At 43.8% G+C, this 288,358-nt stretch overlaps 6 protein-coding genes across 8 annotated transcripts in view; 3 read left to right on the top strand and 3 right to left on the bottom strand.

Annotated features, from left to right (window-relative positions):
* The window catches only part of ATP1A1 (ATPase Na+/K+ transporting subunit alpha 1), a 23,153-nt gene extending 12,011 nt beyond the window's left edge, over window positions 1-11,142 (top strand). Inside the window, exons 9-23 of the mRNA XM_072329070.1 lie at window positions 130-328; window positions 1,417-1,526; window positions 1,747-1,881; window positions 2,360-2,552; window positions 3,057-3,232; window positions 3,745-3,881; window positions 5,363-5,513; window positions 5,983-6,151; window positions 6,792-6,946; window positions 7,286-7,409; window positions 8,161-8,306; window positions 8,433-8,563; window positions 9,118-9,219; window positions 10,312-10,403; window positions 10,875-11,142. Of these exons, the coding sequence (XP_072185171.1) occupies window positions 130-328; window positions 1,417-1,526; window positions 1,747-1,881; window positions 2,360-2,552; window positions 3,057-3,232; window positions 3,745-3,881; window positions 5,363-5,513; window positions 5,983-6,151; window positions 6,792-6,946; window positions 7,286-7,409; window positions 8,161-8,306; window positions 8,433-8,563; window positions 9,118-9,219; window positions 10,312-10,403; window positions 10,875-10,903 (2,049 nt within the window). The 3' untranslated portion in view covers window positions 10,904-11,142. The remainder of the gene's footprint in view (window positions 1-129; window positions 329-1,416; window positions 1,527-1,746; window positions 1,882-2,359; window positions 2,553-3,056; window positions 3,233-3,744; window positions 3,882-5,362; window positions 5,514-5,982; window positions 6,152-6,791; window positions 6,947-7,285; window positions 7,410-8,160; window positions 8,307-8,432; window positions 8,564-9,117; window positions 9,220-10,311; window positions 10,404-10,874) is intronic.
* A 47,969-nt stretch (window positions 11,143-59,111) lies between these two features.
* Window positions 59,112-74,802, top strand: PLA1A (phospholipase A1 member A). Of its 2 annotated transcripts, XM_072339127.1 has the most exons (12): window positions 59,112-60,509; window positions 61,130-61,134; window positions 61,886-62,082; window positions 63,666-63,843; window positions 64,461-64,569; window positions 67,012-67,113; window positions 67,620-67,709; window positions 68,275-68,442; window positions 69,356-69,445; window positions 69,904-70,012; window positions 72,927-73,091; window positions 74,325-74,802. In XM_072339127.1, exons 1-12 carry the CDS (start codon window positions 60,437-60,439, stop codon window positions 74,407-74,409), a joined length of 1,371 nt encoding a protein of 456 aa, XP_072195228.1. In that variant the 5' UTR covers window positions 59,112-60,436; the 3' UTR covers window positions 74,410-74,802. The 2 variants fall into 2 exon arrangements, with proteins under 2 accessions (XP_072195228.1, XP_072195219.1); XM_072339118.1 differs by lacking the exons at window positions 59,112-60,509; window positions 61,130-61,134; window positions 67,620-67,709 and having other exon boundaries at window positions 61,817-62,082.
* A 4,538-nt stretch (window positions 74,803-79,340) lies between these two features.
* Window positions 79,341-84,192, bottom strand: POPDC2 (popeye domain cAMP effector 2). The gene is made up of 3 exons (XM_072357204.1): window positions 83,702-84,192; window positions 81,912-82,020; window positions 79,341-79,811 (listed from the first exon to the last, which is right to left on the bottom strand). Exons 1-3 carry the CDS (start codon window positions 84,190-84,192, stop codon window positions 79,341-79,343), a joined length of 1,071 nt encoding a protein of 356 aa, XP_072213305.1.
* A 4,086-nt stretch (window positions 84,193-88,278) lies between these two features.
* Window positions 88,279-90,270, bottom strand: COX17 (cytochrome c oxidase copper chaperone COX17). The gene is made up of 3 exons (XM_072352372.1): window positions 90,051-90,270; window positions 89,036-89,146; window positions 88,279-88,497 (listed from the first exon to the last, which is right to left on the bottom strand). Exons 1-2 carry the CDS (start codon window positions 90,167-90,169, stop codon window positions 89,062-89,064), a joined length of 204 nt encoding a protein of 67 aa, XP_072208473.1. The 5' UTR covers window positions 90,170-90,270; the 3' UTR covers window positions 88,279-88,497; window positions 89,036-89,061.
* Window positions 90,168-124,852, top strand: CFAP91 (cilia and flagella associated protein 91). The gene is made up of 18 exons (XM_072336758.1): window positions 90,168-90,289; window positions 97,223-97,488; window positions 97,783-97,859; window positions 100,015-100,169; window positions 103,012-103,095; window positions 104,391-104,447; window positions 105,330-105,511; window positions 106,449-106,626; window positions 106,946-107,103; window positions 107,361-107,543; window positions 107,656-107,798; window positions 112,291-112,407; window positions 115,052-115,123; window positions 115,796-115,942; window positions 118,867-119,088; window positions 120,314-120,462; window positions 121,662-121,753; window positions 124,551-124,852. The coding sequence occupies exons 1-18, from the start codon at window positions 90,168-90,170 to the stop codon at window positions 124,850-124,852; spliced, it is 2,706 nt and encodes a 901-aa protein (XP_072192859.1).
* An 8,450-nt stretch (window positions 124,853-133,302) lies between these two features.
* On the bottom strand, window positions 133,303-272,287 carry GSK3B (glycogen synthase kinase 3 beta). 2 transcript variants are annotated; one of them, XM_072331184.1, is made up of 12 exons: window positions 271,868-272,287; window positions 218,716-218,909; window positions 194,142-194,225; window positions 183,218-183,328; window positions 180,133-180,263; window positions 178,322-178,428; window positions 170,428-170,525; window positions 160,032-160,127; window positions 151,357-151,395; window positions 147,247-147,433; window positions 141,947-142,045; window positions 133,303-135,817 (listed from the first exon to the last, which is right to left on the bottom strand). In XM_072331184.1, exons 1-12 carry the CDS (start codon window positions 271,953-271,955, stop codon window positions 135,750-135,752), a joined length of 1,302 nt encoding a protein of 433 aa, XP_072187285.1. In that variant the 5' UTR covers window positions 271,956-272,287; the 3' UTR covers window positions 133,303-135,749. The 2 variants fall into 2 exon arrangements, with proteins under 2 accessions (XP_072187285.1, XP_072187275.1); XM_072331174.1 differs by lacking the exon at window positions 151,357-151,395 and having other exon boundaries at window positions 271,868-272,099.
* Between the last annotated feature and the right edge of the window lie 16,071 nt (window positions 272,288-288,358).

The raw sequence follows: 288,358 nt of genomic DNA, 5'->3' as shown, positions 1-288,358 counted from the left end.
TTGCCAGTGCAGAATAGCTAGGTAGTCACTACAGGGCACAGAAGGTTGTCATTCCATGCCAACAGTGAGTTGGGTGGCACTGAATTGGTGCACTAGCACATCCAACCTATCTGTCTTCCTTGTCTCCAGGTATGTCTGACACTCACAGCCAAGCGTATGGCTCGTAAGAACTGTTTGGTGAAGAACCTGGAAGCTGTGGAAACACTAGGCTCCACATCCACCATCTGTTCTGACAAAACAGGCACCCTGACACAAAATCGCATGACAGTTGCACACATGTGGTTTGACAATCAGATTCATGAAGCTGATACTACAGAGAACCAGAGTGGTAAGATCATCTCTTTGTACTTGAAGTGGCATCTCATTTGAAATAAAGCCTTCTGTGTAAGAAAGTTGTTTCTTTTAAGCTCTAGGTCATAATGCAGGGGGCTTCTAATATGGCCTACACCTATGTTTAATCCATCAACTGATTATAGAAGTCCATAAACAGCAGTAGGGGTGAAAAAAAGCCCACAGGCTTCTTTTTTATCAAATGAGTTTTTTGGAATTTGAAGGATGGTAGCATGGATGAGCAATCTAAAGTGCTGAAGTAAGGGTCCAGTCCATTTAGGTGTGTGGGCTGAAACAATTACCCTTGACCAGGTTCTAGGTTTTCCTAGAACATCACGGTTATGGTAGTAATAATTAAGTGGTTCTAGGATTTATCAGGTTCTTGAAGGAGCTTCCTGGTGAAGAATTTGAAATCTCAGTGTGTTGTAAAGTTAAGAGGTACTTAACTCTCCCAAACTATGAGTAGTACAACCCAATTCATGAGTTTTTTAGCATTTATCTACCTTTGAAAGGTTGTGTTTGCAGCACATTGCTGGTATTACCTTTTTTGCAGTGTTGCAGCTGTTCCCTGTCCCCCTCCCCCAGTCACCTCAAAAGGTTGTTGCTTGTCCAAACTACTTAAAGTTGATTTTGTTGGTTTTAGTCTTCAACACTAGTGCAAAGTAATAAGCTTTAACATTCTATTTGTTTGAAAACGTTGTTTTGGCTTGGAAATGGTTGATTTGGCTGCAGTGGAAATAAACATAGAAGGTTTCTCTTCATAGAAAATACACTGACTTATCAGTTAACTGTTCATCTCACTTGAAGCCAACTCAAGAGGTTTGGGAAAAGAAGCGTCTCTGTACTTAAAATGTTCCTGTGGGGGCTGTTCTGTCTAGTTTCTGTGTGAGGAATAAAATGAGAAAGCTTGAAGGGGGATCTAGTATCCCTTATTTTGGATAGGGATGGGGAAATGAAGTAGCTGCAGTGTGATAACGGGCTTTGAGTGAATCTCCTGTTTCTGAGGTAAACTCTTTTGTTGTTACCCTTTTGGAGTGTTGTATTTATAGCTTATTTAGGTTGATGACACTCTTCTTCTGCTTTCAGGTGCTTCCTTTGACAAGAGTTCAGCTACTTGGACTGCTTTATCTAGAGTTGCAGGTCTTTGCAACCGTGCTGTATTTCAGGCCAACCAGGAAAATGTACCGATTCTCAAGGTAAGTTTCTGAAAGAAACAATTGTCCTGCTCCCTCCCTGCCCCCCCTCCCCTCCATCCTCCCACTTCTGCATTATTGGTAGTGAGATTAAACTTCACGAGTCACAAGAAACTTCAAACTATTGACATCTGCCACTTCAAAAATATGTATTATTGATATGTTGTGCCTTTTGTGGTGAGTTCATGGGAATGTACTCTTTAATAGTTTTCTTCTTCCTCAGAGAGCAGTAGCAGGAGATGCCTCTGAATCTGCACTTCTGAAATGCATTGAACTGTGCTGTGGTTCTGTCAAAGAAATGAGAGAAAGATATCCCAAAGTGGTGGAAATACCATTTAACTCTACCAATAAGTACCAGGTAAGCATATCCTCTCTTGAGGGGAGACACTTTGTGAAGTGTTTATGCAAGTTTGTGTGCAGACTGCTTCAAAATTTCTGATATCAAAATCTTGTCTAGTTGTTCCTGCTTGTAGACTGCTCAAGTCTATAAAGCTCGTGAAACATAAGAGCTTCTGGAGCTGCCTTAGCACTAAGGTGTCAGCTGTTGGAGGATCAGACATGTTTCCCACCTGTGCAGCAGTAGTGCACAGAGAATGAAAGAACACTGATCTGGGGTGAAACTAAGATTCAAAAGGCCTTTGCTACATCCGTGGTTATATGGTAACGTTAAATACTATGTAGAGGTACTTTACACAACTCCTTAAAGCGTGGATGGATGAAAGGTAGAGCAGAAAGTCACAAACCGCCTTGATCTACCAAGGCACTAAGTAATGGTGATGACTCATGGCATTTGCAGTATGTCTTAAAAACTTCCATTTTTTTTTTTTCCATCCTAGCTGTCTATCCACAAGAATGCAAATCCATCAGAATCTCGTTACTTGCTGGTGATGAAGGGAGCTCCAGAAAGGATCTTGGATCGTTGCGACAGCATTCTTATTCATGGAAAAATTCAGCCCTTGGATGAGGAAATGAAAGATTCTTTTCAGAATGCCTACCTTGAGTTGGGGGGTCTTGGGGAGAGAGTACTGGGTAAGGAATAACAGCTTTAATAATAAAAAGACTTGTTTCTCACTGTCCTGTGCAGAGTCACCATTGATTAGGTAGAGTGTTGTACTTCATTCCTGCAGCGTAAGCATAGTGTTGAGACAAGGTCATTTCATCAACTCAAATGGATTTGGGGAGCAGCCCTGCCTTTTGCCTTTAATCTAAAAGGCAGTCTGCAGGGTCTTGTCTTGCCTAGCAGCTGGGTTGTTGCCTGGTTCATAGTGAAGTAAAATACTTAGGACCTTCAATCTCCATGGGGTTACATCATATTAGACTTGCTCTGCTGCATGTGAACCATGCTGTGTCTGGGTACCCAGCAACAGCTATTAGTTATCAGACTATAAGCATGACTGCTGTCTCAATAGCCCTGGCTAAACCTCTGGCACTGTCCTGTTGTTATTGCTTAGCTGTTTGCAGAAGCAATAAGTGTTCACTGTCTGCTTCCTAATAGGTAGGAACAGAATGAACTTGGGCTTTGATGTGTTGCAGGATTCTGTCACTTGGCTCTGCCTGATGACCAGTTCCCTGAAGGCTTCCAGTTTGACACAGACGAAGTAAACTTTCCTGTAGAAAAACTCTGCTTTGTAGGATTGATGTCTATGATTGACCCTCCTCGTGCTGCTGTGCCAGATGCTGTTGGGAAATGCAGGAGTGCTGGGATTAAGGTAGCTGCTTCATGGGCTGTGGGAAGTGCTTTGCATTAAACCTGTGGATACAAAGGGCTTTCCATACTCTGCAAGGGGCTGTAATGTGAATGGAAGGGAATTATTGGTCAAGTTGTATCTAATGTTACTTCAGGCTTCACTGCCAAGTTAAATTTAAGTGGTTGTGTATTACTAGTTTAAGGGGAAAAAGAAGCTAGATTCCAAACGTGGTGGGTGGTGTGTGCCAGTGCCCTGGTGTCCCAGTGTGTGATTTGGCTCAGGTATGCTCTGTACATACCACAGTATTAGATGAAGGAGCAAAAGGCATGGATTGGAAAATGAACTGGAGATATGTTGACTCAGGATTATCTGGCTCTCTTAAATAAGTAACACAGTAATGTGCCTGTATTTCAGGCTTGCTGTGTGCCAGGAATATATGGATCAGAAGCTGCATGGCTTCTTCAGTCTGAAAGAATTCTGTTTGTTGGGCAGTGCTGCTCTAGGCAAGGCTTTCACAGCAGTCTGTGTTGCAGGTTATCATGGTTACTGGAGACCATCCGATCACAGCCAAAGCCATTGCCAAGGGTGTTGGCATCATCTCCGAAGGCAACGAAACAGTGGAAGATATTGCTGCTCGACTCAACATTCCTGTCAGCCAGGTCAACCCAAGGTACTGACAAGGAAAGCTGAAGTCTTTCAAAGGATTAAGCATTTGCCTTTCTGCTTGCCTTGGGTAATATCTTAGCATCTCTCCCCAGGCACAAAAAGCTTGACTTCTGCTAGCTGAGCATGATGTGGCTCGTCAGCATCTCACATGAGTTATGTGAAGAATGCACAACACTGTCTTGAATGTATGGCTCTCATGCCTGGGGAAGTAGTTGGAGTTTTCCATGTAGATTTTACTCCTATCAGTTTCTTCCTTTCTCAGAGCTATAGCTGCTTATGATCTGTCCCCAAGTTGGGGGGAAGAATCCTGTGACTGGATGGAGAGCACAAGCTCCTGTGTACTGGGCAAGAAGGAATAGCTAGATAGAGGCACGGGGGAAGAAAGATGGCTATCTGGGGACTGCTTTGAGCAGTGAGGCTGCAGACCTCAAACAATGTATTCATTCCTCTGATTTCAGTTTTTCTAGTAGAGGTTAAGTTGTCGTTTGTTCTCCCCAGATACTTAGTCAAGGTTCTTTAGGAAAATAACTTAAAGGTTTGTGGAGAAAATTCTGGCAGGAGACCAGCAACAGGCAGGATAAGTGTGAAGATGGAGTTCTTAGGGGTTAAAGCTTGCCTTTACAGCCTAGTGTAGAACTGAGGTGGCCTAAGAAAATGTGCTTTGGCATAAGTGGGATGTTTTAGGAAGGCTGCTCTAACTCTGTTGCTTAGCTTGACCCAGCCTGTGTTTGGGCTGGAGGACAGCCATGTAGCTTTTAAACTGTGAACAGAGACAACCTGTGGGATGCTGGGGGATGATGAGTATTGTGACTGACTTCTCCCTTTTACTGAAGGTAACTTCAAAGCCTAGCTGTGCGGGCTGGGGATTGCCAGGCTGTGTGACTGAACATATCAACAGCTATCTGTAAGGATGGGGAAGTAGTTTCCCTGTCTAAACTGCCTGACGTCACTATCTGCATGACAGTCCCCTTGGCCAATAAGAGGTGGCATACTGGATAAGAGGTGGTATTTTGTTCTAGCATGCAGGGTGCCAAACCAGTCTAAATATAACATCTGCTTTTGTTGCTGAAGAGAGGAAAATAGACTGAACTGGCATAGCATGACCTCCCTGAAGAGCCAAATGTAGATCAGTTTGTTTGAAAGAAAGATTGCTTGCAGAAGGCAGCTGCCTGAGCCTGTGGGTTCTTGCAGGGATACTAAGATACTTAAACCCAAAAACAACAACAAATCCCACAGATAATTAGATTGCTTATGGGGTTTTGTCTGTTGTTTGATACTGCTTTGTCTTCTGCCTTGTTGCCTATCTGTTGTTAAACTTGGAGCATCAGATTTTAATACAGAGGCTGTCTGGACTGGTGTTTAGTTGCACATGTCAGGGATTTGATCTTTACCTAGAGCACTGAAAAGCTATAGCTTTATGGAAGAAAGGCAACTGATGAGGAAGTTTAACTTGACTTAAAACATCATCTTGCCTTTTGATTGTAGGGATGCTAAGGCATGTGTTGTGCATGGCTCCGACTTAAAAGACATGACTAGCGAGCAACTAGATGACATCCTGCTTCACCACACAGAAATAGTCTTTGCCAGGACATCTCCTCAGCAGAAGCTTATAATTGTGGAAGGCTGTCAGCGCCAGGTAAGAGACAGGAGACTGAGGATGTGATCAGAACAATCTCCAGATATGCAAATAAATTGCCAAACAGTGTTGCCTTCTGAAGTAGCATGGCTTAGTTGCCCTCAGAAGAAGGCTGTTTCACAGTACATACGTATACGGGTCTTACAAATGCACAGTTAGTGCTGAAACATTCTTCTGATCCTAGTACTGTTATCAGTACATGTACTTCTTAAGTGCCCTGGAAGTACTTGGGAGAGGTGGGTTTGACATGGCTGTAATTCTTCCAGCATCTCCTTTGGAGGGAGCAGTATGGTTTTCTGATAAGCCTGATCTAAGAGCCTAAAAGGTGTGGGATGAGGAGAAACAGCTGCTTCTTCATAACAGTGAAGTGTTTTGTATGCTTCATCTCCTGGAAGATGAGTCTAACCTCCTCTAGCCACAAGTGTTCTATAAAGGCTTCCAGTCCTTGCCTCTTTCTCTTTGTGACTAGGGGGCCATTGTAGCAGTCACAGGTGATGGTGTGAATGATTCCCCAGCCCTGAAGAAGGCAGACATTGGTGTTGCTATGGGTATTGCTGGCTCAGATGTCTCCAAGCAAGCAGCTGACATGATTCTGCTGGATGATAACTTTGCCTCCATTGTCACTGGAGTTGAAGAAGGTGAGTTTGTAACTGCAATTGTGTCTAAAAGCTTGTGGGCGCATGTCAGCAATGTTACTGATGCCTTCTGAAATAGAAATTCCTGGAGGGTTTGTCTCTACTGAATCTTGCATCTGCGACAAGTGTTTTGAAGGGGGGACTTAACTTCCCTTCTTCCTTAAATCCTCTCCCTTTCCCTGGAACCAGCAGGACATTTCAGGACAGCTACCAGTAGGAAGCAATTAGGTGACAATAGCTACTTTGTTGCTCTGACTTGTCACTATGGCTCTACAGTCATCTCTGGCAAGAGTCTGACATGTTGTCCTATTAGTAGTAATAGCTCTTAAAAGAGGAACAGAAGGGGGGGGGGGGGGTACCTTCAGAGCTTTTATTTGATCTGCAGAAAGCAATACTTAGTATCATCCTGCTGTATGCATTGAACCTTGAGTATAAGGACTGTCATAACCAGAAAATACTGTTTGTATAGGTGATGACATGCTTGATGTACATAGGCCTTGCTACCTTGTAGAGCACCCTCAAGTGCATAAGAACTCTTAAGTTTATTGCAGTAGTATTTTACTTTTCCTTGTTACTACTGAAGCTGCCTGTGATCTACTTCTGCTGCTAAGCAAGGGTTATGCTTGTCTTTTCCCTGCCTCAGGGCGCCTGATCTTTGATAACCTGAAGAAGTCCATTGCTTACACCTTGACCAGTAACATTCCTGAAATCACGCCTTTCCTGATCTTCATCATTGCAAACATACCCCTCCCACTGGGAACAGTCACCATCCTCTGCATTGACCTGGGCACTGACATGGTGAATGCCTTTTTTTTGTCTCAAAAAGAAATGTGGGTTTCTAGTACACTTTAAAAAAAGAAAAATAGAAGGAAAATGTTCATATACAGTTTTCTGTAGTGCTCAGTTTATAAATATGTGACAACTGAATACATATTGGCTCATCGTGTCTGAGCATCCTTTTCTTGTCTGTAAGGACAGAATGGGGAGGGTGGAAGAGTGGGGAGGTCCTCACCTAAAATGCCGTGTGTAGAGTTTTTGGGCAGTACTCTTTCTCAGGCTGAAAATGTGAGGCGGGGGAGGCTATGTACACTGGCAAACAGAAGTGGTTCTAACAAGAGTCTTATACCATCTCCAAAGGTGCCTGCTATCTCCCTGGCGTATGAGCAAGCAGAGAGTGACATCATGAAGAGGCAGCCAAGAAATCCCAAAACAGACAAGCTGGTGAATGAAAGGCTGATCAGCATGGCCTATGGGCAGATTGGTAAGCTGGTCTGTTTTCTCTGGCACTGACCTGGACTTTAGTGGTAGCAAGGGTTATGTGCCCTCATGAGTCGGTGACTGTTCTGCTTATTTTGGTAGGGCTGAGGTTTGGGGTGCATAAACCAAAACCTCAGGCTGTTGAGATCTTGCTCTGATTCTGCCCCCACAGCACATAGCGGTAGCTTGTGCAGTGTGATCCACTGAGTTGCTTTCACAGTAATTTTATTTAATTGCATAGCGCACTGTAAAGGAGCTAGCTGACAACCAGCCCTCCTCTGGTTCAGACTTGTTTAGCAGGAACATAGATCTCATTGTTTGTTTAATTAGAAGTAAAGGATTCTCTCCAGCATATCCCTAAACACACGGTATTGGGAGCCTTGATTAAAAGCGGCTACAGAGACGTGCCCAGTTCACAGGATAGGAGCTTGTGCTTAATTGCAGCAGACCTTGGGAACTTTCTTGACTGTTTTCTTGCAAAGGTTGGGCTGGGTGAGGCTTAATGAGAATACAAAGGGAGTTTTATCTGCTGTCCTTTGCAGCACAGAGCAGAACAGAAGTAACTCTGTACAAAGTTGGGAGCAGAAACTGCTCACTATAAGAGTTGCAGTTGAGTTTGGTGGTACTGTGAGCTGCTTCTATGGCTGTCACTTGAGACTGAACTTCAGAAGGTTGTTGAGGTCTCCAACAAATCACATTCTGTTATGATTGCACTGAGCAGTCGATTCATCAGTTTTATCTTCTTATCTGTTCAGGTATGATCCAGGCCCTTGGAGGTTTCTTCACCTATTTTGTAATCATGGCAGAGAACGGGTTCTTGCCTTCTGGGCTACTGGGGATTAGACTTCAGTGGGATGACCGATGGATTAACGATGTTGAAGACAGCTATGGACAGCAATGGGTATGTTTAGAGGCACAGTTCAGAGGCCACCAGCCAGAAAACTAATGTCTGCTGGACTAGTGTTCACGCCAGAAGGTAGAGGTGACATGTCTAAACAAATTGATCTCTGCTTTGTCTGTTTCTTAGACCTTCGAGCAGAGGAAAATTGTGGAATTCACTTGCCATACAGCCTTCTTTGTCAGCATTGTGGTTGTGCAGTGGGCAGACTTGATTATTTGTAAGACCCGAAGGAACTCCGTTTTCCAGCAGGGGATGAAGTAAGTAGGGCTTTCTGTGGAGGATTTAGAGTGGGACTACAGGGCACGGCATTCAGTTCTTCCAGTTCATCAGTGACTGGGCATCTTGGTATCTAAGGCTTGAGCAGTTCTGTGCCTTGATAATGGATGAAAGAGGAGCTGAGTATCTCTTGTATGATCTGCTGCAATCTGCCAGGATGAGCCAAAATGAGGTGTTGACGTTAGTGGGAAGCAAGCTCATCTCACATGATGGTGGTGGGGGGATATTTCAGCACAGCAAATGTGGTTTTTTTCGTGGTGGCAAAACAGCTGAGGCCTTAATCTGGTGAATCCCAGATGCTTCCTGGACTTCTGATGAAGGCAACTGATGGCTGGTACCACTGTGTGTTAGACTGTAGAGTCAACAGGCCCTTCAGATATGAGCTATCACATCGGATCACCAGATAGTCACATGGTGGACTTCTAGCCTAAACCAGAATGTCTGTCTCCCTTCACTACTATATGGTAACTAGGTGGGCATTAGAATCCTATCCACAAGAATACTTTGTTCCTGACTGCTTTCCTGTCTCTGCTAGGAACAAAATCCTAATATTCGGTCTATTTGAGGAGACTGCACTAGCAGCTTTCTTGTCCTACTGCCCGGGAATGGACGTTGCATTAAGGATGTACCCTCTCAAGTAAGTTGCATCTTGTTGCTTGTGCAACAGGGCTGCACCACAGAACAATAGTGTTAAGTGGGGAAATAAGTAAGAGTACTTTAGAGGCTTATAGAACATGAAACCAACTCTTAACACAGAAGAACTCAGGCTAGAGGGAATGAGTGAACTTCTGTTATGGTGTGACACCCTAGAGATTTGCTTTTCTTTACTGCCTGTGTAATACTTAAAGGGCACTGAACTACAAACTCCTTTAATAACTAGAAGCACAACCCCTATATTAGTGTTGTGCTGTAGTTGCTCTTGTACTTATATGGTAGTATTCTAAGGGGTGAGAGACAGCACCTCCAAAGGAAGCCATTCAACTGGCTAGAAAATGTAAGCCAAGTATCATTTCTTTACTAAATGGTCATGACATTTTGTGCCTTCCAAAGAATTTGCACAAAGTCTTCTAAAAGAAGCTACCCCATAAGTGCAGATGGATCAGTTGGTGCGTAGTAACTTTCCTAATGGTTGAGAGAGTGCCAGCATCTTGACTGTTGCCCAACAACATTGCAACACTTCATGGCAGGGTTTAATCTTGAACAGGCTTTAAACAGGCCTGTCACTTAACTTTCATGAAATCCTGATGGCAAAAACTCCTGGTATGCTTTACGTTCCATTCAGAAGTGTTGTTTGGAGGTCGAAGTGTTAGCATTTCCTAACAAGAAAGCTGGCATCTGCCCAGTGCCTGAGGCAGCTGGATGGTAACACTTATAAGGGAAACCAATGCAGTTTGAGCAAGGCCATGGGTACAAAGGTTACGTGTACTGAGAGGAAATGGAGCTGGATTAATAGGTGGGAGGTGCTGGTACAGAGATGAACAAAGATGCTGTGACCCACCTTGTCTTGGAATGAATATCCAGAAGTGGATTAACCTATTGCAGTGAGAAGGTGGTAAAACTTGGCCTGGAGGGTTCTCACTAAGCCACAGTCTTGTGGGAATGGATATGCTGGCAAGCTGATGCTTGCCTGCCTTCAAGACCTACATTCTTTTGTGCCATCGTTTCAGAGCTCTGCTAGGCAAAGAGTGTCTTCATTGCCTGTGTTTTCACTGTCTCTTCTCCCAAACAGGCCAACCTGGTGGTTCTGTGCCTTCCCGTACTCCCTCCTCATATTCCTCTATGATGAAATCAGAAAGCTCATTATCAGACGCAACCCTGGTGGTAAGCATGTGTTGTTGGTCTGTTTCTTTCCCCACCTCCTCTGCTCAGTGACCCCTTGGTGCTGAGCATCACATGAGGGTGTATTGCTGTTTTCCTTTCTTTGCCTAGATTGAGCTGCTTATTCTGCAGCTCAGGGCAATTCTCTCCACCTTGGAGGCTTGCTAGCATATTTTCAATGTGAAGTGTGGTTGGTTCAAATTAAGGACTCTGTCCTTGTTTGTCTTTTCCTTGAGTATATGGAAGTATCAATACACTGAACTATGGGAAAGACTAATGCTTGGGTGGCTTAGGAAGTCAGAACAAGGCTTGAAAGCTGCATCACATGAACAGTCTGGAAAGGGTTTCTATTATATGATCAGATCCCTTTCTAGCACGGGATTACAGTGCAAGTTTTCAGAGCCTGAAAGTAGCTGTTGCAGACTTTATGCCCAGTCAGCCTTAAGACCAAATCCTCCTTACTTTTTCTTTTAGGTTGGGTGGAAAGAGAGACTTACTACTAAAAAGCGCCTGTAGAGCATTCCACGCACAGCCCACACCACCTCTCCATCTCCTCTGTCTGTGTGTGTACTTCGTCTTTGCGAGTGCAGAATTGGACCTGAAACTGAAGGAAGCATGAAGAAACATGGACTGGAGGAGAAAGCAAGGGGGAGGAACAGGGTGGGGGGAAGTATCAGACCATCAGTCCATGGAGGTGAGAGATTGAGTAGGCTCATCTGCCTTTGTTTTTTGTAAAAGGAAACAGAAGATTTTATATATGGATTTTTACGAATAAAGATGGATTCTAAGAGGATGCCCCCATATTGTTGTAGGCAGATGTTTTTCCTCAAGGCATAAACTGGTTCAGGGGTGTGGTGCTAATACTGTATGCTTTTAGCCCTTGGCTTCCCATCTGTATAGCTGGAGGCAGCATGTGAAGCTTCCATGCTGTAGCTCACTGCCTAACAGGACAAACTCTTGCAACCAGTTGCATGTCAGTACCTTAAACACAGGAACCTTCCTGGTTTTGGTAACTATGCATTTTGGCTGCTTTCTGGGGAAAGAAACTTCTGCCTTGTATCTCTAGTAGCATATGCAAAATCCTGGAGGCTTAAGCATCTGCTCTGGCTCTGATCTCCTTGCTGGGTTTAGAATGGGGCATACTGCATGCACTCACTGGTCTGAGCATGTACCAGCACGCTGCTTGCCCCACTGCTACAGGCTTTGTGTCTCAGTAGAGTTAGACTCATTAGCAGCTTCATGCCCTACCCATCTTGCAAAGCTTTTTGTTCCCCTCTCTTGAGTTTGTTCTGCTCTCAGAGCTGTCTAGCCCTGGCTCTCTCAATATTTCAACTGGGGCAAAATTGCAAGCCTCATCATGATGATTTGAGTAAAGCAATACTGCTATAAGACATTACTTGTCTGGGCTTTGGGCTGGAGAGGGTTGTGCTGTTTCACTCTGGATTCCCAGCTATTTACCATAGATTTTTGATATAAGTGTTAATACTTGTATGGTTGGCTGCTGAGAGCTCAGTGGGAGGAATGGCCTTTTGCACGTGGACGGTCAGCATCTTGGAAGTCTTTACTTAGTCACTTTGCTTAAGCCACATGAAGGTTCTTCTGGCTCTTGATCATATTCCTGAACTGCTGGTTCTGTTGGATATGCATCTGCCTCTGCAAGGGGTTGCACTAAACCACAGCGCTGAAAGGATCTGTGGTTAAAACTCATGTTGTCATCATCTGTTCTGTTTTGTTTTTCTTCTTGGTTTTAAAGCTCAGTCACTTATCTCCTGTACACTGTAGACTTGAGAGCAGCTTTAAGAAGCTGGGGAGGTAGAAAGTGAGAAGCTGAAAGTGGAACAATCTAACTTGTCTTAGATACTGTAATGTAGAACCCTCACTTGAAGACTGTATTTGGGGGGGGAAGGGGTTGGGGAGGGGAAGAGTCCTCTGTCTGAGTTCTACCTGTGCCAACAGTGGAACTGATAGAATTGTGGCTGAGGTGATCTTAGCTGAGAACTGGGAGCTGAGCTGTGCTAAAGGGAGGAAGGAAGAAGGAGGGTGTGTTGGTGGCTCTGCTGATGTTGGAGCGATGAGGCAGAAATGATAGTTGCTCCATCCACATGTTACACCTTAACTTTTTGGTTAGTCCATGAGATTTTCTCAGAGTCCTATTACAAAGAAATTGCAAACTGTGCCTTGCTGTCTGATGCTGTCAAAAATAAAGAAGGAACCTGTTCTTCCTTCCCTGGCATTTCAGCATTCAACACCTTCAGCAGTGGGACTCTCAATAAAACATGTAGGTGAGAAGGGACAACTGGCGGTTTGGCTATTGATTAATGCACACTTGTATCAGTGTGTGGTCAGGTTGGCACTGTTGAGCTGAGGTATGAATCTTTACAAGGAGGATGGAGGGTGAACACCATCAGGCCAGGGGCTGTCTTGGGTTCTCTGCTCTGTTTATCAAGTCTGAATCAAACTGTGAGCTCCTGCTCTGGAGCCAAGCTTCAAGCAACCACTGGTTAATGTGACCTTCCAGTACTTGAAGGGAGCATATAGATGAGGGGGAACGGCTGTTTACAAGGTTGGATATGATTTTAAACTGAGACAGAGGAGGTTTAGGTTAGATATGAGGAGGAAGTTTTTCACTCAGAGGGTGGTGATGCACTGGAACAGGTTGCCCAAGGATACTGTGGATGCCCCATCCCTGGAGGCATTCAGGGCCAGGCTGGATGTGGCTCTGGGCAGCCTGGTCTGGTGGTTGGTGACCCTGCACATGGTTGAAACTCAATGATCATTGTGGTCCTTTTCAACCCAGGCCACTCTGTGATGCTAAAGGAAAGCTTCAGGGGCTAAAATAAGGAAAGCCAGAGTATAGATTTTAGTCTAAAAAGGTTCAGGTGGCCTGTATACCTTTCTCATATAACTTTGGAGATGTGGTCCTGGGAGGTCATGAAACTGCCTGTATGAGGCCAGGCACATGCTTCCCTCTGCAGTACAGAAACAAATTAGACCTCAGTGCAAGGCCCAGGCCCACTCATGGCTGTTTTTGTTTCATGACCCTGATGCCAAGGTGGGTGTGCTCAGCTAGAATGACCCTTGTGAAGGTCACAGTCTGGCTATGTCACAGAGGACTGAGAGTATGAGAGGACGCCATGTCAGCTGGCCTCTTGTGAGAGTTCAACGCAATGCCCCATCCCCAAGGTATTTCCATCTCACTTGGTCACCTCAACCCCACACAGCTTTGGCTCAGCACCACACGTTAGAGGGACTCAGCATTTCCCATGTATGCCCCTGACTAAGAGGCTGCCTTGCAGCCCACTAGGGATTTTGGGACACCTGTTCAGCCACCCCACTGCAGACAGAGGTTTTGGCTGACTGTGGTAAGGGCACACTCCACCTTAGAAAGGAAGTGAAAGCCCAGCTGGCAATAACCTGTGTCTGCTGCAGGGGTGCCAGGCACGGGGGTTTAACCGTGGGCTGGGCACAGGTCTGGCACAACCAGCAGGAGCTGGAGCACCTTGAATGCTGCTGGCAGCCAGCTCTGCGTCTTGGCACTGCCAGCAGTGTTTTGGGCTCTGGCCACACTTAAGTTTTTGTTCTGCCCTTTTTCACACAACTTATCGGCTCTGGGGCTTCCTTCTGTTTCCTGCTCTGGAGCTGGAAGCTTCCCAAGTTGTGCTGCTATGTGCTGTATCCTCTGCGGTGGCTTTCTTAGAGGAGCAGGGATTGGTTTGGAAAGCAGTTCTGATCTTCAGAGCGGTCAGACCCATCCTTGACCGAGGGAGGACAAAGATCTTGGAGCAAATGTCTCCTTGGCAGTCCTTGCACTGGGAGACCCAAAAGGCCTGCATAGCACTCACTGCAGCTCTTCAGTGCAATGGGTGCTCACCAAGTGGCTGAACTCGCCATGGGGCTGACTCTCCTTCCACCCTTCAGGTGGCAACAGCCTCTCCTTAATGTCTACAAAAAAGATGCTCCAGTGCGATCATCCATCTCCCGACTTCTTCCATCTGGTTTCCCCAAACACAGCACCACCTTCACCCACGTAACCTTTTGAACCCCTGACTCCTCCAAGAGCTGGAAAGCAAACACGGCCAGTTTGCCCGCTCTCACAACAGCAGCATCGGTGTCTCACATTTCTGTCATTCCTTTCACTTTAAATGGCCCCACGTTTCCTGCAGGGTGCACACACAGATTCCCTCCGCTTCCAGGAGTCTTGAACTGCTGTCAGGCGAACAGCCAGCTCAAACCGTCAGGGCTGGGAGGTTCAATCAGGAGGCAGATACTGAAAATCCTCTCTCCAGTGAAATGCCAGGGCTGAACTTTCCTACAGCAGCTGGAAAAAAGCTTTCCTTGGCATCACGGAATGACGGGCTCTGCGTCGTGGAAAGTTTGTGTCAGCCCTGTCGAGTCAGGAGTTTGATGCATGGAGTTTGAGTGGCCAGCAGGACAGTGACGTGGATTTTATTTTTAAGTAAGTTTTAAAGGAAAAAAAAAAAAAGGATTCTGGACAGCGTTATCATTCATTCATATGGGCCCAAACCCACAGCTGGCTGAAATCATGGTTAAGAAAAAGACACTGACTTCAATGGGTTTGGAACAGCTGCAGGGAGTGAGTCCCAAGATGAACTGTGAAACCAATGCGCTTCCACTCCATTAGAAGTTTGTTTTCCATCAAGGGTTACTTGCCTTGGGTCTCGTGCCTGCCAGGCACAGTGTAGGGCTTGCAGATTACACAGTGAGGCAGACCCAGAAGCAGCAGGCAATGTCCTTACAGGGATGCAGCCTGCATTTCTGACTGTGTGTCCTCACACCACTTTATCAGGCACCCTCACCCAGCTGTGCTGTGATGCCATACAGCCAGCATGGGTTTCACATAGACCCATATACCCTGATTTATACAGCAGCTGTCCAAGAAAATATTTCTCCCTCTCTCTCAGAGATGAGAGATAATATGGATAATATTGGTGGGTAGGTTCAACCTCTACTCCCATGGCACCAGCATCTGTCTGTGACATCACAGGCTGAGGGAATGGGGATTGTTAAGTCAGGAGGAAGCTCAGGGGAGACCTCATCACTCTCTCCAGCTGCCAGAAAGGAAACAGTTTGAAGGAGGTTGGCCTCTTCTCCCAGGTAAAAGCAATAGGACAAGAGGGAACAGCTTCACGTTGTGCTAGGGGATGTTCAGGTTGGATATTAGGAAACATTCCTTCTCAGCAAGAGTGGTGAGGCTTTGGTGCAGGCTGCCCAGGGAGGGAGTGCAGTCACTGTTCCTGGAGGTGTTCAAGATAGGTGAAGCTGTGGCACTGAGGGATGTGGTTATTGGGCATGGTGGGAATGGGTCAGCAGTTAGACTAGATGATCTTAGAGGTGTTTTCCAACCTTACTAATTCTGTGATGCTATGATTCTATGACTTCTGGAGCAGCCCCGGTATTAGGTGGTGAGGTTCTGGTCATTTTCTCTCCAACTGCTGCCCATCTTCATTACTCAGCCTTATACTCCTCATCTGGCTGAGGTAGGGTAACAGGGCTTCACAGAATCACAGAATGACCCGGGTTGAAGGGGACCTCAAGGATCATGAAGCTCTAACCCCCCTGCCTGGCAGGGCCACCAGACTCCCAGATTTACTAGATCAGGTTGCCCAGGGCCCCATCCAACCTGGCCTTGAACACCTCCAGGGATGGGGCATCAACAACCTCCCTGGCAGCCTGTTTCAGGACCTCACCACTCTCCTAGTAAAGAACTTCCCCCTAACAACCAACCTAAATCTTCCCTCTTTCAACTTAAATCTATTTCCCCTTGTCCTGCTATTGTCAGTCCTTTCAAAGACTTTACTCTCCTCCGATTATAGGTTCCCTTCAGGTACTGAAAGACTGCAATGAGGTCACCCCGCAGCCTTCTTTTCTCCAGGCTAAATAAGCCCAGCTCCCTCAGCCTGTCCTCATAGGACAGGTGCTCCAGCCCTCTGATCATCATGACCCTTTCCAACAGCTGTCTTTCTTGTACTGAGGGCTCCACACCTGGACACAGTACTCCAGATGGGGCCTCACAAGAGCAGAGTAGAGAGGGAGAATCACTTCCCCATCCCTGCTGGCCACCCCTCTCCTGATGGAGCCCAGGATCCCATTTGCCTTCCAAGCTGCAAGAGCCTGTAGTTCCCTGGGTCCTCCCTGCTCCCCTTCTTGTATATGGGAGTGACGTGACCCTTCCTCCAGTCATCTGAGACCTCACCTGACAGCCATGACTGTTCAAATATGATGGAGAGCAGCTCAGCAACCACCCCAGCCAGCTCCTTCAGAACCCTGGGATGCACGCCATCTGGCCCCATAGACTTGTACTCATTCAGTCTAAGGAGGCACTCTCAGACATGCTCTGCCCTTACAGTGGGGAGGGATTTACCTCCCCGGTCCCTATGTAGCAGTTTGGAAATGCAGGGCTCAGGGACATGAGAAAGACTAGAATCCTGGCTGCCAGTGAAGACTGAAGCAAAGAACTCATTCAGTACCTCAGCTTTCTCTTCATCCATTAAAACCAGCTCTCTGTTTAAATTTACCAAAGAAGGTACACCCGTTTTGGCCTCTCTCTTCTGGCCAATGTACCCGTAGAATGTATTCTTATTGTTTTTCACATCCCTCGCCAGGTTCAGTTCAGCCTGCACTGATCCCACATCTGCAAGTCCAGACAGCATCCCTGTATTCTCCCCGGGTGACACAGTCTTGTTTCCAGAGCTTGTACACCCCTTTCTTGGCCCTCAGTTCACTCAGCAGGTCCTTGCCAAGCCATGCCGGTTTCCTACCTCATCTGCCCACTTTCTTATTCAGAGGGATAGAGACCTCTTGTGCTTTCTGGAGGGCATCCTTGAAGAGCAGCCAGCTCTCCTCAACATCCTTGTCTTTAAGGACAGCACCCCAGGGGATGGTTGAAGTCCCCCACCAGGATGAGAGCTTGTGAGCACAATGCCTCCCACATCTGGAGCAAGAAAGCCTCGTCATCAGCTTCCCCTTGATCAGGTAGCTTCATTTCTGTCCAGCCAGCCATATATAAGAACCACACAGAGTTTGCCCTGAACTTGGGACAAAGCCAGCATAGGCAGCACCTTATCCCGGGAGTAGCACAGCCATAAAGATTAGCAGCACAGAACTACCATCACCACCTGAAAAATCCAGAACCAACAGGTTTGTTCTCATCTGCCCTTTGTATTGCATGGCTGCGGTGTGTTTGATCTGATGTCAAGAATCAGGTTCACCACATCATCATCCTCATCATCAGGCTACAGCCTGAGCTGGCTGCAAAGCTGTACCCTTTATTCTCTGATATCCCAGAGCCCCAAAGTCTTCTCTTCAGTGTAGACCATGGCATTAGGAAGTGGTCATCAGCACTGCTGGCACCCAGCACAGTTGGTCAAAACAGTGACCACCTGGAAATATGGAAGCACAATAGGAAAGGAAACTTAACACCAGAATGAGCATCCTCAGGAGCTGCTGGGTAGGATGTATTTCTGTCACAGATAGATCAGTAAAGGCAGGATCCTTAATGCCTCCATTGGAGATGTCCAGGCATGTCTTATAAATAAATATATATATACACACACACACACAATGTATATATATATTTATATATAGTATAGATACAGCTGCATAAATACAGCTACACAAATACTTGTTTGCCTTACCATTTCTTGGGCCTGAATAGGCTTGTCCCAGCACTGAGGCAGAGCACAGCAACATTGGTGGGTCCTGCTTTCAGAAGCTGTGCCCTGCAGGCTCTGGGTGTCCTCCAGCAGCGGTATGAGAAGGGTGCAGCAGCCCTCAGGGCCAGGAGCTGCACCCAGTGCTCAGAAACACGGAGGTATTTTGACCAACAGTTCGTGGAAATGAGCTGAATGTCCTGGGGAGCAGTTTAGGATGTGCTTTGTGGGGCCATAAATACATGATGAGAGGAAAGCAAAGATTCCCAAACCAGGTTTGGGAAAGGCACTCTGATGAAGTTGAGCATGAGAAGGGAGCACAGAAAAACCATTTCCCCCTCCCCCCCCACAGCTTCACTCATACCAAGCCTGGAACAGTAAAAGTGGCTCAGTCCCTCCCTCAGTTTTGGGCTAACTTTTGTGGTGCAAACCTAACAAGGTCTACCCCACCTTGCTGCATCCCACACATACTTTGCACCTATGGAGAGTCCCACCCTTGAAGCACTGCTCCTGATGCCCAGTGGGACCTTTCTGGCACATCCCGAACAGTTGTGGTGCAGGCTCAGGACCCCACAGCTCATATCCCTTTATCCCTTTTCTTGCCAGCAAGGCAAGCCTGAGCAGGCTCATTTATTGCTTTCTTCCACTAAGAGCACTGGGGAGCAGACAGCTGTTGCTATAGATGGCAGACTTTAGTTGCTCTGCAGGGAAAACTATGTCACCCTTGACCTAGGAGAGTAGAGCCAGCCAAACCACAGTCTTCCCCTGCACCACATCACTCCCAGCTCCTGGAGCTCCCCAAGGCTGTGGGCAGGGAATGCAGGAAGGGGGTGGCCACGGGAGAAGAAGGTGTTCTTAGATGAAGATCAGATCTCAGAACACTGTATTTGTACTCATTAGAAAGCAGTAAAGAAGCTGGACAATCAGAGATAAGAGTGAGCAACACGCTGTTCCCAGACAGATGGTTTGCCCGCTGGTAAAAGTGGGGGGCGCAGCCCAATGCATTCTTGACATTTTGTTCTCCCAACTGATGCCAGCTCGGTCCTTATCAGATATCTCCACGGTCAGTGATTTTTCACAGTGGATAACACCACCAAACTGCTTAGGAAAAACAATCATAACCTCTGTCCTGGGCAGCTAAGCAAAATATTCCCATCCCAGCCTTCATATGGGGGTATTTGTGGTTTTACCTTTTCCACCCTTCTCTACTTCACCTCTTCCCCACTGTATAGCTGGAATAATACAAGGGTATAGTTGTAATTACAGAGTAAATGGATAGCCAGAGGGTATCTAAGGAAAGACTCACCAGTCAAGATGGATGCTCACCAATGTTGAGGCTCACCACAAAAACTCCACACAGGAGCTATATCCAGAAAGAGATGCCACCTTAGTGCTGATCAGCCCTTAAATGGGATCTAGGAGAGGTGGAGTCAGGCTCCACCCCTTCCAAGAGCACAGCTGAATTACCTTCACCTGTGCTCCTGCAGCTGACACATCATTTGCCTCAGATGGTTAATCAGAGGTTCAGGCTGTGATCAACAGTTTCCCTTACACCCACCATGTACTTTTACTTTTTTACACCCTTCCCACCTGAAGTTGCACAAACCTCAAAGTGCCTTTGCTGCTGTTCCTCCTTTATTCTGAACCACGTGGAACTGGGCTTGGTGTCACTGTGCTGTGTGAGAGGCGCCCTCTGTGCTCCGCTCGGTGTTCAGTCCTTTGTTAAAGCAGTATTTGGGAAGCTCAGTTATGTGTGCTGAAGCCAGGGATGCACTGCTTCCTTTTTGGCTCTGGGATAGGAAAGCTTTCCAGTGGGTTATCTCACACAAGTGATGACAGCAACAAAAACATTCCCTCGAGTAACACATACTGGCACTGTTATGGCATGGTGCTGCTCTGCCCTCCATCCTCAGCTTGTGCCCAGTTCATAGAATCATGGAATCACAGAATATCCCAAGTTAGAAGGGATCCAAAAGGATCGCTGAGTCCAACTCCTGGCTCCACACAGCACCACCCCAAATCCAAACCCTATGTCTGAGTGTGCTGTCCAAATGCTCCTTGCACTCTGGCACTCAGAGCTGTGCCCACAGCCCTGTGCAGCCCATTCCATGCCCACCGCCCTGTGGTGCAGACCCTGTCCCTGACCCCCAGCTGCTCCTCCCCTGCGGTGTGTCCACGTCACATTGACAGCATCCATGAGATGAGCTCTGTGGAGAAAGAGAACAATGATTTTATCAGGCAACAAGCCATACCTGTTTAAATAGCCAGGTTTCTGGTTAATTTAGGTTCTTATTTGGGTCTGTTCTGAAACAAGCAGGACTGTTTTCCTTTCCCTTCACCCCTCCATTGCACTGGCAATGATGGGCATCAGCAGTTACCAGCCTGAATCCCTTCTAAGCAGACAGGTCCATCACAGCCGCACTGAGCTGCAGCCTCACGCATTACCATGCCATAGAATCACATGCCAGCCACATCCATATTTTCGTGGCTTGCACAGCTTTCTGTGGGTCTCCAGGTCTGCACGCAGTCTCCTTCCACCCACACACCGAGCCCTGCAGCTTCTGATTCATGTTGCAGGACCCTATTTGCCCATTTATTTATTTATTTATGTTGGAGGTGATGTGTGGTGTTGATTGGCACAGTCGGTGTTAGTTCTGGCTCTGCAGCAGTCCATCTTGTTTTCAGTTCCAGCCGTGGGCTGGTCTCCTCTGAGGGAGTTGGCTGCACTCCTCTTTTCCTTCCTCCTCCCCCTAAAAGCACCCAGCCCATCAAGTGCAGCAGAGCCAAGCAGTGCAAGTACAAGGGCAGCTTCGCAGGGACATGTTCCTTCTTTACATCTTGTACAGACACAGAGCAAAACGGGCTTTGAGCTTCCTCCGCCGCTTCCTATTCAGCAGTGCTGGAGCTTTAAATGCCTGATCCTTCTGCTCTGGCACTTCCTCTGCCATCATCAGAGAATATTCAACAATATAGATATAGAACAGCATGGCAGAGACCTGCCCGTGGTCAATGGGAATGTGCCTTTGCTTATCCCACACAAATTCTACTCATTTTCTGTCCTGAGAAATGCTTCCCAGCACTGATAGAAACCCTCTGATAACAAAAGCCAGAGGCTCCCAACTCATTGCAACAGTGGGACAAGATCTGCCAAATGAAATCCCAAGGTAGCAAATCCCATCCTCACAGTTCTTCCCTATCTGACCAGGATGACATATTTTTCCCGACTTTGTATCTGAATGCTTTGTTTACCTTAAGTATACAAGCAAAATGCACCAGGGCGGTCCTTGAGAAGTTTCCCAGCAATGTCCCTAAAGCCATCAGGGATGCTGCCCAGAGGGGTTATGGAGTTCCCTCCTTGGAGACTGCCAAAAGCCACTTCGGCACATAGGCCTGGGCTCTCTGCTCTGGTGCACACTGATACTAATTCCAGTGATTAATATTGTTTGTTTCTCCTAAGGACAAAATATTCAATATCTCCTTAACAATGCAAGCTCACAGCTGTTTCATCTGAAATAGGAGGTAAATGGGATCGAGATGAGTGCAAGTGTGTGTGTTTGTGGTGCTCATGCTACAGAGAGGAAGTGCATCTTAGTGCAAAATAGGGGAAGTGGAAGAAAAACAACACAAAGAAAATGCCCCATTGAACAGGACTTGAATCGGTATCTTGGCTGCCGGTTTGACTAACTTATGGTATCACTAAATCCCATTCTCCACGCAGGGAAAGAAGCCCTGCAACTGTGCATTGTCAGTGTGACGGAAGAAACAAGGGCAGCTGATGCTGGCTGGGGCAGTGTTGCTCCCGGTCCCACAGACGGGCTATTGTTCAGCACGGTGACAAAGGGCTCCCTTCTTTCCTCTACCTCACTCACTTGCTCATGGACGCGTTGGAACAGTGCATCTTTTAGGACTACATCAGTTATGGGTAGAATGCTTTGGCTGATTGCTACCAGGCCCCCATTGCCCCTTGGGAAGGGGCACACATGGTGGTTGCTCTTAGAACAATGTAAACCCATCCCTTGTGCTTTGCTTTCTCACCTCTCCCCACAGGTGAGTGTTGCTGGAATGGGAGGTGGTTGTCAGGGTGACCTCTCCCTGTGCTCACATGGAAGAAAAGACTTCAGAAACATCTGATAAGTGGCAAGTTGTCCCTGCTGGGGTCCTTCCAGTTTGGTATGCACAAGATGGTTTGTGGTCTTGCTAAGCCATATGTATTTATTTTCTTGCGCTACTGCCAATAGCCCCACAAAGAGCCACACTAACATGTCTACATGTACTGAAGAGAGCACAGCTGGGAAGGTTGTGCCAAACATGCCTGTTTCGGGGAGGTCACCAAAGAATTTTCTCCTTCTTTGCATCCAGATCTCAGGAACAATGAGACCATGACTTGTATTTTATAGCTCAGGCTAAGATGGGCAAAACCACTTATCCTTTTATCTAGGGCACTTGGGTACGTTGACATTCTGCAGCTGGAATTAGGGGTTGCCCATAGCTAACTTTACCCACAACGGAACCAAGGGACAGCTTATTCAGTATTGGTCCAGGGAGAGAGAAAGTTTGGCTCCAGAGCTGTTTTTTTATGGCTCACATTTGCAAACAATTTAGCAGCTGTCTTAGTGTGAAGATCACCCTTTAGTATCTGCCTTCTGCTTTAAGTAGGCGACACAACTATGTTCTCATGCCAGTACTCTTCAGTCTTTTAGTTCAAATAGCAGTTCAGTTTCCCTGGCATTTACCCGTCCAATGTATTAATAGGCAGCAATCATATGCCCTTTTAACACTCATCTTGCCAGGCTAAAACAAAAACCAAGGACCGGCTAGGCTCCTACCATCATATCTCACTTTTTCCCCAGATCACTCTAGTGCCAGTCTTTGCACTTGGTAAATATTTCTCACTCCTCTTCCAGTCCTGCTGGAAGGTATCTCTGCCCTTCTTGCCACTGGCAGCACCTCTCTGTTGTGTCTCTTCAGCAACAACTACATTTTTTCCTCCAAGGTCATTGCTGAAGATATGAAGTTGGCTGGTGCCAAAATCAGCCCCAAAGGAATTTCATTCGCAATTGCCCACTGCTTTATGTTTCAGCATCTATTCATTCAGTAGTAGTCCTTGTAGTCCATGCAGTGTAGCCCTTGTCCAACACCTCAGTTTCACAGGATGATTGAACATCTTTGCCATTGGACTTACTACTCAATGTGCCATTTTTTCAGGTCTCTGGGAACCTCCTGATCTGAATAAACCTTGCAAGTTTTTCCTTCACTTCTAGTGGGATTGCTGCTATTTCCAGGTGCTTTTGTCTTGCAACCCCCTTCTTCTACACACTTTTTTTCTTACAAACTGAGCCAAAACTGGATTTATGGGGCCTATCGTGATCTTACTCTCACTGCACAGAGGTCTGATCTCTTTCCTTGATCATTCTTACCTTTACAAACAACTTATTTGGGCTATGTAGGATTTCCTCAGCAAGGTATATCTCACCTTCATATCTGCCATTTGATGTGTCCTCCTCGCTAAGCTGTGTGACCTCTGCAGAGCAGGTTTGTTTTGCCGAATGCTCCCATCCCGCGCTGAGCAAATTTTGTCATGAGAAAGAAGCACCTTTTCTATACAATCTCTGTCCTTTCTCTTGCTCGGGAAACTTTTGCAGTGCTAAGTAAAAACGTCTTCCACATACAAATACTTGAGACTTTTAGCTCAGATGTCTGCATCCCCCCCCCCCCCCCATCCATAACTTCTATGATCATTCCTGCTTTTCGGTTGAAAAGCAGGCCTTCTGTTTAAATTAAATGGAAGAGTCAATCTCATGTGGCCCCATGAGATTGACTCTTCCATTTAATTTAAACAGAAGCAGCCCGTGCCCAGTCAAGGTTAAAAGTTATCTGCCGCCGCATTGTTCTGTAATGTCTCACTTGTTACCAAGAGCACAACAGCAGCTCTGATTTGTTTGCTGCCTCTTTGTGAGGAAATGTGTCAGCCGATGCATCCGGGAATACCTGAGCCCAGCCAGTACTAGTAGCAATTATTCTCCAGACAGGAAGATAAAACCCGTAGTAATGACGATTCCTGGTAGTGCAGATCTTTCTTAAAACATGAGAGACCTTCATCAGCTTCCTGAGCCAACCTTGGGTAACCACAGCAGAATTCCAGTAATCTTTTCTCAAGGTAATATGAACCCAGATACTGTTTTATCAGCTCTACTGTTTCTTGTTCCTTCATGGTCAACAACATCATGGGCAGGCAATACTACCATACAGACCACTTGCCCTTGCTCTTCTTCCAGACCTATCTTCCCAGGTCCTCCTGAGGTCTCTGGCTCCATTCTGCCCCTTTGCAGCCCCTCCTTGGCATGTCCTCCTTGGCAAGTTCATGGCCTCCTCATGCTTCTCTGAGCATAAATTGTAGGAGTTGGAAGGGACCTCTGGAGATCATCTGGTCCAATCCCCTCCTTGATGCTTTTCCTCCCATTTCCAGTTTGTGAGCTTTTGTTGAACTTCAGGTGATGTAGTAGCAGGAAAGAGTTCTCTAACATGTTTGATAAGCTCTTCTCTGGAGTCTGCTCAGATGGTGTGGTAGGGATGACCCAAACATATCCACGCTTATGCTATAAGAGGGTACAGGGACTGGGATGAGGGAGTCTGCTCCTTGCTTTAGTGGGATTTCCACATCTTCTGACAGCCTACAATGACATAAAGCTATCCTTACTAGGCATGCACCAATAAGTGAAGCATGGCATCTCTTGAGCATCCTGAAGGAAAATACAGTATAGCTTTCAGAACATGAGAGTGTATTGTTCCATGGAAAGTGCTGGCTGCAGCTATCTAAAGCAAAAACCTGGACTCATGAGAACAGCTGTGAGATTTCATCAGCCTTTGTAAGCCTGCCATAAGCCTTGTTGAGTCTCCCAGCTCCAAAGTGTCTGCTGACTTAAGACAGCAAGGGCAGGCCATGGTAGCGCAGAGTCAGAACATGCAACTTCCTTTACCTGTAGACAGTAATTCTAATTGCAAATTATGTCTGAGAATCTCATTTCCTTAGGAGGAAGGCAGCTGCTGTAGCACTGAACAGTGTGGCTGACAGAGGTCAAGTAATTCTCGTGTTGTGCAATGCATCTGTTCCTAGCCAAGTATCAGATGGAGGCAGATGGGATGGACAAGTCTCCAGCACCCTACTCCATTCTGCTGAGCAGTGTCATTCACACAGAGCACACGCATTTCCTCCACTATGTTTCTGTCCTAGAGGTGATGTCCCAGCACAGCAAAGCCTGATGGCAGCATCACGGGACAGCCTCCCCTTGCTTCTTGCTAGTCAAGGTCACACTGTGTGGCAGCAACAAGAATAGAGCTTGTGAATGCCACCTTCTTATCCCACTTGTCCCAAGGCCAAGCACCTGGGACAAAGTAATATCCGGCCAAGCGTGTCAGCAGTGCCTGGGTGTGACTGTGGAGCTCAGGAACAGGTTACCGCCAGTGCAGCAGCCCCAGCAGCACACACAATAGGTAGCGAGAGGTGCCAGCTCCAGAGGCTGAGAGCCTGGGGACACGTTGTGCTGGAAACGCTGAGGCCACATCCAGCTGCGCCAGCACTCTCTTGCTGCAGGACTGCCAGTTCCTCCCCGGGAAAGCAGTAACGCCCTGCTGCCTGTGCTCCAGCCCCAGCAGGAAAGTGGGGATTTAGGGACAATGCTCAGGCGGGGTGATTGGGACATTCAGCAACATGCTGGCCAACGTGTGAGTTCTGTGACTTGCTCTGTACTTGCTTTTTGCATAGGCCTGCATGCTAGAGGTGCTTCCCCATGAGGAGGCAGCAGGCATGGGAGTAGCAGGGTGATCTTTGCCCCACCTGCTTCAGCTCTGTCCCAGAGACATCCCCTGCAGAAAGTCATTGACCCTAAAGGGACAGCTATCAGATGCTGACAGTGTGGTCCTGCGAGAGCTTGGCGGATTTGGGCAGCCAGCCACTATGAAGCAAAGCTCTGATTTTGGCGGAAAAAGGTCGTGTAGCACACGCTACTGCCAGCTAATGAGACATGAGTCTGGACAATTAATCAATACACAATCTCCTCCGCTAATCATATTGATGTAAGATGAGCTCCATCCCCCAGGAAGGGCAAAGGCCATCGAGTTAAACCATTTAACAGCATTTATTTATATCCTCGGTGGTTCAATAATCTGAGTCTTGCCTGATAGCATCAGGCTCCCACGGGTAGGCAATAGCGTACATCAGGAAAAGAAATACAACAACAACAACAAAAATCCAGCGATTTCTTAAGAGGAAAAGAGCCCATTAAGAGAAATGAGTACTTTAAAAGGTAGAGACATTCCTTATTTCTTTATTTTTTTCTTCAACATTTTCAACTGTATGCATGTATACACAAAGAATTTCTGCAACATTGCATAGAAATGCTCCAAAAAGCATCATTTCCTAAAGGGAAACATTAATAAAAATACTGGTGAGGTCTCGCATCCCTTGCAGCAGGATGCCCTGCTCTAGAAGTCTGCCACAAAGCGTTAGAGGAGAATTTGCATCCTGAAACCACACCTTTCCTCTGGCAGGCACAAAAAGCTTTTTAAGAAACCAGGCCCTGTGGGTAAGGCGAGTTCACACTCGTATAGTTAACGGCCTGTGTTGTAACACACACGTGCTGAGGGACAAAGATGATGTCAAAGCACAGCTGCTTTTGCCACACAGCTGGCTTCCTGCCTCCCTGATACAAATCCTGCTCTTGCTAGGCTGCAAAAAAGTGGATGGTTGGACTGTAAGTTGGTGGTTTCGGATTGTTCTTTGTGGTGCTTTTGTTGTCCCTGCAAAATAGTGCAGCCCTTTTCCCTTGCACTGTCTATCCAGTTGAACAACCTGGGGGAAAGGCCCTCCTGCTTGCAAAGGAGCTGTTTGCTTACAGAGCTCCCTGCTGGGACGTATTTACAGAGCACTGCTGAGAGTCACCAAATCTGCTTGTACAGCTCTGGAGATGGTTCAAATCCTCAGTTCCCAGACCAGTGATTAATGCTGTGCAGGGAGAAGTTAGGGCTGAGGATAAAACTCTGCTTTCAAAACAAGGACCGCCGGTCTTGAACTGAGCAAACATTTTCCCTTGCCTGTGTCAGCTAATTTGATTGCCAATAAAAGGGCAGGCTGTGGGAAATGGCAGCCACGCTGCTGAACTGCCTCCTTATCCGTGGCACTGAGGGACGTGTGTTAGTGGGCACGGTGGTGATGGGTTGATGTTTGGACTGGATGGTTTCAGTGGTCTTTTCCAACCTTCATGATTCTGTGATTCTATGATTCTGTCCCCCAGCTCTCTGTCCTGCTCCCTCCATCGGAGCAGAAACAGAGCCCCTATGGTACAATATGAGCTTGGATGTAAATCTCTGTCTCTGATCCCGGAAGGAACAGCAGGTTACTCTCCAGAGCCTCATCCCCCCATTAATCCTTACTTACAAACAGCTACGGGGCCAATGCATGCTCAGACGATATGCCCCATCCTGCTGGATCCCAGCACAAACGTATTGACGCAACAGATAAACCCGCACTTTGAAAGGGCAACTGAAGCCAGAATGAGATTTTCTCACACTTTAAAAGCATCTCTGGACAGGAAGGCTTAACTGCATTGGTAAAGATGTGCTCCATGTGCCCAGGGTCTGTGAAGGCAACCTATGAAGTTCCGCTGACAGCAGCTGCCCGAAGCAGCATCCAGATTGCATGGCTGTCCATGAGAACCTGTGGCTTTTAGTCTACAGATACAGAAAGCATACACAAGTACAAATATATATATATGTGCACACACATGCCATCCTCCAGACAGTCCTTCTGCGAAAGCCCATCTAACCAGCAGCTGTTGCCTCTGGTTCTGCCAGAGGCTAATGAGATCTTGTTGAAAAGGGCTCTAAGCCTGCGTGCATTCAGGTTCAATTTTGTGCTCATCTTTCCCAGCTGAGTTCACAGAGAATGCTGCTATTGTGAGGGCAAGAGCCTTCCTGCCATGCCAGCACACGCAGGGACTGACGTTTCATAACCCGCCTGCCATCAGGAGGACAAAGTCCCGTTGAGTGGGCATTGGCTCTGCCTTTCCTCTCAGATAGCTCAGGATCACCTGAATGCAAGTTTGGCAGGCTCCCAGGGCATGGCACAAGGCTGGCCAAGAATGTGAGGCAAAGCCATTATCAGTGCATTGTCCCTAACAAAGTGAAGACATTCGGTTTCATCAGAAGCTAATATTTGTCCCTGCTCTTTCCAAGCAGAGAAAGAAAGACAGGCTGTGCCTGCTGCGACACTCTTCAACCTTGTGTGGGGACTGCCGATGTGGCATCAAGTACTTTGACTTCAGAATCCAGGAGCAGCACTCAGGCTGGGTGTAAAGCAGAAACAATAAAGAACGGCTCTTTGGGAAGGAGAATCACAGAATCACCAATTTTGGAAAAGACCTCTAAAATCATCCAGTCCAACTGCCCACAACAGCCAAAGAAGCTATGATTTGCAAAGGGGCTTGTCCGTTCCCCTTAGGAGAAGGAAGGTGCTGGTCACAGAGCCTCTGCTCTGGTTACCCACATTTTCTTTAATGCCAGAAGCAGGAAAGGTGAAGCTCTAGTACTTCTCCCAGCGTTTTAGTCTTGGCTTGGGACTCACACCAGCCAGTCAGCTAAACAGGATGATGAAGTATCTAAAGGGATGATGTTAATCTTAATTCTGTATGACATTTGTATATTTTTTTTGTAACTTGACTCTATCTACAAACCAGATTCACTTGCATTTGTAAGTAAGTAAATACAATCCATTTGTAAAGCAAGACCTATTGGCACAGCTGAGCCTGAGTGATATGACACATACTGGGAGACACCCTGCTTCTGCTGGGCAGTGACCACTTCACACAAAGTTGTCCTGAAAAGCTCCTTGCATGCCCACTGCCTGCAGTGGGGATGCTGAGTGGTGGGGATGCTGTGGGTCTGCCCACAGACCACTGAGTTGTGATGCTGTGATGCTAGGGAAGCAAGGGAGGCTGTTTGCTTACAAAGGTTCCTCCACAGGCATTAAGCTGAGACAAAAGGGAGAGGAGAGGAGAGGAGAGGAGAGGAGAGGAGAGGAGAGGAGAGGAGAGGAGAGGAGAGGAGAGGAGAGGAGAGGAGAGGAGAGGAGAGGAGAGGAGAGGAGAGGAGAGGAGAGGAGAGGAGAGGAGAGGAGAGCTCAGTAGGTCACTGTGAACCTGCCAAGCTCAGAGCACAGGCAAAGAAATGGATTTAGTGTCCCCTGTCTGTGAACACAAGTCCTTGCTTGCTTCACGGAGGAATGAAACCATGCCAGCAGCAGCTTGTATTCACCTTGTCCAGATTCCTGGGCCCCACAGTCAGCCTTGGGATCTGAACAAGTGAGAGGCAAAGGGCTCTGGAGAGGCTTTACAGCAGAGGGACTAGAGTGTCTCTCCACTGTTCCCTTCCAGAATGAAGGTGACAGGCTATTTCACAAAAGAGGTGTGCTCCTGGAGTGCCTGGCACCTGCAGAACTTATCTGCAAGCCTTTGGTTTTTCTAAGGTGTGCAGCCAAAAGCAACAGGGAGGCAGTATGTGTGTCTGTTGGGAGAAACTAGCCACATGCTGGTTTTTAAGGCCTGGATGCTATGTCACCATCACTGTCCCAGAGCCTGTCACTTCCCTTGTGCCACTGCTTTACAGCCTGCTGGGGCCTCTACACCCAGTCCAGAGTTAATATTTTATCTAGAAGTCCAGGGAAGCTCGGTGAAAATAGTGATAGCCTTGAAATGCCAAAGCTAACTTCAAAATGTTTCCTTCCAGACTCTGAAACGCTGCTATTACAGTACTTCCTGATAAGGAAATGGCTTGGGCTAACAGCTGGGGAGATTATTCAAAGAAATCAGTGTCGTGATTGTCTCTTGTGTCCTTTTCATCTTTCTTTCCTGAACTCCACCTTTATGGAGAGCGAGTGCATTACTCCCCCAGCTCCAGGGAGGCAAAGGCAGGAGCAGCTCTCCAGCAAAGGAAAATCTGCTCATCCTGAAAAGGTTTCTTTGTTCTTATTGCACATGATCATTCTTCCATCACGCAGCATATTTATGGGAGGGACAGCAGTGGCAAGGGGACAAATGACGCCTTTCTGTTTAATAATTAACTCACGCGGTCGCCTGGTGCCGTACATTGCAGCCAGCACTGCAAGACAGTAAGACTGTGCTGGCTGGAGAGCTCAGCACAAGATGGGCAGTATGGGAAAGCTGATTTCTCATTCTTCTGCTCACTTCTGTTGTGCTCTGACCTGCCAGAGCTTGGGTTTCTCCATCAGCGACATCTGAGTTGCCATGGATATTTCTTCCTACCTGCCCAGCACTGTCCCAGCAGCACTTTGCATACACTGTTGTTTGCAAAAACAACAGGCACTGTGGTATATTGTTTCACGGGGACCGTGTAACAACTATATAAAAGAGCAAAACCAAAGTATGTAGCAAAGGCAGCCACGGAGATTCATCTCATTGAGTTCTCTGGCTGCAGCCACAAAGCTCTGCCTTGTTGCCCAACGCCACTCGGTCACAAAACTGTGAGCTTTGCAGCTCAAAGACACAGGTGTCAGTAGAATTTGCCGGGAACCTTCTGCCAAACTCTTTTTTTCCCCAAGTTTTAATGGAAGTTCATCGCTTCCAAATGATTTCCAAGGGGAATGCTGCTTCAAAGTAACATGTCAGCATGACATACGGCTCAGGGGATCCCTTCTGTGAGCATCACAACATTCAGATGTTTTTTGAAGTCAACAGGCCTTCACCATAGATTTCCAGTACTTAGCCATTAAAAAGCAGAAGGCTAACCGTGTCTGTATGGTTCTAAAGAAAACATTTGAAGGTTGCTGGAATAAAACATTTCAATTGAACAAGGAGAGCATTTTTTTCCCTAGTTCTTTGAAAAGGTAGAGATCTAACCTTTTTATCCCAACTCATGACACATCATTTTACTTAACACCTCGATGGTTTTGTAGAAGTGGAATCTATCTCCCACTCTGTTTGCCTTATAGGGAAGCAGAGACAAATCTTACTGGCAAAAGAAAAACCAACCCAATCTCAACAAATATCCTTTAAGGTAGTGAAAACTGCCCTAAGACAACCAGTGACACTCACAGCCAAGGCTGTCAGCTGCAGTTTTAGCAGCCCCTCCCTCTGAACAAACGCCTGAGATGTCAGCATGTGTCCTCACTGCCTGGGAAATGAGCTCTGTTCCTATATCTCTGTCTATTTTAAGGCATATCCCATTTGCAGACCTTTCAGCTCTCCATGGTCAGGAATGTGGCTCCTTCTGGAAAGCATCCACTTGGCGAAACAACTGTGCTTTGACTGAGGACCGAGCACGCACCATGAATGCCCACGTGGGGTTGGGATGCCCTGCCCAGTGCCATCAGGTGCAGCATGTGTCTATGAGCAGCTCTACACAGCAGGTTTTCAAGGTTTCACAACCTCAGCTCCCAAGGTAGGGCAGTGAATGTGAGAGGGACACAACTCTCACTTATTCCCAGTCCTCATGTATCTAGCAGTGCTTCAGCTATACCCTACTGCCCATATCCTCCCTATCTGCCCCACATCAGTTTCTTTTTGAGGCCTCCTCTGCACTCTTCAGGCCATGAGTGTTCCCAATAGGTCATGCTAGGCAACTGCCACTCCATGTCTTGTGGAGGCTGCCAGCCAAGTTCCGCTGCTCAGCTAGTGCAACGACCTTCAGGAGGCTGTCTGCAAGGTGAAAGAACACAAGCAACTGGTTATTCAGCATGCAGGGATTAGCGCAAATGAAGAAAAAAAAACAAACAAAAAAAACCAGAACTTATTTGATTGCCTTCTGTAAAATATCATTGTCTAAAAGTCAGATCTGCAAGCCTCAAAGCAGAAGCTAGGAAGAGCCAAAGGCCAGGGTTAAACTCAGCTCAGGGTCCTGGAGGACACTTGGCAGGGCTCCTAGTGCTGAGAGAGCATGAAAAACCAGTGAGGAGTGGGACCATATTGTTCCAGATTACATCTAATTGAGTGCACCACTTTCCACCACCAAATATTCCTAGTGTTCGATTTACCTGAGCCCAGAGCATTCCCAGGGCTGACTGGCTAGGCTGGTGGGAAACAGCACCTCAATCGAACACCAAAAGTGCAAGTCAGAAGTGGTTGACTAAGTCTTTCAGAGCACGGGAGAGAGATCTGGGAATGGAAAAAAGAGGAAGATCTCAACAGATCTCAACACTGCTTTTGCTTAAGTACAACAGCGCTCCTGCAATGCCTAGAATGTAAAGGTGGTCACCAAGCTTAGGATGAAATGAAGATTTGAGGCTAAAATTCTCCCTTTTTCAGTCCTTGAATAAGAAAAGCATCTCCATATTTCTTCCCAGGCTCATCGGGCTCGTTGATGTGTGACTAACTCTTTCATTGACCAAAGCCCAACCACTTCCCTCACATGATCTTACATAACTGCTCATCTATTTTGTTAATGAATGGAGCTTGAGAAAATTTCCATTGCCCAAGGCCCTTGGGGGAAAATGCGTAAGCATAGTCTCCACATTTTGTGTACCAGCATGGGATTTTCCTATGGATTAACTGAGTACAGTGGAATGTTTTTTTGATTGCTGTCACCCGTGCCTGAAATAGTAAGCAAACAGATGAGCACTGCATAGAAAGAGTGGAAAAAAAAGAGCCCCTGACTGAGCCAGAGGAAACAGGAGACTCCCTGTGCCAGGAGGAGCAGCAGGGACCTGATCGCCATGGCCAGAGATCACACCTATTCACAGGCAGGTGGTCACTATCAGGCAAATGCTGCTGTGTTTGCTCAGCCCTGTACAGAGCCAAAATACCTCCCAACCTGCCTCCCTTCTTCCCTGGCACAGACACAGCAGCAATGGCTTGCTGGTGTCCTGGGGAAGATCTGGTCCTGGGGTGGCAAGCACCTCTCCCTGACCTGCCATAGCTAGAACAGCCACGAGCACAGTTCCTATGGAAAGGTCTCTCAGGGTACTTCATAAGCTGAACTGCTTCCTCAGTGGGTTCTTCAGCTTCACATGGAAGGATTCAGACAGCCCACTCTGCTCTCCTTCCCCTGCAGCATAATGCCCCAACTCCCAGTTCAATGTTAGGCAGCAGTGGAAGGAGGTGATGTTTCCCTGTTGGCTGCGTCAGCACGCCAAAGGCACACACACAAGTGTGTACTGCAGATAGGAGCTGGAGGGAAAGTTAGAGATACTTCTAAAAGCCTGTACTGATGCTTCAGATTTTCCCAGTTTAACCACTTCACTGCAATGCTCTCTAAGTCATTTTTATCCCCGAAGTCATCCCCCAGGTGGAAGGCTGGAGTAGGGGAGTTCTACCTCTCCTAATGCAATACCACTCAAAGGCATTTATAAGTGCTAGAGATACCGTGTTTCTCAGAAATGTGATTCATGCTGTTCTCTGAAGATGTACTTTGGAACCAAAGTATTTGTCGTGTGTGCTGCACAGGCTCCCTGCTGCGTGAACTGCAAATTTCATGGCCATAGGGCTTAGGGGAATGCTGCTGAAGCTAACAGGATAGCTAGGTTGAATTTGGCACTACCATGAAGGATGGAAATAGCAGCACTGAAATACTGGAGGATATTCCTTTCTCTTTCAGTTCACAAGGAAAAAATGCAAATGCAGCCCTAGCCTCTGTAATGTCTGGTCCATGTGCAACGCTGAGAGAATATTTAACTGCTGGAAGAACATTCCCTTCCAGAGATCGAAGTGAAGTTAATCAGTTCCAGACTATATTCAAGTCACGGGTGCTAAGAGGACAACACAAGTACAAAACCTTGAGGATGTTCAAAGTCTTCTGCTGCTCCTGGCAGTTCCATATCTCCTCTGGGATGCTACATGGAAGTATCTTTTCACCTCCTGAGAAAGCAGGATCATTAACTCCCTGAAGGACAGGCCTCTTGGAGAGGGGAAAGGGCTGAAGAAGTGACAAACAGGGACTTTTGCATCTGTATGGTGCTTCAGAAGCCTGGGAGCAGAGGCTGCTGTAGCAGCTGAGCTGGGAAAGCCTTGAGGAAGGTCTGGAGAGGTTCCCTGGCCTGAAAGCGTGCTGGGGTGTTCACCATCTACTGCTGAGCTGAGATTCTCATGACAAACTGCCAGAGGTTGTGGTTCTCAGGTTTGGGAAGGTGCACAGTTTTTGCCAGATCCTCTTCTTGTACAGCAGCATATTTAGTTATTCTTTCACCCTATAGTATAGTTGATTTGCCCTCACCTAATGGAGACTTAAGTATCAGCACGCTTTGTCCCATTATGCATCACTGGCTGATTTGCTAATGAGATGGAGTCTGGGCTGTCACTTCTCAACCAAATTCTGACTCTTCCTAGCACTCCAGCATGGAAATGTCTCTCTGAGGAAAGAAAAAATTATATATATATATATATATATCCAAAATGTGTTTACCATAAGCCCTCCTCTTTCCTGCTGTCTCATCTGAAAACCCCCTTGAGACTCAAGGTGAAAGTTTCCAGTCCCCTGCAACAAACAATATTCTTTTCTCTAGAGCCCAATTTGCTTCAAGCTGGGAAGAGAAAGGAGGGAAGTGATGCAGTCTCTAAGTTCATTTGGATGACTGAGCACCTCTCAAATGCTTCAGCCAAAGCACTCATTACTGTTGGATTGTTTTGTTGTGGGCTTTTTGTTTTTTTTCAGAGGGGCTTCTTTTCTTTTCCTTGTCAACAGAGACTGAGATCTTTCTTACTAGGCAAGTGAAACCTAAATGTATCATGAAAAGCTCAGCTTCTCCTAGAGGAACGATGAATTAGAAGCTGCAGTGGTAAACAGAATTCTGTCTACAAAACAACAAAGTTAAAGTCTGTGTTGCTATTTTTCACCTTGGATTTAAATCCTCTGGAATGAGCAGCCCTACCCAGGCACTGCATAAAGTTTTTCCTGAAGTAAGACGACAAGCAGGGAGCGAGCTAAGCTGATTAGTGCAGCTAAAGCTGTATCACATTGCCACAGCGGGGTCATATGATGGATCACTGGGGTAAATAGTCAGGAAGCTTCCCAGGGGCCAGGGAGCAGACCGGACATAGCAAAGAAGCCAGGTATAATGGGCACTTGGGGAGTGTCTAGGGAATGATCCAATATCACTTGTCTGCTGTATGCAGACTGAAAAAGCAGGGAAACCTTTGCTTTGGATTACATTTTCCACCTGCCCTGAACACATGCTCTCCACCACTGACACACATCCTCACCACAAGGTCATGGGTCCAGGGATAGCACTGTAGCCCACAGGCCCTACTGAGGGGCCCCTCTGAAGTAGTGCCCTAAGATGGCACCCAGTGGCAGGCCCAGCCCGAGCCCTCCAGACTGAGCCCAGCCCTTTGCAAGCACAGCCAGGGCTCAGTGGCTTGTATGCACCCACATGGCACCAGAGTGAAGGCTGGGCCTGAGTCTTTAAAAGAACATGAAGGCCACAAGGTTGTGATGATGGAAAGCGAGCACTCAGTCACCCCACGGGATGTGCATTATTAAACAGTACTGGCTGCCACATGCCTCAGGAGCTGTGCTTTCCACACATGCAGCACTTATACAAGCCATGCTTCCTACTGGACTCAGCTGTTGAAAAAGAAGGCCCTTTGTCTGATACCTCCATGTGAACCTTCTTTAACCACAGATTTGCCAGCTCTCACTTTTCCTTTGCTATTTTTTACTGCCCTAGCATGGATCAAGAGCATTTGCTAGAAAATAAGACAAAGGGTTGCTGCAAGAAATAGCAGAGAGTGGGCAAGCAGGGACGCACTGAGCTGCATGGAGAGTGGAAGAGAATAGCTCCTATTATTTTGGTAAGCCTCTGTTGACCTTGAGGCAGGACTCTCAGGGAAAGGTAACAGCTGGCATTAGACAAATGATACAGCTAGGGAAAATAGAAAAGCTTTCAGACACACAAATCCTCCTGAGCTGAAGCAAAAGACTATGAATATCAACCAATGCACAAGCCACAGAAGTTTCTCGTGCCTCCCTCTTCTTTCATCAGGGAAGATGCAGCTCTGCAGGGAAAGACCTTGCTTCTGGACACATAGGAAAACAGAGACTTTTTGATATCCCCTGATTCAGGCTGTTCTGTAATGGCATAGTACTTGTCCACCCACAGAAGCCATGGCTGTTGCTAGAGCCACCAATCAAACTTGTTATGGCACTGCACTAGCACCCCCAAAACTTGAAAAGCACTGCCAGATGCCATTGCATCTCTGCACACAAGCAATTTTTGAATGCAATGCAGCATCTACCTCACAATGCAGAGCTGTGACTTACACTGAATCCAGAGACACCAGGTCATCTCATGCAACTGCTCCAAATCAGACTGCACTGCAAGCAGTCATTGCGGTTTACAAATAAACAAACAAAGTGTTTGCGGGCACTGAGGAGAGCTACCAGGATTCAAGAAAGCTCAGCACTGAAGAAGCAGATAGGGTAGGAAGAGACAGCACATATACCATAGAGCTGTACCTGATGGGCAGTGAAGCAAACCATATTCTGCCCTGTTGCAGGGACAAGCAGCAGTAGTATATTGATTAATGGTGTCAAAGCCTGCAGGGGATCTCTCTGAGGTGCAGTTTACTTAGAACTCTGAGATCTCTGTTTCAACTTTAGGCCAGCAACTCCTGATTTGTCTGTGGGCATACAGACATCTTGGCTTCAGTACCGCACAATGGGATTTGCACAGGAGACTGCATTTGAGTATGATCACATTGTGTGTCACAGGAGAAATCCAGCCTGTAGGGAGCAAAGTGTGACTGGTGCTCAGCCAGGCAATTTCCCATTGCACAGCACAGTTGTTTTCAGACCTGCTGCTTCAGGCCTGCCTCATTCTCTGCTTTCCTTGTTAAAAAATGCTAGAGACTCTTCCCCAGCAACGATACTATTTTGTTCAGGAGAGAAAAACTTAGGACTGACCAACCCTGTTATCAACAAGAAGGTGTTTCAGATAGCAACAAAAGAACCGGCATCAATAATGGAGAGGGGAGAGAGAGGGAGATGCAATGGAGTGGAGAGAGAGAGGCCAATCAACATAACGAAATAAGGCCCAAGGTTAGCGAAGGGCTATTTATAGACTCCAAGTGGTTCAGCCCTGTGCATTTAGAGGCTGGTTCAAACTGGCTCCTTAACAGCAGTTATAATCATTACAGAAAAGCAAGAGAAAAAAAAGTGAAAGCTTGGAAAATTCACTGCCGGAGGTAAAGCTTTAGAGCCAGGGCTGGCTGGAATCAGAAGTAACTGCATTACAGAGAGATTGAAAGGTTAATAGGAAACCAGCTGACACTGAAAGGGAACAATTAGAGAGGTTAAGGGGCTTAATATTAGATTAATGGTTGCCTGGAGGAAGAAAAGCAGAGATTTCAGGAAAATGGAGAACGATGCACAGAAGGGTGTTTTTCATGGATGGAGAGCCCCAAATCTACTCCTGCCACTCCCTGGATAAACTGGAAGGAGGTGGCTCTGCCATTCCTTGCCAGTCTCATTCAGTCTCTGCTCCATCTCTCTTCTCTCCTGTCTCCCTTCCTAACTTGCTTTGGGTTTGCTTCCCCCCTTAAGCGCTGTCTGTGTGGTCTGTTCTCAGTGTCTTCTTTGTGTTCTTCACCCATCCCCCACCATCTCCTTAAAGGTCAGGATAATAAAATTATGCTGAGAATTCCCATGGCCCTTTAACTCCCGGTGGGGACTGGACATAGCACTTTTATCTGCACTACCCATAACCAAGAGTCAAAAGAGAAGCATTTTGTCAAAGATCAGAAGACGTTTGTCCCCCAGTAAATTTCTCCCAACTCGATGGACAATAGCAACATTGGTGAGGCCCTTGAATACCAGAAGTGGCTTTAAAAAGCTTTTTAGCAGGACAGTGTTGGACATAATGCAGAGAGTGCTGAGTTAGCACAATATGAACTTATAGAATGGATCAATCGCATCTCGAAAACCAAAGGGAGGGTGGAATGTGATAGGAGTGGCATTCAGCACATGGGCTGAGTGACCACAAGGAGCACTGCCCTAGCAGGTGAAGGGCCATATGTACATTGCTGATGCATGGGATAAAAGGTTAAAACAGGCCTCTTAGAGGAGGAGAAGGGAAAGGAGGATGTTCCACAGCTCAGAGGTTTGGATTGCTCTCCTGGTGCTGAAGAAAATAAGCAGTTCTCCATCCCCCAGAGGATGGGATGGGCGGTAATGAGCTTGGGATGGACTCACTGCCCCTGTACAGAAGACAGACCCCACAGCCATATCCTGACCTGTTCACTCCCCTGGGGTCATTGCCCCTACTAGCACACTAGCAAATCACTGCACCTCAGCGCCAGCAGAACCTTGTCACACAGCACCACCAGCTGCTGCCTAGGACAATGTTGGGAGCATCAGGCTCCTCCCCACACCACCCCAGGGGACATCTGAGGCCCAAGGAGAAATTCCTCCCCTCTGCAGGCTTAAGGGTCTTTCCAATCCCACGTGCTTCTCCCATGGGACAGAGGGAACTTTCCCCAAGTGCCTGGCCCTTGGCCACTCCTCGTGGACTCAAACAAGTGCAAGCTGGCTGGATCCATCTATATCCTACATTGATTCCCACCACACAGCCTCTGAAAACCTCCCTGGGCAAGATTAGAAAGCAATGCACTCAGCACTTCCTTCTAGGGCTGTAAAAGCCAGGCTGGGTCTCAGACACTGCACAGGCACCTGACAGAAAAGTTTCTCCACTTGTGATAGTGACAGTGAATGGTCCCAGACCTGACGAGTCACAGCCTTCTGTGGCATGTTAGCTTCGGCACACTTGAGATGTGGCTTAATGCAAACTGTGGAGGTCACCCATGGGCTTTCAAGGGGAAAAGAACAAAGAGGCTCTGGCCGGCATCGGGTGGCCACTCAAGCTGTTTTCTTCATTCATTCCTGGCAGCTGAGCACTGCCGAGGTACTGCAGATTGGTACAAAGACTGGAACAATTGCCAGACAAATACTTTGTGGATGCGCGTCTCCCTTCAGTGCGGCTTAAAAGCAACAAGCCTGAAAGGAGAAGCCCCCCTTGCTGCCCCCCTGTCCCACACAGCACTCCCCAGATCTAGAATAAGCCTTGCCCTACACCTGGCCAGCCACAGTGCTGGGGCTGCACTCCCACTGCCCAGCACCTGCAGCCCACTGTGCCCCAGAGCTACACACAAACTGCAGTTGGGGAACTCCAAGCACTCTACAAACAGCCACTAATCCTCAAATCATCCCTAGGAGCCACGCTTCTAATTATTTGGCTTGCCATTATCTCTGGAACTCACTGTGCTGTTCCTCCAGCTCTGGGATGAAGAAAGGTAAAACAATACCCACTATTTCATAACAAATTGCAAATTAAATCGACTCCAGCTCAGCCATTAGGGGAAATGTTACCTTTTCCATAATCACCCCCTGCAGGCAAGAGCCTGAGAAAATGTGGCAACAGCTATTCTTTAACAGTTAGGTAAACTTTGACACAAACCTGGTATGACAGGCTCCAAGTGAGACAGCCAATGAGTGGCAGATTTCTGACAGCAGAAAGCAGGAATCCTACCTCCTGGTTCCTTGTTGTATCAAACAGTCTCCCCCCTCTGAGCCAAAGGTGACTGCTGAAGGAAAAGCAGCTCATACCCTCCATGTCTTCATAAGAGATGAAGGGTCCTGAAGGATTTCAGTCCAAAGGGAAATATATATATATATTATATATATATTTTCACTTGTTTGTTTGTTTTACACCAGTAATGTGGGTTTTCAGGAGTCTGAAAGTCTCCAGTCTGCCTAGCCTACACAATGAACAAACGAAAGACAAAGTACAAGCAGGGGAGAAGGAAGGGGAAATTGAGTCAAACTCCCAACGTGCTGTTTGTGAGTAGCAACAGCAAAAACGTAGCAGCGCAATACACAACATGTCAGTAAGCAAAGAAATGAAGTTCAAGAACAGAGTCAGGGTATGAGAACCTACAGGGGTCAAACTCTGAGTACCCCCAGAGGTCTACATGGGCAGAAGATAGGAACAAAACAAGGATCCCTGTATCTTCCCCTTCTGAAAAAGAAGCCCTAAGTGGTGTGAGATGTGGAGTAAGGCAAATCCAGCCTACATGAATGGAAAGACCAGGCAGCAACAGAGCCACAGCTCTCCTTTTTATTCCTCCCATGTTGGCTGGGCTTCTACAGATGGATTCCTGGAGAGGCAATGCCAAAGGAAAGGAGATGGAGGTGAGTGAGGAAAGCCAGCAACACAAAGGGCAATTAGGAAGCAAAGCAGAGGCAAAGGAAGCAACAGGAGAACAGGGCTGGAGCAAATGTCAGCACACGGAAACGGTCTCACTTCAGTAAGCAGAAAGGTCACTCAATTGGCTTTCAGAGCTGTCTCTCTTGCAGTCCTTCTCTGCCCTCTTCCTGCCTATCCCTCCCGTTATTGCTGTGCAGCCCTGCCCTGCTCTAAGGCAATAAAGAACATCTCTATCCATTTCGCCCCCACCTCTGTCTCTATTCCAGCTGTATCTGCATCTACTTCAGTGGCTGGGAGATTTAATTACAGCTAGCCTGTTTGATACAGCCCTTGCACTGCTTCAATAGTCATTGCTACTTCTTGGTATACCGAAAAGTAGAAATCCAAGAACGGTCGGCAGTAAACAAATACAAACCTCGTGCAAACCCTGTGCGAGGAAGCAGGAAAACACACTGACTACTCAGCTCGCAGCCCTCGGGCCATGCCCTGAAAAGACCAGACCGGAGCTTTGGGCTGCAGCCACAGCAACCCGTGCGGAAGGCAGAGCTGCGAGCAGCCCTTCCCACATAGATGCGTGTGATGGCTGATGCTCGAGCGGTGCCTGCTGGCCGCTCGTACACGGCACTTGGAAATACTAACGTGGGGGAACTTGCAGTCAAGTGCAGATAGTATTTCTGGAGAAGAGATGCTTGTCAAGCTCTGCTGTGGTTCTGCCCGAGAGCTGGCATCTAGGTTCACCTGTGCTGTAAGATGTCCCAGTTTTGCAAATCAGTCTGGTATGTATTTCTATGGAATCTCCAGCCCCACACTGTAACTCATCTTTCTTTAGTTTCTACGGTTTTAGTGACTTCCAAGCCAAACCCAAGGCAGTCGATGACTGCACTACTTTGGCAATATATTTTGTAGCTTGGTATAACTGGAACAGCTTTGCCTCTGCGTGGAAGCTCTGACTCCAGCTGATGTCATCCCAGCCAGCTCCTGATGTGTACTAAGATCACAGAACCCCAAAGCCACTGAAAGCTTTGACATAGCTTGACAGAAACGTGCTCCAAAATGACAATATTGTCACTGTTATGCAAACTGGGCAGAACAGGTGTCAAAATCTCTGTCCTGCTGTACTTAGGATGTGCTGGGTCATTGCATGATGACTGGGTTACGATGTGCTGGGTCATTGGATGGTGATTGGATTATGATGCACTGGGATGATGAATAGAAACCACTTGCTATTGCTGAGTGCTGAAATTACCAGTCTATTATCAGAATGCAGTAGAGTATAGGGGGAATAAGTGGAGAATTATTAGTACCGAGTGTTGGTTAATGATTATAACGTTTCAATTCACCGTACACCTGTTACCACTGCGAAAGCGCAGTGACTACAGAAAGCATTATTGAATCAGTTCTGACTGATACTCTGCAGAGTTGAACTGGAGGAGTTTCAGATTTAACTGGAGCCGGAGAACAGCAAATATTCTGGCTGCATTCCGTGCACTGACACATTTAGGCATCGCATGGCAGCTGTCCCAAATGAGGTATTATTCCCTGTGACCCTTTACTGCTAGGCTGGCCACAAGCACCAAGCAGCTCCACACCCACTGGAAGCCAGCGAGAGTCATTTCTGTGGGTGCTGGCAAGCTTTGGAGCAGATGTGACAGCAGCTGTGCAAGAACAGCGGTCATAAAACCACTACATGGAACCTCAGCAGCACAGGTAGAAGAGGTGAAGGGAAAAGTGGTGAAAATGAGAAGTGGGAGGGTTCCTAGAGCCTGATGCATAAGCACATGTCCCCAGCAGTTCACATGTAATGGGAAATGTGATCTGCAGCACCCCTGGGTCATGCACATATTTTTACAAGGAAGAGGTCTCCCACCCTTACAGGCTGGCCTTCAGCCACTAAGGCCATCAGCCTCCAAGTCCCTCAGCCCATTCCTTACAGACTGCTTTTAGGCCCAGGCTTTGGCCCATTCTGCCTCCTGGGCTGTGCATTAACCTAAATCACGATGATATAGTTGAGATCATTTTCCCCAAGGGTCCAGGCCCTTCTTCTAATGATCTAAAGATAATAAAGACATTGTGAATCAGCCAATTTCTAATTCCTCTAGGAAAAAAAAAAAGGGGGGGGGGGGGGGGGGTGGAAGAGGAGGAGGGGAGGCTTGGATACATCAGCAGACAAACATCCCATCTCACAGGATAAGCCAATCCCACATCACTTGCCTGAGTAAGTGGATGGAAACTTCCTACAGTGTAGCATAGTATAGCATGGCATGGCATAGCAGAACGTAGAATCCTCCCTTCCCAGATCAATGCCCTTCCTTAGAAACCTCCCCACACTGCTCAGCAAAGGGGTGGGTATTGAGGCAACCTGGGAACAGCCTCCCATACTGCCAAGTTGTGCCCCAGCACGAGTCCCGTCCCCGCCACAGCAACACCACCTGGATGCAAATAGCTCTGGGCCCTGGCATGAAGGGATTCTCTACCCGTTTTCAACCTTCATGCTGTTTCCCATTTCATCACCAAGAATCTTCTCGATTAGTTTAGTTATATTAGCTATTTTGTTTAACATGCTCTTAAAATTAAGAATTTCAGCTCAAGTGAAACCTCTGAGTATGTAATTTTTTATCAGAACTAGCAGGGATTCTACCTGTGGAAAGGCATAGACCCTCTGTGTCTAGGGCTGCAGGACACATCCTATTGCAGCAAAAGGCAGGAATGTCAAGAGATGATTCTGGAATGAATTTACCCTTGAAGCTCTGGAAAACGCATTCTGTTTTGCGGTAGCACACGTGCCATTTCTGACTCCTAATTGTATTTACCTTTACTTATCATTCACCACTCAATTCTTCTCTTTTCCATCCTGCTGGTCCAACTCTCCACTCTCTTCTCTCTGCCAAAAGATAAACAAGGACAAAAGGAGACTCAAAAATGCATACTTGAAGACCACTGAATCCCCCACTAGAGAGGAATGGCATTCAAGCTGTACCAGATATGAAAGAAAAGGGAAAAACATTCTAAATGGGAAATACATTTGAGATTTTTTAAGACAAGGAATGGATTTTGTTGAGGGGCGTGTTATTTCTGTAGCTGCTAGAAAAAAATAGACAAGTGTTGAGACTCACAGGCCCTTTTCTCAGACTTGCCACAGAAATAAGGCAAGAACTGAATTACTTGGATCATATAAAGCTTGACTAAACAAACTCAGTTAACATCATTGGGGTACATAGGCTTTTCCCATGGCTGTACTTAAATCACAGTAGTCCACGTGGTACCCAAAGCCACCCTTATGCACATCCTTTCAAGAAGGAAAGACTCCTTGAGTTAAAACCTAAGGCAGAGCTCCTCAGAATTTTGTTAATGTGAGCAAGTGTCTCACGTCCTTGTACTTAACACTACAAACTGCACCCAGACACAGCAGGAGCACACAAGCTCATCTTCCTGTTGCTGTTTTGGATGTTAGTAAATTAATCCACTGCTGAAGAGCATTATAAACTTATGTTCCAGAAGCAGCGTGCCACAGACAGTATGCATCATCTCCTTTCAGCCTAGTGGGTGTTAACAGCCTGTTTTGAGGTAGAGGTACAAGTCAGACCAAGCAACAACTGTGTGCAGTGCTACCCCTCCTAACCCCAACTTCTGCTGCAGTCCTGCTCCTGGAAGCCACAGTCCTCACCTCTGCTTGCAGAGCCCCACACAAAGCTGGCTGTCTGGCACTGATGAAGCCTTTTCACTCATACAGTTGCATTCACTATAATCAGAGTGCTTCCAATAGTCATACAGCCAATGATTAGACAAGGATGGTGTCACTTTTCAACCAGCCCTGCTAGATCCAGGACAGGGTGTTTGCAAACAACTGAAAGCTTGCTTGTGCACATCAGCACAACACAGAGCTGCCTTGTCTACTGTGGTTTCATACCCCAAATTCACAATATCGCTTCGACACCAGCACTCAAACTCTGATCTCATACATTCTGGGATGAAAGAGGAACAATGTCTCCTGCAGGCACCATTTCTACTAGTTGAAGCAAGTACTGGAAAAGAATCATCATCTGGGATGCATCTCATGAGCACAAACATTTATTTATTAGCAACTTTTACTTACCAACAATTCCTGTTGCTAGCATCATGTCTCAGCATTGGCAATGAGTGGAGATTTGATTGTGTCAGAGGCCACGTTCACTTCCTGGTATACAGTCAGCATTTCTTGGAACCATGTCATACACCAGCCAGAAGTAGCTGTTTGCATCTCCAACAAAGTTCTGCTCTTTGCTATTAAAAGCTGCCTATCACTGCATTCATTGCAAGGTAAGTTTGGACATAACATTTCACAGAGAAAATGTTCATTCTCCATTAGTTATCTCAGAGACTTTCGAAGAGAGGGACATAAGCAATGTAAATGTTGTCTCTGAACTAGCAGCAGATCAGGAAATTGGGCCCATTTGCTCTTCCAAATGTCTGGCTACCGATTCCTCTTAAAAATATATATAAATCCACCCATCAAAAAACAACAACAAAGAAACAACAACAAAATCTGAGCCTGAATACTGCTTTGAAAACTGCAGACTTATTAGTACTGCTTGAAGTTTCTCATGTGCACAGAAGACACCCTGAAAAGCAAGTAGTAGAAAGCAGACTGAGCCTGGAGCTCTTGGCCTTATGTCAGCTTGCAAAAGAAGATGATTTATTTACTGATAAAGCTCTGAAGTTCCACAATTTGTGCTCAAGTCGTCTCTAACAACTGCACTTAATGAGACTGTTTAATAGGCTGCCACATTTCTTTGCTTTGAAAGGAATTTTCCAATCCACACCTCTTGCAAGACTTTTGCACGGTGCTTGGTATTAAATTGCACAGATTAAATGAAATATATTTCATCAACTGGTGTATTTTTTTGAAGAGCAGTTTCAACCAATTCCTTCAAACAATTTTTGGACCATTATTTCTCATGTTAATAACAACAGGAAAGACAGGCAGGAAACGAGCCCTATGTTTACCTGTAATACAATATACATAACAAAGGACATCTTTGTATGGAAACTTGTTAACAAGTAATTAAGCAGACAGCACCATCCTGGTAAACCTGTTTAAGATGCAATGAAGGATTCTTTGCTCAGGACTTAGAAAATGAAGCATTTTATTTATTTTGGGGATTAGTTATTGACTTTTAAGATAAAATGTGTGTGCATGCATATATCACAAAAACACAATATATTTTTTTACATCTTTATAAGACTCTTTCAATAAATTATAAACATATTTACTATTTACAGACGGCAGTTAAGTTGATCTAGTGCTAACAAAAGATCAATTGGATATTCCTGCACTGCTGTAAATACGTGAACAATTGAATGCAGTGTGGAAAGCAAGCAGGAAGAACTAGACTTGTGCAAATTTACAGAATCATAGCACTGGCATAACTGGGACACGGTCAGACAGCTTGCATGGCTGAAGCACTACAGTGGATGGCAGAAACCCTGCAAGAAAAAGTGGCAGGGAAGACAAGGAGAGGGGCTATCCTCTCTGTGGAAGAATGGATTGAATGCATGGAATTCTGCTCAGGGCCAGCTACAGACTGGTTAACAGCTCATGTGTGGGGATCACAGAACAGGCCAGCCGGGATAATGAGCTGGTTAGAATCAATGGATCAACATAAGGATGTAGGTAAAGGCTGCCCTAAACAACTCAAGAAAGACTCTGAATAACAGGCATATATCGAGGAGGAACATCAGCCTCTCTGACATCTGCCGGAAAGGCAACACAGCAGGATTCAGGCAGTGAAAATGATTTCCTGGTAGTGTCGCAGGCCTCCACGCAGGCTGGACCAGCAAGAGGTGATGTTGCACTGCTCTACCTACTGCTCAACCATAGAGAATAATGGGATGAGGATAGGGTCATGAATACCTGCTTTGGCTGTAGTGATCAAGAAAAGTGGAGTTTCAGATCCTTAGGGAAGTGAGGAAGACAAGCACCAGAGTACCAGCCCTATACTTTCATAAAGCAAATTACAGCTTATTGAGGCAGCTGGTAGGCAAGTTTGCTTGGGAGACAGAACTGTAGAGCAAAGGAGCTCTAAAAAGCCAGCAGGCCTTCAATGAAGACTTTCTCTAAGCACGATCATCAAGATGTCCTGTGCTCAGGAAAACAGGCAGGCAAATTGGGAAATCAGCTTGGCTAAGCAAGCTACTCCTGACACCAATCTAACAGGCAGGGGCAGGCTGCAATGAAGGAATTTAAGAACACTGACAGTACAGGTAAAGATCACAGAATCACAGAATTGTAGGGGTTGGAAGGGACCTACTGAGATCTTCAAGTCCAACCCCCCTGCAAAGCAGGCTCCCTACAACAGGCTGCACAGGTAGGCATCCAGACAGATCATGAATATCCCCACAGGAGACTCCACAACCTCCCTGGGCAGCCTGTTCTGGTGCTCCATCACCGTTACTGTAAAGAAGCTCTTTTGCATATTGGTATGGACTTTCTTATGCTCCAGTTTATGACCATTTCCCCTTGTTCTGTCCCACAGACAGCTGAAAACAGTCTGGCCACGTCTCTTAGTCTCCCACACTTAAGATATTATTTTAATAATTAACAAGATCTCCTCTCAGTCTTCTTTTCTCAAGGCTGAACAGACATGGGTTACTCAGCCTTCCCTCATAGGGGAGATACTCCAAGCTCTTTATTATCTTCCAGCTATGTGAGTCATTCCACAGCCTTTCCGTTATGGCAACTACCATATCATAGTTTTCTGACCACACAATGGCCTCCAGCTCCTCCTGTTTGCTACCCTTGCTGCATGCATTAGTCTAAATGCACCTAAGCTGGGCCGCCTTTTGAGTGGGAGAAGCCATAATACACTCTTGACCATACTCATGTGTTCCCATAATAACCAGCCTCACACCAACCCTTGTGTTCTCCCTACGAAAAGGTGTATCATTCTTCTCCTTCACCAAGACACAAGACTGTGAGATCTTACTAGCACATTCCCTCCCACAAGCACTGGTGTGTTACATACAGGCTCCTTTCCAGTGACCCTGGTTTCACCCCCATCCCCTTCATACCTAGTTTAAAGCTCTATCAATGAACTTTGCTATTCACATCTGGAGAAAAACATTCTTTGAGAGTGGTAGCTAACAGCAGCCATCTCATATCTACAAGGTGATCATCAAGAAGATGGAGACACATTCCTTATAGTGGTACCTGGTGAGAAGACGAGATAACAGACATGAAGCTGAAACAATAGTGATTCAGATTGGAAAGATTTTAAGCATTAAAGCAGTCAGACAACAAAAGAGGTTGCCAGAGAGGCTGCCCAGTCTCCATCTTTGAGGGTTTTCAAAACCAAAGTAGGTAAGGCAGAGTCTCATTTCAGTGTTGACCTTGGTTTAAGTTGGAGTTTGGACTACTTAACCTCCTCTACTACTACTTAACCTTTCCTATCATCTCTAATAGCACTACAAGTTCCTCTCTGTTGCTTGCCTTCTCAGCACCTTATTCATAAACATGCCTTAACACTGTCCTACTCAGAACTGATTCGTTAAAATAACAAGTACCAAGAGCAGACTTTGTTGGCATGGGACTGGTTCAGGTGTTTAAATCAACTATTCGGATGAAATATTTCATAAGCCCTAGAGAGTATAACAAGAATTGGCAATATACCAGAATCCCTTCCATTCCTATCCAATTTAAGTTTGAAGCCCAAATAACACTGAGAGCATGGACATTCCTACACTATTACACAGAAGAGAATTTGAACCCTGCCTTGCAAGTAAGATCAGTCCAACAGGGAAGACAAAGGAAAATGTCCTGATCTTGTTATCATCATCAAACCTTTATGAATCTTCTCATACACAAGTTTCAAAACCAACTGAAATGGCATTCTAGCTTCCATAAACAAACAGCAAGCAGAATTCAAGCTCCACAGTTTGATGTTTTAAAGACGTTAACACGCGGTATTCTTTTCTCTTTGATTCTTCTTGAGCTTCGGTGTATTTGTGAGCTCAGTTTTCAAGTTCTCTTTCTAGTCATGAGCAACCTAAAAACCTATTGCTCTTCTTTAGAAATGGATAGGCTGACATTCTCTTCACATTATGCTAAAATGTAAAATAACCCCTCTCCCCAGAAATTCAAGGAAAACAAAACAGTCCCAACACCAGCAGCAGCATCACTTTATGGACAACTTCAGTGTGTCTGGAATGCTTCCAAGAGAACAGATCGCCATTCTTCCGCTATTGAATTCTCTTCCACTGGCTCAAACCATCATTTGGTTCACAAGGCAATTATTTATGACCTAAGATTTAAAAAAAAAAATCCATATGTAAACTGTTATGTCCTCTAGAAACTGTACTAGTTACACAAGAACAGCGCAGGCTTTAAATACTAGTACTGTGTGAAGGTGGATTAAAATCCTGTCACATCAATGTAAACAAACCATTTCCAAGCAGCTATTAGACCCATGGCATCTGATAGGCACTAGCCAATTACCTCAGCAACCTGTTTAAAGTGATATATGTCATATTGAACTGGAGGAGAATAAGAACATTTATCAGCTACTGCCAGCCATTTGCTAAGTAGCCAGTAACCTGGAAGGCTGTTCTGATTCCATGACTTTGAATCAGACAGCTATGCCCTTCAGACACCATTTTTATGCATATATAATTATATTATTATAATCTTTTTGCACCACAGGTGCACGTGGTGCTGCTGCTATTCTTTCCACACAGTGACAACAAGTGCTTTTAGTTTGCTCTTTGGAGGACTAAACAGAGTTCTTACTTGACAAGCAAGGAAACCGAAGACAAGGGAATGTTACAACACAGGAGGTTAAAATGTAGCAAGTTTAAGACTACATTCCTAATCTAATCCCTTTTCAACTCCTATTTTAATGTGTGTTTTATAATGTACCTAACTTACTAGTAAATAATTACATTTATATAGTTCATAAAGTATCCACTGCTGATCAGCATCTCATCTCCGCAGCACCAGCACAGTGCTTATCAAAGCCATTTACAATCACACTTAACCTGTTATTCCAGCAGAAAACAATACATACTCTTTTTCCTGCTGGATCAATTTCCTGCTACATGGTTCACAGAGGGGTCTGATGGACATCAGAGCATGCACAAGAAGACCCCCATTTTTAGTGACAGTAACTGACACACTGGTTCAAGCCATCCTGTGATTTGTATCTACTTGGAACAATTTTCACCCATCAAAGACAAAGCTCTGTAGAATCAGAACATGCCTGGGCTACAGTGAATCACAGTGAGCCTTTCAAACCCAGGTAAGTTAATTGCCACCATTGACTGGATTCAAAGTTCAGAAACAGTCCTTTTTATCATCTTATCCACTATAAGCTTTACAGACAAACAGTTGGGAAGATTTATTATATATTTACTTGCAGGTGAAATTTATGATTATTACAGCCAGCTGATTGTACTTCCACAAGCAGGCATTCTATTTGCTATGTCAGGAAATAATTCCTACCTCCCTTACATGGCTGCCACAAAGACCAAGACTTTGAGATTCTTCCTGGAGGCCATTTCACAGTCAGTCACTTTGGAGTTTTCCACACACAAGAACTAAGCAGGATTTTGTGCAGTACTAACTGGTAGAAGATACACCCAGAGCGCAACAATTGCTCTTGATGAATGCTTGATGTTTTCTTCTCCTTTGCCTGCTGCCACACCAGTAAGATTTATCATTATAAATGAAAGGTCAATGATCCCAGAGCCAATCCTACGACATTTAGCATTTCTTGGGAGTCACAGTGTTAATAAGAGTTACTACAAGAAATCAGCTTTCTACAGGCTTTGTCTACTAGAGTAAAATTCTAGATGCATCATGCAGATCTGGACAGATGAAAGAATGTAAGGCCTTGCCCATACGCTTCATTAATGGATAATTTTATAGGTTTCTGCTCTCAGATCTGGGGCAGGACTAACATGAGTTTTTATATTCTCCACATTGTTGCATTCCAGGAAACATGTGCTTAACCTTTCACAGATGGTCTGCACGTCCACCATCAGAAACAGATTGAGAGGGCAAAACTGCTTTGGAAATGTGTAAATGGAAGCATACTATGTCCCCACCATAAATACAGCACACAGAACTGATACCTGAGTGTCATGGTCAGAAAGATCAGCACAGTGGAAAGGCCATACAGGAGTGGAGTGGCAAAAGGACAAACAGGAAAGGAATGTTCACCCATCTCCAAGGATCTAGGCCTGCAGGGAAAAACTCCTCAAGGCAGGGATCTCCAGCCAGAGAACCTTCCCCAGTGGCAGTCAGCCCTTAAATGGGGTCTAGGAGAGGTGCAGCCAGGCTCTACTCCTGGTCAGACAGCTGAATTGCCTTCACCTGTGCTCCCAGAGCTGACCCAGTCTTTTCCCCAGGTGATCAGTCAGTGGTTCAGGCCTTGACTCAACAGTTCCCATACACCTGAGTAAAGGACTTCATTAATTCAAACAGTATGGCATAACTGTTAAGAAGCATTGCATCAGTGTGGCCTGGAATTTCACTAATAAGATGAAGCACTGATCAACTATTCTCCCATACAAAGAATAACCAGCTTTCACATTCTGTGTGTAGGTCCTCAGGCTCACTACCTCATTTATTTAGAAGAGCTTTCCCACAGCAACCCTGCAGCTCAAACCACAAGAAAAACCATGAGTTAAGCAAATCTGGCATTCTTTGTGGAAAAAAAGAAAAGGTATCTGCATACCTAAGCAATAAAGAACCTCCAATTTTATACAATTTATTTTGATATGGTGTTCAATAGTGTTTACAATTTAAAAGGCAGAATAACAGTTCTGCTTACAGACACAGACATATCACCACTACAAGCCATTATCAGTTATTAAGGTATGACACAGAAGTATTAGCATGAGAAAGAGCTGTGTTATTAATGAATGCTAACAAATGCTAGCAAATTTCATTTTTAGTGTTTCAAAGAGACACTGGTCAGTCTGCAAAGCACTTCTGTCATAAACATCTGATTTCATAGCAATCATCACACCTGCATTACACTAATAACTACCCCAGCCTACAGCCCCACTGACCGTAGGGGACATCACATAACACATCCTCCCCCTCCACACCACAATGTCCTCAAGCTTCTTTCCACACAGGGCAAGCACAGCAGGCTCCCAGAGCCAATGGACCATCCATAGCTTCACATCAACAAGTTTTAGGCACGAGCCAAGCAGACAAACACCACTCCACTATGCAGGCACTTACCTCCTTCATTTTCAACACTGTCACCTTCACACTTGGCCACAAAGCTGCTGATCTCCTTTTGAACAGTGTCTAAAGAGAGAGCAGAAGGCAGCCAAAGTTACCAAGCCCACAGCCCCTCTTCAGCTTCCAAGTACAAGCCAGCACTTAAGACTGAGGTCGCAGCTACAGCTTACCATACTGCCAACACCAACAGCTAACACTTTTCTCCACAAACAACTCCCACACTCTCCTTATGGTCTGCTTCACAAAACGAATTTTGCTCTAGCCATTGACCATGCTGGTGGCACTCTGCTCAACTTGCTCACATTTACCAGCAGTTTTCCAGCCCTAGAGGATAGCACATACCATCTACCAAGTGCCAAATAATGAAAATAATCTCTTCCTTACACCTGCTGGCTCAAGTTCTCCTAACAGCCTAGGATGTTATTAGTCTTTTTGCTGCCAGGGAGCAGTATAGATTCATGTTTCAGCACACTGCTCATAAAATCAGGTACCTTTTAGCAGAGCTAGTCTCCTGTTGGGCAGTCCTCAGCCTACACCACTGCAGGGTCTTAGTCCTAGCACAGGATGCCTCGTTGCCCCTGCAGAACTTCATGAGGTTCACTCTGGAGCACTCCTTCAGCTCTTTCTGAACAGCAGTTCTACCATTATACAGATCAACTGCACTCCGTATTTAGCAGTCTTTTATAAACTCTATAGTTATACTGTTTTCTACTTCCTTGTCCAAGACAATAAATAAATATTGAATAGTGCAGGCTCCTGAACAGACTTCTGCAGTAGTCCATCTGCCACTGGCATCCATTGGTATGTCTGTACCTGCAGTCACCACCTACTGTTAAGAATGAGCAACACTGTACCTGACCAATATAACTATGTGTGTATATATATACATATATACACATATACTTTTTTCAAGAAACAAAACAAAACAAACAAAACAAACAACAACAGTGTTCTCTGGAACACAATTCCCTCATGCCCCTCAGTTTTGCTGAGGTCATTCCCAAGTGTGACTTACATACGTATGATTCACATTACTCCAGCAAAATGTGAAACAGTCACTCTTGAGAGTGTCCTGAAAGCTGGTGAACTCACCATCACCTAAACAACTCGTGTTTCTCCAAATGAGGATCACTATCCTACACCCATTCTTCCCACAACAGTTGCAATAAGCAGCAAAATACAAGGGTCTGGTGCAAAATACAAGCACTGGTACTTTGCTAAGAAGCCTGCTAGATCTTCCAGACTGGCATTCTGCAAGCATCCTATCTCTAGATTGGTGTTTTGAGGCTCAAGTTTATTTTTCAGCAGCACACCCAAGCTTTGAAACCAAAGCACTTCATTACTTAAGGTCTGCTTGAGGATTTCTTTCTAGTAAAAGCAAAGATCCCATGATGACATATTAACAAAATATCCTTGTGTTCTACTGCATGCAAATAAGAGTTACACCAGACAAAAGGGTAACTTGCATATTTACTATGAAAGTGGGTCCTTCATATATGCCTAGTTTTCCTTTCCACAGAGGGTGAAATGGAACTGCATACAGTTTCATTCTCATTCTATCAAGAGGGAAGCTAAAGTCCAGAGAAGGCATTTGCTCAGTTTTGTTTAACAGACACAAGGATCCAGGTAGTTTCAACTCCTCGCCAAGTGATTCATTCCCCAACATTTACTGTTCCTAAGGCAACAAGTCTGTTTAAGCTGACAGTGGAATGGGAATCTCTTGACTGAGAACACATTAATATGTTTTAGACTGTGAGAGGCCAGATGCAAAATTAAATCTCCCCTCATATTTCCGCAGCTGGAGGCAAACAGGAATTCTTTTAAGAAATGCCTGTGGGGGTAGCACAACAGTTTGCAAAATATACAGCTTCACCTTAAAGTGACAGTTGCATTGTTTATATAATATATACAGCACATTCTTCAGGTGACTTGTATGTTAAGCCAGTTTAGTGAAAGCTTTACTATCAATTTCAGCTTTCCCACCAGCACTGACTTTAGTTGCTAAATCACATTTTGCATCATTAGTGCTGCGCAGGTTTGCCATAAGAAGCCAGAGACAGCTGAGAAGAAAATCCACATCTTCTTTCTTTACTTCCTATGTGTCACACTAATGCTGTGATTTTCTCCTTGCAACCTGAATGAATCTCTAACTGAAATGTGAGCCATTTCAAACCACGTTTAAGTGCAGAAGCAAAAGAAGGAGGGTTTTTCTGTTTGTTTATAAAACCTTTCTTATATCTTCTTCTAACCCATCAGTAGTTTGTGAACTTCTGAGACCTCTGAACTATTGGTTAGAAACACAGAGCTAACAAACGTACAAAAATACCAGAAGAAAAACTAAGGGCACAGAACTCCTATCTGATGGCAGATACTTTGTCTGTTCCCCACTGAAATAGTATTACTTGGACTAGTGACCTCCATGACAAAGGATTTGTGTTAGTCTTCCCCAGCACTCTCCGATCTGCTTGGTTGTTTAAGGGGGCTGATGATCTAGCTTGGTTCACAAGAACACACAACACAAGCTATGCTACAACTCATGGCACCAAAACAAATACGTCTTAAAGATGGAAGATATTAGCTTCATTCACTTCTGGGAAAGACAAATGGATTGAGGGAAAAAAGAAAAGCAGGATTAGAATGGACAGCAGAAGCATAAGTAAAGATCTAGACAGGGATGCACACAACCCTGAGAAACTGTACTTCCTGCTAAAGGGCATCACGTAAAGAAATCACTGATAGGCAGCAAACTGGTAGCTAACGGAAAGGAGTGAGAAATCCCTCCACTGAGTGTCACCTTCCCTCATCTTTCAGCTTTCCAGTTACCCATTTTTTTTCAGTTTGTTTGGCTTTATTTCCATTGTAACTTCCCCCAAGTAGTTCCAAGTACATTCCCTCTGAATCACAAGCTCTGTGATTGCAGAGGACCCAGGAGTAGATGCTGAGCCCTGAAAGATGGGCCCAGCAGACCTCCCCAATGGGCCACAAACATGACCCTGTTCCCAAAGTCCAGCCTCCCAGGCTGCTGCAGGAGCAAGTAAGATTTGTATAGGAGTGACTGCAAATCCTGCATGTAATACAGAAACCAGAGGATTCCGCTTGCTTATTGCGGCAAGTTCTTGGGGATTTGCGCTGCTGCCCTTGAACAACACGGGGCTGCCTGCAGCCCACACACCAATATTTTAACTATGGGTAAGCGGCAAAAAGCCTCTGTCACTCCCTTTGCATCACTTCTATCTTCCTATGGATATTCTCCTGGGAGAAGAGACTGACCTTGACCAAGTTACAATCAGGAAGTTGTAGAGAGCAATAAGGCCTCCTCCGAGCCCCTTCTTTTCCTGACTAACAATCCCAGTTCCCTTCTTGCCGCCCCCTGCTTACTACCTTGTCTTCATCCCAACCCATTTACTCTTGCCCTTCAGATTTTCTCCCTCGTACCACTGAGAGGGAGTGCATGGGAACTTCACAACTTTCAGATCCCCACCCATCTCTGGCAATGCATCTGAAGTCCTGTGTTTGAATAAGGGATAGAATCTAATACAAAGTTTTGCAGCTCAGGTCTGTTTCTTCACAGATCTGAAATGGAAGCTCTGAGCCGAGTACAGTCAATTACTGATTGTAAAGCTGAAACAAGTTTTCTTAGCCCTTAAAAGTTTGCCTCCTGATACCAAAGAAACTCTGAGGAGATGCATCTAAAATAAACTTTTAACAAGAAGAATCCACTGGGCTACATTTACGACTTGGAAAGCTCTCTGTGAAGGTAAATATGTGGACTCTTATTTCTGTGACAAATTCATTGGGTGTTTTCTTTTTGTCAGAGCATTTACTTTAGCTTCCTTCTATGGAGTGAACAGACACCTAGTAAACAAACACATCCGTAAGAAAATCTCCATCTCTAGTGAGTTCTCTTTGCATATACCCCAGGATAAGAGTATACGTAGACTGTCAGCACAGCATTACCAAGCATTATAGGCAGCCTGCCATCCTTAAGTAGCGTGGTACAGTTGTCAACATCTGCACTCATACCCCTCCCATACTTGGTGATGCTGCACACTGATAAGGCAAGAGGAAATCCTGAGATAACAGCCTAAACACACACAAACATTATTAGCCAACTTCACTTCAGGGCAGTTCTCCTTGGATTACATAGTTTTCACTTCTGCTTCACAAACAACAGAAACTCGAGCTCACCTCCATCTTTCCTATCTCTGGAACAGTAGCACAGACTTGTAACCCCAGGATTTCAGCTTCCTTTCACAGCCTTACAGTCCTGTTCCTCCAGCACGCTCCCTGAATGAAGCCAGCAGCACTCACTCCCTTTTTTCTTCTTTGTTTGCTAACAAATTACACTGCCATTAGTACAATGAGTTAACTCCAGAGAATGCCCAGGCCAACACATAATGGTCTATTTGGAACCTCCACTTCCGATGGTGGTGAACTGTCAGAGAGGTTCACTGAGCCCTGTGAGAACTACCCTCAGGGGTTAAAACACTTCTAGAAGTCAGGAAAAAAACCCCAACCCACAGTGTTGGTAAGAAACACATTCAACAGCAATCCTCTCCCTGGTGCAGTTAGTGAGAAATTTATTCACCTTATACAGGAGGTACAGAGATCTCTCTATAGTTCCTACAACAGTCTGCAGGATCCAGGCCAGTCACCACTGCCACTTTTTTCTGCCTTGGGTACATCCTCAGTTTCAGCTTGAATTTCCAATTACTGATTTTAGACCTACTAAGACCACCCTCCTTTGAAGTCCTACATTGCCCCAATGTGATCTTTACTTTAAGCACTGTATGTGCAAGTTTGTGGTTTTATCAGACAAACACCTGATCTGGCAGGCCACTGGGAATAGCAGCAGCCCCTACATGTGGAGCAGGGAGGATGCTGAAGTATGCAGCTGCAGCTACACTCTGGCAGCTTCCACATCTCAAAGTTTCCCACAGGAGAATGAAGATGCAAGTCTTCAGGATGGATTATGTTCTGTGCTCCTCTCTCACTTCCTTTCCCAGATGCTAGAGACCAGGGTACAGGAGCAGTATTTTAAACCTGGACACTAGAAAGGGAGAGTGGGGAGGCTGGGATTCAGGACACAAGGGCAGATAGTGGAAGAGGGGGCTGCAAACATAGTTTACAAGACTAGAAATTTGCGTGACAAATCAAGGTGCTACTGACCTACTGTGTGCACTTGGGCAGAGGAAGAACTTCTTTACTGGGAGGGTGAGAGAGCACTGGAACAGGCTGCCCAGAATGGCTGAGGAGTCTCCTCCAGAAATATTCAAGACCCACCTGGATGCTCTCCAGTGCAACCTGCCATAGGGAACCTGCTTTGACAGAAGGTTGGACTAGAAAATCTTCAGAGGTCCCTTCCAACTCCTACGATTCTGTGAGACCAGCATGACTTATGGTTTTCTTATATGGATATGACAAGTTATTTTACCTTGATAAAGCCCACATGCACCTCATTGCTGCAGCTGTAGCATGGGCTACAGTGATGCTGCATGGGGCACTGAGCTATGCCGCCTTGGTCTTTATAAAATAAGAGTAACAGCATAACTAGATTGTACCCACGTGCCTACCTGCATGGCATAGAACTGGCCCCAGATGGCATCAGACCTATTATAGAATCACAGAATTACTTAGGTTGGAAGGAACCTCAAAGCCCATCTGGCGGGCAGGGCTACCACCTATCAGCTCAGGCTGCCCAGGGCCCTATCCAACTGGGCTTTGAACACCTCTAGGGATGGGGCATCCACAACCTCTCTGGGCAAGACACAGTGAGTACTCCTAAAACATCATATCTTTCTGCAGCACAGTGGTTCACCAGCTCCCAGCAGCTGACTAGCCCTCTTGACAAGTAAAATGTCCTCCCAAAAGCCAGCGGCTTTGGATGAAACTGTTTTGAAGTGTGTTGTTTCCTACCCTGCCCACTGCAGCCTTCCTGTGGGTTATGTGATCTGAGAGAGCAGGAAGAAATCTGAAGCAGGGTCTGGAGCACCTCTTCTTTGAAGAAGGGCTGAGGGAACTAGGCTTGTTTAGCTTGGAGAAGGCTCTGAGGAAACCTCACTGTGGCTTTCCTGTAATTGAGGGAAGCTTATAAACAAGAGGGAAACTGACCTTTTACCTGGTCTGATAGTAATAGGACAAGGGGAGTGGTTTTAAACAAAAAGGGGGGTAATTTAGGTTATACCTTAAGAAGAAATTATTTACTTGGGGGGTAGCGCGACACCAGAACAGACTGCCCAGAGAGCTGTAGATGCCCCATCCCTGGAGGCATTCAAGGCCAGGTTGGAGGGGATCCTGGGCAGCCTGATCTGATGGGTGGCCACCCTGTCCATGGCAAGGGAGGTTGTAATTGGATAAGCTTTACAATCCTTTCCAACCTAAGACACTCTGCGATTCTTTGACAGAATACTTTCTCTTAGGTTATTTTAGGATGGATGACCCAGAAGGTCACCCACACCGAAAGTAGGGCTGACTTCTTCCTATTGGAACTGATCCTATTTGTAGAGACCAATTAGGGCGTTATGGGGCAGAGAAAGGGAAACTTGACACCATGGCTGTGACCTCCACCTTGACGCCTCTGTAGGGATAGGTGGCAATGTACCTTCTGGTCCACACTGATGTAGCCATTCTAGGTTGAAGATCCCTTATGTGTTCACTCAAGACTCCAGGGAAGGACTGCTTTCCCTTCTTTTCCAAGGATCCAGTCTGAGTCACCCATGCTTTCCCCACCTCACTTGCCAATCCAGTCCTTAATGGTTTCTTCTTGCTTTCTCATAGCCAGAACACCCTCCAAAAGTCAGGGATCTGGATCACTTCTTGCTGAGCTGGGAACTAAACCCTTGGTTTCTCCTGGGAGCAGTATGCAGGGGATACCTACACCTGAAACTGTGCTTTCTGCACAAGGGGCAAAGGACAGAAAAGGAGCTTTGATGTCAAGTATTCCAACAGTGGGGTAGAACCACCTTTGACTCACCATGAGCAAAGCCATGCTAGAGTTTCATCCCTTTCCTTGAGTGCAGAGAAGACGAGGAGTGGACTTAGTCACTGCTTACTGGTGAGAAAACCTGTTTTCCCAAGGCCACGCACTGGCACTCCGGCTGCATTGTTTCCATTGCCACTTAATTGCTTTCACACTTAAGGGAGTCTTCCTGCAGTCAGATTTCCATCTGGGCACATCAAAGTGCTGGTACTTGCTTCCAGCTGTTGCTTTGTAAGTGAGGTGGTGATGTTTTCCACTTTTGGTGTTTGCTGGAACATGCAAACAGCACAATTTTCAGATCCTCAATAATAAGAATTTGCGCATAAAATAACATTTGTTTGTTGGCTGACTTAAGTGTATCACATCAAGCTTCAATTTGGTGTAGGCTGAAAGCTTATTCAACAGTGTAAAAGCCCCTACTGTTGTTATAGGCTCTCCCTGTGGGAAGTAAAATAATGGTGCCCACAGTACCTTTCAGAATGGATATAACTGTAGTTACTGTAATTAAGACCACAAATAATAATAATAATAATAAAAAGACAAAACCTTTACACAAAAATGGTTTTACTGGTAAAACATTTCAAGCACAGAGCAGCGAGGTGGTTTTCTGTGTTTGCATGAAGGCCCACTACAGTATGCTGGCAGTAAAAGTTTATAGAATAGCTAAATACTATAGCTATATAGTATTATACTATAGCTATACTGTGGGGGGAAGAAAGGTGCTAAGGCAACAGAATCTTCAATATGATGAAGATTTATTATCCTCAGATGTATTTTTTATTGCATGATAGAGTGTTCGATAAATCTCTACATATACATAGTGGTGCAGAAAGGCTTGCATGAAATGGCACAGCTTATTGGTAGGATTACAGATGCTTATTTCCTTTTTCTTCATTAAGAAGTGAATCAGATCAGTGCATTTTTGGATGTAATGACAAGGGAGTGGGATGGGCTCTGTTGCAATCTCAAATTAGCTTGTGTTGTGCAGTGTCACAATTCACCTGAACTGGGTTGAAAGCCTGGTTCTTTGTATAGCAAGACTAAATCTTGGTAAATTGGTTGGGTAGGCAACCAGCTGACACCAATTCAGTAACGTATTTGAAGAAACATTGAGAATCTGTTCCCCAGACAATCAATCTGCATAACCACAGAGCCAAGTAAGTGTTTCAGGGTCAGGCCATGTCTGTTGCATGTCTCTTGGAAGATGCAGTTTGGCCAAGGTTTCAACAGCCCTCAGGGCCAAGCAGTTAATACTGCCAAACTATCCTACAAGAACAAGGGGGAATTTCCTTCAGGAGTGTCTTGGGCAAAAAAAAAGATTCTACCTAAAACAGCTGCTCTTCCCTAGTACCCTTGGCCAGAGGAAGCTGAGGTAAGGAAATGACTGCTAGTAATGTTACTGCCAGTTAATTGCACCTGGTGCTTTTGGAAAGGATTTTGGCCATTTTTCCAGTCAGACCAAATCAGTTTCTTCAGTTTGTTCTTCAAGTAAAGCAGCTGTAGAGTAAATTCCACCTGGGAAGAGAATTAACTTTCTCTTTTGCTTCTTGCCACTTAAAACAGTCAAAGGCAAAGCTGCCTGTTCTCCTGCAAGGACGGCCAACATACACCAAAAAGAAAGACACTGATGCAATAGGAAAATATTTGGATGCAAGGTTCTGCTAGGAGCCTTCCTGGCTCAAACATATTACGAAACCTTGCAACTACTTCTCTTGCCTTCAGGAAAAGGAAGTAGGAAGGAAAGGGGTGTCAACATCTATTTTAACCAAAATACCAGTGAAGCCTCTGCTGACACAGACTTTGACTAATGATCAAACAAGAGCAGAGGAGAATGCCCATACTCCTTTTCCCAAAAGAGCAGAGCCTGGTTGATCATTGACCAAGCCAAGCCGAAGGTAAAACCCACCACCGTTGTTATTCTGTGTACAATCCTCATATTTGTGGTGGACTAACAGGAAGATGGTTGAAGATCTGAAGAGAAAACCCCTCTTTGTCCTTGCTGGCATCGTGCTGCTTAGCTCAGCACAAGCAGGTAAGAAAAGGCATGAATGCATGGCAAGGGATTGAAGGCTTTACAAAGGATTTGACTTAAATTCTCCCCAGCATACTTGTGTTTCAAGAGGTCTTTGCTGTAATCCAGTTAGACACCAGGTGAATGGCCAGCACAGGAAAAGTCCTTTCTTATCCCATATGTCTTGGTGATTTTACTCCACTAACACGATATAAAAGAGCATTCCAGAATTGTGCTGTGGACAGGGACGTAGAAAACAGACCACTTGAACTCTGGCACTGGCAGCTCCCAGTTTGAAAGCTGGGCGAGTCTAATCTGCAGTAGATGAGGGAAAATAAATAGATGTCCTACCTCAACTTCTTGCTTTAATTGGGATATATATATATATATATTTAACTCATAATCCTCCTCCCCTGATGCCATTTCTGATATGCTCTGCTTTTGCTAAGCGTGCCCTTTGAGTAAAGCTAGTTCATGAGCAGCAGTTATTCTGAAAGGCTGCCAGAGAGTGTCTTTCCCATTTCTCTCTGGTTCACAGAAAGACCAGAAAAGACAACAGTAAAGGATGGCTGCATCCTACACGGGGAGATCCAAGTAGCAAATCTTGGGGTTTTTTGTTTGTTTTTTCTGTTTACTCTTAGGCCACGTTCCATCTCACTGCTGTAAAATACCTTCCATGGGAACAGGCAGCAGATGGGAGCTGATTGTTTGGGATTGTTTTATTTTTTCTTTAATTGAACACGCAGATTTAAGACTGTTTCACTTCCTCCGGTCTAGAAAAGGAAAGGAACGTACGTTGGCATTGTATCAGGATGCAACTATGTCAATTCACAGAGTAACCATTTTTTTTTAGTCAGAAGGGATTGTTTCATCCATTATTTGGCTTCCTGCTATTCATGTGTCAATACATTTTGCCTTTAGTCAATCCAACAAGTTGCCTTCTGTAACCATTCTGAAATAGCATCCAGTTCTCTAGAATACCAAAAGATGAAGCTCTTTGGGGTATTACTTGTTCTACTGGCTAGCCATACACACCATATAGGTCTGCTATATAGGTCTCTCCTTGATTTATAGCCTAAATTTGCACAGTTTAGTACTAGTTATGGGTTTGATGGATGTTTTTGTTTTGTTTTAATTCACATCTCAGTAAAACAATTCTCAGAAGTCTGCAGACATCCACAGTTTTCTTCCCCAGTCAATGCTCCAATTCCATCAAAGGGCAGAACGGCTTCTTCAGGCAATATTTGTTTTCCAGAATAGGCAGATTTTAATCTGTGTTCTAGCCTTTCACTCTTTATTAATAGAAGCCAAATTCCTAGTGAATTAAGATGAGCTTTTTCTTCCACCATACATACACAGGCCAAATATTCTTCTCACTCCCTCTCATTGCCCTGAAGTTCTGTTTATGTTCCCTGCATCGCTGTGCTGATTTCCAGACGGCAAATTTCCTACATGGCAGTAAGCTTAATGTCCGGTTTCTTCTATTCACCTCCTCCAGCCCTAACTGTGGGGAGCTAATTTTGGCTGATGATGGCATCAAGAACTCCAGCTTCAATAGCAGTCTGGAAACGAAGATAATAATCCATGGGTTCAGGTGAGAGAAAGAAGAGCACTATGGTGAAATTTATATTCATAAATTAAACAAATGGCATTCCCAGGTCCTGCATGGGGCTGGCATGGAAATCCCCTGCCCATCTGACAATCCAACTCTCCCCTGTGGTGACTACATTTGAAACACCTGCTAAGAGCAGAGCCTGGTGTGCTCAGTGTCAAACCATACCTGGGAACTGCCTGTGAGACTATAGGTGGGACAGAGCCAGGGGTGAGAAAAAATGCTGTTGACAACTCTCTTTACAATGCAGCCTTCATAGAATCACAGAATATCTTGATTTGGAAGTGACTTTCTGAAGATTATCTAGTTCTAACCCCTCTGCCATAAACATGGTTGCTGACTACCAGATCAGGCTGCCCAAAGCCTCATCTAATCTGCTCCTACCCCCACCTGGAGGTTCAGGGACATGAGAGACATGCTGCAAACATTTTCCTTCCACTCTTTTTATTTAAGAAGTCTCTTCTTCAAGATCCTCTTTCCTGCAAATTGTCTCCTTGCAGCTCGTGTCCTGGTTCATCAACAGCCTGGATTAGCCAGTAATTTAGAACCCCTGACAGATACACAGTACTTGTTATCTTGAAAACATAGGGGTGTAAACCAGGGTTTTTTTAACCTGTCACCATATTGCAGGCTTCTTTTACTGCACCATTTTTCAGCCAGCTATGACCATTTCATGATATTTGGCTGGATGTGCAAAAGCCTGAATGCCAAGTGCCTAGAAAACCGTAAGGAAACCATACAAGGAGCTGCAGGGTCTTTTCAGAAAATCAGCAGTTGCCCTCACACGACATAGCACACCCCTGCCCCAGGTGGTAATAGGGGAAGTGGGTAGTACACAGCCTCCTCATTTTCCCAATGTAGCAGTGAGAGACTGTGTGATTTGACCCAGGACTTCTTGCTGGTTGGTAGCAGAACAGGGCCAGGTGGTCTCTGCAGCAGTGTACAGTTGTAATCATACAATTGTAAAGCTGATGGATAACCAGAAGCTACAAAGAAAAGAAAATAGACAACAAATGCTCACCAGCGTTGAGGCTTGCAGTAAGGATAGATGCTTGCTGATGCCGATGCTTGCTGCAAAACTCCACAAAGAAGCAATCCCCAGAGAAAGATGTTCTTCTTTAGTGGTCAGACCTTAAATGAGGTCTAGGAGAGGTGGAGCCAAGCTACACCCCTTCCAGGAGCACAGCTGAATTACCTTCACCTGTGCTCCCACAGCTGACCCATTGCTTGCCTCAGATGGTTAATCAGAGGTTCAGGATGTGATCAATAGTTTCCCATACAAGTGGCTAACTGGAATACCACAGCAAGACCGAGATCTCAGTCAGAGCCCTACAGATGTTTTTCTTGGTTGGTTCCTTTCTGAATCAACCCATTCTGGACAGTGTTCGTCACTACACTGCTGCAGTGACATGCGAGGTATATGTGTCTGGCACCAGAACAACTTTTCAGCAGCTGTCTGACAGTCTACTCTGAGATATATGAAGCTCTATCATCAGTGAACAGCATTTTGTCACGTGCCCTCCTTTAGAGAACACCCAACATATTTGTTTCTCATTACTCCTCAGGGCATTGGGTACAAAACCTTCCTGGATTGAAGGGCTTGTCCATGCAATACTACACATAAGTCAGGTAAATGTGATTGCAGTGGACTGGGTTCATGGGTCTACAGGAGCCTATTACTCTGCAGTGGAAAACGTCACACAGCTGGCCCTCTTCATCTCACACTTCATCAGCAAGCTCCTGGTAAGCTCATGCACAGCACAACTGAACAACACTTATGCAGTGAGGATGGTATATCTTTGTATTTACTAGCCATGCATAAACTCTGTGTAGCATTTGCACCGTAGACCCTGACTGCACAGTGTGGTAGATCCTGGGTATGCGCCAGAGTGTGCACTCACACTCCTGGAGCAGCTGTGACATCCGGAGGATAGAGATAGGGCTTGGAGGAGAGAGGTCTGACACCCCTCATTACTGATTTGGTCACAGAGTGAACAAATTACTGGGCCACTCTGGTCCCCTGTGTTTGTGTTGAGCTCTAGTCCAGCTACTTAAGCAGTTTTTGTCCAGTCTCTCCTGTTTACACCACAGAAGGCTACTTCTAGTTTCTCATAAGCCTCAGTACTGCTGCAGGATGTAACCTCACATATTTCAAAGGCAGCATTTTTCATCTCACTCCTGTGGTCCCATGGACCAAAAGAAAGACTCCGGAAAGCAGAAAGGGCAGTAGCCATCATTCCCACATCTAGTTTGTTCTCCACTGTATACCTCAAAAGCAATCCCATGTGAGAAGAGTTATGGAGTTTCTGGTTACTTCACCTTTCCTCCATAGAAATACATATTTGTATGATCATCTGCAGGCCCTGGGAGTCTCTGCAACATCCATTCACATTATCGGTGTGAGCCTTGGTGCGCATGTTGGGGGACTGGTTGGGCACTTCCATGATGGTCAGCTGGGACGGATAACAGGTAAAACTGAGACTTGGATCCTGACTTCTTATTTAATGAAGAGAATGAAATGTCAGGGAAGGGGTATCATACGTAGTAGTCTTTTAAGTATGTAGGCTTAATCAATCCAAGCTTTGGGGTTTCTTCCTAGCTTCAAAAGATCCTGACAACCCTTTCCATTCAAAAGAATGCATACACAGAAGAGACCTTCTTGCCTCTGCTCTCTTCTAACTAGTGAGCTTGAGTCATGAGATCTTGTTATTAGTGAAATGATGAGTCACTTAGTTGTACCAAATCAGAGCTGGCCTTGAAAACATACAGCAAAAGTCTTAGGTGTGAGGAAGAGGCTGCAGTGGGGAATTTACAGATTAAGATGGTTAGAGACTGATCATGGCACGTAGAGCTTTTGCAGGGTCCTCCAGCTTTTAGGTATCGGCTGGAATAAAGTCACAGAATAATTTGGGTGAGAAGGGACCTTGGAAGGTCTCCTGTCCAGCCTCCCATTGAAAGCAGGGCTGCCTGCTAAGTCAGATCAGACTGTTGAGGATTTGTCAAGTCTGGGAAAACTCCAAGGCTGGAGATTTATCTTAGTAAGAGTGAAAGGAAGAAGAGACACAGGCTGAACAGCCACCAAGGAAGAACAGATGTAGACAGAACATGTTTCCTGGTCTGCTTCAGTTCATGCTGAGCTGCCTCACAGAAATGGCCTGAAGGAGAGACACACAACAGGAATGTTTGGTTCACACTTCACATGTCACAGCTTCACACATTGCATGCACTATGGGGATCTCTTACCAGGAGCAGAGTTTCATGATGGGTCCCTGTTAAAGCTGTGAATGGAAGTGTATGTTTGGAGGGACTTTGGGTAACCATCATCTTGTACCAGCATGTTCTCATCAGCTTCATTTTCAGATGAGTAGAAGCAGACTCCTTCCCAAGAAAACATAACATTTAACTTCAGTCAGAGACCTTTGCCTTACATTGTTTAAAAGTAATAAATGCTCTGTAGATATCTAATTCATTTATAGCTCAGCTAGAAGTCTCTTTAAACCATGCCTATTCCTGCAGATACCTCACTGTGCAGGAAAGAAAGTGGTACAGGAGTGGGAATGAACAGACCATATCTAAAATTTCTGAAGAACAATTCGTTAATGGAGAAAAAGAGGAATCCTGAGGGAATTTAGCTGCACACAGTACAGCTGCAGTGGATAGTGCAGGCTGTATGTCTCTGCATTATGTACACTTTGTACTGGGAAGTGGTCAAAATACCATCCCAGGAAGTATCTTAGAGATGGGTAGATGTAGGACTCAGGGACATGGTTTATTGGCAGACTTGGTAGTGTTGATGGTTGGCTCTAATGATCTTAAGGGCCTTTTCCAACCTGTCTGATTCTGTAATTCTGTTCATGGAGGAGGCCATCAGAGAAAACAGAGGATAGAAACAGGCTTACCTTGGAGCTGTGCTAGAACTGGCTGCTGTTTGTATTAAGCATTTCTCCCTCTTACTCTTGCCCAGTTTAGCCCATCCCATCAGGTTCAGAGGTGAATTTGCACTTCTCAAGATTACAAGAGTGGCCCATGCCAAATATCAGAAGGAAAAGCTAAACAAAGAAGCTTAAGGTGTACTGAATAACACTTCTTATTCTATCCTAAAGCCTTTAACATAAACTTGCTCTGTATAAGTGAGCAGGGAACCTCTCAGCTTTTTGCATGGGCCAAGGCAAAAGAACATGGATGACAAACAAAAGCAGTATATTCTTCTGACCCCTTGCCCCTCTGACAGCCTTCATTTTTAGGTAGGACAGGAAAGAACTTCTTTCCCTTCTCCTCCTCCCTGCTTCCACACACAAATGCAAACACGTCAGCTTGTATTTTGTTGATAGCACCTTCTCCATAGAGAATTAATGGGACTTAGTCCAAAAGGCAGTTAAACTGGCCAACTCTGAGGCAGTGTTACAAGGAGCAGAACTGCTTCTTAAACTGTTGTTGGTGCCTGGGGAGTGAAAAAGGTCTTGCGAGGTTATTTTCCAAAGCAAAGTGAACAGAATAAACATCAGCCAGAATAAAAACGTGATCTTTAACCTGTTCCTTGGTGTTGCCAAAGAAAAATCTGCAGTATTACTCTGGTTCCTCAGAATTTGCTCTAGGAGCAAGTTTCAGGCAAAAACATCAGTGGCTGCTTGAGAGCTTGATTTTATTTGTGGGAAGAGGGCTCAGAAGTATTTCTGTTTCAAGACTGTTTGGTAGTACTGAACCTTTGTAAAGCTTAGGTTGATTAACACCTACAGTGCTGAATTCATCACCAAGCTCCAGTGACATTGCTCAGGCTGTAGCACTACTACAGATGAGAGTATAATTAGGAAAGGTGCTACAGGTTTGAATTTAAATAAAATTACTGATCCAGAAATAAGAAAGAGAGGGTCTGAGGAGTGTTTGTTGTTCAGGTGTTTGATTTTGTTGTAGGCCTGGATCCTGCAGGCCCAAAGTACACCAGAGCCAGCCCGGAAGAACGCCTGGACCCTGGGGATGCCCTCTTTGTGGAAGCCATTCATACCGATGCTGACAGTAAGCTGGCTTCTTTCCTCTTCAGCCCACTGTGTCTGTTTGTCCTGCCATCATTATTGCTAAGAACCAAGCAGGTCATTGTCCCATTTATGCCTGCTGACCACAAGTTCCAGTCCAGTCTGAGGATGTTCCCTGATTAGATAGGCTTCAGAGATGAATGCACTGGCAAGCATCCATACCCCAGAGCACATCACAACAACAGGTGGGAGCTTTAGTGTTGTAGACACGGGGCAGTCTTCCAGCACGTATTTCTTCCATAACCCTGCTACAGCAGAGTGAGTTTCTGTAGAACAAGCACAGCATGCTATTTACCACTTGCAATGAATTTACGTGTCTGCTCCATGCAACAAACCCTTGTCATATGGGTTATAAATAATGGGTCACAGGGAAGCTATGTCCAACACTACTCACATTAAACCTGTTGTTGGCCCTTCCAATCACCATGTAGAGTACAGCCCACAGTAGAGCCGAGCATAGGAATAAAGTTGCATTTCATCTACTTTCAGATTTTGGGATCCGGATCCCTGTAGGCCACATCGATTATTTTGTCAATGGAGGCAAAGATCAGCCAGGATGCCCCCGATTCATCTCTGCAGGTGAGAATACTCTGTGGCCAAGCAAGGAGATTTCATGGCCATTTAGCAACCTGTGAAAATGCTGTGTGGCAACCAGCTCCAGACAACATTTATTTGTAAAGACACATGGCAGCAGAGATTCATGGCCTGCATCACCTCAGCAGCACAAAAAGCAGCTGAAATTAAGGCCACATGTAAGTCAAGCATCTTGGCAGCAAAGGCTGGATGAATATTCAAACACCTTCAGCTTCAGTGAGGGTAGGGATGCCTAGGGAACCTCACTTCCTATAACTGGCGTTAGGATGCAGATGAGAGGCAAAGTTACTGCCTCTTTACAGAGGGCTTGGGTCCTTGTCAGTGGCACAGTGAGTGAGACAGGGCAGTCATGAGAGACAGGCTCCTGGTTTTCTGTGTGCCTTCCATTGCAGTGAGATCACAGAGGTGTTTACAGAATGTTATTTTGCAGAGAGGAAGTGGCTGCAGAATCTTTATTCCTTGAATTTTTGTTCCTTAGGAACCGGCAGAAAGGTCAAAACCAGCTGAATGGCTGACAGCTGCTTTTCTCTGCATGTATTTCTTCCTGCAGGCTACAAGTATCTGATCTGTGATCACATGAGGGCAGTACATCTCTATGTCAGTGCCTTGAAACATTCCTGTCCCATCGTGGCATTCCCTTGCACGAGTCATCAGGATTTTTTGAATGGACATTGCGTGGACTGTGGTGATCCCTTCCTATTGTCCTGTCCAAGAATAGGTACAGTATCAGCGTGAGACCTTCATGGAGAAGGGGACAATACATTCTTGATGAGTGCCAGCGAAACTCACAGGACATGGTTGAGATTTTTGCAAGCAGGAATCTGAATGGGAGCTATCTGGGGATAGGGAGAAACTGTATCATTTTCAAGCTTCCGTAGAGAAGCCAGATGCTCATATATTGTCCAAGGTAGAACACCGGTGTCTTGAACATCCCTGATCTTTAAGCATTTCACAGGGCTCATACTAAAAGACATTCTCCACAATCTCTTGCCTAGCAAATGGGCACCTCACTCAAAAAGTGTCTTGTTTAGAGAAGCAGCTGGAAGTTTTAGCCCAACCCCAAAGTCTCAATCTTCTACAGACTACTTACTTTTGTTACATCACTTCCTTCTCATCAATTGCTGCCATGGCTGCCTTAAAGATAAACCACCTGGACTGGAAGAAGGTAATCTTTGCCACTTTTAGCCTTCTGCATCACAGCTGTGGCAAGAGAGGAAGTGTCCTCTGGAGGGTTTTGGTGACTGGTACCAGGGGAATACACAGGGAGGCTCTCAGATCATCTACTCCCTTCCACACTGTCATCTGATTAGTGGGTTCATGTCTTCTCACTTCAGCCACAAATACCATCTCCCAGCTCTTTAGGTCTCCTTTGTCCTAATACCTTGTGTGGGCTTCCATTTGCACAAAGCCACTAAGAGGTCAGTGCTGATGGTTAGCTACAATAGCCAGAGGAGATTTTATGGGGGCCTGTTAACCTGTCAAACAGATGCCACAAACCTCTGCTTACTCTAGTATAAAGAAAGGGTCTGTCCTCCAAGACAGTGAAGTTGGGAGTGAAGGTGAATTGGAACCAATTCTGTTTCCTGGGTCCTTCATGGCTTTCTCTACCATGGCTCTGTTTCCTCCCACAGGCCTGCTGAAGCAGGCAGTTGTCAAAATGAGAAGGCTGCCTATGGAAGTGAACGCTTATTTAATGACCAGTTCTTCAGCACCATTCTGTGGTAAGTGGTGAAGAGAAAAAACAAGCCAGAAGAGGGATGACAAAATAAGGCAGACTATCTGGCAAGGCCAACTAGTGACAGCCTACCACCCCCATCAGAATCAGCTGCTATGGTGCAGATGATCCCAGACACATAGCTGAAGAGCAATAACCCTGCTCATCTCCCCCATAAACCCCTTTCCAGTGGATTTACTAGTGTGGGCACAGCCTCGTATTAACACAGCTACGTGGCTTCGGGGATGAACTGAAGAGTACAGAAATGCCTGACTGTTCACATCAGATTATGTAGATCTGCCCACTGCGTTGCTCAAACCACAGACTACTTTATTTCTTACACCTGCTTAATCTTAGCTGTGCTGGTGGAACTGGGTAGTGAGTGCTAGAGATTACTTCACTAGGCAGGGTAGGTCTAATGCACAGCACCTGCCCTCACTCCCACGTACTTTACCTCTTGCTCAGTTCACCACAGCCTCGTTGAGTTCCGCTTGGAGAAGAAAAGAAACTCAGTCACCAGCATTGAAATAACTTTCTTCAGCAACAGCACCAAGGACACGACAAAGATCACCATGTGAGTTACAGTACATGCTTCTGGCTTGCTTTTTCCCAGTCCAGGAAAGGCACTGGGATGGAACATCTCCCTGAGTGCAGCCACTGTGTGATGAGCCACAGTCTTTCTTAAGTTCCTACACGTTTACCTTAAATGCTTTCAAGAATCAGGTATGTGCTACCACTACTTGGTAACTATGACGAAGTCCACAGTTACACAAACCAAGAGATGTACTCTGGGATCCCCTTTGTAATGTTATGATGATTCCTATTTTACACCGTGCCCATGCCTGGTGCTGATTTAAAATCACTCTCAGATAGTTATTAATCCTACTGTGCCAGACAGAGCTGGCTACAGCAAGACTCCATCTACTGGAGGTTCTAGACTGATGGACTTGGATCAAACATTTCTGTTGATGCTCACAAGGACAGCAGTTGTAGAAAAACAAGTACATCCCTGCACAGTCAGATATATGATGAGCTGTAAGGAGTACACTTCTGTCTCTGCATTAACACCAAAATGTGTCATACTCCTCACTGTAGGGGAAAAGCCTATTGGGCAAGAGAGCAAGACTATATGGTTTAGTGTGCACAGGGGTGATGGGTCAATGGTTGGACTACATGATCTTAGTGGTCTTTTCCAACCTTAAAGATTTTATGATCTGTAGACAGTCAGCTCTCACCAACACTATCTTCTTCCAAACCATAAATGAATTAAAAGACCAGGCTCATAGCTTCCAGCCTGTGCCTCAGGGGGATCTCCCCACCACAGACAAGTTCCCCAGAAGGAAGTCTTCCTTACTTCTTCTCACAACTTCTTGTCCACTGCCAGGGGTAACTATCATGTAGACATGCAGTGCCAGAAAGCAGGAAAGCAGTCTGCTAAAGACCCCATCCAGCTCTCCTAAGTTCAAAGGGAGACCCAGAACTGATTCCCACATAGCCCTTACAGAGCTAAAGCTAACTCTGTTGCTCTGATCCTGGGCACCAGGAGAGAAGAGGTGAGAACTGGGGAAGGGGAGGCCCCCTGGAAGGTGTTCAGCATGACACAGCTGCTTGATTAAGGATTTCCAGACTATCACTGCAATTTGGAATTCATACTCCAACCTGATGGAACTCACATCTGTCCAACCCCATAGTGAAGCAAAGGCAGATCCAAGCAGCCCTGAAAACTCAGAAGCCAGATCTGCCTTCAAAAAGTGTGAGAAGGAGGAAACAGCAACGCCCAGGTCAAACCAGGACCCACAGTTTGTTCAGGAAGACATGAAGTACTTCCTTTGGCAGCTGTCAGACACAGCATTTGTCACGTGTGCAGCAGGGGGGCATGTAAACCCAGGAGAGAAATTTGCCTGGGAAGTGAGACAGCCAGGCAATCTCAAGGCTTTACTGTACCCTCCGGTTTTAGTGAGACAGAAGATTACAGCTACCCAGGGACACCCTTGCCCTGGAAGACAGCAGCTGTGCTTCACTTAAGTGCCCTCTGAAGAATCACATGGGTTGGAAGGGACCTCAGGAGATCATCAAATCCAAACCCCACCTAAAGCAGGTTCCCTACAATAGGTTGCGCAAGTAGAAGTTCAGATGCCATTACCCTACACGTGCTGCTCACTGCATCCCCAGGAGATGAGTCCTCAAGTCTGACAGCTGCCACGAGGCTGACAGAGTAAGGAGCTTTTTACATGGTGTACTTCCCTGCTGCACTAGTGTGGCTTATGCACCATGTTATGTAACATGGCATCATCCCCCATACCCAAGAAAACATAGTTCTGAAGTTAGCCAGACTTCTACATGCACCCAAAGGCAGAGTAAGGCTTTGGCAAAACATCAGTCCCAGAAGTGAATTTCTTCAGCCTAATTAATTATGCTCCTATGGCATGGCTGGATCCTGCCCATGAACAATCTGCTGTCAAGGGACAGCCTCTCCTCAGTTTGTTTTCCATCTACCATCCATCATTCACCTTTATAGCCACAATTTAACAATGCTTCTCATTTTGGACAGCTTCAAGCCTCACACATAAAACTCCAGCATCTACCATTGCAGTCTAAGAAGAGAACTGGATGTACTGGTTTGATTTGGCTGCTCTGGCCTGGGACAACATTGAGTCCAGCCATCAGCCTGATCCTCAACTTGTTTTGGTTACCAGAATTGAGACTCTTCCTGATCCCTCTGTCATCTCTTCCCTTTGTCATGTTTCTGAGCAGACAGTCACCAAATACTTTTGACATTTCACTGACTCCACTACACGCATTATTAAACAGTACAAGGGAATAGGTGCCAAACAGGTCAGGCATAAGATGCCCCCATAGGACAGACTCTATGGAGGGGGGGCAGCCCACCTAGGTAAAACAGCTGGGCAGCATCACTTCAGGGCACACAGCCTGCTGCCAGGCTCTGGCAATTAGCTGCCCTGGCTTTCCTCAGCTCATATTACCTGGCAAAGAGCGTAAGGACAGGCAAGAATTAATCTATCCATTCCACCTTCAATGTGGCCAAAAGTAAATACCTTGAGAAGAGCATAAAAAAGGCAATGTAGGCATACAGCACCGATTCCTGAAGGTAGTGTCCCTATTTCTAGCTAAACACACTTCAGTGACATTCAGAGCCAAAAGGTGAGTTGTGTTCATTAGCTCCCAACACTTCTATTTTCTGTGAACCTGTCCATATTCCTCCCATGATTTATACAGTTATGTAAAGTTTTTAACACGTGACAGTAATGTTTATATGGAACTACTCCTGATTGCAGAGATGAAACGTGAACAGAGGGCTAAGAAAGATACGTTAAATTGCTGACTCTCTTGTCATGCCCTATATTTTGACAGATGAGTCTTTGTACTCCAAGGGCTTCAGATGAGTGCTCTAGGCTCCTCCAGTGTTTCAATCTATATCTACAGGTTGGTTGAACACCCACCCTCACACCTCTTCCCTTCCATTGCAGACCTAAGCAGGAGGAGGTGGGCAGACGGCTGCTGGCCCACGGTGCTCCCCTCTGCCAGACAAACAGCGTGACACTCAAATACCTCCCCAAGAATCGGTTTTGGAGGAAGGATGAGTCACACATTGTTGGCAAGTTCTGTGCAGCTCCACTGCCTCTTGGTAACAAGTAAGTCACAGCAGTATCTCCCAGGGACGCACAGAGCTGGGGATGAACTCTGTAGTTTATACCGATGCATTCTCTCTCCAGTTCTGATAACCTTGCAAAGAGGTCTCTCCCATCCTTCAGCGTCCCCATATAATTTCCTGCTCACGAGAGAGAAAAACTACCTAGGTAGTTTTCCATTAGTTGTTTTCAGTCCTTCCCTCAGGATAAAAGTGTTGCACCATACAGGGAAAATGCCACTCACTTCACCTTGAAGATACTGATGTCACAAACCATGACAAAACCTCATACTAAATGGAATCATTGGTTTTGTCCTCCCTTGTTCTCTTCATCTTCCCCATTCCTACAATGGGTCCCCCATTTGAAACGTGATGGAAATGCACATTTTTCAGGATGAGACAACAGAAGACCATAGATATAGATATGTGTGTGTGTATACATGCACACCCCATTAATTTTACAAAGCACTGAGGCTGAAGACAACCATTCCAGCATTTTCAGAGCACATACCTTCAGCCATAACTACCTTCTCCAGAGCTGAAGCTGCAAGATCTTCTCATTCTGAAAGAGATGACGATCTCCACAGTATAATACACTTGCCAGGACTGTTGTAGATGCTAAGTTCTCGTAGATGGCAAAATAACTGGGTCTGTACAGATGCATTATACTCTTTCCATATTGTTACTGAGCCAACACTTACCTTGGCTCCAGGCTGAAACAAGCCAGTGGGTACTCCAAAGCAGGGAAACCAGAGTCTGAAGACTCTGTTCTGAAGGGCAGCAAGGGAAATTGAGCACAAGGCAACAAAATAGGCCCAGAGAAAATAGTCATTCCCTTTGTAGATTTTGGGCATTTAAGGGTAATGACTATTCCTCATTAGCATGCTTAGCAGAGCAAAGAACTACAAAGCAGTGATAGATATGCAGATGTGTGGCTTTTTGCCACTTATGAATGGGATACAGCATTGCACATGGCCTTGAAGTTTGCTGACCTGTGCCACCTGAGCACTGGATGCAATGCAGGTGGGAAGCTGCGCAGTTGCACAAGTTCACAACTACACTCATCACACAACTGCTCAGAGCAGCAAAGCCCGACTGATTCATCCCAGCTCAGCACATGTTCATCATACCTTTGCAAAGCAGCACAAGATCCATCAGCAGTTTGCTTGCCCCTGTGTTAGGACAACAACCCCCACCTGCTAAAACACAGTCTGACTTCCCTGTGCTCTTCCTACAGCAGGACCATGCTCTGTCTGCCCTGGATCCTCACTCTTTATGACAACACAGAACTCTCCTTCCAGCCGTCTGCTGCTTGTGCCTAGCACTGCTTTTTGGAGCACACGTGCATACCCAAAGCTGTGAAGAAGCTCTAAACCTGCTGCTGCTCTCTGCTCACAGATGACGCTTTCATTACAGGACTGGATGGGCGCGTTTGTTTTTACTTCCTGCTTTTAGGAGTGGGTATCAAGGGAAAGAAGCAAGCAGTACATCAGCGATGACAAAACTAAGCAGTTACAAGACCTCTCAGTAAAAAGACTGTATTGGGACTTTTATCTCACAGATTCTGTTCCCAGGTCTGAAAAAAATGAGATAGGCGAGTCGTTTAACCTCAAGGTATGAATTGCAATGAAACAAGAAGATAATTTCACTCTTCCTGCACAGGGAGTATCGGGATGATTCATTTGTGTTTTATTAAAGTGTCCTGAGATCTTTGTACTAAAGGTGCAAAGTATTATTTATGTTCAGAACGAGGTGTTCAGTTTTGGTTCAGTCTTGGCACAGGGAAGCATTACAGAATCACTTAGATCAGAAAGGATTTATACGATCAAGTTCAACCACCATCTAACGCTACCAAATCCATTTCCACCCTTCCTCCTAAGGTATTGCACTACTTCCTCCCTACCGTTGGCTGCTTTCCCCAGATGCTTTTTGCTCTCACTCATTTCCTTCACTGTGCGCACATCCTGAGAACAAGCCCCACTGAGTACAAAAATGCCATTTCAGACTCTCCTTCTCACCTGAGTCCCAGTTTCTCCTCTTCCTTATTGCAAAAGGATCAGCTGAAATAACTGACCCTTCACCAGAAGTTAGTAATGCCTTTGCTAAGCAGTGCTTGCTAGCAGTGAGAAACCTAGTCCCTAGGAGGGCTTTCCTGGCCTTACTAGAGCGGACGCCTACTGTGATGCAATAGATCCAATCTCCATATTATGCCTTCTGAATCACGCCCATTGCCAAAGCCACCAGGCACCCCAATGCCCACTGTCCTTTTCCCCATGGCTTTCAAACCACCTCACATACTTCAAGGAGCATTATCACCCTCTCCAAATCTTCAAACACCACCAACTTATCCTCTATCTTTAATGGGGATTGTTAAATCAAAGGGAACGCAGATCCCATGAGCAGCTCATGCTGCTTGCAGCCATATCACTGTGCCGTGGTACCAGGGCTGCCGACATGCCCTGGAGAGGCAGGATTAGAAACCAAACCAGGGAATCATCGCCCTGGGACCGGCAGGTTGAAGCAAACATTGTGGAGTGGGAGGTGCTGGAGGGTCACTGCAGTCCCACGCGTGTGCTTCATGTGCTCCTGAGTGTCCGTGTCCATGCAGGCAGACATTTTGGTGCATGCTACAGTGTCCATCTGGTCAGAAAAGTGTGAGTAACACACCCCCACCCAGGGGGGCTTGGGATCCAAACAGCCTGCTGTTCCCTAGAGCTCGGGGGTCTGCGTGGGAGCCAGGGGAGCTCGTCCTTTGCAGGGAGCAGGAAGGTGGCTCCAGAGGTTCTCAGAGGCTGTGGAAAACAAGCAATGGAGTGGGAAGGAAAATTAAGGGGGAGAGAAAGAGACAAAGAAAGAAAGCATTGTTACTGTCACAGGAATAATTCTTACTTGTCTTGCAAACCTTTCCAAGACACAAACCTCACAGACTCCACCACTACCTTTCCTCCTCCCCCTCTCCCATTAAATTAGCATGCAAAACCATATAGTTCTTCCACGCATGATAAATCAGAAAGTGTTATCCAAGCACACTGAGGCAGTAAAAACAAAGCACTTCCAAGCACCTTCTGTGATACCACTGGAACAAAGCCCACAGCTCCTTTAGTTTTGCTCGCAAAGCAGGTGTAAAAATTCCTACTAATGTAGATACCAGGCTACAGGCCATTGAGCACCCATCCATTTTGTGCACCCAAGAGAAAGCCAGCTCACAGATGCAAAACTAAGTAGCAGTAGCTACGCATCTTGCAAACATTTATAGAACAAGCCAGAGCAAATGCAATATGGAAGGGGGAAAAGGCAGGTGGCTTCTGGTTGCATGGATTTTCATCCAGGGATTAAAGCTCTGTTTGCTAGGGAACACTGGGCTATAGAGCAGTATGCTGCTAAATCAAGTTTTGAACAGAACCCTTGAACCTGTCTCTCTTAAACGGGCAAATTACTGTAACAGCTGCTCTCCTGAAAAAGCATGTGCTCTTCTGTGGGATAACAGTCTGTTTGCTACAGTAGAACAACACGTCTCACAGGGAAGTTTTGTACTGAAACAGCCTCAAGTTGCAAGGAGGAGGTTTAGATTGGACATTAGGAAGAAATTCTTCACAGAGATGATGACCAGGGATTGGAAGAGGCTGTCCAAAGCAGTGGAGTTCCCACCCCTGAAGGTTTCTAAGAGATATGCAGATGTGGAACTAAGGGATGTGGTTTAGTGAGGGGATTCAGTAGGTCACACTGACGGCTGGACTTCATGACCTTGCAGGTATTTTCCAACTGAGATCATTCTATGGCTGTACAAAAATCACTGTGAGCGCTCAAAAATTGTTTCCTGCATTGTGGCATAGCAAGGTGACTACAGACAATGAAAAGAAAGGTGATTTGCAGAAGCACTCCAGCAAGAAGAATTTAGAGACTTTAGAGAACCAGAAGGTAATTACCAGGATCAAAGTTGCTGGGGAGACAGGTGAGAGCTCAGGACAGTGGAAAGCCCCAGGCAAGCTGTGAGACCACAGCTACTGTATGCCTCAAAGCAAGAATGCTTTGGGGACTATCCCTGCTTACTGTTTTTACCACTTTTAAGGCAGAAATTACAAAAGTGCTTGCCCCAGGATGCAACAGGCTGGTGTCCAGCCTGGAGGGAGGACTGCAGCTCCTCTCTAGCACTACCTTTTGCTGTTAAGTGTTCAGGTCATGGTGGAACAATGTCTTGATGTGAGAACTGACAAAGGAAGACAGTCCCCCTCCTGCACTCCAAATACAGGCCTCCGAAACGTTTGGGCTTCTATCACAAGTATCCACTTCAAATATCAACCCACGCTGACATTGCCTCAGTCTCAAGATCTAGAAATACAAGAGCTTCCAAATGTTTTAAAAGGACTTTGTGACAAGATATGGAGCTTTGTGTTGCATCCCATGAGCCTTCCCTAATACAGACATATACAAGCACCTTTTGCATGCATTTTCAGTGTTGTCTTATGCCAAACACAGCTGGCTGAAAGGTTCAGTTCAAGAAGAGCTGTGGTATTCCTTGACTCCATCACTTCCTTCCTTATTCTTTTTCTAACTGCATTTGAAATTCTGATTTAACCAGGCTTCATCTACTGGGAGAATTCTGCCAGTGACCTAAGAATGGATATCCTAGCACTGAGAAGACAACATACAAGCAAAACACAAAGTGCCTGTATCCCACTTACAGCACTAACTGCATTTATTTTTGATTGCATCTATGCAACAGAAATGCCTGACAGTTAAGAGAATGACTGTCTCGTAACTGATTCATGTTCCTGCTTCTCCAAGTAAGGACTGAAAAAGCTTCAAGTTTGTCCCACCAGCAGCTTACAGCCTGTCAAATGAGGAGGACTGCTAAGCAAGTTCCATCATATCCCAGGTTACAAGGCAGTAGACAGGGAAATGCAGGAAAGGCACATGACTTAATTCAAAGCAGAATGGTACAGGATGGGAAGATCTTCCAGCTCCACTGCTTTCAAAAAGTCCTTTTAGCTTTCTTGCAGATTCAGCTTGGACTCACGCAGTGGTCACTCCTAGGACAGAAATCCCAGGTCCAGGCTTAGAGTCTGGCAACTGGCTGCCAGAAAGCAGCACTTCAAGATGGCATGAATGCACATTTGGGGACTGCAGCTGGTGCGCAGCAGCTGGCTAAATGTAGCTCAGCATGGAATTTATCTCTCGGCCACTTGTATCTGGATTTCAAGTTTGAGCCACTCTACTAGCTATTTCTGTTCGCCTGTACTGCCCCAGTGTCCCCAAGCCCAGGAATTTCCTCCCCCAAGAGCAAGGAGCTGGTATTTTGGAGGGGAGCATCTTATTCCCACTTGCCAGAAAGTAGAACTTGGGGCATTTAAAAACAACACTTTATGTTTGGCCTGCCAGGGCTCAGGGTCATTGGAGACTTTGAACAATGCACAGTGCTCCCCACTATCCATCCATGTTAAGCTCTGGAGGTGGTTTTACTTCTGATGGCCTCACTGAGGTTGTCAACTCCCTCACCTGCATTTACCCTCCCCATTTCCACACCAGAGTATCTCCAGTCACAGCTCTACCTCACACAAGCAGGCTGGTCTCATGCTGTCCTTGCAGGTACCCATACTTCCTATTCACCTGGACACCATTATAGCTGCCTCCCCATGGGGAGAGGATAAGGCAGGGAGGAGCTTCCTATGGGCTGGTGACCAGTCCTTACACCCCACTGTGTGTCTGATGCCTGTAAATAAGCCTTTACCTCCTCCTGCTTAAAATTATGCAGATCAAGTTCATCTCCTTGGGTTCTCTCTATCAGCTGGCAAAAAAATGCTGTCAAGAGCAACAGATCTCATGGCATTATCTCAGTCCTTCCCAACACCATGATGACCAGGCAGTTGCACCTGGCAGTCAAGGTGTATTTGGGGTGATTTCCTTGGGGAAAAAAAGGGCTGTGTGGTGTGGGTTTATACCTACTTGTATTCTAACCTCTGTAACAGGAGAGTAAGAGCATCCTGTGCTGGCTGCAGGAAGCCACCAGGAGGAAACTGGTAAGGCCAAGCAGCCTCTATCTTCTGCTCTGTGTTGGGTATTGGGTAGGTGGTGTCTGCGTCACTCTGCTTTGGGGCTGCTGTACCTCTGCCCCTGACCTCAAGGGAGCCACCTGCACTCTTCCTCACCTCTGTGGCAAGCAAGGGCAAGAGGTTGGGGAAGGACTTGCTGCCACTGGTGGGTACTTACGCGTGGGTGCCACGTGGGGTGACACATGCCTGTGCAAGGAGCACCCTCACTTCATATACTCCCCTTCGCTCACATAGTCCATAAATGACCCTGGTAACTCAGCAAAATCTTCCAAGACAAGACTGGTGGAGTCCTCACCCAGCAGGTCGCTCTCAGGCTGGGAGGACCGAGGGCGCGAAGCAGGTGGTGGTGGTGGTGGAGGCTGTGGAGGGGGTTCCAAGGCCCCATCCAGCCCGTGGTCAGGCTGCGGTGAGCACGGCAGCTCCTCAGCCTCCTCCAGCTCCCCCTCTGAGGAGGCCGGCCCCAGGACATGGTAGAGGCTGGGCAAGCGGATGTCAAAGCGGAGACCAAACTTGGCAAAGAGCTTCTCATTGAGGGAGTAGAGTTTCTCTGAGATGTCATAGCCGAGATGGGAGGAGAAGAGGCGGGCAATGTAGCGGTCCTTCCTCAGGAGGAGGTACAGCCTCCGCCTTGGCCAGGTGATGTAGCTGCAGTCAGTTTCAGCTGTCAGTGTGACCTGTGGGGCAGGGTAAGGGAGTCATTATCGCCATTTTTTACACTAGCTATAAGACCAGGCTAACAATAATTTTTAAAATATACAACACATGACCATACATTGCAATAAATATAATAATAATGGAAGAAACATATGCAGGGTGAAACACTTTTGGGCCAGAGAAGAACATCTGAATGTAATGGAGACACTGGCATGCAAAGAAGCATCGGAACCAAAATATCCCAGGGGCTCCCTTTCACTCCATACACAGGGGTCTCCTTGGCCAGTCACCGTGGCAGAGGGCCATTGGGAAGCTGAACATAGCTTGGCTGCAAGTGTGTGTCCTTGGGACTGATATCTAACACTGCTGTCGTGCAAGCAGCTGCCCTATGAAAGAAATACAGGACCTAATACCTGAGAACTTCCCCAGGGCAAGGTTAGTGAGAGTATGGGTCACACAGAAACCGCAGTGAGAAGAATCTCCTTTCCCTAACCAATTTCTGGTGAGCTGCAGCAAGAAGAGTTTTCTTCTAACCAGGGCAACAGGACAGGATTTGTTCACGAACCCCTCTGGCATCATCAGAGCTTCTGAGAGAATGAGCCAGCCACAAAACCTGACTCCTCCAGGCACTGGAAGCCAGCAGCTTAGCAGCAGTGTGGGAAGAAGATGTGGCCAAAGCAGAAGCCATGAGAATAAGTGGAGTGAGTCAGGCCCCTGCCATTTCTCATTGAGCTTAGAACTGCTCAACCCAGTCATCCACGGGAAAAAATGTGGGCAAGAAAAGCCTTTCATGTCCTCTTCCAGCAAAAGTCCAGAGTCAAATATGCATTTTTCTATCCAAATGATTGTGGCGCTGGAATAAGGTTGAGATGAGATAGTCTAATTAGTGACACAGATGAGAGTGGGTCTAACACTTGCCCAAGATAGCATGTCACCACAGGCATCAAGAACAACGTTCTGCCAGGAACATGGACCAGTCAAACCTCACCTGATGAATTCTGGTCTCATGAAGCCTGATAATTCTTCACTCTCCTTAGTGAGATGACAAGGATTTAGGCATTTCTAGCATGCTGCTGCAGCCTTTCCCTATCTAGACCAACACCACCTATCCCAGTGCCCTGCACAATTGATCTCCCTGACCAGGAGCTCTAGAAACATCCAATTCCACAAAAATTAGCTCAGAAAGCACTGCAGATGCCTGTGCAGATAATTCCTGCCTTAGATGGACCTTTTCCCTCAGGGAACCACAGGTATTGTTCTCTCTTCTCAACTCTTACTCACACAGAACCCGGGAGTGGGTTGAAGCCTGGTGCAGAACACAAGATACCCTCACCTTTGGCACAGCCATGCTGTTGTTACTCTCTGTCCACCTCAGTACCTTGGCCTAACATCTCTTCTGTTAACAAGCCGTAGACTGTGCCACCCTTACAGGGTCAGCCATTCCCTGCTGCTGCTCCTCTGGTAGGATTGCAATGATCAGTGATGGCAAGGGTCTCAGAACCAGTCACCATCACCCCACCCTCACAGTATCCAGGCCAAATTCAGACCTGAGGAAAGCAGATATGGGGAGCTGCCTTGGCTTAACCAAGTCTGAACGTCACTGTCCTCATAAGAGCATAATTCCCTCATGACTGTCCCACCCTCCCCAGGGATTAGCAAAGCCCCTCCTCATATGCCCCAAGTGGCACGCTCTAGACTGACATCCTGACAGCTATCAGCCAGCCCCAGTTCATGGGTTAAAGGCAGAGAGATACAGGCTTGCGTAATCTCCTCCAGAAGGAAAGCCAAACAACAAATACTGTGGTGTTGACAGCAAGAGCAAAACCCTCTCAATTGCTGCAAATAACAATCGTTCTGGTCTCTCAGCAAGGGATTCCACTGCTCAGAAAGGACCATATTCAGGCGTGAATCATCCTTTCTGCTTCTCCACCCCAAATAGATGCCACCCTGCCACAGAACAATGCAGCCCACTGGGCAAACACTTCAGTGTTGGTATAAGGGAGCATTCTGACAGCAGCAAGCCAGAACCCAAAGCCTCCCTGCCAGCTGAACTGTGCCTGGCATTGCTGCTGGCTGGCTGTGGAAAACCAGCAGTGAGTCTGGGTGACTCTCAGGGTTACCTGGAACGTTCCTTCCTCAGAAGGTCGTAGTGACTCCCATTCTGGAGAGTCCAGGAACTGGTATGGAAAGATGTAGTGGAGGAACTGCCCGTCTTGGCTCACGCGGACCCTGCAGGTACAGGCAAGATGCACAGGTTTAGATTGCAAAGCAGATACCCCATGAAATTGATCACACAGCCAGTCCCACCTGCAAGGAGAGGCCTTCTCCCTGCCTCACGTGTGTCCCACAGCCTACCAAAGGTAGCTGCAAATGCTCCAGCCTTTTGGGCTGTCTGTCTTTTTCTCAAGGGGAAACAAGGTTAACTGCCACTGCCCTGCTCTCCACCTGTTTCATTTCTTACTGCATACCCAGCACTCACAGGTGCAATGCCAATCCTAAACCAGGGCTTCTCAGCCCACCGGACTGCTGCTGTTCAAGTACTTCTCAACCTAACCATACCTCTTTCCACCAGCATCTTCCCCCTTTCCTTTGAGTTGCACGAGGGCAGGCAATCCTCACCTCCATGCTGCCCAGTCCTCTCCCAAAATCACTCTGGCATCATGCTGCAAACTCATTGCACATTCAATCTCAAAGCCCCTTGTCTTCCAAGCATCATTTACACAGCCTGGAACAATGACAGGGCAGGCTGAAGCTCTGTTCTTAGCTCTGCACCACCACACTGCTGCATGATTTGGGGTCTCTTATCCCTCTATTGCCATGCTCTGCATTAGCATGAGCTCGTGGGCAATTCCAGCTTTTAGGAGTTACAAGGCTCGGTTTGCTGCTGAATTCCAGTTAGTTAGATGCACTGCCTGGGTAGGTCAAGGACTGCAAGACTGCAAGTCTAGCAAGTTCCAGCCACATCCTATGCTTCCAGTCCACCTTATATTGTTATTATCCCATTCCAGAGAGGGCATCATAAGAGCAGCCATGCTCTGCAGGGTCAGCCTGCATAAAGTAACAGGGTGGGTAGCAAGAAATGCAAATCCAATCCCACCTCCATAAAACATCCCATAGCAAGATGCATACTTCCCACAGCAAAAGAGGGCAGAACAACCCCACCAGCACTGGCTTACTGCATGCTGCAGCATTTTATGCTCACAGAGCAGCAGCAGACGACCCAGTCAGAAATACATGTACCCAGTTTCCTCCCAGTACATTGCCTGGGTTGGCAGTCCCAGAACACCCCCTAGAAATGTACAAACACACAAGAAAAAGCAAGGACAACCCTTCTTCATGCACCCCTTCACCTCTGCTGCAGTAGACAAAAAAAAGAAAGGGGCCTGCAGAGGTGAGATGGATTCTCTTGACAAAATGACGCTTGAAGTGGAAAAACTGAGCCTTGAGGGTTCGGGTAAAGGGAATGGGGAAGGAGCTCTCCCTTAATACTGCTCCAGGGCAGCAGGTGAACCAAAGACTTCTGCTCGGCATGCTCAGTCACCCATAACACAGAGCAGTGCCTGGAACTCACAAGAACACAGGCTCAGACACACCTCCTGCTCCAATGGCCCCCACTAGAAACAAAGCAACTTTCAAAAGACAAAGAAAGAGGTAAGGAACCCCCAGCATTATCAAAAGCACAGCTGTGCTGGCTGTGTATCATTACCTGAAATATATATAGAAAAAGGCCAAAGACTAACTGAACAACAACAACAAAAATATCAGCAAAACCTAGCAGGCAGATATATATCAACAAAGCCCTTTCAGAGGAAGGATATAATCACCACCCCAGTTAGTACAGAGGGAGAAAACTATGAACAGCAGCCTCAGTGCTTTGCTGTGGGCCTGCTGGGAACTGGGAGAGCTTTACCTGCCAGACAGGAGCAAGGAGAGCCGGTCGATGGGCGTCTTGCCCTCCACTGCGTAATTCTGGTCTCGGTCTAGCGATTGCACTTGCTCTTCACAGCATTTCACAATTTCTCTGTAGACTTCCAGGGGCACCTGCAAGGGCAGGTACATGGCCTTGTAGAGAAGCTCGAACTCTTCGGGGACGGTGTCTCTGCGAAGCCGGTAAGCAAGGTGGGCCAGCTGCAGCACGCAGGTGAGGACGAGCAACACATTCCAGACTAAGATGTCAAGCCCACAGGCGCTCAGCCAGCCCCACAGAGCATAGCAGAAGTAGCCTGGCGCCAGGAGGCCGAAAATGTAGAGGGACCCGAAGATGCCGCTGCCACCCATGTAGCCCAGGAGGACAATACAGCTGGCCAGATGGTAGGCCGCTCCCTCCATGTGCTCCTTCCAGGCATCGCAGGCAGGAGGTTGGAGGACAGCTTGGTCCCAGGAAGGGCTGTTGGTGCTCATCCTGCCCTGGCCGGCTGGAGTTAAAAAGCAACTGTCATATGCAAAGAGTGCAGAGGTCTGAAAGCAGAGCTGCTGGGTGACTGTTCCTCCTCCCACTCCTCAGTGCCGGCCGGTCCCACAGCAGCACACTTCACGGCAACATGTTAAAGCACTGTTAGATGTTTTCACTCCTGAAAAATCCCCAAAGAACTCACTTTTTCTCTTTGTGGCTCACAAATCAGGCTGGCCCTCTCCCTACCTGCGCCAAAGAAAAACAGATCTGGCAAAACAGAAGCTGAAAAAGCACAGGCAAAGAGAAAGCAGAGGCCATTAGCTGGAAAATTCTGAGCCCAGTTAGAGATCTGGTTGCAATGCTCCTGTCGCCAGCCCTCTGGCAGTGAAAATGAGCCCGTGAGAGCGCGGCGGGGAGGGCGGCCGGGTTGGATTTGGTACGTCTATCACTTGGCAGCAGCGAGGAGAGGGACCCCAGAGGGATAACCATGTTTGGAATTGAAATCCAAGGAGCAAAAGCAGCAAGGGGAATGGAGAACAGGCACGCACCCGCCACTTAACATAACTCAGGCACCCAGATAAGTCCAGTGCAACGAGGGGAAAGGAGAGGGAGAGCAACGGGGTTTATCACTGAGAACTCCAGGCATCTGCAGGGCTCAGCACTGTGCTGTGCTCTTACAAGAGAGTGACCCTCACACGGAACAAAAAAGGAGAAAGGTTGTCTCCTTCTGCTGCGACAGGCAGCGGTGCCAGGATTTCAACAGAAGAGAGACTGTTCCATAGGACATTATTTTCCAGCAATGGGCTCTGCAACACAGCCTCTCCATGAGCAGAGCATTTCAGACCTAAGGCTTGAGGTACAGCACCAGAGCACAATTGTAAGTGCAAGGGATAGAGCTAAAGACAGTGAGCTGTTGGGACACAGCTTTATCTGTTGTGAAGAGATTCTATTGTCTAAAAGTTCCAGGCACGTGGAAGCGTGCTTTGCATGGACATCCCAACTGAGCAAGGATTCTTTCACTCCATGAGTAACAGGCCTATGTTGTCAGCCACGGGTAGGATGTGTAAATGCAGCTTTTCCCCTGCTTCGAGTAACACATTATCAATCACACCAGCAGGATCCACCCCTGTGCCAGGAAGCAGTAACATTTCAGGCATTGACGCAACCAGCACGGTCAGTCAACAGTATGAAGTCGGCCTGCATGGGTCAGTGGGGTAGGGATAGGGTTTCCAAGGGTGGTTGTGTTTCAGGATGAGCTTGCAGCTGCCCTGCCTAACATGCCATTCCCATAGGCATCATTCATTTAAAGAAACACAATCAGCTCTGCCACTAATAGCCCTCTAGGATAACACTATCAACTGGGTGAGGCACAAGCAATGCTTCACGAAAGCCTTCAAGAACATATCATGGTCTTAGCTGGCACAAATGCTCTCTGCAATTACTAGTCTATGTGCAACACAGTGCTGAACCATTCCTGAGAGCAGCAAAGGTACCCTGACCAGTTGCCACATGGTAAGGAAATAACACAAATAAAGCTTCACCCAGGGGGGTGAGTACAATCCAGACAGAAACAGGGTGAAGTGATGCAGGGAAACTTGTCTCTGTGGTTCTTTAGTTAAGACAGAAATTCTACCAAGACATAACAAAGCTCAGCTGCAAGAGGTATCTTTGGCCCCTTTGTAGAGAGGGAAGGATGATATTACAGCCAAAGTATTACAACAGTACCGGGAGCCAAGTTCTGTTTTCCCCGCCATTGTCACATCCACGATACACAAGCTATTGTTGAGAACAACTGCATTATGGCCTCTGCAAAAACAATATTATAAGGAACACTTTTTTGTAGGGCAAGCTGGCATTTGATGCAAAGGGGAATTGTAATATCAAGACTGGGAGTACTTAAGATACATTACATAAGATATGCAAGACAAAAATGAACTGCTGCAAGTAACAATGCTGAACTGTGTTTGAAGAAGCACTCTGAAAAGCAAAGCTGCAGTAAGATTACCTCTAGATCTGCCTCATCTGAATAACTGGTTCACTTCAGAGCCCAGCTTCAACGCAGTTTGTTAAACACCTCCCAGTTCTTCCTTTTCTTTCTGGTAGATCCCATTCCTGCATGTAATCGTGGGTCACAATTTCTCCTGCCTTTCTGTACTATCAAAAAACTTCTGCAGCATTACCAAAGAAAGGGACCAAAAAAGAGAAAAAAACAACACATTTTAGCTCAGGTAAATTCTTGCACTAGGAGATACCCAGGTACCCAAAGTTAACTACTCCTTAGGACAAAGAAAGTGCTGCTCCTGATATCTTCCAGGACACATCTCACTTAGAGGAAAAAAAAACACTGATGTCAGTAACTGCAGCCATTGGGATTGCAAGGAGCATATCCCAGGGCTGGACTTCCTATACAGTATTGTGACATTCAGCTGGGGTCAAGCCCTGACTTCTTATACTAGTACTGTAACATGTACAAATCAAGGCCTGTATCATTGAAGATACAGAATGAAGAGTCCTGAATGGCAGTGTGCAAGAGTGCCTGAGCTGCTGAGGTTGCTTCGAGCATTTGTTTGGATCAGTGCTTGTAGAGGTGTCTGGCAACCACTGCAAAATGACTGAAACACCAAGGCCCAAACTTTGCTTTCTGCATTAATACAGTGGCCATCTTCACGGCATGTTCAGTTTTCCATCCAACAAGAGCTTAAAGAACTTCCTTAGTTTTCTGAAACAAGATTTTATTCTAATGCATTGCCTAGAATTGGAACACACGCCATCCCATCTAGAGATGATGAGATTCATCCAAGCTGAGAGTGCATAAGCCAATACTGACTCAAGGGGAAAAGCTAAACAAACACTAGAAGGGAGATATCAAGCTCAAAACAATTTGGAATCAAGAGAGAAAATAATAAGATACTTGAGCAGCATCAAAACTCCTTACTGAAAGAAGACACGTAGGCACTACAACAAATGAGCACGTGAGGAAGAAAAATAGACGTGTCAAGCTCTTCAGCTCTGAAATCAGCAGCACGTCAATGGTTCCTACTGACTTCTCACCTATAAAGAACTCATTCAGTAGCATTTAACACTCAGGAACAGGTGATGATGCAAACCAGGTGCATTATATGTTTGGCAAATAGATCTGTGTACTTAGCATTATCCTCCATCCTTAAGAAGCAGCCCAGCACCAAGAGATTATCAGTCTCAGATCCCGCAGCAGCTACACTACCGGTTGTTCTCCTCGGGATGTATACAGGTTCACTAGTGACCTCGTAATCTGAAAAGAAGTCTAATCACCTGCATTGTGGACACTAAGACCTCGATGGCCTAAAGTCAGAGAGGGAATAGTTAGACCATTGTTTTCAATTTATTCCATAGTGCATTACCAACAACACTTAATTACAACAGCATTCTGTTCTCCCCTGCCCAGCTTTTTACTCTGTGGCACCATTTCCACACAGGATACAGCGTCACAGGGCCTCTGTCCTTTGCTTATGAAACACTGTAGAAAGCAGTCTGAATTCCTCTCACAATCTGCAAGTCTCAACAGAGAGAATACCAAGTGCCACTTAACACTGGTTGTGGGCTCATTGCTGCTAGCATCAGATTATGCAACCCCCAGCACACAGAGAATGGATCACTACTACACACACACCTGCAACAGCAATCAAGACAAAGCATAGATTTCTTATCTTCAGTTTCTGAAAAGAAAGCTCAGCAGGAGGAAATAACCAATTATACTACCTTAGAGCCAATTGGTTCTACTTTTCAGTAGGGGAAAGTAAACTTAGTTTTGATTCTAAGGAAAGTTTGTTTCCTAAGACTGCAGAAGTCTTTGCAGAAATAGTTACACTTAGAGTTACAAGCTCCCCGACAAGCCTCAGCCTGACTTTGCTAAAAGCTAGCATGATTTCTCAATTTGCATCAGACAGAAAAGCCACACTGAAGGCCCACCTGTTCAGCCAGGTCTGACTGATCCCTGCTCTCATTTCAATTAAAGCTATTCTCATGCTCTCCATTCCTATAGCTCAGTGTTTTCAATAACCAAAGCCATTTATTTCCCTTTTTACTGAAAACAAACAAAAAACCAGAAGTCAGGATCACTGGTCATTTTTAGACTTTTATTAAGAGGGAAAAATATATATTTTCTACAGCAGCAATAAAGAGGTAACAGTGGAAAAGCTGCAGATGTGATACACAGTTTAGCATTAAAGACTCATTATAAATAGGTTCTTTTATCGTATTTGTCCTTTGAAGCAACTTTCAGAAATAGCTTATTTTCCAGCCTTCCAGTACACCGATCACACAACAGTCATCATCTAGAAAAGGGAGGAAAGACAGCTTCGTTAAACATGGATTCCCACAGGATATCAAGGGACAGTTTAACAGTTTCCAGACATTAAGAGTATCCTATACAAACAGTCCTACTCTGCTTTTAAACTGGTTCCAGAGTTTCTTTCTGAACTCCAGAGTGAGGTAAGTCCATTTCCAAACAATATGAGGCGAGAACAGGTTTTCCCCCTCTATGTGACTTTTGGATGAAGGAGGGGCATGAACTAAACACAGTGTCCTACCATTAGAAATCTAAAATGAACTCTGGATTTCTTGAAAGAGAAGAGAGGCAGAATCAAACTTCACCATTCAAGAGTGCTCTCAGAAGGCTTCATCACCCTCACAAGGAGAGAAGCAGTTACTCCAGGGTCAATAAGATTTACTTGGCCTTCCCTCTTTTATGGAAGATTTGCCCTTTGTCATCATGGACAGTACCCTGTACTTTCCAGCGGCACCAGCTGAGACACCAGGATACTTTAGAGGCAGAAACCAAGCAGTGAATGCACTTCTGTAGGTTATACTCACCACACACATCATCTTGCTCATCCCACTCATATCTTAAAGCCCAGAGCTCTCATACACTCTTTGTGAGCTTCAATTAAATGCCTGCAGTTTTCTTCCCCCTTCTCAATGATGCTGCAAAACAAAAAGATTTCCAAGGCTCAGCAACAGAACGTTATCCTACTATTAGTCAAAACCACACAGCTGACAAGCTGTTGGGGACAATTAAAAATAAATAAGTAACAATTAGGCTCCAGAGATTTTTTTGCCTATCCTGTCTAGGGTAGCACTAACAGTGTCCACAGTGTGCAGGTCTACTGGGATTTTATACTTTGTTGGGTTGCTCATCTTGACAGCAAATTCTCAAATCATTCAGTAAGGAGAGGGACAAGGTTTCTACAGTACAAGGCAAATTAGACTGGCTTTACCAATAAACAATGGTTTAGTCCAGTTTTTGATGGTTTTTAGGGATTTTGTGGGGAAGAAAAAAAAAAGGGGGGGGGGAAAGGGGGAAGAGAAACATAAAAAAGTCCATCTACGTATTAAAAACAAAAACAAGCACATTATCACAGACAGTAACTTCCAATATTAGTCACCCATCCCATTGCCCATAACGTATTCAAATAGCAGCAGGAAGCCGCCGTCACTACAGTGCAGCACACACCATAAAACCAGTTCAGACTCGCTCTCTGGCGGCTTGTAGTGCACTTCCTCTCCCCATGGGCGAGGATTCCACTGCCAGAAGCACAAACTGGGCGTACTAAAATACATTATACTCTTCACCGTTTTAGCTTGGTTACGGTAAGCCCGACTAGAAGCGTCAGCCACACACGGAAGCTTCATCTGACACAAGACTTTCACCGAACCCCCTTTTCTCACGGGGACCTGGACACGCACACCCCTGACTTTCGCAGAGCCAGCAGCACCGAAGCCCAGGCAGCTACAGCGGCCGGTCCCCGCCCTCCATTACAGCAGGCCGCCACACGTCAAGCCCTAACGGCGCGCCCAGGCTGCCCGAGGCCGCGGCCGGGCCACTCACCAGGCGTCCCGCGCCTTCTTGGTCTCTGGACAGGCGCAGCAGGGCTTCAGCGGCTTCTTCTCGTCCCGCGTCTCCCCAGCGCCCTTGGAGTCGCAGCTGGCAGCCGCTACCGTCGACATGGCGAGCGGCTCGCTACTGTCGCGGCCTACTAGAGACACGGGGCCTGCAACGAGCTCCGTTTCCGGGACTAACCTCGCCTCATTGCGCCTGCGCGCAAAGCCCGCGGCATGCCGGGAAGTGTAGTTCCTAGGCCTCAGTACGCCTCTGCGTGGTTGTTGCGCATGCGCGATGCGCCCTCGAGGTGCTGTGCTCAGTGTTGTGCTTCATTTCTTCAGTTCAGTTGGCAGATGCACAGGTTCACTGTGCAGTGCCTTGCCATTGTTTTGTTTGTTCAATGTACTGTGTGTTTTCCTTTCAAATTAACTAGCTTTGTCTTTTCCTCTTATAGTTTTCTCTACTGTTTACTATCCAAAGACCTAGCTCTGGAGGCAAAAACCTTGAAGAACCTGGGGTAAAAACCTTACGGGGATTTTCCAAGTCTGTAAGTGAACAGTGTCTTATAAGTTTATAACAGTGTCTATTTTATAGTCTAGCTAGAGCTACTAAATGCTGAGCGAGGTGGTGTGAAACATGACATAAAGGGTGAATTTAGCAATGGAAAATCCATGTAGTGAAGCAGAGATAAATGTATTTTGGTGTTTTCCATGCAGTGTCTATTCTGGGATCTATTAACCCTTTACTGTCTTGAAAAAAAAAAGACACCTATTTAATATTGATCTAGAGAAATATTTTTGTCTTTGAACTAGTGTAAATATGAGACAGTCACTGCCCCAGCAGCCCAATTAACCTGTGTCTAATTGTCACACGAGTTGTCTGTATTTCTGGTTAACACTTAGTTACACGTGCTACAAGAAAAGGACTTCAAACATCAGAGAGAGATGACTTGTCAGGGCCCAATTATCTAGCACACTGACTGCCCATGAACCTTTTATGCAGGAATTCCATAGCCCAGCACTGCACTATCCCCTCCTGGGAGATCATCACATAAAGCTGTCTGGAAACGGTCTCATACTGGAAAGTGAGTTGTTAAAGAAACACGATTAGGGTAGAATCGTGATTACTTTTAAGGCATTTCTGCCAGATTTAATGCTCTATGAGTTTAGTACCACAACAGATCATCCCTTGCCAGAAATTGAGCCAGATCTTTAGAGTGTCAGAGGCTGGAGGTGGACAGCAGTTTGCAAGATTGCAACCTCTTTTCATTTTCTGCTTCATTTCAAAGCAGAACTACTGCCTTCATCCTCATGAGGGCTCAGCAGACAACATCCCAGAGATTGTGAGGTCTCATGCTGGGATGAGGACTGTATGGCCCATTCATCCATGGTGAGAAAAATGATGAGCCTCCTGCAATAACATACAGAGCAAAAGTTTTGTCCTGATCGATATTTACAGCAGAAATTTCAAGCATTGTTACCACTGCTTCTGCTAAGGAACCAATGTTTTTTATGGAACACATTAGATTGTTTCCGGCAATGAATGACTTTTCTGGTGAAAACTGGTTCTTTGTATAGAAAAATAAACTAGACATTAGTACTTCTTTTTCCATAAACTTAACTTAAAATCTCTCTCCAGTTTGTGCTAAGATTATCATCACTTTAATGTTATGCCTCCTTATCTTTTCACTACCCTGAAAGCACATCCAGATATATTGGATATATTAGATTATGAACTTGACATGGAACATATTAAAAGTCAGATCAGTCAATTCAGTATGCAATCACCGTGGCAACATCACAGAAGAAGGAAGCTGGGATTTTGTTCTCCTCTACAGAGTCAACCACAGCAGCTGTTGATGCAGATATTCCCAAATAGGAAACCTCTTTCGTTCTCTCTTCTCATGACTTGGAAGAGTAAGACTTAAAATCCTTCAAAACCTCTCCATAAATTGCCAAAAATGCCTGAATGAGAGCCCAAGCCATCAGACAGCTTAGCCAGCACTAATACAACACCCCATGTATGCATGTATGATCTCTGATTAGTAATCCTACAGAAAGCAAATGCTGTCTAAGGTCCATGCTTATGCAATACAGGAAATCTCATCCAGAACACAAATTTACTTGTCCACGTACTGAAAAAATGATGAGTCACATAACATATTCCATAATATCGCCTCACCTTGATCATTTTGCTCAAATCAGGCAGTGTTACTCCAATGAATGGTGCTCAGATGTTGATCCACCATAGAACCAGTGAATTATCAGTATCAGTCCATTTCTTGCTTGCTATATACATTACAGTCATCCCTGCTGCTATTAAATATTTTATTCTGCCTGGTGCAGTGCCATTTTGTTGTCAGTGTCAGTAGCAAATCTTGCTTGCTTTAATCTGTTCAAGTCTCTCTTGATCATGTTTTATGAAATGTGAGCTCTGTTGTAGCAAACAGTTTAACAGTCGCAACAAACTGCAGGAGATAAACGAAAGCCTGGAAGGAATACTTAGCATTTCCAAATACGTTACTGATTTTGGCTGCGTTCTTGTGCGCACTCATGTCCCAGCATCTCACTCCTCTTAAATATTGCATCAATACATATGTTATATAGCACTGCAAGTTGCTCGTCAAGAGCAGGATATATTACATGTCTTCTAAATCCATTTAGACTCCCCTCAGCTCTTATTTGCTGGGCAAAGTTACAAAACAATGTAGATAATGCAGCCATTTCTTCCACATTAGTGATTGAGATTTACACATCCTTCCTCAACCTTTGGAAAAGCTCCCTCTAATTCTAGCTCATTTCTGGCCATAGCATGGGTGTCCTGCCAAAGCTGCCTTACCCTTTCACTTCTAATACGCCTCCCCTGGATCTCTGGATGTGTGCTAGCCCTCAACTTAACTCAGTCCAGTGGATTGCAATTCAAGGATGATAAGTATATATTTTTTAAAAGTTTTAATAGAGAGGATTAAGATCATGATGCACTAATTACTTGAGAGCACATGGGAACTGTTGAGTCCTGGCCTGAACCACTGACTGATCACCTGGGGAAAGGAACCGGTCACCCTGGAAGCACAGGTGAAGGGGTGGAGCCTGGCTGAACCTCTCTTAGACCTCATTTAGAGAATCTGATGATATGGATGAGCAATCTTCTTCCCTTCCTTCATAGCACCTTTCTATTGTGACAGCCCTTCCATCATCACACCTTTGCTGTAATGCCTTTCCTGTTGTATTGGTCTGTCCAGTTGCTACAGAGAGGAAACTAGAATGTGGTATATAGAAGAGTTATGCTGTGTTTATAAATACAAGATGAAATGCAGCTTCACAGCACTTCTGTCCAGCTATTTAATTTCGATGAAGAGAGTGGCTAACAGAAAGTCAAGAGTTCTTGGGACTCCCTTCACATCAGGTCTTTGTGCAAAGACACTCTCTTCCTAGAAAGGTTTCCCACTAGCTGGAAGACAGCCTTGACCAGGCACTTTGACAAACATTCAGAGAAAGAGCAAGGAGAGCAGAAATGTTGCGGAAGTGAACAAGATACTCCACTGTGTAGTTTCTGACACATCACAAATACATACTGTCTCCCCATTTGCTGAATCCTTAAAACTACTCTGAACTACTGTTGGCTACAGTAAAAAAACATCCATCAAGCAGCAAGTAAAATCTAGCTACCAAACTCATGAGCTTCTGGATAAACAGAGATCTCTTTGGATCAAAGAGACAACCCTATCTCTGCAGACCTTGATACTCTCAGGGAGTTTTCATTCCTTCTATCTGAAGGACAGCAAAGACAAGTGGCACAATCAGCTGACCCAGCTGGTACTGTCAGTGCCAGTGAGAGCACCCTCCCTGCATCCTTGCAGGCCGAACAGGAATCACCAGGCAAGTATTATGGAGATGAGCACCTTGGCACCACTCCTCCTCAGGTTTGGCCAAGTAATTATTTGCTAGCAGCAAATGTAGCTGTTATTTAAAAAAACAAAACAAACAAAAAAAACACCAAAAAACAAAAAAACAACAACAAAAAAAACAACAGACAAACAGACTATAATTCTGAAGCCAGACCCTCTTGAAAAGCAGATTTGGGATGGATACATCTCCAGTCAACCACTGCTTGGGAAAGCAAGGGAGAGAATAAATGCAAGGTTTTTTTGTTGAAGTTAGATGTCTTAGTACACTGGAACTTGAACACTTCAAGCTAACATGTTGGAATTGCCATTTATATATCTGAGTATTACATGGAGAAAATGAGAATATTAGGAATTCACCAGTTTCCTAAGCAGTTTGGTCAAGATCTTCTTGCTACTGAGGTTAGACAACACCAATCCAGCAACCAGTAGACAACACCAGGCTAGCAAACCAACCAAATATCTGCCTCAGTCATTCTGTGATCACTGAGAATTTCCACCAGAGTTCAGTTAAGTGAAATGAAGTTTATGAGCACGCATGTCTAATTGTATGAGTGAGTGGGCTTTTGTCAGAAATTGCGCTTCTCTGCCCTCTGCCTGAAAATGTCCTTAATTTCCCCTTCTCTTACTAGCTTTTTTTAAATTTTTTTTTTTTCCTTCCCCTTAATCAAAGCCATTATAGAAATCTTCCAGCAGGCTTTGGAGTGGATCCTTTAACTGTGATCACAAAGCACTGCTGCTTCATTTTCTTTGAGCTTTGACTTTTGAAGCTATCCTCGTTTGTAGATTGCTTTTAGTTCAGGAAACATGCCATCAGTTGTACTAAGAAAAGAAAAGAAAGAGAGAACAGAAGGTCTCCCATAAAGAGTTTCATCTCTGCTTTTCTTTCCAATTCAGTGGTTTTATCTCAAGATGCCTGTTTTAACCAAGCTCTTAGAAAAAAAAAACAGCAAAAGAAACCAAAGTTTCCAACTCGATGAAGCTAAATTTAGCATAATCAGTACTCTAAGGCCATTTTTACAGAAGATGTCATAAGTGAGGTATTCCACAGCAGATATAATGCATTACAATGGGCAAGAGCCAGCACTGAGACAAAGCCTAGATCCACAAAGCAACAGATTTCACAGCAGCCAGCATCTCACTAATACTGTACACAGTTAGAGAACCACGTGGAGCTCGGTCTGGGAATGGATAGTGGGTCTTATCTGGGTGGAGCCCAAGGGCCATATTCATGTAATCGGCATTTCACGTTTAATAGAAGCTCTGGCTGGAGCCCCCAAGTTAGGGTCAGTGACAGCCCCTACACGGAGAAAGGCTGACATCCAGTGGCAAGCCTGGGAAGTGGCAGCTCCATCTGACGGTGACACGCTTTAAACGTATGACTTTCTCTCGGGCATTTCAACAATGCTCTTAATGTTATAACTTCGTTGGCTATGACATGCAGATATACATTTTTAACAACCAGAAACAAAACAAAACAAAACCGAAAAACCAACCACGACGCATCACAGCACAACAGCGTGGTTGTTTGGCTATTGCTAAAAACAGAGCAGAAGAGGAATGCCTTCATAACCAAGCTTAGAGCCAGACAGATGATGTCTTGCCAGAGGTTTCACAGATGCCTGTGGATTGCAGAAGAGCAGCCACAATCGAAAATACAGTTCCCCCCTAAACTTTCTGGGCAGAAGGAAGACCAAGGAGATATTACAGCCTTCCTCACTTTTTCATCTCCTCAACCCAGTCTCCCATTTTCTTTTGCAGACCACGTATATAACTGTCTGCTCACCCCGTCTCTCTGTCCTCTGTGCACTGATTCTCTACACGTTTCTTTGCTCATCCAGCCAACCTCTCCTCCTATATCATATTTTTGTGTCCAATTCATCTTCTCCTTGCCCAGCAACTTCTGCTCTCAGCTGATGCCTCCTCATTGCAGCTTTCCACTTCTCTGTCTGGTTTTACAGTTCAAGCGCATCAGCAAACTATCACAGCATAAAAAGTCCATCAACAGAGCGGCAATAATTCATCTTTGCAGCAAATTACACTGTCCTGCCTCAAGGTTAATAGGAAGTAAAATGCAGTTAGCTCAGCCTCTTTCATGGCTGGTTAACTAGTGTACTTCACCACACATTTGCAACATGTAAAGCACCAGGCCAGCATTAGTCTGCTCCACCAGTCACTGCACGGTAACTCACGGAGCTGTGGACATCTGAGCACTTGCTGTCCCCACGCAGCCAAATGGTTGTAAGAAATCATCACATGGGCAGGACCCCAGCTCAGCTACACCACCCCGTCCCCAAAAAGCTATCACCGAAAAATAATAATAATGAATTAAAATGATGCTTCAACCTGCAGTGCTAAGGAGAAAACCAACAGTCAAGTTCTCTGAAAACCAAGCTAAGGAACAGAGGAATGTTTCTGATTGCTCACAGGCAGTTATGCAGCGATCTGAAAAGGTATGTTTTATTTTGTGGCAGGTTAGTTTCCAACAACACCACTCTCCCGAGCTGCTTCCCCACACAGCCTTCCAGCTGCTATTGCCCACAGGTCAGAGGTAGTGAAGCCAAGCTGCACATGCAGAATTAAGAAGATGGCAGCATCTTGCATTGAGACCTATGAGAAGTGGCTACATTGAATGGCAGTACTGCACCTTTCTCATCTTCCACAGCTCATCTCTTAGGCTACATCCTGAGATTTTGTCTTCCTGTATCAACAAGTCATGAAACTGTTCCGTTGCTCCTTCTCTACTAAGTTCCCATCCAGTCCTTCCCTCATCACAAAAAATAAACCATAAGTCCAGGCACCTGTATCCTGTCCTCTTTGAAAACCTGAAAGAGGGAAAACGTGAGAGGGTGGAGCTGACAAAGAGCCAACATACAGCTGACACATCTCATCATCTCAAGGCAGATGTGCAGCACGGAAAATTTCACTGTGGAAATTATGAAGTTCTTATGCAATGAGATACAAGAGAAAGGAAAACAGATCTTGATCATGGGAAATGTTAGGAAAGCCTACTAAGTGATGTTTGCTGCCCCATTAATAATTGCAAGGTATCACTTTGTAAAGCTCCTTAATAAGTGAGGGCCATTACAAGCAGCTGATTATTAATCAGCCCGTTGTATAAAGCTGCAGCAGCACGTTTTATTTCAGTTTTCCATTGGTCAATTTAATCTGCTACCTGAAGAAATGTGTTGCTGCTTCAAACAAGCCTCGGGCCTTAAAGAAGCATAAACCAGCATTTCAAACTCTAATTCAGTATTTAAATGTAAATTGCTAGAGTCAAAGAACTCAGAGCCACAGTCCTCATGTCCCACCCAGCAACCGCCATCTTGGGCAGGACAAAGCCCGCCACCTCCGCTCCCTCTCAGCGCTGTGACGTCACGCAGGGGGGCGTGGCCTCCGCTGTCCGACCCCTCCCCGCCGGCGCTGCCTGTTGCCCCGGTAACGGCAGGCGGCCGCCGCCATCAGTCGCGCAGTCTCCGCACCCCGCGGACGGCTGTTGCTGTCGGGCGGCTTTCGGTCGGACTCTCCACTGCCTCCACGGTACTCCCCGTAGCAGCGGGGCTCTCCTCGCGGCCCTTACCTGCACGAGGCCCCCGGGGCGGGGGGACCGGGGTGGTCAGGTCCAGCATCCCCCGCGGGGATAGGCCGCGGCCTTCGGGTGCCTGTCTCCGCCCGTAGCCTGGGTCTGGGAGGGGGACAGCTGTGCAACCACTTCTCCTTCTAGGTTTGGTTTCTAACCTCTTTGGACAGACTTCTAAAGAGGGAATCTTGAGCAGTGTCCCATGCTGGTTCCTCCTGTGTGTAATTACATCCATTTGTTCGTTTATCTTTCAGACCCTCTGTACACACTACCAAGTGAGAAGGACCATTCAAAGGCAAATACCCACACTGAGCTTGTCAGGGAGAAGTTGGTAGGTGTTTGCCAAAAAGAGCTCACCCCTACACCTGGTTTTCCACAAATATGAACACAAATGGATAGAACCTTATTTACTCTGCTGCTCCCTTAAAGCAACAACCTACACAGCAAAGGAAGGAAGATTAGGAATTTTACCTCATATAAAAGACAACACAAGGTGTACCTGGCTGGGATGATTGTAGCAGCAGCCTAGAAATGCCCAGTTTCATATCCTGGGTAATTTTTGCATATATGTGTCTTTAATAATGTACCATCAAATGCTGATCAACAATAGCTTGCATATGGCATTAAGATCTAATAAAACAACTGGACAGTTGTTGGGCTGTTGTTTGAATACAGCTGATAAACTGTGTTATTTCACAATACCCTCTCCCTTACCTTTGGAAGTACTTACATTGCAGCTCAAGGTACAATACTTGAACAGCTTGAAATCTACTAGGTAGCAACAGCTAAGCAGCCTATTACAGGTTGCAAACCCATCCTGATTCTTCATATCAGGTTTGCATAGCTCAGCTTCACAGCTAAGCTCTTAGTTAGCCCATGCTTAGCTCTCCCCCTGTCCTGCTATCAGCATTCAACCTAGCTAGCTTAAAACCAGCTAGGGCACATCCTTAGGGAACTGCAGTCACATCTTTGGACAGCAGTGATCGATGTCTGGACAGGCTGCATATAGGCAGAATGCCAAGAAAAGCAGACTTGCTACAGGAAGACTGCAGCAGCACAATGAATTAGATTTTAAGCAAAGAGCCTTCCTGAAACTGCGCTTGACTGAGCCTATAAAGCAGATATTTGGAACTCTGAAAGTCCATTCCAATACATCAAGGAGAAATTCCCCAAAAGCTTTCCCAACAGTGAAACATTGTTATTCTTTTAAAGAATGTTTCTGGATATCTCTTACCTAGTTATGTCAGGCTCTTGTGTATGTGAATAGATATCTACTTGACAGAGGTGTGTGCTTGTCCACCCCTCTGCACAGAGACAGCTGGAACAGTCATCATAAAGATCCTTGCAACAGTATGGCTGTGCCAACAGTTCAGGCACAAGAAGTAAGCAGATGTACTGTCACAAAGGTTGTAAATGTCATATATGTAATGTTGCAGAGGGGCATGGTGACCTACTCTGATTTCTATAAAATGTGTTTTAAGTGTATGAATCACTGAGTGCGTAAGGTGCAATACAAAACAATACAACTTAGAATTCCTGGTCTGTAGCATCACAAAATGGGCTGGGCAGAAGCTGAGCTAATACTAATTTATAAGCACTTCCAAACTCTTAGAAGTTGAATTCCCTTTCAAGAGAAATAGAACAAAAATGCAGTCTCATGCCCAGAATGCAGTTACTCATAGAAGGTTGCCTAGATCTTCATAATCTGACACACTGACTCTGGTGATTTAATATGCTTGAAATGCCACTGTTATCCTATGTGCGTGTGAGTTACTACCCACTGAAATGAAAGGGGTAATGTGAAATTCAAAACCGATTTCAGGTTTTATAGAAGCCAATGTATCCACATAACTTATAATTGAGTCACAATTACAAAGATTTACTGGTAACCATAAATCTTCAGATTTAAGGCATATCTACCCAGGGAAATCAGTGCTCCAGAAGAAAGAGAGTGGATTTTTAATGTGGTCTTTTTTGCGTGCTAACTCCCATCGAGGTATTTTTAGCACATGCTAAAATTACTGTACTATAAGATAATGTAACTTTACTCTCTAAGTGGAATATGCTGCTTCGTTTCTAGAGCACACCAAGTGGGAGGGAGTTACATGGGGTAATCTGCTAGAAGTTCACATTACTGCATATTCACAGTTTCTGCACACTAAGTTCCTTATGTAACAAACTGTTAGACCTTTGGTTTTGTAGTATAAGTTTAGATACTGGAAAACAGCTAGAAGACATATCTGTGCATCTGCCGCTAGTCTGGTATGCTCCACAACTTGAGAAGTACCATCTAACCGGCTGCAGTCATTAGCATGTGTATTCCTTCTTCTTCCCTCCTCCCAAATGCTCTATAAATAACACCAGCCTTTTCTATGGACTGTTTGTACATACATATACTCACCAGCACCAGCTGAAATTCTGATCATTTTAATGCTCTTTGAAATCACTAAAGCACTGCTTCTTCTTTGTGTCCACACAAACATTAGGTAAAAGTACCAATTTTCACAAGTATGCTCAGCTTGATCCATTTCCTGGGCAATCATCTGTGCTTGGAAGGCAAAGATGCAGTGCCTCCGTTTATTGACCAACGATGGAGAGGGAGGGCTCAGCAGCGCCTGAAGGCTCTTCAGCAGCTTGCAGCGTAAGTGTTCCATGCTTGGGTAATTTAAAACAAACGTGTGAAAAAAAACAAACGACAAAAACCATCACGCATTGGTGTTGACTGCAATTTGCTCCTACTTATTTGCTCCTACTATTTGCCCTTGAAATTAAGAGATTGCAGCTGTTGTGGAGCGTTGTTGCCCCTCTGTTTCTTATAGGGTGGACATTACACATTCCTTCATCATGCTATCTGCTCTGCAGTAGGTGCTGGCAAAATGAAGAGTTAATTCAGTCTCTTATAGATCAGACAAATTGCAAAGTCTTCACTGGCTCACATGTTACTTCAGTGGTAGCTGTTTCCTTTTAGTCCCAGAAACTTGCAGCTGGTTGGATTGCTTTTGCTGTTCATTCAAGCACGCATGGTGCTTGAACCAGGACACACATTTATAGTTCAGGGCTTTTTTGTATGACTTTTCTCCTGGCATTTGCAATTTGCACTTCTGATTCAGCAAATATTGAAGCAATCATTTGAGTTTTGCCACAGCATGCATCTCCAAGAGTCTTCTTCTAGCAACGCTCAAGAATGAAGGCATTAGCCTGGCTACTTGTTTTCAGCTTTTTTTTTTTGCTGCCCTAACAAATTAACTTTAGACCATTGGCTCTTCGTACGATATATTCTCTGTTTTTGTTTTTTTTTTTTTTAACTGAGTTTTCCACTTGCCAGAGAGTAATCAAGGATGTTTAAGAGTAATATGAAGAATTTCACACCTATTTCTGTTCAGTTTCAGAAGCAGACTCTTCTCATTTCTACAACAGAGTGAGGCTTTTGGAGGTGGTGGTTTTTTGTTATTGTGTTGTTTGATTTTTTTTTGTAATTATTTTCAGCAATTCAGACTGTCCCCAGAACATGAAAACCTTGTTGGCTTCTTCTATTTTGCTTGTTATTCTGTAGCAGGAACCTTTTTGACACCTTAAGTGTTTTAAAATTACATTTCAGCTGCATATACTTTCAAAATATCTTGCAATTAGTTAAAAAAAAAATAATAGAGAGAAATACATCCTTTCAATTTCAGCCTGCACTGGTTGACAGTGCTGCTGATACTGAAGATGACAGAATTATTTTCCAGCTGTCTTCTCAGTAGTTGTATTGCTTCTGCAAGGTTATCAGGAATGAATGCTCGTTTATTTCAGCAAAGTCAGCAAATGTAAGTCAAGGACTTGGAAGAGGCAGGATCTGAGGAATAAAAGAGGCTGTTTCACTGGGTTCCCATTGTGCCTATAACATATCATAACAGGATGAATAGCTTATGCTAATAAAGTTAGATCTTAAGAATAAGTGCCCACCTGTGCTGAATGAAACATAAATCCATCTAACAGCAACACTCATGCGTAGTGTCAGCTAGTGGAACTAGCCATCAGCTCAGTTAACTCATTAGAATTTCAAACACGACTTTACAGTAATAGGTTGATTAGTGCTGAGTAAGTATCTACTATTATCGCACAGCATCTTGAACCCTTCTTCTCTCCTTTGTTACATGATGTGACTGAAATGCTGGAAAGATATGACCTTGTCAGTAAAATGGATGTCACAGGGGATGTGGTAAGCATCACTCTGTGGGCTTTACTGTACTTTGTAGCCATATGGTTGGCTCCTTGAGTTCCACAGCACAGCTCACAGGGTTTATGAGGTCTTTGAAGACAACTGATGTCCGTATGCAGTCCTTGTTTTGATCCCAGCTGTCGAGCAATATTATGCATTATTTACTTCATTTCTCTCAATGTGGCTCTGTATTTAAAATTAAGTGGCAGTGATCAACTCGAGTACCCAGAATCCCATACATTTAAGGTCAGGATCATTGTAAGTTACCAAAACAGATATTAGGAAAACATAACCTTCAGGACTGGCCTTACAGACAATTTAATGATTGACCTTAATAGCATGACATACTACTTAAAAACAATAACAACAACAGGAAAAACACCATAGTTTTGTTTTTAACTCACATTCAGTTTTGTTTTTTTTCAAGGTTGCAGGTTGAGAAGAGTAAGACTGGAGTATGGAGTAGTTGTGAAATCTAATGGCAATCCTGATGTAGCCTTCAAAGGACTCAGTTCCACCCATTCCCTGATGGGTTGCCTTAGTAGACCACCTGGGTTTAAAATAAAGACCTGGTGGCCTTAAAAGAAAGAAAACCAAGATGTTACAATGATAAACGTAAACAGTCTGAGTACTTTAAATTCAAGATGAGGAGAAAATGAAGAAACACAATTGATGTACTTATTTCAGCATAATTTTTGAAACATTCACATGAACAGCATAGTTTTTCTCCTGTACTAGAGAACTGAAATTGAAATTGTTGATACTATGCTTTTTCACACTTATTTAAAATCCATAGCTACTTTTGGAAGGTAGCACATTGTAGTCTTCCACTTTGGTCACTATGCTGCATACCTTCACTATATTACATGTTTTCTGTTACGGGAAGCTTTTCACTTTAAGGAATATAGCTTGGCCCCCTGACTGCCAATAGAGGTAGTTTTTTAGGTTAAGCATTTAGGCCTTATCATGACAGGTACAGAAAGAACTTTTATTAAATCTGGCCAGTGGCTGCTATTTACTTATTTATTTATTTAGGCTAAAGAAATAACACAATGAAGTGTGAAATTGTCTTGCTACGTACGTAAGCATGAAAAAATGCAATATATAATTCTATACACATGAGGATGTTGTGGAATTTGTAAGATGCATGTTTGGATGGTGCCACCAGAAAAGTAGAGAGGAAAAATGAATGATGAGCCATAAGAAAAAGAAGTCGGAACTGCTCTGAATGTATTTCACGAGTAAAGAATCTCTACTACTTTACCTTTTTTTTGGCTTTCAGAGGTCAAACTTCTCTTCAGATACCCCAAATGGTGTATGAAGATCCCGAAGTCAGTGGAAGGAATCGCTACAAATATTTTGCAATGTAAGCAATGAGCTGATTTGAAACAGAGTTGTGAAGCTTGATTTTGTGAAGTTTATATAATATTTAAATGTCCAAGCCTTTTCTCCTTTTTATTTTTCTCTTTCCTTTTTATTTTTATTTTATATTTTTTGTGTCTTTTTTTTGTCTTTTCTGTCTCTTTACATTCACACTGTCCCAGAATTTTCAGGTAATGAGTTATTGTATGAGGCATTCTGTACTTAATAATTATTTGTAGAAGGCTTCGGGCAAACTAAACCACCATGGCTCTCCAAACTCCTGGAAAGGTGCCTTCTAGAGAAGGCACAGAAGGCACTTTTAAACTCCCAGTGTTTTTCCAGGAGCAGAATGTGATTAAAGGGAATCTTTAATTAACTTCTCATCTACATCCTCTACTGCAGTACTGCTCTGTTCCTGCCAGAATTACACTACAGTCAGCATTGGAATCAAGATCTAAACCAACAGCTAGCATACAAACATTCTCAACTTAGTCACATGTACTTTGTGTTAAATCCATTTGTAGAGATAGCTATTGGCTTTAAATCCCATAAAAATTGTATGTTACTAACATTGATTAAAGCTACCATAGTAGAACCCATTCCTTCTGATGGGACCTTGATGTTAGGTTAGCTTTGCTGTAACGTTGACTTGGGATCATAGAGTGGTTTGAGTTGGAAGATCGTCTAGTTCCAAGCCCCCTGCTATAGTTTTCTAGTTGTAATGTCTCTCAGAGGCCTAGGAGGACTGATATGGAGCAACAATATGCAAACTATAAGAATACCTAAGAAAGAATTCTTAGTATGAATACTTTGTTTTCATATCCAGTCTTAGTGTACATCACCATCTAACAATTATAATAGGTCTGCTTTTGTATTTTTTTCTAATGGACCACTTGGAAGTAGTTCACTGGTATCCAGGATCTCTATGCTGTTGAAAATCACTGATTTAATTTGCTTTGCTATCAGTGACTCTCCATTTCCTAGTGCACCACAGATCACTGTAATTCTCCTGAAATCACATCTGGATCAGTATTGAAAGCTGTAAGGAAAATCAAGATTTTGAATCAGAAAATACTTCTTTTTTCATGCTCTGTCAGAAGAATAGCACTAATTTCTTCTGTTGCAGTATTACTTGACTGTGAAAGTATTCATGAATATTCAGGCACAATGTGCAGGTTTAGATCCTGAGTTGTGGAAAATCAGTGTGACTCCACTAAAACTAATGAATTGCAGTTTTTATAAGCCATAATAATCTTTTATGCCTTGTGGCTATTGACTTGCCTCTTTGTTTTTTTGCAGACCTCTTGTCCCTCCTAATAAGCAGCTTCCACTAGATGTTTCTTATGTGATTGCAAAGTAAGTACTGGCTTCTGGAACAAAACTTTTGTAATAGGCCACAGCTCACCTGAGAATGATTGGTTAACTACTTACTGATCAACGGGTTTTGCAGTGAGAGGAAAAACTTGTTAAGTGGTAGAGGTTGTTCTGTGTTGAGATGATGAGATGACTGCCTGGTTTGGTGCTTGCTTGCAGAAGGTAAGCAGTGCTTTCTGAGCAGAAAAAGAAAGAGGTATTATTAAGATTACGAGGCCTGAAACAGAAAGCCAAGCAATTCTGAATCTTGGAAGATATACCTCTACAGAGGATTCTCCAGTACAGCAATACTATTGAAAATTCTCCTGGCATTTTATTTTTTTACAGTTTCTGTGATAGCTGCAATACTGTGCAATGGTATAGAGCATCCATTGAGTAATGTGGTGGTCTGATGTGATTTGCAATGCAGATCAGATTTTGAAGAATGCAAGTGGAGTCAATGGAAGTTGCAACTGCTTGCACCAGAACTGAGTTTTGTTCTGGAAATGTTGGAAAGGCAAACATGTAAATTAAACTGAAGCAGTGCTCTTTCATTTTATACTCAGCCATCAGTTACATTTTGTGCCTATTAAAAGTAGTGCTTTAGAATGAATATATAGGGAAGATTTGCATGTAATATTTCAAGAGAGCTGAAACTGGAACATTTCTGGTTTGCTTATATAAGGAGGGAGCTTTCAAAGCATTTAGTGTTACCTCAGTCTGCTTTTACTGAAGATAATGGATTTTACATGAATGAAAGCAAAATTCAGATGAAACCATTTGATGCACATTTGAATGTAGTATCTTTAACTTAGTGTTGCAACTCTGTTTTGTTTTGTTCTTTTAAATGTGACAAGTGTTCTTCCATCTTTCATCACTTTTTAGGACAGAGCCCACTGCCTATTTATCTACAATGGACAGTGAGATCTTTGGTCCCAAAATACGAACTTTTGGCACACAGACTGATTACAGGGATGGCGAAGCTCAGACAGATCCATATTCCCCTGAATACGTAGTTCCCAGTGGCTCAGTCCCCGAGCTTCTGATGCTTGCTACTCTCACTTGGGGTGAGTTGTAAAATCAAGATAAATTGTAATAGTTATACCCCCCTTCAGCATCAGGTTCTCTTTTATTCAATGTCAGGTTTCAAATCTATTTGAACCTTTGGTATGGTAGCCATTTGCTGTCTTCCTTTAGGGCACAATAAAGTGACAATGGCATGGAGTTGAACCAAGAGAGGTTCAGGCTGGACATTAGGAAACATTTCTTTCCAAAAGAGTGGTAATGCATTAGAACAGGCTGCCCAGGGAGGTGGTGGAGTCGCTGTCTCTGGAAGTTTTCAAGAAAAGCGTAGATGTGGCACTGAGGGACGTGGTTTTGTAGACATTATGGTGATGGGTGGATAGTTGGACTAGATGATCTTAGTGGTCTTTTCCAACCTTAATGATTCTATGATTCTATGGTTATTTCATCTATTTTTAAAATACGTGTGGTATTCACATATTTAATAGTGCTCTTCTGAGACATTTAATGAAGAGCTTTGAGATCACTCAGTATAAAAAGGTTACATTTTACAAGTATGAACTAGTAGAAGTTTTGTGTTTACCCTCTGTTCTTTGGTTGTTCTGAGATAGACATCAGTAAGAAAATGAGATTGCTTCTGTGGAAGAGTACAGCCTGTGGTCCTCATCTTCCAGTATTTCATCTACAGTAGTGATGAGTACTGGGGATGACACGGTAAGTGTCTCAGAAAATGTCCTCCTTTCCAGCCTGTAGTAGAGGAATGAAGAGGTAGCATTCATGTCAACTAAGCTATAGCAACTGCAAGTCCAACCATTTCTCACACTGTAGAATTCTACCGGCCTTGGATGTATTTACTTCTGCCTATTGGCCCTGCTGCATCTCTTTAACATATGGATTTGTGCCTATGAATCCCTCTAATAATTTAGTGTTCTATTGGATTGACATTTCTTCTAAAGAGCTACTGCTTCTTGTCCCTTTAAGGTCGGGGGCTCCCAGCAGGACTAGCTGAAGTGGAGATGATTGAACGTGCCCGGGAAAAACGTGCATGGGAAGCAACTCTTCCAGCCATGGACAGTGCCTCAAACATTGCAAAGAGGATGAAAATGATGGATGAAATGGAGAGGAAGGAATGGGCTTTTAGAGAACAGGAAATGGAAAAGTGAGAGTCCAGTTATAAACTTTCTTTCTTTTAATTATGACCAGAAGAGAAAAGAAAGAAGGGTTAGTGGATTGGCTGGAGGGTACAAACCTTTGATTTCTGCAAAAGTCTCCTGATTTTCAGAAGGGATATTTTTGTTAAATTTAACATGAGATTGCTACTACAACAGTCTTTTCATCAGCAGGTTTCCACTTCTAAAAGTGAAAGATTAAAAATGAGATACGCGATATGAACTGTGTGTAAAGCCACCAGCTGGTACATTGCACAGAACACTGCAGAGTACTCTAAGTCATACCTGGCCTTTCTTTTTTCCTTAAAGGTTGCAAGAAATTCAACTGGAAGTCTTTAAGAAGCTGCTGCAGAGGCGAGAGGAGAAACAGAATGAGCTGGATGCCAAGCGCTTGGATGACCACTGGCAAAATCATCAGAAGGCTAAAGAAGAGAAAATAAAAAAGATTCAGCATGATTTTGCACTGAGTATGTTTGAAAACCAGGGAGGGAGCAGTATGAGACTCAGTTTTCAAACAAGCCCTTTCTATTTTCACAAAGTTGCAGTCTTTGTTCGAGATGAAACAGGCAGCAACCACAATATAGATATGCATGGCCAGCATGTGTTCTGAGCAAACTGGCCATGTTTTATATTACCCAGCAGGAGCTTTTGTGAATTTTTGAAGCTGAGGCTTTTAAAAACTATTTGTATGAAGAAAGTTCTTACATTTGTGTATCCTTCGCAGTGCTCAGGAAACTGATAGCTAACAGGAAGAATGTGATGGGGAAGCTGGAGAGACGAGATATCATCAAGGAGTACACTAACTATGCATCACAAACATATGCTCCTTTGTCTAGAATTGGTTATTTCCCAGACAACCATTCTGAACGCTACATTGTAAAAAACTTCTACCTTAATACCTTTGCAGGTAAGGCATTTTGAAAGACTTAGTTGCTAGGAGATAATGATTAAAAATGTTAACAAACTTCAATTTTTGCTCTCCATCACTCTATTACTTAGTTGCTCTTTGTTTCTCTTAGGACTGTGTGAACTGGAAGCGTCTCTCCCAGATTCTGTCGCCCAGATTGAAATTAATGCTCCAAAGCCTAAAATCAACATTACTGAGACTGGATATGTTAAAAGATCAGCAAGGCTAGAAGTGGATCTGGCACTGGTTCACCAGGTATGGAGATGCATCCAGCAGTATGTCAGTTCCTCTCAAGTTTGAACTGCTCAGAAATGCTTTTAGGAAGACAAATGTGTAAGCAATCTCCCAATTTGCTGCACTAAATTCATATTTTGTCTAAGTCAACTTCAAGGACAGAGTGTATGAGACATTCAGTCTGTTGTAGACATGACCAGCACTGCTCTGGAACTCAGTCTGTCAGTACTTTGTCTCATGAACATCTGTGATTCTGCTTCGGCCTCGTAGAAAACAAGCATAGCTGCTTCTGTCTTCCTACATTTGACATTTGGACTGGGATGTGCTATGTCAGTTAGAAACTGTGTCCTGCAATTTGCTCATTCTCTTTTCTCCCTTGCACATGGCAAGCCTGCTGGTTACACTGTCAAACTAATAATAAGTAAAAAAATCCACAGTCTAAAAGTTCTTTACATTTTTTAAAATGTCCATTCTATGTACATATTGTAAAAACACATGCAGCAAAGCATGGTTGAGAATGGCCACACTCGTAATTGGATCAGAATGGTGGATTTATACTAGTTATTCCTAAACAACAGTATCATATCGTAGTGCTTTGTATATCTTAATTTATCACAACTGTTCTTGCAAACAGGATGTCCATATATGCAGTTAACCACTGAGGAAAGAAACACCTTATTTGCATCTACAATCACAACATTAGTAAATTAAGTACTCCTTTACATATGCTCCTTATGAGGGTTACCTGTCTTTAAAATCAGGCTAATTCTTACTGACTGATGCATATCTAAAAGATACCGAGCTTGGCAAATTTTACTTTACAAATTTTTCTTTAGTGAAAAATATTTCAAATCTGGAAATTATACGTATAGCATTCTTGGTTTAGTGCAATTAATTGACAATTGAATAACATTTAAATTGAAATATTGTTCTGAGAAAACCATCTAATTACTTCAAGTTTAAATTCCACTGGCCCTTGTAGAAGATTAAGTATTGTATCTGATTATTACTCAGAAAATCATCAAGAAAGGCTGAGGTGCTACAGGAAGTGTTCAGGAACTATGGACATTGGTTGACTACAGATTTAGAGAACATGACACTATTGAAGAGGTTTGAGCTTGGGTGCTTTTCACATAAGATAGCGACCATATATACTCACAATCATGTCACTTGTGGTAGCTCTCATGGGCAGCAGAAAGTTAGCCTGAGCTTTCAGGGCTGAAATCTAATTACAGTAATTGTGTTCTGTTTTCAAAATACTTCTCATGGTTTGAAAGACCACAGTGGAATATCTGAACTGTAGCCACTGGTGAGAAATATGCCCTAACAGGGGCTGCTAACGTAACAACGTCTCTTCAAAGACGAAATGATAGCCAAAAGGAATGGTACACAGAACAAAAGCAGACAATACTGCATCTTTTCTTCTGTAGTACATCACTTGGACTGCATTGATTTATACCAACTGAGAGGATAGCACAACAAAAACTCATTTCCCCTCCATGAAAAGGGAAAATATATGTTCTTTTAAAATCACAGCATTTCCTTTGCAGGCAGATATAATAAGTCTACTGCACAAAATTTAACTACTAATTTTAGAAATACAGAATTAGACACAAAGCTAGTCAGTCTAGACTAGCAGAAAGTAGTGACACACTGCTAGAGATTCAGCCACCATTAAGCAGATTTTCTGCTCAGAGCAACAAGAGAAGAAACAATTTTATCATAGCAGTCAATTTTCAGAATTGCAAGTATTTTTACCTTGGTTAGTTCTTGAGCTCTGTGGTGATGTTGCTGATTAGTTCTCCCATCAGAGCCTTTGGATTCTTAATTTTAGCAGTTGTAGTGTGTTCTCTGGCTTAGCAGGGGCCTCTGTGACAGGTCCAGCTCATAAGCTACTGGTGCTGTCAAGAAGTGGGCAGTTAAGGAGGCAGAGTACTTGATTAACAGAATTTAGCACTTGAGAGGACAGCAGTCAGACCACTTGGCTGGCCACAAAAGAAGAAAGTTGGACTAATTCTCCTCATTGTACTCCTCTTGGATTGCCATACTGAGCATCTTCCTAAGGTTAAAGGCCATAAAAAGGGACAAGAGGTTATCTAGGGAACTACATAAAGGGTGTATGACCAGAAGAACAGCTTCCTCCAGAATTGAAACTAATCAAAAAAGGAATGATTTTAGAAGCAGGATTTCAGAGGAGTATCCTGAAACCTTCTGCAAAAGTATTATTTACCCTCTTTGTCCTTCGAATAATTCTCTAAAACAAGAGAACATGGCAGAAACAGGATTTACAGTAACAGCTATGTTCTATACCTTAAACCAAATCTGTAAAAGGACAAGGAAATCCAGTTCTTAGCCAGCACAGAAAGTAATGCTTAAGGGAATGTAAGTGAACCATTATACAACCTTACATGATAATCAAAGGCATTAATTTAGTTCAAGAAAGAGATGATGCTCTGATGTAGCTAATTATTACAAAAAATAAATGCAACTAACAAACTGAATACAGCAAGGAACAGGAGAGCTACTAGGATAAATCCCAATGCAGAGCATTGCGTGACTGTAGGCTGACCGTGATGCTCTGATGACTCAGGAGAGATGAAATGTGAGGTACTTTCAAAGTGCTGGATCCAGATGATGTTAAAACAGAGAATCTCTCACCTCAACATCAAGTGCAACTCTCATCGTGGCTATTTTCCTTCAATCCATTGCTGGAAGGAGGTGGAGAAATAGGATGGCCAAGAATATCTCTGGAGAAAATCCATGCCAACTTCAAAGAGTAGGAAAACCTGTTAAAACAGTTGTTTCATCTCTCCAGCACATTGTTAATTGGCTGATTCTCAGGCAGGCTCTAAGAGCTATCACGTCAGACTTGAACAGCCAAGATGCAGCAGCTATGCTGCACTGCAAAGTAAATATTCAGTCTGGCCTTGGTGATCTCACCTTTCTCATTCATGGGCAAAAAGGAAGAAAGTGACCCAACTGTACACTCTGCTGTCTATGAAAATAGGATATAGTATCCTGTGAATGAAGAAGATTAAAGAGAAGATGGAAAATCAAGAAATCTAACAGATTGTTCCCTTGAATGGAGAGTTGTTTCTCGGGCCACTATCCTGTTAAGAGTTCTGCTTCCATCGGAAGCCAGCCAGAAGAGCAGTGTGTTTGGCCAGCAGCAGAGGTGCCATTTCCTGTTCACTGCATTTATTAGGAAAATGAAAAGGAGGTGAAAGATTTAGTCGATCCTTCACTGCCCAATCCAGTCAGACTTTACCATGACTCTGAACCTACTACTTGAAAGAAATAATGTAGTCTGCCTCAAAAATGTTAGCATGTGAGAGGTAGGCAGTACCTTTTGAAATACATTGCTCAGAACGTTAGCACGTTTTTTCCAAATCTTAAGAAAATATTTGTGTAGCAATTCTTCCATTCTGGTCTCTCTATTTGGAATGGAAAAATGGTAACTCGTTAAGTTAAGCAGAACAGGTCAATGCCAAAAACACACTTTCCTCCTTTTTGTACGTTGAAGTCTTGAAATAACTTAAAACCTCAGATTTGAGAAAGCAAATGGTAACCATTTTTGACTTAGTAAGGATAACAAAGCAGCACTAACTTGTGCTGACATGAAAGCTTACAGCCACTTCTGGGAAACAGCAGTATTTCTCAAAACTACGTTTATAAGAATTCCTGCTTGTCAGAAGTGTTTGTAGATTTTCTAGGTTTAAAAGTTGTAATTCTGGTTGTGTTTTGTTATTCTGGTTAACGAGAAGTATTTTTAGAGAAAAAGGTTTTATCAGAAAAAAATTCTTATGAATGCAACACTGTATTAATAAACATAGGAGCCACTGTTTTGAAAATCATCACAACTATAAGGGATTTTTTCTTTCACATTTTTCCCTGTCATGCAAAACACCTTATAAATCATCGCAAGCACTACTGTATTCTTTATGCCAGAAAGCTCTAAGGTCATCAAATACAAGAAAGGGTTCAGAAAAATCTAACATTTTTGAGCTATAACCATATATATAACCATTATAACCATATATATAACCATATATAACCATTTCATGCAGCTCATGTATAGTTTAAAGGGTTTGATTTTTGCATTATTAACACAGACCATTTCAGAAGTTTTTAAAGCATTTTACCCCCTCCACCTAGAAGACTCTCTTATTTCCTTCAACCATTAATTATCCTGGCCTGAATGTTCAGCTCCAATATGCAAGATGAGTTTTGTACAATGACCACAGGTGTTTCAAAACACGAATTTTGTGCAAGTGCCATCTATTTTCTGTTACAGGAGAGAGAAACGCAGTGTGGGATTTCTTGCCTTTGATTCCTTGGGTTTGTGGTGGTGTTGTCGTCTGTTGTTTGTTTCTTAGATATTTGACTGTATCTTTGCAACACGCCTTCTCTTAAAACAAAAGAAAACAAACAAACAGAAGAAATGGACAACTGCTGGAAAGGCCTTAGTATCTTGCTCTGACTCAGTTCTCAGTAAACTCTATGACTGTTTCAGGCACTGTTGGAGAAGAAGAAGAAAGTCGAGGAGCCAAAGAAGCCTCTTCACTTCCTTCAAAAAGTAGAAAAGCCTGTCCCTCGTCCCCCCACTCCAATTCTGGATAAACCATCAATTGTAAGTGGAATGATTTTAGCACTATTCAGTTATTTTCTTTTGATCCCCCATTATATTCCCTACCTGGTTGTTGAAGGAATGCCCAGAGAAGGAAAGAAGAGAGTTTTATCCTTTTTTGTTGTGTATTTGTCTTAGAAATACAACAGTATTTCTTAAGCCTCTCTTATTTGTTTATTCTACAAAGATTCTAGTAACTGAAGAACTGGAAATCTTTTTAACTTATCTGTTGGCCAAATCCTTTAATTAGCTTCCATTTATAAAGAAATAAATTAGTAGATGTGTTGTACTTTAGCTCTTTGGGAACAAAAAAGCAGTCATGTACCTGTGCAAACATGAATTTATTCAGCGTTTTCCATCCTTCTGATCTGACAACGCTATTGCAATCCAGTGGAGCTAATAAGTTTAGTCCCATTGAAGTCCGTGAGACTTTGGGTACTTAGCACTGAGCATGCACATCATTAATTTGATGAAGTGAAGCTCTTGTCATTGCGTAGGACTCAGTCTTTGATGAGCATGCTTGGTTTAGGTGACAGTTCACCTTCATTCTTCTGTTGAGATCAGAACAGCAGTAATGTGTCATAATGTGCTATGATGTGCCACAGGCAAAAAAAAAAAACCCAGCTTCTTAGGGGAGCTGCAACTTCTTTTCCATTTTTGAAGTAATGCACTTAAGAGATGGTTGCCCCAGCGGATTGCTTTGTCTGCTTATTAACACCATTTTCCTGAGGCAGTAAAAAAATCAGACATGATCACCATTTAAACTTGTGAATTTTGGAGAGTCACACATCCGTGAAAGCAAGAGAGAAAATGTCTTATTAAGCCATCCATGCCATCTTCCCTCATGCAGTATGATGATCTATGTTTTATACGGTCCATTTTAAGATGACTGCAACAAGAATATCTGCTTGGGGAGAGCTTTCTACAGCTTTACTAACACCAAGGTATTAGGTATTGTATTGGAGAAGTACATTTACACTATTTAGATACAAGACTTTAGGAGATTTTTTAGCTACAAGGAAAGAAATCAGAAAAAATTATCCCTTAATCGTAGTTATTCTTGAATCTATTTTCAGATTATATTCTCTTTTGGAAGTGTTCCATTACAATACTCTTCCACTTAGACTAATTCTGCCAACGTTTGGTTGATTTTTAAATACCTTTATATATGAACACATAGGTGATTTGAGCTCTCCAGTGAAGAGATCTGTAAAATCAGTCCACTTCAGCCACCGAACAGCACCTGCAACACCATCTACCTGCCTTACAGAATCCAAGTAAGCTTTCACCTACCAGCTGGCTGTAGGGAGCGCTGAAAGCAAGGTCACTCTTTCCTGCTGGCTTGTAGCAGGTGGATGAAAAGGTTGATGATGACCTTTGCTAAAGCATCATTTGCAGCACCAAACGATACAACTCCGAGTGCAGAAGATTACATACCACAAAAACATAAACTAAATCTTACAGTAATTTGCCTTACCTGTATAGCACATATGCTGATTGTCTCCATTTCCACGTCTGGAGGGTTTGTAGGCCTCACCTCTGCAGCCAGGTGATGTGGTGCAGTTTAGCTCTCCAACTAGACTGCAGATTGTTCCTTTCTTTCCATCGGAGAAGAACACACCAAATCAAAAGGCAGTCCTTTGGCTAGTTTTTCTTTTCTCTTCTTGGCTGGTGGTATGGAAAGGCAGGAATGCTTTCTTTTGCTTTCGGAATACTTCATCTGCAACACCTAAGGAGAAAATATATATTGTTTCAAGCCCACACCACTTCTCTCATCCCACACTCTTCCCAGCACTTCTAAAATGCCACTTTTCCATTCAAACCTTATAGCTCTTTGTTTTAAAAAAACATCTTCCTTGTTTCAATTTTTAGTTTTCTTTTATCTTTCCCAGGTACATGATGAGCTTTCTTCTCCTGCTGCTGTCAATTCAGCAAGATCCCTCAACAAGAAAAAATGCTGCCAGTTCTTCTATTAAAATAAGCCTTTCTTTTTTCTCCTGTGGACATGTTCTCTTTCTCATTACATACCATCATTTTTCCAAGTTGGTATCAGTCATACAGTGCTAGACTAGTAGACTTCTCAAAGAAACAAATTGCACTATAGAGTAATTTGTTTTCCTTCCAAACTATTACTTCCTGAGTCTTAATTTACCAAGTTACCCTGATAAAGGTTACCACTGGAAGAAATAAGACAAAAAAAATGGGTATGTTGCTTTTTAATCCCCTTATTTATGGTTAACAGCTCTCTTGCAGCTCCTTAAATGATTCTTCTGTCCCCTTAGTGTCTTCACCTGTGAATTTGTGTTGCTCGTGGTCATTTTGCCAACTCAGTCAAGCAATAAACAGTACCTTTAACACATACAGTCATTTATTCATTAGCATCTTACTATTAGGTACTTCACTTGAAAGGCCCTCTAAAATCTCAGATACAACCCCATTACATCGTCTTGCTCCCCCACCTCTTATAAAACATGGAAGTATGCATTATGCTGACTCATATTCCTTTCATTAGAAGAAAAATATTCACAAACAATTGAGAAATTGGATATTAATTTGACTTTTTGATAGTTAGGTGGATACTCCACAGAAATCTCAGCCTCCAAATAAATTGTCAGTTATCATGTGGGTATTTGTTTTGTTTTGTCAGGAAGAAGAGGAGAGAGAACTGGCAGTGATCTGTTTGCAGAAATTGCTCCGAGGCAGGGCTATCCAGAACAAGGTATTTTGTGTCTCTTGGTTTATGTCTCCCTTCAGAATGATAGAGGGAATGACTGGAGGTGTTTGCAATCTTTCTTCCTCAGAACTAATTGAGGGTAAAGAGGGTTACGCAGCATGTCCTCCCATATGTCCTCTGAAGTCCTTCAAGTCTTTACTCTCCATTCCATATTTTTTACAGGAACATTTAGGTTCCTACCTGTTTATGTCTCCCTGCCATCCATTCAGCTATTTAAATAGATGTTTCATAACAGAATTACTCAAATGGCAAATTCTAGACAAGGTCTGGACTATAAGTACATTTTGCCTTGATTATACCAAGATCCCAGGCACATAAACACAAGAGATTGGCACAGACTTGTGTCAAGGGAGGTTCATACTGGATATCTGCAAAAATTTCTGTACCTTGAGGGTAGACAAACACTAGAACAGACTTCCTAGAGCTGATGACCCATACCTGTCAGTGTTTAAGACACTTGGATAAATGCCCTCAGTAACATGCTTTAACTTCAGGTTAGTCTTGAAGTGGTCAGGCACTTGGACTCACTGATCTTTGTAGGTCCCTTCCAACTAAACTATTCTGTCCTATTCATGGAGAACAAGTGTGTTCTGCTGGCAGAACACGTTGAGTATATTCTCCATTTAATATGCTTGATTGCCTTACTTTACCTAAAAGATGTTTGAAGAGAAGGAGGAGAGGCTGGAACTGATCCAAGAGCTGCGCACCACTCATGCGCTTCAAGAGAACAGACAGCTGCTTCTGAAGGAACAGAAGAAAATGATCTGGGCCTTACGGCAGCAGCATGACTTGACAATGCACAAGGTATGCCTATGAAGATGGAGAGGTTAACTCGCCACATTCCTCTAGCAGGGCACTATGCTTGCAGCAGCATCAGCTCTTTCACTTATTCGTTTTCTATTATCCACAGCACAGAAAGCACCCCAAATAACTTAAATCTGCAGGGATGAAATGTTTTTGAGATTCCCCAGAACCTGCACTGTATGAAGAGCAGTCTGATGCACACTGACCACAGCTGTGACCCAGGCTGTTACTTGCTTATTTATAAGTCTGTGGCCCTGAACAAACAAACTGCACCTTCAGACGAACCTCAGTTTGCCCACATTTCAGTCTGTTTGACTGGTGCTATGACCCAGCATCACAGTGCCTGCTAGTCACTTGCACTATTCAGATACTTTTTACTGAATGCATGTTTTTACTTTGCCATTTTCCGGTTCCATTTGTAGCTTGGCACTCCCTCAAGCTCCTCTTCAGGCACAAAGAATCAGAAGATTTATTTTGTAAATCTTGGGGGGATTGAGACTTCTAGGAATTTAGCAGTGATGTCCTGTTGCTGTCCTTCCCACTGTTCCAGAGAAGAGAGAAATTCTAGACCTCATCCTCTACCAACAATCTAGGGAATGCTATGGACACAAATTCTTATCCTATTTCTTTGCAGGGCCATGGCCTTCTGGAGAAAAATTAATCAAATGGAGGTCTTAGACTGGAAGAGATCATAAAGAAATTCTGTCCTGCTCAGATACTGAAGCCCATCCCAGAGCTGTGCAGGAGTTTGTGTAGTTTTTACCACTCTCCTGGTATTTTACTGACCAACTGTGAGACAGTACTACAGGTTGCACATTATGCTCACAGCATCCACTGGCCTGGCAGAAATATAATCAAGATACTGCACCTTGCTAAGTGGGAAGCAACAAAATTTCCCCTCAGATCCCAATTAAAACAAAAATTAATTAGGTGACTGCATTTTGCTGTTTATCATTCTACACTGTTCCATAATACACAGGGAGCCTGAGTATAAATCATAGAATGCAAGATTAATCTATTGAGAAATTAAGATAAAATGAAAGCTTTTTTTTTGCTTCTTCTCTGGGTAAGAATGAAAGAGAAAGTTGTTCAGAGGTAATGACATTCAGAAGAGAGAGAGAGAGCAAACAGTAAAGACGCTGACCTCTGATCTCAACATTTTCTTCTGGGAGAGCCGCTATCCCCCTCTGCTGGTACCTACCTCCTCTGCACTCGCCTTTTTTCTTCCTTTTTTGTTTCCCCACTTTTAACTAAGTCTCTGAAGGCACACAGTCCAAGGCTCAAGTCTTTAAATATTTAGAACTTTAAAACTCTGGAATGCACGTGCAATGGTTTTGTAAGCGTATGCCTATTTTGGAAAAGTCACTGATGAGTCACAGCCCTTTAGTTCTAGCTGGTCACAGGTTTTTTTTCCCAGGTTTTTAACTTCTCTGATATAGAAAGAGCATTTTTCTGTAGAAGAAAAACTGAAATTCCAGATAAAATTGTCAAAGATGAAAATTTCAAGCCCGAGGTATAGCAAAATCCTAAGACAGGTTTGTTCCTGTGTTGCTCTCCTCCATTTCATATCGGTTTAAACACAGCACCTTGAGCAATAAAAAGAAAGAAGCTTGTTGGTTCCTTAGTATTCATCCCTGTGGGATGGTGCAGTTATGGCATTGCTGTCCTCCATCCTTATCACCCATAGGCTGAGCATTGCCACATCTTGGTGCATGCAACACTGACAAATCCCACTTCCTTTTTAAAGCTGCATGCTCAAACAGCATAGCAGTTTAAGAAATACTATTTATTTTTACTTGTCTGGCATATTTCACCTCCAGTATGCTCTGAGTTTTACATTCAAGTCTTCTCTGTTATTGCCTGTTTATTCTAACAGAGACACAGCACATCAGTCATCTCAAGACATTCTTTCTTGCCTAAGACTGTGGCTTCATAGTCCATGCTGGAGATAATGCACTTACCATATATCTTGTCACTTTCTGAAATGCAGTCACTCACACCAGGCTCATAAAACAAGTCATGAACAAACACCTGAACTCTGGTCTCAGCTCTGTTGCAGACTTCCTGATTTTCCATTGCCGGGAGTTTTGAGATCTCATGAGCACTTCTGCAAACTGAGTATTAATTACTGTTGATTTGAATGTGATAGCATCTAGTACTTCACTTGTACAGTTCTAGGGAATAGCTCAATACCTAAACCTCTTGATTCTTGTATCATCTCTGCACTTTGGTTGCATACTGAACATCTAACCAAAAAGGAACCATTCGTTTGGGACAGCTTTGAACTCCAACAGACATAGTGAGTCCTCAAAATAGCACAGAAACGTGGCTGTATTCAAAATTGTACAGCTTCCTAAACTTTAACTTAAGCTCCCGGTTTGTAAGAATTGAGGCTTTACTTTCCAAATGTTAAAAGCTGCATTTGCATCTTTTGATCCTATTTTTTTTCTAGCTGAGCTCAGTGTAGAAAGATGTAGGGTATGCAAAGTGACCATTTCACTGCCCCTTTTTAATCTCCCTTTTCTCAGACTGGAAATTGGAGCAGTTTTCCAGTAGCAGAGAGAAGCCCTCGGTGACTATTCTGATTATACTCACAGACATAAAAACAGTTCAGAATAGCTGGAATACGGTGCATATAGTGTCTTATTTCCTCCCACTCACCCAAGCAAAGGTGCTGCTTGTCATATTGTAACAGGACCAGGGCCATCCCCATCGTTTTGCCTTATTGTATCATCAGTGCCAGTATACAGGAAGATTACACTGTGTGGAATCCAGGTCTGTGCACGTGAAACAAGAATGCAGAACTCCCCACAGTCAGTGCAAGGGGATGCTGTAGAGTTGTTTCACATGCCTGTGGTAGTCCTGAGACTCAGAGGGACATTCCTGAGGCTTGTAACACAATTCTTCACATATTTTTTTTAAAGCTGTCATCAATGGAAAGCCACTTGGCCCGGGAGGAAGGAAGGGTACTGGCAAACATGCTTGATTTCCTGTCCAAAGAACTGCTGAGGCTGCAAGAAGAACGGAGGATCCACGCTTTTGTCATGCTGGCTGAGAGGACCAGGCGGATGCGGGAAGCAGAGGAGAGCGGGCGCCGACAGGTCGAAGAGAAGCAGCGGCAGGAGGAAGATGAGATTTTCAGACAGGCAAGAGAAGGAGACTGGTGGAACTGCGGGCAGCTTGTGGGAAGGTTTAGCTGGAAGGGAAGTGCTTCAGATTACAGTAAGGTGGAAGCTAGGGGGAGTGCTCAGAGAAGAGGAGGTGATTGCATCCTAGAAGAGTCATCTGCACTCAGTTAAGGATGATCTGAGCACCCCTGCAGGGAGATCTGACAAGCATTCAGTTACGTGTCTTGAATGGATGTAAGTTTCCAAAGTTCCATGAACGCTTCCAGAGAACAGATGAACCTACGTCATCTTTAGGGTTAATATTTTGTCAGAACTCAGTCTGTCCAGCAGAACTGCTATGGGCTCTCCCAGGAAAAATGCCTTTAAGCAAGATTTTGGAATGACTTTGTCCCCAAAAGTGGGCTGTAATAACAAAGGGTGCCATAAGATTGTTTTGAAACAATAATGAATAACATAACTGTGATGTCCAGAAATTAGTCCTGAGATTATCCTATCCCACAACTAACTACTGTGGTAGTCCTGTTCCTATTCCCTAGCTCCTGACCACATGGAGCGGTTGAAACAAATGATCCTAATTGTCTGAACCAATAATTTTCAAACTTAATGGGACAAAATTAATACCAGGAGAGTCTGAAATTAGGATTGTTTTAATTTTAGCTTTTTCTCTTTTCTGGTTTTTGAAGTGGCAAGCAAGGAAGGTCAAAATGCAATCAGTTTAGGCCCTTCAAACCAGCAGAGGGAAGAGCCCCATTTCTAAAATCTTTGCTCTACATCCATTGTAAGGAAACCAATATCTCACCTTGTCACTCACGTATCTTAGTCTGGCTCAGTGGAAGTTTCTCCTCCAGGATTTGCTTGAATGAAAGCTGATTAATTTACTGAAGCCAACACTGGCATTTGTTATTTGACAGCTGTCCAAGAGCCCATGAGAACTGAAGAGGCAACTGCTGTTGGATTCATAGTAAACCTGCTGCAGAAGTATATCTGGTGATAAGTTTTGCATCTACTGCTGGTTCTTTCCTGCACTTGTTTCTGTCCGTTCTCAGATGGAGTTATTAGAGAAGAATTTTTTACTCAAGTTATTCTTCCCACAAAGGGCCTCTGAAGCCAAACCTGTGGCTGGCCTGCCTGAAATTGAGAGTGACTGGTGAAAATCCATTGATTTCATTTCTCTGGAAATCTGGTTCCATTCTCTTGGCAAGTCAACAGGCAGTAAGAGCACCATTTTGGCATTCTGTTCCAGGTGGTGAAAGTGCACCAGAGCACTGTTGATTCCTACCTGGAAGACATTATCCTGAGCAGCATGGAGAACACGGCTGACGAGCAAGCAAGGGAAGAGGTTCAGAGAATGGCTGTAGAAATAAACGACATTGCTTACAAACTGGAAAGAAGGTATGTTCTTAAAAAGCACGTTGGAGGTCACTTACAGCAGTTTAGAACATGCCTAGCTACCTGCATCTGGGGTTACATGTTCAGTCTAAGAGAAAGGAAAGATAGAGCAGTACTGTTCACGACCACCTCATTAGCGTGACTGCTGTATGGGAACCATGCTGTTACTGTCTGGTACATGCATATAAATTCAGAGCTTTACTTTTATGCAGCATGTGCCAGATTCCCTTCGGAAATCACTTGTGTGATCTGTGAATCAGCCTTTTTAGACTCCTCCATGCCAATGTGATGCTGTGACTGAACTTTGAGTGAATCTGAGAACTGCCTAAAGCGATGCCCATTCATGCTGGTCTTTTCATTTATTTACAGTATTACAGAAAAACAGTTTGAATGAGATGCTAAAGATACAGCTGTACAGAAATCTCTCCTTCTGAGGTGGCTGTTCTTTAAGAAAGTGCCAGTTTCCATGGGCTCGGTCATATTCATAGTGCTCCGGGCAGAGTAACTTGTTAAGAACACCATGGTTTTGTGTTTGGCTGGGGCATCAAGAATGAATACTTTTTTAGGACCTGCCAAACCTCTAATTCAGTTTCTATGCCCTTTCTTTGGATCTGAGCCATAAAAATCCCAATGGCACAGTGACTCCCCTATGGTACAGCAGCCGTCTGTTTTGTAACTAGATGAATACGACCAGAATGTCAAAATCCTTGAGGAGAATGAAGCATAGATAATGCATGCAGCCCTTGGGCCAGTTGGGAACCCACTGAACATTGGCATGGTAAAGAGCACAGGGATCAGTGCGAAGTCACAAAAGGGAAGAATTCAGCAAACTCAGCAAAGGGCCAAAGAAACTAAATTGTGAGACTCAAATCCTTGGAGCTGAGTGTGTGGGTCTGACTCCATTTGTCATCAGTAAGGGCTGTGCTCCTAAATACCTCAGAGGTTGAAGAGTCTGGGTTGGTTTTCTCCCCAGAAATGCTGCTTTTCCAATGCGGTGTTGAAGCCCTTGGCAATGCAGAGGGTAATAGTCACACTGTCATGGCAGTGCATCCATTTTCTTTGAATAAATAGACTGAGCTGATGATTACTGCCATGACTCACTTGAAAACAGTGATAAAATTTACAAGGAAATTGCATGCTTGCAGAGGTAATCTAGAAATAACAATGAAATGCTAATATTACTGCCTGCATCTGTTCTGCAGTCGAACTCACCTACAGTCAGAAGAGATTGTAGCAGAGCTGGTTTACGCTTTCCTGATCCCAGAGATTGAGAAAATGTCTATGAGAGAAAAAGGTGAGGAGCCAAATTTTACGCTGTTGTTGAACTGCTTCACCACCCTCGCTCTTGCTCACCTCAAGGTAGAAATGCAGGTGTCTCAGTTCTCTGACATACCACAGGTAGAAAGTTGAGCCCTCTGGTCCCTTTTCACCAACTTCTTATGATCTTGATGGCCTGAATCAGATCTGATGCAATTTGGTGTGACTGCAACGTAGAACTGTTCAAGTGGAGAAAAGCAAAAAGCATTGCCTATTAGGAAACAAACAGAAAAACAATCTTTAGGCAGCATGGTTGTGAGTTGTCTGCTACGTGACAATCTGTAGAAGTCTTTAACAAGCAGATTACTTCAACACGTGCAAGGAATATTATATCCTTCCCAATGGTTTTTATTCCCAACTGATTAAAAGCTAAAACCACAAATAAGGTTTTAAGGTTGACTGTAGTGGCACCATGCTTTAAGGAGATAATCTTGCTGCATTTAAAGATATTTCTGTTTAGTCAAAATGGAAGAGTATCTCTCAAAATACAGAAGGGAGGACACCAAAAACCCGTGCATTACCTTGATGGTCATGAATAAATGGCTGTTTTTGACTCAAAGCTTCCACCGACTAGCGTGCCCAGAAGGCTTTGACTAAACCAGTCATCCATATAAAGAGGATATAGCTAACAAAGAGCACTTGCATCACTGCTGAGTCTGGAGTGGTCCTTGCCTCATTGTTTTTGAGGTAGAGAATTACAAAGGCGCTTGCTTCATTCTACTATTTATTTATGAAAACACAAACCTTCCAGATACTCTTTATGATCTGGAAATTGTGCAAACCTCTTTATTCCTGGTTTGTGTGTTTGTCACAACAACAGCATCTGTTCAGCAGCTGACAGTTCTGTGTAAGCTTAAATCAGCTCCCTTCTCTTTAGCCTTGCTTCTGCACTCCTTCCAAAGCGAGATGATGTAATTGTAGTCACTGAAGCCTGCAGCATAGGTAATAGTACACACAGATTAGCCTGTGTCAAAAAGGAGAACACAAAGAAGACCTGGACATGGCTTAGTATTCTGAATGTACCAAGGTACCATCAGTAATGGAAATACAGACTATGCTCAGATGCAACAGTAGCTGATGGATGAAGCATCTCAGCAGTGCTCCCAAGAGCTCCTTCAAACAGAGTCAGGCAAAGTTTGGCACAGTATTCTTGTGACAGAAGCCTTTGCAAAAGATTCAGTACCAAATGTGTGCTTTAATGAATAGGCTCTGCCATAGACCTTCACGGAAGCAGAATTGGTAACTATTCTTTGTGAATCCAAAGGAAATATTATCAAAGAGCAACGTTAGATCTCACGAGCACATTGGTATATTGCATTTCTGTGGAAGCTTTTAAAGCTTTTCCCATTGTGAGCCAGCTTATTCATTATGGAACTGTGTTTTATTGACCCAGCACGTTCCTGAGCACACACATTCCTAGAAACTATCAGGGAGTGATCTGAGAGCAGTTGTGTGGCCTGCCAGAAGAGCAAGTCTATTTGTGTAACAGAGATCTGAGGGCTTCCAAGTTCAGACTGTGCCACTCTTCAGCTCTCCCTTAAGCATCTCTATTTTGCCATTAAGTAGACTCTTCTCCTCTCCTTGCCCCCTTTCTCTCCTGTTCCTATGCATAAAAGCAGGAATTATCCAGAGCTGGCTCATCCTGGGACTCCTCTGCACATCACTTCTGAACCCTCCCTCACCAAAGGTCAATGTGCTCATGGGAAAGAAAAACTGCTTTTAAAAGGAGAAAACTCAGCCAGCAGTTTTGAATCTCCTTCTTGTAGATGGAGGAAGGGACTGCAGCAACACCAGAAGAGTAATCCCCATATAGCACCTGCAGTTTGTGCACGTGCAACTGAAGTCAAAGTACCTTGGACAGAGGAAGCTCTGTTGGGAATTGAGAGCTGGCTGGTGAGGGTTCACTTACCAAACCCAGGCTAGATCCATTGTATTTGATGTCAGCAAAGTGGACCTGGAATATGGATAAACATAAACAGGCTGGGTTAGTAATGCAGAGCAATGAGGGCTGTCTGAATGGCAACAGACCAAAACAAGAAGTCTTGGGCTCCTGCAGGGAAACAGCATGATGGCAATAACCTCTCACTGCTGGAACATTCCCCTCATCCTCCTACAAACACACAGGATTTCATTCCCATGATTGTTTATCAGTGTCTGAAGTCTAGAGACAGAACCTCTCTCTCTAGAGAGAGCAAAGAACAGCAGAGAGATGAATGGTAGGGTCAGCAATTTAGCTTGGGTAAAACCACCAAGAGGTGGGCTGGAAATATGCACAAAGGACATCACTGAGTTAATAGTTCTCAAGCAAAGAGCAATTCTACAGGAGCAAAAGGGAGATGATAGAATGGGTGGCTTAATGAATCCATCTCCAGGTCTTTCTTTGAACTCCCTCAATGTAGACACAATCATAACACAAAGAGCAGGTTTCAGCTCCGCTCTTCTAGAAACCTGCTGCAATTGACAGACACCAGAGGGGAAGCTAATCTAAAGCCCGCTAACACGTGTGGTTGTGCCCTGAGCTGGAAAGGATGGGCATAGGCTGCACTTTCCACTGGTGGGGGAGCTCATCTTCCAAGGGAAATGCAGAGTTGGGTGCTGCTATTAGGTGGCAGTAAAACACTTTCACCAGAGTTATCGAGGTGGGATGTTTTTCCTGAGATGGGCTCCTGCAGAGCTCCAGAAGGGCTATGAGCTGCCCTTCCCGCCTCCCCCACTGACAACCCCATGCTGCACATTCCCAAGGAAAAGCCTTTCTTACCTCTTTTCCTGTGCAGTGAGGCAGTCCCAAAGAAAACACATCTACGCCGCTCATCGCATCATCCACGGGAGCGTGGAAGAGTTATTGGCTGATCCAGCATGGCACCAGGAGATGTCTGCCAGCAAGATCGGGGGAGCTCCTCCTGCTGAGACAGCCAGCGCTGCTGTGGGCAGGACAGCCAATGGACAGACTGCGGCTGACAGCTCTCACTCTGCCCCAGCCGCACAGGAAGCGTGTAAACCTCAGGACAAAGAAAGCCCACAGGAGCCAGCAGTGAGCCCTGCTGATGGACCGGACAAGGATGGCACGGCCTCCTAGAGACATGAGCACAGTGAGTTTCCCTTCCCCTCAGTGATCTGAGCTCAGAGCATAGGGAAGGAGATAGAAGCACATTACATTTATTTTTTCCAAGGCATCCAGAGTGCAAAACTCATTATCTGTCCCTTCAGCTGCCCACCAGCTATGCTGTCCTGGAACCAAACAACAGTGTGACAGCCCCAGTCCAGCCCATGCACCCAACTAACACTGGACCTCATTAGCTGATTTTTCTCTTCTAATTATTAGAGAAACTTGAGTGAGAGACCACTGTTGGCATTCTCATTTGTATTCCTGGTGCAAGCCAACAGTGATCTGCACCAAAGCTTTTGATGGGGCTTCCTTGTATCAGTAACAAGGAATGACAAAATATTCCAGCAGGGGGATATCTTGAGGTGAGCCCCTCAGCACAGCTTTTCTCAGGCACCTCCCACTGCTTGACTTAACGGAGTAAAGCCGAGAGCAGGTGGTTGTATCAACACCACCAGTAATTGGCATTGCAATTGAATGCAACTCCCTTTTGATGAGCTGCTAACGACGCCAGACCTTGCACCATCTTTACATGTCATGCACTTCGGAAAGGTGCCTTTGGCCTCAACGGAGTGGCTTCTACCAGACAGGCAGCCTCCATCACTAAGGACCAGAGCTGGGCTTTGTGCTTTTTCTCACCCTGATAGAGATCACTTCTGGTTGGTGCCTTATTTCTTAGGACAGCGTTACTCACTCTGCCCTTCATCTCTGAGGGGGATGCAGGAAGAATGCTGGCATGTCCTGGTGTGCAGGCAGGAGCTGCTCAGGCTCAGGGTGCCAGCAGGCTGCAGGCACATACGCTGTGCATCTGAGCAGGGAGCTGTCAGCTCTCCAGAACACGCCTGTCAAAACTCCCCAGGTCTCCAGGTTTAGCATCTCAAAGGTACATTTACACCAACCCCAACATCAAACTCAGGCACAGCCATGACCAAACACCTCAAATGCTTACTTACCGTTCCTCTAGTTATAACTTACTCAACAAATAACAGTAATAGCTCTTGATGCCAATTGGATAGTTGGAATAATACGAGCATATAGTTGTAATTACAGAGTAAATGAATAGCCAGAGGGTATCTAAGAAAAGACTCACCAGTGCTGAGGCTTTCAGTTGAGATGGATGCTCACCAGTGTTGAGGTTCACCACAAAAACTCCACACAGAAGCAATATCCAGAAAGAGATGCCACCTTAGTGGTGGTCAGCCCTTAAATGGGATCTGGGAGAGTTGGAGTCAAACTCCACAGCTGAATTACCTTCACCTGTGCTCCCGCAGCTGACCCATCTCTTGCCTCAGATGGTTAATCAGAGGTTCAGGCTGTGATCAACAGTTTCCCTTACACCGATGCATTAGGCTGAAATCTGTGTACTGCCAGCACCTCTTTGTACATGATTGCCTGTGCTTTGTGCGGGGGCTGTAGAGCCACAGGCCTCGGTCCAGCTCCAGCTAATTGTGAGCATTGCTCCGTTCCTTCAAAACCAGCAGCTGTTGGAAAATCCAGACCCACCGGGGCACTTCTGGAAACATTTTGCATTACTTTTGCATTTTGTGGACTGAAGGGGATAAGAGGCAGATAGAAGAGAGATAGAAGAGCAAATGGAGCACCCCTGTAGTCCGCTGAGCTGTAAATGAGGGCTGGAGAGAGGAACACTGCCGCACCACGATGCCATTGCCAGGCTGTCAGCCCTGCACCAGGGGCTCCGCGCGGGAAGGGGGGGCTGGCAGCCTCTGTAATGCTGCAAAGTCTGGCAGGAGTCAGGGCTGGGTGGTGGGTTTTGGTGAGGATGCAGTGAGGATGAGCGTGGCAGGGCTTAGGGACTGGGGAAAATTGCCATGGCATTCCTCGCTAAGCATTGGAAACAAAGGTAACAAAGATAGAAACAGAAAACGAAATCACAGAGTGTGGGAGGAGCAGCTGTGCGGGGCATTGGCTCCTGTGCCTCAGGCCACCTTGGACAAATTTAGCCCGGTGAGGGGATAACACGAATCACAAGATCTGGTGTAATAAGAGAGACGTGGAAAACTTGATGCAGCTCAACAGGAGAGCAGGAAGAGCGAGCCAACGGAGCGCTCCCCGTGTTTCTGAGATTGCACGTGGAAATAAACATCCTCTGTGCGGCATGTCGTTCAGTCTGTCATGGTTACACAGACAAGAAGCATTCCGACAGGTGTGGGAATGGACGCGGGGAGCAATGTCCCTGCCTTCCCCAGGGATGCAGCCCAGCACGGCAGCCAGGAGCAGGGGATGTGGGCGCCGTGTGCAGGCTGAGCTAAACATGCTGTGGCATTTGGTGAGATCTAAAGGGCTCTATCAGGGCAAAGCCCTCCTTTCCACGTGACGTTGCACTGCATGGCTACTGGAGGCCACAGCAAGGTGCCTGTGGGAAACTGCTCCCAGAAACTGCTTTCAGTCACCACACGTGGGGTTGCAGAATGTGCTTTGGAGGAAGAAAATGAGCACAGTGAGAGGGAACTGAGCGCATAAATCAGTAGCACAAGGGCGCACCATTCCCTCCTCGCAGGAACCAGAACAGCCCTGGGAGGAAGCCGCATCTGAAGCAAACACAGCAGATGCCTTCAGGGCTGCAGCAATACAGCGCAGGCACCTGGATGGTGGCAGTTTCCCTGTGCTTCCTCCAGCAGCTCCTGGGAGGAGCCTGGCAGTGCCATGCAGCTCTTCTGCATCCTGATGGGGCCTGGATGGAAGGCCGCACACAGGCTCTACAGGGGCAGTGAGAGTGGCTGGAAATTGGTCTCTTTGGAGTGACAGAATGAAGGCAGATGGCCTCGGGTCTTCCCTGCGGCCTTGGCTCTTGGCAGGGAGGGGTGAGGAAATTCTTTCTCAGTAAGTACAGTTCCAACCAGCAGAAAGGCCTATTGATGGGATAACGTGAAGGCAGCACACCTTTCCCCAGATGCTTACTGACAACAAGCCCACACTCCTCTGTCTCCCGCCTCCTTAGCAGCACTCTGTGCTCTGGTCTCACACGGCTGCTCAGGCTCTGTCTGCTGCTTTGCTGGGCTCAGCTCAGCCCTCACAGCTGCAGGGTCATAAAACTACAGGTACCATCCTCGCACACTGAAGGCTTTGCAGGGCTCACATGCGGCTATTACTGACTCAGCCGCCTCCTGGAAGTGTTCCTTCCAGAACCTGGGTGGAGAGGCTGCTCTGCTTCCTGCTCCAACAGCATCATTCCCTTTTCTCCACCTCCTGCAGCCTGGTCCAGTCTACTTCTTTCAGCCCAGCCCCATATGCCACAGCCCCATCCTTTGTGTAGGGCTCAGAGAGCCCTTCCATCCTCCCCAGCAGCCAACTCTGCGCACCCATCCTGGTACCCTCAGGTCAGTGCTGGGCACAGGACTGGCCATCCCCTTCCTTGGGGAGAGGCCAGCAGTGTGCAGTGCTGCAAACCGTGCCGAGCAATGGCAGCTGCGCAGCACAGACCTGCTGCTGTTGCTCCTGGTGACAGTGCCTGCAGTGTGCATGAGCAACGCCAGTGCTCTGAATACAGATGCAGCAATACTGAGCCATGCTCCGATGTGACTCCTAAAGGACAAGCACCCACCCTGCTGCCCTCCCATACACCCGCTCGGCAAGCAGCATCTGCTTGTTCACCGTTTCACCTCTGCAGTGTTTGAGAAGCAGCCGTTCCCACCAGCACTACGAGGCTGCGTTTGCTTCTCTCTCCCTGAGCTGCCTCAGGGCTGATCCTAAGAATGAAATCTTTTGGGTTTTTTTTCCTCTATGTGTCAGCAATAGCATCTGTAGGCAATGCCTTTTGCAAACACCGTGTTGGTCCCACACCTACTGAACCCTCCACCCCACCATTGTTCTCCCACGTGGCCAAATGCAAACCATTTCTTATTGCCAGGGAGGCCCCAGATCTGTCATTTCTTGCAGAGCCAGCTGCCATTGACAACCCTACCTGACCCCAGGCCTCTTAGAAAGAGGAAAGGGCTCAAACATGCATGGCACAAACACTGCCCAGCTGGGAGCCCACTGCACGTCCCAAGACTGTGAACAGCAACATCTCGAGGAACATTAATGGTACAGTTCGGGTCAATAGGGAAAACAACTTCAAATAAGCTGTTATATTCCACTCTCGCCTGGCAAAGGGCCTGAGTATGCAGCCAGGTCACTGAAGGGAGAGGGCAGGCACACTGCAAGTGAGGGACGATGGGGTTTGTGCCCCTCTATCCTTATCCCAGGGAGCAGCCATTGGCTTGGAGGGCGTGAATGAAGGAGGGTGTGTAGAATGGGATTGCCCCCTGCAGGCAAAAACCACCAGCAACAGCCCTGGCACCACGGGTGCTTAGAATCATAGAATCATAGACTTACCCAGGTTGGAAAAGACCTCAAAGATCATCAAGTCCAACCGCAGCCTAACCATAGTACCCTAACAACCCTCTGCTAAATCATATCTCTGAGCACCGCATCTCATTTCAATTTATCTTATGACCATGACACTGCGCAAACAGTAGTAATCCTTTATAGTTATAGTTCACAGCTGGTTTCATCTGAGACCTGAGATGGCTGAAGGTTGGTTGGCACAAGCGCACCAATGGAACAGACTGTTGTAATACACACAGCTCAGCGCTGCTTTGTCTTGGGTTGAGTGCCGACAAGAATCATGAAGGTGTGACGGCCAACAAGTGAGAAGACCTGTGCCCAGCTTACCGTTAAGTGAATGACATCCATAGACGAGCAGTGGGCCCAGGAGAACCTCATGAGATTCAACAAAGCCTTGTTGAAGTCTTGCACCTGGATTGAGGCAACGCTTGCTTATCAGTACAAGCTGGGGGATATAAGGATGGAGCACAGCCCTGCCAAAAGGGAACTGGAAGTATTGGAGGATGGCAGCTGGGCATGAGCCAGCAACATGCCCTCACAGAAAGCCAACCATATCCTGGGCTGCATCCAAAGCAGCATGGCCAGGACATCAAGGGAGGTGATCCTGCTCCTCTGCTCTGTGCTGGTGAGGCTTCACCTGGAGTACTGCATCCAGATGTGGAGTCCTCAGTACAGGAGAGATGTGCACCCATTGGAGTGCGTCCAGAGGAGGGCCATAGAAATGATGCAAGGGATGGAGCACCTCTCCTGTGAGAACAGGCTGAGAGCTGGTGCACGGAGCAGCAGCAGAGCCCAGATGGAGACACAGGGTGGCTGCCAGCTGCCCCATGGGGCTCCGTATCAGCCCGTGTATGTGGAGCACCCCGAGCCCGGCCGCGGAGCTGCCACCCACTCACATCCCCAAACAAAGCCAGAGGAGCCGCCGTGCAATATAAATTTGTTTTTATTGAAGCAGCAGTCACATGACCTCGCATCTAGCCTTTAGGATAAGCGACAGGATGGATTCGGCCAGGTCAGCCAGCCCAAAAAATAAAAAAAAAAAGAAAAAATAAAAAAAAGAAAAGAAAAAAAGAAAAAGAAAGAAATTAAATGAATTTTTATTTTTTTTTTTAAAATTATTTATTCTTTTTTATTCATGTATTTATTTATTCCTTTTGCGCTAATAGACATGTCATGTTTAATACACACATTATCCAGTACCGGAAACCCAACTCAGAGATAGCGACGTGCTGATTTGCTGGAGGAACGGTCCACTGGACGTTGGCGTTGACAAACGTTACAAATCACCACCAAAGAACGTTACTGATGGGACCAAATGAGGAAGAAAGAAAGAAAGGAAGGAAGGATGAGCGCAGTACTCAAAGCCAGCAGATTTACACAGGTCGGTACAAGTTTTGTACCTATAGGTGGACAGGAAAGGAAGATCGCTTGGTTTGCAATTTGAGATCTCGTGTCCCAGGGTTCCTCTCTCCATCAAATCAAACGGCATCAGAGACAAGCTGGCACCTCTTGGAGAAGTATCACAGAGTAACAGCTCATTTAAGAAAACATGCTTATTTCTCATGATTTATTTATTTTTTTTAATTATTATTTTTATTAGTTTTTTTTTTTTTCCTTTTTCTATTTTTATTGTTTATTATTCTTACAGAGATTCACGTCCACCTATTCTCGCGGAGTGGAACAAGGTGCGGGGCTGAGGAACAAAAGGGGCAGAGAAGGAGGGGAGAAGGAGGAGGAGGAAGGCAGGGGGGCAGGACTTGAAATAAAGACCACACACTTGGGAGTTTTCAATTCCATTTCCAGGCTAACCTACTTTTTATTTAATGCAAATTACAGTACCAGGTAACTATTTCCGAACCGAGTCACACAGAACAAAACGTATTTACAAGGGGAACGGGGCGGGGGGGGGGAAATAATAAAACATTAAGCATACTTTCCACAAAAAGAAAAAAAAAAAAAAAAGAAAATAAAAAGAAAAAAAAAACCAGAAAAAAAAAACCCAAAAAGTTTATATTTCAAATGAAAAATAAAAATAAAATCAGTCACAGAGGCATTCAAGTAGTAATAATGTTATACAGGTTTTTGCTTTTCCTTTAAATCAAGACAGATTTGCACAAGTGTATGCAATAGTTCGTATACAACCCACAGTCCTTAATATATATATATATATATTTTAGATTCGTTTTTAAGATGGAAGCGGTTCACACTGATCGGTGTGTACAGGCCCGAGTGATCCATCAGCAACACATTAATGAACGCAAATTTTACAGGCAAGCAAATTATATATATATAAATATATTTTATATATATATATATATGTACGTATATATATATATATATATATATTAAAAATAAATTGAGAAAGACCAACACAAGGAAGCTACTTTTCTCAAGCTAACCCCTTAGGTACTGTTTTCCTTTCTGGTCGTTTTGCTGTTATTGCAGGGTCGCAAAACGAAACGGAACTAGGAACAAAAACTAAGAGCCCTGTGGGAAGGAGCTGGGACCCAGGCACCTCTCCCCGACTCACAAAGGCAGACCCGGAGTGGAGGCCCATCTGCTTTGTGGAGAGGGGACCGACGAGCCGGGGGGTTGGATTTGCTCAGCAGCGGCACGGCACAGATACCTGCCACTGCTGTAGGCAAAGCTTTGCTTATAATCAACCGGAGAAAGTGAGCAGGGATCTGCCATCAGCCAATTTTCTTTTGCCATTTGTTTTCGTTTTGTTTATTTCCACTAGTAAGGTAGGCAAGTTAATTAACATTAAGAACAGCAGGGTCTGAATCGGGTGCCCAGAGGGGACCCCGATCGCCATCGGCTCCATCTCAGAGAGCTACATGTTGCTGAATTGACGAGAGGACAGATGGAGACCACACGCTGTCCAAACCGAGCCCCAGGTGGAGGGAAGAGGGTAACAGCAACATGGCGTCACTGACCTTTTGTGTCACCAGAAAAAGTGCAGCCTCTGCTTCACCGGAATGAACGCAAGATGCTCCAAAACAAAACAGCAACCTTTGGTTTGGTACAGGGTGAAGTGCTTTCCCATTCAAGACAACCTCAGGTGGAACACTAACCGGGTAGTCAACACAAGCGGACTAATTGTAGAAACAAGGCCTTCGTGCTGGGTGCAAGAACTCAAGAGTCATGTTCAACTTGCCATCTTAAGAAACCAAAAGTGACTGTGGGGAGGGGATGCGGTGAGGAGCCCCCTGCTCTGAGAGCCCCCGCAGGGCCCAGCGACGACAGCGAGGGCCCCTCGCTGATGTTGGCAGAGGGCCCTTCACCCATGACGGTGGGGGGATCCATCAATGATGGCGAAGGATCCACCATTGATGGCGGGGGGGAGGGGGAAGACGAGCAAAGCCAAGTTCAGCCGCCAGCTATTGAGCTGCTGAGGGCGAGCAAGTGGAGAATGAAACCGGTCACTGCTACAGGAGGGAGGAGGGCAGGGGGAAACGGGGACATCCAGAGCACAGCCGTGGCTCAGGTGAGATGGGTTGGCGAGGAGGGTTTCCTTTCGTTGCGCTCGGGATCGGGGTACCACCCAAACCTGCCAGCACGCCGAATTAAAAGCGGGGAGCGGAGATGCGGTTGTGTGGGGGATGTTGTTAATACAGGAGGGGGGGGAGGGGAAAGAAAATTAAAAAAAAACAAACAAAAAAACCCAAAAAACAAAAAAAAAGGGGAAATAAAATTCAACAAATCATGGAAGCGAAGGCACTCCAAACTATATAGATACACTATACATCGCTAGAGTTATTGTTACAATAATACAGGCCGGTACCTACTGTACAGAGTTAAAACTATATGGCTTTAAAAAGCTCGTCTACATTTTGTCTGATTATTAAACAGAATCACTGCCCTGAACGGTAACTTTTTGCTCATTAATAACAGTTCCTGGGTCCACATATTTACATACAAAACAATAAAACTCAGGATTTAAAAACAACCAAAAATAATCATGTACAAGCTTGAATTTGGTGAGGAGCTTCGTGGTTTCCTTTATTTTGTTTGCTTTTTTTCCTTTAACTTTTCCTGCGTTATATTTTTTTTTGTGTGTTTTTCTTCTTATTTACAAAAAAAAAGAAAAAAAAAGGTAATTCAAAGACGTGGATCTGATAACCGTATAAAAGAGTCGCTGATCCTGCCATGATCCTTGGGACAAAAAGAAATGAACCCAAAAACCAAACTCCCCACGCCGAGGAGCCCCGACCCCCGGCTGACACCCACACAGCGCACACAGACACGGCACAGAACGGGAGCAAAGCTCGTCACTCTCCTCTGCTGGGCTTCAGTGAAAGGAGCAAAAGAAGAAACAAGAAAGAGATGAAAGAAAGAAAAGCCACATTTCTTGGAACGAGCAGCCATTTTTTTTTCTCAGTTATCTATATCTGCCTTTAAGCAGAGGTGCCTACAGGCAAGGGCCTGGCGCTCTTGTCCTGCAGCAGATCCACACTACGCCCTGCTCTGCGGGTCTCCTGCACTATGCGGATGGCTGGGCCACTGCTGAGCCCCTGCACTTACCTGTGTGAGCCGCGTTCCGTCCTTAGGACGCTCTCAGCCCTTTCCATTCTGTCACGCGGGAGGATTTAGAAAGCCTTTGGCTCTGAAGAGGCAGCGTGCCTTCTTCTACAATCAGCCAGAATTTAGGGACGGCCACTGTAAAGCACAGAAATGCTTTTTTCCTCCCCCAATGGCAAACTGATGCAGTGCATAATGTAAGGGCTTAATGGTTTCAGGGTGGGCGTTTGCTCCTCCCTCCCCAGAACCCACGGTTATCGGGTAGGACGGGGAGGGCAGGGCTTAAAGAAGAGTTTCCCAAGAACCCCACACAAACAGGGTGAAACACAGAATGAAGGCCGTGAGCAGAGCCCCACAGCAACCAGGTTTGCTGGAGCTGCTCCCAGGACACACAGAGGGCCGCAAGCTGCCCCAAACCAACAGACCATCTCAAGCCCCGGGGTCAGACAGGGCTGGTAAGCACCGAGGCGGCTCCTAAGGAGCACAAGGCAAGGGGGGGCTCCTCTGCCTGTCTTCCCTGGGGATATTGCTTGGGATGGGCCAGAGGTGAGACCGTGTGCTGCTCGCCCTCACAGGGGGGGGAACCCAGAGCCTGGGCTATGACAAGCACCCGCCTCACACTTCAGTCAGACTGCTGCGAGATTGTAGAGAAAATAAAATAAAACAGTGTCGTCTCTATGTATACATGTATATATTTATGTAATATATATACACACACACTCATATGTAGCCAGCTTTCCTACAAGTCAGCAGGTACAATTACTGTTTGATAGCACTCCGATGTGTAGTTTATTAATATTCTACCCATGTAAAAACAGAATGGCAACGTGGCAACGCGCATCAATAAATAGAGATCAAAAAAGCAAAGAGGTTAAAAAGATGAGATTTAAATACAGACTCTAGCCGTGGATTTAAAATCAGAGCTACCGTAGAATGTGGCATCCTGCGAGTTAAAGCTGCGGTTAAAAAATATTACAAAATAAACCAGTAGAAGACTGTTACAGTTCACATTATAAACCCCAGTGTCCTTTTCCTGTACATCTCGGGAAAGGGAAGCCTATTCCAATTGGGACTGGACCAATCGCTCAGGCGGAGGCACCTCTCAGCCCGGCCCTCACCTCTGCTGCCCCCAGCACAACCGCTCGCCTCCGCCTGTGTGTGTATTATATTATATAGAGCCGTGCCAGGGGCTCCTCCCGGAAGGAAGCTGCAGGTCTCTTCATCGCTAGCACTGATTTGTGAAAGGAAAGTCTGCCACTAGCAGCTCAAGCCTTAAGACACACGTAAGCCTCCCCCCTCCCCCAGGCAGCCTATGTCCTACCATGCCAGCCGGGGCAGCTGTCAGTCGCCCATCGGTCGGCGTGGATTCGCTGGCACTGAGCTGCTGAGCATTGCTGAATGACCCCTGCTAAGCTCCCGACCAAATTCAAGCTGTGCACTACATCGAAGTCCGAAACTTCACTTAAAAAGAAAATTAAAAAAAAGAGGTTTAAAAACAAACAAACACAAAAAAAAAAACAAACAAACAAAAAAGAACTTCAGCAGAGAATGAGGTTTGGGGGTTCGTTTTTGTTTTGTTTTGTTTTGCTTTTCCTTCTTTCCGTTGCGGGAGAGGGCATGAGGCAAAAAGTCCTGGTTCTGAAGTACACAACAGCAAACTTCCAACATGAAGAGATTGTTGAGGGGAGAGACACCGGTGTGTTGTATTGCTCCGCGTTCCCTCCTCCCCCCCACCTAAGTCCCTGCCCCGGACACCCTGCAGAGTGAGATACAATGAAACTGGTTCGTATTTATAGGTATTTTACAAGGTTAAATAAGAACAGCAATAATAATAATAAAAAATTGAACACTAAAATGAACAGGTTGGTTGGTTGGTTGCTTTTTTTTTTTTTTTTTTTTTTTTTTTCCTCTTTTTAATTTTCTTTCCAAATGTGACCAGTGTTGCTGAGCAAGACTCAAATTACTGGTGATTTTCCTGTGCAGCTGGCTGCTTGGTACCGGTTCAGGTGGAGTTGGAGGCTGATGCTGTAGCTACACTATTGGTCTGAACTCGTTCTCCTGCATTAACATCTGCAAATGACAGGTGAGGGAAGGAAAGAAAGAAAGAACAACCAGCATTACCTCCAGCATACAGACATTTGCAACAACAGCCATGACATTTCCCGCACAGGGAAAGCCCCAAATCCCACCACCGTGCTGCCGCTGGGGCAGGATGCCCTCCTTGGGTATATAAAGAGCTATTTGGTCTGGGCACAGCTGGGCTTTGAGTGGGACCACACCATTTCAGCACGCTAACACCTGGCTGTGTTCAGCTCTTCTGGTGGGGCAGGATGCGCTCAGGCTGCCCCAGGAACGCTGGCTGCAAAGCAAGGCTCGCTGGCACTGCCAGAGCCAGCACAACTACCCAGGGCTGCACAACGGTGCTGATGTTTCCTGTTGTTAGGTCTCCTTGCAGCAAAGCCAGGAGGGACGGAGCCCCACACAGAAACAACATGCAGGACCAGGGGCTCCTGTCAGCGTGCAGCCAAGGCAACTCAGAATTTGCAAAGAAACACCGAAAGGAACTTCCCCACAACTGTGTTTTCAGATGTGATCTGAAGGGAAAATAGTTGCGCCAGCTTGAAGCAAAGGGCTACGGGGAGAGTCTTCACGCTGATGTGCAGAGGCCCTTCCACAGACCACCAAGTGCTGCTATTCAGTATTTAGAACACCCCAACAAACTGGGGCAGGCCTTCAATAGGGCAGGAAAAGCAGTAAAGCAAGAGCCAAGATGCTAATAAACACCCGAACGTACTGAGAACAACAGAACTGTACGATGGCCAAAGAACCACACACAGTTGGTGCTCTCCGTGGAAAAACCAAAAGCTTTCTGAATATCAGAAGAACTGGGAGGGGGAAAAATGCATTGACTTCATCTGGAGCTGTCCTATGAAGGGTGTGATCAGCACAGCCACGAAAAAGGAAAGAGGACTAAAGGTGAAACATAGAATACTTGACAGCAAATACATGAGCAGAGAAAGATATTCAGTGAGGTTTCCTAAAGAGAGCATCGTGCATTTCTCCCACTGAATTTAAGGTTAGTTGCACAGCTATCAATACTGCAACGGGAAAAAAATGACTTTTATCTCAGTACAGAAGAGGGCAGAGTGGGAAAGCGGGGCATTCGGAAGACAAGGAAAAGGGCTCACAGAGGACAGAGCAAATTTACCAAGTGATGAAGTACAGCACGACCAGCAGAAATAACAGAAAGGACAAAATACAAGTGGGGGTGGTGGGGTGCAGCAATGCTTCTCCAGCAGAGAAACACTGGTGAGGCATGGCAGTGGGATGATGCTAATGCAGCCCATCTGCTGTCCAGCCACTCCAATCTGACCATAGTTAGAAGTGCAGCCACAAGCAAAAGGCGATGAGGTGAATGAGAGTTCAGAAATGAGTACACCGGTTGAGGGACAAATTAAGTAATTAATATCACACAGATATGATGGCAACAAGAAAGGGCAATCAAACCAGCACCAGCATCCAGGAACGAAAAGGACAAGGGAGAGAGGGTGTGATGCTTGTATGAAAAGGAAATGTTGTGAGGAATGTGTAGGAAGAAAGGGAAATCCTTCTGTGCACAGAGGATGCTAAACACTATGCTGGGAAAGTTTCCCATTCCCTTTCCCCCCATACCAAAGTGACCCACACTAGGATATCCACCTAGGTGGGGAACTGCTGTCAAGGAGCAGCTTCCAGACCACACGTGCTTGCAAACTAATGATGACCAAGGAAATGTGAAGTGGAAACTGACTCTTAGCTTCTTGCTGAGTCACGCCTCAAACTGTGCCTGATGTGCAGGTAGAGATAAACCCCAGCTAATACAACATCTGTGCCTGATGCAAACGGTCCAGCTGGAGCCTGTAACGTTGGCAGAGGATTTCTCTGTGCAAAAACAAAAAGCGTGTGTGTTTCATTTGGTGAAAGAATATGTGTTTTTTGATCTCCCACTCCTGAAGACAGCAGCGGCTGAAACCATTATTACATTGCTACTGAGCAGAGATAAAGAAGAAAGAGGAGGGGATGGAGCTACTTCATGTAACATGTAACACATGCTCCTCTTATCATCATGCTAGTGGGGGAGTTTCTCAGAAATACATCCAGCATAGGAAATGGTGATGCAGCCCTGGATCACTTATATGGGGCTTTTCACTACACTGTGTAACAGCCCACCCAAGCTGGGACAAAGCACAGGCTGCTAAGGGGCTGCACTGACTCCAAACCTGCAAGAAAATGCAGCACTGTGACTCTCCAGCCTGTTGTGATGTAGTGTTTGGGGAGCAGAGCAGGGCTTGTTCCAGCATCTCTCTGCTGGAGTGCTGGAAAAAGAGCACAGCCAGAGCACGAGGGTTTCTGGGCATTCAGTTACTCCTCATCACCAGGACAAGTTGGTCCTTGGATACAGGAGAAGAAAACCTATGCCTTCAGCAACACCACGAAACTCTGCAGAGAATTTGCTTTGCTGGCTGTGCTGCAGTGGAAGCTGTGCTAGAAACTGAAGCTACGAGCTGGTACAGAGCTCTCTAGGGGCAGGTGAGTGCAGCAGCCTGTGGCTTGAGGTTAGGGCATGCCCTGCTGTAACCCACCCGCCTGACACCTCTGTGTGTGGCAAGGAAACCACAGCAGGGTTTAAGTGCCAGCCACTTCTGAACTTCTTATAAGCAGAGGGAAAAAGTAATCAATATGTTCTCTGCCAGTTCAACTGCTGCCCTTGAGGAATACCTCTTACTTTCTAAAAGGGTATGTGGTGCTCCTTAGAAACATCTCAGAAAGGAAAAACTGGGCTGCAGTTCAAAGACAGAGCCACCAACTCAGTCTGAGAAAACCCATTAACACTAATGACAGCATTAGATGGCTGGATTTGAGCACTGACAGACAGCACTGCTCTTCTACAAAGAGAGAAACAGAAGTGCAAACAATGCAGGAGTCCACACAAGGTAACAGAGGAGTGCAAGAAAGAGAAGGGATCGTTTTTCCTGCAGCATCTTCTGAAGGAGAAATGCTGGGCTCAATGAAGAACTTCTAAGACTGACATGCACGAGTTGCTCTCCTGTAGCTGCCATGGATGCATGACAACTGCCTGCCCCTCTTCAGTCTAAGAAAGTAGAGCTGTCCACAATTCTGACAATGGAACTATAATACTTGCACTAAATCTTATTTCACTGGAGTACTGTGGCCTTTTCAACCACCCCACACTGGCAGGTGACACTAGCTCTAATCTGTTTTATTGCTGAAAGTTCAGGCACACCATCTCGTTTGGGATTACACAGGATCAGCACAGCAGGATGCCTAAGACGACAACCCCAGCATCCCAGCTGGCACAGCTCCCCGCAGATGGCAATTACACCCTTCCCATGCTAGCACTGCTAACAGAGGGGTAACTGCTGCTGCTGGCTAAGCCAGAAAGAAAAATGCTGTCACACAAACAGGTAAACTGCTCTGCTTGGTGTGGCTACACGGCTGTGAACTGTCCTCCTCCTATGGACTGATCAAGTCAGCATCCACTTGTACAAAGCCACACTGGTCTTTTTATCAATCACCAGTGTGATTCACAGAAAACCAGCACACCATTTCCAGCAGGGCCAATCACTTTCAACTTCTTTTTCCTTTTTGTGCCACAGAAGTCATAGGGGATTTCTCAAACTTTATGTGAGTTTGCCAGTGCCAGAGCAGCAAGGCTTCATGCTCCCATTGCAAAGCAGGGTTCCATCAGTACAGGAAGGCTGGCTTTATGCCTTGAGAGGAAATTTACAACCAAAGTCACACTCAAATGTTACCTCAAATTCCCCTGCATCACGATTCCAAAGCTGCTGTTGCATTGGGCTACTGAAATCACTACTGTGTTTGCCAACACAATTATCCTTAACTTGTAATAATACAAAATGTGTTCAATACAGAGCAGTGCTTTACACCTTATGACAAAACTGAGACTCGTGTCACAGTCTCTGCTGCATAGCAGCTATGAATATAATTGTGAGCAGGTTAAGAGCAGCCCAACTGGATGCTCACTCTATTTCAGTGTCAGAATACCTATGTAAGCAGCTATGTTGGGCACAGCACCAGACACGCGAACTTCAGTATTAGTTCTGATTGCTAACATGAAACAAGCTATTAACGTGGACTGTGGTTACATAGAACTTGGTTTGTTCTCTTCCCTGCTCAAAACAGTTTCTGAACTTGCACTGTTTATTTGCACAGGTTCACGTTTTGCCTGTCAGACTGCCCTGGGTCTGGGGGGAGAGGTGCTCCCATGTTGCTTTAGCAGCTATGAACTTACTGCTGAGGAATATGCGTGGGGAGGGGAAAGGGGACACTTTCAATCAGAAGTGTTTGCTTGGTGAGGCATCAGCATGCAAAGCAAAACAGATTAACATAATCTCATATGGGACTGAATCTTAAAACAGTAATTCTGTTGAAATTCCCAAGGCCTGCTGAGAACCCCACGTGAGCAAGGAACTACAAAACAGCTGTGCAGCAGAAACACAACACTGCAAGTTGCTCAATCCTTAATGAATTACACATTCTCTTTCCAAGCTGCAAGGTTGTTTTCTGGTGAACTAAGAGCAGGATGTGCTGTCCCAGCTGTGAGTACTGCTTGTGAACGGGAGGCTTACACATGTTGACATCAATAAGGTAAGCGTTTTTTCTTTCTCTTTTCTTTTAGTGTATTTCACATTCAGGGCACTTCTAGGATTCAGGCTAATACATTTTCCCCCTTCTGTGTACTGGAGTGGAAGTACTGGGTGGAAACAGTTTTTCTTAAGCCAGTTCACCCCACAAGACTGCTGCATCTTAGCAAAGAAAGCAGCTCCTCACAAAGGTGTTAAAATGACATTAAGTGAAGGGATTTTTCAGAAGGACTTTAAAGTCAAATTCCCTGTCTGTACTTTGTAGTTCTATCTATTTCACTACTTTATCTGTTTTTTTTTCCTCACTTATTGAGCAACAGATGCACACAGAAGGGAAACAGAGAACATGACTATTTGCAAAATACTGCCAAGTGTACGAAACAAACATCCTAAAAGAGCAAATCCTAAAAGAGCAAATCTGCTTTCTCCTAAGTTCAATCCACATCAATTATACAGGCTCTATCTTTTATCAATTGATGCCATGTTTTCAGAGAGAAGCCTGATCTTCCAATTCGGCTCCAGTTGTCTAGAAGGGACCACGAAAATGCTTTCTGTACAGCAGTGGCTGGACCGAGCACATCAAAACTGAAGAAACTGGAACATCAACCTTCAGATTTTCCTGCCTGATTGAGTAAGCACCCTGCACCTCAAAAGCAGGTCCCTGCCCTTCTCAAGTGGGCCTGACATGTTCAAGAGACACACATGCAAGCACACCCATCTTGCAGCCTGCCTTGGGTTGCACAAGCGCAGTGAGCTTGCCTGCTGGCATGCTGACTCAGGGCTGACGCAGTGCCACGTGTGAATCACCGCTGCCACATCCGGCAGCACCTGGGATTTGCTTTGGGAGTCTCCCAACTGATATTACTCAGCTTTTTAGGTTTCGTTGGAAACATATTACGGACTGGAGTGGCTACAGACCAACAGTGAGCTTTTAAAGGGTTTCTGACAGAAACGTGAGACAGAACAAAGAAAGTTGCTCAGTGCTGGCCAAAACTCAAAGTGCACAAAGGTAACACAGGCGAACTCAGTAAGAAGCAACTGCAGCTACAGAGAAGAGGCAGTGAGCAAGGTGACCGAACTCCCTACCCTGACTTTCGTAAGCTTCTGCCTCTCCCACTGGGGAAAATCCTCTCCATCCATGCTCTGCAGATGCCATGACTACTAAGCTAACCACTCCTTCTCCTCCTAGGCATCATGCTCAAAGTCAGTACTAACTTTGGAGAGGCTGAAAGCTCACAATTCAGGTGCAAAACAATCCAAAATAAAATAAACGTGTTTTAAAAAACATAGATAAAAAACAGGGGAGATAACTATTCTTTCATAGTGAAAGTCTGGGCAAGAGGCATCAACAAATTTATCGGTGACCCAGGTAAGGATGTGGGTTAGCGACCACAGCTAACATCCAGGTGACCATGAGCAGAGACCGAGCAGAAGGCAGGGCTGGAGAAGCCTGTCCTTTCCTTCCTGCTCACCCTGGGCCGCCACAGAGAATGGTGCCATGGAGCAGGGGAGGCAGGCGGGCGCGCGTTCTCACCTGAGGCTGCTGTAGCGTTTGTAGGGGTTGAAGCAGCTGCTTGGTTCCGAGCATGAGCAGGGATGAGGATCGAAGCCAGAGATGGGTTACTTGACAGTTCTGGAGGGGAGGTGGAACAAACAGTTAGCTTGTCATTCAGAAAGAGCCCCGCATGCAGCGCAGCTCCTTGGGTTGTCCCGTTAACAGGTAAGCTGGGGGCAAACGCGTGCCCTTCACAGCCAAAGGCCACACTATGCTCTTCCTCTTGGCTGACCAGCAGGGGGAAACCACAGCAATATTCAACAATGCTGTCCCTGTAGCAAGGCTGACAGGACTACAAGGTTGGTACCAGCATCAAGGAATTACTTCCTAGAGAAAGACAGTGGGTTGTCAGTTAGCAAACAACTGGTCAAGCTTGTTGCTTATCAAAAGCCTGATGTTGTATTGCCTTTTGAGAACTGGAAGGATTCCCTTCACAAACCCACTGGCAATCGGTATGAATGCTGATAGCAGTCATGCTGCTTGGGGCACTGGCTCAGCAATGAGTAGCTGTCACAGTGGCTCCAAGAGCTCCAGGGGTTCAGTTCTTTGGCTCGCTCAAGCTGTATTTCACAAGGACCTGGAAACCCAAGACCCAATTTTAAGGCAATCTCTTTGAGTGGGGTCAAGAAGAGGTGCTGTCTCCTCTAAAAGTACAGGGACAGGCAAAGGGAATGGGATTGCTGGGTAATTTAAATGGACAACAAAATGACACAGCCATTAACCAAGGAAAAAATAGCCATGGCTTTTAGGCTCCAAATCTAATGTAACTTCAGCGTGTATCAGGACAAGAAATAGGCATCTTAAAACCACTGCCGTGGGAGGGTGTAGGGCAACACTCGGCCAACAACTCACAATCTTCTGACAGCCTCCCAAGAGAACTGACTGGCTCACAGAAGGGTATGGAGCCAAGACAAGACAGGTCCTGTCTGCCTCAGCATCAGGAGTGACTGCCTCTTGAGAAAGCAACATCCGGTGGGAAGGATGTGAACAGTCACCTCATACGAGGATGACTTATGACTTTTGGGGCTCCAAGGGCTTTTGTAAGCAGTCTTACATTAACGGAGTTTGTTTCTAAGAAACCATTTCTCTTCCTTAACACAAGCTTTAAATTTAGGGCCTAAAAGGACCAGTGGTCTAGTTAATGATTTTTTCTCCTTTAAGTTCATTTTCTGCTAGGAAGGGAAGATGCAGACAACTCTCACTTGTTCATAAGCCTCTTATTAATGCATATTTTGATACTGTACTTAAGCACTTACGAATACAAGTTCCAGTCTGGAACCAAACAGAAACTGCTACATTACCTGCAACCTATCAAATCTATCCACTATAACATTACATTCTGGACCTGGTCTATCCATAAAGCTTCAATAATCAATACAAGCGTATAAATACAAATCCTCAAACTCATATGGGAATAATGGAGAATCCACATATTCATAATATCATTCAGAATTCAAAAGCCTTCCTTTTTATGGAAAAATAAACTGAAGAAACACGAATCCTCCAAAATCAAAGCTGACCACAGGTGATAAACCTAGACTTTAATCCTGTATTGGCTATTAGCTGCTCTGTGGAAGAAAATCTTGCTACTTTAATATCTTCTCCAAAGCTGTTTCTCAAAGCTGTTATGACAGGGAATTTGCCATTCTCTCTATTATTTTTTTAAAGCTTCTGTTACCCATGCATTCTTTCCTGTTCATCACTGGCAGTAGTAAGGGACTGCTGCCCAAACAGAAGCAGTGATAAAATGTCAAGGAAACTGAATGACATTTGCTACCTTTTGGTGCTAAGCAATGCCTCAAGGATGCAACTATCCTCTGATAGCATCTCTGCAGCAAGAATCCTAGGACCAAGCAGCCAGCTGACCCGGCAGAAAAATCCTGCTGCAATGGCACTTCAGACATAGGCTGATTCCTCCCATACCTTCTTGTAGTACTGCCAGAACGTGTCCTTTCACAGCACCAGCTATGGTGAGCATCCTGCTTTCTTTTGTTGTTGTTGCACAAATGTTTCTCTGAAGCTACCTTAAAGAATGTGCGGAGACTACAAGGCTGGAACTGCTCACTTCTACAAAAACCTTGTGCTGTCTTAACTGGTATGAAGCTTCTTAAGTTCATCACTTAAGTTCAAGTGCCTTGGTACTTCACTTGGAGGAGAAGCGTGCCAATTCAGATGACAAAATCAACGCAAATGGAACTTATTTGGCTGGAGTTTAACAATAGCTTTGCTTCAGGATTTGAATTTTTGTTCTGCTGTATCTTTGTGGCTGTCATATCTGTGAGAATGAGGCATGTCAATGCAGAACAAAAGGTCTGGGCTGTGGTACTGACAGTCTGTCCTCAGTGACAATCTATGGACAAGCTGTGGAATTGTAGCATGCTTATCTAAATCAAACTTGCAGTTCAGGGTTGCAGTAATTTCAACCAGTACTGGTTCAAGAAGGTATTGTGATCAAGGCAATGCAGATAAAGATTTCAATATCGTTACGTGAACGGAGCAGTGATACCAAATAATTTATGAGAGCCAATTCTGGTTCACATTAGCTGGAGAAACAGCTCTCCTTCTCCTGATCAAATCTTGACACCTGCAGCCACTCTGCATCTCCAATAAGGAACAAGAATAAAAATATCCAGTTGTACCAGAACAACAGATTATCTCCATTCCCCAAACACAATAAAATGCTTTGTGCTGGGAAATGACGATACTGAGAGCACTGAGCTGTTTAATATTTCAGCGCTCCAAGAATGCCTCGGAGGAATTAGTTTTGTACCATTTACTTAGTCACAGTAACAAACTTTCTGTATAACAAGCTTATATAGCAGTTTCTCTTCAGAGCAGAAGAGTGCTGGAATCAATGCAAGTTTCATACTCCTCTTCCTGTACCTCATCACTGAGATACCCTAAACAGAAGTATCATTTCTAAGTGACACTCAAATGGTCACACAAAGGATTTCTGGTCACGCTGAGACTGAGCCTGGACAGAAATCAAGTCTTCCTTTAAAATTAGTTTTATTTTTAAAGAAAAAATAAAAACCCTTTTTATAATTGAAAGTCACAAGTTATTTTTCTTCTGATTGAAAAACTCCAGGCATAAAAGCGCTTGTCATCAAAGAGCAATGACAGCCACTTTTAAGTGCTGAATCACAGCAGTCTTCAATGGCTAACTAATATGGACAGATAGCAACACTTGTGACCCAGCAGAATCACTGAGATGCTCTAAAAAGGTTAGTAAATGGCAATCATTTTACAGGATGTTTGAAAAAATTCATCTTCTAAGAGAAAAAACAAAATGCTTTCAGTGCTTTCTGTCTTGCAGGTCTAGGAGTCACTGAACTGCAACACTGGCTACTACAGATGCTTCCTTGGGCATGATCTTTTTTTTTTTTAAGTCCTAATTATCACATATTATTTGTTTTCATACTAAGAAAAATGTAGAGACGAGACAGTAAGAATGATCAGATAAAGCTCTCTTAACAGCTCTCATCTCTACAGTAGGCATGCACACTCCCCAGAACCACTGCTGGCAGCCAAAGACCACGATCTTTATCTGCCATATACACTCCATGCTTTTTTCTAGACCACTGCCTACGTCAGCAGATTTGGTATGATGCCGAGGTTCTTTCTGAAAATCAATTCAGTACAGTAACCATCAGATCCATATTGTTATTTCTAACAGCTTTGTTTTCAAGCCCTCTCCACCTCCTACTCCATAGGTTTCGGTCAACTGGCCATAGCCAAATAAAACACTTCCTTTAATATTTAATATTGTCTGTTGAAAACAAATGTCATACAAAACAAAAGGATATCTTTCACTGCTTTCAGAATTACCAGAGATGACACAAGTTATCAACATATCTGATTTCCAAAGTCCTGATCTGTCTCTCAAATGTGATTTCTACTTTGGATTAGTCACTCTGATGGGGCCACTGATGACAACATACTGCCACGGGAGCAGCAGAAGCTCTTTGTGTATCCTCAGGTCATAAACAGTAATGCTGCCAGACAGGACCTATTACTGCATATTTATTAACAAAAGTCTTAAAAGCACTGAGATAAGCTATTTGCTAATTCTTCAAATTCTGGGGGGGTTTTCTGGTTGGTTTTTGGGTTTTTTTTTGGCTTGTGACAAGAAACACAGCTCATTTAGAATATGCATTAATGGCCAACCTCTCTCCTGCATTCTCTTTCTAGATGCTAACACTGGCACCTGTCAGTCCTGTCAGTGACAGAAAACTGCATTTTTGAATCTTAAGCATTTCTTCTCCCTGGAAGCAATTTCTCCTGCCATTCCCAAGGGTCACTGTGAGAGCACATCAACTCTCTAGGATGGCAAAGGAGGGGTTTACTTGAGGATTAAATTACTCAGCAGTTTCCACACTGCCTAAGGGAAACCAGGGACAAATTCCCAACACGTGTATTTATTTTTTCTCTAAGGATTTTTTTAAAGTACTTAGTACAGATCTTTCCAATCCTTTTTTAAACCCTTGTTTTCATGTAGCAGATTTACGTTCTGCAAGGCAGCCATTCAGAACAAGTTCATGCTCGGGCACATTTCAGCAGATGGACATCACATGCTCTAAAGGATTTGTAAAACTACACTGATGCTAACTGAGCCAAAAGGTATTTTAGATTTCCAGCAGAAAATGCACACTGATCTATTTTTGCTCCAAGGGTGAGAACTTGCAGCTAGTCAACTTAACATTAAAATGTTGTGCTGCAACATTAATTCCTAAGGTACTTGTATGCCACATTTCTCATGTTCCCTGTCTTGGAAGACAAAACTGTTCTACAGAGATAACAATTTTATATTTCTGATTTCTGTGAGAAAATATACATTAATGGTTTTAAAATTTGATAGTGGCCTGGGTTCAAATCAAAAAGCTTGCTGTCTTTTTCATTGTTTCTGATTTACTGAGTCAATACGATACCAGATAAACTCTACAGTACATAAAACCTGGACAGTGACATTTCTGCATTTATCTCACATCCAAAACCAACATAGGCAGCAACACTACAAACTTCCCTGCCAAACTTAATATCCACTGCTCCTCAACATGGCATTGCAGGAACGAAGGAGTAGGAACATCTCCGAAAGGAAAAACCAATCTGCAAGGTCACTGAGTACAGTACTCCACATACATACATCAGCTAGACTGAAGACACTGAACTGCAAAGGTAAACCTTTTGGTTTTTAACTTTTCAGAGTGTGATGTGTGCATCACAGCAAACATTTATCCCAGCGCTCCCTATAGCAGGGATCCTCAATGCCTGCAGGCTACCTTGAGTGGTGAAATTGAAGAGTGCAGGTTTCTCTCGCCCGTTTGGTAACTTGACATTTGGGTCCCGTAGTTCATCGAAGAAAGAGTGCGCACAGGCCTCCAGGGGAGTCAGGCGGGCAGTGGGGGTATACTCCAGCAGACGGCTACATAGCGCAATTGCTTCTGGTGGAGTGCGGGGCCGGAAGACCTGCAAAAAACAAGCAAGGAGAAACAGGTTGTCTGGGTATGTCCTTTGTCTTTGCTGAGCAGCAGTAAGCCAGAGCAATTAAACCTCTCGTTGCCCAACGCGCTGGAACAAACTTGTATTTGTAGTAATCAACGTCCTCCAGCGAGGATGGGAAAATCCAGTTCCTGGGGTTGAGAAAGGGTTAATTGCCAAGCTTTGCACTCAAGTGAAGGAGCAATGCCAGCAAGAGACTTCATGGGAGCGCACTCAGAGAAACAACTCCAAGAATGAAGGGGGGACTCATTCAAAAGTCATGACAAAAACACACAGGTGCTACCAGCCATGCACATGGGGTGGAGTGAAGGTGGGGAGAAAGGGTTCAAATGAGCAGGATTCACTGAATGCAAAAATTGAATAGGGCCCCACTATTTTTTTTTTCTTTCTTTCTTTTCATTTTTCTTTTTATTTTTTGCTAGTGAATGAAGTCTTACTAACATGGACCTTTGCAGGCAGTAGGTCAGATTGTTGCTATGGAGGCTGCTGTTCAACTTTGGAGAACAACAAGGGAAGCGAGGGTGGGGTGCAGGAAATGTCTAGCTCGAACTTGCAGGTTTCTCCTTCCTTAACCTTATTCTGGCAAGTCATTCCTATAATGGGATAACTCTTGCACATCTGGTATTTCTAAGGCTGAAAGCTGTGTCAAGAAAACCAACTATTCTATTCTAAAAGACTTTTACCCGGGCTGATGACAACACAAAGCTCACAGCAGTTCCTCACTGCAGCTTTGTGTTAAACCTCTAAGAAAAGCTATAAACACACCTAAAAATGCTCCCATCCTCCTCTCTTCTTACATAACAAACAAAATAGAAGGTTATCATGTAGGTGACCTGGATGGCCTCTCACTATGTTGAACTGTGAAGTCAGGAAAGGAGGCAAGACACTAGTATGGCTCAACAGGACCTGCTGGTCAAACTGGAAAGCAAGAAGACAATGCACAAGTAGTGGAAACAGGGACAAGTACTGTGGGAAAAGTATAAAGAAGCTGTTAGGACACATGGGGATAGGATAAGGAAAGCCAAGACCCAACTTGAATGAAACTTGGCAAGGGGTGCCAAGAAGAACAAGAAAGGCTTCTATGGGTACCCTAATCAGAAAAGGAAAGTCCAAGAGAATGTACCTCTCCACTAGTGAGTGAAACAGGCAAACTGGTAACAACAGACAAGAAGAAGGCTGAGTCACTCAACAACTCTTTTGCCTTTGTCTTCTCTGTTAACTGCCTGTCACACAGCCCTCACATGATTGGTTTGGAAGGAGGGGACTGGGGAAGCAATGCCCCTCTGGTTGTGAACAAAGACCAGGTTCGTATTCGAGGAACCAGAACATTCACAAGTCTGTGGGTCCTGATGAGATGCAGCCTAGAGTGCTGAGGGAATTGGCTCATGTAGTCACCAAAGCCACTCTCAGTGGTATTTGAAAAACCATGGCAGTCAGGTGAAGCCCCTGGTGAGTGGAAAAAAGGCAACATCATACCCATTTTTAAGAAGGGTCAGAAGGATGACCCAGGGAATTACCAACCTGTTGGTCTCACCTTTGTGCCGGGAAAAATCAAGGATCCTCCTAGAAGCTATGCTAAGGAGCATGGAAGACAAGGAGGTGATACAGGAGAACCAGCATGGCTTCACCAAGGGCAAATCTTGTTCAACCAACCTATCTGTCATCAATGATGGTGTCATTGCATCAGTAGACAAGGGAAGAGCCACTGATGTCATCTATCTGAACCTCAGTAAGAACTTTGATATGGTACCTCACAACATCCTTCTCCCCAGACTGGACAGATATGGATTTGATGAGGGGATTGTTTGATGGACAAAGAACTGGCTGCAAGATTGAACCCAGAGAGTGATTATCAATGGCTCAATGTCTGGATGGAGATCAATAATGAGCAACATTCCCCAGGGGTCAGTGCAGGGACAGACAGCCTCCAATATCTTCATCAGTGACACTGACAGTGGAGTTGAGTGAACCCTCAGTAAGTTTGCAGATGACACCAAGCTGTGGGGTGCAGCTGACATGTCCAGGGGATGGGATGCCATCCAGACGGACCTCGACAGGCTTGAGCAGTGGGCCCAGGAGAATTAAGCATCAACAAAGTCAAGTGCAAGATCGTGCACCTGCGCCAAGGAAACCTCCACTATCAGTACAAGCTGAGGGGATGAAAGGATGGAGCACAGCCCTGTAACAAAGGACTTGGGGATACTGGCAGATGGCAGCTGGACACAAGCCAGCACTCTGCCCTTGCAGCCCGGAAAGCCAACTGTGCTGCATCAAAGGAAACACGGCCAGCAGGGTGATGGAGACAATTCTCCCTCTCTGCTCTGTGCTGGAGAGACCTCATCTGGAGTACTAAGACCAGATGTGGAGTCCTCAGTACAGGAAATACATAGACCTGCTGGAGCATGTCCAGAGAAGGGACACAAAAATGATCCAAAGGATGGAATACCTTCCCTATGAAAATAAGCTTAGAGAGCTGGGGCTGTCCAGCCTGGAGAAGAGAAGGCTCCAAGGTGACCTGGTCGTGGCCTTTCAATATCTAGTGAGGAGCTACAAGAAAGCAGGGGACAAGCTCTTTAGCAGGGTCTTTCAAAGGGCAAGGGAAAAGTAAAGAGAGTAGATTTAGGTTGGATGTAAGGAAAAAATCTTTTACAGAGAGAGAGAGGTGAGTCTGCACAGAGATGTGGTGGAAGCCCCATCCCTGGAGACATTCAAGGATGGTCTGGATCAGACTCTGAGCACTCTGGTCTAGCTCTAGTATCCCTGTTCATTGCAGAGGAGCTGGATCAGATGACTTCTAAAGGTCCCTTCCAACTCTGAGGATTCTATGCTTCCATGTTACAGGTGATGCACAGGCTGCTGAAAAGGCAGCGAGTCTGGGGTGAATAAGTTCTAATGACAGCAGTTTTGATAAAAGCTGAGCTAATCCAAAATGCTCTTGCACCACCACAAGCGAATAAACATCATGCAGCACCTAGGAGAAATTAATCGGTGCATGACATGCTAACTGCCTGCAGTTAGGAACTTGCACAGGCACTCCCTGGGTAGGCTGTAAGCCAAAGAGCGTGTTCTGGTGAATGGGAATTGGACACAAGTCCTCCAAGGGTGCTGGAGAGCACTTGTGTGAGTTCCACACATGTTGTGCTAGCTCCTGTGTCTGGGACACATGGAGTCAAAGTGACTTCTGTTTCTTTCCCTGTGGTAAATAGTGTAAATAAGCATGTCTTGAGGTAAAACCACTGAAGTGAAGTCTTCTGATATTTACTGAGAGGTCTCACTCCTGTATCTTCTTTACTAGTGTTTTAACAAGCTTGATTTACCACAGCTTGAAACTTCATATTCAGCTGTGTTTTTCCCTCAGGACAGCTCATTCATCAGCCACTACACAGATTTTAAAAAATATATCATTTTGTTTTTCCTTTAGGAAAAGACAATGAGTCTTTATCTGGAGCACATCAACAGGCAGGCTGAGGAACAGACCTGCTGTCTATAAGAGAAGTTCTCTCATCTGTCTAACTCTTAAGCTCTTCATTTTGGCAGTGAAACCCTCACAAGCCTCTTCCTAAACTCGGCCTGCTCCTGAATGAGCAACCACGCATCTGGGGCAGGCAGTGCCCGAGGGCTGCCCTTGCTGTTCCAGAATCAGGGAGGGGAAAACCCAAATTACTGTTGAGTCCTCACTCATCTTCCCCCCCCCTCACCAAGTAGTGGCTAACACGTGGAAAAGAGCTGCACATCTAAGCCTATCTCCTCCTCATTACCTTGTGGTAAAAAAATCCATTTGCCTGTCTGCTGCTTCAGGGATGCTCGCTCGACTCAAATACCCCTTCTAGCATTCCTCTCCTTTTTTCAAGGCTAGGCCTAGTAGTTTGAAAAAATGTTTCAGTACATACCCGTACTCCTGAGGTGAAATGTCCTGTTCCTGACGAGTCCTAAAGATAATGCAGTGAAATAATCCAAACAGGGGGAGTCAATCCAAATGAGAATAAGTTCAGCAAGGAAAAATATATCCAATATTATAAGAAATCCATGGTGTGGGAGACATAGAAAATGTTTATACAATTAGAAACTTTTAACATCAGTCTCCATAGCAGCAAGTCCAACTTCACCATAGTGTATGCCAATAAATTGATTGTGCAATGGTGAGGCATAGTATAGAAACATTATTCTATTAAATTTATGTTCCAATGCCAGTGCATTTACTAAAAAAATAAAATAAAAAAAAAATCGAAATCAAAACTCGAACTAAAAGGGTAATCGAAATTCTCATCACAAAGAATTTTCAGTCTTTGGTCCTGGGTATAAATGTCCACAGACAATGGGTCCGAATTAGTTTGTCTCCAGAAGTGCATCCCACTTGTAAATCTGTCCCAGAGACACAATGCAAACTTGATTCTTTATTTTTATTTTTTTTCTGAAAAAAAGCCAAACCCCTAGCAATTTATAATTGGTGCTGAAAAGAAAATAAAAATCTGGGCTCTGTCCTTCCAATTTGGATGCTTTCAATTTGCGTGAGCTATGGGTGCCTCAGGCCGCCGCGGATTATTCTCCATTTTGGATTGACTTCCCCCACCACTGGAGTTTGTTTGCTGATGTGATCTCTTTAGGATTCTTCAGGAACTGGAGATACCACCTCAGGAGTGCGGGTATGGACTGAATTTCCTTTCTACTACGGGTCTTTCTCCCTCATATCGTCGCACCCACTGATTAAGAAATTTTCCCTCAATTTGTTCCCCCCCTCTCCTTTGGACTAACACGCTAAAACTAAAAGCAACCCCCCTCCCTCCCAACCCTGCATCTTCCAGCTCTTCTGATCCCACACAGCCCCACCGGGAAGGCTGACAAATTCACCCACTGAGAACTACACTCGTGTGGAGCCGGGGACGGTCACCACTAGGCAGGGGACAGAGGGCAGGGCTCCCTGCTAGCTGTGAGCCCCCCCCGGCCGTGGGGTGCAGCCAAAGCTTCAGGTTTGGGTAGTTCTCAGTGAGGGAATGGAGGTAGCAAATAATCCGCGGATTATTTTTTTAGTCTGCGGACTAAAATTTAGTGCACGGACTAAAATCCGGCCCTTCGGAGCAAAGTCTGTCTCAGTTTAAGGTACATCTGGGTGAAAGCAAAAGAAATAAAGAAATCGTAAAGGAAACAAAAAGGAGAAAAGGAAAAAGAAATAAAAAATAAAACCAAACCAAAAGAAGGAAAACAAAACAAAACAAAACAAAAAGCTAAGTGCACAAAGTAAAGTGTTTGGGCAGACTACCATTTAGTATGCAGACTAAATACGGCCGGGCAAAATGCACAGCAAGTCCACAAACAGAACCAAAAATAAAACACTGACAGGAACTTTTTCAAGCGATCAGATACTACCCCACCGGCGCAGCAATTCATTTTTCTAAAATGAAACAAGACCTTTGGTAAGGCTATTTTGTCCACTGCAGGGACCGAAGGCTCAAGTTTTCATTTTAAAAAATGAACCTGTTTTGGAGATAAACAAATGCAAAAATAAAATAAAATAAAATAAAAAGGCTTTACAGTACAGTATTCTTCAAGGAAAATTTGCACTTGCATAACTCAAAACCTCTTAAGTTTCTGCCAAGCAATGAATTTCAGGCTGAGACCCAAATAATCACCGGCTCTTTTTGGATGAGTTACAAAATCTCTGCGCGGTCATGTAAAATGGAAATGCTGACTCATCCAAAACCACAGCTTTTGGTGTTTTCGTTTTGTTTGTTTTCCATCAGATTCCAATAGATGAATACCTCACCAAAAAGCTGAGGGACCAGAACAAGTCCGTTCTGTGTTCAGGCATGCTGGTGATGCTCGAATGCCCATGACTGCAGGCAGTGAGGCCAGGCAATTGCCTATTTCCTTCCTGCGTTATGCCATTATTGGTGTGATCTCTCTCGTGAAGCTCCCTGTCCATTTTTCAGGAATCACCACCATCTCCAATACTGCACAATGACTGTCAGGCCTAAATGGCCCAGGTGCACTACTGGGCTTTCAGCCCCAAATGACATCGATTTAGAAGAAGCCTTTGTGCGCTAGCAGAGCAAGTCACATACTGTCTCTCTGATTTGAAATGCTTCCTACGAGGGTAGTAGAGTTCACACCCTTTCTGAATTTCAATTCTTATTTTTATATCCATGGACACTGCAAGGAAAAGGATGGGAAGCATAGGGTGCTCTCTTTCACTGCACTTACATCAGCATTCAGCCCTCAAATGAAACCCCACAAGGCAAGAGCTGAGCATTGTTTCAGCAGAATGCCTGGTCTGACTTTCAGCTCATTGACTTGCCATACACAACATGGAGCTCCACCGCCTTGGTCTAATTACGCATCCACAATGTTACAGCAAGGTGCTCTTCCAGCCAGTGCGTATTAAAAGACATTGCTCCTGCCATCACCCGCTGTGTGTTTTGCATGCAGATTGCGAGTCACAAAATCACAGAATTGTAGGGGTTGGAAGGGACCTCTAGAGATCATCGAGTCCAACCCCCCTGCCAAAGCAGGTTCCCTACACCACGAGCAGGTTCCCTACACCACGAGTGCGTACACGAGTCCTGCTAGCGTGCTGTGCTCCTAAGAGAGCAGAGGCTTATTAAAATGACATCTGTTGCTAACGCATCAAGCCAGTGACACTGCAGTTAGAAATTTCCCTGCCAGCTCTGGAGCCCTGTGCGTACTGCCAAGAACCACCCACAGCCCCACTGCACAGCCCGCATACATCCCTCTTGGTCCGTAAGCACATTTTGATGGCACATGCCCCAGGCTGGGGAGGAGGGGATAGAGCCTCTCTGAAAACAGGTCAGTACTAAGAAACAGGGAAAGCTCCTCCTGTTTGCAAGCCATCAAAGCTGTCAGATGTAGGACACGACCCCTCAAGTCAACTTGTTTGAAATGCAATCACACAATACCATCAGCACAGCTTCACGACACGAAGCAGTGTTTCAGTCACGCAAGTGAAACATAATAAGCTTTATGAGAAACATGATGTTCACAAACACAGAAGGAAAAGGAGGAGACGCATGCAAAGCAGCAACTTCTGGATTGAGCTTCACCCGAACACAAAGAAACACAAAGCTAACGCTGAACTCCTGCTCTGAGGATCAGTCTTGTTCCAAGTGGCTGGGAATTCTGGAAGGGGATTTCTGAAATACACCAGTTTTCTATTTTTGAAGTGCGTAGAACATATGTGATGCAAATGAAGATTAAAAGAAGTCCATCCTCTCTGACTGAATTCCTGTGCATTTTTTCTTAAAAGCCTCTCAAAAATAGCTAACGCCTTAGTAGTCAAAAATCCCCGTCTGATGGCACTTCCCCAGCCAGAGGAATGATGACAGAAGGGTTAAGTGGCTTACAAATGAGCCGACACAGAAGTGGGAACAGAACCAGAAACCTGTCTGCAGTGCTCCTTCTTGCTGAGACCACACACTTGTTATTGGGCTAATTCCACTGAGGTCCCAGCAAAACCAGCACCGAGAAGCCTTTATTAACCAGCACATGCTTGGCTTCTAGCAAGCTCTACAGGCGAGCAACACAGCCAAGCGGAACAAGCTCCCCTTCTCCTCAGACAGAACTCGAAAAAAATCTGCCTCTGGAAATGATCCCAGCCTCAGCAGGACAGCCACAAGGAACAGCTTCGGCAGACGTGTTGGAATAGGACAGCAGAACAGACACTATGCTGCAGAAGACCTGTTAAACTTAGCATTTGATTGCTATATTGCACTCATGCAAATCACGTCTTAATATTAAGGAATGCTCACTTATTTGTCATTACGCAGTACTTTCTTTACCGCATACAAATAGGGCTGTGAGGCAGGGCAATTTATCACCTACACAACCTGGCTTCTGTTCTCACACATCTGATGGAGATAAGAGATTTACACTATCCAAAAATCCTTTGCTCCTACAAAGGAATCTGGAAAACATGAAATTGGCAGAAAAACCTGGCTTTCTCTTCTTGCTTTTAAGTTTGCCTCCTGCAGAGCTCTTTTCACTGTTTGCTTGGAAACTCATTACACATCAAGTATAAAGTAGAACTGTACTCTTCAAAAAGAACCAAGGTTTCACGACAGTCAGTCAAACACCTTGAGACCATGCCGGAAAAGACAGTCCTGCCTTTCTCCTGGCCCTGCAAGTCTGCCCCATTCTCTTGTCCCAGTACGTACAGTTGGGCCTGAATGAGCAGTCAGGTAAGAAAGCTAATCCAAATCTTGAATAACGTGTTTGGTTTTTTTCCTCCCCCAAGAGGTGTTTGCTACTATATAAACAAGAACGCAAAAGGAAGGCATCAAGAATATGCAGGAGGGAACTGGAAGGCAGACCCCGATTCATGGCAAACTTGAGCCAAATGTGAAATTGCATCTAAGGAAATATCTAACCTCTGTGTATCTACAAAAGATCAGGCTCCAAACTCGGAAGAGTTTGCCACTTAATTTCAAATGCAAGGTCACCAACAAAGACTTCTGACAGAAGAATTTCCATTTTCTTTTGTCATCAGTTATAATTAGGAGTGACAAAAGAAACTATTTATCCTTTTTACCACTTGGTATTCTTTCTTGAATCTACAATATGAGCAGTCACTTGGATGTATTACAAGCAAAACAATCTGCCTCAAAGCCAGACAAGAACCAGGAGAGCAGGAGTAGGACAGGATGAGGCTGATCTGGGAGGGTGGAAAAAAACAGTCATGAGAGAGACCAGACTGCTTATGTCCCAGTCCCATGGTGAGGGGAAGGTGTCAGGCAGGACTGCCTGCTGCAAGGACAGCAAAATTCAACAATAAAGGACCAGTGAGCAGAGTGGTAAAACACATACAAAGACTACACACACAGACACACCCAATGCACACAATATTCAATCTAAAATGTACGCCTAATACTTCATAGTATTAGCGATATTACAGAAGCACAGAATTGTGTGGGGTTGGAAGGGACCTTTAAGATCATTCAGCTCCAATCTCTCTGCTATAGGCATCACTGCTATAGTACATCCCACTGGGCCAGCTTGTTCAAAACTTGCCAGAAATACCCAGAGAGCAGAGCACCACACCAGGTACGTTCAATGGAAGACCTCCTCGTAGAATTTCAAATGTAATTTATTTTTATACAGCGTAAAAGGATTGGAATCCTTTTAATTGTAATCCAAACATACTTTTGCAAACCAGATAAATTTCCCTGAAATGTTTTGAAACAACAGTGAGAAAGCTCCCGTGTCAAAGAGCCTACATGAGGGAGTGACTTTTTTTTTGCCTCTAAACATCCTGATAAATAGCTGCCTGGAAGCTTTTCCACACAAAAAATAACTCTGAGTCCTCCAGTTATAACTAGATCACAAAAATAACAGCCTTCTAAATACAGTATCTTCAGTAATTCTTTAACCCAGATGACAAATGTTTGTGTTACTGGGGTTGAAGCTTTCAAAATTGAAGTCCTGCTGGCAACTACTTACAGCACTCTAGTTACACGCATAACAAAAACTACTTGCCCTTTCCCCTTTCCTGCTGATTAGACTGCATTTCTGCAATGATAGTGCAGAAGTACTTTCCTAGTCAATATTTCCAGTTCTAAAATACAGAAACTTCAAGAGGACAGACACTTCTGTATTTAGTAGTCTTAATTCTTTGGTCATCTGCTATTATTTATTTATTTCAGCAAAGCTTTTGATGCTGTTTCTCACAGTATCCTTCCAGAGACAACAATGTAGCTGGACAACAACGTGAGGCTATGGAAGAACTGTGGCATGGGTCAGGCTCCAATGGTTGTGGGGGTCACATCAGGCCGGTGGCCAGTCACTAGTGAGGTCCCACACGGTTCTATTTTAGGAGCAGTTCTCTTCAGTGTTTTCCTAAATGACCTAGATGCAGGACTCAAACATATGATACTAAGTTAAGAGGAGCTGTTGACTCCCCAGAGGGTGGGGAGGCTTTACAGAGAGATCTTGACAAACTGTAGTGCTAAGCAATCATCGACCACATCAAGGGCTGGATTCTGCAGCTGGGAAGGGGCAATCTTGAATATGTGCACAGACTAGGGAATGGGACGCTGGAGAGAAGCACTGCTGAAAGGAATCTGAGGGTTCTGCCTGATGGAAAGGTGAATCTGAGCATCAGGCCCAGCTCTGCCAGCCAGGCCGGGGGAGGGGTTGTCCTGCTCTGCTGTGCTACATGGCCTCACCTCCAGCACTGGGTACAAGCTTTGGGTGCCGCAATGTAAGAAGGACATAAAACTGTGAGAGAGCTTCCAAAGGAGGGCTGCAAAGAAGGGGAAGGTTCTGGATAGTAAAGTGTATGAGGAGCAACTGAGGTTCCAAGCTGTGCTCAGCGTAGAGGAGGGCCTGATGGCAGCTGCAGCTCCTCACAGGGAGTGATTGGGCAGCACTGAGCTCTGCTCTGTGTGACATCGACAGGGCCCGAGGGAACGGCATGGAGCTGTGCCAGGGGAGGAGCAGATGGGGGTCAGGGACAGGGGCTGCACCACAGGGCGGTGGGCATGGCTCTGAGTGCCAGAGTGCAAGGAGTGTCTGGACACAGCTCTCAGACATAGGGTTTGGATTTTATGTGCTGCTGTGTGGGGCCAGGAGTCGAGCTCAATGATTCCTTCCAACTGGAGACATTCTAAGACTCTGTGATAATTTATACCAATACAGCTGGGTAAGAAAGAGCAATCCTAAGCACTACTGCCACTTAATGAAATCTTTCATAGCTCAACAGTAAAATGTTGAAAGGAAAGGGTCTTTAGAAGTAAGTGTGGATGGGTATCTTTGCTAACACTGTACTGGATAATCCATTTTTACTAATTTAGCGCTTGTATAATAAGTAAAGTACAGATTACATAAATGAAGCATCAGGTCACTCAACTGCAGCAAACTGGTTTAAATGCTACTGTGCACCCAACTGATGTCACAAAGAATGTGTGGAATGAGTTGAGAGTAAGAAGCCACAGGGCACAACAGAACTGTGCCCTAGTGCAAAATGCAATGCTATCTCCTGGCAAGCTCCTCTCAATTCTTTCACATTAATTTGGTTTCACCTACATCTATTTAGAATGATGAAACATATTCATGTTTGTTTAATACATATATGTAGAAGGAACACACTTTTCTTGAAGCTTGCATTTGCTGAAAGGTCTCTGTTGTGACCGTCAAGTGCTTGCAGATGATTCTTAAGATTATTCAGGCAAAAGACTAACTTCGATGTTTAACTCCATATGCTACAGTACATCTCAGCACCCCTGGCCCACTGCATATTAGTTTAATCCCTAAATCCAGAACACCCTCACTGCAGAAATTCATATGCAACCATAGAATTCTGTGCTAGAAGGCTCTTGGGCTTGTTCTTGTGACATGACTTCTACCATGGTGCAATTTGAAAGGGGAGAGACCAACTCCCAGGGATTTAATTTGTCCTATTTTTGTTTCCAGTTAACATAAGACACTAAAAAGCATCACTGGACTTACATACTATTATAAATCACTTAACCAATCCACAGAAACTAGAATATGGAAATACAAACCAGGAATTATTGGGGAAAATGAGAACTGAAGTGGTGCACAAAACGCTGAAGAATCTATCGTACAAACAACATATCTGTCTTAGCATATACCTGCTAGATACAAGACCAGCTGCCAGAAAGACCCTTGATTAGCTCTAGTTAACCAGGGTTTCTACCACCACAGTGCATCTGGTCTTAAAGAGCCTGACCTGGACATGTACTCAGCTAGGAGTAAGAATACATAAAGAATATAGCAGAAGAAAACCTGAACCATTAAGGTATGATGACAACATTCTGCAACTATGTCAGATATTCCTCAAGAAAATATTAACTGTCAAGCATCAGTGCTTAAAACTTGATATTTAACATAAATCACAAGCTTGAGGGCAATTAAATGACCAGTTTTTACCACTTTTCCAATAAAAAAATCTACCATTCCTCTACATGAGGAGGACAGCTTAACTGTGCAACCAGGAACCTACTCTAATGCTAGCAGTTTTCACTATGACTGTGGTTATATTATTGCCAGTATTTACTGCAGTAGTACCTCCTTCTGAAAACTAGGTAGCAAAACAGTCTTAAGTCACTCCGGGAAAGAAAAAACCCAAAACGCTACACAACACACCTACCAGACTACAAATATAATAATATTTTTTGAAAGAACCAGTTAAGAAAATGACTGTCAACCTTCACTGTCAAATTATGTAACAGCATTACAGAAGTGTCACACGCATCAATGGAACACTTTCTCATTTCTAAGTGACTTTTATACACAGCCGAAGTTGCAGAATGACAGGATTTAGATATATTGCAATCCACTACAAACACAGACACCACTGTTTTTGGTTTTTTAAAAAACACTGTAGGCAGCCTCAAAAAAAAGAAAAGACTTAATATATAATGCAATACACTGCTTCAATATCTTCTTTATCCTTACCTATATTAAGAGCTATTGGGTCTCCAGCATAGTTAAAGGTACCTATTTTAGACTGAAAGCTACGAAGACAATACACTTAACTCCCTGAATTTCTCAGTTTCAGCCCACATGTTGTTATTATCCGATCATATAGACTTACCTTAGTCCATGGATGTGCCTTAATCTGAGGGAATTTAAATTCAGTATAGTTTGGATTCATTTCTCTAATTTGCTCCCTTGTAGGCGTTCCCAGAACCTAAAAAGGACAAAAAAAAAAAAAGCCACTGTTTACATATGTTTTACATTCACACGGATCTGGAAGAGCCCAGTATAACCTATTACATAGCAAGAAAACTTAACTGAAATCAATCTATATAATCAGTAAGTGAATATAGAGGACAAAACAACAAAACTTCCAGTTTCAATTGGAAGGGATCTTCCTCCTGAGGCCATCTGATCCAAATCCACTGTTCAAGCAGCGTTAGATATAGGGAAGGCTGCCCAGGACTGCATTCTGCTGGGTTTTGGGTATCTCCACAGATGGAGACTCCACAACCTATGCTCAGATTGAACCGTACATGTTTTAATTTGTGCCCCTTGACTCTTGTTGTCTAAGAGAGCACCACTGAGAAGAACCCGTATTAATGCACATGGATATAATTCCTTTGTCTGTTCCAGGCTGAGCAGCCTCAGCTCTCACAACCTCTCCTCATATGGCAGATGCTTCAGTCCCTCAATCATCTCTGTCATTCCTGACCCAGCTTCAGTAGTCTCTTGGTGGCAGAGCTCACGCTCCAAGCCGAGAGTCAAAGATTTAATTATTTTCCAAAAATTTTCACAAAACTCAAGAATCCTTCTCAAACTTCATGATATTTCAATAGGGAATAAAGTTTGTTGTAATGTTATACAGCACTACTGCTGATTGAAGCATCCTTAATCAGCTATAACACAGGCAAGCATTTTAAGTCATGATCGACAGCCCTCTGACAATCTTACAACCACACTGCTCCTGCCATGCATACTGCTGTGATGTTATACACTATCTCCATGAGGAAACAACCTAAAATATGACGATATTAGCTAGGAAGGCAGAGTGCAAAGGAAGTATTTCATCAGATATTCTACCTGTGAACATTTCTGTTCTGTTACAGGAGTGGAAATGGCACAAGCACACTCTGAAGAGTCAGGCAAAGGGGACAAGAACAAGTGTCACTTCAACAAAGAAATTACTATGGAGTTACTATGGAGGGAGGCTGCTACCTCTTTGAAATTTAAAATATGGCAGAATATCTACCATAAAGCAATGCTTTAAATTAAAAGCAAAAGGAAATAAACCCCCAGAACTTCTTTAGGCAATCACTTCCTGGGTAATAGATTCAATTGGCAAGTTACACAAAAGAAATGATCACAGAACACTCACCTCTCAATTGCTAACTGAGACGTAAATCCCACCTCCTCTACAATCCAAGAGTTACGCTCACAACTGACAGACAAGTTTCCTATGCATGCCTATGGTGTTAGCAAAGAGTCCATTTACAGGATCCTCTATGTTTTGCTAAACTTTGAAGGAAAAGAAGAGCAGCCAGAAATGCTCCCTTCCCCTGGTTCCAGGCTTTGAGACCGCTGCTCTCAACGTGCTGGTTCTAAAAACGGATGGAATTTCAGACCTGCAAATAGTATTTCAATTTCAATGCAGGTCAAAAACCATTTGCAAAAACTTGGAAGTTCCCTGGATTATTTCACTTCCTGTCAAATTATGGATAACTTGTATTACTGTCTCACCATTTCTCACAGCTCACTGCATTTTAAGGCCTCCACCGCACAGAGAGAGCTTGTTTAAAGGCAAGCTTGCCTTCCTTCACCTCCTCCCCCACTCAGAAAAAAACCCACCTTCTTTAATAGCTTTCCTAAGAGGAGGCAAGGACTAAGTTTTTCATATCACTCAAATTCAGGAATCTGGCTCAGTTCCCAAGGCTGCACAGAATGAGAATCTGCACAGTGTCTGTATCCTTACCTAAATAATGCTCATAGGATGGGAGAGATTTCAGATCAGACAGACAAAGATAGCTTCAGTAGAGGACCCATGGACAACACCCAGCCACGCGTTTCACAAAGCCCACAGACCTAACTACAAATGATGTGAGAGAGCAACTCCTGAGCTGAAGCTTTGGTGACAAGGACAGTGAAGCATTTAATCAACAACGCCTAAGATGTCAAGAATGCTTTGAAAAGGTTTTGAGGAGGGATAATACTAGATGAAGGAAGGGTAAGCCACACCTTTTGGTTATACAGCCTCAGACACATAAACTGACCCATACTGAAGGATGTGTGTCTTACATTAATATCTCAGTGTATTTACTTTCTTTTCTAGATTGCAGAGCCGTGCCACCGGTGTCTATATGCTTTCACTTTGTACTGAGAGTAGGCAGATTAAGGCCAAAAAAAAGAGGAGGAAAGTACACAGGAAAAAAAAAATGGTCGCTTTTAAGATTGTCATATTCAAATCACAATCCAGGGGGGAAAAAAAAAAGTAGGATGAATGACGTGATAAGCTATAAAAATGTTCCGGTACTTGCAATGCCTGGAAGAGGTCCTGTAGCAAGGGATGGAAATAACCCCAACCTACCCTCCAGGGCACTCTGCCGCACCATTGTAAAACCATGACTTACTGACTTACGCAGAGTTTTAGGTACATGAGCAATACCTTTGAGTAACCTTGTTGAGTAGCAGCAGTCACTTATGCTATCACAAAAGCTGGGCAAACATTTTCTCTTTTAAAAAGAGAAGTCATTCATATGACTGCTATTTCTGTTGGAATGCAAAGGAGAAGAATAAATTACTTTGCACATTTTTGGCAGAATTACACTGTGAAACAACCCTTCTTGATATACCAACTCTGAAAACACTACGGAGCAGATGTTCCTTGCTGACAGGTTTCACAGAACACTGAGGCTGGCAGGGACTTCTGGAGGTCGAATGGTCCAAGCCTCTGCTCAAGCAGGTCAGCAAGAGCTCAGGACCATATCCAGGCAACTTCTGAAATCTGCAAGGATTTCACAATCTCTCCAGGAACCAGGCTCCACTATTTAATCACCTTCATAATAAAAACTGTTTTCTTGTGTTTGGATTTGAGTTTAATGTGTTCCAGTCTGTGTCCATTGCCTCTTGCTCTGGCACTGGAGACCCAAAAACAACCTGGCTGTGTCTTCTCTGTATCTTCCTTGCAGGTATTTCGATACATGGATGAGTTTCCCCAAACTTTGCAGAAGTTAGACAGCTTTTAAGAAATACTCTGTATGGATTGAAGACAGAACATTTGAATGGAAGGAGCCTATAAGAAAAGATCTTGCAAGGGAAGACAACAGGCTAGAGATAATTGCCTTTGCTCTTTGTCTTCAGAAGTCATCTTTGTCACTTGAATAAAAACACATAAACCATCTAAGAAGAGTAACCAAGGATTACGTTTGTTCATAGAACAGGTGCTACCTGAATTCTCCCAGGACAGAAACTGAATGTAGGAGATTTTCCAAGGATTTTCTGAAAAGTTTTTCCCTGACATTCACCTGCAACAGATGAAGCTCCCCAGATACTTTTTCTTTCACTAACAGGTTATCAAAGGTAGCATAACAGCATATATCTTAAGCAATTAAAGAAAACCTACAGGCTCCAGATAATCCCATCTCTAAAACTAACAGGAAATTTTTTATATCTGGAGTAAATCCTGATTCTGATCACAAATAGCATGAAGATCTTCATTCACTTGCAACTGAATTCTCACAAAAGGAGCTATACTCCAGAACTGAAGACAGCTGCTGTCCACACCTGGCTTCACTGTGCAGAACTGTACAGGGCTATGAGACCAAAAGCATGCTGTTTCAACATAGGAGGAAGTGGAAACTGCAAGGCTTGCATAAACCTCAGTAGAATAAAAGCCCTTTCTGACAGCCCTCGTTACTTACTGCTGGTTATTAGCCAAAATATCAAAATCAGCTAAAAGCAGAGTTCAGAAACTCTGGCTGGGGAGGGCTGAAGTGAACTTGAGAGAGAAGAAGGTTGTTATTTAGTTCAGACTCTTCTAGAAACCACGCTGCAGTATAGTGCCCTCCCCATGAAAACCATGCTATCTCAGGAAGAAACATCTACCAGGTGTGTATAGTTTACCAGATGGCATAATTACTACTTTTACAAACATGTCTGCACCTTGTCTGTAAGTTGCTAGAGGTGTGCCAACTAATTACTTGAATTCATACTGCTGGTATCTCGAGCAGTAAAGACAGGTTGGTTTTGAACTAATGCTTCAAGAGGCCTGTGGTAAAAAACTTGCACATTTTATATGCACTTTCTTTCAAAATCATGGTCTTGTCAAACAGAAACGAAAGCCAACTAAATATAGAGATTTCTTCTACTTAAAAAACGTAAGAACAGCTACACAACAGGAATAGGAAGAAATCCATTGTCACCACCGACATGAATATAATTATTCATCATCTTTTTATACTGCCTGCCAGCAAGCACTGGAAGCAAGAAATAACATGAGGTACGTGAACAGGCAAGTTGTGGTGTGTGCTGGAGGTGAAATGCCAGAACACTTCCCTTGTGGGCAACAAGGGAAGGACCCGGATGATATCCTGCAGCAGGGATGCACAGGTGTTATGTACAGTCAATGATGGGTCCCTGGGAAGCCCTCCGTCATGCAGGACCACAGTTGATAATAAGCTGTCTTCTCTCTGCTTGTCTCTTCTCCCGGAAAAGACAGCTCCGCTCTCCCCATTAACTGCTGTGACTGAATTTATTTTACTGCAAAAACCAAGCCCAAAATAGCACCCTGACATTTGAGTGTGAGCCATATATTGTAATTGCAGTCTATACTTAGTGTTCAGTTCAGTAAAACTGTCACAGATCAAAAAGTTACACACGGATAGGATTCTCGATACTATAAAGTTTGGGTTTTAATACATTTTTTTTTCCCCTTTGCCTCATTCCCAACCCAGAGAACTACGGGAAGATGATTTCATTTTTTTTTCTTCAGTGCACAATCCAGAAGGAACCAAAAGAAAACACACCAAAAACACTCCTAGCTGTTTCTTACGGCTGTCAGAAGTTGGTCACTGCATGTCACGCTCAAGACAACAATGCGAGACAGGGAAAAAATATTTATGGTCAAGTCAACGAAAAGCAGATTGGCAGATGCTGTCCTCCCAGCATGCCAGGTCTGCTCATGTGAGTGCTGCCGTTTCACTCCTTTGACAAAGATTGTTTTTTTCCTGCTTTAAGCAGAGTAGTGGGAAGAAGCTAAATAAGATCCTTCCAAAGATAAATATGCACTTAAGCGTGTATCTTAGAAAGAAAACTATAATGCTTCAGAAATTTCCTTTTTGCATGGGGAATTGCTGGGTAACCTCTCTGTGGGAGCTGCGGTTGAAGATGGGTCAGCCTGGGGGAACACTTCAGCCAGTTTTTCCCAGGGTGTGGGAAAAGCAGGATTTACATCTCAGTTATCCTGCAGGCACCACCATTAGATTCCTAGCTGTGAGCACGAGGAGAAGGACTCACACAGGAGCCTACACCGACTGCACCCTCTCAAAATTCCCTCTTGCAGGCTGAGAGCTCTTCTCTGAGCTGTATTCAGCAACATCCTGCTTGTATAACGGATTGTAGTCAGGTGAAAACTGCAACCCTCCTGGGCTGCTGACAGGAGCAGTTTCACCTTTCCCATGGTGAAGGGACCCACATCACTGCTCTCTCAGGTGTAGTACTCATTCAGATGTCACTCCTCTACCACAACCACTGCTGTGCTTGCAGTGCCGCTGTGCCTGCGTCAGGAACCAGCACATTTCTGAAGAGGCAGTCACTCAAAATTAAAATTAATGTATCCGGTTACTTACTCAAGATATTTCCAGCAACAGGATAACCTAACATTTGGAATAGTCCGCAAGAACTAAAAATAATGGCAAGTCACCATCCAAGATAAAACCTTGGAAAAAGCACATCATATATATAATTTCTCTCCAGAAACGATGTAAGAATTCAAGAAGAATGTAATTAGATAATTATTTTTTCAGATTTATTTTTCAGCTCCAAGGCAGTGTTTTGCCATACTGAGCATCATTGTCTCGAAGGTAGGCTGTTGAAGAGATCTCTCTCCAAGCCAGACTGAGAACATCTAGAAAGAAATACAAAAGAAAAAAGGAAGTACTGCTAAAGAAAGACTGAAGAAATAAGAACAAGAGAAAAAGAAGCTAAAAATGAGGATGTTGTCTTTTGATTTACATGAATGTGATGCTGTGATTTACAAAGGCAGCTTTTTGGAGCTGCTGGTAAATCGACAATAGGTCTTGAGAAACTAAAAGCATAAGTGGCTGGAGAAGACATCATGCGACTGGATGAAATGGAAGTATGTGAATACTGCTGTGAGCGACTCAAAGACTGATCAAAGACAAAGATGTTTCTGGTGTAGCAAGGAACTGAAGACACAGAAAATACAACCTGCAGAAATAACAAGCCATGCTGGATTGAAGTATCACAAAGTCTGTCTTAATGGCTGCAATCACTGAAAAGGACGTCACCACACAATGCATGAGAAAGGAGAACTAACTGAATAGTGTGGCATTTCAAAGTCATTCTTCAGTGCAATGCAAAAAAACTTTGTATGCAGATGCAACATCCAACTGCTGCACTGTGAAATACGCACTGAATATCCACAGTTGAGTAAGCAACAGAAAAAATTTACCTTGGCCCAAAGAGTGCTACAAGTTTGACCATGACTCTTAGTCATCCTCAATTGAAAGGAACCAACAGAAACATTTCTCAGTTGACCTCTTGCATGGGAGAATCAAATAATTCTCAAGTGATCAAAGTCAGATGCATTTCCAAATGTGTGGGTACATACATATATATGTGTGTGTATATATATATATATGTATATATATATATATATATATATTAATTCTAGCTCTTTTGGAAAGTTTCACATACTTAATTTTCTCTAAACTTCAGAAACACATTACAAGTGTTTCTCTGAGAAGTCAGGCCTCAAAATAGTCACAGTATATCAGCAAGCCACTGGTCCCAACTTGCAACCTCCTAGAAAGTTCATGGCTGTTTATTCTAGAATCATAAAATGGCTTGGGTTGGAAAGGGACCTTAAAGCCCATCCAGTTGCAACTCTCTGGCATGGGCAGGATTGCCACCCACCTGATCAGGCTGCCCAGGGCCCCATCCAACCTGGCCTTGAAGACCTCCGATGATGGGGTACTCATAGCTTCCACAGGCAGCCTGTGCCAGAGCCTCAATGATCTCTTCATAAGGAATTTCTTCCAAGTGGCTAATACATACCTACCCTCTTTCCAATTAAAACCATTAGCCTTGCCTATCAATCTGCTCCCTGATAAAGCATTCCTCCCCAGCTTCCTTGCCAGGCCCCCTTTGGTAATGAAAGTCTTCCTCACAGCCTTCCCCAGGCTGAACAAGCCCAGCTCCCTCTGCCAGCCTTCACAAGAGAGGTGCTCCAGCCCTCTGAGCATCCTCGAGGCCTCCTCTGGACCTGCTTGGATAGGTTCACTCCCTTCTCATTTTGGAGTATCTGGGTGCAGTGTTCAACAAGCAGTCTCATGAGAGATTCCCTACAGTTGGTAGATCCCATACGCTCTGCTTCTTTTACAGCCAGCTGGCATTAAGATAAGTCCATGTTCCAATAAAGTTTTAAGTAGTAATACTTTAGGGCTGCAAATGGAAGAGGTGGATGCCAACTATATATAAAAAACCAATATTAAATGAATCCTGTTCTAAACAAAGTATTAAATAACCTAATGTCTCATGCATTGGTGGCTGCACTATCCTCAACCGCAATTCCCTCTGTATTCTCACGTCAGCCTTTTGCCAGTGCTTTTATGAACATATATAGCTAATACAAAATGCACAACACAACATGTCATACGCAGAAGTATTGAAAAACAGTACAGTTCCGCAGTTTACATTAATTTTCCCTTCCATTGTTGCCTTGAGAATCTATGTTGTCTCTGTAACAAGTATATGGGCAGAAAATTATTCGTGGCACCTACCCAACTCAACTTCACATTTTCCATTGTATTTTAAGGATTTAGTGAACATAATTTAATAACTACTACTCTAAGACTCCAAGTGTTTGTTCTTTCAGACTTTGCTAAAACCTTCTCAGTACTGTAGCTTTTTAAATGAAGAGACTAGGCTTACTATAAAATGGAGCTATTCCTACATTTAAGCTGTTTTACTTAATTTTTGTATGCAGAGGGCTACGTGCATAACAGGAGATGAAAAAACCCCCAAACAAACACAGGTTTGGATGATCATTCAGAATTACTACTTCTGCATTCAAAGAAATTATTCAGAAGTCTGTCTCTACTGAGGTGAAAATCATCACGCCGAGCTGTAACTTAATGATTTTCAAGCCTTTATACGGAACAATCCTTTGGCTGTTGTTAGACATGAATGTGCCAGCACTATATATTCAGTTTTAAATTGGACTTAATCGTCTTTGAGGGTCCCTTCCAACTCTGGGTATTTTATGGTTCTGTGAACTGGTCAATAAGAATTATCATAAATCATGGTAGTGGCATTTAAAAAAATCTGTAGGTGGCGGTATGCAGGCCATCAACAATTTTATTATTCCTCTGCTTCAATACACAATCAGACAAGCGTAAACGAAGTCAAATTATCACAATCAGAGCACATATATGCTACAGAACTATTAGTCTGTAGTTGTTTACCCCCAGAACTGCAGAACTGAAAGTGCCTAAGTAATGAAAGCAGCTTCTAAAAAACTCTGAACAAAACAACTCCCTGCTTGGCAAGCACCTCCATAATGAAGGGACATCTATTGCCTTTATTATTTTACTTTCGCATTGTGAAAGTCGAAGCAATTGAAGAGCACTATGGTTTTGCTGATAAGGCTTCTCTCAGTTTTCTAACTGAATCATGGAAGGACTTTAGAGTGCTTTCATCATGGTATAAAAAGTAGTTTTTGCAGAAACTTGTTTAGATGTAGTTTCTTGGGATTGTACCTATTAATCAAGAATGGAAACAGGGCCTTTTCTGCAAGCATCTGAAGGCAAGTAGCACAGTTTATTGCACAAATTGCACAGGAACTCTACCAACCTGACTTGTTTACAGACTGTTTTACATCTCACAAAAGAGGTGCAATGGGAAGAACTATACTGCACCAAGACGCTTCTCAAAAGGAGAAAATTCTCACTCATGGCATCATCAGCTCTATTTAGGACAGCAGTTCTAGTCTGCCACTGTTGTTTCCTATTACACAGACCCTATGTGAACCTGCTGAGCTTGAGATACACAGGGAAGAAAGACAATATTCAAAAAGCTAGGTAGTCATAGGAGAAGGAGGTGCAAGAGACCTCTGGAGGAAAGGAGCTGACTAGAGGACTTCCAGCAGGACAGACACAAAACCATTGTAGCAGAAGCTAAGTTTACATGGCCAAAGGCTGGAGGAGTCACAGTGAGAGCCTAGAAAGGTCAGAGCACACATGAGTGGGACTGTACAGCCAGTCACAGGAACTCTGAGCCCTGCCAGCTCACGTTCCCCGTACAAAAGGGTGACAGCTTGGTACTGGCTGGTGTCAGACACTGTGATAGGATAGGTACAAAGACAGCAATAACACATGAAAAAAGGCACGTGTACACAACTTCTCCTTGGTAAGGTTGTCATCTTGCTAAGAGCACAGAACAGAAGAGTCTAGAGGAATTATATACTCTTTGGAAACCTTGCTTCTTTCAACACAGAAGCTGAACAAGGAGGGAGCTAAACTAGGGAAAGGATAATTTCGAAGGCAGCAAATCTGAACTGGACACATGCTGCGAAACTAGGCCCCAATTCTGCAAGCTATGAATTATTGTTCCATGCTTCTAATTTGAGAATCAAAGAATATTCACAGTTTACCAAATTAAATCAATCAAGATGTGTATGAGCATAAGCAATATGTAAACGTCATGCATTTAGAAACGTTAGGTCTTTCTCACTTCAAAAACAAGGCTTTTCAGGTGAAAGGTATTTTTGCTCTACATTTAATTAGGTCCTGCTCTTCCGTCTGCAAAAAGAAGTACTCATTTTCACCTCTCATCTCAAAGAGCTGGTAGGAAGGAGGAAGAAAAGAAGGCTACATACGTGAAGAATCTGGCACAAAGACATTCAACAATACTGTTTTCAAAGCTAATTACTAATTGCATGCAACAAAGAAAAGAGCTAGATTCTTAAAGAATTAGAATCACATATTAATAAACACTGGCTCACTACGTAAGCACCATTTGAAACCGCACTGAAAGTGCAAACAGCAAAGAGGAAAAAGAACTATATAATTAAATGATACAGCCATCATGCCTGACTTCAAGATGGGCAAATAAAGACTATCAAGTTCTCAGAAACGCATGAGAAATTTTTTCAATCACAGTTTACAGGCACATGTAAACATGTACAATGGTATCAGTATGTAAGCTGCCAAGCTTATAACAATGATCATTTTCATTCCGATTCCCACAGAGTTGGAAAAACACTTAAAATTCCATACCTTGATTATTTCCACCAACTGATCCACACCACTGTCACCTGGGAAGATTGGTTGTCCTAGTAACAGCTCAGCCAATACACAGCCCGCTGACCACACATCTAAAAGGGGAAAAAAGCAGAGGGCAAGGAAGGTATAAGGAAAAGCTATTTTTTAATGAACCAATACATAAGCAATTTTACTTTATTACTTGCCACATTTCATACTACAACATAACAAAAAATAAAAAAATATTCCTCTTCTAAATGTACATCTAGCAAAAAAAGATGTGTGGCATACAACAATAGGGGGTAGGTATTTGAGAAGTCAAACTACGAGACAACGGGAGCTGGAAAATAATGTTAACAACATAATATATTGACATTAAAACTTAACCACACAGAAAGAGGAACTGAATATTTGCCATATGAAAATTAAGAACTTCTCAGCCTTAAACTGCTCTTTAATCACATTCATCTTGAACTATGTATAGGTATCATCACAACAGCTGATGGTTTTGCTGCACCTGAACATTGAAGAGACTCATTTTTTTCATCCCATGTATTAAAAGCATATATACATTAACAGATAAGTCAATACTGCAAATATTACACGTATTCTGCAGAATCTAACCATTGTGGGACCTAGGAGACAGCCTCTCATTCACATCAAGATCTAATCTTCCCCTCCATTTGCAAACTTTACTGGCAACAGCACTGCAGGGCACAGGTCAGCAACATCTGTAGATTCATTTTCATTCATATAGCAAAAACCACAGCTACAAGCAGCTAATCCTTTATATGAAAACAATCTTCATCTATTATGGAGACATCTTATATGCAAATAAGGCAGTCCAGAGCTAAAACAGTAACTTCAGAATGCATTCAGGAATTCAAGGTTGGTAATGCAATCACATGGAAGTTAGAACAACCCTTTCCATCCTATATTAAAGAGAGAGGGTTAATGTAAAAGTATTTTCCCCTTCTCTCAAGAAAGATTTTATCCAAGCATACAGTAGGCAAAAAATCTCTGTTGATTACTGCAGCTGTCAAAATAATTCCTTAGTCAAATGGATGCATTTTTTCATAATGCCAGAATCCAGACACTGCAATAGTATTTGTCCTAAAATGTAACAACTTAAAATGCAAACAGCAATGCAACTAACCCATGTTTAAGTCTTGAATTTCAACAAGAAGTAACAACAGAATCATAGAATCATTAAGGTTGGAAAAGACCTCTAAGACCATCTAGTCCAGCCATCCACCCACCAACCAACGCTGTCCAATAAATCATATCCGTAAGTACTACACCTACCCTTTGCTTAAGCACCTTCAGAGACAGTGACTCCACCGCTTCCCTGAACAACCTGTTCTAATGCCTCCTCTTTATGAGAAGAAATCTTTCCAATATCCTATCTGAAGTAGAAATAGGTAGAATAGAAACTAGGTAGAAATAATTGCATACACCAGTACAGGTTGGGGGAAGACCTGCTGGAGAGGAGCTCCGCTGAGAGGGACCTGGGCGTCCTGGTGGACGACAGGTTGGCCATGAGCCAGCAGTGTGCCCTTGTAGCCAAAAAGGCCAATGGCATACTGGGATGCATTAAAAAGAGCGTAGCCAGCAGGTCAAGGGAGGTGATCCTCCCCCTCTACTCTGCCCTGGTGAGGCCTCATCTGGAATACTGTGTCCAGTTCTGGGCTCCCCAGTACAAAAAAGACAGGGATCTCTTGGAAAGAGTCCAGCGGAGGGCCACAAAGATGGTGAAGGGCCTGGACCATCTCCCCTACGAGGAGAGACTTAGGGAACTGGGTCTGTTTAGCCTTGAGAAAAGAAGGCTGAGAGGGGACTTGATCCAGGTTTATAAATACCTGAGGTGTGGGAGCTATAGTGGCGAGGCTGGTCTCTTTTCAGTAGTGCGTGGGGACAGGACTAGGGGCAATGGGCTGAAACTCCAGCATAGGAAGTTCCGCACGAATGTGCGCAAGAACTTCTTTACGGTGAGGGTGACGGAGCACTGGAACAGGCTGCCCAGGGAGGTGGTGGAGTCTCCTTCTCTGGAGAAATTCAAGACCCGCCTGGACGCCTACCTGTGCGACGTGGTGTAGGGAGCCTGCTTTGGCAGGGGGGTTGGACTCGATGATCTCTAGAGGTCCCTTCCAACCCCTATAATTCTGTGATTCTGTGACTCTGTGATTCTGTGAACCTCCCCTGGTGCAACTTGAGGCCATTCTCTCTTGTCCTATCATTAGTTTCCTGGAAGAAAAGGCCAATCCCCACCTTGTCACAACTTCCTTTTGGGGCACTGTAGAGTGATAAGGTCTCCCTTGAGTGTCCTCTCCAGACTGAATGACCCCCACTCCCTCAGCCATTCCTCATAAAATTTGTGTCCCAGATTTTCCAAAGCTTTGCTGCCCTTTTTAGATATGCTCCAGGGCCTCAGTGTCTTTCTTATAGTGCAAGGCCCAAAACTGAACGCAGTACTCAAGGTGCAGCCTCATCAGAGCTGAATACAGGAGGGCAATCACCTCCTGCTCCTGCTGGCCCCACAATTTCTGATACAAGCCAGGATGTCCTTGGCCTTCTCAGTCATCTGGGCACACTGCTGGCTCATGTTCAGTTGATCATCAACCAACTCTCTCCAGATCCTTTTCTTCCACACAGCTTTCCAGCCACTCTGCCCCAAGGCTACAGCATTGCACGGAATTGTTGTGATCAAAGTGCAGGACCTGAGATTTGGTCTTCTTAAACTTCACCCTGTTGGCCTCAGCCCAGCTGTCCAGCCTGTCCAGGTCCCTTATAAGGGCCTTACTACCATGAGGCAGATTGACATTTCTCCCCAACTTGATGTCATCTGCTATCTTACTGTGAATGTACTCAGTTCTCCCATCTAAATCGTTAATAAAAATGATGAAATAAGGAAAATCAGACATTTTGAATTTTTAGCAATATTTAGTAGAAAGCCACCAAGGTGCCAAGATCTCTTCTGGAAAGTGAGGAAGGTGACAGGAAAACAACACATAGCCTTGACTTCTGAATGACTGCTAACTGATAGCTATGGCCATCAGACTGATACATACAAGCAAATGATGAAAAGAATGTAAGACTTATGTCAACCATATGTACCAATAGCCTTCCTCATAGGTAGCTGCATTTAGAGACTTACACAGCAGACCAAAAGTCAGCAGATTTCTTCAGAAGTAGTGAAGAAATAGATTAATAAGCCTAGTGCTGAAACCCAAATGTCTATTTAAAGGCACTGCAAGGGGTGTTGAGAAAGTGAAGATTTTTCCACTGAACATACAAAAGCAAGTGGTACCCCAAAGCTATAATCATTATTGACTATTTTGAGACTTACTTTGGACTGAAAAAGAACAATATATTAAAAGGAAAAGACAGAACATATTTAAATGCCAGCTTTGTTTCGCATAATTTTGCATTCTGAACTCAGTTCCTTTTAAGATCTGGAAACTACATCAGCATGATTTTTTTGAATTAGTCTGTGGCTTCTATAAAATTGTCTTAATTAACCTTCTGGTCTGGCTTCTCCGTGACACTGGCTTTGTGCTTTAATCCCTCTCCAGTCTCCCTAAATGTCTCCCCACTCCACCAGCCAATTTCTGACAAGTCTTAAAGGTTGAAGTATCAAGGCCATTTCAGCTATGGGAAAACAAGAGAGGACAGCAAGAAGCAGCACTGCTGCTGCGGGAAGAAGCTCAGCCCTGCAGGACTTGCTTGGCCCAGGAACGCACTGTAGCTGCAGACAAGCCAGAGGATGTTCAAGCAGCTGACAGCAGCATGCAGGAAGAAGCTGAGGGCACTGTAGAGGGAATAGAATAAAAGGGATGCAGGTCGAAAGGCAGCAGCCAGGGAAGTCTGAGGAATACTTATGGTATTCATGATGGGGGAATCCAACAGACACAGCGAAACCAGTGGAAATAGATCTATTGCTCCTTGTGCAAGAAAATCTCTAAGATCAAGTGATTTAATACCTTCTTACAAACCTACTGCATTTTCCTTGATTTTATTTGCTAATACTATAAATTAATCACCGTGTACAACAGACACACTGAAATGCACAACCCTTTTTCCAGGAGCATCATTTTACTCTCTTCCAAGTTTGGACCTGGGCAGCGTTCCCACTTCAAGGAAATGAAAAAATCTTCTAAGTATTCTCATTTAAAGCCAGAGATCAGCAGCCAACTTCAGCAGCTTGAAGTAGGGATGGCAACAAAATTATTTTCCCTAGGTGTTTATAGAACTCTGCTGAGTAACATAAATTCAAGAAGAAACTGAGAGATTTTGACTCTGGCTCTCATCATCACAGCAGTGTTCACTGTGCTATACACCACATTCTCTAACTCCTTATCTAGAGGTCACGAGGAAAAAAAAGGAATATTTGCCTGCTCTCATCAATTCAGTGGAAACTAAGATTTTTCCTCCATCTGAAACTCTGTAGGGCACAACCACTCTCCTCTACTTTTTGCCTCCTATAGTAAGCTCCGCCCCATCATACTTTGATTTGACTTGATGGATTTCGTACATCTCAAAACTGTTTCTCAGGAAGCCAATCATCTGTACAAACCAGCAGGGAAAAAACAGAGTCGGAACAGTAGCCCTAGGAGGTTGTAAAATCAGCAGCTTCTGGTTGCCAAATGCCAGAGCATAAAATGCTTTTCACTGCTAGTTTTTTAGGAATGCTTTTTAGAATGTCAGAATGAGAACAAAATCTGGAATAACGAGCATGTGTTGTTAAGTCAAGTGCAAGTCTTGCACATCTGCTCAGCACAGATTCACAGCCTACGTGAGGTGGAGTAAGGCTAGGACCTGAAATGGTTAGGAAGTCATCAACGTGAGCATCTCTTTCTCTGCAGTGAAGAGATGAAGCAGCAATCAGAGGTGACAGAACTGGGCAGTACTTTTAACGTCCATTCGGCAATGGGAGTAACCGCCTTAGACAGAGGCAAATCCCTTCCACTGCTGTGCAGCGGGTTTGGGACACACCTCATGATTCTTTCCCAATAAATCTGGAGACAGCCTTGCTGCATGTACCTCCGGGGGAAATTCTGCTCTGAAGGAGATGAACTTCTCATGTCCTCAGTTCTAGCACTTGCTAGGAAAGTGAATGAATAACTTTGTGACACTTATTTTTGGACAGCTCAGCAGAAGCCAGTGATATGGCTGTACAGATTGATCTTTCCCTGCCAGCAGCTATAAATGTTGCTTCTGGCATGCTCTCAACCCCTGCCAGAGCCATGACGGAGAGAACGTGCTGGAGACCAGTGCACTCTCATTAACCAGAATCACCACATTTTACGACAAGCACTCTTGTTCCCCATCTCCTGACCTGATAAAAAAACATACATTATCCAGGTAAAGCTTGACTTTGGTGCTTCTCTTTATAAAGCAGGATCACGTAGTAACAAATACCTGCATCCAGCCCTACTCCAGAGCCTGCCTATGTTTGTCTCAGGACATTTGAAGGGAATGTGGGCAGCAATCCCACGTTTTCAGCTGGCAGCAGCAGCCAGGCAACAAGCACTTGAGAGCAGCCAGCAACATGCAGGCAGCGTACCCTGGGACAGCGGCACAGGCACGGACCTGCAAGGAGGAAGTTCTGGAGCAAATTCTATCCAGGGGCAGCAGATGGGCTCTGTTTGCATAAAACCACATGCTCCCACTAGTTAGCTGCAGGAACGTAACTGTGTGCCATCCTTAGCCTCACAGACACACCCGTAAAATTCATAGTCAAAGGCGAACGAAGCCCCAAGTTCTGCAGGTTTTAACTGACATGAATGCTCGTGTCCTGCCATTGAAAAATCCCTTAGAAGTATGCAAGAAGAATGCTGCTACAGGCCTGGTTCAGCAACCGGCAACAGCAACTATCCAGAAGCCTAAACAGGTTATTTCCCAGTTCTTATTTTAATAGCAGTTCCAGGTCTGCAAGATGACACATACTGAGGCATTTACTGCATTAAGTGTTGATGCCACTGATGTTATCATACATGTATCTAAGTCACCAACCCAGTATGAAGGTGCAAACACTAACCCTGGTTTAAGTTATTTTAAAATTCTAATCCAAAAGACCTCTCTCTAACTCACGTGTTTTGATAAAATAAGATCCCAGAAATTACAAGCCACTTTACACTTCTGTTGTGACTTCCAGGATGCAGAGGCATCCCAGAGTGCTGGGAACTGCAAAAGTACTTTCTAAAAGCATTTTACCACTTCTCAGCTCCCAAATGCAAAGATTATGCTGAAGGAAGCTAAAGGAGGGATGGGGAAGAAGGGTTTGCTAAAGCTCATTTTCAAACTATTCTGTGCAAAGTTTACTTCAGTTGATTTGTTTAGAAGGTGTTTTTCAGGTGATAGAGTTTTTCTGGTGTATGAGAAAGTCTGAACCACAATGGTTTAAAGTCACGATGGCTTTGGCGAACAGCAAATAGACTCCTTGCTTTAATTTTTATTAGAATTATTTTAGAGACTGGCAGGTAACAAAATAAGTTTCTGCAAAAAAAGGCAAGATTAAAGTCATTATTCAGCTGGAGCCAGCAACATTTCATAGACTTATCTATAAAGCAGTCTCTTCTGGTGACCTAAAATATTTGTTTTATGTAGTTATCCCCTGAAACAAGTTGTCCTAGTGCACTCTGATAACACAGCTGAGTCAATCTATTAGCTCTCAGCTGGCAAAAAGATGTCAGCTGGGATCAACTGCCTCCCCTCACCCGCAAGTCCCTGCCGCTTTGCTTTTACCTGTGCCCTAGTGCTTATCAGACTGCACAGTAATGTTGATTCAACTCATTAACACTGCAGAAAGCTAACCTAGCCAAAATGAAGTCTCCAGACAAAGTGAGGCTGAATCAGCATACTGAATAGTAAAGTGTGGGAGCTGGTGTACCCAAGAGCAAAAGGAGGGCTGAGGCTGCCACTTTTGGCTTGGCTAACCATTAGAGAAGCTTTGTCACTTTATCTTTACCGTGCCATTACTCTCTCCAGACTTCTGGTTTTGCATCTTTTTGTACCAGGGGAGATACGTGTTTATCTTTACTATGCCATTACTTTTCCCCAACTTCTGGTCCTGCCCCTTTTTTATATCAGTGTGAATGTTGCTATAATATGATTCTGGAGAATAACTAATAAGTTATAAGCTTATTTTTCCAAGACTTGTTCACAACCTCCATATCCTTTTGAACCTAATAAACCAAGCCTGTACTGCTCAAGACCTTAAGGAATATAAAATCTTAGCACCAGGCTTCAGAAAGAGGGAGTACCTAAGAAAGTGATGAAGTTAACCACAACAGGGTAACTCATTGCTGTTCACTTTGAACAACTTTCTGTGACTGCTGTATGAATACCTGGCTATTTCCTATTCTCTGCCTAAATCTCCAGCTCCCATAACATTTCCATGATGCAGCTGTGTGCATAGTATTAAGAAAAAGTATTCTTCACATTGACAAGTAATGACTAAGGGGCAACAAATATTAACAGAACAAGCAGAATCTGAAATACTGCCATGTATGCTATGTTAAACCTGCCAAGAGAATTTAAAACGAAACACCACCCTCCATTTTCTCCCCCACTAAAACAGTTCCCTAAAAGCCAAGCAAACAAGCTACAGAATTATCTGGGACTAAATCATAGCATATCAGAAACAGGATAATATTTTTAGAGTCGTTCTTTATAGTTAAGTAAGATTTCATCCCATACTAAAGACAAACAAACATCTCTTTATTATGTAACTGACATCGAAATCTCAGAGTATAGAAATTGCAACAGCCCCCTAAAAAAATGTATACTTTGCTAGGAAGTGGTATCTGCCCCTTTAAAACAAAATTTTGCCTCTTGCAAGCTTTTACACTTAACTACAGAATAAAAACCCGCACAGCTGGCACAGACTTCAACAAATACATACACATACCTATACTGGAGGTATAATCGGTGGCTCCAAAGATCAACTCTGGTGCCCTGTAGTACCGAGAGCAGATGTATGAAACATTAGGTTCTCCACGAACCAGCTGCTTTGCACTGAAATGGAAACAAACCAATAACACTTTAGAAACAAAAAGCTTCACAGTATTTTAACGCAGACTTAAGCTTTAGCACTCTTTACCACCCCTGAGTCCTAAATGCTAAAGTACTGTGTTCTAAGTTGATACAAGGCACAGACTGGATTTATTGTGAAATCAGCCCATCAGGTAGCTAGCTACCTTACAGAGGACAGTCAGCAAAGAAAATGCTGACTACAATTTGAAGGATAAAGAGTCAGGATTTTGGCTGGCAGTTGTCTGCCTAAGTTTGATGTGTTCAAAAGCTTGTGTACAAAGTTGAAGTCAACAGAATACAGCTTAGTCAGATGTAGCCACCTTTCAAGGTTCAGCAGCCCTGGGCACTCACCAGAACAGAGTACTTTCTATTATTACTCTTATTTTCTTAAGCTTTCATCAGAATATTCTGGCTTTTTCCTGTATTAGGGAGCGCATTATAAGGCTAAGTGGGCACAAAGACAATGATAAAAAGTTTGCAGGTGCAGGCACCTGTTACTAGTCCAAGATCAACATGAAGGGCTTCATACAGAAGTGAACACAATGAATTTAATTTCAGGTGCTTTGCCTAATGCAAATTCTTCAAATACAAAATCATAGCTGTATCTTTATCCACCTTTGTAGTTGCTATGATTTACGCTATATTCCACTTAGTGGCAACAAACCCCAGCCAAATCCAACAATGAGCCTTTGAAAGTAGGAAGAATGCCCATCACCCAATCAGACAGTTTTAAATAGTCTGAGTTTTGCCTACAGCTTTCTGATACAGAAACTACAATTAACAATTCAAATTGCTAACAAATAGAGGTACCACCTGTTTATGCACTGTTACTTCAAGTTGAAGTGTGATTCCTATTTTGCTCCAATGGTTGTGATGTAGAGCTAGGAAGGAGATTCCCAAACCACGAGGTATGACGATGCACTGCTTGAGTAATCACCATCTGACATTCCCACTCACTACATGCAAGCAAATTTAGCAACAGCAATTTCAGTGACCTCTCACATGTATGACCTGGCTATTTTAGTCTGGAAAGTTACAGCACAGTCTGAGGACTGAAATTCACCAGGAACAAGTCTGTTTCCTTTCTCAGCATGGATATCTAGAACTTACATATCAGTTTTACTTTCTAGACGGGGCTGGACTCACTTGTTCACCTGAATAGCTTGAAAAGAACTGGAAAAAATATGCCACTGGAAACTAGGACATAGATGTCCACTATCTGCAATTAGAATTGCTGCTGCTGAACTTGATCCTCCACATTATTTGAAATATTAGATGAATTGGCAGACCAACACAAGCAGACTAATAAGGCAGCACTAGCCTTTTCAGGTTACTACACCACTGCCTATCCCTTCTTCTACGCATTTGACCCCACAGTTCAGTATTATGTCTTCATGGCACAGTATTTTCCCAATGCAATGGCCTATGTATTTATGTTTTTAATATCTGCACAAATGACAGGCTTGAATTTCATTTGCATCCTATTTGACACCCTTCACCAGTTCCCTTTCTTTTTTTCATACAAGCTCATTCTAACAAGAAAACATTCTAGTGTTTATCTGTCTGTCAAAACTACAAACAACAAAATCCTGAAGAACACTGAGAGTTCTTCTGCAAAATGTCACCAGATTTGTTTTGAAACAAATGGTTCCTATTCTCCAGGCTTCAGGCCACAGACAAGCTTACCTTCCAAAGTCACAGAGTTTAAGGACAGCTGTATCAGGGTCCAGCAAGAGGTTTTGTGGTTTTATATCCCGGTGGCAGATCCCAAAGGAATGGATATAGGCTAAACTCCGGAACAGCTGATACATGTACAACTGGAACACAGAAATGTTGTGTAAGGTACTCCTTCCCAACCAAAACAGGCTAAACAACTCAATGAACACATAAGAATGTTAGAGTATAAAACAGAACCACTAAAAAACAAACAAACAGGCCCTGCTGAATTTATGTCAGTCCTGTGGAGACAGGGAAAGCCCCAGGAAGTGGCACATCTTCTCCCTCTTTGCCATATAACTACATGAGGTTCAGACTGTCCTCTTGAAAATGAGCACAATTCCAAAGAAGTAATTGTGCCAGCTTTTCAACATTTATAAATAACCAAAGAGCAAACAGTGGTGGTAGTCACAGAAAACATATACAAAATAAAAGTTCATGTTTACTTTATAAATCAGCCTCTTCACAGAAATGAGGTATTCCGGGTTACTAAAAAAAGTGAAAAAAAACCCTTTAGACAAGGAAGTTATTATAACAGGGTGTGAAATGCTGTCCAAGGAATATGGTAGTGTTTCAGCCTGACACTTGAACGAATCTCCCAGCTTTTCCTGGTGAAGGGGCAGACCCTTTGTAATTTTAAACCTCCAGGCAAGAAGAGACATCAACTGAAGACAATTTTATATGAGGCAAGGCAAACAATTCTGCTAACAGGGAGTTTGCTCTGTTCCCCCTTCCAAGGCTAGCCAACACTTAAGCAATGGAAAATACAGCAAGCCAATAACTTGCCATGGCAAAGTGACAGGCTAAGGCAGGGCTGTCCACACATTTGGCTGCAAGGAATAGGGAGCTGTTGGACATAGTTAGGGCCGTATAGCACATACAGTCATTGAGACATGGGGAAGACCCAGGCTGTAAGTTGACAACAGGCAGACAGTTTATTTTGTAGTTTTCCTGTGTCCTCCAGGATTTCCTGAAATCATTCCAATGATGTGAAATAAGCCTATAGGCTGGAAACTGCACTGAGTTGCACCTTCCCATTTTCATGAGCTCATTCTCCACACATCAGCTTCAGTGGTCTGTAAAACCAGGTGCAATCGCTAGACATTGGTATCAAGTCATGTTTGCTTCACTTCCATCACTATCTTTGTATTTACACTCCCCTTTGCTTTTTTTTTTTCCCATTTGCTTGGCAGTGAAGATACCAGCAGGAGAAGAACTGCCTGACTGCTGGCTCTATGTTTTCAGTTTCCACATTTGTTTTTTCAAAACCAGAAATCAGCACAAAGAAAAATAAAGAAATGTTTTCTGAACTGCCTGTTCTAGACATGTCAAGTACTTATCATGCAACTGCGCTGCAAAATCATTTGGAAGACTGCTCTAAGTTGACCAGTCAAGTCAATGCATGCACTGTTCATGAAGCATGCCCTCCATCTCAATACAATAAAACCCAGAATTTTCCACAAATGTATTACAGAATGTTAGAGGCTGCTAAAAAAAAATTAACTAATAGATTATTAGAAAAGATTCTTGCAGTTTCATAAGCAGCTTCTTTGTTACCCAGGAAAGAGGAGCTCTCTGCCTTCCTACGTATCAACCAAAAGTGAACAAATGGGTACGATCCGACATTTGCAATTGCCAAGGTATCTTCCATTTGCAAAAGTTTTAATGCCATCAAAGTCATATGATCTCTTTTAAAAAATAAGACTGAAATAGGCTTGCTGTGTCAGAAAAGCAAGGTAAGAACAGACTTCCTGGCTACATGGAAAGAGAAGTCCCGAATATCCAAGAAGATGAAACAGGTGAAGCAGAATTCTCTCTCAAAGGATACTTACAGACAAGTTTTTCCAAGTCGTCATAATGAACAGTAATTAGAACAAAAATCAATGAATAATTTATCAAAAGCTAAGCTAGTGAGTTTTGTGGTGCTTATAACCTGAGGACATATTGTTCCACCAGCAGGCCACGCACAGGAGTTACTTCAGCAGTAGAAATTCTTCCAGCTGAATGATAAGATTCTGTGCTTTCTTCAAAACAGGGAACAGTGCTGGCTGTTGCCAAGACACTTAATGTACAGTTTCTGCACACTGGGTAATGGTATGGCACTTTGTTATTGGAATATAATGACTTTTTACAACATTTATTTTTTCAATCAAATTAAAAGTTGCTCTTCAGCCCACCTTAATGTTAAGCATTACACATTTAAAGATGAGACTGAAGAAACCAATACAAATCAGAAACTTTTACTCCTAATTTCAATTTTATGTTATGTGTGTGCCACGTTAAGTCAAATTCAAGTTAACAACGCTGGACTCAATAGTCTCTTGCAATCAAGATACTCTGTGATACCACGACTATTTGTTAGCATGCAAACTGTCGTCACCACAATACATGAAACAGAATTACGAGACCCAGGCAGGTCCCACACTGGACATAAAACATGAAGTTTTATTCATCTTTAACCACTGTGCAAAGGAAAATATACAGACAGCCAAAGTGAGGTTTTAAGGCTGAAATGTGCATAAAAACATCTTGTCCCACTTTTCAACACAAGCGGTAAAGCCAACGAGCTCCATGTAGAGGGAATGAGACTAAAGCACACCTTTCATTCCTTCATCAGAGGCGCACGAGCTCTTACTTAGTTATCAGGCAAAGGAAGAAGATAACACATAAGAGAATATTATTCTTCCTGACATTCCCTTTGAATTCTCGACCCTTGTACTACTGTGTCATCATCATCTCCGATAGCTGAAGCTGGGAATCTAGCTGGTGTCAGACTCTATGCTGTATGAAAACAAAATGCCCCATGCTTCCCAGCCTTCCCCCTAACCATTCTGAGATTTCTGTAAAGTGAGAAATCAAGTGTTGAAACTTAAGCCTCTCGCCTCTACTCTCCCTCCACTCAAACTAATACACCTTCTGATCTTTTTTGCTCCTTGCCTCAAGACACGCATGCTTCTTAAAACTTCAGAAAACTAATTATGCGAGAAAACAGGCATTCAGAAAGCTCATTCGTACAATATACCTCTTCAGCTAACCACATTTATTAGTGACCTACCTTGACATAAATCATAGGGAGTGTCTGTTTGGCCCGACTATAATGTCTGGCAACTCTGTATACTGTTTCAGGAACATAGTCCAGCACCAAGTTGAGGTACACTTCATCTTTCTGAAAAAGAATAGAAGATAAATATAAATCAGTAATTATTTCGAAGCATGAAGAACAGTAAAAGCATTCAAAAAAGCTGACAGGTTGAGAAACATCCTCAGTAAGTGTGCCACCAAACTGTTTTCCCTTTAGGCTCAGCTCTGTACTCTAACACCTAAATCAAACTTACACTTAAGTTCACATTAATCTGTACTGTCTTTACCATAAAGTACTTTCTAATTATAAATAAGAACAATGATGCTCACTCAACATTTTTCTTATGGGACACCACCTTGAAATATTAGTCCGCTTCCCTGGGGAAACACAAGGGCAAACTTAGGATTCCTAAACTCACACTATATAAATACACATTTAAAAACTTAAAGAACGCCACATATTCTAGAAATGTTGCTTTAATCTTAGTTAATTCCTAACAATTAAGAGATTAGTAATTATAAGTGATCACTACTATCCATTTGTAGACAGCAATAGCATTAACATTCATAGCCATTTTTTTTAATAAGCATTTTAATATCCCAGTTTTGTCCAGCTGAAGCCTACAAACTAATTCCTGGTGAAACAGAGCAAAATAAAAATAATTCTTGAGTCTTTGTAACACCTGGAATTAAGTTAGAGGTTTGAGTGAATGCAATACAGAGAAACAACAGAAGTAGCTTTATAATAAGGTGCTTTGTTACAGAGTATGTTAGCAAAGGAAAGAAGGAACAAGGGAATTAAATGACATAGTACTGTAATCACATAGAGTCTAATTGGGGATGGGATTATTTCAATGGTAAAACAGGTCTTAAAAAGACTTCTGATATTTTAATGCAGTCTTCTGTGCAAAGCATCAGGGCTGCAAATACATTTAATTATTAACCCACCCCCCAACATTAATTATATCAACCTAAAAAACTACGTTTGAAAGGTAGCTGAATTAAGCAGAAGTACACTTCTGTGTTTGCACTAAGAATTAGATTTTTCTATAGGATAAGGTGAGATGGAGAGACATTACATGGGTGATGACTCTGCAGAGCTCCTTGGTATTCCGCCTGTCAGTAGGTCCACTGCCTATTGATCTTAATGTCACTCAATTGCAAAACAAACCTAATTTAGCTTCAATTTAATAACACTAATGTTAATTAATCACTCAGAGCACAGTGCAGTGTGTACTCTCACCATGTCCTGTCTGAGCAAGTAGTTGGGATCTTGCTGAGGATGTAAACGTTATGTGGTAACACTGCAACAGCTCACACACCTGAGGTGCAAAGTCTATGGTCATCGTTACTTGACAATAAACACTGATACTTTCACATCTCAGTAGCTCTCACCAATGGTTCCTAACAGGCCAAGTCACTATGCAAAGCCCTGCTTACAACGCTCTTCACAACAAAAAAATATTCTCCTTTAAGCAACGGTGCTTAAACAACAGCAATAACAGCACCAGAGCTATGTGAATGCAGATGGCCCACTGGCTTGTATCTGCTCTTATTCGAATTGTGCAACATAGAAAAGGAAAAGCAGCACCAGAAAACCTCCTTGCTCTGAGGCCTCCCAACCCTGTCCTGAGAACTGGGTCAGAGCATCTCAGAACTTGGGGAACAAGCCAGAACATGGACGATGAGGGATGAACACTGAAGGAAATTCCAAATCTAGAATTCCACAGGTGTGCAATCACGTGAAAAACTCGTCCTACTTGTACTTCAGCACTTTCCCCTCTTCACTTCCAGATGACACAAATCCAACACAACATCTACTTGGGACAGAACTTTCATGGTATTGTTAATAATACAAGATATTCCCTGAAAAATCCACCATTATGTCTGGTAGGGCAAGCTGTACACCAAAAGAGGAAACAGTCTCCTGAAAATGAGGATATGCTTCATTCAATGTAGATACAACCTGATGAATGTGTAGAATGCTCAACCTCTTGGAGAGCAGCAGTCATATGTGAAGCAAGTCACTGCGCCAAACTCTGCCACTGAGGTTGATTCTTTCAGAGGGTTCATGTTTCATGTATCAAAAAGATTTACATGAAAGATTTGACAGGGAAAAAAAAAGGAATAACAACGGAATTATAGTGATTTCATCATCCTCTCACAGTACAAGCAAAAGGAGGTATATACAAATAATATCACTAAAACCTTCATAGAACTGTGTTATAAGAGAACTCTGCTTAGTTCGTACCATCTGTTTTACTTTTCTCTCCTCCATTTTGATTTTTACTTTGCAATCTGTTGGAAACAGGACTACTTCAGTGGCATGATGTGACACAGGCACATAAAGATTAAAGCACTTCAATGGCAGATGGAGATTTTCCACCCACCCAATCAAATCCCTTAGAGTTTTGATGTTACTCACAGTACCTGAAGAAACGACATGGGGTTCGCATGCTGCTGTTTCTGAGTAACTTATGTTACACATTAAAATCTACATGTGATGGAGCAGGAATATCTCTCCCCCAGCCAACAGACATGTTACCTAGATCTATACATCTGATGCACCGAGAACTTTAATATGCAACTATGAACGCAAGCCTTATAGTGTTGGCTATGTAAGAAGCAACATACTTCACTCCTACCACAAGCAACTGACACTTCAGAAGTGCCCTAAATAGCTATGTTCATGAATTAAAGATGATGTGAGTGTTCTGACCTACCTCCTCCTGATGTTACCTAGTATAAATCTGATAAACACTTAAGAGAACAGTTTCAAGAACCTGCACCCTTCTCTGTGAGCATGATCTGGACAAAAATAACAACCAAATTATCTCAATTTCCCTGAACAAGACTCAGTGTGAGCTAGAAAGCAGTCATGGCCTGACAAGCTCTGAGGATGATGTAATCTGCTGTGCCTACCTCATACATTCCTCCTAAACACATATTTTTCCAGTGACCCAGATATAGAACAACAGGAAACAGGGTTAGCACAGAGCTCACCAAATGAGGGCAACTGCTTGAGGATCAAGAGAATGGATCAAGGCTTATCTTTCCATTACAGAAGCCTTTTTCAGACCTCACCACATATTCTGCACGTGACTTGTTTCCACTCTTACTGTTCCAAAATTGCTGGGCTGGGAATCAGCCAAAGTAACTGACCCACTAGGAGTCTATCTCACACATCTACGGAGCCCAGAATGGTTTGGAGGAGGTTGCATCATACAAATCATTTGCCGAAAACAAATGTAAGATGTCATTAAATAACACACTTTTTCTCTACAGATGTTGGGATTGAAGAGATTATTAGCCTTCCTCAACAGGTCAAATGTTCAGTTGCAGCCACGTTTTCCCGTGCTTGTTGCTCAGGTTGTAATGTTATATATATACTCTTAAAAAAAGAGAGCGTGCAGAGGAGCTGGAGCCTGGAATACAGGATCAGTGTATCATCAGGATTTTGACTTCAGCACTGAAACTCATTTATGGTCAATTGTGCCAAATGTTACAAGTTTTTTTTATCACTTGGCTGATGCATTCTCAGCTGACACACGCTGCTTCTAAACACTTAAAAGATTCAGAGCAAAATAACCATGGCCTTGTCACTGAACCAGTCTGTATCTCTCAAGTACCAATAACTGAAGCATCATTTCACTTTGGTTGGAAACACTTCATGTAAATAAATACAAAAACAAACTATGCCACAGTGAGCACCGTGAGTAGGATGTAGAAGCCAAAACGTTGTTGAATCTTTTGTGTCAGAAATCAGAAATCAAAGAGGCTGCAGTGTAACTGCTCCAGTACATGAACCTTAAGCACTACATGGTTGAAGACCCGGTGAAAGTAAAAACACCATTTACAAATATATAAAAGGCTTCTGGAAGCCACAAACTCCACTTTTAAAACTCTTCCATCCTTCAATCTACCTCTATCTTATCCCTTTATTTTTTTTTCTGCATATTGCCCATATTGTATTTGGAATGTGTGCATGAAAAACCGCAACTGACACCTGTCGGTACTAGTGCAAGTATATCCCTTATTCACCACCAGTGCAACGACAGAAGCCAGTGGTTTCTTAAATGCCAAAAGACATGCTGAAGGCAAGAAGAGAGAGCATCACAGGGCATATTCTGAAGAACACATATCTGGGACAACATCAGAAGTTCTCATGAACTGGCAGTCCTCCCTTGATTCCATGGAGAATGCCTGGGTGTAACACAATACAATAAAAAGTATTGAAACTCTTTACTCTTTCTTCCATGGTGACTGAACTTACTGGTCAGTATCTGGAAAGAGCAATGAATGTGCTCATTTCAGTCTCCACCAGCCAACAATGTGGTGGTGGCAGTCCTGGGGTTTCCAGGTGTTTTTTCCTCCCCTCCCATCTTTTTCTCTTTCTTTAAAAAATCCCAACTCATTTCCCTGTGATAGTTTTCAGATGATCAACTGCATGAGCACCACTGAGTAGAAATGAACAACACAGGGGTTTCTTAAACTAGCTTTGCATTCAGTAATCCTTAACACAGAACCACGCTCTGAAGTTCACTGCTTTTTATATAAAAAAAGGCTAATTTACATTTTCTTACAGCTACAACCAGCACATACTTCACATGCTCTTCCAAGCAGATTAAGAGACACACTCTTCTCCTCTTATCTTAAATGCTACCATAGCAGTTTAACAAAGCCTTTGGCACTGCTTTCATAGACATAGCAAGACATTTCAGGCTTCCTCCTATAGCTATTTAGTAGCCATGACCTTCTGGAAAAATTTTTAACTGCCAAAAAATGCTGGAATTGACCTTATTTGTATGAAGGAATGGTGACATCCAGTGGCCACATGAGCATGTCTGTAGTTGTAGTTTACGACCACATTTCAGAAATATATCGCTATTTTTAGTAGCATCGCAAATGTTGGGTGAAGTATTATTTCCTTCTTGATTTCCTCAGTGCCTATGACAGAGTTTCAGAAATTACATGGGTCCCATTCTTTCTGTTCCTACATCTACCTGTCAGAATATTCCCAGACTGGCCTACAACGTTATCCTCCAGCAAGATGTGCACTGAGGCAGAAGATGCCTACTAGACCAGCTGTAATGGCGGCATAAGGTAGAAATCAGGCCAATCAATACAATTCATATTTAAGATCTTTCCTGGATCTGTCTCTAAAATAGTTGTTGAATCATTTGAAGAGGCTACATTATTAGGTGATGTTCTAAGTCTCATGTTCTAAGGCAATACTTCTTCCCTTCATTGAAAGTTTTCTGTCATAGATTTTCCCATTAAAGAAGACAACATTAAGGAAACAGGTCCTGCCTCAGGATAATCTGGGAACCCCTGCCTATCTTATTTCTTCTACACTCCATAAAGTTCTTAGGATTTTTGTTTCAATTCCAAGGATGAATATTTCTGTGAAGATGGAAGGAGACACCCAGTATCTGAAAGGTGGAACTGATTTGTGATCTTTGAAACAAGTGATCTGTGGCCATTTGAACCACATCTTTCAGACATTTGCTGGCAACAAATCTATAGAAAGACGAAAATTAGTGGACATATTTGGGCTGACTGGGCTGTCCTGTATACCCTGCCATGAGAAAGAGAATCACAGAATCATAGAATAGCTTGGGTTGGAAGGGATTTCAAGGATCATCAAGCTCCAACCTCTATATCTAATACTAGACCAGGCTTCCCAGGGCCCCATCTAACCTGGCCTTGAACACCTATGGGGATGGGGCATCCACAACCTCTCTGGGCAGCGTGTTCCAGCAGATCATCACTCTCTTGGTAAAGAACTTCCCCTGATATCCAATCTTTCCTCCTTCAACTTACATCAATTTCCCCTTGTCCTGCTATTATCTACCCTTGTAAAGAGTTGACTCCCCTCCTGTTTGTAGGCTCCCTTTAGGTACTGGAAGGATGGAAGGTCACCCTGCAGCCTTCTTTTCTCCAGGCTGAACAAGCCCAGCTGTGAGGAATGGCTAGAACTGGTGGAAGAATGACCTGAGAAGAAAAGTGATGCACCAGACATAGTGGACAGTTAACAGACCCACTGAAATCAGAGCTGCCCACTCCCACAGCAGGCACTGTCCACACTGAGGATTCTGCTGGCTGCTGCAAAGTCCTGCTACAGACGGTCTAACTGCAATTTCTACTAACAAAATCTACTCAAAACCAGAGACTTCTCCTAGCTACAGCTAAGGAAATACCCAGCATGTTGCTAGCCCTAGCAGAAGTAACTGATAATCATTATCTGATGACTGGTGCCCTTTTCGAAACAAGTGTGGCGGGCCTCAGGCAAGGACTAAAGATACCAACATCACAAACTCATCATAATTGGCATTAATTGCTCCTTTGTTGACGGCACAGCAGATCTGCCAAGGATTAAATGGATCACAGTGACTAAACTCATCTGTAGCAATGGCCCTTCACCACTTGACTGGGCTGATGAAAAGCATTCACACAATCTCTGTCCATTCACAGTTGGGCTCAAGGCTCTGTCATTTGCGTATATTGCACAAAAACATTTATATACGTATATATATTTCTGTCATTTCTGTAAGAAAGAATGGTGATGTTTACGCCTCTGAAGGTGGAGGATGCACCTCTTCCTAACAAGGAGGTGAACCTGGAGGAATAACAGCTGTTCAGCAAAGCCCAAACTTTCAAATCAGCCAATCACTCCCTTCTTCCAAATTTCTCCTTTGTAGCTTAGTAACTTGCTGCCAAAGCACATCTGAGATGTGCACTGAGCTGCTCCTATAAACTGCTGGGCACTATGCCCCGCACATTAATTGTAAACCTCAGTCTATGGGAGAAAATTTCTACCCCGAGTTTGCATGGACTTTCAGCTGCAAGTTGTTACACTAAGGCGAAATAAGATTAAAGACCAATTAAAAGATGCAGATGGGCCAGCTCAGCCTCCAGAAGAGTGAGCATATTGCATATTTATGATCTTTCAAATACTTTGACTCTGAATAACAAGCCACCTCGAAGAGGGAAAAAAAGCTACGTAACCAGAGATGCAATTACCCAACAAAACCAGTATTTAGTTTACTTTTATACAATTTGATGCATGAAGAAATCTTTCCAGTGATCTCTCTTCCTCTTTTGGGCATGGATCCGGATTCAATCAAACACTCAAAAAAATCTACACAGGAAACCCTGACATTTAGGAAATACCACCAGGAGGTATCCAAACCAGAAATAAAAAGGAAAAGAAATGTGGTTCAGGAACTCTTATTGCAAGTTTTACCAAGCTGAACAGTTTCATTCAGCAGCCATTGATCTAAGAAGTTAGTGTGGGCTACAAAACATCGGGAAATAACTCTCAGCACAGAAGCCAAAGGGAGTAGTAATCAGTCCACGCACGTCCACCCTAACTTGGAGCATGGCTCAAAAGCTCTGTGCTGTTGAATAAGGCAGGCAGCAAGACTACTCCATTCTTCACTACAACAGCACTTAAATTAATCTATCATGCTACATGCAAAGCAGTCCTTGAAATTAAAGAAGGGGAACCAAAATCAAAGTTTTACTTCCTAATATGATCTGATCTCCTTGAGGTAAGCTAGGTCTCTAGTTCAAGACCATACCATAAGGCAGAATACCAAAACTACAACCAATCACAGCAGAGTTGGCTACACCTACAAACCTGCCCATTTTCACTGAGGAATATCTAGTAAACCAGGAATCACTAAACCACATATGGAAAAGACTTGCTGCTACTTCTATAATGAGGACGTTTCACAGATCAATCTACTAGTTAGTTGTTCTTTCCTCCCCTCCACTTCTTTCTACTACTCATAATCTCAGGTTTTATACCACTAAGAGGCACATTACAGTGACAAAATTCAATTCTCTGCTATCAGTCATCTCATAAAGCCTCTACTCAGGAAAATTCATTAAGATAATCTTTTGGAAGAACTGAGTTATCCAACGGGTCTGATGAATGTCTGCAGACTTAAAGGAAGAAGGAACTGAGGCCTATAGTTTACAGAAGCAATTTGAATGCCATGCCTGTCAACTGTTTTATGAATGTATATTATATGTCCTTTGTGAGTAACCTTAAACTAGAAATTATTAGTCAAACATGATATATTAATCATCAGTACAGAAACCTATATATATGTAAAGGAATATATGTATAAATATACATACACATAAGCATACACAAGCACACACACATATACATGCAAACATCTTCATAAGGTATACCTACATAAACGTAACGCAACTCCGAAGATGCTCAGAAATGGGAGATTCATACAGACACAGAAAACAAAGGAATCAAAACTGTGTTTTGGAAAACAAAGGAATCAAAACTCACTGCTGCTAATGCTGGATTGCTTTTGGCAAAAGCAGGAATGAAATATAAGCAAATGTTAGAAATAACAGTGAGAAGTTCATTGCAAGAAAAGATTACAGGGATTTCAGACACTTTACCCAGTTCAATGGATAGATTCTAAAAGAGTATCTATAAACGAGCTACAGATTTGATGCAGCGGAAGAGCAGTCCTATTATCAAGTGTTACTTAAATATTATTTTATATTTTATCTATTTTCTGTTGCTTCAAGTTTCCTAACAAAAAATATAATTGTCTCTTCTGCAAGAATGAAGTCAGTTTTAAGGTTGCCTCATTCCCAAAAATGCCTAGTGCCTAAAATGAACTGAAGTGACTACTCAGCACATGGCTTTCAAAGAGTACTAGCCTAAATGGACAGAATCTGGATGTAAATTTAAGCTTTGGTTATTAGCCAAAAAAAAAAAGGAAAAAAAAAAAAGAAAAAAAACACAAAAACAACAAAAAAAGAACCAAAAAAACAACCAAAACTACAACAAAGAAAGGAACAAAAACCTCCGGGCTTAGATTCCCTGGTGTCAAACAGAAGGGAGGTAAGCAGAGAGAGGTTCAGCAGACTCCAACTTGGACCAACAGGTGGAACAACCATGGCAGCATGAAATTGTTTAGTATGTAGGTACCAAAATTAAGTTCACTGTCAAACTGTTTTATTAAAGAGATCAGCAGTTAGTCACATGTAAAACATTTCTGCCATAGTTAGGTTTTAATTTGTCTTTAATCTATGCTAAATCCTATATGAAGACAGACAAGAACTGCAAGCTACAGTCATCACTTCAGAATCCTGACCTGCTGCTATCTATACCTTTCCCAAACAGCAGATGACAAACTAATTTGCAGTTAGCTTCCATGTACTGCTGCCAGCATGGAAATACTCACAAGCCAATTATGTAGCATTCTGCACAGAACTGCAAAGAGATCTTGCAACCTGAACTCTGCTGTTGATGCTGGTGCTGGGTGTGCTTACACCCTAGGGACTGTTCCCATTTGCCCCATTTTGCAGCAAGGTGCAAGTGGAAATTTCAAAGGCACAGGGCAGAGATATGAACAAAGAAGAATGGAAAAGAATGTGAAAAAAAACTACTCCCCAGAGCACTAAGGTTCACTTGTAAAGGACAGAAACTGCATTATTAAAAACAAAACTTGCTTTGCCAAGAATTAGCCATGTGGAGCTGGAAGAGCTAGGCAGAAAATCCAGCCTTAAGCTCAACATCAAGTTAAAGATTTCCAAAAGACTTTGACTTAAGTTATTATTAGACAAAGACTCCCAGAACAGTATTCTGAAATTCTAACATTTCCACTGTTGGCAGAAGATTTCTGAAAGACGTTAGATAAGGCAGTTGTCTTCTGCTTCTCTCATGAAGTTCTACTTCACTCTGGCCAAGCTGGTTAAATACAGAGCCTATAACCAAGCCCTCCTTCATGGTGTTTGTCTCCTTACACTCACAATGCTTAAAGAATTTCTGATTATATGCTAGATGATCGCTATATACTTTAAAAACCACCACCAAACTACCACCAAAAGAACAGACAATAAAAAAACCTTGAAAATATTCCTTCTACTTTTGTTTGGCAAGCATGGTAAATGCATGACCTAAGTTAAAAAATAAACAAACAAAAAAACCACCTGAAAAAGAAAAAAATACCACATTTCTCCCTGACTCTTGCAGGCTGGTTCTGCATTGCCTTTCCATAGGCAGAGGCAAGCTCCTCTAGAATTCTCCCTCTGTGCACTGCCCAAGATTGCAGAGACATGCCATCAAGTCATCCTGCGAGTGCCAGCTCCTTTCCTAAATCCTGCATACCAGGAGTGAAGGCTATGAAGTGCTTTCTCTCTCCCATTCTGCCAATCCACTGCATGGCAGCCACAGTTAACAGTCTTCCTATTGCTGTCAGCTCAGGTATACAGAACCTCAGAGCAGTGTGGACATACAACTACACGCATACAAACATGCACAGGCTCCCACAAGCAGTGGGCACAGCCCCAAGCTGCCAGAACTCAAGAAGTATTTGGATAATACTCTCAGACACAGGGTTTAATTTTTCCGTGGTGCTGGGTGGAGCCAGGAGTTGGACTCTATGGGCCCCTTTAACTTGAGATATTCTATGAATCTGCTCCTCCTTCTGGAGCATGTGCATTCTGACAAAATGTTACAATCAGTGGGTACAGAAGCAATCAGAGACTGGGTCTGTGAAACGTTCTATAAATCTAGAATGCTTAGAATGCCTGAATGCTAAAAACCATGTCTTTAGTTCAGGAAAGGTAGCAGTACAACGTGCAAATGAAGCCCTGCTGTGCTTCACCAAAAAAAGAAGAGGCAGAGTATACCTAAATCTGTTACCCTCCTGTTATGCTACATTAATAACACCACTCATGGACCACCACACTTCCACAATGAAGATCTGTTCCCAAAAACCTGTTCAGCATTACTGCAGCTTCTTCTCAGTGTTATCAGTATCTTCACGCTCTTTCTTGCCTCTAAAAACTCAAAAGAGCTCATTACGGCCTAGATGGGTACTAGGAAGCATCTTCCCATTTTTCATTCTTACCTTCTCTCCACTGGAGTAGAAGAAATAACGCAATCGGACAATGTTACAATGATCCAGCTTTCTCATAATCTGGAGCTCTCGGTTCTGAAAAGAAGAAAAGGAGAAATGCAAACAGTTAGGAACTCTTCTCAAGAAGTCAGAGTACTGCACTGAATACCATAAAATTCATATAAAGGAGGTTATAAAACCGAGCCAAAGAAAACTGGAAGTGGGAAAGATGCAACCATTCTCTTACTGTAAAAATCACATGTTGATTAGCCTTTCTCCCAATTGCTTTACCACTGAAAATACCGATGTCACTGAACGTATTTTCCCTCAAAAACAAATATCTACAAGTACACTGCAAAACCCAAGAACCAACTGCTTGCATTAATAAAGTGTCAGTGGTAAAAGACAAGAAAACATTAACTTTGCATATTTATTTTCTGATCTTACAATGATACAAGGTATCAGCCAGAAGGGTTAGAAGGCTTTCTACTTGAACACTGTCAAAATAATGTAAATAATGTCAAAGCAAAACACTTCTGCTCCTCCATCCTTCACACTAATGGCCAACTGAATTCCACCATGCTGATGGCCAAGTGAATTTCAACACACTGACGGCCACCTGATCTCCACCACAGTGCTCTCTCATTCCCCTCCTCAAAGGATGAGGAGCAGGTGAAAATAAGATGAGAAAAAAAAGAAAAGCTCACAGGTGGAAACCAAGTGAATTCCACCACAGCCATATCCAGAACAATGGTGTGAAACAGGTATATGATGGAAGAGCCTTTTCCTTACCATTCTCCTTGAAATGCCAACAAAAAAAAGACATGTAATTGAGAAGGGAACTCAATTCCCAGTTTCATTCAACTACGGTTTAACTAGACATAGACAGAGAGAACAGCAACGCTATTTTCCCCATTTTATATCAACTTGAAAAATCTGTTAGGATAAAATCAATTCATTATATACACAATAAACTGGGGACTTAACTGCAAATACCCACTGCAACTGAGCTCTAAACAAATTAGGGAGCTTCCAGCCTAACAGATAAAACGAGTGAAATGAGTTGAATTGTAGGTATGGATGAAAAAATGCAAGTAAAATCAACACTGCTATGTTTTATATTTTATTCCACAGCCGTTGCTATAATACACCTTTCTCCTGTGGTTACATTTACGCATCACTTTTTCCTTCCTCATTTGCTGCACCCGTAGTTTTAAAACTAGAAGGCATTTCAACGTCAACTTGGATCACAAGGTTGCAAATCATGAAACCTGCCTAACTAGGATCAGATATGCACTAGTCCTACTAGCTCCATCAACCTTAAAATCTTCAGGAATATTTAGGAAGAAAACCCTTCAGCTACAAAACATTCTCATACGTACACGATGTTCAAAGCTCACAATCTGTGAGATGCTGTTGTTTGAAACATGGGTATCATATTCTAAGTGTAAGAGAGTCACATACAGTGCCTGTCACTACTACTGAAGCTTGAGGAACTCCACAAGAACCCTGAAATTCTCCTGAAATCCCATGGAGAGAATTTGCAAAAGAGGAATGCTGGATTCACCACGTAACCTCACCAACACACCTTGTGCCTCATGGAGAAAAGAGTTCTTCTGGAAGGAATGGAAGCTTAAATAATCTCCACCTACTTGTTTCCTTATTAAAAATTACCAATAAGAAGTAATTTTGGCTAGCTGTGTTTGGGGTTCCTGTGACATGCGGCACAACCCTGACTCTTGATAAACAGGAAGATGCTGTCTTCTCATTTTGTCCAACCTGCATACCACCACTCATGCAGCGCTGTCATCTCAGCAGCTGAAAACCCACAACAGGTTTTCACTATCATAATGAAGTTGGGATGGATCTAGACCCTATCAGTCACAGAAATACTTCTTGTGATGAAACGCTTATTTCTCCAGATGCATTTTACAGTGCTTAACAATACTACTACATAACTGAAATTAACTCAAGAATTTCCCATATCTCCAACTCAGTTCTACCAGCAACATAAATGATTTTTTCCACTATTTATCCCAGTAAGATGGAAATAATACCATTTATCTCAGGGAATTATTGAAGAAACACATGAACGTACTAAGCACGTACATGTAAAAACTATTTTATCAATCCCTTTACTAGCTCCTTAAAATACACATATACATACCTAAGTTATTGCTTCAAGCTCTTAAGATAGCATGTACATGCTGACTGAATCCACTGCGAAAAAAATCAGGAGTTACTCTAATGCAAGGCTGAGGTTATATTTATCCCCTGGTACCTCAGCCCAGCAGAAGCACAATCTGTGCCTACTCTGATGCCTTCCATTCAGATCTGTCTCCTTCGGCTCTGACCCCGACCATCTGCTGCGGCTCCGCAGGCAGTGCTTCAAGGGGTGCTAACATCAGGGATAACCATAAACCAGTTACACAGTAACCTACATCTAGCATCCCAGAAACAGACTGAATGAAGCAACTGTCATCTTAGTCAGTCGCCTCAGCCGTCTTAAAGCCAACCAGGCTTTCAATCATCACTCCTGATGGAGGTGAAAACGGAATACTCAGTCACAAAAGCTCAACTGGATGCGGCAGAGAACTTCTGATGCTCATGTCACAGAATGATGCTCTTAAGAACTCATTTCTCTCCAGTAAAGAATTCTCACTGTATTACTTCACTGTGTGCTTCTTAAATACATAACGGCCATTTCACATCAAAGTGGGTCATTAATTACACGTGCACAAATACACTTAAAAAAAAACAAACCAAACTGGATTACACTAAGGGAATTCTTTGTGAAAAGAACAGTAACAGATGTCCTACACAGTGTAAGAGAGAGAGCACACAGCTAGATATAATGCAGGCTAAAACCATTTCAGAACATCCTGAAGAGATAACTGACAGTGCACGACCACAACACACGGTGGATGGAAACATCAAGCTCATGCACATCCTCTGTTCATCTCTGTCCTTCGTGAGTGACACTGGTGAAAAGACCAAGACTCAAAGAGGAAGTAGTTCTTCTACTCCCACCTCTATTCACAGGAAGAGAAAGATTTAGTTTACACACAGAGGATTTCAGCCTAAAGAGCACTGAAGGCGGCTTCGACCTTCAGCACCAGCCCTTCCACAAGAGAGGGTCCAGATTATCTGAAACACGGAGCTCTTGTGGCACACGCTACACTCCTCCAAGAAGCAGCAAAAACAATGGCACCATGACAAGTACCTTCAGTACATTTCTCCCGCAGTTTGATTTCTCTAAAATCCAGAATGCAAGGGGCTGTTAAAGCACAGTCGCTGAAGACTGATTTGCAACCAGTGCATTTCAGCCTACCAATAATTACTGGTGAAAACCAAATGTGACAAAAACCTGTTTATCACTTTTGAAGACAGCTTAGCTAGCCCTGTATCTGAATCTGTTCATTATATTGAATAAATACAGTTGCTTTAAGTTAAAGGCTGCCAAGACATCATCAGATTTGTAACTATAACCACAGCCAATTAAGCTGATGCATGAAGACATGCATCTTCTCACTGAGCTTGTACCCCACTACCCATACCTATGCTAACACTGTAGTTGATATAAAACTACCAAAGCAAGATCATTTCTGCCTCGCTACCTTAATCTGCTATAATGGATTAGGATAACTATCTCCCAACGTATTCTCTTCTGCCCCATCCAGATTTCCAAAGCTACGTCAGCTTTTTATCTGGATCTCTCTGTTGTTTTTGTTTAAGTTTTGTTAAGTATCACGAAATGACTGGGTCTTAAAGGATTATGGATTTGAAATTCCTTGAACTGCATCTGAGCAAACGGAGGTGAAAAGTTCCATGCAGTGCCCAGCAGCATGTCAGAATCAATATATACTCTATGAAGTAGAGAAATATCACCTGGATATAATTCAGAAGAGCTGTTCTCAGAGTTTCCTTGGCTAAAGAGTATGCTGGATTTTCTTGGCTTTTTTTCCTTCCAAAATGACTAAAGTCCCAGCAAGGTGCTTTGAAGAAGATGCTCAAAGCAGATGAAACACAAGAAAGTTGCATTTTTGTTTTGATACACCAAGATTACGACCTGGTTCTTGCAACCACATAAGGTTGTGTACCTTTGGTCCTCTTCAAAGATGACATCTTTTTGAGGGAAAGGCAGAATCCTTTCAGGGATAAAATACTGACCTACTTCCACAAGAATTTCAGCCACCATCTTCTCACAACGAAAGATAATGCTCACTTTTCACTTTGTTTTTATTTTTCTTAGGCCAATACCTTCAAATGCTTGAGTTCAATATGCCCCATTCTTCTCTGTGGTTGCAAAAAGATGACGAATGACAATCATCACAAATTCTGGCATTACACACAGACAGAAGCAGCATAGGTAGATCCAAATTTCTTGGCAAACAGAATTCTCTGCCTGCATGTTTCACATTTACAGCTTTTCTCCTTTTTTCTGCTGCCTCCATAATTTCTCTGTTCTACCACAGTTCTTATTCTTCTGCAAAACTTCCTGCACAGAGATGACCTGGAGCATGGGGTCATTAATGCAGTGGAAAGGAACTAGTTTCCATCAAGAGGCATGAAGGCTATGATAAAGCCTCAGGTTTGGTTTTTTTCCTCTTCCTTCTGCTTCCCCTTGAACAGCCCAAATGGCTAGGCATCTCTACTCAACTGCTGTACTACTGAGCCTCTCTGGAGAAAGAGTTCGGGCCATCACCTTGAGAGACGTCAAGCGTTTCCACATTTTTCCCATCACCCACAAAAGGCTGCACAGGGCAGCAGTCACACACAGGCAGGTTTTTCCATCTGAGGTCTTCTCTACTGGGGCTGCCTGACCCATTCCTCTAAAAACGCATTTCAAATGCTGTCAGTCACAAGGCTCCTTTTAATGCTGTCTTGCTGTCGCCAAAAGAATGTCAGAAATTACTCTAGGGCTCAGAGAAATAACTTCCTTCCACAGAAATATGATGATTCAGTCATTTACAGAATAAAGGTTAATTCCTAGATTATCCTGTACTTGCCCCAAGCCATCACTGAAATAAACCAGTGCTTAAAGGAAAAACAAGTGAAAAGGGCTTAACTACAGAGGCCAGGGCTGGGAATCTGCCCATGTCAGTCATTAATAGCTAGCCAGGCATGAAAAATCCATTTTGTGGGCAAGCAATTTCAAGCAGAGAGAAATGTCAACAGTGATCACAGTTTTCCTCATTTACATGTGTGGTGCAAATGAAGTCCAACGCCAGTCTCCCTCATGCTGCCAGACATGGCGTATTTCCAGCATGGATGGATCTAGGTTACAAAGAAACCCTCTTCCAACAGCCACCATTACCCAGTTAGTGCTAGTCCATCAGTGACTGCAAAACACCTGCAGCTCTGCTGGCTTAACGTGTGGGTCAGAAAGTTCAGATGCTGCATCCTGCTCCAATCCCTACTGATGGACAGCATGCACGTGCAGCTTGTAGGACTTTGTTTGTAAAATGCTGTGATTCCTTTAATCCTAAAAGGCCTAGAGACAGCTATCATACTCATTAGCACAGTGTTAGCATTTGTGGCTTCCCTGAGGGAAAAAAAAGGCATCAGTGATGGCGACCAGCGGCTGACAGCATAAATGTGAAGCTGATGCTTTCAATACCATCACCCCATACAAGTATAGTCCTTCCCTTGCACCTCTCCTGGCCATTCAGAGGAATTCCAGCCTTTTGCAGAAGGGAAAAGCTAAATGTTAAGCACCCATACAACAGGAGGATAACGAACCCACTCCGTGAAGTAAGTGTGAACAAAGGGACCCAAGACACAGAATACTTGTGCACATCTGTCTGTGCAATGCAGTCACAGCATGCTTTGTCACCACACGACCGCAAGGAATGCAGGCTTCCTTTCCCTACCAAATTCCACAATGCTGCCAAACTTTCCACTCTTTGTCCTCATGCAAAAATCTGGTGGTTAAGATCCCAAAGTGACAGAAGATGGAAACACACAGCAGGGCAGCGGAGCACAACGCTTCTGAACACTGGCCTGAGAGCTGTTAATGCAGAACACCCAGGAAGAGTCAGAGCACAAACCGTGTGTGTCAGCTCTATTCTAGTCAAAAATTATTACTGAGTGCAGCGACCTTCAGCCGCGGCATGGGTACAGAGCAGGGTAAAAAGCGTCAGTTTGGCACGAGACTGCCTTGCATATGGGCTAGTTTTCTTTAACCCCTGGAAAGCTAGGCAGATTACACCTCCACCACGCAGCAGTGCGAGCTGTCAGAAAGGTATGCTGGATAGAAAATAGAGACACTAAAACATGCCTTACTTCCACCCTGTGTGGGCTTTTACTGAAAAACACAGGCATCGTGCCCCTTCTTACAAGTGGGCCACCTACCTGTTATCCCAGACAGTGCCATTTTATGTAACCTGCTCCAGCCTGCTCTTGCCAATGCAGGACACAGTCCCTAGACAGAAAACTTAGGCTTCATACAGCTACGATACTCTTGTTTCTGCAGCTGAAAAGACAAACAGCTTATTTTTAAGAGAGCGCATGACAAGCTCTTGTCCCCTGGGAGAACAGAAGAAAAATCTTGTCTCTTCTTTCACTTCCTCCCCACATCCCAGTGGTTAACAGAAGGGAAGAAATCAAATTCTTCGTTAGCTCACCATGGTCTCTTTGAATGGAAGTGAGCTTGAGAGCCTCTCAGAGACTTAATACCATTTCTAGATTCCTGCCAGCTCTCAGGAAGCTCGAGACCAAACTTGGAACAGAAACTGATTTACAGCCTCATGTCTCTTTCAGACCACAACCTGAAATTCAATTAATCATTTTCAAGTGGTTGTTCCAAAGCCTGTGACCTGATGAACTGCTTAGTTCTCAATCTCAGTCCTGCAGCACCTACCGTGCTCTGCCAGGGGTGAGGCCAGAAGCAGCAGGAATTACAGCACACCCAGGATAAAAGTTGGAAAAAATGGAACTAGCTGTGAAACTCAAAGAGATGGTTAAAGTCCATTACAATGGACTGAAATAAGAAAGTGCAGGACAGATAATAATTGAAAGAAAATGTACTTTCTAGAAGGCAGCCCCGTGCTTTCAGAGATAATAGGCATTCTTTCTCAGAGGTAGCACAGAAGATCTCTGTTGAAAAACTCTGACAGCAAAAATCATTTTCCTTCCAGAAAAACGCTATACGGATTTTTCTCCTATTTTGATTTCCAGCTTTTCAGCTAGGAAACAAAGTGTAAGCATGCCTAGAACATCAGTGCGAGTGAATCTGCAACACCCGTAGAAAGTTACACCTGCAATTACAACCGGAACAGGTTGCAATTAATCTATTAATCAAATAAGTTCCAATCTCCCATGGGCACAGACATTCGCTGAATCGCTAATCACTATGCTATTAAACATTAATGAAATGCTTTATTACTCTTGGCCTTCTCTTCTTACATATGACGCAGCAGATGTTTCATGCAAGCAGATGTCAAAGGACTTTCAAAAGAAAAAAACTCCCATCCTCAAGTCTAACAAAATCTATTTTCACTTTTCTTTTGTGATTTTTTTGAGGGTACAGGTCAGCGCTGCGCTGCCTCCAGTGTTTATTTGTCCTTTGCCTCAGACTACTTCTACATTAACAGAAGATGTCAGATATTAGTAGTCATTAGGGGCTTTCATTTTAATCCAGATGAAAATATCTGCCTCCCTAAGAACTTGATGGAAGCATCCAAACGTAAGGACACAAGAAAAGGGAAACCAGGGGTAAAAATCAAGCAGAGAATAAGGAGGGAGCGTAGCTGGTGAGTGAAATTAGCTGCCTTCAGATGATTATTTGCCAAGAATAATTAAAACTTTCAGAAGTACAAGTCGTAATAATGAGCTCCCAGATGACTGAGCTTTTAAAAGGTTAACCGTTCACTGCTGAACTCAAAGAGAGACTGGGCAGCTCCTGCTCTGAGGGGTGGGGAATGCAGGGTAGCAGGGCACTGCTCCAGCACTGAAGCCAGAACAGGGACTTAGATCTCTTATGCATAAAAAAACAACCCTTTTCCCCAAAGTACTGGAGCGCTTCCCAGGCCTCTGGTTTGCTAAGTTTGTCATCAGCAAATAACAGCATTTATTAGTTACCGCTATCTATTTTAGAACCTCCACGTGCAAATGCTGAGTCTGAGATAAGCATGTCTAAGAAATTTTATGTCCTACTGAATTTCAGATGGTAGCCACATGTGTTTCAAAACAAGTTCTTTGTAGCCTCATATTAAAACAATTCAAGCTCCCTCAAATATGTATTTTTATACTAAAAGGCAACAGCTGCAAAACAATGTCACCGGTTGAACTTTTGCTAGATGCAAGAAATCTACCACTTAAAAAGAGAAAGCCAACCATGCCGCAGTATAAATCCCCTACAAACTTACCAGATGAGTTAGTGCTCACAGTTGCAAAAATGGGCTCTCAGACTTCTGACTTTGGAGTTTTTCCCTTAGCCAGCACCAGCGCACTTCCAGCAGTCACTTTTTTCCCCCCCCCCCCCCAAAATCCTTAGAAAACTGAGGGTCTCAGGAGCACACTGAAGTGACAGGCAGCCAGCTGTGGCCAGCAGTCACAGCAACACAGACCCAGCCATCTGTCCTGTCTTGTGGCCCAGGCTCATGCCCCTGAAGCAAGGACATAAGTGAGCACTGTGTCACACAGTCTGCCTCAGAGTCCAAAGCACACAGCTTCGAGATCAATTCGTACATCTGGTTGCATCAGCGTGAGACCACCACATTGACAAGAAAGGCAAAGTAAAAAGCTGAAGCTGTAGTTGGGAATTAGCCATAGTGGCACTGTCACTGTATGAGACAGGAGTAGTTTCAGGAGCATCACGGTCTCTACCTCGTTCCTGAAAATCAAAAGACAATTACCACATAATTCTGTCACGAAAAAAGAAATAAAGCTGCTGAATCCAAGGTTCTAAGAAAGCCAAGAAAACTTGGCCTCTTGGGCGCTGCATCATGTGGTATCTCAACAGCAGTTATCATCAGATGCTTCTAAGGAAGACTGCAAGAAGTTCATAAGCCACTTGGGACCCTAAAACCTAAAGATATCAAAGTTTAACCTCCCATATTAAGCCAGTTAGCTATTTTAAGAAAATGCAGTCATAAAATATAAAAGCCTCAACAACTTTGTGACACTGTGCCACCAATCACATAATGGAATCACAAAATATTCCAAGTTAAAAAGGATCCAGAAGGATCACTGAGTTCAACTCCTGGCTCCACACAGCACCACACAAAACCCAAACCCTATGTCAAAGTGGCGTCCAAAACACTCCTTGCACTCTGTCACTCAAGAGTCATGCTCACAGCCCTGTGCACCCCATTCCATGCCCACCGCCCTGTGGTGAAGACCCTTTCCCTGACCCCCAGCTGCCCCTTCCCTGGCACAGCTCCATGCCGTTCCCTCGGGCCCTGTCGCTGTCACACAGAGCAGAGCTCAGCGCTGCCCCTCCGCTCCCTGTGAGGAGCTGCAGCTGCCATCAGGCCTCCCTTCAGCTCCTCTGCGCTGAGCACACCAAGGGACCTCAGCTGCTCCTCACGCACCTTGCCCTCCACAACCTTTGTCATCCGTGTAATCCTCCTTTGGATGCTCTCACATAGTCTTATGCCCATTACATTGAGGTGCCCATTATTGCACCCAGTACTCACAGAGAAGCTGCAGACATTACATCTTTTGTAGGAAAACATTTGCTAAGCTACCCTCCACCTTCTGAATGCACAACTCGTCCTCTTCCATTTCTCATACTGAACAAGAGGAGATTATCATGAATTAACTTCAGTAAACAATCCATCATATTAGTAATGCAAGTTGCAAAGCCTCACACTGGACTTGCTACGCACTTTCCATGGTAAAGCCTTTTTATCATAGCTTAGGAGACGATCATTCTGGTTTTCTATGCCAACCTTCTAGAGAAAAACAAAGAAGGTTGTTCTACCTTTATAGTTGCTATTAGTAACATTTCTTTAAAGCTCTTCAGGATCTCTCTCCTTAGAAAGGTCACAATTATGTCACTTGTGTCAGGGATATGCCTCTCCCCATCTCTATGAATGTTACTTTTACCCAAGTTAATTAGAAGGCTACAGAAAACTCTTAGGCGAGAGGTCAGCATGGCTCCTACTTTGGCAAAAGCTGTGATGGCCAAAGTATGTCCCAGTCCTTCCTGATAGTCCATCAACCACACAGGTCTCTCTGCAGAGATGCACTGTGCCGGGTTACGAAGGCAGGCTTTAGGGCCCTCATCTCATTGGTTACAAAAGGGAAAAGCCTTGCAGTGAATAAACTGATGAACACAGAAAGAAGAAGAACGGAAATGCTAAGATCTAAGTTCTTATGTCATCAGTCTACTGTTATCAAAAGCAATCAAGATAAACACAGCAATGTTCAGATTCAAATACAGTACTGTGTCTCTATGCTAAAGCTTTATTCATCAACATTTTAACTCTGGGCTTGGCATGCTAACCTTCAGCATCAGTGCAGGAAAGAAACTGAGCAATCTCCATCTCTACCCATCAACTTGTGTGTGGGAAACAGTACGTGAGCACAACTGCAGCATTAACATGAATATTAGTAACAGCAAAATTCAGTTTATGACCCCTCGAAGAAAACAAATAATACTACCATTCAACTTTATCAAATGTTAGCATCCTTTACTGGGCTAGAAATTAAGATCTGCCTTGTTCTGCAGCACCCCTCAGAACCAGGGTGTAGCCACTGTTCAACAACTCTGAGAAATCACAACAGAGGCACTGAATTCAACCTACATCAGCACCTCACTCAAGTTACCCATCTATGGCAAACCTCTACTGGATACAGAAAGCACTGTCCAGGTTCCTACATAGCACTGACCAAAAAGGACACACACGAGTTTCAACATTTTTCTGAAAACCAGTTATATCCAAAGCCAGCCTGAAATACTAATATAGGTAGAGCAATGGGACTTGCATGAGCCCACCGCTCACATTATCTCACTCCTCCTAGGCTCAGAAATACTACAATTTCATCCCATAGCCAGAGATAATCAGACTGGGTTGTTGAGCAGAAAGGAAAATCTACTACAAGCCCAATGGGCTCTGTGCTGTTACTGAGAAGCTGGAATTTCTCCCTAATTGATTCAACTGCGCAAGAAGAAAGCTTAAACAAGTTATCACATGAGTACTACTGCCCATTTCTTTACTGAATTCTTTCTACTGACAGTTGTATGAGCTAGAAATATCAAACTTACTCCATAATGTTTTGTGAATTCCTCTGGAACGTTTTAAAATACAATTCTGAAAGTTTTGAAAGATTACAGAATTGACCTCCCAAAAACTACTACAAACTAACGTAAACAAAACTTGTTTCAAAACCCCTCTCAGATTTTGCTTTATTCTATTTCCTGGAATGTTTGTAAGTTGTATGTTAGAACTGGAGAAGCATGATACAAAATGTAGTAAGTAGTAAATCTGCCTAGCAAGTAATAATTTAAACCAGTCTTAAGAAGTTGAAGGTATCTTGTACTTTACAGTACCTTATCTCATAGGAGCTGCAGTTGCGCAAAACTCAAGAGTGAACACGCTATGTAAGAGCCTCTGGTTATCTGAAGTGAAGAGACCAAAGATCAAATGCCAGCAGCTCCACTTCTTTAACTACCCAGATCAAGAGTCACAGGAACAAGATTTGCAAATTTACTTTTAGAAAGAAAGTTCTGAGGATAGCCCCTGCTTACCTTACTGTTAAGTAGTAACACATTCATCAAAGATGCAGAGAAATACTACCAGGTGCCTCGTGTTTCAACAGGATTGCTCCCCTGTTCACTTCCTCACCCCGTCCCTGCACACTGAACAATACTTTCTGCATTTTGGGAGAGACTTCATGTAAAGAAGGGTCTTGAAACTCTTCCACATTCAAAATGACTTCAGCACAAAACATCAAAGTTACTTCATGCTTCAGACACAACTGCTTGCCTATGTAGGCAAGGCAGTGCTGCTACCAATGCATTCTAGTATTTACAGCACAGAACAACAGAATAAGACACAGCCACCATAGCTGGAGTTATACTGACATTCAGGCCAATTTAATTCAAATAAACTTTAAAGGTAAGTTAAGATTGCAAGAGTTTGGGTGGACAGCTGAATTCAGAAATCTCACTTGAATTTAATGACCTTTGAAAGCAACTCAAAAAGTCACCTACGGCCTTATTACCCATGCAGACAAGCCAGTACAACAGGATGCCACAGCTCTGTGCTTCACCAGGAAAGGACTTCCTACTTCTACCTGCACACAGTGCCTTGCATTTGCACTAAGTACAGGATGTTCCCACTAGCAAGGCGGACCATTCACAGAGCCACTCATCAGAAGAGCCCAAACCAGGAGGCCTTGCACTGTTTATCCTTCCTGTTAATTGATGGCCTTCATGCTGCCACAAATTGCTCAGTGAGTACAGTGGCTCTGTTGTGCCTCCAACACAACAGGCAACCCCCAGGTTTGCCCTAGTTTTCCTATGTCTCATACTCCTTCCTCTTCTGATCTGTTAACCTACCAAAAAGCCATAGATAACCTTTATACCTGTTACTCACAGCTACAGATGCAGAGTCATTGCCTATCAGGAAATCAGTTACGTTATTTGCAAACCACGTCCTTTTTCTGTCCTTTCCCAACTTGTGCTGACTTTTTAGAAAAAAAAAGAGAAAAAGCACGCACTGTATCAAGCCCATGACTATTTGCTCTGGCTCTTCAAACGCTGACTTCAATCATCCCCAGTGGTTTCTAGTATGCTGGGGAAAGAGCATTTTTATTTTATATGCTCTCATGCTTTTCACAGGTACCCAAATGACAAGTGAGTTGCATTAATAACCCTTTTGTAAGCAAGGAAGCCGCAGCTCTCATAGACACGCCGTTACAGTTTACTGTGATGTCGCACTAACAGAAGAATATAGTCTATAACTATCACGTATATGTTTTTAAAACAACAGGAGTTTAATGTCACTCCCTCAACTAAAAATGACCAGCTCTTACAATCTTTAACTTGATAACTCAGATTTGCTTACTATAAAGACATCCAGCAAAGCAACATAAAGAAAAACACTAAGGCTTGGTGAGAATGCGCTCATAGAGTTGCTCAAGGTCAGAAAGCAAATACAGACACATCCACGTACCTCACTGAACTGAATTTTCCTAACACTTCCTACCCCGTGCACTGGGTTTTGAAGCAGTAAAGTTCAAAGTGCCAACTTCCACACTTGGTATTAACACTAAGGGAAGTCAGAATAGCATCTTCTTTAAACTTCCTCTATAACTCACCACAAAAACCAAACTTCCCCATGAAGGTGCCTTATCAAGTTCAGGCAAGTGTGGAAGGAGAAAAAAAAATCCCCATGAACAGTGCAGATTGGAACTCAGGAAGCACGCCTGCCCTGCCAAAACCTCCAGAGAAGCAGCTAAAGCTGTACTGTCCCCTTTCAGGGACTAAGTAGCCTGCAACAAATGATTTAATTTACAACCAGTCAGCATTCCTGCACTGCTACAGTCATCCGGTATAAATGAGATGCCTGTTCTCGAGTCCAAAAAACTTGCTACAACCTTTATGAGTCATTTTTCTGGTGCCATTAAACTTAGATGAATGCACAAGGGCCTGCAAACTCAGACTGATCAACAGATCCGCAGACATCTTCAAATGAATAGCACAATAGCACAGAAACAGACAGAATATTTGACTTGATGTCTTTTTAAGATCCAGCTTCATCCTCATTTGGCAAAATTTAAGGAAAAAACAAGAAGGGAAATACAATCTAGCTCTCTGACATCAGAATGCCCCTTGAATTAAAAAAACAAAATTAGATCCAGCTGTTCTTTTACATATGCATTGTTATGCTTCAATGACTCAGGCTGGCTGTTATATTTTAACTATTTAGCTTAGTACTAAGCACTCTAATCACTATGGCTGGGGACTTTCAAAGGAACATCACAAACCAACAAGTGGAATGAACACCTTTGTTGGGTCGGTAATAATTAGGCGGGGCTTCACATTTTAGAACTCTGGAACACAGATGCATACAGACTAGGTATTTGCATCATGACACATATAGGAGCCTTGATTATTCATCCCAGTTCACTCTTACATGGCACCACAGAATCAGAAACCCACCCTGAAGAGAGGAGACAGCATTTTCCTGAGTTAAGAGTTTGTCACATCTCACTCTAAAGAAGCAGAACAGGATTTTGAGTGGTTGCCTTCCCTGCTCCTGCCCAAAAAAGTAGTATAAGTTTGTGATGAGCTCTGGATTGGCAACATCATTCTTTAGACTTTAAAACAAGCATCCATATAAAACCATGACACTGAGCACCATAAATAATATTTTCTTTAGATGGCATAAATCATCTTTCTGATGAACTTCTTTTTTTTTTTTCTGGGTGTTATCACATGTTACAACTCCTATGAAGTGACTCAAATAAAATTCAGATCCAGTTTTACTTCCTGCAGAAGATCATATAGGAGTTAAGTCCATCCAGTAAAACCTCGCTATTTCTCGCACCCTTTAATTTAGTTTTGCCAAACTTCACTGCACAGTGCAGATTAAAAGAACACGAGGGAATGAACTCAGAAGGACACCAAACCAAACACTTTTCTTGTTTATTTTTCTTTTTAAGTGCAATGTGAAATAGTGGGAAAAGGATTCCCTGTACGGAGCAGTCTAAAAACAACTCGGGCACTTGCATCTCATCTTCAGTTCTACCCAGGAATAGGAAGCATCCAAACCACAGGAAAAACCAGCACTGCTGCTAATTCCAGAATATGCCCTACAGTGGCTGAAGGTCTTTTCCTCTGCACTACGGAGGCTTAACAAAAAATAGCTTGCTTTCATTATTGTCTCACATCCCTGTACTACTTTTCGGAGCAGAAGTAGGCACTGCATGCTGCCTTCACTAGCAAGGGAAACACCAGCTATACGGCTTTGAAAGCTTCCTAGGAGCACACCAGTTGGTTTGAAAACTCTACTCAAGAAAACAAAGCAGCAAATCAAAAATTATTCTGATTTCCACATTTCCCTTAGCCTTCCTCATTTTGCTTGCTGAACTTGAGGTATTTATCTTCAAGAAGGGAGCCAGCTCATTTGCAAGGTTTTAAATGAAGATGAGAGGGCTGAGCTAAGCAGACGGCACCGGAGGGCACAGCTCGGGTCTGGAAGCACCATGCTTGAGCAGATCCATCTCCTGGCCTTACTCTAGGAAACCTCTACTGAGCAGCAGGTGGGTCTGTTTCACCCTTCCTGTCCCTTACACTTCATTAGCTACCACTTTTTCATCCCCCAAAGCATACAGTTATCACAGTAGAATACCTGAATGAGAAGCAAGTACCAGATTCAAAAGGGACACGCCATTTGCTGTAGCCTGAGATAGCAGCCAAATATTTTTAAGTTAAAAATGGCAAAAAATGAAGACAAATATCTGACAGCGTACTCCAAACACACCTTAAGAACGGCATGCTGCATCAAACATAATTTAATCAAATAAGAGAGGAAGTCAGCAAGTGAGAGGCACAGGTACGTAACGCTGCTAGATGTAAAAGTGCTTCAGCTAAATCTGCTGTGAGCAGGCAACCTCATGCTGTGCACTTCTAAGAGAGAGAACACAAAGGTACAGCAAAAAGCCTTGAAGTAACTGTATGCACCAAGCTTCTAAGCAGTCTCAAAAGCACCATTTTGATCTCAACAAAGACCAGCTAATCCTCTATTTATACACTGCAAAATGCTTTTCTTCTCAACTGGGAGACAGGTGTAGAAGATTCTCAATGGGACACCATTTCCACCCCATATCCTTCTGAGCTCAGTATAAAAGCCAGCTCTCAGGAGCATTAGGCGTGCCTGCTCTGCCTCCTTGTCTTAACTAGAACTACAAGATGGAAAACAAATTAGCTTCAAATTTATAGATGACCTTCTGAAGGCTATCACAGACCTTTTCCATAAAAATACAGAGAATGTGCATATTTTACAACTGCTTTTAAACATTAGCCCAGCACTCAAAACCTAGGAAGTTTTCAAGCCACCCTTCACTGTGGCTATTCAGACCTAGGAACATGTACTACAAGCAAGGCCCCCTCCCAGGTGTGTCCCAGCAAAAACAGCTGCGGGATTTACAAGTAGGAATGAAGAACAGCTTATCCCTACTGCACACAGTTTTGTTTTTTCTATATCATTCCTTCTCAGGCTCTTAAACAGCATAGCTGGAAAGGACAAAGGAAAGAGTCTCGGAAAATGAAATTTAATGTGAGTAGCATCAGGCATTTTGAAGCATCTTCAACTGCAGTCGAATAGCTACAGTATGCTGTCAGTATGTGGCAGAGTTACAGCTATTTCTGTTCCTGAAAGTACACATTTCCATACCTTCATGTGTGTGGAATTCTGTTAAACTTTAATCTCCACTCTCAGTCTCATGGTTTCAGAATAGCATTGAAACCACATTAGTGTGTTGTTTTTTTTAACCTGCCTCAAAGCAGCCTCCAGCTTAATCTGGGATTCTATATATGAATACATATGTGTGTGCATATATGAAATCCAAATATACAAATATGTACATATGTTTATGTGTATTATATATATGCACTTCACAGAATATACGTAAGTTCATGGGATGTGTATTTACTTTATGGAACAGACACACATTTTGCGGAATATACATTTTTCATTAACAGCATTCTTACAGAATAACCTCCTTTGGTAGACATGAGAGACAACAACAAAACCATAATCGTTACCACAGCAGCTACATACACCATCTGGACTGTTGAGGCAAAAGACTACCAAAAGCCAATACCACTAATGGTTCTTTTTTGTTTGAGTCAGTGGGCACACAAAGGACAGATCTGCATCCTCAAAGCTATAGTTTGCAGTCCAGCAGCACACTCACGTGTGTCAAAACTTGCCAAATCAAGGTTACACACAGACTTTTGGTTTCATTAGCTATACTGAGTTCTTGGGAAAATTGGGAAAATGAATGAAATACGAGGTTTAGAGTGAGAATTTAGATGTCTATCCAGACTCTTCAGCACGATGAAAACAAGAAAGCAATGTGACCACAGTAACAGCCAAATGACAGAATTCGCTCAGATAAGCCAGATTTCAAGAGACAGATCAAATAGTGCTGTAAGAAATGCTATTATCTTGGTAAACATCTTTGCTAATCAAGCTAAACTAAGCTAGACCATAGCTACAAATTTGGTCTCCATACAACAAAGTACGGACTTGAAGAAAGCCTCTCAAACAGAACACAGCCCTTGAGCACATCAGAACATGGAAAAATATCCTGAACGTGCACGCACCCAAGCATCTCTGATACTGCAAATCGTATCTGACGGCCCTAGTTTTTAAGAGGGACTGCAGCTCTTCACATAGAAATAGGAAGGGATAGTTTTGAAAAGGCTTCCAGTAAGCTGAATTATCTTCTTTCTGCTTGTTATTGTTAATATTGGCTAACGTCACAGGAAAATGTTAGCAGCTTTCTTCTCCCCTTGCATTACAAGCATAATGCATTACATCGAAGTAGCCAGAAGAGAGAACTGTTGTTCAGGGTGCTCCTTCTAGTTATTTAACAATAAAATTAAGGCATCCTTCTAAAAGTGACACCTCTGTAATGGTCTTCTGAACAGTGATTCATTAGCCCTCAGATCTTCAAAGTAGCTAAGATGTGAAAGTCCTCAAAGACTTAGAAGAGAGGTGTTGAAACGTTATTATCTCTCATCATCGTGTCTATCCTTTGTGACTTTTCATCCCATGGATGCTTCCAGTTCAAACTGGGAAGTCCTTGGAAATGAGACAGAATAAATTATGAAAACATTATTTTGAAAGAAGGCCTTCAGTTTATGGTTTGAATGTTCACCAGTCATTAGAAAGTGATCTGAGAAAGCTAGATTAGCTCATACATACATACAATAAATTAACAAAAGTAAGTTCTGTTTTTTGTGGGTACCTAAGCACATAACACAAGGCCACCGAGAAAGAGGATCATCAATACAACAGAGCAGGTCTAACCTCTATATTATATTTTACTCTTAATTTCAGACCCCAAGCACTGCCTGAAGACAAAGACAGTGTTTATTCTAAACATGTGTGATTATCTCTCACTCCCTTCTGTAAAAGGGCGTAACGTCCTTCCTCGACATCAAGTGCCTGAAAGGCTGGCAGCTCGGGCATATACAGAGTGAGACAGAGTTCTACATGGTAGGTACTTCAACTTTGCAACAGGGAGGATGGCTTCCCTTCATCTACACACTGAATGTTCTCATGGCAAAGCTGTAATACAAAGGAACAGGTGTCCGGAAGATAAATTTGCTAAATTAGTAAGTGAAGATACTTTATACATCCTGACTGAACCTGACAAAGGGAGACTAAGCCTGCATTGAAGAGACCATGATACCTCTTCCTCAAAAGCTTTTCTGCTGGGTTTCCTTCCCAACCACTATCAATGGGCTGTCTGTCAAACCTTTGTTTGTCAGTCCATAGGCAGGACTATCTATAGCCCGAGCTTTCAGACCACAGAAAACGCTTACTTTAACTCGATCAGAGTACCATGTACCCCTGTCAAGAGAGATCAACTGCACTAACAGCCATCTCAGGAGAGTGAAGCCCTCAGAAAATGCAGCGTATTTTCCAGTACATATCTGCTATCTCCTCTATGCTAAGTAGCCGAGGATAACAGAGAGCCAAGAAATGGGCCACGGAGGGCAGCCAGGAGTGGAACCAATGAAGCCTGATACGAATTTGGACTCACGGTGATCTGTTAACCAGTGAGATTCTGAGAGCCAAAGATATAAACCTCATCAGTCAACAAGTCTTTTTTTTCTGTATGTGCATATCTAGAGAATGATATGTTTGACCACCAGCAGACACACAAAACCTAGAAAATAACTCAGTCAACTTCAGAGTTTTCAATGTTTTGAATAGAAAGGTCCCTTTAAAATTTAACATAACTTAAGAACTTGAATGCGTCATCATTTTTAAATGGGAACTCTTCCTTGTAGTTTTATGTTTTTCACGTGAGATGCTATAATCAAAGTTACTGTAATTAAGCTAATACAGACAGTGGATGCGGATTAATTTCAAAAAAGGCTCTTTTTATACTTAGGAACTTGATGTTTCTGAGGCCAGAACAGAACTAAAACTGGCTTTCTTTCAGAAGCACCCCAAACAGCTTCCCAAAGTACAAACGTACAGCAGAGAAAGAGAGAAACCAGAACCCCAACATATACTTCCTTTTCCATCCTGCTGCTTTGTAAGGTTGTAAGGCTCTGGTTAATGCTAAATTTTCTTATATATTAAGACATAATAAAAAACCCGAAAATGGTAACAATATATATGTCTAAACAAAAGAAACTTCACTGCTTGCTCTATTCAGTGGCCTCAGCTTTATCCACACCGGGTTTCGTGTTAATGGACTACCAGGGATCTAAGTCTGACAACCTCTCAAACTCTGGAAGATCTGCATGTCTACTTGAGAAATCCAGGCAACTGGATATGTATGGCATACATAGTTCGGGAGCTAAACCAAAACAGTCCCTGAATGACTTGTAGGGCTACACTGCACAAGTGGTTCCTACGTAGAATGTGGTTCTCTTACTGCAGACTTTGGGCCAATGTCCAGGAAATGTGATGCCTAATTCTAGATCATCTGAGAAGGTGAAGGATTAAGAGCTCGATCATTTTGATGGCAACAGCCTAGACTAAAGCAAAAGCATTAAGAACTAGATATGCATAGTTCATGCATCCACTCCAGCAGGATTTCTTAAGCATGGGAACGGAGTCACAGATACAGCAAAAATCAGACTAAGAACTTCCTATGCGTGCTAAGACCTGTTGCCTTATTACTGCTTTTTGCAGAATTAGGAGTCAGTCATGCTGCTCTTCATTGTGAAGAATATTCCAAGGAGCATATCAACAAGAATAGGACAAGATTTATGCTACCAGATTCTTTTTTCCCAAGCATCACGATGAGAGTATGGCAGTTAAGGGCCTGCACTGAAGTGTGGATTAAAATCCTTGTAAAGACTGTAAATAATTTCAGTGCATCTATCTTTACCAGTGCTTTTTGTTTGAGGACCTGTTCTTACACATCTGCAGAATAGAAGCAGAAGCACAGTACTGATCTATGAGGGACATAACCCTCAGGAAATTCAGTTATTCCAGTAGGTTTTAGCTCCAAAACCTTGCTGAAGCTGTCTCTTCACTCTTCAGCAGAAACATCTACTACTCACCTAAGTATCATATTATTGTCCAAAATGGCACTACTTAAGTTCCTATACCTAACCTGGAGATCTAGCTTAATGAAGGCAAGTGAACTGCACACCAAAATTAAGAATAAATATTTATTCAAGCTGTTCCTTTCAGTCTGTCCCTGGTGTATCTACTGTGTCGCTCTACATTACACTGAGACCCTGTTCAAAACACGGCCATGCTAGAACTGTAGTGCCACAGCTGAAGAACCAACTGAACTGCAACAAAGAGTAGGAAGAGGTAGCAGCACTGCAGCTGTCCATACCATCACATTAACTACTGTTTTCAACACATTAGCAAAGATTTTACAGTTATTTTGTTGTGGCATAGACCAATGCTTCCACTTCAGTGGAGAAACCAGAAACAATACAAGCACCACAACGCTGTCCTCTGGTAATTCCTGTCTCAGGCAACAGCTTTCAGGTTAGCTTCAAACCTGGATAAATGTAGCTCAGCTTCCTGAAAGAAAATCTAAAACCAAACAACTGTGGTGCGTTTTCTGCGTTTTCATAATGAGCACCCTCCACACTCACAAAACACAGGAGGAGCCCAGAGGCCAAACTCTATTGAGACTTCCTGAAGTTTCTGAATCTTCTCCTTTAAGTTTCAAGGCTTCCTGCTGGCTTTTTAAAAAGCATTTTTACACAACAAAGAAGTTATCCAGCATGTCTCAAGATAAATCTGTCACGATACAGACATACGCAGACACCAGCTGGAGGCACAGCTAAAAATTTCACTGATTATTTGAACTTCAGAAATTAATTTATATACAATACTCTTCTCCAGACGCAACCCCAGCACTGTAACCAGTGTAGACAGGTGCGCTGAAGCACTCCTCTCTTCCCCCAAAAGGTGAGAAAGCTGATTTAAAACAGGCAAACCAACTTCTACCATCCTTTGCTACCTATGGCGGGGTTTCCCATAACTGGTATCAAAGCAAGAGCACATGTTCATGATAGAGAAGTAGAAATCCCAGTCACCACAGCTGAGACTGTCATCCAGGTGGTCATGCTAAGGTGGCAAGAGCCCAGCCACTGCGCACTTCGCAAGCAAGCTCTCTGAAGAGCAGGTCTGCTTCTGAACTGCAACCAAATTGTACAGGCAGCAGGCACTCCAAGTTCCCTGATAATCAGTCCAACATTTACAACCTAGATCAGATGTTCCCAAGGAGCAGCACACTCTGAAGTAATTGTAAACTATTCTTGATATAAGATACCTTATCTCCACCTTCCAAATCTGTCCAAGCAGAAGCTTTCTCCCAGCCTGCAGGAACATACGCCTTCAGACTTCAGAACATGCACTTCCAGATCAAAATGTAAAAGGAAGGGGAGGGCTACTCTTAGGAATTACAGGATATAACAGTGAGCTGAAGACAAAGACAGGTGATACAAGTGGCATACAAGTTTGGGGATTAAGAACATCAAATGTTTAACAGGTACTACTGGAGATGTAACTTATGCAGGTTATTAAAAGAACACTTATTTTTTTTTTTCTTTAATTAATGCTATAAACCTGTGAATCTACTTTTATACCTAACATTAATTCCACCTAGTTTAGGGACATTCTCTGCTCACATCTTTTATAGAGGGCAATTAGTTTAGAGTTCAAGGTCCAAAACCACAATGAGATTTTTAGCCTTTTTCCTCCCTTAAATAAGGAGTAATATTGAAAAACAAGCCTTCTTTCTTCCTAATGGCTTAAAAAGCACTCCAAATAAGACGTACAGTCACATAACAAGATGCGGATGAGGAAACTGAGTGAGTGCTCAGTAGGTCTGCAGATAACACCAAGATGTGGAGAGGTGTTCATCTGCGTCAGAACAGGAAGGTCCTACAGAGGGATCTGTTCAGGCTGAATCGACAGGTTGAGACCAATGAAAAGAAGTCCACAGAATTGCAGAATAGCTTGGATTAGAACGGAACTCAAGGACCATCAGGTTCCAACCCCCTGCCATAGGCAGGACTGCCAACTGTAAGATCACCTTGCCCAGGGCCCTCATCCAGCCTGGCCTTGAACACCTCCAAGGACAGGGCATCCACAACCTCTCTAAGCAACCAGAGTTCAATAAGACCAAGTGTTGGGTCCTGCACTTTGGTCACAACAATCTCATGCCAGCACTACAGGCTTGGGTCAGAGTGGCTGGAAATCTGCACAGAGGAAATGGATCTGGGGATGCTGATCAACACTTGGCTGAATATGAGCCAACAGTGTCCCAGGTAGTCAAGAAAGCCAATGGCATCCTGGCTGGTATCAGAAATAATGCAGCCAGAAGGACAAGGGAGGTGACCATCCTCATGTACTCAGCACTGGTGAGGCCACACTATACTATGTTCAGTTTTAGGTCCCTCACTACAAGAGAGGCACTGAGGCCATGCAGCGTGCTCAGAGAAGGGCAATGAAGTTGGTGAGAGGTCTGGAGCACACGTCTTATGGGGAGCAGCTGAGAGAACTGCAATTGTCCAGTCTGGTGACAAGCAGGCTCAGGGTAGACCTTATCACTCTCTGCAACTACCTGAAAAAAGGCTGTAGCAAGGTGAGGGTTGGCCTCTTCTCCCAGGTAACAGTGATAGGGTGGGACAGAATGGTCTCAAGGTGCACTAGGGGAGGTTCAAGTTGGATGTTAGAAAAAAAATTCTTCTCAGAAGGGAATGGTCAGGCACTGGAAATGCTGCTCAGGGAAGTGTCAGTAGGCATCACAGAACCTGGAGGTGTTCAAGGAACTGTAGATGTGGTACTAAGGGACATGCTTCAGTGAGCAATATGCATAGATAGGTGGAAAGTTGGATTAGATCATCCTACAGGTCTCTTCCAACTTCAGTGATTTCTATGATTTCACGATATCCACCAAGCAGAACATGACAAGGGAAACATACTAGCCTTTCACCTAAAACCAAAAGCGGAAGAGATCAAATAACTCTTTCAGGAATGACTAGATTTAGAGCTTCTGTTATTCTCCTACCTTTTCCTTTCTTACAATGTGCTCTTCTACCATACTGCTTCTCCGGTGCTGCCTTTAACACATAATACAAACCAGAAATAAATCTGACAAATCTAAGAACAATGTAAGAACTTTAAATATCTCCTTCAATTATAAGTCAAACAATGCTGCACTATTAGTATAATTTAAAAACTTCTTTCCTTTTCAGTCTTTAGCTGATGTCTCTCTGTATGATATTGTGATAACTGTGATGGTGATAACACCAATTTCAAGACTCAAGGAAAAGGCATTCTCTTCCAAAAACACTTCAAAAGGATTGTTTTCCTACTAAAACAGGACACAAATTAAAAGCACAACCAGTGAAGCTAGCTAGACATGAAGTGGTACTGAAAAACAAATGAGAACTGAAAAGGAGATGGTGAAAACATCATCCTCCAGCTCTCAGAAGTATTTCTAAAACTTTTTACAAGAGTTTCAAATCATCCCTTTTCCTTTAACATGCTTTAAATTCCAATCCTTAAGCTCAGAAACTTTTGCATCTAGCTCGTGCCAACAAGATTACCCTTGAAGTCTTTTCTGCAAACCCTCCATACGCAGTCATGAAAGCTGTGGGTTTCACCTCCAGATGCTGAAATCCATGTTTCAGATGGTAAAATCTGTTACCTTTGCCACCATTCACTCTTGAATGAGCTTATCTGCAGCTCCATCAACTATAAGAGAAAGCAGTACACCAAGAGTACACCAAGCACCTAGCAGGGGCAGGTAATGAGGTTGCTAATGGTCCTTAATTTGCATTAAGTATCACACAGAGATAGACTTCTTCAAACAGTCAGAATAGATCACATTTATGAATCAAATAATGAAGGGAAGTAACCCTCCCTCAGTCCAAACTGCCCTGGGCTCAGTACTTGTTACCTTCTCGCTTGGCCTGGGGACTTTCTGATGTATTCAAGCATAGCCTTTTACTTTATAGCTGGAAACGCCCAAGAACAAAGCCCAAAGGCATCTGTTCCTTACAGCAGTTTAATTGCTAATGACTAGAGAAGAATCTGTGCTAGAAAAAAAGAAAGTACAACACAAACTTTTCCCCTGTTGCCCTGGTTCATTGTCTCAAGAATCAAGTCTGCAACCAGGGAACAGCACAACATCAAATCAGGAAAATCAGGATTTTTAGCTTCCTGTTTTGCACAACTGCAAAAAGTAACAGCGGTGACTCACTTCACTTCAAGTTAAACTGTATTCCTTTATCAAAAAACATCTGTTTAATCTTGTTTAGTCTTGGATGTTTTTGTGTTTACATGCTCTAATGAAAACAAATGAAAAAAAAATATATGAATAAAAAAGACTGCCATAAAAGAAATGGAAAACAAGATAACATTCACAAAGAATATTCTGAAGCCATGCACACTCTTACCTTAAATCTTTTATCCTGCAGGACTTTCTTAATGGCCACAAGCTCTCCTGAATCACAGAGTTTGGCTTGATACACAACACCAAAAGATCCATTTCCAATCACCTTGGTGTCCGTGTAGCTGACTTCTTGTGGTCGGTCTGGACCTTGTCCAGGAGTTGCCACTACTGTAGTCACCTTGCTGCCATCTTTGTCGCCTGGGAAGCAGGAGAGAGAAAAACAATCAGAATATGCTCATAAGCAAGATCACCAATAAGAATGAAACAGAGAAGGGCAAAGACTTACACCGGTACGTACATTTTAATATAAGAGAGGAAGAAAAACTTTACTGTCAAAAGGCAGAAAAGCCACTGAGCATGTTTTATTATTGGCGCACATTTACTGCTGACAAAGTTTCAACTTGATCATTAAAAGAAATATTCCCTTCCAGACGTAAATAACTCAGCAATAAAATCTGCAGCATGACCAGAACAAGTACTTATTTCTGCATCATGTTAAGACAAGTGGCATTAAACAGTGTCACTTGTATTTCCCTACGCTCTCCTGTAACGGAAAGAAACAAAGCTGTCAGTAGAGCAGCATGTGGATACCCTGGTATATATCTGGCAATAAAAAAACAGCGGCGTGACAAAGTATTTTGCTTTCATGCTTCATGCTGTGCAGCAGAGCACAGACAGGAACATGTGCTTGGGACTCAAAGTAGCTGTATGGGTGCATGTGCTTCAGTGCAGATGCAGTAGTTGTGGATTTCAGCTGTCAGCAACCAGCAACTCTGAGTAACACAGCTGCTTCCCCCTAAAAAGACAAAACCATTATCACCTATGACGAGAACCATTTATCGCCAGTGTACTTCCTCCAGTTCAAAGTCTGATTTTGCTTGTAACAGGACCAAAGTTTTAGTCATCCTGCAAGCACACACCACGATTTGTTGTCCTTAAGTTATGACGGTTCAGGTTGCATTACCAAATCAGGCTGCAAGAAAAGCCAGAAGGAATCTGCTGTTCAGCAGCAATCACTCACCAATGCTACATGAACGAGACTCAAAATGCCCAACACGCCTGCTTACCAAGAAAGCTTCCTTCCACAGCTACCTCAGGAAGCCCCTTCCAGTCCTTCACTGCTCACGCACCAAGGAAGATTTTCTCTAATACATAACCCAGGTCACCTTTACTGCAGTTAGGCATATCACTAGCTTGACTCCCCATAGGCATGGAAAATGAACTCAATCCCCTCCCACCTTCTCTCCTCCCACTCCAACACATGAAGGACTGTTGCAGAGGACATTACCACCCTGAAGATGTACTTCTCTTTGGGGACCTGTCCCACCACTGTTGACATCTCTCAGGTATGACACCCAAAAGCAGACACTCGAGCTTAAGCTTACCTGAGCTCTGCCCAGTACGCTAGCAGCTCCTTGCACCCCACTTGCAACACACTTGTTTGTGCAGCCCGGCACAGCATTTGCAGCTTTTGCAATGTGAGAATCTGATTGACTCAGAGCATGTTTGAGTGCCAAACCCTTCTGTGCAGAACCACTGCCTGCCAATCACCATCCCCTTTCCATTCCGCACCTGGCTGTTCTCATCATGACCAGGGTCCGCATTTGAACCAGCTGAACTGCATCCAAGGCTTCCTAACAGTATTCTGTCAGCTTGTCACGCACTTCCAATACTGGGCAACCACTAACAGAAGACCCATTTCACAATGCTACGCAGAACTTACCACAAAAATTGTCAAAAACCAGAAAATCCTGCAAGCCAGCTGAAAGACTCTACAGAAACCCTGTAAATATTTTATCTTGAACCCCTGCTACAAACAACAAAATAACCAAACATCTGTGCTCCCCTCTAAGGGGATTTTTAGCAGTCCATTACTTTCCTAGGCTGCCCATGGGAAAACGAGCTTGAAAATGTCTAAAGTCAAGACGCACGCATCTGCTATTACTTCTGCATCCAGAAATGCAGCACATGAGTGGGTTGGTTTGCCATTATTTGCTCCTGAAAAATTCACTTCAACTGTTACTCATCTCTTACCTTTCAAGTTTCTACAAACAGTTTGCTTCTATGCATCCAACTGCTTCGAGAAACAAATAGATTTAAAAAGAAGAACATTACCGCAAAGGGTGATGATTCCTTGCCAAACAATACACAGCAGATATATATAGATTCCTTCCTCCAAAATATTCACCAGGTGAGAAGCAGATTTACACGTTTGAAGAGAAAGCAGCAAAGCAACAAAAAGCAAAAAAGGGTAAAAGGAGGCAAACAACTGCTCAGATAGAAAGGAGAATAAAGAGAAAGCAGAGTAAAATTGCATGGAAAATTAACCCTCCTCTTTGATAACTTTAAGAAATACATGGATGGAAGAAGAACACTGATCATTATTTTTTCTATTGTAAACAAAATGAAAGTATAATTTTGACAGCAGCCTTCCACCTCCACTTGCCTGACTCTCTCTGATGAACATTCTAACTCAGCATATATGAATAGGTGACATTTGTGTTCCTGCAGTAATCCTTGTCATCTAAAAGATAAATCCTCTGCTTCCCCACTCCTTTTTTCCAGGCTTGGACACAAGGTTGGGGCTTTGAGATTATAAGTAATGAGGCTCATTTCCAGCCCTCCCAAAACCAGATTCTAGGGGTAGAAGGAAACTCATCTCTGGCAACTCCCACTGAAATGTGAAGTGGTCTCAGGAGAGATGCTTAAGGGACACTCTTCAGAGCTGGAAACTCCTTTGGGATATCCTGGACCACAAGTGCAAGCCCTGAGTTTTCTCACTTGGCTCCACTGCAGCTATCCCAGAGCTCCAATGAGAACTTTATGAGGTTTCCTTTAAACACGAGTAAAAACAACTCCCAACTAAATTCATTAAATTACTGTGGCTTCAAAACATATAGCGCTGATAATAATTGGCTAGCCAAGGAATTGCTTGGTTTCCTTACCAGCATGTTACAGAGCATTAAGCCCCCTAGCATTAAGCCCCCTAGGTGTTCCTCTCCATTTCCTTCTTTCAGTGAAGCACAGTAAGGACTCCAGACTTCCAAATATGACCCTGCTGGAGTTTCAGCTATACTACATTAGAGAATATCTGAAGCTAAGTTACTGTGAGGTAAAATTCACCCTGTGCTTTTGACAGCTTTGATCTCAAACAGCAAATATCTTGCTACTTCTCCAAGCAATCAAATAATAGGTGCTTGTATCACAGCAGCATCCAGGAGCCCCAAGCCAGTTTTGCCACTCATGTACACACTGTTCAGAAGCCCATATCCAGTTCAGCGTGTATGTCAATTCTTAATGTCTGGACAGCAAGAATTAACTTGCCAGTCAAACAGCATATAAATGAGTTTGCTGGAACAACTCTGGGAAATAAGGTTTTAGCCCCAGTGTGACAAAAGCTGGTGGAGAGGAAACACCCGTCTCCAGCAATCTTCGCTATCTCCAAATTGAGATTCCCAACAGCAAACACCAGGAAACATCACATCACAGCAAGTCTCAACGCGAAGCTGAGACAGTTTTCATCTCATCTGTTTTGCCTCTTGTTTCAGGCTGTCAGACTTGGTGGCCCCACTGTTGTAGATGCTACACCCCACTGGCTCGGTAAGCACAGTGTTCTCAACACCTTGGATTGCAGGTCTACGAGATAAGTTGAAAATATAAGGAAGGAAGGAAGAAAGGACCAAACACCAAAACATTACAACTCCCAACGCTCACATCAGAACAGCTTCTGCTGTTTGGCCCAGCAAGCTGACTTCTGTCACCAATGACACCTTGCTACACTTCAACAAAAAGGCAGATTCATACCATGGTACAACCATCATCTATGTAAACCACTTTTTTAATATCCAAGACAGAAGCTTAAGTAAAACTAAACAGCTACTAGTCTAAGGCACTTGCATTTTCACTGGGTACACCCAAACCCTTAAACCACTTCCCCACACCGTTCAGGTGTTTAACATCCATTCCATAGTATTTAGGGGTGCTCTTGATCAAGAGGTTATTGCAGAAGCCGGATCACAGGAGTGCAAGTGGAAAACAAATGCACACAGTATAATTCCCAAATGTACTGATGTTTCTAACTCACTTTCTACCTTCCAGCACAACTACTACAATGGACAAATTATGAGCATTAGGTAAAGTTAGTTAGTCAGTTTTGGGGAAGAAAATAATGTATTCCTCTCAAAGATGACAGTATTAAAGCACCAGGGCAAACTCAAACTCTGTTTTCCAGCATCTTAGTAAAATTTTAGCATGGCTCATGTCATCATTTTATCTTACAATGATCGCTTACCCTTTCAAATTCAGGTATTAATCGAATTTTGTGCACCCAAAAAGAAGCTGAGTACATGGAGGTCACTTTGAAAGTAATGGCTCTGATTTATTTCCAAGGAAACTACAACAGATAAGAAGAGTGCAATAACACTATTTGATGCATCAAATTCTCAGCCAAAAACCCACTATTTTTTAACATGGTCACCACCATTAGCTGGGCATTTTTGCCAGCAATGAGCCTGCATGACACATTTGTCAGCATCTGAAGGGTGGAGGTGACCCACTCTTTCACAGCTGCTACAGTGGCACTACTGCTAGGAAAATGATGCCCACGTAGCCCATCTTTCATTGGCTCTATCAGATGAAAGGCGGAAGGTGTGAAACCCAGACAATACAGTGGGTATGGTAGGACAGTCCAGCTGAGATTGGCAATGTTTTCTGGTCTTTGAACTGGTATGGGGCCTGATGTTATCATCTTGCAAGAGAAAGACTGTCTTCTTCTCTCGCGTGACCAATACTTCAGCTCAGTCACCAAGGCACTGCAGCAGTCAGAGCTGATGGGCTGTGTTTCAAGAAATCCTATCGCAAAAAGCAGTGTGCAGCATTCTACCCACTGAGGGTTGTTGTCTTGAACTTTTTCTTCCAAGATGAATTCTCACGTCAACACTTCACGGATTGCCGTTTTGACTCCAGTTCATAGTGCTGACACCACATCTCATCACGGCTAACAATGCAATCCAGGAAAGCATTACCTGAAGCCTTGTATTCATTCAATAGGTCCTGACAAACTTGAATACGTCATTCTTTCTGTTCATTTGTAAGCATTCATATGATCTACCTGGCATAAACTTTGTGATATTCCAACGTTCCCACCATTGTTCCCAAAGCACTGAAGCAGATACTGAACTCCACAGACAGATCTCTCTCTCTGATCACAATCTGCCGATTCATGTGGATGAGCTGATCAAAATGCTCTTCATTTTGTGGTGCAATAGCTGTACATGGCTGTCTGGAACGTGGCTTTCCATTGCTGCTGCCACTGCTGAGACACACCACCCACCATCTCACCGTGCTCTATCAACATTCAGCAAGCAGCAATAAATGTCAACAGGAGCATTTTTTTCCATAAGGAGGAATTCAATTCCACACCTTTGCTTCATCTGCACTTCCATGTCAGCCGCCATTTTGTCAGGTTGCCCCTCTGCTGCCATCCGTGGCACAGCAACAGCATGAAAGGTTCAACCTCTACTGCCATTCCACCAACGTCCACCTCTGACATCGCGTGCCAATGTAACAAAACAGGAGGCATTACTTTCAGAGTAGCCCTCGTATTAAGTTCTGCATTTTTCTGTACAATTTACCAATTAAACCCAAATGAACCTGGATCAATGCTACTGCAATGAGACAATCACATGCTTTAGGAATCAGATGCATGCTTCTCAAAAAAAAAACCAAAAAAAACCAACAAAAACAAACCACCAGATGATGTTTACCCAGGTAAGACAATGGATTTGAACACTGGACAAGGATTTCCTCATATAAATATCCCATCAGCTGCAGACTCCTACTGCCAGCGCAAAGCTGCAAGCGTCCTGCACGTAGACTTTTTGCTAGTGACTCAACATAGCTGTCAGTCAGTAAAATTCACTTCAACCCTCAGAGACCATGAAAGACTTCCTCTGCTATTGATCGCAACTCCCACTATACATTCTAATGAATAGGCCTGGAGAAAGTCCAAAGTTATGTCTGCTCTGCATCCCTTCAGCTGTTTAACTTCTGACTGAGAAGTACAGATGCACACTAATGCACACACAGACAGAGATCTATGATTCTTTACCGCTTTCAACTACACATAATCCATTTTCCTTCTCTTTCATACATTCTGAAGGACAGAAACAAAGAATAGGATGTCTATTTATACTTTCTTCCTACTTCAAATACTACCTCAATTCCTTGTGCTGTTTACAAACTCCTCCATCTCCTCTTCCTTCTAACTGTACCTACCTGCTCTTCCTTCCATCCTGCAGTTGGTACACTTCTCCCTGCTGCTGCCATGCATAGTAGTCATCCCACCTGATGTTTCATGAGGTGCCCTAGACATAAAAGAAGACCTCACACAGCTAAATCATGTTCTCTAGAGTCTACAATCATGTAGCTATCTTTCTCCGCTTGATTCAAATACTTCCATTGATCTGTTTTAACTCTCAGAGCCATTTCCCTATGAACGTATTGCTCAACATTAAGTCAGAATTGTAGTCCGTTCCCCTTCCCGTGGTCTCTCATCTTAATTTGCTTTACGTTCAATACACTCAAACAGGCACTACTCCATGGAAGTACTACACCACTGCATGCAGCCCTTGCCAAGTGCAATAGGTTACAACCAGCAGCTGCCACCGCTGCTTATAGGACATGAGTGACCAGGGGCTATGGAAGTCTATCAGAACCACACTGGTGATTTTTGCTCAATGCTAATGGAGAAGGTTAAAGGGTCTGAATACTCCATGACAAAAATGTCTTGATAGAAAGCACAAGAATGTCATCTGCATGATGTGATGCAGTCCATCAGATCACACTAAGGAACAAAACTCCTGGCTACTTAAATACCTGTTTAATGATCAGTGAAAGAAGAAAGAGAGCTAGAAGTCCTCAGTCAGCTGCTGCAATCACATCATGATTATACTATTCATACCAAGATAGGTAAATCTGAGTAACATGGTTTCCCTGCACAATTTTGTGAAAGGTTAATTTCAGTAAAAGCTAATAATTATGAGAGAGTACAGGGGACAAAACACAATATTATTCTTTTTCTGAACTGTGTGTTACTGGGCAGTATCTTTCTTTAATCAGATAACTGAATGAATGGACATTACCTACTGGGAGACAGCAGAAGATAGACTTAAATTTACAACAGAATTAGAAAAACTCCAAGTCAGGAGTCTAAAATAGAATACTTAAAACATGTTTTCAGTACTTTCGCTTTAGCAAAAGAAAACCCCTGTATTTCAAAAACAGCTCAATTCAAACACCAAACAAAAACTCACGTTGTCAATCATCCCCAGAGAAGGCAGAAACATTCAACATATATTGGTATACTGGTTTTGGCACAGGAAATGTCATCTGACCTCTTGACTGAAACTGAATACCATAGGAAAAGAACAGCCACCAGACATTATGTAAGATCAGAAGAATCCCACAATTTGAGTCCAAGGACTTCAGAAGAGCTGGCTGAGAAATGGTGTTGATTTTTGAAAGCAATCAGAATACAGGAGAATCAAAAAGACAAATGAGATGACCCAGGTAATTATGACCCTATATCTTTGATGATAATTCCAGATCAAGCGCCATACCAGCTCTTTTGGTGGTACAGAAACAGTAACATGGCTTGTGGAGACTAGAATGTTGGGCTCCACATTTCTGCACAGACTGCAGGCTCATTTGGAAAAGAGAGAAAAAAGAGCATTGATACAAATGCACTTCTATGGGATTTGTGACTTACTGCCCCCTACATTAACAAAGACACAAGCATACAGAAAGAAGTATGATTATTAGTTCAATTACAATTAGGCCATAAGTTTCAACATAACTAAGATCTAAGAAGGGCTATTTAGAGGTCCCAAAGGCACTAACTGTTGGTCTTCTTGCCTCTTCTGCCACCAGCCCTAAAGAAAAGCAATACAAAACTCAGAGCTGTACAGAGAGATCAGTGAAGCAGCAGCTGCCTTCCCTGCAAAACCCAGGCATAAAAAGGCTGTAGGAACCAAGGCAATGGGCCATGCCATCAAACCCAAAGGGTGCAGGCATCTACTCTGACCTGAAAGGCACCCCCAGCAAGCAATGAGCAGAAAGAAATACCTAAGCTGAACACAGCCACTTAGACCTGAAGCAGTCCTTAAGGTGGACACATAAAGGAACATCAGCCAGGAAACAATCAAGAAAAAAATAAATAAAAAATAAATAAATTCCCTCTTTGGCATCTATGCAAAAGTTACTGCATTTATTTCAGGTGACTGGAATTCGTAAGTGCTAATTCAAAACACTAGAGGTTCAGAAAGACACCACAGACATTATAAGAAAAGGTAAGAAAGATGCATTCCTTTGAATGCGACTTTAAGAGACCAACCAATTTAAGTCTAAGAGACAAAACTGAATGAGCATTATACTGAAAAGGCACATTTAAGGAATAGATATTTCAGCGAGGACCCTAATCTATAGGTGAGGGTATCACACAAGGACCCTGATCTATAGGTGAGGATATCAAACGCAAAGATTAGAAACAGAAGAGTCTGGGATAGAACTAGAGCAAAGTCAAATGTCAAAGACGTGAATTTTCTGAAGACTCTGAAAGCCAGTGTGATTTTTGCGGCACGGTATTTTATTTCAAACTGGAATCTTTTCTAAAGCTTACCGCGTAGCTGGGCAACAACTATCAGGCTTGAAATAAGAAAGCCTGCACAGTACAATCGTGATGATCTCTCCGCGTCTTCAGAATGCCACAAAAACTCAATACTTACATTGTATTATGCAAACTAGATAGTTCTCCATGGCCCTCATGGAAGAGTATGATCGCTCAATAAAGAATATGCTGCTTTCCATGGTAATCAAAATCTGCATTCAGTTTAAAAATCATCAACAAATGATAAGAAATAAAAGCTAGTGATAGATAAATGATGAAAAGCTGAAACAATCCTTCTTTTGACTTTATTGACAATAGCCAGACTGTAGCTGCAATCAATTACGTGTCAATTCACAAAGACAAAACAGATCAATTTTAGCTGCAACAGCCAAGCCAATCAAAGATCACTCAGGTTTTTAAAGCACTCCATCCTGAATTCAGAGTTGCCTTTGTTTCTATCTGGACACCCAGAAACAAAGGAAATTACATGTACATATATATATTTTTTCATTCCACTTGCACCTAATGTTAGTGAAGCTTACTAGATGTCTATCATCTCAAAACCTGCCAGTGTAAAAGAGCTACTGAGACGGCTACACAAATTTCAAGTAAAACACGCTAAGCTTCTGCAGGATATAACTAAAACCTGGAGGAAGAAGTAAATACAAGGCAGAAGTAAGTCAGTGCCACTGTAATGCATGCTATGACACTGCTATAAAATAAGATGTACCAGCTCAGAAAGGTAAAATAACTTCATTATTAAAAAAATGAGCAAGCGTATAACTCAAGCATTCTGTTCCATGCCTTTTTGAGGTCAGTATGTCACAAGGAACAGAAAGAGATGCAGGGACAGTTTTTCTCCTACTATTTACTTGTTGATAAAGCCCCATTATTTACCCACTGATAACAAGCATTTAACTAAGCAATAGCATCTAGATTTACTACGCTTCAGTCCAATCGTTCCAAATGCCACTGGAGTTTTAAGCCCCCATTTTAGAGAGGCAGTTCAATTTACTCTATTTGAAAGCTTAACGATGAAGACTGCAAACAAGCATTTAAAAAATTACAAGATGCTTCTCAGCTCCAAAAACATTCACATGATAGTCTTGTTAAACGTTCACTGCAAGGTCACATGAAGATCTAAGGTATTTACTTTCTACAGGCTGGTAAGTCTTAACTAAGGAAGTCAAGGCAAATACAGCACAACTTTCACACTGCAGTGTGCTCATTTTCCCCAGCATAAGCTTAACTCAGAACAATCTCTGACAATATAAATCCCACAGGGAAGAAAAAGCACAGGAAAAGCCCTATTGCGTTAGCTCAGACCCTATCGCTTTGGCCATCAGATGACTCCTCTGGGTCCAACAGTGGCAGAAGGGAATGCAGCAGCCAGCTGCTAGGTGGCCACCACCAAGTCCCAGCAGGTCATCGTCTGCAGTAAGTCATGCAGTCATATTCAAAGGGATCTTCCAGTGTCAAAATGAAAAATCATTTTCCTGAAGCCTTCCTTCCTATCACTATGTGAGCCAGTGCCCACACCTTTCTGGCTTCATCATCTCTGGCAGTTTCCTCCAAGCACTCCTCCCAGCACGGCAAACAGACCTAAGCTGTATCGAGCTACAGTGAGGACACTGAAGTGCGGGAAAAAAACCTAGCCTACTATCAGCCTACAACATGAAAGAATTTCTTTCTCCCATGACTAAACAAAGCGTTCACCTGAATGCTTATACTTAAACTTCTGCTTTGGAAAAAAACACAGAAACATACAATTAAGGTAATCTTAGCAGTGGCTGCCAGTGGTGTTTCATAAGCAGTCTGGCAGACATTAGCAGCTATTTTTAGCAGGTCCTCTCTCTGTTCTCCTCTCTGCCCACCCACCTCACACACACACATGCAGACAAGCCCACTCCACACGCACTGCTTGGCTCCATAGATCAACTTTACATTTAGATAAGGTGATTCCAGAGCTTATGCAGTGAGTACTAAAGCGATCACAACAGTGTCTGTTCTAATAATCTCGGGTCAGGTCATTCCTGTCCCAAAGAGCTTACAGATTACAAGGAGGACAGGGAGTGCATGGAACACCACAATATTATTGTGGCCTCATCAGACGACATCCATCAGAGAGACCCAGGCAAGCCCCAAAGACCATACAGTACTAGGATCTCTCATTTGAAGTTCCCTTTAGTTATTCCTCCCTCTTACATCATCAAGGATCATGATTTAGCTAACGTTCGCCAAAGACGACTATAGCAGTTCAGCTGACACATAATAACTTATAACCCCTCTGTAACTGAGCCCTGACAGGGCACTGAAGAGCCCCAAGTTACAAACGGATCGTATTTACACACTTGCTCGTGCCATTCAACAGCCGATTCTCAACGCATCCATTGGCGACTTCTAGCACAGCTGACACTCAATCCAGACACCCACCGATACACTCGCTCTGACACCTCCCCTCTCTTCCCTGAAAGGCTAACAATTAATTAATAGCACACATCTTTGGGGAATTATTGAAAGACTTGCAATCTTCCCCGCCGGTCTGAGATGTAAACCCTTCATAACCGTGTCATGCAAACTACATTAAAGTTCACTACTCGAGGACTTATCTAGCTGGGTTTTAACTGCATTTGTTCTAGGATTTGATGCATAGGTACATCACCTAGCCAAACACATATCTGATCCCTAGGAACAAGCACCATCATCACCATCATTGTTTTTTCCCTGTTCATTACTTCCTAGCATATGTTAAAAGGTTTCTAATTGTACTCTTGCATGCAGTAGCTGTAAGTCACCAAAGTCCGCCCTACAGTGCACCTACATGAGTTAAGAACATCTTAATACATCTCGGAGGCAGTCTCCACTCTTCTACTGGAGTTTAAATGAGAAATCCTTCAATCCTGTTTGTTACAGCAGTGCTAAGGATCAACTGTGAATAGGATCCCACTGTGGCAGGCACACCATTGCCTGTGGGGCCTCTAGCACAAGGACAAGGTGCTGCCAGAGCAGGTCCAGCAGAAGCCACAAAGATGAGGACAGCGCTGAGGTACCTCTCTTACACAGAAAGGCTGAGGATTCTCCTTCAGCATAGAGAAGACAAAGCTCCAAGGAGACCTTGCTGAGGTCTTCTAGTACTCTAAGGGAGCTTTTAAGCAGGAAGGCTACAGACATTTTACATGATCTGATAGCGATAGAAGAAGGAAGAATGGCTTGAAACTAAAAGAAGGGAGATTTAAGTTAGATGTTAGGAAAAAATTCTTAATTCAAAGGGTGGTGAAGCACTGGAACAGAATGCTCACAGAAAGGCTGCAGATGTCCCATCCCCAGGTTAGAAGGGGCCCTGGACAGTCTGATCTAGCGGGTGGCAACCCACTCCAAGGCATGGGGGCTGGAGGTTCAGTGATATTTTAAGGTCCCCTCTAACCTAAGCCATCCTATAATGGAGAGAAAGCTCCTCTTTCAGAATCGCAGGCTGGCCTATAGCACACCAACTGACCAAGCTGGGCTGAGACAGCAGGTCTCACAGAGGAAACTGCATGATGGTCAGGGCGTGCAGGCAAGAAACACAGTTATTTGGGGATGGAGGAAGGAGGAAAATACCTAAAAGGAAATAGGCTAAAATAAATAAATACATAAAATGAAAAGAAAAAAGTAAAGGTAAAGAAAGGTAGGGAAAAAAAGTCAAGATCAGAACTATACTAAAAAGAGAAAAAGTAGCAGGAAGCAGAAGAAGAGATTTAAGGAAAGACCTGCAGCAGGACTGCTTTGGGAACCTCCCTTACACTCCCAGTTTACCCTATAGAGGAGAGGAACACAGTATGTACTTATCACACTACTCCCTGTAAAGCCAGAAAACAACACCAGATAACCACAGACCAACCTATGGTGTTAATGAGACCGAGGATGAAATCACAGTGAGAAGCAGGTAGTCTGGAATCTAATACAGAAGCCAAAATCCCAACAGAAAGACAGATGAAGATGGTTATGAAAAGCACTTATTTGATACCTTTTAACTCCCAAAGAGGAGCAAGAAAATAACCAACTGCTCAGAACTGACATCCTTCATGGGTGGGAAAAAAGGCATAGGGAAACACGTACAGTGAAAAAATGGCACAGAACAGATCAAACAAGGAGCTAATCAGAATTCCCCACATTGAACTGTGTTCCCTAGTTCAGTGCTAATTGAAGAGTCAAAGGGACATCACAGTCACCCCTGAAAGGAGGTAAACCAAGCTATGCAGCACTGCCCAGGGTCCTGCTGCAGAATGCTCACCAGCCCTTATGACTACACAGCCTCAGTGCTGGTCATAACAACAATACAGAATAGCACAACTATGAAACAAGTCAGTTGAGGTTGAAAATGGCTTTGAATTCAAGTAGGACATTATCTCAACATTAAGAAACTGTAAGCGTGCCATCAACATATTATAGATACTCTCACTGGCAGAAATACACAGCATGGGTGAAGGTGCTCCAATTACAGATGATGCAGCATTTAGGAACTAGATGAAAAGTTCTCGATCATTGGCAAGCTTTAAATTTTTGTTCTGAAGTTATGAAAACAGTAGAGCAAGAAGAGAAAGCAAACTAAACATCGTGCATTTCTAAAACTATTTAAGTTCAGAAGATGAACTATTTTTTTTTTAACCCCTTTTTAAGATATCTGTATCATCTAATTAAAGTAGGGCAACTGTCTAGAACAGGGGTCCAACTTCCCACCTTCACTCCTCCTGCAACAGGCAGTCTGGGAATCTTGCAGCCTTAGACTGAGCCAGGTTAACTACTGACCCAACAAAGAAACCCATCTCCAAATGGAAACAAGCCCTCTTGGGGACACACAGTTGTCAGTTCTGACAAGAGGCAGAAGGGTGAATGGGACCATTTCCTGCTGCACACACTTTCAGACACATCGAGCAATATAAAACCATATCCTGGGACTCAAAGCTTTGGCAGAGCTGCGGGCTGTGCACAGAAGGGCAGCTCTAGCCCTCAACCTATTTTAACAAGAATTTCTCCTTCAGTGAGAGGCCAGTAATAGTGTGATATAAACTACAGCAGTTGTCTTCACGTATTTTATTGTAGTATACAGATTTTACTAAAACAACATCCTACACAATGAGAATCTCCACAAAGACAAGCCATGATCAAACGGAGTATTTCTCTCTGTAGGAATGAGGCCAGCCACCTGGGGAATCGATTCCCTCCTGCCGACACATGGGGCTTTGGGAGAAAAGCTCTAAACACACCACTGAGGTTCTCAACAGTGTTCCTGTAATTGTTTGTTAAGGAAGACTGCTGGAGCTTGAAATCCTGAAATAGAGGCAGCTTTCTGGTAGCATGGAAAGAAGATCAGGGCTGTTTTAAAACAAAACTTCCTCTCATTTATGACATTAAGGGAAAAAAAAGAACAAGATCAGTTCTGCTATTCCATACTAGGCTAAAAGTGTATTGCTTCTAAAGGTATGAAGCAGAAAATAAGCAATAGTAAGTAGAAAACTGACCTAAAAACTCATGAAAGTAAATGCTGAGAAATTATATGTAAGCCTGTGCAGGAGTTGCAGACCTATCCAGAAATGGAGGTTTTTCAAGTGCTGCTGTGTCAAATCTCTACAGGTTTTGAAAACACTTGAGGCTGTCTTGCCAACAGTGCCACAAGTCTTCTTAGTTACACGTTTGATCTCTGAGGAAAGAGGAAACAGACTTTAAGGTCTCAACGCTGCTTGCTCTTCCTTTTCTTCTTATGTCTACTCCTCATCCTAGGAGTCTAGAAGGTACAGGCAAAGGACTCTATTTCTAGAAGAAGACAAAAGAGCCTATTGTTTCTTCAGTGCTGCTGTGATAGGAGAATAACGATGACGATAATCTTGATCCAGCTAGGGAGGTTACTTTCAGCTCAACAGCAGACACTCACATATAAGACTACAGACAGAGGAACAGTGTTGTGGAACCACACCACAGAAGGGCTTATTTACCAACCTCTAAAGACAGTAAGTGGCAAACAAAGCACTAAGTAACACAGTTCCTTTATTAGAAAGATCAATCAGGTGTGCTTGAGTATCTTGCATCTATCAAGACGCAGGAAGCACATAAAGCAAAGGTTCATCCGTTCCGCCTTCCCCATTCCATATAGTAGCAAACAGCAGGTGGTTAAGGCAGAATGTGAACCATGACGAGCCTGTAGAGGCAGCCATCCTAGTAAACTCTCCCAGTCCCTACCTATGTGTGACTCAGATCCTTATCATGCCCAAGGCAATATTCTCTGCATTTTCTTCTCTGGCTTTGCAAACCCAACCCAAGGTCCAAAGATACCCGACGTAGCAAAACAACCATTCCTGAACAGGCAAAAGTGACATCTCTAAAGTACAGTGATGTCAGGACTGTCTGGCAAATAGCTGAATTACTTTTAATCTGAATATATACAGTAGCAAATAGTGACAGTTTTGTTCAAAAGAGTTCATGGTGGTTGAAGTATGAAGATGCTCAGAGTCATTCAGGCACATTCTACTACACAGGATTAGTCTTCACTTTGTTCAGAAAGTCATCTCTCATCTTAGGGTCATACAGAAACTATGTATAAAATCAACTGAGGACTTCATACAGACTAACTAAAGGAAGACCAGAGATACTTCACACGAGTTTGGGAACGGGAGAGGAATCCCATGACATAAAAAAGGTAAAGTGGTGTTTGATTTTTCTGATGAATCAAGAAGAACGTAGTTCTCACTAAAAGAAGATTGGAAAGGAGTACACAGAATACACTTGGATGCTTGCATTTTGTCTGAAACAGGAAGTCAAGTCTTGAATAGGAGTTATTTTCTACAGTAGCAGCCACTCACCCACAAACCCACAGGGAAATTACACTGAGACATCACAGTCAGGCACTGTAACGAAGATAATGACTGCAAAACCCAATTTATCATTGAAGGACTTCAGCAAAGGAAAGATGACGGACATCATCTGAGCTATGGCGCACACGTGCACACACAGCAGAAAATTCTCTTTGTACTGCAGTTTAAATATAGAATTATTATAAAGTGTACTTTCCTCTTTTAGTAAAAGCATTCTTCTGAATAAAGTCTTTTTTTCTTAAGAAAAAAGACCAATGGCCCTTTATCTGCTAAGAACTGAACCTGGGATTTTGTTTCCCCTTACGCCGACATGTAAAGAAACTTCTAATATTTCACTTTAGATCCTCGATAAAACAAATAGAACTGCAATTCAGAATGCAATTAAGGAGAAAACAGCTCTTTCCCAAGTATTTCCTTTGAAAGAGTGAAATGCAATTGAGTTGGCATGCAATTTCAGAACTTGGAAGAGCAGTTTTTCAAAGGACTCATTTCTTCTGTAAGATGACCTGAAAACGATACACTTCTTAACCCAATCATTGCTTTGGTTTTTGTTTTTTTTTTAAACTTCATCCTATCCTAAGCCTGACAGTTCATACAGCAGATAGGAATGAGGAACAAAGGAAAACCTTCAGACTTTTTTTGCTCATCAGAGGGGGGGGTCAACATGTGGGCTCAAAACTAGATGGCTGGGGAATATTCAAACTTGAACTCATACCTTTTATTAACACCAAAGACTATGGCAATACTGAAATTACTCAAAAAGCATGTTCATAATGAGTGATCATCATCTATCCCAGTGACAGATCTTCATCTATCTTTACCCTTAGATCGTTCACCAAGAAAGCAGAATTATTCCCCAGAAGTTAGAATTACATGAAAAGATGAACAGTCATCATACTTTGCAGAGTACATATATAGATGGAATTATGGAATAAATCAAAGTAATTCAGAATGTTGCTTCATCACTGAAGAATCCAAATAAGAAGTTATGTTAGAACTGAAGAAAGCTTATTATAAAATTAGAATTAGTATCCTGAGGGAAACATGGTTTTGGTCTTTGCACTGGCCTGGGACCTTTATGAGTTGGAAGCAGAAAGCTGCCTATGCAATAACCAAAAAGTGCTGTCCAATTAACTACGTGGCCATTTCTGAAAACCAAGAAGTTAATTGTTTTCTTGAGATGAGGAAGACCTGTGGCCAGGATATGAATATATTCTTTAAATATAGACTCAGCAAACTGACTGTAAACAACGTGAGCAAAGTGTCTGGCTCTCTACATTAATTTGTGAAACATTACTCGGTAAAACATCTGTTAGCAGAATTATTTTGACATTAACAGATTTTCACACAATTGGAAAAAAAGGCACCCTGGAACACAACATTGGTGGTTTTAAACCCAAGTAAATTATGTATCTACTGGTTTTTAATAGTTGTAGGTTACTTCTTTCAGTTTCACAATTCACCCTATTGTTTGTCCTGTGAGATAGAGAAGTCCCCACAGAAACCACAGTCAGGACGGATCAATGCAACACTGTCTGCAAAGTGCACACATTCAGATCGAGAGAACATCTGAACCAACGTTCAACACAACACATTAACTCAGACAATCCATCTCTCAAATAAGAGAAAATCGATACTGTGCAGTATCCTATCACATCCTAAGACAGTCTGACGATGAGAAATAAAACATTCAATAGGACTTTTTGTTGCAGTAAGAATTCCTTAGTATGCAGATGTCTATTAATTGCAAGCTTCCAATCAGCCACATTGAGCTTCAGGGTTTTACGGCCATCAACCCATCTCTAACACAAAGGCTCTGCAGCAGTACTATAATGTCCCTCCAAGCAGAATTAGAACTGGCTCAGTGTATTTCAGGTTTACCAGCATGTATTCTTTTACTGTCCATTATTTAACTTTCTGCATCAGCGAGGACAATCTGAATATAGCATGAAGGTCACCTGAAGCAGATAAGCAATGGGTTATCTTCTGTACTTCCTACCAATAATGACTTACTGTCATCAATACTCGTATTTCTGAAGTAAAACAAAACTACAGGAGTGCAATATTCTATTACTATACCTTATGGCAACGAGTGAACCTTTACTGCTTATTGCATATTCTCACTTAAATATTGATACTGTATACAAAAAGGTAGCTTCACCTCACCAAAGCAATGCAGCAACCCACAGCTGGAACAGTATCCACAGCCGTGAAGTATTTAGTATGAAAAACAAAAGGTAGGGCTCCTAACTTAGCGGTTTTACACAGAGTTGATTACATAGCAGCATGTTGCTTTCCTCAGGTAGCAAAGTCAGATTACAAAATATCCCACATGCTGCAGCAGCTTATTCCTGTTCTTACTACAGTAACTCATCACTCACTAAATCACGCTGCCCAAACTGTTAGTGACTACACCATAAACATCAATAGAGAAATCTGGAAAGGAAGCCAAACTATGTTTTTCATTTAAAAACATACACTTTTAAGTCTGGATCATCCCACTGATGGGGTTCACAGCATAGCTGTAGAAGAAACTAGCATGGGGAACCAAAAAGACCAGGGTCGGGCAAGGGAACGAAACCAGCCCTGCTACTAGAACTGCAATCAAAACCAAACAGCAGCAAGAGGTGAGGGTTCATCAGCCACAGCAGGGAACTCTGACTATTCTGAATAGTTACCTTAAGTCCAAGTGCATTAAAAACAGATCAGTGCTTGCTTGGGTTATTATTTTCTAAAGCAATAGAAGCAGTATTAACTTAATAGAACTGTAAATCACATTTTTACATGAAGTCACGTGACTAACTTAGATCTAATGAGATATACAGAACAACAATACCTTTTCACTTCTTGCTATTCCAAACCCATGCTCTTGGGTGTAATGACTCAGGGAATGAAACTTCACATTTATGCTTTCAAGTTCTCTCATAATTAACCCAATAAATTTTGGTGGCAGTGTTCTAAGACAGAGACTGATAAATTGTGACCTCTTTCCATGGCAAAACCGCAGAGCAGAAGGGCACAGCACACACAGTCTGCTGGATGAAAGTGAATAATGTCTTGAAAAAGGGAAACCCTGCCCCACCAGAATGCTGGCACGTCAAGCAGACAGGCACATAGGATCCAAAGAAAACATATTTGGATTTTCAGAAAGCCCAGACTGCTTCTTTAATAGCATACGGCATGAAATCAGGTTGCCTGGTTACAGAGCATCCCTGGACAGAAAGCTGGCTAACGATAAGGAAGGATAAGACTTAATAGCCAACTTTGTAGTAGGCAGAAGAATTGCCGATGGCACTGAGCTGGCAGCACTGCTGGGCCTCAATTTTGTTCACTATCTGCAGTCACCTGGAGACATCACAACTGAAGTCTGAAGACAAAGCCAGGCATTTTCAGGCAACTTGCTGCAGTGGTAAGCTACGAACTTTGAAAGGACCTCACAAAACTGAAGGCAAGAACAAAGTTTGATGGGTGAGCTTCAGTGCAGAGATGTGAAAGAATACAAGGGAAAAGCAAAATGTGTTTCCATGCCTCATTTGTACCAGAATTTATTATTTCTAAAAGGACCTCAGCCATTGTTGAGTTGAACTTCAACGAGTGTGGACAGAAAGCAAGGCAGAAAGTTATCCTGTTGCTATGTAAGGGCACTGCATTGATATCTTATCTAGAAAGGAGACAACTGAAGGACTAATGACACAGAGGAGTGACCTCTTGAGAAGGCTGATGAAGCTAGGCCTCTTTGACTCAAACTTGAGTCGGAGGGGTGGAATATATTCAAAGCTTATAAAAACCTCATGACAGCAGATAAGATCAAAACAGACTGCAGAAGTTCCTTGCCAGCTGTTAACCTCAGGGTCATGAGCAGATACTGAAGAAACAGCTGATGATGCAGATTCTAACAATGACCAAAAGCTAGAAGAGGAGGAGGATCATGAGCAATATTCACGTGTTGACCCTATTCAGCCTATCACTGCTGCTGCTGAAGACAAAATATTTGGCTACATACTGACCTGATGCAGTATGGTTACCTTTCACCTTCTAAATTACAACTTTTTGAGGAGATACATTAACTGTGAAGTACCGACCGATTTAACAGCAGGAAAACCTCTGAACGTGATTTAATGAACTAATTTCCGTAATACTCCTGTAAGAACATCAATTCAGAGGAAAGATGCTAAGTTAGATGACAGATCTAAGCATCTAAGACAGATGCTAAGTTAGATGTGGTTGAGGAACTTGGGTTTTGGGTTATGGGAGAAAGAGCAGGAAGAAGTCAAGTTTAGCTGTCTCAATTATATCTTACTCCAGGCACCTACAGTCAGGAAAAACTTGCTTCCAAGACAGCTACACACACCTCTGTGCCACAAGCACCATCCCTGTAAGCATCCATGTCAGCAAAGGCAGCCCAGGTTAGAAGTGGACTGACTCCCCAGCCGTGTGACCAGCTATGGTTGATGCCATCTCACGGGAATTCCACCCTGAGTAAAATACACCTTTAAAAGGCAACACCTCTTTCACCTCCAGGCAAATCTTAAAATAAGTAGTGACAGAAGAATGAGCACAAAACAACTGAGTCACTGCCCAGTATTCCAGACACAAATGTTTCTTCAAAAGAGACAAGACCACATCAAGCAAACACAGATTCTGTTTGGCTGGATTCAAGTTCGTTAGGGCAAGATCCAAATCCCAGCAAGCATGGCAGTCTCAGTGGTATTCCTCTCCACCTTGGAGACCCCGTGAAAGCAGGAGATGGCAAGGCTCTCACTGTAGCTTCTGCTGCTCTCTTGACTTGGACCTCTGTCATGGTTTTGCAATTTTGTAATTTTGCTATCAGTATTCCACATCATAACATCATGTTAAGCATAGATAATTTTGACGAATCTGCTGCTCACAGAAAGAAGACTACATGTCCCAGGGAACACCACGGTCAGTCATATGACCAGGACTATATAATCTCACTTCAGTGCTGGACTCGCTCTCTTGGATCCTGCCAGCCAGGGGGAGAGCCGTGTGGGAGCGTTCCAGCCGTTTCGCCTAGAGTTACAGTAGGCCTCTCGGTTTCGGGACTCACTCTCTTATTTTACTCGATTCGTTAGCTTTAATTCCAATTATATTGTATTATATTGTGTTATTCTGTATTCCGATATAGTATTTAGTAAATAAGTGTGCCTCCTTAGATCGCTGCTGCTGTATTTATTTCCTTTTTCCCTGTTTTTTCTTTTCCTTCTGGGCCAGCGGCCTGCGGGCCAACTACCCCCCTGTCTTGGGTGCAGGTAGATTTTAGGGTAACCCGTGACATAATTGGTGGAGAATGCGGGCAGATTGCCAAGAAATTTGGGCAAAAAGGGGCAAAAGTGGGGAAAAACTGCAAAAGCTGCTGTTTTCTCTGCTGTTCCTTTAGCTTTTACAGAGCTACGAGTTTTTTTTCGTTAAGGAGCTATCTAAAGTTTGCGTTTCTGCACCTGGGAGCTTGACCTTGAAAGTCCAGGCGGACGGCCAATACCCCAGAATATTTTGTAAACTTTTAGCTCTGCTATCTCGTTATTGAAGAGAGGAAAAAAAAAAAAAAGTGTGCTCTGTTAAAACTGCTAGTAAAACTGCTTTTCAGGGGACTGCATGCTCCTTGTCCCTTCCCTGAATCCATTATGCAGTTTTTGAATGCCCATTTGACCACACTGTTAATTTCCCTGAACATACTGTTGGTTATTTTATTAATCTCACTCAGTATCTGGATTTATAACATTCTGAGGAAGTCTTCCCCAGAACCAGAGAATACTGAGTGGCAGGGAGTGTGGAGAGGCTTTGAGGAGACTTTAAAAAGACAGACATCTTCAGCGTCATGGAGCTTTACTCCTGAACACTTGAAGAATCCTGAGAGCTTGATCGCATATTTGAGGCAGGAATGTTGCGGCACAGGCAGATCTCAGGAGGCACAAGTGATTTGGGGCCTGGCTAATGCCTATTGGGCCTTATTCAATTTTGAATCTGAGAGAGAGAGTCTCAGAGCTGAAAAGGCAGAGAGGGAAAAAGTTTCTGAAGCTGAGATAGAGAGTCTCAGAACTGAGATGGAGAGTCTCAGAGCTGAGAGAAATGACCTCCTATATCAGCGTGACACCCTCCGGTCCGAACTTGATGCCCTCTGGTCCAGGCAAGACACACCCCAGTCCGAGCGAGACGCCCTTCGGTCCGAGCGAGATGCCCTTCGGTCCGAGCGTGACACTCTCCAGTCCGAGCGTGACACTCTCCAGTCCAAGCGCAACGCCCTCCAGTCTGAGCACGACGCCCTCCAGTCTGAGTGTAACAACCTCCGGTCAGAGCAAGGCTCCTTCCCGAGCCCAGGCGAGGCAGCCTGTAGCGGAGCAGCGCAACCCCAAGCGGACGTCACCGGTCTCAGCTCTCCCGGTGGGTCTGTTCCATATCTGGAAGGGGTTGGTGCGCTTCCAGGCTGAGCAGGCGCCCACCGCTATGGCCATGGGGCAGGAGAACTGCACTGCCCCCATCCAGCCCACTGGAGGCCCGGCTGTCCGGCATGAGGGGTGGCCTTAGATGTGGCTGAACGGGAGAGGTGGCCAATGCTTCATCTTTATACTGACTCATGGATGGTGGAAAATGCCTTATGGGGGTGGTTGCAGCAGTGGGAACAAGACAACTGGCAACGACGAAGAGGTAAACCTATTTGGGGTGCTGAACTGTGGAAAGACATTGCTGCCCAAATAAGAAACATTGTTGTAAAGGTGCGCCATGTAGATGCTCACGTGCCTAAAAGTAAGGCTACTGAAGAACATCAAAATAACCATCAGGTTGATCGAGCTGCCAAAACTGAGGTGGCTCAAATAGACTTGGACTGGCAGAACAAGACTGAATTATTCCTAGCTCGATGGGCCCATGAGACCTCAGGCCATCAAGCAACAGATGCAACATACAAGTGGTCCAGAGACCGAGGGGTGGACTTAATTATGCATGCTATTGCTCAGGTCATTCATGACTGTGAAATATGCGCCATAATTAAACAAGCCAAGAGGATGAAAACTTTTTGGGGGGAAGGGCGATGGCAAAAATATAAATATGGGGAGGCATGGTAGATTGATTATATCACCTTGCCATGATCTCGCAATGGTAAGCGTTATGTGCTCACCATGGTGGAGGCAACCACTGGGTGGCTTGAAACATACACAGTACCAGTACCCCATGCTATCGCCCGAAATACCATATTAGGGCTGGAGAAGCAAGTTCTATGGAGGCATGGTACTCCAGACACTGCCCCAGCAGTTCCACTCCTATCCCTGTCACCTGGGCAAGAAGCAGGAGCTCATGGTGAGGATGGTGTGGATGTGCCAAGTGAGCCACCCCGCAGTGAGGGGGGTCATCCCGCAGCCACGAGGCCTGGGTTCACTGTTCCCCTATGAGGGTTTGGAGCTGAACTCTCCAGGCCAGGATGTGAAGCTGCTGGCACAATCGTGTGCCCCGGTGGCGCGGTGATAGAAGTGCCGCTTGCAACACCGGAGGCCTGGGTTCGAATCCCCGCTGTGGCACAAGTGGTAGAAGTGCCGCTCTGCTACACAGAGGGCTCGAATCCCGGGAGTTGGACTCGATGACCTCTAAGGTCCCTTCCAACTCGCACAATACTGTGATACTGTGATCACCTGCTGGGGAGTTTCTTGATGAGCCTCTCCTTGATGCTTCTGTTCCACTGGACGGAACAGATGACTTGGAGGATGGCCATACCACCAGCAGTGATGCTGGTCTGCTTCTCCCCTCTGCTTATGCTCTGGGCTCCTGACCTGATATCCAGATTGATGGAGACAGAGGAGGACAGTCCCAAGAAGTCCTCTGTGCAGTGGCCCTGTAGCTTAGAGAAAGGATGAGTGCACCTTGACATAGGGGAACACCCTGCTAGTGCTGCCTTTCTCCCTTTCTTCCCTCCACCATGTTCCTCTTTCTGGCAGTTTTGCCATTTCCTCGACTTAGCAAATAATAGTGTGTTAAGTTACGGAGTTTTATTTTCAGCCTAAAGATTTGCATGAAAATAGATATAAATTGTTAAGAAAATAAGGTTGCTGATTGCTCACGACTATATATATGTGTGTGTGTGTATAATAAGCATAATGTAATGATGTAGAATAAGGGGTGGAATGTCATGGTTTTGCAATTTTGTAATTTTGCTATCAGTATTCCACATCATAACATCATGTTAAGCATAGATAATTTTGACGAATCTGCTGCTCACAGAAAGAAGACTACATGTCCCAGGGAACACCACGGTCAGTCATATGACCAGGACTATATAATCTCACTTCAGTGCTGGACTCGCTCTCTTGGATCCTGCCAGCCAGGGGGAGAGCCGTGTGGGAGCGTTCCAGCCGTTTCGCCTAGAGTTACAGTAGGCCTCTCGGTTTCGGGACTCACTCTCTTATTTTACTCGATTCGTTAGCTTTAATTCCAATTATATTGTATTATATTGTGTTATTCTGTATTCCGATATAGTATTTAGTAAATAAGTGTGCCTCCTTAGATCGCTGCTGCTGTATTTATTTCCTTTTTCCCTGTTTTTTCTTTTCCTTCTGGGCCAGCGGCCTGCGGGCCAACTACCCCCCTGTCTTGGGTGCAGGTAGATTTTAGGCTAACCCACGACAACCTCTCAAGTCCATAAGACAAGAGTGGCTTACTTCCTTCCCATGTCTTCCTAAAGAAGCTACTTACACTGTTTCCCTGCTTTCTGCTCCCCCCCCCCCACCTCCCCCGGGGGTGAGAGAAGCAGGCTCTGAAAGCACTGGGACAGACAACCCCTGGTGAAGCATCTCAAGGCGATGAGAGTTGCTCTGTTACTGGGTGCTCCACAGCTGGGCAGAGCTGTCTCCACTGTGGCTGTGTCAGTACAGAGCCAGAACATCTGGAGAACATATATTAAAATTGCTTTGTTCACTTGTTCCTAACAGATGTTCTGGAAAAAGTCTTCAGAACTATGCATGGTTATGAGGGATAACTTATGCCTAAAGCACACAACCACTTATTTGAGAAGAGGCTACACAGTTTGAACCACAGCTACATACAAGGCAAAATGGTTTTGGAGAGCACAGCTGAGTCGAGAGCTGGCGACACAAACAGACCCAAAACTGGTATCTGACACACCTGCTTCGATTAGTCTCACTGGGCACAAAATCAGTGATACATGCAGGCCCCATGGCATGGATAGATTCCTGAACTGGCACCCTAGGCCCAGCTGAAGACAGCCTTGGTGACACACCTTGGGCCTGGGCCGTAGGCAAAGCAAACAACAGTAGAGCCTAAGGCAAGACCACGGCCCACCCACAATCTGAAGGCAATGGGAAACCAGAATCAATGGCAACCATGCAGAGGAACAGCAAGAAAAAGGACACGGGGCTTCCTGTGCCTTCAGAGCCCAATAAAAGGAAGACTGCCTAAATGACAATGAAGGGAACCCAGCCTGACGCACAGTGATCACAGGAATCAGTAAATGTGCGTACTAACAGCACTTGGTCAATCACATATACACAAGTTTAAGCATCCTGAACTCTACAAAAGCACAAAAAAATATGCCAGCAGCTTAAACCCCCACTTGAACACCTCAGTTGTTGTGTCGAACAGCTAAAAACACATCCTCACAGCTTACCAGCAGGTAAATGCAACAAGTTTTGTTTTATTAAAAGTAAATATGAGATTATTTTTTTTTAAACAGTTAGTTTCCGTCCACGATCTATTTCTGCAGTGCTTTCTACTCCATCTATTCAACTTGAGGAAGTGGGAAGGTAAGGTCTTCTTGTTTTAGATGTGTGGTAGTCCACCTATAGACACCTTATTTTAGTAAAGTTTACCATATTTTGGGGAAACTTTTGGAACTGGACAGTAACTAAAATAGAAATGAAAACATTAAGAACTGTTTATCTTTGTACTGGGCACAGATGACAGAACAGCACAGAAGTCCAGGAAAGAACACTAACACTTAGCTTTGGTCAGACAACTAATATAGCTAGGGAAAGGAATAGAAAACACACACACACACACACACACAGTAAATACTAAAACTACAAACCATGTTTATTACTACCACCTTAAATAGCTGGTATTCTTTTTACAGAGTCTGCTTCTGGAGTCACAATTAACTCAGTTCTCCTTAAAAGTAGCCCACATTTCTCATCCTATGGTTAAGCCCTAACCCCGGGGAATACGAGGAGCCATAATCCTAAAGACAAAAACTTCTTTCTCCCAGCTCAAGCTAGGAGCACGTTGTAATTCTAGGCAGAGCTGCCTGCAAACAGTTGACAATTACAAAATTAAGCATAACGGGTGGTTTTTGTTTGTTCTAATGCAAAACAGAAGAAGTACAGCTCCACATATTTTTGCTGAATCAGAAGGCAAGCAGAAGTACAATTACCTATAAAACTGTGTGACATTTGCTTCACGTGTTGTGGAATTACTAAAATTATTCTTTCCAAATGCACCTGAACAAAGTTCCAGCCCAATTGCTTCCATCTGCAAAAACCTTATTTTATTTTCACCCAATCCCTTCCCTAACATTTATTTCCATATTCTTCCTATTTACTCTCACCACCCCTTCACATCTATTTTCCTTCTTCTTTGCTCCTCTTCTGCCCTGCTTCTTCCTTGTCCCTGACTCACGACTACAGCACAAACCTTGAGTTTGCACCTTCAACTCCCTCCAGTTTGGAGGAGTGTCCTTCAGCATGTCCTACCTGCTTCTTAATCTGTATCAAGGTCAATGACTAAGTCACCAGCATTATCTCAGCCTTCCTTGCATCCACACGGTCTCCTTGTGACTAGAAGCAAAGCTGAATTTGTGTACAAGTCATCTCAGTTCAAGTATAAGCACAACAAAATGCTGGGCTACATGTTGTTTATCCAGCTGGGAAAGAGTGATCACAACTCACGCTCCTATACCTTGGCACACATCTGTGTGTCAGCAGCCAAGTCCTTTCCTAGAAAAGCTATTTAACACTCACAGTGCTTCACTGAATCAGGCCATTACAGGTAAAGCATGGTAAAACATTTTCCTTTCTGTCAAGGAATGGGAATGCTAAGTACTTCTTCAGGCTTTAAATTCTCCCAGAAGCACTTTAGAGAGCTGAACTCCAGCCTCCATCTACCTCTGGCAGCCAAGCACTCACTTAGGTGAGACAGTGTCCTCAGAAGGTCAGGGTGACCAAGTGCATCATCACTCTGCCACTTTGCTACCTGAACACGTTTACTGCTCTGGATGTTATTTTATTTTTTATTTTTATTATCTTGCTATGTATTCTTCTATTAGAGGTTAAGCGAGGACTCGCAAACATCCCAGAAACCATCAGGTATTTTAAAAGCCCTAATCCTAGTTTATAGAAGCAATTACAACAGCTTTCGTACGTTTTCTGAGCAGACAGACAAGAAAGCCTCAAGTAAGCTATGTTCTCCTGTATAGGATGGGGACTGAAAACTCAATGTTTCTATTTTTGCATGGCAAAACATGTTTCTTATCTTCTCCCAAAAGGGTACTAAATTCGACAACTATGTACCTGAAGTACTACTGTAATTGTGTATACTTCTAACACAGCCACGTAATTCACACAGCTGTTTAAAATGTCTTCAATAAGGATTCATTTTTAGAAAAATCTCGCCTCAAACACTGTAGTTTTTGGCATTTCACAAAAGCAAATCTTCCCACTCATCACAGCATTAGACATTAAGCATATCCCAACATACATTTTATAGACCTAAGAATATTTAGAGAACATACTTAAAAGGGTTTTCAAAATGACTGGGGAACTAGCAGAACTAGCACTGTGTACAGAGAAAGCCCTGAGCAGTGCCAAAGTCAAATCCATTGACCTCAACACAAGAAACATTATGTATCCAGAAGCTGCTATGGTATCATCCCTCATTGCATCATGCCCTGACTCCCCAGCAAGCTCCCTACTACCCAGCCACTGTCATGGAACAAACATGTTCCATGCTCACACAAAAACACTTAACTTTCACGCTTGCCTCTCAACTATGAGAGCTTTGCACTTCTAATTGGACTCCCACATCTCCAAACACCAATTTGGAACAGACAAGCTGTTTACCTTGATGATGGCAAACAGCATCAACTGTCTGAGCAGAATTTTTGGAACTGCTTGTTTCATTTCAGGAATCAATTACTTCTGACCAATTTTTCCAAAGCTGAGAGTACAGTACAATAGTACTAACAGGCTTTACAGGTGAGTAAAAGCTTTAAGAAAGGTAAGCTTCCCAATTCCTCCCTTTACACATGAGTTTCAGTTGGTGAGACCAAGTCCTCACAAGCATACATGAGATGAATATCACCCATGCATTCTTCTCATGTCACATAGGCAGCAATGCTATTAGACATATTAGCCTGCCTGCAGGTTTCCAGCTAAGGAAGGAAAGTGCTACGCAGCAAGGAAAGGGCAAACATGCAGGAACCTTCAGCCTTTGACTACGCTGCCATGGGTGTGGCCAGACAAGATGACATAATGCTGTGCTGCCATCAGAGGGGACACTCCCTCCCACTTCCTCCTCTCCTCCAGTCATGAAGTCTGCCCCATCCCTTGTCGTCGCAGCTAAAAATTAGCCCAATCAACTTGCTCACCCATTAGAAAAGTGCTTGCTTTCACACCGAGTTTGCTTTCCGATAAATAAGGAAGTTGAGCTGAACCAATGTGGGGTCACCTAAAGCTCTAATGAGACCACATACAGGAATGAATACAAGTATGGACAACAGCTGAACTCCGTTTTGATAGCAACAAGATAATTTTGCTGCAAGCAATGCTGAACTAAAGCTATATGAATCCTGAAGTTACATAAAAAGAAATTATATACAAGAAGAGCATCAAATTCCATGCAAAGGTCAAAGCCTTGCCGGATCTACACATATGTACACTCATTATACAAGAGTGCAAATAAAAAAAGCAATATAAATAAAAAAGATATTTTATTCCAGCAAGTTTAAAATCTACATAAGGTTGGTTCTTGGTCTCACACACAAGTTACTGGTGCCATTATTTGTTCTTCAGAAAAACAATCACTAAAAAGAAGATGGGAGAGATGACTCATTATTTGTAGCAGATTTTCACCAATTTGGATTACTTACTTTCAGGGGCAAACTCAAAAAGCCTCTGATCTGGGCTCTTCTGTAAAGAAAAATGATTTCTAGGGCCGAGTCCACCGGAGGTATAATTCTTTAGCAGAGAAGCATTTAGGAAATGTTAACTTGCAACAGCAATGCCCTTCTGAGTGTGTTCGCTTCACTTGGTCAACAGCTCAAAAATAAGAGCAAGGCTGAGATGAACATGGTGCTGCTGCTCTTATCTTGTGGGTAAGGTGTTAACACAAAGGAGTAACTTATCTTGTTGCTGCGACTAATTATTTCATTGTAATTCACTGATCTCCTGTGGAATCTGGTTCATAAAAACTGACTTCATCAGAAGTCTGACATCAGGTGTTTTGTTGCAGGTATTATGACCAAAATTCATTAGTTCAAGTGCTGAAAATCTGTCTGTACATTAAGCGGTATGACTCATCCTTAAGTCAGTCGGGATAGGCACCATTCTCATCATCTTTACTTGCAGCGATAAACAGGCAGCAGCAAAAATAGACATTGTAGCCAATGCATCAAACAGGCTGCTCTGAAAGACTGCCATCCCACATGCCTTACAAATAGAAACAAGAAAACTGCATTAGTATCAACGTAACCTGATGTGCGAGATGACGAGCCAAGGATGGAAAGGAACAGAAACAGATACCTGAAAAGCGATACTGAAAAAGGAAAAATATATTATCCATCCTGAAAGGAGAAAAAGAGCATGTTTCTTGTTGAAGGAAGACAGAGAAGAGTGAAGAAAAAGCAAAGAGAGCTCAAGTGCCAAAAAGGAAAATGAAAGTATGCTTTGCAAGCGTAAGGAAATAGAGAAAAATAAAATGCCACATCCTTTACTGTGACAGTAAATACAGAAGTACACACGTGAAATTACTTCCAATCAACTGTTAAGAAAGAATCACTTACACAAACAAGTGGCTCTTGCGTTAAAACAAAAAACGGAAGACAATTCCTTACCCTCAGCTCATGGGGAGAGCTTTAGTGAGCTATATTCGTGACTTTTACCTGCTATGGATCACAGCACAGCTCCAGGAAGCACACAAAAAAACCCCACTACATTTGGCAGTACTGAAACCAAGGACAAGGTGAAAGCCTGAGTGGTCTGGCTTTGAGTTCAGCTGCTTCCTGTGTGACAATCTGAGCAGGCAGGTCCTTTGGCTTTAAGGAAAAGTCACCCAGACTTCTCAGAAGCACATTCAAATACAACCACTCTTCCATAAACAGATTACAGCCAACAAATGCGAGGGAGAGGAGGGGAGGAGACCACAGACAGGGAATATGAATTGTGCTCAGCAGGGATGAGGGGGAGGAAGAGGATGTTTAGTCAGCACCTCCCAGAAGTACTGACATGAAAATGCCCTACCTCTTCCTAAGTGAATTACTTCAAACTTGAATAAAACAATGCATGCTGGGCTGCAGGTTCTCAGCACTCAATTAAAAAGACCCTATCTAAAGTTACCATGTTCACTGTATTTACGAACTATTTGCCAGCTACGTAACAACCTTCAGAAAAAAAGGCAGATGTGTGTACACGTTAAACACGCGGTGATGGCATTGCTGTAGAGAAAAGCTCTGCACAACAAAGCATGTTGCAGGCAGCACCCCAGCTCCAGGAGGGGAACTGGCACACTGTGCAAAGTGTAGGTGAACTTAATAAGTGAACTTACTAAGCTTAAGTGGTCACACTTAGGCCTACTTGTTTTTTCTCACTACCGCCAAAAGACCTGGAACTCACTGGCCATTACTGACTTTGTGCAGAAACCTCTGAGCAACTTCGGACACCCCACCAAATAAGGCAATATTTTCACCAAGCAGGATAGTGGGGGTCAGCTCCAGAACGCTAGCTGTCAACAGGAAACAAACACATCAGCCCATACCTACCAGGCACCAACAGAAACACACTATACTCCCAGCAAGCCGAAGCAAATGCCTTCTTCGCCTGTGAGGGGAGGAAACTAGGGTCACTGAGTTATAGTGCATACATAAATAAATTGACTGATCTATAAGAAAGCATCATTAGTTCCACGGCTCAGAAGTCTGTGCCATACATGTCCGCAAAAAAAAACTCTTCAACCTCTGCTTTAAAGCATTCCAGAGCTCTGCTTCCACCTACATTTGACCTCATTTCTTTACCCACCCTGTCTCACCCAACTTGCTTTAAAATCCTGGCAACACACCCTTAGGAACCTTGTAATAGTGAGAGCTGCATCTTGTGGGGTAAGGTCATTGTGTTTACACCTTTGTATTTGTGCTGAAGTTGATGCTCTATTTGTACTACGGACATTCAGATTGCAAACTGAATTATAAACACAGCCTGCGTGTGCTTTTAGTCCATCACTGGGGATTCTCTGCTACCAATTATTACCTTTATGCATGAATTTAGGCATGACAAGCCACAGCACAAGTAGAGATAGATAAAATGTGCCAAAGTCTTCCAAAGGCCTACACAAAGCCTGAAAGTCTTAGTAACAGGCAGGTGCCAAAGGTGCAATGTAAATAGAATTACAATGTGATAATTTCTGTTTAAACCATAGCGTGTGGTGTAGTATATGAAGCTTTATTTTCTTTCTTATTTTTTGGCAATAATTCAAAATGGACCCCATCTACATTAACCAGATTCATGATAAATCTGCCTCAGTTTTCATATTCTGCAGAGAGCCCAAAAGATATCCTCAATTGTCGAGATCAACTGCTTTCATTCTCTTAATTGTACTGCCATCTAACAGGCCTTGAGAGGGAAGCTGCCAACCCACCAAAGCTTAATACTTTCCTGGGAGACAGGCAGGGACCAACCTACACACAGCATGGAAAATCAGTGCTCACACAACCTGCCTGAACACCACTAGACAGGAAGTAACTCCAAATGAGAGAAGGAAATCGTTAGCAACAAATCTCTAAAAAACCAACTCAATTGCTTTTGCTTTTAATCAAGAAGACAATAAAAGCAGAACAAGTAATTCTCTAACCCTTATGTTTAGTTCAGAACTGCCTACTGCTTTCAGTAAGTAAAATTTAAGCCAACACGCTTAAAAGTGCTTGAGATGTACAGAACTGACAATTTGGTTTTCTATTTCTGTCTGCTTACCCTGCTGCTCCTGCCTGTAAACATTTTGTAGGAGGATGTGAAATTCAACAGCGAGAGCTCTGGGTAAGGAGTGACTCCGCAGGGTCACATTCTTAGAAGTGCGTGGTGGCTGTGAGCTCACAGCACCGGGCAGGGTCAGTTCCGGACAGCCACTGCCTTATGTGGTTGCAGCTGGGTGACAGCCTACAAGGGAGAAAGTGTCCTTCCCCAGCTGCAGTGGCCATTTAAAGATCAAAAGTGGGAAGGAAAAGGAAAGCAAGTCACTGGTTTAGGGAAACTGGGTTATTAGGACACTGGGTAATATCTTCTTTGCTAGTCTTCAATTTCCAATATGCCTTGAGTTTCTTATCAGCACTAATCACTGCGCTTGCCATTCTTATTTTGTCCAACTTCATGACTTGAAAACCTCAGTACGCACTGCTTAATTTACTCCAGTTTTCATTCTGGATTCCTCTGATGTGATACAGCAATGCAATGGTTATGACAGCCACTCTCATGTACTCACTGGTCTGCATTAAGACCACAACCAGCTGTCTGAGATAGTAAAATACAGTACAGAAATCACTCTAAAGGCTTATTTACCTACAGCGGGCTCAGAAAAGAGGAAATCAGATAAGATTAAAGTTAAGATGTTGTACACAGGTATTCTGCCAAATTAGGCAAGCACAACTCACCTTTAACACACTTTGACCTGATCAGCTGAGGTCAAACCAACGTACCTGCTCTATCTCCACAAGGAAAGGTCAAGTTGATAATCACACTTATAAAACACAATTCTTCAAAGAAAGAGCCAAAAACCTTAACAGTCAAGTAGAATATTAACAAAAACATCCGAATAACTACTTATTTCATAAACATACTGTTCAAGAACTTCTCCCTGTTTCTTCAAATCAAGAAAAAAATCCAAGATAGTTGATTCAGTCATTCCATTGTATCATATTTAAGAGTTCTGTCAGAAGAACCTACCACATCACATTGCTAAGTGTCAGAGGAAAAAGGATGAATGCAGCTTTCCGCACTACCATGGTTCTTCCATCCCTAAACAAACCATAACAATGGGATTTGGAACTTCACCTTCCCAAAAGGTATCAAAATTGCACACTCTGTCATACAGAAGCATATCTGAACAGCGGAAGGGAAAAAAAAGCCGCAAAGGGAATCAACGTCTCTCTAAATGGATGCACAGTCTTATCAAAAATGCTACAGTTTTAAGTCATGTAAGTTATCTTTTTATTAAGAGTAGAAAGAGATAATCTTTCTGTGACTCTTTGAATTCCAAATGTGATCACAGTAGCCATTTCAGTATGCAGTTACTGGGCTAAGACACATATCCCCCATATCCTTGTTTTGCTAACTTCTGACAGAAGAGCCCATACCCATTGGCTCCGTGGCAGTGAGCAGCACTCTGGATTCTCTAGCATCCTGAAGGCTTGCAGCTACCATACAGCAACTCTAGAGGCAAAAACTAAGGAGTTTAACCACCTGAAGGGCAACTTCATGGAAAAAAAGAAAAAGTTACATATTCAGCTTTTTTTTTTTTAAACTTTTAGTCTTCCATATATAGAGAAATCAAGAGACAGCAAACAAGGCAAACTCTAGAAGGGAAGTCAAGATTTTTTATCAGCCCTGAGGCTCTGTACTCATGTTGCCATAGAGAGGCTCGAAGAAAACTGTGCAGTCTTCTAACAGCTCCAAAGATGACATCTTCAGAGCCGTTACCAAAGGCGCAAGAACCAACTCTTAAAATGCAGCAAGTACTTCTGTAACTCTTCCCAAAGGAGAAAAAAATAAGTGCTTCAATATTTCTGTATTCCAAACATATCAAGAAGCTCCATTCCAGCAATAAACACCAAGAGTTTCTAAGGACAAGCTAAAAATACTGAAGATATTTTTAAGCCTAGAGAAGCAACATTTGTTAATCCACACATTTTAGCTAAATATATAGCTAAATTTTTACCGTTAAAGCGAAGATACAACCACTTTGCTGTGTAAATAAACCAGTGTACCCTCAACAAGTAACAGTGGCTTTCCCTAAGCACACCATGTGTTCCAAGCTCCAAGTAGATATATTACACATACAAAAGCAAAGGAGCCCTCCAACAGCCTTCTAAAAGCCTAACACCTCACTTCAGCCAGAACTCCCAGCCATCTTAGCTAAGACAGCTTACAGAGTTCAAATGTAGTCAAGTCCTTCGCTAGATAAACTGAAAGACCCCAAACCCTTCATACCGTAATTACGGCCATTATTTCAAATATCACCTTCTCAGACAAAATAATTTTTGTACAGAATTCCGCAGGTAATTATTCAATTTCCAATGGGATACTTTGCTAAATAAAATGAAGTCCACCACAAAGTGGTGCGTCAAGAATCAACAAGGATTATATGAAGGCAACTGAACTTCATTTGGAAAAAGGGACATTTTGAGAGTAGGAATGATTTAAGCATCAGCCTCATGTTCAGAACAATTGATGGCAGCCATAGTGTATTTCAAGGAATTCTATGGAGAAAACAAAAAGCTGCTTTTCTGCAAAACAAATTCCGAGCTCCGGATCACAGCCAGAAGTAAAAACTGCAACAAGGGCGTGTGCTAAGAATGGAGGCAAACTAGAGGAGTTTAAGCACACTTTCAGGGAAATAGGAAAGCCAAGATTTATGTGGAGCTAAAAGACATAAGCTCCATGTCCTCTGTGCTGTTTCCAAATGAGAAAGCAACTAGCCCATACTGCAAAAGACTTTAAGTGTTTATTTTATATTTTAAAATACCAGTTAAAAGCATCAAAATTCATATCTAACTATGACTCTCATGTAAAAATCTAACGGAGAGTTCAGTTTGTCAGTGAATAAATGAAAAAAGCATATACACACACAAAAAAAGAATTCAGTTCCTTGTATGTAGATGAATATTTGAATCAATATGTTCATGAAACAGAGATAAACAACCAGAATTCATCTTATTTGGACTCACCAGCAGGAAACATACAAGCAACTGCAGGAAACCCAGAATGGCCACAGTGGACCCCACATGCAACATTCACATAAATGTTCTACACCTCGGTCATACATGTGGTTATTTCATGGCCTCGCTACAAGGCGGAACATGGTTCTACATCAAAAGGCTAAGCATTCTGGTTTCACAAAACATGAATATATATATATAAAACACCCATCCATCAAGGGTTCAGAAGTTCAACCCGTTTACATTCAGTCATAAACTGTATGGATGTGACAACACTGGAAGAGACTGACACCTCATAGGCAGAAGACTCGGGCTGCCAGGCTTTCAAGAAGTTGTTGCAGGGCTGCGCCAAGACTTCAGCGCAGTCCTTCTAAACCCTGAAATGATCAAGCTGCCACACAGTGAGGAAGCTCCTCCAAATAGCCAAGCAGTTACTTTGTAAATACAATTCATTTTGTTGCCTGCTGCGTAAGAACTTCACAATAAGGAAGAGCAGCAGCAATCTCTCAAACAGTATATTAAGCTGTTATTTAAGTTCTTAAGTGTACACACACACACACACACACACACACACACACACACACACACACACACATGCAATCTGCTACAAATAGTGCAGATAAATGTTGGACCTTAAACATGCAGACTGCAGATTGGAACAATTATGAGCAGGCAGCACCTTGTAGAGTGGGAGAGAAGCATGCATGCCTCCATTTCCATCATGAACAACACAGACCCCAGGACAATATACTCTATAGCAGTAATTTTAAAAAGCCCTCTAAAAATCCCATTAAAGCTGTGCATGTCCAGTTAAAAATAGTCAGCTGAAAAGAAGTCCTCAGCAAAATATTTCACTGCATTAAGAACCATGGGGGGGAGAGTCAACAGGAGAGAGGAAAGACTAAAAAAAAAAACAAAACCAAACAACTGGCACAACACAACAGTGCATTAAAAATAAATTATGAGATGTGGACACTTGCACATGCTGATAGAAGCCCAAATGGAACCTGAAATCAATAAAAGGTTAGAGAGGATAGAGAGTCTCAATGCAAAGAAAAGTGATCAAAGTCATCTGTACTTGGAAACATAGCAAAAGCTGCCTGGTACTACTTGCGTAGGCTTAATACCCTTGCTAAATGAAGGTTTTGTTCTTACTTGAGCATATACGATGGTAAAAGTTAACTGCAGACACATCAGAAAACAGACTTTGACAGTCAAGCCCTGTTCAGCCCTGCAACCTTATCTAAAATTCTTGCCTAACACTGAAATAAAAAGCTGTGAAGACAAGGTTTTCCTGTTAGTAGGTCAGGGACTTGAGCAGCTATTTGAGGTAAGTGTGGCATTCTGACCAAAACCTGCTCTATTTCTTTTCCTTTAAAATTTTCTACATAAAAACCTTTGAAAGAAGACGACCAGAGGACAAACCTTTCTACCAACACCTGAAATACAGTGGTTTTGCTTAATGGTACTTAAAAGACTGGTTCTTTAGAAAAACAAAAGGAAGAGAAAACTGGATGGAGAGGAAGAAACGCACTTAGAAACTCAACATAGGTACTTTATTTCTATCGGAAGAAAAAGTCCAAGACATAAATAGCTTTCCCCTTTCTTCTCTGATATTCTGACTTTACAGATAATTACTGTAAGACACTGAATTAAGTCTCTACCCTGTCACACAGACAGAGGCCTTCTAACAGTGTAGCCCTGTTCCAATGGAGCCCACAGAAATCTAACAGCACCTTAATTACATTAAGGCACGTCTCAATATTTTCATATCAGTCTGGTTTCTACTAAATCTTCTGACACGGGACTAATAGTACATTCTCTTATACTACAGCCACATCCTTTAAATTTTAAATAACCCAATTCCAAGCCCAGCTGTGACAGCCAAGAGCAGTCTGAAGTCCAGGTGAGACATAATTCATTATGCAATAAACACTCAGTCCCTCAATTCAGATTACAATCACAACACAGGTAGTTATGGACTTGACAGTAGGAAGGAAATTCCCCTACATAGTCTCTGAGCATGCCCAAATATTACTACTGCCCCTTAAGTAAGCTATAGAACCAACTCAACTACATGAAGGGTAATGGTAAGAAATAAACTTCAACAAACCGGAACTCAATGACGGGGTGCTCCCCCCTACCTGCAGAAAATACTGGAGGGGGAGAGAGTTATCATTATCAAATGAACAAGCTTCTTCCTGGAACCAGTTTCCAGCCTTAAACAGAGACTGGAAAACAAGTCTGCTGCTACTGAAAGTATGTACAGTCAATGCGAGTCAAGACAACTCCACATCTGATAAAGTTAGGTGGCTGCTCTAGTTACTACTAACCACAAGAAAGTCCCATACATGTCCATGAAGAACTAAATTACTATGTTTCTATTTACTCACTTTAGCTTTGCTCTAGCCATTGTAGTGGTCTGGAAATAGGCATAACTGCTCTTTAAGAACAAGTAAGGCTTTTTCTTCAGGCCACAAAAAAGAAAGCCTCCAGCCCCACATATACTAAAACATCCCCTCAAGATGGCTGAAGTTCGAGTTTTGGAGGGGTGTTGGGTTTTTTTTGTTTGTTTTCTTTAATGAAGGGTTTTGTTGGAGGCAGTTTGAAAATTATGAAAAGCTTCACAATTTGAAGCAAGAAGCTTTAACTTCTCATGTACATCTTACATGAACACCAAAAGGGACTGGTGTTCTTGTTAAGCAAGATTAGGTACTTGTAAAGTACCCAAGTCGAATTTCTTGCTAATAGTGAAACTATATTCAGAGTATGTCTGTAAGGTACTTACCTGGACAGGTGGGAAAACAGGAGTTTGAGATGTTTTTAAGACAGAAGGTTTTGTGTTGTTTTTTTTCCTTTAACATTAGTGTCTTTGATTTTTGCACAAATATTGCACTTGAGGTGAACAAAAGCAATATTTAGTGTTTGCTCATTTCACCCAAAGTACTTACATAGAGGAAAAATAATAACAGATGACTCAGAAGGGAAGTTTGTATTGAAGCAGTCACCATCAGTTTCACTTCCAGGTTTGTCTTTCCCCTGATAATTCCAGCTTTTGTAAACTCCATTTCCACACAGCACAGACCAGTACGCAGTTCTCCACATGAGGCCTTAAGCAGCAATGATCCTTCGCAATTTTCCTGTCTCTGTCAGAATGCTGTACAAAGAATTCCTGTACATTATTCTACTCTCCTGTTAGTTCACAATAGGAATTAGTTCTATTCTGAAAACAGAAAAGGTAAATCACTGAAACAAGAGCAGCACAAAGCTCACTGCTGCTACTGATGGCTTTTTGAATGACTCAAAACTTCATGTTTTCTTTGCACTGGCAGTGGTTTGAAAGATGCTCAGTAAGTTCTGCCTTTGCTTACAGCCAGGGTAATTGTTATTGTCTACCCAAACCAGGTGGCGCTTCTAGGTACACCACATGTTAATTACCTCTTGCTGACGATACTAAGATGGGAGGTGCTGTTGATTCTTGAGGGAGAGATGTTGCAGAGGCATCTAGATTGGTTGTCCAACGCTCCAGTCTTCAATGGCATGAAAGTCAACAAGGGTGTGTGTCAGATTCTGCCCCTGAGATGGAGTAAAGCTGATAACAGGGCTGGAAGGCATGTCCTGTGAGGAGAGCTATGGACATGTGCATTGTCTAGTCTGGAGAGAGGAACCTGAGAAGTGAGGTGATCTCATTGCTTCCTGCAGCTCCCTGAGCATGGGAAATGGAAATACCAGTCTCTTATCCCCTAGTACTGTCATGAGGATGTACAGGGACGGCCGAAAGCTGTGCCAGGGGAGGGTCAGTCCAGGCATTAGGAAAAAATTCTTTACCATGAAGGTGGTCCAGAGCACGAACAGACTTCATAAAGAGGTGGTTGGTGGTCCCCAGTTTTCAAGAGGCATTGGGATAACACTGTTGGTAATATCCTTTAACTCAGACTCTATGGTCTTCATAAGAACCTTTCAACTAAACTACTTTAATCTGGATACATCCATCTGTGCATCAATTTTAGTTCGAACCCAGAATCTCAGTCCATCTGCATAAGCTTCTACCACCACCTCTGTAGAGCTCTGAAAGCCAATTACAATAAATGAAGTTCGGAACTCTTTTTCAAAGATATCTAGGATATCAGTAAGACCTGAAATTTCACATCAGCAATGATTTTATATATTTTTTTTAAATCTAAAAATGTGTCACTGCCTTCTTTAAACCAGACCTATTTTTAGGTTTATCATTCCACTTACCCTTTAACCTCAAAAAAACGCGTATTTTTTTTTAATATTTGTAAAGCATATTTGCACAAAACTGAAACCCATACAAAATGTTACAGTGAAATCAAACTCTGGCATTACAAACCATAAATACATTTTCAAGAGCTGTGGTTCCCTTTGACTTCAAGCAAAAATACAGAAAAACTAAAAAGAAAGATGCAAGTACAAGCAAGTGATACACAACCATTTAAACCCACAGTCTTTATACACTTCAAAGAAGTCCCTACTATTTTGACAAATACAGAAGCTGAGGAATGAGCGCTTCTCTCATTTTTCTTCATAGTGAAAAAATGTTGCTTCAATAATAGATGTGCGTTAACTTACAAATTTCAGTTAGTGTACCAACTCAGCTCAGCTGCTGCACTCGTAACCCCAACAAGCTCAGGGAAGGGAGAATTCTTTTGTTTGTTTGCTTGTGTTTCAAACCGTGCTGGTTCTCAGAAAGCACAATTCATCTAAATGATTCCCAGAAGGAAAAAAGACCACTTGGTGAGGCTGTGCCACATTTCTCTCCTTGTGGCTTTTTCTGATGCGAGGTTACTCTTGACGACTTGTCACCATCACAGTTCTGTAGCTGAAGAATGTCAACAGAAGCGCCCCAGTCTCTCACAGCTATCAGCAGGGAAGAGGAACAAATTTTCCACAATACCAAAGTTGTAAACTATTCCATCGTTCATAAGATGACAGATGCAGACAAAAAAAGATCTGCACGTCCCTGATAGTCTAAGCCATCTAAGAGGTGGACTATTTTGTGCATGTCAAGTTCAGAGCAAATGCTTTCTAGAGCCTTAAGCAAAGTACTGCAGTGTCAAGCAAGAGCCTCCTCTCTTCCAGCTAAAGGTCCAATCCTTTTATCAGCCAAAGATTTAAAGAGGGGAAAAAAATAAAAGGCATTCTGCACTATTACTATGCCTTAGGAGAAGCCTGGCATAAAGCTTCAGGGTTATCATATCTCCCCTTACACTTGAGCAGACCAAAACTAATAAGAATGAAAATGACATCCATCTATTTTTGAATATTAATATCACATGGAACAAAGAAGCAAGACATCAATTTTATAAAACTGAAATAATTGTAGAAGCTGTATTAACAGTAGTTCAGGATTTCAGCCTCGTATGCACACAGACTTATGAGTGAAGCTTTGTGAAGCAGAGAAGAGGAAGTGCTTGCCCAGAACTACTCCTCAAATGTTCAGCACCAAACTGGAAGCCGCTTACCAGTAGAGATAACCAGTTTTGCTTTGAAGCATCTTAAGCTCTCCTGAGAGAACTCTAGAGTTTCATACATTCCTCTTTTTTGTATAACAAGAAGTTAGGTCCAAGTCAATCAAAAACCCTAAGAGTTAGGACTACAACGTCAACTGGCGATGCTATTATTTTCAAAGTCCACATCAAATCTGTATTCGAACTAGAGAACCCTAATAAAACTGGAAGAACGTACACTACACCTTTATAGCAAACCTCTACAAATTCTCTCCCTTCTTGGCTTATATTCCAAGCAACATCTGGTTTCTACACAGAATTTTCAGACATGTGCCTATTTGTTTAGTAGAAACTGAAGTGACCACTGCAATTAGAAAGTTATAAAGGGACAAATGCTCTTCATGTGTTGGCATTAGACACTGAAGTTATATACTTACACTGTCAGCTTTTTTGGGCATATACCCCTATCATAAGATACATAGACCAGGACTGCATTGCAGTAGTTATCTACACTTGAAGCTCTGAGAGGTTCCTTATTTGCACTAAATTCTTTTGTGTTGAAGCAAAAACCACAGGATCAAAACTTGAAGAACTGTTTTCCTTAGAGACCATGCAAAACAAGATGGAGATCCCCTGCAGAAACTCTATGGTTCTCAACTGCAATGCAGGAGGCCCAAACTACAAAAAATTTTTAGGTGAACAGAACTTACGCGAAATACAAAATACAGAGCTGATTTAAGCCTCTAACTAAACTAAAAACCTTCCCAATCAGAGTAAGCCCTTCCAAATATCATACACTCACCTCAGCTCCAAGGGTAATGAGATTCTTTCAGAATGAGTTACCTGTCAAGGGTAAGACAAACCACCGCATACAGAATGTTCGCAAACCGAAACAACTCTAAGTGCCTTAAGTCTGAAAGCTAAGGCACATATTACAGACCCTTGCCTTCACACCCATCAACCTCCAGCAAGCTGCCAGTAGCACAAGTCTACCCCAGACCAAAGGGGAGAAGAAATGGGAACAGTACCAGTTAGCTACAATTGAAATTCATTAGACCATGCAGAACTAACCAGAATGATAGAAAATATGGCTCTAATGGACTACCAGCTGCCTCAATTCAAACATATGCAAACTTTACATTAAAACTTCTCAATTTTTAAGACAGCCGCTGCTGGAAATCTGACAGATTTCCTGATCTATCACAGTGATCCTGTTGATCTTAACTGAACGTGCATTTGCTGCTTAAGTTCAAGCCTATAACTTGTCTTATCTGCAGTGGAGAAGAAAAGCTTGACACCTAGATGGAGAGTCTTCCTTGCTGATCTCATACCTTCCCAGTTATCCTCCACCTTGTCATCTGCACAGCTCTGTCTCACTGAAATCTGATAGACATCTGTTCTTACTACACTGCATCCTACTTTATATGCGATGCTTTGTCCACTTGTCAAGATCATTTTGAACATACGAGCTGAAGTCTTTGGAATTTCTCAGAAGTGAATGCAATCTGAAAAAAATCTAGAAAGTTTGCTCAAATTAGCTAAGAACAAAAAACAAACAAACAATCCCTACTGCTACACCTAAGAGAACTTTCAGAATCCCCCTGATCCATCCTCCTAGTTTGACCGTAAGTTCTAACTAACCTCAAAAAGACATTTTACAATGGCTACATACATCTGTTAGACAAACAAAAGCCTGAGACTACAACAGACTTAACAGTATGAAAGTCAGCAGAGACAATAAGAAGACTACATTTCATGTGTAAGAATGGACAATTGGGTTAGATAAGGGTCTCATCTAACCCCCTTCCCTATCTTTATACACAACTATATTAAGCACTCAATATAACTCATAGGATACATACATATGCAATATATATATATTATTATGCTATATTATTGTGTTTAAAGCACATCAGTAGCTTTATCTAGAAATAAATAAAGCTGTTCTCCAGCACTTCATCTCGCTGCCCATGTCCAGTTTACATAAACAAAGAGCTCTCAGCTGCATTTCTCAAAATAAATGAGAACAATGTGGCAACTGAATTACTGGAGAAAAAATTAAGTCTTCCAGAGAAGTACACATTTTTTTAGCAGATAGCATATTTTTAAATGAGCACTTCCATTCTTCAGAGCTGACTCCATTTACCAACACGTTCCAGGTCTGATCTCTGTTTAAGACATTCTGGTTCTGCAGTCTACATATACTCTTCTTCAAAGAGCAGCCATGGGGTGGGTCACTCTAAGAATCTGAACACTACCAGCAGTTCTGAACAACTTCTAAAGGGTTTCAGCTATTTCTCTTTTATATCACAAAGGAATATTTTCCTTAATACTACAGCAAGAAGAAACAAAACTGATTCATGGTAAGAGTTGCATATAATGTCCTTTGCTGCAGGATGTCCAAAGGGGTACAGTTTACAGAAGGTATCAGATGACACACAATTTAGAAACTTGGCAAAATGCTGGTACCACCCCATTAGATTTTAGTATATTTATTAAAAAATAAAATAGGGAAAGGGCACTATGCCATACTTGTTTATTTAATATTCAATGACTTACTTTCAAGTACAAAAACTAGCAATAAAGAGCAGAGCTGTTTTCATACAGAGAGTAATTTCATACAGGTTTTAAGCAAATGTTACAAAACAAACGCCATATTCTCTCTACCTAACTCACTGCATGGTTTTATACTAACAGAATTAGGAATTGAAGAAAAACGGCATAACAGGTGCCTAGAGAACTTACTAGAATTCAGCGGATTTCATCCAACAAATCTCCAGAAGTTCAGTTGCATCTGCTCTCTCCAGGGTCGAATGGAAGTTCATTACTCCTCTTCATGTGTAGACAAATTCCCTATCTCTTTCTTAACTAGTTTCCCTGGAACAATCCAGGACGTTACCTGAATTTTTGTATACATTTCTCTTTGTTTCCTACTACATCCAGAAACAACAGGTTTTTCAAATGTATTCCAAAATCTGCATTTATAGCCTCAATGAAAAACTACAGTATCTGTAAGACCAACCTACCCAAATCTCCAGATCACTGATAGCAAAGGTACAGTAAGAATGCTTCACTGGAATGCTCAAGTATTTTCAAATAGTGAAGACAGCAGCACAGACTGTAAGTAAGCTTTTCATAAACATAAACACCTACTATAGGTCCAAGTTTGTGATTGGTTTGAGACTGACTTTTCCCTCTGTTCCACCTACCCTCCGCCCCAAGTCCTCATGCAAAAATATAGACAAGTAGATCCTGAAAAACCCACATGCATTGAATCCTGCCCCTCGGTGCATGTTGTTATAGCAACTACGTTCTTACTTGAAAATTAATTTCTTAATTAATTTTTAGAAAATACTCTGCTTTACAGCCACACACACACAAATGGCAATTCATCAATGTGAGAACTCCCATTTCCTACCTTATCATTATGTTCTTTAAGAATCAGTTTGCTGACCACCTAAGGCAAAAGTTTACAGCCAGGTGGTTGGACTCAATGACCTCTACGGGTCTCTTCCAACCCCTGCAATTCTGTGTAAAGCCTCCCATAGTCACCACACTCAAGGAGGAAAAAAAAAAAGATATTTGGAATGACAGAAGGCAGCATACTAAACTGCAGTGCGGTTTCTTTCAGAGCTCCCTTATCAGCATCAAAATTAAGTGTTAATGCCAGTGGGATGGGACATTACCAGTCTCAAAATGCATCATGAGAAGTCAAATGAGAAACAGGTTCTCTATTTCTGACAAAACAATTATTGTTCAAGCATTAAAATACTACTCCCAAACTTGGCCTGCAGACACGTACTTAGTCGACACAGATTTGACAGGATGTTTTAAAGGAGTGTTTAAAGGCTTTAAAGCTGAAGCACTAAAGCAAAGCCTTCACACATGGTCTGGGTTTAAAGTCCAGATCCCAGAAGCACAGACTATGGCCTGTCCTCCCAACTGTGTTTCTGACATGCATACATGCCTCTCTTCTCTGGTCCTCACTCTACACCACAAATACATGTAAAAAGTAAGAAAGTTAATATTATGTTTTATTTTAAACGCCCCACGATGTCTAAATTAAGAAATATATCTAAATACAACCACCATCTCAGAAAGAAAACTAGGTTTTCACCATTCATTTTGAGATGTGGAGGGTATCATTCCCTTGATACAAGCATCTCTTATGTATCATGATTATTAAAAGTTATGAATGTAGCATAAACGTATCTGCGCCATTCTTTAGAATTGATCCTCTATCAAAGTGTATAGCAACAACTAGCTGCTCAATCATTGCCACTGGTTTCTCCACATGTCCCCAAAATCCCAGGCATATGTCATGTGAGCCATTGGGAAAATAGCCGCAATACTTTTGCTGTCACAGATCCCAGCAAAACCCTTTTCAGCACCCAAAGATAGTACCTCCAGATGAAGAGAAGTCCATCGCAAAATACATAAGACCTGCCAATTCGGTAACGTTCATTTCCCTAAAATGAACTTCTATTAAGCCAATTAAATTTCCTAAAGCACTGACCGAATGACATGGAGATAATCTGCTGGTGAACTTTGTTGTTCAGACATGTCAAGAATCCAGCAAACATGCAGAACCGCCAGCCTCATACCACTTGCATAACAACATCTATACATGTCTTCAAACTAACCCAGTAAGGAGCAGCAGGCTCAAAGCTCAACCTCAACCAAAAACAGCCCACTACCTTTACTTCTGTTGCCCTGAAGCTCAGGCCCCAGACTTCTGGAAAAGCAAAGCTCTTCCATTCTGCACAAACTCTGTGTTTCTGACTCAGTTACATTCACCAGTTGATTCTCCATAACAAAAAGGAAACAAACATCTAACTTTTAAAGCATTTCCCCAAGATTCAAATCAACTCTGCAGCTGATATGATACTATCATATGATCCAAAACTAATAGCTCTGGGAAGCCTGTTTCAAAGTCACCGCAGTTGAAATTTATTATTAAGACTGCTCTATTCTTGAAGCGTTTCAAGTTGACTCTGTTTCTACTGCACTGTATTATGCTTTTTGTAGTGGCAGCTGCCAAGCCAGTACATACAACTCAGAGCAAGATTGCAAGACTGGAAGTGAAGTGGCCAACAGATACAATCTTCTCAAGGACAACATTATTTTCCACTTCTGCAAGTTTCAATTGAGCAATTGGACACGTAGAGAAAAACCATTCCAGAAGCCTTACATCTACTCACCTGCAAAAAGCATGCCTTGCCAGAAAGTCTTCATTCTCTCTGCAAGGCACAAAACATTCTTTCTGCTGCTGATACTCATCCTCCCACAAATGTGTGGCCATGGACTTCATTTGTGGGGATACAGATCTCTGCCAAATGATTCATGTTTACTTGGACAACAATCAAAGATTCTGTTCATTTAGACTGATGAATGTGTCCCCTTCCTCCCTCCCTCAAGGAAACCCACTCGTACAGGTCAATTCATGGTGCTACTTTTTTAAAATACCTAGACCACATGAAGCATGTGAGAGGTGGGATGCAAGTAATAACATAAGTTCTGCGCAACTGTTTACAGTAAGGTGTGAATCAAGAAAACCAAAGGGTTTAACTCTATCAACTGCAGCAATGTATTTTTTCTTCTTCTACGCTGCAAAGACAATCGAATTTTGCTTTGCAGCAACAGTCAAATTTTAGTTTATCTTTCAGCAGAGCATATTCTCAGCCTGCCTGAAAATTAAACAATTGCTTGCATTCCTGGCAAAAGACAGTTCTTTGAAGCACAGGGCTTGTAGCTGACAAGAATTATATTCCTACTAAAAAAGTCAAAACAGATGATGTTCTATAGTTGCAGCCCTAAGAAGTCTGCCTCGGTTGGAAAAATTCAGCTGCAGTTTCCCTTCTGGTTATAGCTTTGGAGCCAACACCCAATTTCTTTCTGTCTAAGAGCTTGGATCCAAAAGCCCACTGCAACTTCTGCAGCTACATCAGATACTTTATGCGTGCAGAGTAGTACTGTATTCCTACCTCACACACCCTTAGACACCTTTGTTGGCATTACTTATCCAGTGGGGCTGATGAGGAGCATCTTTTTTTTCCCTTCTAATCAGAAGGGCTCCTTGAATAAACTGTAGCACTCCTGCTGTCCGGCAATGGACTACTAGCAGGGTTCTCCGAATCTGCCCAACTGCCTGACAAGACATGTCAAGCAACACAACTACACTTCACATTCCTGCATAGTATTACCTATAGGAGTTGCTTTCCACATCCATACACAATCAACAAAAGCCACCTAAACAAAAATATATTAGCAGATAACTAAGCTCCTCATAATACCTACATAATACATAACAGTAGCCCACTACTTTCAACACAACTTCATAGTCATTGTACCAAGCAGAAGGCACTTGGCCCTACTCAGATCAATTACAAAGTTAGAAAACTATTTTTCTTTGCCTCAAGTTCTCTTACATGCAAGAAAGTAGATTTCCTATTGCAGGCAACAGGACAACCTACAAACCCAGCACAACTCCTTCAGATGAGTTAACCAAACACCACTGACACAGAAACCCAGCAAAACACCACAAAATCACTCAAGTGGAAAAGAGCTGCAATGGACTGCCCGCTTGATATTAAGTGGAGGTGTGCAATGCCCACTTTAAGGGAGAAAGCACTGATGCCAAGCACACAGAGCCTAAGATGGTGAGGGTACGTCAGAAAACTCATAGCCTGCTGCTGCAGAGAAGTGGCAATGCTCATAAGGAGGGCAGGTGTCATCCGTTCAGGAAGATCTGCTGCTGTACTGTTTTTGTTTAAGGAAAAAAAGCTTAGAGTGCTCAACATTGAGAAGCTATCATACCACTGCCCTTTCTTCCATTGTAAGGAAGGCAAGGGTGAGAACACAAATTGCCTTAAATGCTTGGATTTACTTCCTGTCTGCACAAGATGAAAGTACAGAATGAAATGCTTTATTTCCTTTTCTGAACAGACAACGCATCCGTGGCAAGAGCATCTAATGAAAAGATTCTTTGATAGCACCGATCAGACAAAAGTCACTGTCCACTCCTTTTAGAAGCATGTCAGAACAACTTCGGTGCATTCAGGTTTTTGATAACTCCCAGAGTGAGATGTAAAAAATGCTTTCAGTAAGATCTCCAACGTGCAGATTTCTGTTGAATCCATTGTCTCTCCTACTACACAGCCATAATTTTATAGGGTAGCACTGCTAGAGCATATAGGATCCGGCTGAACACATGCTCTCTCATGAATTACACTAAGACAACTTACTCCCTTCTCTCTATACAATAAGCCATCAGATGCCCAAAGGGGGGGAGTGTCCTGGTTTTGTATCTAAAGCAATGGGTTTTGGTTTGTCCAGTACCAAATGGATTTGAGTCTTTATGTTTAAAGCAGTATCCTTTCTCACCACACCACCGAGTTGTAATCAGCACTTACTTCTTACTTTCAACACACATAATTAAAAATAAATGGGAATCTGTGCATACAGCTTATCAAAGGAAGTTGTGACAACATGAAATTTTGGATTTGATACAGACTTGGGCAAGGCCTCTAAAATTTCAGTGAACTCCTTTTCACAGCTGCTTCACCTTAAAACCTGTTGGTCTTTTGAGGCTGAGATGGGCTGCTCAATGAATTCAGGAAGCTGCCAAATGCCCCACCAGCTACAGAACTGTAGGAGATGGCCACCTCGGCACTCAGTACACAAGTGCAGTCCTTAAGAGTAAAGATTTTTGTCAAGAACAAAGAGGAAGGTAGTCCAGAAAAGCACAAGAACAAAGAGGAAAGTAGTCCAGAAAAGCACTCAATGAGAGTAGAAATTTCTGGAAATCATGAAGATCTTTTGACTTGAAATGGGAGTCAACAAACCATTTGAAATGAAAAGACTCCAAGAGCTCCAACAAGAAAGCTGCATGTGCTCTCCAACCACCTTGTGTGTTCTCATGCTCACGTACAAACAATGGCCAACAGAAAATGCTGGAATTCTCCTAGCATCATAGAGCTTCCACCACAGGCTTTTTGTAGACATGGACTCCTCGCTGATGTTGAAAGCCTGTGTCATTCATCCATGCAGTTCAAGAAGGAGCACAGGGTAGGGGAGCAGCAACAGCCAAAAACCCAAACTTCGGAATTATGAGGAACTGTGATGAGTACACTGGACATCAATACTGGGAATTCATTTCAATAAGGTGCTATTTAAAATTGCACTTGCAAATATAATACTCGAAATTAGAGAGCTTTAGGAGCAGTAGTGGAAAACTCTTCAGCCAGGGACGTGGTCTTCGGGTGCAGATCTCAGGGAAATACTTTTCTTATCATTCAAGAGATCAAAGTACATAAACACACACCGTGTGATACCTACAAGACCCTATCAAGTTAAGGGATGAAGTGGTATAACAACTTCCAGGACGCAGGTAGTACGGAACACAGCCATAGAAACCCACAGGGCATAAGAAAATGGTGAATGAGATGGTATTGCTAAGCAATAAAAAAGGTAAATCAAGCAATAATATAAGAGGAAAAAACCTCCAGAAAACAGCACAGGGAAGAAGAAACGTGCAGATCAGTGACAGAAAGTTCAGGATAACCCCCATACGAGAGGAAACATCAACCCACACAACTAAGATGTGAGGGACACAGAGGAAGAATTAATGGAATTATTATTTGGCAGATTCCATTGGCAGGCATCATTTTCATATTAATTTTTTTTCTGCTTAACTACCCCTAACAACAGGAGCAAAGAGAAAATAGTTAGCCAGTGCTAGAAGGAGGTACCACAGACAGCTATTAGTCTCCTGTTCAGCCTTCAAGGCATGACCTTGGGTCACCGCAGTGCACATAGCCATCAGCAGACTTCAGCTGGTCCCACTCTTATTGTTAGCATTTTCATGCATGGGGCGGGAGGAAAGCCACTCCTGCAGCAGCAGTCAGAAAGCTGGACAGGGCTAGGAACAGCCACACAGCTCTCAGCAGGCTTCTGGAAGGGAGTGCTCTTCCTCTCTCCAGCAAGGAGAGCAGGATGGGCGGCTTCCAGTTTCAGAAACCAATTAAGCAGAAACTGCTATCAAAGCAACAGAGAGGGCCCTACCCTAACTATGTTGAGAAACAAGGCAGTGCTAACCCAGCCATTGGACCAGTTTCATCAGCCCCGCTTGTTCCTGTCGCTGAAGCTGCCCAGGGTGCTCTTCCAACCTATCTTTCTACAGCTCAACCTGAACATCATCTTCTATTAAACACCACTTTTTGCCTGAAAAGCAGCCAAACCTTTACGTGCTGGTTTACAAATGGAGTAACCAATTCCCAGGTTTTAACCCTTCAAGTGACGGTTTTTAAAACACCACTATACTAATGAGAGATGCATCAGGTTCACACGTCAGCAGTTCTGCCACAAGCAAATGGAGGGTTAACATCCTACTGTCCTGTTGGAAGAGTACACAACACACACACAAACAGAACAACAACAAAAATCAACAGTGAACCAAGAAGGAAAACAAAAAACTTCAACAAAATCCCATTTGGCATCAGTAAAACATTCTTCCAGAGAGTCCAAAATGAATTACTGCAAGACTGCCCTTTAGATTTTGCAACCAAGATTAGGTGTACAACGTGAGAACTAGCTAAAGCAAATAAACCTGCCTTCCTCACCCTCTATGTTAACAAATATTGCATAGCCTGTTACAAAGCCGTGATGCTCGTGATGCTCAGACATGGAGCAAAGAGGACTTTATGGCAAGCACTGGCCATGAGACTGCTTTAAGTGACACCAAGCCTAGAAGACAACAGTACTCCTTGTAATTGTTAACAAATTATTTTGGTCTGCAGTAAACATTTTCCAGAAACTCATGAAAAAGGGAAGGGATTGAGGGAAGAGGAAATCAATTCCATAGTCATTAGATGAAAATTTGCTAACTAAACTTTAGGACTTCTATTTTTATAGGTATTCTGGGTCATGTGTTGCATGCCTACCCTTTGTTACTCAGTATGATTTTTGCCCCATTTGGGAAACAGCATCCATCTGGAGGCAATGCACGAACACCTAGGTGAAGAACAAAAGCAAGCTTTAAGCTCATACCTCTTCTCCTATGCTATAATCAGCAGGTAGATAGCATCAGCATGTGGAGAACTGCAAGCTTCTGATTTACATATTCATCACCTGATTTTGAAGCTGATTTCTTGCACTATTAGACGTTAAGATAACAGCTAAACTCTCACAACCACCATCTTTGCCATACCACGCACTTCCTACGGGCTCAACCTAAGAACACACATTTCTTTGTGCAAAGAAAACCTACAAAGCCAGCAACAAAGACCTGATCAGAGAATAAGCTACTTGGGAATGACTTCAGCACAGAAATTCATATGGTGTGGTGGAAAGAAACACAAAATGATCTCAAAAGCACCAAAATACCAAAAAAAAATGGCAGATCTCAGAGGAACTCTTGATGCTGGTACATCATGAAAGAGATACGGGAAGGCCACAGGGTTCCTATTCTTGCAGCAACTGTAAAATTCTCGTAACTAACAACTATGACAGAGGCCTGGGAAGTCACCTTCCTCCAAAGCCAGAGGACAAGACCCTGATGGGAATTCCCGTCCATTCAAGGCTCAAGCTCCTCAACAACTTCAGAGCACAAAGTCTAAAAAGATGGAAAAGACAATGCCCACTCACCCCTTCCCCCTGCATACCCTGAGCAGAAGAGCAATCACCAACACTCCCCACACTCCAGCTCTCTAACACAAGGTCCAGCAAGCCTTCCTCCACTCCTTCATCAATGCTTCCACCTCATCCTTTGAATCCTTTCTTCCTACGGAACTACTGCCAGACTCAGCCAGGTGGTCACCAAAGCAAGCGTGACCTCACCACATCATTTCACCACCACCCCAGCCTTACAAAGGCTGGCATGGAGAAGGATAAGTTTTGCTTCCTGGTGACCTGGAGAAGATCTGAATCAAGATGGGGATACAAAAGCTGCCTACAGGACTCAAAGAAGAGCAATCCATCCATTTCCATCGGCTTCACAAGTAATCTTGTATCCCAGCTTTCACTCCAAGGGGTACAGAATGTTATTAAGAATCACTATATGAACATACATTAAAATAAAAGAGCCCAGCAAAATCTCTGCATGCCACACAGGCTTTTTTTTTTCCCCCCAAAGCAGTCAGCAGCAGTAATAGGCTGCTTGCTACATCATTCCACCAGGTGCTACTGAATCTCAAGAGAACCAGAAAAATAGCACCCTTTCTGGCAAGCAGCAGCGCTGCTCTCTTACAAAGGAAAATAAGAAGTTTAAACTTCCTGCACTGTCTTGCACGGATAGATTAACTGAAAATACGAGTGCCTTTCCCACAGAGTCCTTGCATGCGGTTCTCTTGCTTTGTTCTGACATTTTTTTCCAGACAGCAGAAGGACCAGGAGCACATGACTAGAGCGACTGGGGAGGAGGGGCGGGGGGGGGGGGTTATCACAAGTGCGTGTGCTTTATGCTACGGCCTTTGTTTCTCCCTCCGTGTTCCACACTTGGGATCAAATCGTATTTGCAAACTTGTTAGTCTGCATCAGTTAGCACCCGCTTCGCAGGCAAGCATCTGTCTAGTTTCTGACCTCAAACCAACAGGAAAGGAGCATCAATGACCTTTCAAGAATCGAGCCGTACAGCTCGAATAAGGCAAATTTAGCTCTGGAGCGTGGCAGGGCTAAGTCTGGCTAGCATTAGAAAGCCACCTGCAGAAATACCCATCAACAAAACCTGCTTCCTGTTCCACGCTCACGTGAAATAAATCGATAAATTAAAATGGAGTCATACATATTTTTTTTCCCCCCCGTGTGAATTAAAATCTTTAATACACCTTAACCAGATCAAACGCAACCCGCATTAGCGGCATAAGAGTAGAAAGGGCACTCCGTGTTTTTCGGAGTGCAGCAGGCACCCTGATCATGCAGATACAAAGCAGCTCCAGAACCTCAGCCCAATATTCTCCTCAAGGCTTCAACCGCAGCGGAAGTACATTTCGGTGCAGAAAAACGTCAGAATTTCTCTCATCTGTCAAAAAGCCCACAGCCAGCCAGAGTCCCGGCACGAAAAGCCTCCAACACCAAGAACCAAACACGCACACGGCAGTGCCAGGTGTGACTACACGGGATATCAAACGGATCAATCAAACCATTAACGCCCATCAAGTGCTCCAGGTCCCATAAAGACCCAGCCCTCCATTTCCATAGGAAAAAAAGGGGAACGGTTCTGAAAACAAAGCCCACAGCATGAATCGGCAATGATCCGACTGTTAATAGGCACATATTCAAGAAACCTTCAGGAATTATTTGCCATTCAGGAGATACAGTTAATCGTAGGTGACCCGCAGCTGGGCCTTTCTCTGGTCATACTGAGAAGCAATGCCCATTCTCCATTCATATAACGTGGCCGAGCCCACCAGCTGCGATGCGAAGGATGGGCACGCATCAAGCACTGCTCATTTCCAGCATGCCCGTGCGGAATAAAGCACAGGCCTCATTCTTAAAAATATTCCCGTTGAGAAAACCTGGAAAAGGCATCCTCGGCTCCAAACAACCACTCACATGCCACAATGAGGATTTTCTCCCTCCCTCCCGTTGGGGATCATTAGCAGCGCGTGAGACACCCTTTGTAACCCCCTCAGACGGCCTTTGTAATCCCCCCCGTTTTCTCCCCAGCCATTTCTTCCGCCTTTAATAGGCCGGGCTGTGGGCTCCCCACACCTGATACAGCGCTCTCCCCCCACCTCTTCCATCTCCCTCCTTCAGAGGGCACAAAACACCTCATTGGGACGAATGTCACGGCCGTACCCGCGTGCCCGTCATTCATCCCCTCCTTCCCGAGGCAGAAGGCAGAACAGGGGCGCGTTTAGCCCCGAGTAGCCACTCGCGAAGGCGAAGCGGCACGGCCCGCAGGGGCCGAGGGCAGGGCCGGGAGCGGCCTTTTTGTGTCCCCGCAGGCACGGCCGAGCCCGCGGCCCACCCAAGACGAACGCGAGGCAGGGCAGGAGGGCGGCGGGGAACGGCCCGATACTCACGGCTGACTTTCATGCTGCCGAAGGCCGAGGGCTGCTGCACCGGCTTGCAGCTCTCCGCGAAGGAGGTGGTCCTGGGCCGCCCGGACATGGTCTCCGGCTCCGGCTGCGTCCCGACGGGCTGTCCGCCTCCTCCGCTCTCCTTGGGGCTGGCTGCGGGGCGCTCGGCTGCGGGCTCAGCGGGAGGCGAAGGGCGAGCTGTGCCACATGAACCGCCGGCCCCTTCCCCCCCGGGGAAGCCCCCTCCCCTCGCGCTCTCCCCGCCGGCCTTCCGCGCGTCTCCTTTCTTCTCTCGCCGCGCTCCTCCTCGCCGCCCGGCGCTCACAGAGCCATCCTCCCGCCGCGCCGGTGGGTCCGAGAGCCGCCTCCGCCCAGCCGCAGCCCCCCGGGCCGGCCGCGAGCAGCGGGGGTGTGCTAGGCCTCGCTGCCCCCACCCTCAGCCCAGTCACATGGGGCGGAGGCTCGCGGCCCGGCTCCTCCGATCCTGCCGCTCGGCTTCTCTCTTCTCCTCCCCTTCTTTTCCCCTTTATGTCTTTTTCCTTTTTTTTTTTTTCCCCTCTCTCTCTCTTTTTCTCTTCGCCTCCTTCCTCTCTCTGCCTCCTGCCCTCTCCTCTCCTTTCCCCTCGCCTCTGAAGGAGGCGGCGGGACTACTTTTCCCCCGGCGGAGGGATCTCGGAGCTCCTGGATCCGCCGACGGGAGGCGATGCGGCCGCGCGCAAGGGGATCCGGCAACGGCGGCGGGATCCGCGGCGGGAGGAGTGGGGTGAAGCGGCACGGGCGGCCTCGCTCCCTCGCTGGCTGAAGGCTCTCAGTGCGGCGCTGAGGCGGCGACTCCGGCGCGGCTCCTCATTGCGCCCGCAGGGGCAGCTGGCGGCGGCTCAGGCTGGGCAGGCTGCAGTGCGGGTGGTGGCCGGCGGCGGCGGTGCGGGCCATGGCGGCGGCGGCGGCGGCTCCCAGCTCCTCCTCAGCCGGCTTCAGAGCGCCGGCGGCTCTCGCTGTTGCTTCCCCAGGCGTCCGAGGCGCATGGGAGCCGTACGCCCGGCTGAAGCCTGCTGCCGCTCCCTTCTGGCGCCGGCTGCCTCTCGCCGGGCCCCCCTCCCCGTTTCTGTTGATCGGTCCCTTTGTCCCCGCTGCTGCCTCCGCTGCGTGCCGGGCTCCCGCTGCTGCGCTCTCTGTGTGCGCCAAAGCCGCGCAGCCGCCTATGCCCGTCGCCGCCCTACGCTGCGGAACGGCCCTAGGCACCTTCTGTGAATAGCTAGCCGAAGCGCCCGACGCACTCGTTAGCCCCCAGCCCGAGGCCCTTACGGAAACACCCGAGCCTCGTCGGGACCAATCCCGAGGTCGTTACGGAAATGCCTGTGACGGGTCGGAACCAATCGCGAAGCCCTTACGGGCGCACCCGAATCTCCCCGAAGCGAGGCGGAGGCCCAATCGGAAAGCGCTGCCACCGCCCTAGCAGCGCAGTCGGGCGGCCAATAGGAAGAAGGCCTCTCTTCCGGCTATTGCCGGGCCAACCCGAAGGGAGCCGAAGCGAGACAGCCAATCGCGGGGCGCGCTGTCTCGATTACACAGCCCTGGGACGGTTTCAAGCCGCAGCCCGAGGCGGCGAGGGGGCGCGAGCAGCGATTGGCTCGTGCGACGGAGGGCTCCGATTGGTTCACGGCGATGAGGCGGCCCGAAGACGGCAGCCGGCTGCCAGCTCTCGGCCAATCGCCAGGCAGGGCCGGCGGCAGAGCCCGCTCCCATTGGGGCACGGCAGCGGCGGGCGCCGCCCCTTTCACCTTCATGACCTCACCGGCTGCGCAGGGCGGGGACGCGGGCAGAGTGCGCATGCTCCAGCCAATGGGGCGGGGGATGGGGTGTTATCGCCGCCGCCCTTGGGCAGGGGGTTAGGGCCGCCTCCGCGGGGCTGGGAATGGCGGGGAGCGGCTCTTTGGGTACCAGCAGCCGGCTGGCAATTGGGAGCGAGTCACGGCTCCGGGAGAGCGGCCGTTAAGCGGCGCAGGCGTGGTGAACGCTTGCTTAACGGGCGGCGGGCAGCACTGGGGTTCCAGTCACGTGCGGGTGGCCCCGGCTCCGTGCGGCCTCTGTGACCATTAGAGCCGCTGTGACCAGACTGGGCCTTCCCTCCCGTTTCTGCTAAGCTGTGAAATGAAAAGCTTTTAAACCCCCTCAGCGTCGTTGCAGAAAACCAACTTAGCCTCTCAAAACAGCCCTGTTCATCACTCTGCTCACCCTGCCTGGGGTGTTTGATTTGCTAGAAGCCTTTTTACTGCCTGATAGAGGATGAATTATTTTACCTACTACAAAGGACTTTGGATTGTTTAATTGTTTAAGGTTCGATTCATCGCGAGCTTCCAGTGCAGCAAGGGAACTGAAAGCGGAGAGCACAGTGCCCTAGCAAGGAGTGGACTGTCTGAAATGGGAGTTCAATGGTACTACCATAACCCATTGCACCCTACCGTATTCATTATGCATCAGATGTCCCTCTGGCCTGGTCTCAACAAGCTGCCAATGTCCAGAATGATATTTTTGGCCTATTTTAGTAGAGCTGCTTACCCCAGCCAAGATTAGTCAGGGAGGGAGCTTGTCCATAATTAGGGCTCCAGTCTGAGTTAGTTCTCTAGAGTGATCTTCCATAAGAAGATAAAGAGGCCACGGAAGGAGGCGGCATCCAGCCTTCCTCTACCTGAAATGCACCATGAGGCATTCCAGTCATCTTTTAGAGCTGAGCTTAAAATTGGGGCTTTTTTGGTCTTGAGTACCGATGCAAATCTCTCTTATTTGCTGACAAAATTCTTTAGAAAAGCTATAGAAACAGTGGCACTGACTTAACAGAGATAGCCAAGCTTTGTGTCTTGACAAAGTGAATGGGCAGAAAAATACCATGAGGAAAAGGAGCTCTTGTAATAGCAGTAAATAAAAACCAAGCCCACGTGTACTCTACCTTGCCAGTATCCTTGTGGAAAATGGCCTTTTTATGGTGAGTCTGCAAGCTGGGAATAACGAATGGAAAATCAGCTTCATGCACATGCAGAGAACAAGGTGAATTCTGGAAAATGCTTCATGCTTACCCTCCTTTATATGGCATAGTCCTTCACTAAAACCACCCATCTCCCTGCACTGACGCAGACCGCATCAAACCCCAACTCCCAGTTACTGGTACTCCCGTTTTTCCTCAAACACCAACCCTGTCCATCCAGCTGGGGAATGCACACTATGTTCTACTTCCCTTATGGGCAGTCCTGCCCACATTTGTCCCTAATGGTTAAGAAATGAACTCTCAAAACCCTATTTCAGTCCTAGTTTCTTCTCATCTAGAACGAAACCACGCACGTGTACTTAACAGCAGGGTTATTATTTATTTGGAGAGACAAAAAGCTAATAACTATCTATCTATCTCCAATTTGTTAGTCTTTTCATAGATTATTTCCTTAGCTGGGGCTACTGTCAGAATAACCATTAACACATAAAGAAGGGCATCTGCTAAGCTTTCATCTTCAATGTCAAAAACGCACTGAATTAAATTCATTGGGGAGAGTCATGAGTGAGCCGGTGGCTTTTTTAGATTGCAAGATTCTCTTTTGATAACATTGCAAAGTTCGTATTTATTTTTGGCCCCTTGGCTGATGAAATGACCTCCCTTTAGAATCCGCAAATATAAATAGAATTGACGCTTTAATGATCAGTTTTCACAAGCAGGAATAATCCAGTGTCTTAGGCATTAATATTGTTCCAAATCTGGATGCAAAGGGCGGTTTTACAGCTGCACTGATTCAAAATCAAAGCGTTCCTGTCACATCCAAGTTCTCAGAGAGGGTGCCTGGGAAACATGAAGCATCTGATGGAAATTACTGAAGTGTTATCTCTCCAAAATGCCATAAGGTGGCAGTGAATTAGAAAATTGGTACTATTTCTGGGGAGAACAAAGCTTTTAAAAGCTCGGTAGCAATGGTGGAGAGGCTTTTTTGTTTGTCTAATTTGCCTGCTTACATCTTATGTATCACCATCACATTCAAATCCAGTCACCTTAAGAATACGCTGCATAGATCTGCTCCAACATTCACAAGCAGCCAGTAGACATGATCCAGTGCAGGGAATCCCTGCCTTTTCTTTCTCCTCTGTTTCCTCTTCAATTAATCAGCAAGAAATTTCTCTGTTGCCTTTTTGTTTGCTTATCCTGCAGCTATTGCTGTGTCATTCCAACATCAGTAAGAGGGCAGGAGGGTGGCATTTTATACTTCCGTTGGGCTGATAAGGATGAAATCATTCAAGGTTTCTTTGCACTTTGATACGCTAGTGATTCAAAGTGATACTGATAGATCTACCGGCTTTACATCCAGATCCTTAATACTGAATTATGAAAAGAATAACGTGACGTTGTAAGGGTTTCTCCCTATTAATTGGCACAGGTGGAGTCGATGGCTATAGGCAAACTTCAACTTTTCTCTTTGTTGTTTGTCAGATTCTCTGACTGCTCATGCGTTAATTATTAGACAATAAATCCCAAAGATTGGTTTTGATTTTTATCCCGGAACAAAATCCACGTGAATCCACGTTTAGAACGTACCGGTTATGTTTATTTTTCTGAGCAGGACAGACACTTTCAGTCCTGAGAACCCAGAGTTTTGCAATGATTTCCTGTCACAAAATGTGTCCTCACCGACAATTGCTTCAGAGACCAGCTGATGTTTTGCTGATCTGGGTGTGCGTGGGCTCACCTAGGCCTTGTAGGACACCTGGTACATTTGCTGGAGTCAATGAAGCCAGGTGATCTGAACAGTGTAAAGTAACAGGAAACACAGACAGCTTCCATTTCCCAATGCTGTAGTACGATAGAACAAGCCAAGCTGTCCAGTGAAGGTTCACAGGAACATTGCAACACATGGAAAACACTGGTGACTCATGATGCAGGCTGATGCACCCATCTATGGAAGTCCTCTCCACTGATGCTCTGGAGAGGTTTAAGGTTGCTCCTACTCACCGAGAGAGACATCAGGTTTCACAGGGTGACAAAACACTTTACTCAGTTGGACAGCTTCCCTTGCTCCAGCATTTGTCCAGACACACCCTGTTCCTAAATAGCCCTGAAAAAACACAGCACCCAGAGCCAGAAAAGCTGTGTTACCCTCATGATCCTTTGACAAGCCCTCCAGACATTTGTTCTCTTGACATCAAGAATGAAGCCCGTTTCCTCAGCAGTTTAAAAAAATTCAAGTCTAGAAAATTATTGGGCTCTTCTCGCATTAGATTCACTGCAGCAGCCAAAGACATTCGACCATCTGCTTTCTATTGTATTTCCCAGTGCTGCCAGCAGGCCTGCCTGTTTCTGCAAAGGGCGTACCAAGGAGCAGATGGGTCACTCTCTCAGCAAGAAATTAAAGCAGTCTCCATAGGGTTGTGATAAAAAATTGTCCTAAGTGCTTACTGGGAGCTCCCTGAACCACAGTATTGGTGGAAGAGCCCATGCGTGCCCCACACTCACTGTTTTCCCACCTCCTCAGCCAACCTCCAGCCTAGTTGTCCAAATACAAAGAATTACAGACAGCCTGCAATCCATTTAGGAAAATCTCATGGGTACAGTAAGCCTTGGCTTGATAACAAGGAGCCAGGCACAGACCAACAGTGGCACAGGGCGCCTGGGATGCTGGCCTCACTGTGAGGACTCTCTGCAGGCTGAGGTTGCCATCTGTAGCTGCAATGAAATGCTCAGCCAGCCATATATAAGAGCACAGTGATACACAACATGTAGCAAAATGGTGGAAAAGGGCTTTGAAGGAGACTTGGTCATTCTGTACATCAGTCATAACAGTGAGCTCGCAATGTTATTGCATGTACTTCCTGGGTTCTGGGGTCTTTGATTTGCAGCCCACATTAAAGGTGGCGATTGTCCTCACTTTTGTCCTATTTTAAAAGGTGACAGAATGGAGAGTGAGTAGAACCCGTGAGAAAATGCATAGATAATTATGAAGTGGCCAAAACTGTAACAGTATTCCCATTTTGCTCACTGAGTTTTTGCCAAGCAGACTAATTAATTTAATGATCCCTGTCCCTGGCTGCTCACTAATGACCATTGCACACTACTGCCTTCATCTTTGGCTTGCAAATAGTTACTAATTATTGCTGTGCCTCGCATTGTAGGTCTGGTGTTGACAGCTGTCGTGGGCCTGAAATAGGGACAGATGTTTCTAAAGGAGAGTTCCCTCCCAGATCTCCAAAACATCTGGAAAAGCATGGAGCTGAATTGCGTTGCTGAATATAAAAACTTATCATATGCATGCACGGGGTAAAGGGAAGAGGTCTGCAAACACAAACATTTAAAGTAGGCTCTGGAATAAGATCAGAAGAGGCTCACTGCTGTGTCTGTAAAACACTGGATTTTTGCTACAAAAAATGTCTATTTCCTCCTAATTCCACATAGTCTGGTTGGCATAGCAAAGTCTTTTACACCCTTCACAACAGAGCACACCTCCTAATTTGATCAGAAAAACAGCCTGTGTTGCTTTTGCTTCAGCTTATTAGACAATCCAAAAACCTTTTCTTCAAGAAGGGACTCAGGATCAGGCTACAGATCTAACATGCTGGGAACAAGAAACCAGCAGCATGAAAGCACCGAAAAGCCTTAGAAATCAATGGAAACAATTGCAATCCTTAAAAAAAAAAAAAATAATAATAATAATAATAATCCAGAATCTCATTTCCTCCTGAACATTTTGTAACTGAGATTGTTACAAGCAACCTATTTTTTCCCCCCTTCGTTTGTTTAGCGTATGTAGCAGAACTGAGCGTACAGGCCATTGTTTTGCTAAGGGCCAGCAATGCTTATCTCCTGATCTCGCCCAACTGGCTGGCTGCTCTGTGAGACTTGGATGAGCTCTGGTCTCAGACCCAGCGAGAGGCTGCAGACCAGCAGCAGCAGAGCTGCACTTAACAGGCAGCAGTGAGCAAGCACGTAAGGACACAGAAAGGAAATGTCTGAGCTCAAGCAAGGTTAGCGTGACTGGAGCCGTAGTCGCTCCAAACAGCTCTGAGAAAAGAGCCTACAAGCATAAAAACCCTGGTGGGATTAACAATGCCTTTCTGTAAAGGAGTCGTTTCAGGACAACTGACTTAAGGGAAGTGCTACAGTTACTTATTTTTTAATTAGACTGGATTCAAGCCATATCTAGCTGGTGATGCCATTCTGAGTCCACAGGGACCTTCCCATTGCCTCATGGCACGGGAGCAAGAGGACAACGCAGTTAATGGGAATGATGGCACTTTTAAAAGCAACAGAAGGAAACTGTTTTAAACACAGCAGTTATTGCTCAGGCTGGAGTATTTTTCTTGTCCCTGGAAGGAGAAAGTTGCCTCCAGGAGATGTTTCAAGTTCTCAAGTGGGGCTGCTCTAGAAATTCATGGGGAGGAGACTTTTCCATAGCTAGAAAGGGGGCCCTGGGGTAAGAAACCCCCCATTATGTGATGGAAGTTAATCTTTGTTTATAACCAGCCTCTGAAATCACTGGTGCAAGATATCACTGATACAGAAGGATTTCTGGTAATAATGGTGGAATCTGGACAAGTACTGGGTAAAACTCACCTCTGAAAGAGGTAACGTTAAAACTATTTTGATTTTTTTGTGTGTGTGATGTGAAATCTGCAGTTCGAATGCAACCTTCTAACTCTACAGCGATGGCCATACACCAGCCTTTCAGGTATCCTAAAATCCATAAAACACACTGAAACATCTTACGTTGACCACAGTCAAACAAGATATTGGACTCCAAATCAGGGCCTGAGTGATTTGATATTCCAGGAGCACCTCCTCTGAGCTCCTGAGTGATTCATCCTGACAAGAAAGAGATCAAGCAAAGGCAGCAGGAGGCCTGCATGGATGAACGAGAAGCCCCTGTCTGAACTCTGGCATGAAAAGGAAGTGCACAGAAGGTAAAAGCATGGTGAAGTGACCCCAGAAGAAGCTTTGACTTGTGACACTGTCTGTTGGCAATTCCAGATCCCTGAGGGGGCCCCATGAGTGCTAAGGAAGCTGGCTGATGTCACTGTGAGGCAATGCTTTGAAAGATCGTGGTGATCAAGAGAGGTTCTTAAGGCCTGGAGGCATGAAAATTACAACAGAATCATAGAACATCCTGAGTTGGAAGGGAACAACAAAGATCAGCAAATCCAACTCCTGGCTCCACACAGCACCATCCAAAATCCAAATCCTACATCTAAGAATGGTATCCAAGTGCTCCTTGAACTCCAGCAGTTTGGGGCCATGCCCACTGCCCTGGGCAGCCTGTTCCAGGGCCCTACCACTCACTGGTGAAGAATGTTTTCATAACCCCCAATCTGGTCGCCTCCTGATGCAGCTTCACGTCACTCTTGCTTTCAGAATGGGCAAGAAGGAAGAACTGGTGACCTACAGGCTGGTCAGCCTCACCTTAGTTTCTGAAAAGGTAATGAAGTACCAACAAATGGAATCTGTCTCTATACTCATGAAAAGCAAAGGTGACTGGGAACAGCCAAATTGGACTTATGAAGGCAAAACCAGGCTCAATCAATCTGGCAGCTTACTACAATGAGTTGACTGGCTTGATAGATGGATAGAGAACATTGGATGTCATTTACTTCAAGTTTAGTCGGTCTTTTTACCCCATCTCCCATAACACCCCTACAGACCACTTAGTGAAGCATGTGTGGGATGGTCAAAAAGTGGCTGACTGTCCAGACCCAGAGCATCATAATAAGTAGCACACAGTCCAGCTGGAGGACAGTCATTAGCAGTATGTCCTACGGGTCAGTATTAGGTCTTTCACATCCCAATGATGGGATGGTTACACCTGGAACAATTTTGTACATTAAACAAAGCTGGAAGGAGGTGCAGGCTGCCATTCAGAAGGAACTGAACAGGGTGGGTATTGGGCAGAAAGCAGTCTATGAAGTCTGAGAGTGCTGCACATGAGGAGGAACAACTCCATGCCCAAATCCATACTGGGCACAGGCAGTTTGGAAGGAAACTCTGCATAGAGAGACCTATGTTGTTCTTATAAACACCAAGCAGCTCTCCTACTCAGGAAAGAAGGCCTTATATGGTGTCAGTTCTTATGCATTTTGCCAAACTTGATTTTTCCTTAAGGTAATTACAAGTATTACTGATATTATGAGCTATACAGAGTACACCTCATGAGGATGAGGTGATTACTGTGAATCTTGAACTTAATAAAACAGACAGAACTGTCCTTAAAATACAAGATTTGGGGGATCATCACATATAGCTGAGATTTGATACACGTACTTTCAGCAGAATAAACAAAGTGTGGGCAGATGGAGGCTGGCGGAGCACACAGGGCAAGGTCAGGTGAGAAGTGGGAGCTGAGTGACTTATGACAGCCAGTGCTGAGTACTGCATGAAAGAATTTCAGCTGGGTTTCCCAGTCTATGACAATATGGGCTGGTTGTGTGGTGGAAGCAGTGAAGTTAAAGCACTAGTACTGTATCAAGACAATGCACCAAACAGGGACAGTTAAGTCAGAGGCAGTATTTTCAAGCTGAGCACCCAGAAAATAGAAAAAAATGCAATTAATAATTGCCTGGAAGAAGTCTGACTTAAATGGCCACCCAGGAACTTGGAAGCAAAGGCAGTTCTCCAGGGTAGCAGTCAGCAAGCTGAACCACAAACTGCCCTTTCCCTGCTGAGTTCCCAGCCTCCTTCACTGACTGCATGGTCCTGGTTTATTTTATGCACTGAGGCAGGATCCTATTAAGAAAAAGTATGTGATCATGTCATTAACATCTTCCTTGAAAGAGAAGATTAGAGAACCACATTTGTCAAGAATGGTCTAGAGATAATTGGTCCTGCCTCAGGACAAAGACATGGGCTGGAATCCCCAGCTGGCTCCTAAAGGTCCCTTCCAGGGCTGTTTTCCACAAAATCATACAAGCCGTAGAAAGCCAAATTAAATCTGCACAAATGTTTAAATTCCAGGCTCCCTTAACTTCTGAGTTCTTGATTTCAGAGACTTTTTGGCACAGTTTAGGGCATGTGGTTTTTTAGGATCCCAGCTGGTTTGTTTTAAAGCAAATTCAACTTTGCAAGGATACCACAACGTACATATCTGCAAGGTCCCTCTAAAGCTTATAAGGGTTAGATCAACCACAGGAACATCTTCCAGGGACTAGCAGAGGCAGTTGTGCCCCCTCCAGCTGTCCAAGGTAAGGGCAACTGTAAACAGAGATCACTGTGCTGCTGGACAGCCTTGGAGTCAAATTCATGTGCTGGCAGCAGATGAGATGAGAGGTGAGGGTGCCTGGGTTCCCTCCCTGACTGTAGAGGGCAACATGTGCCACTAGGAATTCTTTCTACCCACGTTTCTCTCAGCATAGTTGGAATAATGTAAGTATAGTTATAAATGAATAGCCAGGGGGCATCTAAGGAAAAGACTCACCAGTGCTGAGGCTTTCAGTTGCGATGGATGCTCACCAATGCTGAAGCTCACCACAAAAACTCCACAAAGGAGCAATCTCCAGAAAGAGATGCCACTTTAGTGGTGATCAGCCCTTAAATGGGATCTAGGAGAGGTGGAGCCAAGCTCCACTCCTTCCAGGAGCACAGCTGAATTACCTTCACCTGTGCTCCCACAGCTGACTCGTTGCTTGCCTGAAATGGTTAATCAGAGGTTCAGGCTGTGATCAACAGTTTCCCTTACACTCATTTCCCATTTTTTTCCAGAGCCTTGAAAACAAGCCTCACCTTTTCCCCAGCAGCTCTTAGAACCCGAGTCCTTGGCGGCTTAATCATTCTTTGGTATAACACCTCGATTTTTAGGAGCTGATAGGCAAGTGAATCCAAGGTATTTTTATGGAGAATGTAGCCTTAATATGCACTGGGATGTTAACGCCAGATAATAGAGTAGTAAGTATTTCATCTTCTTTCGCCCTTGCTTTTCTCCTCTCCATTCTCACTCATTATCAAAAAATTACTAACTGCAGCACGCTCTGGGCCTCTAACATTTTAGTCTTCATCAGAGACCTTTTTGCTGCAGAACAAATCCCTCATTATCTGGAACATCTAAATTAATTGATTCCGCTGGTTACTGCAGAGTCATAAAAACAGTGGTATTAAACTGGGGACCAAAGTCGAAGGCAGAGATAAAGCAGCAGTACGCTCAAGCTGCTGAAGTGATCTGAGCGCCGTCCTTGGACTTCTCTTAAACAGATGACTTTATTTTGTAAAGACAATATTCCGGCTTATTAAATTAACTGATGTTATCCTGGGCTTGGGCACGCCTGCTGAGCTGCTGAGAAATGCCACCAGGTTTATGTTACAGGTGGAAGCCAATGTACTCTGTTCAACAGACGCAGCTGCCAAGAGACGGCTATTGCTGCCTAAATGACATGAGCAAATTCATGTCTCATAGCTGTTTTGGTCATCCCAGCAGTTCCTTTGATACTCTACAGGTAGGTTGCAAACTTGCAAAAAAACAATGAGACAAGTGGAAATTTTGCTGTAATGAAAACATGCCTCTCAACACTTCCAGACACGTTGCAGCAGAACAAAGCTGTGACCTGTTCTTTCATCTGTCACCCTAAGGGCAGGAAGATCTTTAAAAGTCAATGCTTCATTTCTGAGTGTGCATTAGAACAGCCTAGACTGGTCACAGGGGGAAATCATTTTATAACAATCCTGTAAAGGGAGAGAGGAACATTCAGTTGCTCAGCTTCCAGCAACACGAAGCTTGGCACCCATGCAAAAATCCAACCAGTAACTTTTGAAACAACGTCCCCATCTTTCCAGCTGCCCTGTAAGTTGGGTGGTCGGTGCAAAACTGACCTTAACTCCTGCTGCGGGACTGGTGGCCATCAGGACCAAGAGGGGATCGGCCCAATGTTGCAAGGTAAATAGGCCCCTGCTGAGTCTGGCTTAGGGGCATCACCCCTTCTAGTAGGACAGTGCCCCCCACAGCCCAGCTTCTGATTGCATAGCAGAGTGCTATAGTGGAATTAGCTCACTTGTGGGGCTGTTTCTAATGTTGCCATCATCTAGAGAGATCTCTGCTTAGTAGTAGAAATCTCATGCTTATTTCAGCAGATGCTTGAATTTCTGACGGAGAGAGGAATTCTTGGCTCCTTCTGATTTGCAACTGTCAAATTCCAGTCAGTTCCTGATGGGAGTGATTCTGGGAAGTTGGGATGTTTCCTCTTTGAGGGAGGACACAAATACATGCAAGAGCGTGCACAAAACTATGATCTGATTCACTAAAACCAGCTGTTTGAACAAATCATCCAAATGCAGCAAATACTGATTACTCAACAGCGACATCAGTCTTCAACGCGTGTATTCCAGCCCATTGCCTGATCTCCTTCCTCCCTTCCCTTGTCTCAACCATGTTTTCCAGAGGATGTTGGGATTCATGCTGGGATTCAAGCTAAGAAAGCCACAAGGGCTGGGAGTATTGGCTCTCATTTTCCTGTTCATTGCAGGGTTGACCTGCCTCTCTGGCCCTCCTTGGGAAGCACTCAAAAGGCTTTTTGTAAATACATATTAAGGAAGCCTGAACGTATCTCAGGGAGGTGGCCCTGCGTCCACTTGAATCACTTGAATGACAGCTGAATGAGACCTTTCTGTCAGGGAGTCACAAAGAATGGGTCACAGGAAAGCATTAAATGTGTTTTTGTAACTGGTATGAAAAATGCTGTAATAGCGAGAAAATGAGCTGACACTTGTGAAAGCGTAATCCACCAGCAAACGAAAGGTTCACCTGTCTCAGGAATCGCCTTTATCCAGCACCTGTATTTGGGAGCTGTTTAAAAAAACACAGCTGCTTTCAAGCAAGAACCTGAATTTGCTGTAACCACTTACAGTATATCCCACTGCCCATGGATCTGCCAAGCTGAGCTGTAAATGCAAGGTGCGACCGCATCAGCTCACGATATTCCTGCTGTACCTTTTATTGCCCTGATAATTTGAGCTAGATACAAGGTGAAACCGCCTGGAAACCAGCACACGCCTCCGGGAGGGTATCTTGCTGCTTGTACTCACTGCGTCCAATAAAAAGGGAATGCCATTCATAGAACCATGGCTTCTGTTGGAAGGGACTTCAAAGTCCATCCAGTTCCAGCCCACCGTTGAGAGCAGGGCTGCCACTCACTAGATCAGGCTTCCTCGAGCCCCATCTAACCAGACCTTGAATGCTTCCAGGCATGGGGCATCCATAGCTTCTCTGGGCAACTTGACAACTTTGGGCAAACCAAACCATTCTTGTGTCATCAGTGTCATGTCATCAGGACACTGCACAGGGTATGCCTTTGTTTTCCCTGCCTGTGGCTCCTTGAGAGGTACCAAGGGCTTCCTAAGAGATTTGGGTCCCTAGGGGTGTCCTAAACCATGGGAAGCTCCAACAAGTACAGGCTCTTCAGGATCAGGAAAGCCGCCTACTTCTGGCATGCCCTTCTGGTGCCCTAACTACTGATGATTGTTTCTTCTTGTCTGCTTTCTGAAAGGTGAGCTTGGCCCCATTCTTGTACTTGACAAGCTCTTTAGAGGAAGAGCAGCAGCCATGGGCTGCCAGAAGGAACTAGAAATAGAAGATGTATTGTCTGAGTAGACAAGCGATTCTGGGAAGCAAAAGCCCCACTCTCTATCAGCATATAAGACAGTAGGTTAAAGAAGGAAGAAAAGCTATTAACAAGAAGGCAGCACTGGCATGAAAACAAATAGATAAAAATAGGCTCGGGGAAAAAAATTGTGGGCTAGAAATCAGAAACAAGTTTCCTCAGTGTCAGAGTGAGGCTACGGAATAACCTGCCAAGAAAACTCCTAGCGACTTCTGAGATGGACTGTGATAAATTAAGAAGAGGGACTTCATGACTCAGTGCTTGTCACAGCAAGGGAACATGACAGTGGCTTGGAGATCCCTCCTAGCCCCGCATTCCTGTTGATATGATAACAGAGGAATCTGTGTAAGGCGCAGTAAATGCTGAATCACTGAGCGCTTTATATAGCTGCCTGGCAGAACAAAGTCCCTTGCTCCCATCCTGTCTGCACGAAGCTCTAGGACAAAAAATAAAAGAGAAAAACAAATCCTTACGTAAATGGTTGCGCTCTGACAGCAAAAAGCATAAAGCTGCAGGTGCATGAGCTAGAGGAAAACCAGCTCAGCTCAGCTGCAGGCTCCTGCACAGTGAAGAGAGCTAGTGGGGTAGACATGAAAGCAAGAGACTTTGCTGGGAGAAGCACGTGCCTGGAGGTGAGTGTGCCCCAACAGCTTCAATCCACAACTTCTAATACATGAAGGAAACTCAGTGCTTCAAGATGCATCTGCATATCCCATGTGCTTACTGCACTGTCGGCATGGAGGGGATCATTTACACAGTGGAAATGGTCATATAATGCAGCAGAAATTTGTTTAACATCAACTGCTGAAGCAGCCATATTTCTCCTACCATCTCAGGACCCACTGATTTATGTATGGTTGTTTTTTATTGTGTTTTTTTCCTGTCCCTTGAGCATGGGATCACTTTCTGAAGCACAAAGCTCTGGTCAGGGTGCTGCTTACACCAATAGGCTTAATGCCTCACAGATGGACATCTACAGCTTAGCTGCCCTAGGCTTTAAGAGCAGGCCTGGGGGTAAGATCAGCAGCTGCAGTTGGAGGAGTACATAGAAATAGAGGCGAAGGAGGAGGCATGTGTGAAGAATGGGGTAAGAGACTGATCTGGTGTCTGGACTCGGGAAAGCAGGAGTGTTCAAGAGAGAGCTTCACTGAAGCCCTCGTGGCTGTTGGACAACTCTTCCACAGCTTCTTTCAGGCCTGTGGAGGTGCCCATACGGATGTCAGTGCTCTCTCACCTGCTCAAAACCTGCAGCCCACTCTATCCTTAGAAGCAGGGTCATCAGCTGCTGCTCTTCACATTGCCACAGGAATGTCCCGTGGTTAGCAACACTTCTTTTTCTCTCTGCAGATTGGGGAAAGGTCCTTCATGGGTCACCTGTGGAAGATTTCCTGTTGCACTGTCCATAGCAGGGCACAAGCATGCTGGCCTAGTCAGCCTCATTATCTCCTCCTGCCTCCTGTTTGGAGACAGCTGCTGGAGTCATGGCTCATGACTTGGAGACATAGCTCAGCAAGCTAGAAACATTCAGAGGACATCACTGCTTGTGTGGGACGTTGAAGCTACAGGCCCCGATGTTTGAGATGGCTCTCATTGAGCTCTCTTCTGTAGGCAATGACAACAAAATACACATCAGGGACGTGAGCTGCTAGAGCTTGCAGTCTGCCTTTCCACCGTGGCAGCATTTGCACCCCTGTTCCTACAGTTGCTCAGAAACCTTGGGTTCTGGGCAAAGTCCTAATTAAGGTGCTTTGAATCAGCTAACAAGGAGACAGGCTCCTCCAAAGGCTGTGTATAAGGAGCTGTGGGGGAACCAAATACTAAGTACTAAATACCAAAACCTAAAGATAAGCAGCAGGAAGGCCTGCAGTGCTCAATGTGGTAAACCCATAACACTAAGGGCAATAAAAGGCAGCCCATCAAATCTCTCTGTTCTCTCATATGCTGGCGGCCTGATCTACCACACAGAGCTTCGGCTCTAACCACCTGGATTCAACCTGTGTTCTTTGCAGGGTATGGGAGAAGGCTGGAGCTGTGACCCACCAAAAGCACCAGGCACTGCTCACACACACCCTCTCCATCTTGTTGGCGCCACTCTCCTACCCCACATCCCATGCTCCCTTCCGAGGATCCCATAGCAAGCAGTTCCTCCATCCCCCTGAATCCCATCAGGGCAACAAACCCCATATAGCTGAGCCCAGCCCTTCCAGCAGTCTCCACCATTTGGCTGCCCTCACAGCTGGGGAAGGGTCCACCAGGGCCTCAAGAGGATATGGACCTTGGGCACTGGGATCACACTCTGGAGCGTTCCCATTTCAGGAACAAAGAGCAGCTGGGGGAATAGCATTTCCCACAGGTTTATTAGCACTGCTGGCTGCTGGAGGGAGGGAGCTGTCCCACTCTGCTCTGTGCTGTGTGGCCTTAGCTTGAGCACTGGGAGCATCTTTGGGTGCCACAGTGTAAGAAGGATGTAAAACTATGAGCGAGCATCCAAAGGAGGGCGATGAAGATGGTGAAGGGTCTGGAGGGCAAGGTGTGTGAGGAGCCACTGGGGTCCCGTGGTGCACTCAGTGCAGAGCAGAGGAGCTGAAGGGAGGCCTGATGGCAGTGGCATGGAGCTGTGACAGGGGAGGGGCAGCTGGGGGTCAGGGACAGGGTCTGCACCACAGGGCGGTGGGCATGGAATGGGCTGCACAGGGCTGTGGGCATGGCACTGCATGGCAGAGTTCGAGGAGCGTTTTGGACATCACTGTCAGACATAGGGCTTGGATTTTGTGTGGTGCTGTGTGGGGTCAGGAGTTGGACTTGCTGATCCCTGTGTGTCCCTTCCAACTAGAGACATTCTATGATTCTGTGATTACTGGGTTTGGTGATTTGTTCCAAAACGATGAAGTTCAGCAA

This window comes from Excalfactoria chinensis, chromosome 1 (genome assembly GCF_039878825.1).
Source record: "Excalfactoria chinensis isolate bCotChi1 chromosome 1, bCotChi1.hap2, whole genome shotgun sequence".
Lineage (NCBI taxonomy): Eukaryota > Metazoa > Chordata > Aves > Galliformes > Phasianidae > Excalfactoria > Excalfactoria chinensis.
Note: the sequence above shows the minus strand (reverse complement) of the source record. Positions and strands in the feature narration are given on the sequence as shown.

What these genes read in the sequence shown, in the direction of transcription:
- PLA1A (XM_072339127.1), top strand. Translation starts at nt 60,437, where the DNA reads ATGGTTGAAGATCTGAAGAGAAAACCCCTCTTTGTCCTTGCTGGCATC. An exon ending in CCCCCGATTCATCTCTGCAG is followed by an intron (nt 67,710 to 68,274) that starts GTGAGAATACTC and finishes TTCTTCCTGCAG; the next exon opens with GCTACAAGTATCTGATCTGT. An exon ending in ATTGTCCTGTCCAAGAATAG is followed by an intron (nt 68,443 to 69,355) that starts GTACAGTATCAG and finishes TTCCTCCCACAG; the next exon opens with GCCTGCTGAAGCAGGCAGTT.
- POPDC2 (XM_072357204.1), bottom strand. Translation starts at nt 84,192, where the DNA reads ATGAGCACCAACAGCCCTTCCTGGGACCAAGCTGTCCTCCAACCTCCT. An exon ending in TCCTTGCTCCTGTCTGGCAG is followed by an intron (nt 82,021 to 83,701) that starts GTAAAGCTCTCC and finishes CTGTACCTGCAG; the next exon opens with GGTCCGCGTGAGCCAAGACG. An exon ending in CTGAGGAAGGAACGTTCCAG is followed by an intron (nt 79,812 to 81,911) that starts GTAACCCTGAGA and finishes CCTGCCCCACAG; the next exon opens with GTCACACTGACAGCTGAAAC.
- CFAP91 (XM_072336758.1), top strand. Translation starts at nt 90,168, where the DNA reads ATGGCGAGCGGCTCGCTACTGTCGCGGCCTACTAGAGACACGGGGCCT. An exon ending in CGCTACAAATATTTTGCAAT is followed by an intron (nt 103,096 to 104,390) that starts GTAAGCAATGAG and finishes GTTTTTTTGCAG; the next exon opens with ACCTCTTGTCCCTCCTAATA. An exon ending in CTACCTTAATACCTTTGCAG is followed by an intron (nt 107,544 to 107,655) that starts GTAAGGCATTTT and finishes TGTTTCTCTTAG; the next exon opens with GACTGTGTGAACTGGAAGCG.
- COX17 (XM_072352372.1), bottom strand. Translation starts at nt 90,169, where the DNA reads ATGTCGACGGTAGCGGCTGCCAGCTGCGACTCCAAGGGCGCTGGGGAG. An exon ending in AAGAAGGCGCGGGACGCCTG is followed by an intron (nt 89,147 to 90,050) that starts GTGAGTGGCCCG and finishes TTTGTTTTGCAG; the next exon opens with CATCATTGAGAAGGGGGAAG.
- GSK3B (XM_072331184.1), bottom strand. Translation starts at nt 271,955, where the DNA reads ATGTCCGGGCGGCCCAGGACCACCTCCTTCGCGGAGAGCTGCAAGCCG. An exon ending in TGCAGGATAAAAGATTTAAG is followed by an intron (nt 194,226 to 218,715) that starts GTAAGAGTGTGC and finishes TCTTCTTTTCAG; the next exon opens with AACCGAGAGCTCCAGATTAT. An exon ending in AGTTGGTGGAAATAATCAAG is followed by an intron (nt 160,128 to 170,427) that starts GTATGGAATTTT and finishes TGTCCTTTTTAG; the next exon opens with GTTCTGGGAACGCCTACAAG.